This window comes from Hippoglossus stenolepis, chromosome 2 (assembly GCF_022539355.2).
Source record: "Hippoglossus stenolepis isolate QCI-W04-F060 chromosome 2, HSTE1.2, whole genome shotgun sequence".
In the NCBI taxonomy this organism is placed as follows: Eukaryota; Metazoa; Chordata; class Actinopteri; order Pleuronectiformes; family Pleuronectidae; genus Hippoglossus; species Hippoglossus stenolepis.
This window is the reverse complement of record NC_061484.1, coordinates 14,128,596-14,416,953: the sequence shown is the minus strand read 5'-3', so window position 1 is coordinate 14,416,953 and position 288,358 is coordinate 14,128,596. Positions and strand designations below refer to the sequence as shown.

At 42.3% G+C, this 288,358-nt stretch overlaps 10 protein-coding genes across 21 annotated transcripts in view; 3 read left to right on the top strand and 7 right to left on the bottom strand.

Moving 5' to 3' along the window:
• znf207b (zinc finger protein 207, b) overlaps positions 1–2,548 on the top strand; it is a 6,090-nt gene extending 3,542 nt beyond the window's left edge. For both annotated transcript variants that reach the window (XM_035178238.2, XM_035178249.2), the window contains 3 exons: positions 619–870; positions 1,195–1,351; positions 1,763–2,548. In XM_035178238.2, the coding sequence (XP_035034129.1) occupies positions 619–870; positions 1,195–1,351; positions 1,763–1,914 (561 nt within the window). In that variant the 3' untranslated portion in view covers positions 1,915–2,548. The remainder of the gene's footprint in view (positions 1–618; positions 871–1,194; positions 1,352–1,762) is intronic.
• Positions 2,549–7,004: 4,456 nt separating this feature from the next.
• Positions 7,005–11,896, top strand: cd7al (cd7 antigen-like). Its single transcript, XM_035146376.2, has 5 exons — positions 7,005–7,212; positions 8,022–8,375; positions 9,243–9,629; positions 10,569–10,678; positions 11,112–11,896. Exons 1-5 carry the CDS (start codon positions 7,152–7,154, stop codon positions 11,316–11,318), a joined length of 1,119 nt encoding a protein of 372 aa, XP_035002267.1. The 5' UTR covers positions 7,005–7,151; the 3' UTR covers positions 11,319–11,896.
• A 3,637-nt stretch (positions 11,897–15,533) lies between these two features.
• On the bottom strand, positions 15,534–64,994 carry tnrc6c2 (trinucleotide repeat containing adaptor 6C2). Of its 3 annotated transcripts, XM_047344431.1 has the most exons (23): positions 64,190–64,994; positions 62,998–63,035; positions 53,432–53,532; positions 53,025–53,046; positions 42,799–43,191; positions 32,862–35,348; positions 32,102–32,305; positions 31,135–31,301; positions 30,948–31,025; positions 30,608–30,665; positions 30,273–30,415; positions 29,898–30,047; positions 28,851–29,024; positions 27,997–28,116; positions 27,663–27,746; positions 26,880–27,159; positions 26,358–26,516; positions 25,581–25,772; positions 25,085–25,234; positions 24,609–24,824; positions 23,279–23,352; positions 22,744–22,883; positions 15,534–22,095 (listed from the first exon to the last, which is right to left on the bottom strand). In XM_047344431.1, the coding sequence occupies exons 3-23, from the start codon at positions 53,492–53,494 to the stop codon at positions 21,753–21,755; spliced, it is 5,697 nt and encodes a 1,898-aa protein (XP_047200387.1). In that variant the 5' UTR covers positions 53,495–53,532; positions 62,998–63,035; positions 64,190–64,994; the 3' UTR covers positions 15,534–21,752. The 3 variants fall into 3 exon arrangements, with proteins under 3 accessions (XP_047200387.1, XP_047200386.1, XP_047200388.1); XM_047344430.1 differs by lacking the exon at positions 62,998–63,035; XM_047344432.1 differs by lacking the exons at positions 42,799–43,191; positions 62,998–63,035.
• A 79,246-nt stretch (positions 64,995–144,240) lies between these two features.
• sept9b (septin 9b) lies at positions 144,241–220,466 on the bottom strand. 9 transcript variants are annotated; one of them, XR_007034692.1, is made up of 12 exons: positions 196,480–196,691; positions 188,024–188,698; positions 161,350–161,535; positions 157,255–157,383; positions 157,035–157,116; positions 156,657–156,794; positions 152,306–152,423; positions 149,762–149,857; positions 149,414–149,510; positions 146,996–147,047; positions 146,088–146,351; positions 144,241–146,031 (listed from the first exon to the last, which is right to left on the bottom strand). XR_007034692.1 is itself a non-coding variant. In XM_035167856.2 (11 exons), exons 1-11 carry the CDS (start codon positions 220,205–220,207, stop codon positions 146,147–146,149), a joined length of 1,800 nt encoding a protein of 599 aa, XP_035023747.1. In that variant the 5' UTR covers positions 220,208–220,466; the 3' UTR covers positions 146,038–146,146. The 9 variants fall into 9 exon arrangements, 7 of the variants coding, with proteins under 7 accessions (XP_035023747.1, XP_035023755.1, XP_047197862.1 ...); XR_007034691.1 differs by having other exon boundaries at positions 146,092–146,351; XM_035167856.2 differs by lacking the exons at positions 144,241–146,031; positions 196,480–196,691 and adding an exon at positions 220,186–220,466 and having other exon boundaries at positions 146,038–146,351.
• Positions 220,467–224,444: 3,978 nt separating this feature from the next.
• Positions 224,445–228,593, bottom strand: LOC118115961. The gene is made up of 4 exons (XM_035167209.1): positions 228,453–228,593; positions 227,548–227,883; positions 226,534–226,673; positions 224,445–226,058 (listed from the first exon to the last, which is right to left on the bottom strand). Exons 1-4 carry the CDS (start codon positions 228,502–228,504, stop codon positions 225,930–225,932), a joined length of 657 nt encoding a protein of 218 aa, XP_035023100.1. The 5' UTR covers positions 228,505–228,593; the 3' UTR covers positions 224,445–225,929.
• A 1,685-nt stretch (positions 228,594–230,278) lies between these two features.
• zgc:174863 (uncharacterized protein LOC100136852 homolog) lies at positions 230,279–239,469 on the bottom strand. The gene is made up of 8 exons (XM_035181816.1): positions 239,371–239,469; positions 236,505–236,575; positions 236,074–236,415; positions 235,480–235,794; positions 234,390–234,512; positions 232,862–232,906; positions 232,729–232,767; positions 230,279–232,387 (listed from the first exon to the last, which is right to left on the bottom strand). The coding sequence occupies exons 2-7, from the start codon at positions 236,563–236,565 to the stop codon at positions 232,730–232,732; spliced, it is 924 nt and encodes a 307-aa protein (XP_035037707.1). The 5' UTR covers positions 236,566–236,575; positions 239,371–239,469; the 3' UTR covers positions 230,279–232,387; position 232,729.
• A 1,663-nt stretch (positions 239,470–241,132) lies between these two features.
• On the bottom strand, positions 241,133–251,536 carry jpt1a (Jupiter microtubule associated homolog 1a). The gene is made up of 6 exons (XM_035166222.2): positions 251,462–251,536; positions 251,318–251,375; positions 248,766–248,908; positions 244,157–244,257; positions 243,895–243,922; positions 241,133–242,705 (listed from the first exon to the last, which is right to left on the bottom strand). Exons 2-6 carry the CDS (start codon positions 251,371–251,373, stop codon positions 242,572–242,574), a joined length of 462 nt encoding a protein of 153 aa, XP_035022113.2. The 5' UTR covers positions 251,374–251,375; positions 251,462–251,536; the 3' UTR covers positions 241,133–242,571.
• Positions 251,537–252,700: 1,164 nt separating this feature from the next.
• sumo2a (small ubiquitin like modifier 2a) lies at positions 252,701–256,353 on the bottom strand. The gene is made up of 4 exons (XM_035144795.1): positions 256,200–256,353; positions 255,152–255,283; positions 254,290–254,361; positions 252,701–253,220 (listed from the first exon to the last, which is right to left on the bottom strand). Exons 1-4 carry the CDS (start codon positions 256,218–256,220, stop codon positions 253,155–253,157), a joined length of 291 nt encoding a protein of 96 aa, XP_035000686.1. The 5' UTR covers positions 256,221–256,353; the 3' UTR covers positions 252,701–253,154.
• Positions 256,354–257,010: 657 nt separating this feature from the next.
• Positions 257,011–267,818, bottom strand: gga3a (golgi associated, gamma adaptin ear containing, ARF binding protein 3a). Its single transcript, XM_035141517.2, has 17 exons — positions 267,738–267,818; positions 266,525–266,609; positions 266,246–266,321; positions 266,059–266,157; positions 265,838–265,961; positions 265,530–265,633; positions 264,432–264,512; positions 264,086–264,223; positions 262,880–262,961; positions 262,499–262,624; positions 261,758–261,988; positions 261,623–261,642; positions 261,099–261,502; positions 260,287–260,573; positions 259,378–259,547; positions 259,131–259,241; positions 257,011–258,483 (listed from the first exon to the last, which is right to left on the bottom strand). Exons 1-17 carry the CDS (start codon positions 267,772–267,774, stop codon positions 258,373–258,375), a joined length of 2,286 nt encoding a protein of 761 aa, XP_034997408.1. The 5' UTR covers positions 267,775–267,818; the 3' UTR covers positions 257,011–258,372.
• A 13,237-nt stretch (positions 267,819–281,055) lies between these two features.
• mchr1a (melanin-concentrating hormone receptor 1a) lies at positions 281,056–284,060 on the top strand. Its single transcript, XM_035184172.2, has 2 exons — positions 281,056–281,327; positions 282,068–284,060. The coding sequence occupies exons 1-2, from the start codon at positions 281,270–281,272 to the stop codon at positions 283,087–283,089; spliced, it is 1,080 nt and encodes a 359-aa protein (XP_035040063.1). The 5' UTR covers positions 281,056–281,269; the 3' UTR covers positions 283,090–284,060.
• Positions 284,061–288,358: the final 4,298 nt, after the last annotated feature.

The window sequence follows — 288,358 nt, the reverse complement described above, 5'->3', positions numbered from 1 at the left end:
TTATTTATTAACTTTTCAAAGCTTAAAATTGGGCTGATTACTAACAGTATTTGCCTCGTAAGCCTATTCGAGCATCAAAACAAGCACGTTGGCTCTAATGTTGGTGTGAGGATGATTTTCTTAAATGAACCGGCATAATTATTGTGTGGGAGCTTTTGTACTGTGCATGTGCCTTATTTGATTAATCCAGAATGAGGCATAAACGAGCGATTTACAGTTTTTCAGTTTGCATCATCCACTCATCCAAACCTCCGGAGCATGAAGTCTGCAAAAATACTCATTCTGCTTTAAAAGAAACTGTGCAGATTGGTTAGATATGAATCCAAGGAGTTTTCTTTCATTTATTTGCTATTGTAGATTTTAAAGGAATTGCCTCATGAAATGATTTGAATTATAAGCTCATATTGCTGTTATTTTCACTTTTAATAGTGAAATCATACAGGTTCATAGACTAAATATAAATAAATGTGTTAAAAAGGTGAACACGTAAAAACAGAACGTTACATATTTACTTCTGAGTAATTTGTTCTATAATGGTCATTACACAATCTGACTGGTTTGTCTTTAACGCTTCTTTTGTATTTTTAATGGTTTTCTCCCTTCGTTGTCTTTGCACAGGCCCAGCAGAGCGCTTCAGGAGCCGTAGTTTCAAACGCCCTCAGTACAGCCGCCTCCTCCGACCCTCCCAAAGCAACATTCCCTGCCTACACCCAGCCCTCTGTCTCCTCTTCCTCTTCCACTTCTTCTTCCTCTAACCCCTCTAGCAGCACTGTGGCCAAACCCCCAGCCACAGTGGCCAGTAAGCCTGCCACCCTCACCACCACGAGTGCAACTAGTAAGTTGATCCACCCTGATGAGGATATCTCACTGGTAAGTTGCTTGAGCTTTCTGTTTTGCCCTTTTCACAGTAAGTAATGACTGATATATATATATATATATAATGGTACATTTAATCACAGATAATCAACTCGACCATTTAAATTGTATATCTTTACTCTTACTTTGTAGTTTCTGTTTTGTGATTATATTTAAGGATGATTCTGAACTTGAATATCCTCAATCTGAAATCAGGGCACGTCACTATTGGTACCCAGTTCCTCGTCATATTTGTAAACATTAATCTTTGTTCTGTAAGGGGCATACCAGTGTTTCGTTAGTCTGAACGTTTGCTCTGTGTTTTGTCCCTGGCAACAGGAGGAGATGAAGGCCCAGTTGCCCCGTTACCAGCGTCTCATACCCAGGCAGGGTCAGGCCCATGCGGCTGCTCCCTCAGTGGCAGCTGTGGGCAGCATAATGCCCCCACAGCAAGGGATGCCACCACAGCAGCCAGGCATGAGGCATCCCATGCATGGTAAGAACATATGTGTAAAGATAAATTAGTCTGTGGAAAAGACCCATCAGATGTTCCTCAAAGCATCCACTTAAATCCACTAATTTTGTCCATAAGACAATATATAAAACAAAATCAATCCGTTTTCCACAAGGAAAAAGGTAGAGACGTGTGTGTGTGTGTGTGTGTGTGTGTGTGTGTGTGTGTGTGTGTGTGTGTGTGTGTGTGTGTGTGTGTGTGTGTGTGTGTGTGTGTGTGTGTGTGTGTGTGTGTGTGTGTGTGTGTCAAGGGGGTATATCCAAGCCAAAATGTTATGTTACTCTCAAATCCAACACATTAATTAACATAAGCTGAATTTCAAGTGACATCTTTTGAATCGGTTTTAAAACTGCAGCATTTTGATGTTCCGCTCGCCCTGTGTTCCCTCTGCAGGTCAGTATGGTGCTCCTCCTCAGGGCATGCCAAGCTACATGCCAGGAGGGATGCCTCCATATGGGCAGGGTCTTCCTATGGTGCCCCCTTACCAGGGAGGCCCTCCCATGGGCATGAGGCCACCCGTCATGTCTCCAGCTGGACGCTACTGAAGCAGCAACGCAGCCACCACATTAGGTTTGAGGTTAACACCTTTCTCTCATCCTTTTTCAAACCTAGCTGCGGGCAAAGAACAGTAAGACCAGTGGTGGTGAAGACAAACCTTATTTGTTAGAACACATGGACATTTAATGTAACATCTATATTGGAAAACAGAAAGACACCACACAGGTTCCTGACAGTTATTTTGTGCTTATTTGATTACATGTGTGGATTATCCATATTTTCCCCATAGGTTTCACTCAGGTTTATAGAAGTGAAGTGTGGTAAAATTACTCATATTTCTTTTGAAGCTGCTGGAGTTACATGAACGTACCAACCCCTTACGAAGGCAAGTTTCTCTTGTAAACCTTTGATTAATTTTGTTGTTTATTTCTTTGGTAGAGTGATTGTGACCCTCACAGCACGTGTAGGTGCTGTTGGACTTGCGTCCCCAACCTTGGTTGGTGAGGGTCTCAATAATCGTGATTCCAACTGAGTTAGGGTTACAAATCCATGACTCATCAGTCTCTAGCTTTATTCTTATTTCAGATTTGTTTTTAATATTTCCTGGTTGAAAGGGTACCTGTATGCATTCTTTGTAATGTTTTATGAATCTGTTGTAATAAAATCCATCTTGAAATCCAATGCTGGTTTTTCCTGACGTACGTGGAGGTGAGTCATAAAGGTTTGTACTCATGATGTATTTATTTACTGATGTCTTATGGCTCTATCAGACTGCAGGATCTCAGCAGGTGTTCCGATAAATTCTGGTATTTAATCACAGAGTTCGCCATCATCTGTTTTTGTGGAGGTCACGTAACATTATTTTAATAAAAGACTAGAAGTTAAAGTTCAAAAGTTTTCCCTACATTTCAGAAACGGTGACATAAGTGGCCAAAATGTTTTGTGCTCAAAACTTCAGATGTTGGCCAACTTCTGGTTCCAAATGCATGATATGAAGAAATTGTTACTTGGAAGATTGTAAAAAATCTCATTCCTATTTTTTTTGTCTGTACGTGCATGTCAGTTCTTGAACATACATTGATGCTTTAATGTTGGCCATATGTCATAATTGTGCCCCAATACACTATAGGGGCAAGAAAAATAAACCCATCAATACAGCAGCTCTGTGTTAAATCCCAGTTTTGTGAAGATCCATTGTCAATGTTTTTGATTGTGAAGTTAATTCAGACATTTTATTTGAAGAACAAAGTTGGACATTTATTTGTTACTACTTGGACTTTCTATCTAAATGGCTTTTGCAGCCGGTCTATCAGCAAGTCAGTGGTCACCGAGTTCATTGTGGCTGTCTGAGTAAATGTAGAATGGTAAATGTCTCATGGTTGTCGGATGCGGAGAAAAGCTGTTAAACAGTGAAGATTCGATTTCCCTTTACATGTGAGATACAGTAACAGATTCCTCAATTACCTCTTCATCTGTCCCTGGATCCCTGACTGGTGGAAAGTGAACATTTTGAAATTTAGAGACAAAAGAAGAAAAACTGCAAAGGTCACAGAGCCCCCACCAGCACTCAAAAAATACCCCAAACACCCAAGACAAAAGGTCAACACCTGGGGCAATTTTAAGAAGTGAGTGAATTGGTATTTAGTGCAGTGCTAGTTTGTATTGCTGGGAGCTTTTCTACTCGTTTCACAATCATCAACCAGTGTCATCTGCAACGATCCTATTACTGTGAACTAATTGGTCATAAACCGCTGTTCATCCAAAGATGACATCTGCTCAAAACAGTCTGTTTTGCACACATGGATCAAATGGTGCAAGAATTACAAATGGGTATTTAGGTTTTCCTCTGCCCGTAACACTTACTGCCTTGTTTGTTTTTGTTGTTTGTAGCACATCCATATTCAGCATTAAAACCCACTCAGCTGCCATGACAGGTCAGTTAAACCCAGTAAGTACCTGATGTTTATTACAGTGTGGGTCTGTCTTCAACTGGAAGAGTAAAGCCTTGTGTAACGTATTCATTCCAGTTTAGTCAAAGGGTTCGAAGACTTTGTGCAGAAACATGTAAATGCTGAGTTTGTGGTCGTGTGTCTGATGTGAAATGGACTAACATGGTAAGTAGTCAGCAATGGGCTCAAAGCTTGTGTGTGTGTGTGTGTGTGTGTGTGTTTGGGTGTCATTTACATTAAAGGGTTATTTCTCTAGAATCTCTTAAAGGTTCAGTGTTTAGGATTTAGTGACATCTAGGGGTGAAGTTGCATGTTGCAGCTGAACACCCCTCACCTCAGCCTTTCAGTTTTTATATAAACTCAACAGATGTTTAGATTGTCCAGTCTGAGCTACTGTAAAACAACATGGCAGCCTCCGTAGAGTGGACCCATTTAAATATAAAGGGCCCATTCTAGGGTAAAGAAAACAAGTTGTACAATTTAGATAAAAACACGAGTGAAAAATCATTAGGATAAGTTTACTATTCAATTTCTGCCAATAGATCCCATTCACCTAAATCTTACACACTGAACCTTTTTAAAGGAGAATCCTGTCACTGACTACAACTACAATACATTACTACTGCAACTACGTTACAACTGCAACTATTTTAATGTAAAATAAATGAGCTGAAATAAAATAAAGAAAATTGCAGCTCACAAAAGTAAAAAACTACATTTATGAAATTGAACTTCCACATTACGGCCCAGGAAGTGAGTCGGCAGTATTCTGAATAATAAACATAAACATGACCACTCTGTTATGTTGTTGTAGAGTTTTTGCAGTCAGCACCACAAATGAATATGCTTTTGTATATTTACAGAAGGTGTACAAATAAAACCTAAAGGATCTATTATGCAGATTAGCTGTTTACTCAATTTTTTTATTTTTTTGTAATTTTGTTGACATGACCCTTTAATTTTGGACCAACTACAAGCTGAGTGGCACAAAGTTTGAATGTTTGAATTTGAATTGTGTTTTAATAAAGTTACTGTTTATATTTTTTTGCCACTTGTCTTTTCTTCTGTAGTTGACTAAAAACTTTTTTGGTCCAGAATTTCTGAGGTGACCAACGTGTGTATGTGTGCCCATTCAGACACTAGTGCACCACCCAGTGGCAAATGTTGAATACTACAGATTTAAGGTACATGAGGCCCACTGGTCATGGAACAAATCCACATAGAAAACCTGTGGTGTTCGACACCAGTGTGACAAACCTGTTATTTAGAGTATACACATAATTTTGAATCAGATTATTTCAGACAAAAAACGGTCATTTTTTGGTAGGCCTGTAAATAAAATACAAATTCGATAAAACTATAGTAAATAATAATAAAATAAAAATATTTTCGAACCAACATATGTATTCTTTTTTAATCAAAGTTTCCTTCAGTTAAAATATCTCACTGTTAAACCAATATTGTTTTATTTATCAGTTATGACCTGAAACAATATGAGGAAGTACGGTTCATGAAAAGCGCTTATAGATGTATATTTCTGGATGTGTTCCCTATCAGTGAGAGCAGATATGATAGTGCTATGATAGTACGCAGGTCTTAAATACTTCACTTCACTTTACTTAACAGAATTTATGCCCACAAAGAATTATGAACATTTCACAAATGCATTCACCAACACTGTTAAATCAAACTTAATCTAATCAATAAAAAGTACGGAATACCCTTGAGCTGTGGCCTCTTTAACTTCTTAGACCTGAGCTTTGAGTAAACACTCAATATAAAGCTGGTTTCCAGTTCCTGAGGAGCTGATCGTTTGTCACATGGCTCTGTGGAGACTGATGTTTGACACTGACTTGAACCACTGAGCAAACCATCAGTTTCAGAAAAAAAGATTTTCTGCATTGGGTCATTTTGCACCATGAAGTTTGAGCATCTTGTTTCCATTTCTTAATCTCTCCACTTCTGGTCACCACCACAATAAATAACTCATCAATAACTGAGGGGACTGTTGGGCCTTGGTGGAAGTTTACAGTTTATTGATTTAGTGAAGACACATGAAACCGCACAAAACAAGAGGAGACCTAAACAACAACAACAACACACTTTATCTTATGTCTGAATTACACTTCAGTCTTTGAATATCGGTCGAAATGCCTGAACAAGCCCTTTGATGCAGATTGTGATATGTGAACATGGGCTGTACAGATAAAATGTGATTGATTGATTGCAGTCCGAAATAATAAATCATCTGAAAAGGGCCTTAGAGATCCAGACTTACTCTCATGTGTCATGTCTCAAGTCTTCAGGTTTCAGGTCTAAATCAAGTCATAAATCTTGAAAACCAAATTGAAATGATCATTAAGTTAATGACCAATAAAATGAGAAGATATTTAAGCATTTTTATTTCAAAATACATTAAAAATATTTTTTAACAAAAAGTCAGACCAGAACGACATTCCCATGCACATAGAAACGGTTGTTTGTTCTAATCTATCCTCTGTGAAAAGTTAGCAGTTACTGATTTTTTGTTTTTGCATTGATAAAATCAAATCAGATATAGAAGTTACACAAGCCCCATTGAATGGTGTTTGTTTATTTATTTCAAAGTCAGAACTCGAAACTAAAACATATTCAGCCTGCCTCTTCTTTTTTTTGCTGGTCACTCATGCACATTATTACATAAAACAGACATCCTGTTCCAAGTCAGACTTGCAGCATCACTTCCTCTGAAAAATGCAAAACATACTTTGATTTTCTTCAAGCATATAAAACACAATTTATACAAATGAAAATTAGTTTTGTGAATAAAGCTGCAGCTCAGACTGAGCATTACATTTCATTTAGCTGACGCTTTTATCCAAAGCGACTTACAATAAGTGCATTCATCCATGAGGGTACAAACCCAGAACAACAAGAATAGAGAAAGTACAATTTCTTCAAAAAAGCAAAACTACAAAGTGACTATAAGTAAGTGCCATTTAAGTGCTACTAAATTGTTAGTTTAAGCCACATTTCCGTTTAAGGAAATACAAGCACATACTGGTTCGTACTCAATAGATGTTTGTGCTGAGTCTCAGCTGAGCTGTAAGGTCACATTTTAGATTCTTGACCTCATGGTCTCAGAAGAAGCTGCTGGTGGAGCTGCTTGGTTTGTGCTTCCTCTTGTTGTGCGACTTGAGGTTTGAAGGTGGAGCTTCATGGAGTTCCTCTTGCTTGCGTTTACAGTTACCCAAGCTTTTGACATCCAGTTCTGAGCGCCGGCATCTGTGCTGTCATGGTTTACATCACTGACTTCCCTCTGGATCTCAGCTGAAAGTCTCGTGCTGGTGTCAAAGATGACGGGGGTCCAGTTCCTGGCCTGTGTGTGGACTCTGGTCATCACACAAACTGTGTTGGGTGAGTTGAGCTCTGTTGTTCAGGCTGGTGGTCTCAGCCCCTGCTTGTGTACGTTCAGAGTAGAATTTGTACGAAAGAATAAGTTAAGTCATTTCTTGTTGGGAATCATTAAGAGACAATTTCTTAATCAGCTTGATAAAATCCCAGGAACCCTTCTGCATTACTATGATATTGGATTATTAGATCAACTTAACTGGTCTCCATTTGGTGTCATACTGGATTCTACTCTTAGTTTTTTCCATCTCATCTTTAAATGGTTGGTTGGATGATTGATGCACAGAGTTTGTGTTTCACAATAAATGTCCATGTAACTTCATCACATAAGTTCATAAACAAAGCGTCACATTTAATGTGTTTTCTATCATGTTGAGTTTGTGTGAATAAATTAAATTGTGTTTAATTATTTAAATTATTATTAAAGTTTTTATTTATTTATTCACACTGACTCACACTACATATTCAGTTGCCATGTCATAAATGTAAATCGTCTTTTTCCCTGTTAAGAAGTTTCGTTTGTCGATTGTGATTTGTGAATATGGGCTGTACAAAATTTGGAAATTGCAAATTACCCCGTTTGTGTTTGAATTGTCTTCAATGAACTTTGAGTCTTTACATGCTGGATTTATACAGTTTTTGTTTCCCGCTACATCAAGAATTAAGCACAAAACTCTCAAACAACACCACAGCTGCAATTTTTTCCTTTGAAACATTTGCACTTCTTTAAAGTAAGAATACAGTTATAATTTTCTCTCACCAGGCTGGAATTAAGATCTGTCTTCTAGCACCTTTCTGTATTTCTTTCTCTCTAGTGCTCAGTGACATTCAGTTCCTGGAGAGGTATGAGGGCGACTCTGTGGTTCTTCCGTGTGTCATTCAGCAGAACGAGCCCCCGCCCTTCGGCATGTACCTGAGTCGCAGCTGGCTGCAGCAGAGCCAAGTGCTCTACATCCACACGAAGAGCGTAGCCACTGTGGCCAACGATGACGACCAGACCCGCATCGGGACCAGTGGTGACCCCAGCAGCCACTCCCTGAACGTGACCATCTCTGAGCTGAGGGTCAGCGACACAGACCGCTACTACTGTGATTTTGTTGTTCATAGACCTTTATCTGAAGACGAGAGGATACATGGAGACACTGAATTCGTCCTCCTTGTTACAGCTGGTGAGTGATTCTCTCTTTTTCTTTTCATTTCATCACGCGCGCACGCACGCACGCGCGCACACACACACACACACACACACACACACACACACACACACACACACACACACACACACACACACACACACACACACACACACACATCCCTCTTTGTAGGTTAACCTTTCCAAACCCCAAAGATCAAGAGGATGTGTGTAGTGTTATCTCTAACATCTCAGAGGGTTGACATTAGAAGATGGTTTCCACATGATCGTTATTTTTCCATACAAGAGATTATATTCCTGATGAATTAAATACTTCCCTCTGTTGGCACATATGTGACTCATTGTGAGTCAGTCTAGTCACACCCCCCCACACACTTAACCGTAAAACATGTTTTTACTTTTGTCCCAATAAAGTGACTGTCTCAACAAATTCAGGAGTGATACGCTGCATTTCGTAAAATCTACAGGTTTTAATACAAACCATATTCTGATTATTAAAACAAGTCTTAAAAAACAACTTTCTGGAGGCAGACAAAATCCCAGATAAAAAGAAACCGTTCTGGATGTACCTGACGGCTGCTGCTACACAGTATGAACCCACTGATAGAATAAGATCATCCTTTATTCATTCACAATGGGGGTATTGCAGAACAGGGGAGAGCAAAAAGAAGCATCAATACAAATTTAAATAAATACATAAACAAGCAAGATAAAACATAAGGAGGTATTAAAACTGCAACAATATGTACAGTGTAACAGGATAAATAAAGTTTTATGACATATGGGTATTTCACACTATTGAAATTGCACCTGAGTGAATCTAAATTTATTATTTAGCCTTGCCCGAATCCGTTATATCAGTTTTTCCCTTTCCTCTCTGGAGCTGCTCATGGCTCTCTGGACATAGGGTTGATAGAGACATGTGCCGGGGGCACGGCCGTGCTCCCCTGTCTCCCCCCAAACGGGGAAGGCTTGGCCGTGGAGGGTGTGAGTCTGAAGCGCCAGAGGGGCCGGGCTCCAGTGGAGATGTTGTACAACTCAAAGCGTCACCATGGCAGCAGCTCTTCTTCCTCCTCGTCCTCCTCCCAGTTTTCCACTGGGAGGGTCCAGCTGTCGTCGGCGCCCGGCCCCGGCGGCCTCACCTACAACCTCACCCTGCAGCAGCTGCAGCCGGAGGAAAGTGCCTTGTACAGCTGCCAGCTGCTTGTGCGAGGCAGGGCCGACAACAGCTCCAGTCTGGGGAGACACGTGTTCTTTGTTTCTGTGCAAGGTGGGTCACTGCAGGACTGGACCACAAGGCCACTTCGACTAAACAACACTTTTTTCCAGGCTTTTGAAAATAAAAATAACGTTTCTTTTCATGATAACTTTAATCATCACCTGCAGGATGAAGCCAGATGCCTCTGCTAACCAGTGCAGTTTCCATCTACATACTTTTATTCCAGACTCATATGAGGTCACTGTGACCTTTTACCTTTGATCTCTGAAATCTAAGCAGTTAATCTTTGCGTCCAAGTGGTTCAAATTTGAAGAAATTTCCTAAAAGCTGACTTGAGATTGTATTATTTTATGGCCGAAAACATGTTTGAAATTGACCCAATTCAAATCAGCTAGTCCTTGAGTCTAAGTGAACATTTGTGCCAAATCCAAAAAGATTCTCTCAAGTTTTTCTTGAGATAACGAGTTCACACAGCCAATAAGGGAATTGTGAGGTCCCAGTGCCAATTGAATCCCAAGTTCTAATCAGGTTCTCACTGAGTCCAAGTGAATGTTTGTGCCAAATTGGAAGTTGTCGCTGAACCAGAGGAATAAAGATCTAAAATATTGAAATATATAGAATTAGCCACAGATAAAATGTACGAGATGTAAAATGTTGGCCTTTCAGCCCATCTTCTCATTTAACCTCGGTAACCAAACTGCTATCAGACCAATCAGAAGTGCTGATTCGGTTCCTGTCTTCATGTAACACCATGACCATTACATTCACCAGAGTGTGTTCTCACAGCAGCCTTGAACTAGGAAGGAAGTTGTGTACTTCTTTATTTCCAACTGTCGTTTTTCTCCTTCAGGATTTCATGAACATCACATTGACAGATCCAATGTAAGAATACTTTGAGGCTGCTGAGGAGACGTCGCGGCCCCCTAGTGTTTGTGCTCTGCTGTATCATCGATCCTCTGATCTCTCATCTCCCTCTCTGCTTGTCCGCAGGCCGTCACTGCGGCTGCTCCAGCTACTCCACCCTGCTGTACGCTCTGTCCTCAGCTGTAGCCGTCCTCCTCCTCCTCCTCCTCCTCATTGGATTTCTGGCGATTCATAAAGTGAGTGGACTCAGGATCTCAGACAATCTAATGCTCAGCTCTGACATGATACCAGAGTACGGGGGGGAAACGTTGTGTATTAACAGCAACACCATCTGCGTGTTGAGAGCGTGCTAGAAAGTTCCCCTGCAGCTCACCACAAAACCACACCAGTTTCATAACCCGTTGCTGCCACTTGTCAGCATGTTTTTCTCTAACTTCAGGAGAGAAGGCAGCGAGACCCTCACTCTACTTCTTTCTTTAGTTTGAATGAGTTTCGTCTAATTTTCAACTCGTGTGTTTTCCACGTATCTGTACAACTTGTGAGTGAAACTTCCGACTGAGGATGCTGCTCTGAGATTAAATGCCAAACTCTGATTTTAACACAGGAAATCAAGAGTGTGCGTGCACTTTGATTGTTGCCTTCACTGATTTTTTTCCCCGCACCCATCAGGGCAAAGCTCGCCGCAGTGTCAAGGCACGCCCTCAGGTCCCCATCTACGAGGAGATGACCGGGGTGAAGCCTCTCGCCCGGAAGGTGGCCCCTCACCATCTGGAGGAAATGGAGTCTTCTGAGTACAGAAACTGCTCTGTGAAGAAACTCTGCCCTGAGAACCATTATGAAAGTCCGGCCTCCTGTACTCAAAACGGTACTGAATAGAATGCACTTCTTTCAGAGAATAGTTCATGGATCAATGAAGGAAAAAACAATCAGACATATTTAGAGGACTGATATTTATTAGTTTTGGCAATTTGGTGTAGATCCAAATAAAAATCTAGATCTGGTGAATTTAAATGTGATTTCAAGGGGAACGCTGTCAAAAAGTTAAAACTATTCCTGGATCTGCACCAACATTGAATGGGTTCTTTTTGGGTCCGGGCCCCCACCCCTCCACAGTATATTATAGAAATAGGTTAAGTAGTTTTTGAGTAATCCAAGCGCTGTTAAAAAGGAAACCTTTTTTGGTGGAGGTAAAAATTAAAACCCTTCTTAGCAGCATCATGAACTAAACCAAGCTCAGCTGCCTCTGACACACACAGAGGATTGTTTTTATTTTCTGTATATTGGATTGTTTGGTCAAAAGAGTGTTTGTATTTTGACATAAGTTTAGTTTAAGTTTATATTGCAATGTCAACATTTCTTGTGATGTGATACATTTAGAAAATGTTTATAAATGTATCACGTTTAAAATTTTTTATAAGAATTTTCAAAATAAACATATTGCTTTGCAAACTAAATGTGCCTTGTGTGGTTTTATCTAAAACAAATGACTTATGTTTATCATAAAGATTCCTTGTGTGTGCTCTTAAAGTCCAACAAAGATGTTGAAACATTTGTAAGAATTCGAAACCAACCTTGTTTATGACCCCGTTTCTTCTTTCGACACATTATTGCCACAATCGTTCACCAGGGTTACGTTCCTTAAACTGCTTTGTTCAACCAAGTCAGACAGCAAGTTGTGTGTTGGCCTCACAAAGAACGTTTGTGTTTTTCTTTAACACGATATCTTATCAGCTCGAGGGAATGTTTTCAAATTTGGTGCAAATGCTCACTTGGACTCAAAGATGAACTATTTAGAGTTTGGTGCCTGGAGGTCAAAGGTCAAGGTCACAGTGGCCTCATATTCCTGTAAATGTGATACATCCGTACTGCCTGTTGGGAATTTCATTACATCTGGTACAATTCACTGATTAGAATATGGTGAATTGCATTGTGAATATTCTGTCCCTCAAATGTATATTCTGTGTAGTTATACAACAGCACCCCCTTGGGGCAGTTCAGATACACCAACTCATTAAAACTTCGTTAAAGTTGACATCTCTGACGTGGAGTTCTTTTGAGAGCGTTAAGCTGGTTGGATAGCTAGCGTCCGCGCTAGCGAGACCTTCACAGTGAAAAAACGGCATTACAGCCGCTACGGAGACGACGACATCCAGCTTAAGGAGCTACAGTAAACCACAAATAAACAATAAAGATGATGATGAGGCAACATTGCCTTACCCACACAAAGGTTTTTCCCACACACAAGCTGCTGCTACTGCCTACACTACGCCTCATCACACATCACAGGCTCCTCAGGATCGTGGATCAGCACCGCAACAGAACATTTATGATCATTCCCCATTTCCTGATCAGAGAACGCCTTATGGATCTAGTTATAATCAGCCCCAAACAACTAACGATCTGGCTAAATATCTTGCACGCAGCAACCTAGTAACCTCAGGCCTCACCACAAAAGTGGATATCCTTTGGCTCAAAGTACAAACGTGATCATCGTGTCAGTTTTCCACCTTTCTCTGTATTGGTAGACTTTGTTCGTACAGAAGCAAAAGCTCGCACTGATCCCAGCTTTAATCTCTTCACGCCAGTTTCTATGGAGAGAAAGAATAAGTGGGACAGACCTGTGAAAATGCCTGTATCTGTGCACAAGACACAAGTTTCATCTACAGAAAGATCTGAGTTCAGAGAGGACAAGAAATCAGCAGACCCGAACAAACATTGTCCCCTGCATAAAAAACCACATCCTTTAAGGAAATGCAGAGGCTTTAGAGAGAAGAGTCTAGAGGAACGCAAACAGCTTTTAAAGGAAAACTCCTTATGCTTCCGCTGCTGCTCATCTACAGATAATCTCGCTAGGAACTGCTCAGCTGAAGTCAAATGTATGGAATGTGGGAGCACCGGTCATGTGACAGCGCTCCACCCAGGACCACCTGTCTGGAAACCTAAGCCGTCCCCTCCCTCTTCAGAGCATGGCGGGGAGGAAGACAAAGCGGACATCCAGGAGGTCACGTCAAGGTGCACGTGTTCAAGGGCAGTGCATATCGAAGTTATTGAGGCAATGAGTGCCAGCAGCTTCATCGATGCCTTAAGGAGATTCTTCGCAGTCAGGGGCCCAGCGAAACAAATACGGTCAGACTGTGGCACAAACTTTGTAGGCGCCTCTCGAGAGTTAGAGATGAACACTACAAATCTGAGCTTCAAGAACATGGAGAAGTACTTGAGTACGCAGAACTGCACCTGGGTGTTCAACCCGCCACATGCGTCCCACATGGGTGGCGTATGGGAACGGATGATCGGAATCGCCCGTCGCATTCTGGACTGCATGCTGCTTGAACACAAAAAGTCATGTCTGACGTATGAAGTCCTGGTAACACTCATGGCCGAGGTGGCAGCGATCATGAACGCAAGACCACTCATTCCAGTATCATCGGATCCAGAATCACCTCTCATCCTCACCCCAGCAATGCTTCTGACCCTCAAACCGGTCTCTACACCACCTCCTCCAGGTGACTTTAAAGGAGCGGACCTCTTTAAAGAGCAGTGGAAGCAAGTTCAAAACCTGGCCGACACCTTTTGGAGTAGGTGGAGATGTGAATACCTCAAGACCCTGCAGTTTCGTCACAAGTGGCAGTCGGAAAGGTCAAACCTTCAAGACGGGGACGTTGTTCCCTTGAAAGACAATCAGGCTCGGAGAAACGAATGGCCCATGGCCATCATCACAAAGACTTTTCCAGGCAGGGATGGACTAGTTCGGAGAGTAGAGGTTGAGGTCTTCAAGGACGGAACTAAAAAGACTTTTTCTCGTCCCGTTACAGAAGTGGTTCTGCTTCTGTCTCCAAAAACGGACTCTTGTTAAATGATATGGGATCTTTAAAGACCCCAGACGGGGAGTGTTTTGTCCCTCAAATGTATATTCTGTGTAGTTATACAACACCCCCTTGGGGCAGTTCTCCCGGAAGTAATTCAGGGTTACTTTAGTTGTGTTATTCTTCTGCGGGCTAACGCATCGTTTTTTCACCAACTCATTAAAACTTCGTTAAAGTTGACATCTCTGACGTGGAGTTCTTTTGAGAGTGTTAAGCTGGTTGGATAGCTAGCGTCCACGCTAGCGAGACCTTCACAGTGAATGTAACATCTCAAGGGAATTAGTTCAAATTTGGCACAAACATTAACTTGGACTCACTGATTAGCTTAATGACTTTGGTGGTCAAAGGCCAAGGTGGCTGTTATTGGCCTGAATGTGATACCTCAACACCCACTTGAGGGAATTTATTTAACTTTTGATCAGTCCTCACTTGGACTCAAAGATGAAGTGATAAGATGTTGGTGGTCAAAGGTCACAGTGACCTTATATGAATTTGGAAAAAGAAAACATGTAGAAATGTTTACATGGAAATTGCTCCGGTTAGCAGAGGCCTACAACTAATTCTAGTTTTAAAATGCACCAGCAAATGATGTATGCATTAAAATAATCCAATTATTTTGGAATAGTTCTAAGTCATAAAACAAAAAGCATGACACCAGGTAACAGCCAAGAAAATGTTGTACTTTATTAATATAGTCCGAAAGAAGCTCCATAATCAATGGAGACATTTTTTCCGGTGCATGTCCTTAACAATCACATTCTATGAGGAGAAAAAAGAACAACATTAAAAGCCACAACTTTGTATTTCAGTTACAGACATTTTTCCTTAATGTTTTTTTGTCAAAATAAAGAGAAAGGCAAAGGCAAATTACACCCCCCCCACCCCAATTGCCTCACCCACCCTCCCTCCCTTAAAAAACAGACAGCCTTTAAAAGTCATGGGCTTTTTTTTCAGTACAACCCACAGTGCTTTAGCAGAAGGATAAGCGCTCATTGGTTAAGGATTACACAGCATGACGACGCAATGTAAAGTTTTGCTAAAAACATTAGATGATGGCGATGATAAAAGGAGGAAGGGGGAGGAAATCTGAGCAAGAGAGAAAAAGAAAGAACAACCTTAACATCAAACCCTGAACCCCAGAGTCTGAGTCGACAAACGCCTGCGTCACAGTTGCAGGGGTTTGGACTCTTCCCTCCCACTTGTGCATAGATCATGATCCTTTAAAAAACGAAACAAAAAGCTTCATTCCTCCACTTTCAACCTCTCCACTGCTGGAGACCTGTCACAGCAGCAGACGTGTTAACAGAGAGGAGAGATGATTCAAAAAAGAAAGAAATACTTCTTGCACGATGCTCCTGAACTACGAGATGGAAAAGTAAAAGTACAGCATCAAAACATACAAATGCATCTTCTGTCTTTTTGACAATCAAAACATTGATCGTTGTTTAAATGTAAAGCAATTTCTACTTAGATTTCACATGTAAAGCACTCCACTTTTTTCAAAGTTGATTCTCAGTCTTATTTGGTAAATATGTAACTTGCTACGAACATCTTTTTGTTGTTGTTTTAAAGAAACAATGGTTCTCTATATTCTGTTAAACCTTCAGTGCTTTGCTTGGAGTTGAATTGTTTTCAGTTGCTTGTTTTTTTCTTTTTTCATACAAACTTATAAATGATGGGAGTTGGGATCTGGAACCCTGGCCTTCCTGAGACAAAATCCACATCTTTTTTAATGAGTGTGCAAGATCGTAAGCAAACGGCGTCGCCTACAGGAAACATAAAATCACAACTCAACACACACAGAGATAGTCTGTCCACATCGAAAAAAAAAAGAGAAATCAAAAACTGAATTATGACACAACACTGATCAATCCCAGAGTTCTGAAAAGTAGCATAAATCTTCATTTTGCAAGGTTTTTTCATGTCCATATTTGATGGTAGATGAAATTTGTCCTTTTTCTTTTTTCATTTGTTTTTCACACAACATTCCTGTTTATAAATTTCTATTTCCTTGAACTTCAGACACATGAAATGCTTGTAAACGACAAGTGGCTTTTGCAAAAAAACGAGAACAGAAAAGATAGGCACCTCTGAAATGAGTCTTGTAACAAACTCACCTCCCACACATTTATCCCTTTTCCATTTCCACATGAAGTTAACATAGGGATTACTAGTCCTTCTACAGCTATCTATGGCAACAGTTCTTTGTTTTTTCCCCATTTTTAAGTTTTTGTCCTTTTTTTTGTAGTTTTTTTTCTCTTTTCTGTTTTTTTCTTATTTTTATTGTATAACTGGAACAAAATGGTGCAATACTCAATGATAACCCTTGTACTGGATTATTCCACAATAAAAGCCACTATAAGGTAGATAAACTTTTTACAGATAGAATCAAAAAAATCCATTAAGTCCTTGAGTAAACATGTACACGTGAATTGTCACCATCTCCCCTCCGTACTTAGACTCGTTTACCTACGATTAGCTGAGTGAGGGGTAGAAGACACTCAGTGCAACGTTAGAAGATAACGTCTATCAGAATAGTTTTTGACAAAGTAACGACACAAATGAAAAGATAAAAACAGACAAAATATAACATACTGAGTGGAACATAACAGCAGGCCATGTGCCCTGTACGCACGGTCTTGTGCGCACACATTCATACAAACATCTGACTTTCAAGCACACATCTAAGATGACTTTTGCATTTTTTTTTTTCAGAGATTTTGTATTCGTAACTTAATGCAATACATTTTTGATATTCTCTAAAAAGCCCCTAAGTGTACCTGTCAGACGGAGAGAACAAAAAAAAAAGAATTACTGACTTCACATTACGTTATTGGCGCTCCATGATTCAAGTATTTGTGTTCGATGTTTTGTTTTGATATGTTTGTGATTTTTTTTTTTCCCTCATCAACTGGGTAAAATATGCATCAAACCAGGGGATTCAGGTTGGGCTAACTAACAAACACATATATACAGTACGAGCACTTCAAAGTACTGTATTATGTCATCAAAACCAGAACGTGCATATCCAACTCCGTGGAACAACGACGCAGCTTTCAATCAATCAAGTATCTGTTTACACCCGACCCTAATTCTTTCCTTTGTGTCACTTATTTGCGGGGAAAATACATATTGCTCATTTTCAGGTGTATCAAACCAAGACCTTTTCAAACAAAAACGAAAAGTTTCAGAGGTTACGATCCAAGAAGTCAGAAGAGGTGATACTACACACCACACTCACAGTATATACATATACATATATGTAGTGTATACATACATTATATACTGTTATCTAGAACAGAGCTGTAGAGAGGAGACCCTCTCGATGCTGGTGCAGCATGGGAAACCCCCTTCACTGTCAGGGTTCTCCAGTTAGTACAGGATGCTGGGAGGTCCTCGGCTATTGGGTCTGTCTGAGCTTGGATCAAGGCAGTTACAGAAACAGGCAATAGTGATTTTTGCTTGTGTGCTGCAGGACTGCAAGTCCTGAAAGGTAGCCTTTTCCCGTTTTCTTGTTATTTTTTTTTTTACATTTTTAAACATTTTTTTTCTTTAAATGATTTTTAAGACTTTGTACCTCTTGAAATGTGCCCCCTCCCCTCTTGCTGATGCAGAGTGAGGGGAGTCGAGGCTGATGCAGTGGGCCCAAGCCATCTGGGTCTGTGGAAATGTACAGTTCAGTGGGCCCCACTTTGAGCAGGACACAAACATAAAAACGAGATAAATACAGCATCCACAAAAAAGGCACCCCGGCCACTAGTCTACCCCTTTTAGATGGTGGTAGTAGAAGCTGATGGCCGGAGACGTTTCAGCTATAAGTGCAGAGCTTTAACATATTATAGATCTTTTTTTTTTCATTTAGATTTTTTAGCATTTTTAAGATTTTTATGTCAAACTTCATAAAAATGACGTTAAAATGCGATTTCATTTTTGGTTTTAAAAAAATATGTACCCGGGATTACCCATCAGCAACTGTGCACTGTAGCAAACTGGAACCCCCAACTGAGTAGACTTTCTCCTTAGCATGGGGCGTTCCCCACAAAAGCATAAAAAAAAAAATCTCAGTCATTTCAGGGTGTGATGCTGCCGCCCATTTGTTTGTTCCCTCCTGTCCCCCGCTGCACCCTCCGCAAAGGTTATCAAAGCTCCTCCGAGTAGGGAACAGAAGTGCTGTCTACAAAGACACGGTATGACACAGCAAATTTATATTGGCACGTTACATTGGCATCTTTTACATGCAATAATAGGCCTCCAAACAGTAACTGTAGGCCACCTTTCGAGAAAAGGATTGAATACAAGCCTTTTCTCCTCCAATTAGGATTAAGTTCGAGGCATGAGGTCTGTACAGATTGTTGCGCAGATGGCCTTTAAATCTAAGACTTCGCTCTCACAGTAGAAAGGACAGATACGGAGAGCTGCATCTCGTGCTTGGTATCATCAACTCCCCAACCCTGAGATCAAGCTGGACAGAAGTGTCTTCAGCGCAGAGAGAAAGTTCGACCTTTTGATAAAAGTGTTCGGACTTTAAGTATACGACAGTGTTCTGGTGGCTTTGCCTGACTTTACAGAAACGGTGGCCATTCCGAAGTGCTTACAGGAGCACACCGGGGACAAGTGTCAGGGTTTGCCAAGCTCATTCCAGAGTCGGGTTTGGCGTGCTGTAAAGGGCCCCAGCCTCTAGTCTTTTGCATAGAAACAGATACGAGGGCCTGTTGGTGCCTGGTCAGGGGGGAGGGCTACTGGGTCTGGTTGAGGTGGTGGAGGTGAGGAGGTTATAGCGTAGCAGCTAGGCAAAGGGTAAGGGGGGACAGCCTGCGGACAGGCGGAGCAGCTTGGAGCGACAAACACCCACAACCCTTTTTTTTCTTTTTTCTTTTTTACACATCTCAAGGTACTACCTGGAAGTACTACAGAATACTGTCCAACACAAAAGCATGATCAGTTTAAAAAAAATTAATAGACAATCAATAACGGTCTGTAGTATTGATCCTCGTTTTGCATTCAATACACAGGATGAACATACAGAGGCACCTCTGACCAAAGTGTTTCTGCATATGAACAGTGAAGGGCTAGTCAGCAGCCAGTATATTGTAGACCACTGCATTTAGACAAAAAAAAATAACAATAGAACACATTGGAAACAAAGTCAAATCATCCTTTTTTTTCAAAAAAAGAGTACACTGGCAAAAATTCCAGAAATATGACTATTACATCTTCCAGCTAAAGTGATCTTTGTGTCAAAGAACTGAGAGATGAGGGGGGAGGGCAGGATGACAGCAGGGTTGAGTGGTGGCGGGCCCCCGTTGGAGATGCTGCACGTGTGTGTGTGTGTGGCAGAGAGCCGTGATTGGCCGAGCCTTGGAGGAGCCGCTTTCTTGCCAGACTGAGGGCTGGTCAAGTGGAGCCCGGGAGGAAGTGGGGCTGCCGCTTGACACCCAGAGGACCACAACATAGAGGCACTCAGTGGACACTCCACCTCCCCACCCCACTCGGACTCATCCACCGACCGACTGGCTTGACGGGCCAGCAGGCGTCGAGAGACAGCTGACGTTGCATGTCTAGTGTCTCCAAACAGAACAAGGCGAAAACATTTGGAGTAACAGTGATATTCACTTTGATAAAGTTCAAAGAGGGGGGGATCGTAGACTGCAGTTTCCCCCCCCTCCCCAAAAGTCCAATGGTACATTTCAGTTCTGTTTCCCTTCATCCTGCTACCAGAGGAACAACGCCAGACACATTTCCAAGAAGTTGATACAGTACATAAAAGAGCAGGTTTTTTTTGTTGTTTTCTATGTTTTTGCTGCTCCTTCTTTTGATTTATTGGATTGCAGTTGAAGCGATTTGCTCTTCATAAGTGCTATGATAAAACCCTTTGAATTTATAAAAGTCTTAGTCTCTTCTGTTTATACAGTACCAAACGCAAGGAACACTCGTAGGTTTACTGCATTAGGAGAAACCCCTCTTATTTGGTATTGTGCCAGATACCCAGAACCATCCAATCCCACTGTAGATTCAGTCTCTGTTGGGTGTGGCTGTGGCACGCAGAGAGGAAGAATGCATGTGTGTGTACCCAGTTTCACTCTTCAGTACAGTTTGCTGTATGCACAGTTCAAAAGTTGCTTCTTCCTCTTTGCAGAGTTTACCCAACAGTATCAGGGGGATTGGCAGCCTGGAGGGAATCCAAGTTGTGAAAAGGGGGTAAGGTGGTAATTTCTTTTTGAGTTCCAAAGTCTTTTGCTGCAATCAGCAACAATCAAAAAAAGAAAATAAAAAATATAAGAGAAACCAGCTCCGGTGGACATCGAGTATGGACGGAAGAAAAGTCTATCATGTATATTGCACAATGAACTGTCATGAATGTGAAATTGTATATTTTTTTTCCCCAAAAAACTTGCTGATCATTCAGACCACTGGGCTTCATAACAAACTGGATAATTGAAAATTCAACAAAGCACCAGTGAGTTCCAAGTTGAAGGTGACCAGAAGGATCTGGGCTCGCAGACACCACCGGACATACACAGGTCATGTACGAAAACAGAGACAAGGTTGACGAATAATCTTCTCTCAGCTTATATGTTGGGACAGATATCAAAAATGCGCTTGGGTCTAAACCTAATAAAAAAAAAAAGAACATTTAATAGCTGAGCAATTCCTTTGAGAAGACAAATTAAAATCATTAAGCTGATGATTGGCAGGGCCAGTCACATGGCCAGGCCTTCTAACTGCCCAGTGACAGTTGGTCACCAATTGTGTCCTGTACCACTTGCTGGCTCAGAGGTGAAACTGTGCAAGATTTCAGCTATTTCTTCAGTTACAAAACAAACATGGGAAGGACCTGGGCCAGAGAGCACTTAAGGCTAATATTAGTGCTGAGAAAACAACGTTAACACAACTAGTAAAGGTCTTCGAACCACATCATTGGCCATGGACATGTTGGGAATGGTCGTTTTAAGTCTTATTTTGGGATGATTTGTTTTCTTTTTTTGGAGGGAAAAGGAAAGTCTCAGATGGCAGCTTTGATTGCTTCTCCTAAAAACACTTCACACAGAATGTCATGTATACTTATGGAAAAACTAAAAATACTTAAAAGGTTTCTTTGTGTTGTGTCTCATTTCAGTTTGTTTTATATGACGCATTTCAAAAATACCAAAAGGAAAACAACTTGCCGTCTTTCCATAAAAAAAAGAAAAGAAATAAAAAAAGAAGGATAAAAGTAAAACAGAAGGAGTGGAGTCTGCAGTCTGTGGTAGGGACCCCCTTCCTTCTGAATCACAATTCACAGTTCAAAACAGTTCAAATTGATACTGATTATCGCCACATGATTTGCTTGGGTTTTGCTCCTGTTCACAAATTTTTTTGTTTGTTTTGTATTTTTTTGCCACCTCACCCACCACCGATTGGCTTACATGACACGGTGGTCGGTCGGTTAGTGTATCGTGGCATCATCCTACATGGACTCCCCACTCAGTAGATCTCCAGGCAGCAGGGTGTTGATGGAGGTAGGGCTCCCGATCACGCGGGGGTCCTCTCCGCTCGGCGGTCCCCAAAGGCTGGAGTAGTGAGGCACCCCGCCCCACAGCAGATCGTTGCCGCTGGCCTTGCTGCCACCGCTGCTCCACTGGCCAATGGAGTGGGACTGCGGTGCTCCGCCCATTCGGTTTTGATTGGTTCCCGGGTTGGTCTGCCAGCTAGTGGTGTTTGCCGCTAGTGACTGACCTTGTGCAAAGAAGCGGTTCACCTCCTCCTCGCCGGCAAACTCCGCAAGGATAGTGGTGTTTCCAAGCACGCACCTTACAAGGAACAAAAGAGGAAACAGTTAGTCTTACGGTGAAAAGCAAAACAGAAATAAGGAACTAATAATATTTTATGTTTTGGAAATGTCATCTTTGTATAAAAATGGGCCAGGATACACCTGACACTTTTTTTTAACAAACTGTAGTGCTCATTTAGGGCTTGATTGTGCCATTATGCTTTTTCGTGCGCTGCTGTAACCACATTTGCGTGCAGCTGGTAATGAAAAGTAGGTCACACATCTTGTATTTTGTTTCCATGACAACCAGTACAAACCCTCAGGAAAACAAAATTATGGGACAAATTTTAGACAATTATAAAGTGACCAGTCCTTTGGACTGGTCACTTCTCCTATTTCACTTGCATGACTACAAAAATCGCTGTAATCTTACAATACAGCTGACTACAGTGTGACTCCCCACGTACTTTCCTCGTGACTGCACAGATACAAAATTGTGTGCTTCTCCAAAAAGTTGTACTCTGCCACCAATAAGAAGGAAGGAACTATGGGTTTCCTCAGTTAAAGCTCAATCACTTTAATATAAAAAAGAAAGGGGTAAGTGAAAAGCAAAGGAAGTGCAAAAAAACATTTCATTTCAACATAACAAAACCCGGTGTGGTTGATGAGAGACTTTGCTGTGTCTTACATGTGCAGAGACTTCTGGGCCTTGGCGGCCTCATCCTTGGAGCTGTAGCGTACCACGGCGTTTCCCTGGGTCAGGTTGAGGTGGAATGTGATCAGGGGGCCGTGCTGCATGCACAGGGTCCGCAGAGTTGAACCATCAATCTGGAGCACAGGAGAAAAAAGAATGTATATAAAAAAATAAAGTACTAACAACAAGGTTTATTCATCAATTTTACACTTGATTTTCAGTCACTCTTCATTTTCTCTTAATCACTGTCCACCCTCTATTAAGCTCACTTCAGTCACTTTTTTTGACTTCAGAAATCAATAACACAAGCCACTTAGTCAAAGGAACAATAGCAGCAGAAAATCATGTTCGTTTAACTTTCAAACAGCCATCAGATGAATCATTGATGAATCATTGTTCTGTTTTTTATTTTTTTATTTTACATTGATTCATGACCAGATATATCTTGGAATTCATCATATTTACATGCCAATTCTGCTCATCATACAATTGTTAAATTAAACAAGAATTAGAATTAGAGAGTACATACTTGTGGAGTGAGATTCCTCAGCACCAGCCAGCTGCTTGTCCTGGCGGGGCTGTCAGTACTCCAGGTGGTTCCCTCTGTAAGAGAAATGAAGACTCAGTTCAATAAAATGTAAAGTAAAACAGAACAAAAAGTGTTATTGTGAGCTATTATTTTTACATGACATTCATCTTTTCAAAAGCAATGAGACAAGAAGCTGATTTCATGTGATAGTGGCCTTATAATGTAATCTAATTCTAAGGGAAACATGTATTTAAAAATGCAATTTACTATCTAATTATGTGTATTAGATCTTTATAAGCCACTGCCACGCTCTCTTTAGGGCGTGAACCTCTGCGCATAAGAGTTTGACATCAGAGGAATCCACGATACCTTCTCCCCACTGTTATTTAAGTGCACACACAATTACTATCTGCATTACTGAAAGTTCTCCATCTCCTGTGAAAATAGAAGTGTCAAAATAAGGTCACATATATGATGTTTAAAATGTGGCTTTTCGCAGAGCCGGTAAACCTCAAGATGTCAGTTTAGCAGGGTGTGTTCAGCAAACACTGACAGAGCGAGTGCAGCGATAGCACACTCGCAGCTGTGAACTACACCACACCTACGCATCAACAGTTATATCAATGTTTGCTGAGAGTGAAGAGCATCAAAACAAGACTGCTATCCGTGATTTTACTTTTGGTGGAATCTGCCTTATATGAAAGAATTTGTTGAAAAACTTTTTCACAGCATGCAAAGAGCATTCTGCAGAGGGAATGACTAAGAAAACATTCACAGGCATGGGCTTTTATGCAGATTTGGTGAGAGGGTGATGTACGTGTGTGTGAATAGCAGATGTGTGTGTGCGAACCAAGTGAAAAGTAAAATCCCAGGAGATAAGACACAAAACAGCGGCCTTTTTCAAGGTCCTCGTGGAGGAGGCAATTAGTTAGTTCAAATTTGTGGCTCTGACTTTCCCTGGAAGACTGATACCCAGTGCATCTGCTGTGAGGCAGGTCACCAAAGCTCATCTTGGCAGTTACACAAGCAGAAATGGTATACATGAACAGAGATAATATAAAGTATAGTATAAAGGTATAATTTTCCATTACAGTAATAATAAAGTACTTCAATTTATCAATTTAACAAAAATTGTAGTTCATACGTTAATGGACTTATATTGTAAGAAACACCTCATAATGAAATCTGAGACTTTGATACACTTTATGGATATTATGCTTTAAATTGCAGTTTAAAAGTCTGAAGGAATGGTGCAAGAGTTTGTAACTGAAACAGTGTCCAGTCAGTTCAACTATATGCTTCTAAGAGAGAAAAATAAATAAGTGCTCACCGGAGGTGTAGGAGCTGCTCCAGCCTTGGGCCAGGCCCAGCGAGTTGCCGCCCCAGGTAGAGGAGGGCTTGCTGTTGGTGAGGCCTGGTGGGGGTCTGGAAGGAGCTACAGAGCTGCGTGGCCCCTGGGGGACTTTCCACAGCTCATGGGACAGTGAGCCTTGGCTCTGTGAGATGGGCCCTTGGGACCAGGTGGACTTCATGTCAGAGAGTTTACCTTCACACAGAGAGAGGGTGGAAAGACAGAACAGGTCAGAGGACAAAGTTACCGATGAATATGTAGAGCTAGAACTAAGATGTAATTGCATATATGTGTAGGATTGGAAAATGTGGCACTACATGATGGGTAAGGTTCAAAAGACCCTGATTTAAACTGCAATAAAAGCTGCTTATTTTCCACTGTGTACTTAAACTATCCCAGATCTGCGATGAGTCCAAATTTCTAAATGTCTTGAATAGTTTTCTTGTCATTCATACCTCCATTTCTGTCCCGCAGCAGGTATCGGTTGACATCATGGATGTTGGTGTTGATGGTGGGACCGCTGGGGACGCTGCCGGGAGTCATGTTGGGGTCATTTTCGGGGTCGATGTTCTGAAGGCCCTTCCATGGGACACCTGGGCAGAACTCTAACGGCAAAAATGAAAGATGTTTTAAAAAAAATCTTTTAGGGACAAAAGATTGCCATTACATGACTTCTTTAAAGTTTCACACAATCATAAACAAGCCTCTAAGCCACTGCTTGATTCAAAATGATAATTTCTTTGCTTGTAAATTCAACTTTTAGTGTTCAATGTTGATTGCAACTTCCCAAACACTAAGCCCTTTCAGGTTTGACCATCACAAATAATTCTCCAACTGTGGGAAGAACTGACTAATACAGGAAAAGAACGAAGGCTGAGAAGAAAGTAGCACTGACTGTAAACCTGTTTGACTACTAAATATGTAGAGTATTTTTTTATTTCATCTTCTCACCTGGGGGCCAGTTAATGTTGGTTCCATTGGTGATCTTTTCATTGGGGCTCTTGCCCTGGCCCCAACTGTCAGGGGGTACCAGGGGGCTGGTGGGGGAGTCAGAGCTGGACATAAGATTGTAAGGGCTGTAGGAGTCCTCTAGCTGGGGGGGCTTCCCAGGGGGGCCCAGATTGGAGGCAGCAGATATGGCACCTAGAACACAAACAAATAATGGACTTAGTTAAATTCAGTTTAAGTTAATATACTTTTACAAAGACAATAAATAGTTCATGTTTTTGCACAGGTTTCTCAGATTGTTATGCAAGACTCTGAAATGAAAGACTCATAAACTCAAGAAAACTTAAGAGTTAGAAGCCACTGGTGTGATTTCTATAGTAAGATGATGCTCTGGTGCCTTTTAAGGCCATACATGGAAATATGACAATGAAAACGATTAGTGGCTGAATATTATAGAAGTGATGGTGAATTAAATGTTGAAATGGAAAGTGTAGGAGTCAATAAGTTAGAGTCATTTGCTCATTTCAAGTCAATTATAAAATTGCATTTTGTCTGGAAATTGTATTTTATAGATTATATAATCATAAGCACTTTACAATACTATAAATGTGCTGGGGACTGTATGAAATCTGTATAATGAGTACAATTATCTAATATGGCATGGGAATTAGTTTATTAATTTATTACATTTGAATTAACTTCTATAGTCATGAAAAATGTTCATATTAAACCATGTTTCATTTTTGTGTGCATGCATGTCTTAGTTTTGCTGCAACATACCATGCTTATTGAGGTTGTTCTCCATGTTTGAGGAGTTGCCAGAGTCCATGGAGTTGGAGTGTGTCCACTGGGACAGGCGGGATTGGGGCTGAGGGGGCTCCTTCAGGGACAGACCCCCAACCTCCATGCAGTTTACATTCATGTTTGGATTTAGTCCAGCTGCGGGCACACACACACAAAACTGTCTTTTTACTTCATTCATAAAATGTAAGAGGATGATATTATGTTTTCACAAGATGAAAGAACTTGTGAAGCAGCAATTTTCATAAAAACATGGCTATATACTTTTTTAGTTGTTTGTTCGACACAAAAATAAATTGTTCACAATTTATGTATGACTTGTGGTTGGGCACACTGTATGTTATGAGTACAGATGTATGCATGACAGAGTTGCTACTTCAAGGGTTTCAAAAGGAAAACCCTCAACAAGCAATCCACATTTCGTCAAATTCCCATTTATTGAGCAGGAGTGACCACCAAAAGATTATTTTCAACCTGTTGCTGTCCCTATCCTAGACTTACAAAGGGAGTAGGAGCTGTAGGCGTTGGGCGAAGACGGCGGCTCTTTGGTGTGCAGTGTGTCGACGAGGCCCGGAGCCTGGTGTGAGCTTGTGAAGGGGTCCAGGCTTGATTTGCCGGAGCCATGGCCTCCAGTGGGGCCACCAGGGTGATGCAGACCAGAGGAGGAGGAAGAGGAGGAGGAATGAGAGGGAAGTTGCTGCTGCTTCATCAGCAGCGCCTGGTACAGCTGACGCTGGTGCTGCTGGATCTGCTGCTGCATGTTGGTGATTGTACGTGCAACCTGGGTGAGGAAAGAGAGGGATTGTCACAACTGTGTATTAAGGAAGGAAATGTTTGGCAAGGAGGGAGAGGAAAGCAGAACATAATTCAAATTATAAAGAGACAAAGCTGGTGGAATAATAATGAAGGAAAAACAAAGGATGAAAAGGTTTTAGAGAAATGAAGAAAGGCAAAGCACAAGGAGAGATGAAGTGGAAAGTAGAATTTTTTAAAAGGCAATGCAGAGAAATATGAAGGGAGAAACAAGCACTTCTAACAGGCCTCATCTTAAAAGTAGGACACTGAAAAAGAGAACAAACAGGTGGTTGGCTAATGTTGGAAAATGTTCTCATGCAAATAGTTTGAGTAAGTTTGCCCTCTGCTGTTATGGCATCATGTGAAACTCACAATATTTATTGAGAAACATGGTGTTGTACCATAGTGTTTGTCTGTTCTCACATGTTGACACACACAAATTGCATGACTTTTACGATCATACGCTGCATGGGGCTTTTGTTGACTCACTTGCTGCTCTTGTTGTCTAATGGGCCCGGAAACATTGCGCTGCGCCTGCATCATCTGCTGCTGGATTTGTAAACGCTGGTACGCCTGAATGAAGGGAACCGAAAATACAATATATTAATTAAAATAGACACACATGAATAGAGTGATACATAAAACAAAGAGAGAGGGGTCAACTGTTTCTATCTGATTAATATTGTGTTATTTTAAACCCATTTAGCTCAACTTTCAAATATTATGTGCTTGGTTTCAATTCCTTTCCTGAACCTCCTTTAAAGTCCACAACACATCTCTGTGTACATGACAGGCAACATACCCAGTGGGAATGTTGACTCACCATTTGCAGTTGCTGAAGTTGGTACAACAGGGTCATTTGTTGAGGGTTTATTGGTGAGGTTAAAAGTGCAGGGTTCAGACCTATGTTTTTTGCTGCAAACTGCAAGAGCTGTGCTTGGACCTGGAGGGAAGGGAAGAATGGGGAGGAAGGAACAGGAGAGGACAAGTTAGTCATTGCAAATCACAGCAACTACAACCACAAAAGCAGCTTCTGGCAAGGTAAAGCTAGTCACCACTACATGTCTGCAGAGAGGAAAAGGGAAGAGACAGGATCTGCAGATGGGGTTTTACACATCCAAGAGGTTTTAACAGCAACATTACTTTTTGCAGAAAATAAGATGTTTTTATCTTTACATATATTTACTCTGATTTACTTTTGTTTTGTTACTTATGTTAAACTAAAATTGGCTTTTTGTCCACTCAAGGTGTTATGAGGAAAAATTGTTGAGAATAATTATCAGAAGCAACCAGTGGTTATAGTCATAGCACTGCTATAATGCAGCACAAATAACAGCCACCGACTTTGGTCAGTTGTGGAAAAAAGATGCACTAATTGAAAATGATTATTTACAATTTGGTTGTCAAATTGTGTTCCCTGGTTAGAGGAAAACTAATACAGTCTATCAGCCAACTCTTGAAGACCCATCATTTCTGAGAGCCCCTTCTCTTCAAACACCTTTAACAGCCTGTCCTTACTAGCACTTCTTTACCTGATCTCCCACACGTTGTCTTATCACACAGATTAGTATACACTACAACCTACAGAAACTTTTGTGTGGTCCCCAGTTGTAAGTGTCTTTTGATGGTCAAATGAGTAAATGTGATAAAATGAAATGATATAATGTGTGTATCTACCTGAGGGGAGAGAAACTGAGGCACTTGAGCACGTAGACTAGGCTGGGAGGAGCTGAGAGGTGGCACAGGTGGCTGAGGAGACTGCTGCTGCTGCTGCTGTTGTTGTTGTTGCTGCTGCTGCTGCATGGCCCGGGTTTGTGCTGCTCCACTACTGCCAAACATTCCACTGGGTATCTAAAATTAGGGCACAATGAAACTTCATCAAAACTTCTGTGTGTATTCACATAACTTAAACAATTGAACAGCAACAGCGACACCTCAGGAGTAAGGTTCAGAGTTTAGCCTCCAACTTCGTAGTACAAATTTGATGAAAATTTGATGAAAATAAAACTTGGAGTGCACTTAAAAGCTGATAAGGTTAATGATATTGCCAGTCCTCTAAAAAAAACTCTTTCAAAGCATTTTCCCTCAAGGTGTATCGTCTCACAACACATACTGAACACCAAGTGAGAGCAGCCAGTTGTTTAAAACATGAAACTGTAATTATTTGTGACTTTTCAAATGGCCCAAAACGATTAACCTGTAAAAGAGTAGCTTAATCCACATTTCAGATCAAATGATGGCGTTAGAGATTGTTAGATTCAGTGCAAACACAACAGGCGTACAGTGCCTTTGTTTGTGCTTCAAGGACGTGCTGCAAATTTTCTGGGCCATGGCTGCCTCTGGGGCTGATATTTGATAGAGCACAACTATCCCATTTCATTGGGCACTTCAGGCAAGGTCATATACACACATAAGTGAGCAATAGAACAGTTGAGATTTGGGAGCGCATGCGAGAAGAGAGGTGTGTAAAACAAATTAAATGTGTCATATTATAAACTTAAATCCTGCAAGGCCAATCAAATGATAGCTTTGATAAATAATGACAATGGTGTTTTGTACTAAACATTAAAACAGAGAGAAGGACAATTATTGCTTCTATATTATTAATAACTCATACAGTCTAAACAGTTAAACTCAATATTAACAGAACATTAAAGGATTCACAGACAAGTTTTTGAGTCATTTTGTAGTACAACTGTGTGTGTGTGTGTATCACTGTGTTACCTGTTGTCTGTTGTTCAAGTTTTGCATGGCCAGCCCCGGGTTGCCCTGTCCCAGACCCTGCCCAGGAAGGCTACTATTGGCCAGGGGGAGTTTCAGGCTGGGGGAAGGCAGAAACGGTGATGGGGAGGCGTCGTCTGACAGAATTCCATCCTGGACCAGAGCAAAATAAGTGGTTAATGGGAGAATAAAGAGATTAGAAACTAAATTACATAAATGATTAGGTATGTGAAGAAATAATTCATTATTCAAATTTGGGATGGTGTAATTCACAACAACTCATCTTAAACTTTCTTTGTAACACATGTCAAAATAGTCACAATGTAAAAAAAATAATGAATAAACACCCACAAAAAGGTTAGCTGCTCATATTCTTACCTTGTCGAGAAAGGTGGTGCGGTCACAGGGGTCTTTGGAGAGTGCTGAGGGCCGACACACCATTGGCTTGTTCATGCCGTTGCTGTAGTCAGACATGCCCATACCCCTCTTGTCCAGGTCCGTCTTCTTCTCCAACAGGGCGCCTGGGAGCAGAGAGGAAAATGTCAATTAATTTTTTAAAGTATTCATCTAAAAATTGATTCAAAAGCATTTTCCTTCAGATATATTAAATATTATATTTCCTGAGTAGTGTATGACCGGGTATCATTCCCAGCTACATCACAGAAGAGATGTAGCAACAATGTTGAATCATGAACTTGTGTTGATGAACTTACTCATGGCCTGGTCAAGGTTCATGTTGTTGCTCTTTAAAGCCTCCTCAGCAGGGTCTCTCTGGAACACATGGATAACAAGCTTATTAATTGTTTGTATTTGTGTCCATACAATTGAACAGTTTTCTCAAGTTAAGTCGACTGTTAATATTGTTTGATGATTTATTACCCTAAAAATGTATTGTATATATTGGTATGTGATTCTACCATATACTGCAGACAATTCTATACTTTAATAAAAGTATAATGTGGCACAACTTAAAGAGAGATCTTCCTAAAAAAAAAAGCTTGTCAGTGCTATGTGTGCGTGTCAGAACATCTTTGAAAATAATTTTAAACATACCGGAAAGCCCATGTCAGTGAGCTGCTTGATGAGACGATTCATGATCCAAGCCTCATCTGGCTTGTTGCCCATCTTCCCCTGACAAAACACAAGCAAAATATTTTTAATTCATTCAACCAACAATAAAGTTCCTCCAAATGACTCAAAATGCACGACATTAACATCTGCCACTAAATTGTTTTCTGACCTTGCTTGGGCCTTTCTTGGGTCCATTGCCCCAAGAGTTGCACGAGGAGCTGCTCTCCTGGGAGGTGGGGCTGTTCCACATGTCCCCCTCCTCAGTGTCCCACTGGCTGGTAGACATGCCCATCTCCTCTCCTCCATTTCCCCAGCCCTCTTGCATAGGTTTAGGGCCTAGGAAATGGAAATCAACCACAGAATAAAAAAGTGAGGACAAAATAATAATATACATAGTTTCAGTATGTGTGTTGTTTTGAAATGCACTTTGGGAAAACACACTTCACTATTTCATGAGCAGCAGGTAATTTTCAACTTGACCACTTGGTGCCACTGTTGCCATTTGACTGCATTTCTTCCCCACCAAACACATCCATCTGCCATGTCCAACATTTCAAAGCAACAGCGCAAATAACCAAGACCTGCTGAGGTGTGGAATTGCTTTAATCTCAGCAACACACTAGCACTATCAATGATCTTCAGAATTGGCACCTATAGTACAGGTCTGAAGAAAATCCCTGTTTTTGTCCCCTTAACTGAAAGGTGTTGGTGTGCACACACACTGGGAGTGATCATCAGTTGGTCTTTTACAGGAGTTGTACACACTGAACACAATCTCAACCACAGATGCCTACAGTAACTATCATGCAAAGAGGCAGAAGCAGGAAAGGAACATTACATTGTACCAATCTTCTGAATGCCATTTAACATAACAAGACTTATTAACAGTGAAGCTTACAATGCGTGTCTGTTATGTAGATTCTGAAAAATTGTCTTTTACAGTAGCACATATAAAACCACAATAATATGTGTGTATGGCTATACTATGGTAGTTAAGCAGCCAGAGGGGATGTAAGCCCCAAGTTGTGATCACCAATGAATGTTTCTGCATCTTGCTATGCGAGCCATGCTTTTATCCTATGGTTGACATTATGAATCGCTGTATCAGCATAAATTTACTCATCTGTGGACATTACCTGGCTTGCAGGGTGTAGAAACAGGGGGCCCATTGGCCCTGCCATAGGGTCCAGAGGACTCATGACTGCCATCTCCCCACCCTCCTACTCCCCTTTGGGGCTTGCCCCAGGCAGCGGTACCATTGTCCACGCTTGATGTTGGAGCTGCTGGCTCTCCCCAAGCAGGCTCAGACTTGGGCTGAGCACTGGGAAGCTCTCCCCAACCTGTAGAAAAGAGGGTAAAGTAGAAAAAAATATGATGAAATGACTCACGGTGCAATAAAATCTATATCCGCTTGCAGTAATCATTCCCCCTTTATGTCTTCACACACACTTTTTTAAAAATGGCTCTAATGCTAAGTTGGGCTTGCTATAGAAAAACCTTAGTAATGCATGCGTGACACCAATACCTGTGAGACCATCTGCTTAATAATCAAAGTAAGAGAATTCTTTTGATGAATAACCAAAATAAAATAGGCATCATTGTCAACAATGCATTTAATTAGTAATTAAATGCACAATATGTGTGCATTATTGAAAACAATCCCTTTGTAAGCTTCATCGATCTATATATTTATTTTGGTTCATTATTAATATCAGTTCTAAAGCCTTTAATACAATAACATAAGCATGCTATTTAAAAAAAAAATCTGGCCAATACAGTGGGGTCCAGAAGAACCAATTTCCTTGACTTCAGAACCAGACTCTAGATATTGCATTTTCAAATATTCCATAGTCTTTTTGCATATTCATATCATCAAATTCTATTGGAATTACATACCTGGGTTGGCGAGCGGGGGTCTGCCTTGGGGACCAGCACCTGGATGTGAGACGGCATTGTTGGGTGACCCATTGTTGTTTCCATGGTGTTGCAGGTGAGTTGGGGGTTGGCCATGATGGGGATGGTGGTGCACGTGGTGAGCATGATGGTGATTGTTGTTCCCAGGGCTGACAGAGTGATTGTTGTTATTGTTGGGCATAATCATTCCACCATTCTTACTGGGAGTTGAGCCGCTGTTGCCTGGGTCATTATTGGGATTGTTGCGATCCCACATGTTAGACTTGTTGAAGGTAGTGGATTCGCCCCAGGTGGATGTTCCATCATCAATCTCCATCTTCCTACGGACGGAGGGAGGGGAGGGCTCTAACCAGCCACTGGTTTCCTTGACTTGGTCCTGTTTGCTGACATTGCCCCAGGTAGAGGCGTTCTGTTTCACAGAACCAGGACCACCCCAAGAACCAATGCTGCCGCCTCCTCCTCCACTGCCAGTACTGCTGCTGCTGCTGCTTTCCTGGGGCTTGGATGATCCCCAGCCTCCCTGTACTGGGCCATTAGAACGTGGGTTCTCCCCCCAGCTGCTATTACTCACAGCAGGAGCAGGAGCAGGAGCAGGAGCAGGAGCAGGAGCAGGAGCAGGCTTGCTCCAGCCTCCTCCTCTATTTCCTCCTCTGGGACTATCCTTCCATCCACCATTTCCTGCATTACCACCTTCTCCTTCCCACGTGCTGCTGGAGGGACCATTGTTTTTTACCTCTTTTTCTCCCCAGTCTCCTGTGCTGGGGCCATTGGAGCCACCATTACTGCTTCCCCATCCATGGTTATTTTTGGGGCCTTCACCCCAGCTAGTAGGCTGGCTTTTCTTAGGGCCATCTTCCCAATTTGGTGACTTGTCCTCAGAACCCCAGGACGGTGTGCCCCCACTTTTATGACCATTTGTGGGCAAAGGTTCTCCCCAGTTATTTGTAGTGCCATTTGGGGCTTTGCTAAGTGACTGTGGAGGTTCTCCCCATCCTGATCCAGTCTGGATTGGCTGAGGTGGAGGGGCTCCCCAACCAGAGGATGATGATTCTCCTTTGTCACTTCTTCCCCCAGACCCAGGCCGCTGACTAGAGCCAATGTTGGGATTAATGGTACCTCCATTGGTGGATGAAGGTCCACCATTAGAGCTGGAGCCTCCTACAGAGCTGCTGTTGCTCTTGCCATCATCAGAACTGGCTTCTTCCATCTCCCATACAGTGTGCTGTCGAATGGGGGTCTGTCCCCAACCCGTGTTGCTCAGCACCCTAGGGTCCAGGTCCTGTCGGGGTGGCACAGGGGTTAACTCCATGCTTGAGGACCTGTCTCTATGTTGGGATCTACCTTCACTGCTGTCTCCACTACCATCACTTGCTGGTGCTGTTCCAGGCTGCTGGCCCCATGAACTAGGTGGCTGCTCTTGGCCTGAACCTGAACTACCAGCATCTACTGAGTCCCAGCCTTTAGATCCATCTCCACCCCCAGCAGATTTCCCCCAGTCACCCCAGCCACCACTTCCACTACTCCCTCCACCACTGCCTTGGCGGCCCCAGGCAGAATGACCTCTTGAAGGATTTGAGTCCCAGCCTGAGTCCTTGGGAGAGTCAGCTGCCTTTGTTTCTCCACCACCCCATAAAGAGGTGCTTGTTGTGTCCCCATTGAGCTGGGATGATTCGGTGGGTGATTGGCCTCCCCAGCCAGTTAAGCCGTGGATAGGGCTCATAGGCTCCTGAACTTGCTGTTGTTGCTTAGTGTGGTTTGGTCCATCAGTGTTAAGGTTTGGAGGTTCCATATTGAAGGACAAGCTTGTGTTGCATGAAGGGCGTTGATCATTTTCATTGGGACTTAGCATGCCAACCCAACCTCCCCCACCATTATCAGTACCTCCTAGGCTCCCATTTCCCATGTTTCCATTGCCATTAATACCTGGTGGGAGAGATGCAGAGTTAGAGACTCCATTGGGGCCACCACCTTCATGGCCCAGCACAGGCCATGCTGATGGGTTGGCATTGGGATTGAGATTCAAGTTAAAATTGGGAGAGCCCCAGTTATTGGGTGCACCTACTCGACCTCCATTCATACTTTCTTGTTTCACATCAGAGCCCCAGCCTCTATTACCAGCTAGTGTGTTGGCTGACCCAGGTCCCGTCATCATATTATTGTTAGCTTTGAGAGAGGTGTAGTGGGCCTGCTGGCCGGCGGCACCTGTGGCCATACTCAGAAAACAACTACTATTGGTGGTAGTGATAGCACTGGTGTCTAGGTTAGAGCCAGCTGAGCCTAAGGGGCATTCTGGTGCTGCAGAGTGGTTGGGGTCACTATTGTGGCTGATGTAGGTCCAAGCTTCTTTGTCACTTTCGTCAATAATCACTTTGTCCCAGCTGTTGGCACTGGTGGGGCTTTCAACTGGCAAAGAGGCTCCCCAACGAGAGGTCTCATACTGGGCACCAGAGCCACTCTGGAGGGATATGTCTGAAGAGAAAAAGGGGGGAGAGGAAAGAGAGGTTAAGACAACTGAGAGTAGAAAAATACAACACAGAGGGTAGATGGGTGGTGGATTAGAGCAACATAATAAACAGAAATGCAAGAAATTTTGAAAAACTTAATAGGAGTAGAGACAAAGGATGAAATGGAGATCAGAAAACAGTATGGAAAGGGTGGCAGGGTGGGGTAGAAAAAATACTTTAGACTAGACTACATCATGTAATACAGCCCCTCTTAGTCCCATATAGACCAATTTTATCTTCTTGGTTGGTTAATGCTCGCAATCAGACTTGGGAGGATGAGATGGTAACACTAGCACATTCCACAGTTCAACACATAATCAGAATGCACAGCCAAGCGTGCTACATGTCATATCAACTATGACATATCCATATATCCTTGCCCTGGTGCAATCAGCCAAACAGGAAGAGGAACCCCTTGCGTTCTTTCCTTTCCTCATCTCATTCACCCTCTCACATAACCATCCTTGCCGTGTTGTTTTGCCCCTTAATTCTCTCTCTCTCTCTCTCTCTCTCTCTCTCTCTCTCTCTCTCTCTCTCTCTCTCTCTCTCTCTCTCTCTCTCTCTCTCTCTCTCTCTCTCTCTCTCTCTCTCTCTCTCTCTCTCTCTCCTTCCCCTAATACCCAGCAGTGAGAGGCCCATCCGTCTCCATCGTGGCTTCACTGGCTGGGGCTGCGAAGGGAAGCCCAAGTGGAACGCCGCTCATTTATTGGAATGAAACCAAGATGGCTTCCCATCCATCACTCCCTACGCTCCGCCGGGCATACTCCTCCTTCAACTGCACTGCTCTAAGAAACCACAAGACATTTCCTCCGAGCTTGTGTGAATGTGTGTGTGTACTGGCTTCTCTCTACGTGCATATAGATAACACTGCATGTGTATACAGTGTGTGAGAAATAAAGACTGCATGTAAATCTTGGTCTACTACCTGCAGACTTAATGTATGATCTGCAAATTCAGTATGATGCTACCCAAAAACAATGCCTCTCCAACAATTATCTAATCAACATTGTATCACACAAAAGCAATTTCATTAGGCACGAAAGCATCCCATCAGAGAGGGAACTAATAATAGAATGAGTCGATGCTGTAAAGGGGTATTCAATCAGTGGGAGGCAGTTAATCAATGATCTTATTAATGGTAGTGGTTGAGAGCAGGGTGGCTATCGATCCAGCATGCAAACATCCTAACCACTAGGCCAGCCTCATGTAATGGGCTAGAAAACCAATGAGAAGTACTGCTATGAATATCAACAACACACTGGCCAACCGAGCATGTGAGGGAAGAAATGAATCCTGTAACTTCAGGAGAAGAAAGGAAAATGAATGTGTGTATGAAACCACCAAAGTATGCACATGAAAGCTTGATATTTATCTCAGTTGTTTTCCAACATTGAGCAAAAGTGGAAGAATAAATGGTAAAATACACTTCACTGAGTGCACACTCAAAGTTTTCAGTCAGGCAATAAAATAAGAAATAAAAATCCAGTCTGCAATTCCAGACCATATAAATAACAAAAAGCCATTTTCAACATGCTTTAAAAACCTAATAGACAAAAATACATTTCTGGCTATCCTCCTGAGCAGCTGAAGTAAGCAAGGCTCACTAACGTTTAATTACAAAGATGCAGGATGTGCTGGTCAAATATTTGCCTTGTTGGGTTATTAGGCTGCTGTACCTACAATTACTTCGCCATTACCTTCCATCAGATTGTCTCAGAGATTCCAATAATAGCTAGAAGTTGTCCATCATGAGATAAAGACCCTGTGGCCAAAACAATTCAGTCAGATGAGGTAAATTTGGTTGCGGTGTGTGGACACACACACAAACTGGCAGATATGTGGCTTTAAGATACTGAGCAACGTGCCACAGAGTGGCTGTGGATGCAATTTTCGCCTGAAAACACTTATCTCCCTTCCCCAGACAGCTTTATCACACAGGGTTGTCAGGCTGATGGCACAGATACAAACACTAGACTGCAGTCAATTTGCAATCAGCTGCTCACACACAAATATTAAAACATCACAGTAAAAACAATCCTTTACAACGGCTGTACCAGTGCCAATTCTTTTTAACTTAAGTTAGAAGTTGTTCAAACTTAAAAACAAGGCAGATGTGAGCCTTGAATTGAAAATACTATAATTGGACATTGAGGAATACTTTTGGAAGACATTCAAGAGACATCTGTGTGTCATAGCATACTGAAGGATGAGATGCATTGATTTTATCTTTGAATGCAGGACAGTAATGATTGTTAGATGTGATAATAAACACTTACATGTATTTATATGTCCTGCCTCTGCATTTATATTATGTACAAAAACATTTTAAATGCATCAAAAGATCAAAGTAACTTTATTGTCCCAATCAGGGAAATCGATTTGCAGCCAGGATTGTACAAACAGACAAAACGCTAACTGTAAAAAACACACTCACACACACACAACACCTAGACAACCGACAGAAACATCAGGACATGTAGTCTAAGTCTGAATAGAGTATATCAATATAATCTCCCCGCTTGCAACACTGAATGAGGTTTGAGTGTCAGTGCTTCACCATATCTACTAATCTGATATATGTTTGCGACACAGTCAAATTGTAAAGAAATAAATGAAACAAAACCAAAACTGCTGATCTCTTTGGTCATGAGTACAAGCCACTGGTGTTGGTGTCTTTCTGCTTTGTTCCGTTTCTGTCTTTCTAATAAAAGATGGTGTGCCATTTTATCAGTCCAAGGAGCTCAGAGGCTGCAGCCCCAGGAAAATTTTGTTTGGTTAACCCCCTTGTGTATCTTCCTCTCTCTTTGTCTCAGTCTCATTTGCACATAATGTTTCCTAAGGAGTGTAAAAATAGGTTACATAGTAATTAGCCATATCATGACAATGACACTATGATCAAACCTAAATTCAACAATAATAAAAATGTATAAAATAGAAGGGAAAAGATAACAGACAGACCCTTTTTTCTACTGCAGGCAACACCGAGAGGGAGAGAGAGCGAAAAAATGCCTGCAGAAAGGTGCACCAGGTCACTCAGGAGGATTACACAGATCCATGCAAGGATGTGAAACATCATATCCTCTTTGTATGACTGCAATAAGCTACCTTCTTCTGTGAGCAGGAATAGGTATAACTGTGTGTAACGGCAAAGGTAAATAGCAAGCATGCATATCTGCCTCCACAAAAATGAAACGTTATAAGCTCAACAATAGGATCATTTATCAAAGGACTATAGTATTGGATTACAAGGTACTGTATATGCATTAATCCCATTGTGCCTACCCTGGTAAATATGTACATTAGGAAAGTGTTGATTTATGCAGAACAGAATGTTTTCCTTTCACCTCAACATGCCTCGATTGTTCCCCTTTCAACTCCCTCTACCGACATTCCAACAGAAAGGGAAAGGTCTTGCTGATTCTTGGCAGAGCCGTAATTTGGCAGGCGAGGGAGACGAAAGGCGGCTGAACATAAAAAACAAAGGAAAGGGGGACAATCATTTCCATCCACTGTTCGCAGTCATGTGTCAGTAATGCGTTGCTGTTTTCATTCTGGTTGCAATTAGGAGGGCAGTCTCTGATAATGCTTTGTGAATGAAAAGGGTCAAAAAATATAAAACCAAGGGGCCCATGGTGGCTCTTCATGCTTCCGAGTGGAAGTGGGGCTGTGTTTTTGTGTGCGTGTATGTGCAAACCAATGCAAGAAGGTAAAGGCCTGGTTTCTCCACAGAACCTGGATAACAACTAAGTAATACCAAACATTTCCTAATGAGGAGAACACCAACAGCACTTGTGCTGAAAGACTTTAATTAAACAACAGCAACAACACACTGAATCTGTGCGAAGCCAGCTGAAGCAGAAAAAAGCTGGAGATGAGCTGATAATGATGAGCTGCCATCATAGAAATGGGCAGGTAGCCAAGAATTAAATATATCTCCTACCCTTTGAATGAAATGAAAGGCAGGGAGACAGACTAAGAGAAGGAGCTGGTGGTAGGAAGGGACAGAGGAAGGTCTGGGGGGAAGGGCTAGCACACGCATGGACAACGGAAAAGAAAGGGGGACAGTGAGAAAGAAATGTGAACAGTTGCTTTAGTTTAACTGAGAGCCACAGACATAGGTTTTTCAGAGCAAACTATGGGGGGAATAACAGAACCAGAACAGGAGGGGACGTTTAGTAGTCTTTTGTCACCAAATAAACCCTCTCCATCTCTCTGTGAGGGGAGCTTTAAGCCCACTTACATCAAAGGAGGCATGTACTTGTTTTTCCCGGAAGCATGGCGAATAAGAAAGACTGAGGGAATGGTCACAGGAGGATTTACTGAGCCCATCACTCATGTCTGTTTACCTCTGCTGAGGGAAAAGAGAAAATAGGAGAGCGAGACCATGGTGACTTCTCTGGTTTCTCTGTCAGAGACTGGATTAATGAAGCCACTGGGGGCTTCTCTCACTTGTGTGTGTGTATGTGTCATAGCCTGAGCACATGGGGCAATCTACACCTTCCTGGGTTCATTACAGCAAAATAGTAATGTGATTATTCTAGGATTTTAAACCTTGCAAATACCCAAGATCTAAGTGGAGGTTATCTATACATGTTAGGGAAAATGTGTTTGAAGATGCAGACCGGCTCGGAGGGACTCACCTCTTTGAAAATAAACAACATATTTTAAACACCTTAGTTACCATCTAACTCATCTTACTGGAAGCCACACGCTGTTCCTCCTCCATAAGCAGCATTTTAACTTAAGTAAGAAATGCTCAAAAACCCAACCGCTTCACCTGAACATCAAAAAGGGCTCAAATGAAAGGGCCAAGTGTTTCACAGCACCCAGCAGAGTGCCTTCTGGCTATATAGTCTGTCTGGGTGACCAGCAAACAGCTGTTGGCATGCAGTTCCCACAGTCTTAAGAGACCCCCACTCCAGCACCTGCTACTGGGGGAGCCTGTCTGGTCGGCTGCTGGCTTCTCTCTGCACTATTTAATGGTCCCCCGTCAGCTGGAGAGACGGGGATGGTGGATGTAAAAGAGGGAGGGAGGGAGAGAAAACGGGGATTTCTGTCTGGTGTTTGGGACAATTAAATGGGGCTGGTAGAGTGAAGGTTATGTGGGAGGGGCGTGAATGCCCTTGAATATAGGGGGACTTGCCTTTCAGACTTTGGAGATGGGGTGGTGTGCGTGTGTGTGTTTTTGCCTTGTGGAATGTTATACATAAAACACACTTTGCACAAATTTAATATCAACTAAAAAATGGGTCAAAAAATGCATTTAACCACCTTAGGACATACTGCAGTTCTGCTGGCTTATAAAAAAACTTGTGCATTTCGTGTGTGTGTGTGTGTGTGCGTGCGTGCGTGCATATAAACTATGAGCCAGCTGGCCTGCAAGGCAGACACATCTGAGAGGACACAACTAGGTCAGTGTTCTTGCTGCTGCACAGCTACTGCATCTAGGCACATGTGTTTGTGTTTGCATGTGCACAAATGCAAGTGTTTGAGTATCTGACGGAAGGAACTATCTCATCACATTGCTCTAGGCCACAGTAACCTCACCAGAGAGTTCAGAGATGTGTCCTCAAATCAGAGTTCATCCCTCCCTTACAGTTACACTGAGGAGGAAACTTTGTCTCAGTACTTGCAGGCAGTGACCATAACATTACACGGTATTTGTTAATGTGATTTTGATACAATATTTGGATTTGTTTGTTGGTTTGTTTATATGTTTAAGTGAGGCCAAACAGAGTTGTAAATGTTTAGTTTTGCAAAAAGGGAGGTTATGCATGAATAAGTTTGTTCTGTTGCTACTTCATACACAACTACTGCCACTGGAATGGTTACATATGAAATTTAAAGTTGTTTCTCAAGGTCTTTTAACACGAAAGTTATAATAAGCGTAAATAAAGCAAGAAGACTGCAGAGCAGTAGGTTTAACTAGTGTCCACTCTTTAAATTATGTATGACAGAATCACTGCAACAACAGGACCACTAGCTTAAGGCTATTAGCTGAGCAGGCAGGAAAAAACAGACAGTCGATCGGAGGCCCTCAGGACACAAACAAGAGGTAAAGGAGGTAGAAACCCAGCCAATGGCTATTCTGCCAAAGGCTGTGTTGAACCGAAAGACCCCTGAGAAAACTAGGGTGAGGTAAAGGCCAAACATAACAACAACTGCCGGACTAGGACAATAAAAAGGACACTACAGGTAAATTACACCAAACAGGGATCTTAAGTTGTCTAGAGACCAAAGGAGAAACACGCTCTTTTAAGTTTAAGGCTTAGATAAACTTTTGCGCCCTTGTGAGTAAAGCCTGAAGCCAAAAATGCTGAAAGATGAGGCTAATTCACAACATTTAACAGCCAAAGCCTCATAAAGCTAGTGTGCTAGTATATGGAACAACTTGCAACTTTTCTTTGATACTGTGTCTGACTAGAACATTCAAGGACCAGTTGCCTGTGTAGAGGGCTGTAGTTTGCCGACTATCAAGCCATGCACTACAGCTGCTGCAGATTTGTTTACAGAGAGCCCGACAACAGCAAATGTTGAGTCAGTAATGAAAGGCAGCACAGCGCAGCAAAGGAGCATTGATGAACAGAAGGAAAGAGAAAAAAAAGAGAGCGAAGAGAAAGATGCGAGCAGATGCTCATGCTAGCTCCTGCTCAAAGCCTTAAACATGAAAACACTGCGTGGTGTGCTACAGAGATAATCCTTGTATCTATGTCTTCAAAGTTAGAGTGTGTCATGTTAGAGGATATGAGGTGACACCATCTTTTGTCTCTGTGTACATCATTAAGCAAATCATAAATAATGCATTACAGGCAAAAAAAGAAAACCACATAAAACCCTTAGGAGGATAATAAAACCCCTTAAGGAAATGATGACGAAAATATGACGAAAATCCAAAAATCTTAAGTGGGCGCATGAGAGATAGAATTCAGCGGTACTAATGATATCAATAACTCATGGCCATACTTTTATCAACACATTACTTGCATACAAGTACACACAAGCCAACACACAATGAGCATCAGAAGGCAGGCTCAGCATTTACAAATTTAAGAGCAACAAATTAGTTCATTATAGTGCTACCACTTGCTACAGAGGTCTAAGTGTGCGTATAGATTGTGAGTAAATAACAAAACAAAAAAACAGTATGCAGTGTGCATTGGTCATCCTTCATTTGTCTCACAAAATATATCAAAATCTCACTGAAATGACTGCTTATGTTGAAGGAGAATGTTTGATTTAAAGGATAATTTACGTCACACATCAAGTGTAATTTCACTAGAAATGCAGCTAAAATAGAGCCAACGTGCACTTAAAAAAGGTAAAAATAAACTAATTTAGCATCTAAAAGCTCTCATCTAAAATAAAGAAGATCAGAACTCCATTTAATTCATTATTTTTACTATACTGACACAAACCTGGGTGGCGTTTGCCCGCAGTGGACGTGGCAGAGTTTGGGGTAGTGCTGCTTGTACTCGTAGAAAAGGAGTAAGATGAGGAGGTGGAAGAGGAGGAGAGGGTCAGAGCGCTGAGGGCTCCTGCAGGCAGTGGCTGGCCTCTCTTCAGTAGCTGCTTGTGCTCCTGCTGGCGGAAGCGCGGGGGCACCTCTCTGGGCGGGTAGCGAGCACTGGCAGAGGACAACTGGCACTGCTGCAGAGGGGGAGTCTGAGTCGGGAGCTGGCTACTGGAGGAGGTGTGCTTGCCATTGCCAGAAGAAGAAGAGGAGGAAGAGGAGAGGGGCAGCGTGAGGCTGGCAGGGTGGAGGTGGTGGGGTGGGCCGGGGCTGGGCTTAGTGGGAGCAGGCTCTGGCACTGGATGGATACAATACACAGGCACACAAGCATACACACACACACACACACACACAGAGAGACACACACACACAAAAAGACACATGCAGGTCTTCGTTAACTCACTATTAGTAATTTATTTAACAGAAAGGATTTGTCAAGTAGTGATAGCATAGAGAGTATCAATCCTATCAAGTTATCTTCTAGCTGGAAGAATAGGTAATGATAGTGAAAGTCCTATTTATGGGAGAGATCTTTAAAGAAAGAGTGACAAACATGCTTTACTTTCAACGCGGGTTCATTCAGTCTATCAGTATTTTTTAGGAACTGTATTTTGTGTATCGTAAAGCATTTCATTGTATTGTCCTTTGCCTATGCACTGCAATATGATGCGGACTATTCCTTTAAGTAAACTGCTTCATGCAGCCTGTTGTTGAACATGTTACTGCCCCAGACGCACTCGATGAAAAGGTCATATTTTTTCTGCTGACTGAACACAGACACACAAACACATAAAGACACCTCCTTTCCTCTTCATTACACTCTTTCCTCTCGCTACTTTTCACACACATGCTCACACTCATGTGTGCGCACACACAACCACACATAGTTATAAAGTCACTTTCAGGGAGGATACATAGATTTGCCAGTGTCCTAAAAATCATCTTTTGCCCAATTGGGGACATGCATGTCTCTCATTGAACTGGCCTTTAGTCTGAAATTTGTCCCCACATGTATAGCCAGTGACACACACATATACCCAAACACACAACCCCTTCTATGCTGCCTTGGCCTGACCCTTCCCCTGTGGTAGCAGTGACCAGCCAGCCGTCTAATTGTGAGTTAACATTGAAGGTGTTAAAATTAGCAGGACCTGGACAGCTATCAACCGAACACATTGGCCTGACTGGGGTTTCCTCTCCAAGGTGCCGACTGACCCATAGGCATGGAATAAGGAAGCTGAGTCTGCGGCTGTATGGACCTACGAGATAAGGGAAAGTGAAGTAGGTGTGGTACTGCACTTCTCTACTTGAGAGTGGCTGATTTCATACTGGCTGCTAGAAACCTAGAGAGCTGCTGTGATTTACAGTTCATTGGTCCAAGGGTAAATGCATGATGAATAGTTGATGATGTTGTTTTCTGCTGTCCGTGGACAGATACGACCATTTCACACAACAGCTGAGACTGCTTTCACTCAGGGGAGCAGAGCCACACAAGGACAGAGGCAGTTTTGTTGCATCGATTGGTATGCGGAGGACGCTTTTTGAATGACAGAAATAAATGGGATCGAAATAATTTGATTAAAGCTTCAGTCTGTCAAGTATGAGAGTCTGAACTACACCCACAGCAGCGCTGTACTGCAGTACTGGCTATGAACCACTGAGTGACACACACAGGCAAATGCTGCCACAGTGGAGGTTAAAGTAAATTCAGAGCGCAGAGGTATTCACGTTGCCTGCCAAGAGCCTGTCTAAGAGCACGGCGAAAAACAGAGGCCCTCTCAGTGAGCACAACACCAATCCAGATGGCTGCCTCACTGCTGACACACAAAAAGAGCACTGACATGTAGGAAACTTAAAATTACATGCACACGGACAAATTCAAAACACAACAACTCTGCAAAGAGATTTTTTTTTTTTTCATTTATCTATTCTAGCCTCGTTCTCGGACACGTGCCTCTTGCATCTTTGTCAAAAACATAAGAATGCAACGCTCACACATTTTCACAGTGGTTTGCACCCCCCTTCTGCCAATGAGCCTGTAGTGGAACACATGCAGAGAGAGAGAGAGGGAGGGAGGAAGGGAGCAAGAGAGAACGAGCCAGCCCCCCTCCAGCATTATCTGACTGGCTGTTGGCTAGGAACTGCAGCTGGTGACGCACATCTCTGATTAAATTCAGCTCGGCCCGCCTGACGCTGCCTCGGCTAATCAGATACCAAGAAGGTACACACATGCTGCCTGCCCATCATCCCATCCTGTCTGTCCTCCCCAGTCTGTTTCTAATCACCCCTCTCTCTCTGTCTGCCCATCAGTGGGTTGCTCCTTAACCCTCTCTCTCTTTCACTCTCTCTCTTTTTTAGGTGTCTACCCGTCTTTCAGCCTGGTGTTCTCTGCTAGCCATGTTATTCTCCCTCTGGGCCTATATCCATATTGATCCCCCATCTCTTGTGTTTCTGTCTCTTTTCTCCCCTCGTCTTGTTTCTGTCTCCTTACCTTTCCATCTCACCGTTTCAAAACCTCCATCTCTACCTTCCACCCGACATGTTTCTCTCCCTCTCTACTTTATTTTCCATTTCTCCCTTCTATTTAAACATTTTTCCTCCCGGGGCCCTATTTTTTTTTTTGATCCTTACTGCATCTTTCTCTCTACCCCTGCTGCAAGGTGGTAACAGACTGTTTTACCTTCAAAAGAGTGCAAAAAGTTTAACCTTAGTTTTTGTTATATCTACTGTTTCTACTTGTTCTGGTATGGTTTTGTACAAAACTCAAAAGGTGTTTAGTTTGTCCAGTTTGAACTACTGTAAAAAACATGGCGGGCTCCGAAGAGAGGACCCGCTCCCGATGTAGATATAAAGTATTTAAATATAAAGGGCTTATTCTAGGGTAAAGAGAACAACAATTTGTACAATTTAGATTATTACACACTAGTGAAAACATCACCAGGATTATTTTATATTCAATTTCTGCTAATAGATCCCTTTCACCTAAATCTTACACACTGGACCTATAAGGAACCTGAGACGTTTTAGTTCCTAGGTTTGGTCACTCAGCTCACTGCTTCCTATGGTTACCACTCTGGTACAGGAAGCACACAAACCCAGAAGACAGAGAAAGACGCAACCCCTTTAGCTCAAGCACTTCTCATATACACCCTGCTTTTGATTTTTAATGCAGCCACACAAACAGGCTGTATCTGTTTGTGTTGCTGCATTAAAAATATTGTATCTATGCTGCGAACCCCTTATCACACGTCCATATCCAATTTCCTCCGCACAAGCATGATGGGTTTATAACCAAACTGTCAAAAACCTGTTTAGTTTGTGAAAAAGTTTGTGAAAAAGCTAAATTGATCTCTCATTTGTCAAATAAGGTGCTTCTGTAACAGCTGGATAATATGTAGCCATCTTTGGTGTAATCTGTATTTAACAATTCTGAATCTGAATTAATGTTCTTTTGAGAGTGTGTGTGTGTGTGTGTGTGCAAGCACACGACAGGAAAGAGACAGCAGAAATCGGAGTGCATACAAGTGAGAAAAATGGTACAAGAGAGAGAAACAGTCCCATTCTGCTGTGAACAGACATATATACATAAAGTGAGACACATCTTTCTCTTTCAGGAGGAAAGATCTCTTCTTAATCCATGATAGATGGGTAGGTGCTTCTGAAGAGATGGTGCTGAGGTTTACAGAGAATTACTATGAAGGAAATATTGAAGAAAACGTGGGAAATTCCTCAGATCAATGTGTCTGTAAAGGATTAAATGAAGAAAATGAAAACGATGCCATTTCCACTCATAGAAAGGTAATGAAATCTACTCAGTAAATTAGGGCTGCTTTTCAAATAAAAATCAACAAACAGACCAATTTCGTTATAATGTTTAGTAAAAGAGAAATTCTGAAGGAAATCAAGGGGTCTTCGAATTGCTACCAAGTTCATCCTCAACACGATCTGAGCAAAACTTCTGTGTCTTTGACTATGAGCTGGCCAACAACAACTGGCAATAAAAGCGTATATATATTACCTTGATAAGAAACAGAGACAGAGCTATGGTGAAGTAAACAGAACAATGCAAATAATCTCTTAACAATGTGGTAAATTTAGCGATACTTAAGAGAGAGTAGTGTTTGTGAAAGCTGAAGTATCTAGTAGTGACCTTGGTGCCTCTTACTGAAGTTGAAAGGGTGAGCCAATTAAATAAGCATTTGTATCAAGTGCACTGTAAATTACATTAAACCCTCTAGCTGAGGCATTCTCTGCAACCTTGCACCAAACTTTTAATTACAGCCTGTCCTCCCAAAATGAGAGAGCGGGAGAAAGAGCAATTGCTTAAGAATAGAGAACAAATGAGCATTGAAAAGGTAGAAAACACACAAGGCAGAGAGGAAAACATAAAGGAGCCAAATAGAAAGTTTTAACTCCATGAACACAGCATCATGGGCAAGAGGGTATGCGGTATCTGTTATTGTAAAGAACAACTGTGATTGGTTGCCTAAGCTTAGTGCCAGGCAGCGCAGGTTCCCACATCTCTTCTGTCTATTGTCTGCAGAGCCACTTTATTATGCAGCCATCTTTACAGAGAGGGGAGGGATGGATACAACACAGGGGCCTATATGCCCTCCACAATGGTGCATGTCTTTATCCAATAAGAGCCAAGAGGTACGGAAGGTGAATGCAGCACATTTTAAAGTGGGTTTGGACTGTCTACTACAATTTTATAAATGCTACTTACAACGTGTACAACTGATTGCATCATTATTTCCATGTGAAAACACAGAACAGAAGCATGTTCCATACTGAAAGTAATGGAACAGGTCAGACAAAGGATCAAAACAACATGGAAACAGACGCACATAGACTGTAGATGGATTCACTAGGTGCATGAACTGAGTCCTTTTATATATCACACTTATTAATTGAAGCCTATAGCAAGTGGCCGATGTTTGAACTACACATAGAAATGAGACTTTGTTTTGGTATTAGTAACCAAGAGGACCCACATGCAGTGTACGTGCATGTGTTCATGCACCGAAGAGAGGGTCAAGTGGGTGCGTCTCGATAAGGTCCCATCTGTCAGTGTTAGTGGAGAAAAACTGAAACTCCCCTCACTCGCACACAAAATAAAAGGCAAAGATTTCTCACCCCTCACCCTTCCTATACAGGGACGTTGCTATAGAGACTGACAGTTGCTTAACGCACCTCCATTCGCCTCTTGCGACCGCCTGTGCCTCCTGTGACCTCTTCCCATAGCACGCCTCTTTAACCCTCTCTCTCTAATTACTGCCCCCACCCCCCCTCTCCATGCCAGGCTCCCCGTTTCTCTGTCTGAAGTCACAGTTGCTCATTTCAGCTATCTCTGTGTTCATTATGACAGAGTTGCACCAAGAAACCAGTTTTGCTTTAGTCTATGGATAAAGTGACTTAAAAGGGCCGTGCAATACATCCATCTCAGGTCAGAGGCTGAGGACAACAACGGCCTGAAGATGCATACCTTTTGAGATTGATGCATTTTGTAGCATTAAGCAAAGCGTCTCAAACTTTTGAAGGCTGGTATCCAAATAGGGGACAATGTCGTTAGCATATGGACTCAATTGGATATCAAACAAACACTCCAAGATATCAACTTACACTACAATTTCATTAAGTTTAATTTATTGGAAGAATAAAAAAGGTGTATGGAGATTTTCTTTGTATCTTCTCTATGGCCTAACTGCCATTTGACAATGGCCTGAGGGATGAAGGAGAACAGCCCCTTATACATTGATATAGCCACGGCCATTAAACCTTTTTATTCATATATATCCAGCCACGTTGCCCTGAAATCACAGGCTGAAGCGTCATTCATATCAGTCGAGCTACATCCTATTAATCTGCCTGATATTTGACACGAAGCAGCTCACTGCTGGGGGAGGAGATGATGGGGGAGGGGCAGGGGCCACTGAATGCGCTCTTTTGTCAGCAGCTCATGAGTGATCAACAGAGGGGAAAGCATTGTTTAAGTTTGTTTCCTTTCTCCCTCTGCCCCCCCCTCTCACATCCTCAGTCTCTCCATCCATCCATCCATCCCTCTCTCTCCTCCAGCACTTGACATGCACATGGGGCAAGCACACAGGGGGTAGAGGAAAAACAATTATGCTCTGCGGTCATAAATCCACAGGACGTAACTCACAAGCTATTCACTATTAATTCATTGAGTGTTTGTAAATGTGGTTAACATAAGAGAAGCAGCCCACACACTCAAGTAAATTAGCCTCTAATTATATTTTGATTCATAAAATTCCCTTTCAAAAGTGTTGACGCAATTAATAACATGTGAAATTTCAGATTAATCCAATGCAAAATTAGATGACGCACTCGTGTTTGTCTCTCGCCAGATTGACAAACATAATGCTGTTATCGCCGTAATGACACTGTGTCAATACATTGCTGTCGAGCACATTAAGGGTGAAATGAAAAGGGTAGAGGAAACAGCGTGGGTAAGGAGTAAAATAAGGCACAGGGCAATAACAGGCATTACTTCAAATTTTTTAACAGTAAAAAGTGTGTGAACAGCAAAAATGAAGACTGCAAATTTACTGATGATTGGGTGTGTGAATGATGCGTTGTGATATTTTTGTGCCTGCGTGTAGCTACCGGCTTTAAGCAATGCATTTATGTGTTTACTCATAGCTTCAATAATAATTGTATTTGAGTGCGTTTATGCAGGCATATGCTGAGAGACATCATGGCTGGTATATTACTGTCCTGGTTGTTTAGCAACTAATTTAGATATTGAGAAAGGATTGAAAGGTTCCTAGTTGTTGTAAAAAATGTGTTTATATCCTTTTAATATTACTAAATTATATAGGAACACACTCTGCAGCTTTACCAATATGTGCACTTTTCAAGCATTCCTCTTTGTGTGCGAGTGTGTGTGTTTTTGCAAGGGTGTTAGATATGTGTAGCAGTCAAATGACCTGATTGTGATTGCGGTGGCAGTAGAGATTGTGATGAAGCAGCATGTGTGCTGGAGGTGAATAATCAACATCCCTCTGAGGTAATGGGGACCAGGAGGGAGGATCCTGCATCAGAGGTCCAGTCTGAGTGTGGGTGGGGTGGGGTGTGTGTGTGTGTGTGTGTGTGTGTGTGTGTGTGTGTGGGGGTTTGGTTTAGTGCACTGGGACACTGGCTCCTGGAACCTTACGATTGCTGAAGCTCCATGCCTAATGGGGGGCAGAGGAGTTAATTCCACTGCGTCAAAGCTTTATCTCATTTTCATACATATGAACACACCGGGCTGAGATCGATTACCGCAAACAAATTGAAATGCCTGGGACCAAGGAGGCCCACGGAGAGAGAAAAGCAGAAAAGGACAGCAAAGGATGGGGGGAGGTGGTATGAATGTGTATGTGTCTATGAATTTCTGAGAGTGTATAAGGAAGAATTCATTGATATGGATGGAAAGGCACAAATCACTACTGCATACTGATTTTCTCCCATGCTGCATATATACACACACACACACACACACACCTCCATTATTTAGTGTCACGCATGAAAACTCAACTCATTCCAGTTCATGCTACCTTCCTTTTAAAAAGATATTGCAGATGGGACGTTTTGAGGAAACAGACGTCCTGATGGCTTGCTGAACGATTAGTGTTCAAACAAGTCCTCTTTCCCCGTACTTTCTTCACCTCTCTGTCTGCATGAGTACCTACTACACACACACACACACACAATCAGATTCTCATTCTGTGTCCACTTTTCTCTCTATCTGTCATTAAACATAACATAAAATAAATGTCAATGTCATTAGTCCTCTTCTATATTAGCACCGTCATTGACTCCCAATGGTCAATTTTGGCACACAACTTAAGTGTTCATTACTTTTTTTCCTCCCTTTCCTTCCTTCATTCTTGCTTTTATATGGCACCAGACAAACGCCTTCGCCTCTCTTTCATGCAGACTTTACAATATTCCCTCACTGACTCTTAGCATTTCCTCTGCTGCTACTGCCAGTAACACTTGGTGCAGCCCACACACACACGTCATTCCGTGTAGTCAGAAAGTAAAACTGGCTGTGATTCTGTTATTGTTTGGGCTCAAATCAAATCGGCTCATTGGATTAGAAATGCAACAATGAATATGTGAATTTAAGCATTTTGTAAAAAAAGGGCCTACATTTTTAATTTAAAAAATGTAGATGACAAATCATGAATGAAAAAAGAAACAAATCACAAGACCTGAACACAACCTAAATAACAGGCCCCTGAAACAAGCATTGTTGTGAAGTACAGGTCAGTAAGAACATTACCAGGGAAGATGTGAAATGTCTGTACTCAAGTATGAAACTTGTTCAGTAACTTCTCCACATAGTGCATTTGTTGTTATAAAATATAAAAAGCTCAAGTTAAAGCTCATAGTCAGCACTTAACTTGATTTGTTTCAAATCTTTCGTGCTGCCGTACAGAGCCAATCCAACAAAAATGTGCCACAAGAGACAGAACGGCACAGAGAAGCCCCAGCTCAGAGTGTGTGACCTTCATTGTTGCCCACATAATCCTTTGGCCCATGTGGACTGCCAAGACCTGACATAAACGTCTCCCAACTCCTGCTTCAGTCAATCATGCTAATCTTCTTTGTGCTACAAAAAATCTCACCACTTATTTTGTCAGCCAATCTAGCTCAACAAAGTAATCACGCTCAGAGAAAGTGCTCTACGTAAAAAATGGAACCATCGCGGCACATTATAAAATCGGTTTGTTCTCGCCTAGTGTTTCGGTTGCTTAAGCATTCTTTGTTTATAGATACTATAATTCTACACATACAGATGTGATAAAATTTGGATTTAATTCCAATTAAGAATGGATGAGTCAGAAATGTAATGAAAGGCCTTCACTCGCCCAACTGCAAGAAAAGTGCCATTAAATGTTTATTCAAATTAGTAGCAGTGAGCTTTGGAACTGTAACAGTACAAGCTCAGGGACAGGGCAATGAAACCCAGGGAGGGTAATTAAATAAGCTGGTCAGAGTTCAAGGCAAGCTGTGGTAACCTTTGTTAAAGCCCTACACTTACACCCAGATGGCCAAGCTGCTGCTCAAAGTGGGGGAGGATGGGCACGTAAAGCCAGACACTGCAGCTCAGATTCTGTGCTCTGTTCACACAACAAGACCAATTTCCAAATTCTGAATTAATTACATCACCTCCTACTGTAAATGCAAGACTCCCACCAGAGATGGTGCTAGGTGAAAAGAAAACAAGCTAGGAGAGATAGTAGACATTACACAGGACAAAGACGACAGTGCCAAAGGTGGAGGAGATAGAGATGCTTAGCACATGGTTCACTTGCTAATGTTGTCTTTCAGCTATATGTGTATATATCTCAATACCAAACCTAACTGTAGGGTCTAAAGCTATTCATAAAGCAAAAGTAGACAAATCAAAAGGACCAAACAGATGTTTATACCGCTCATGTTCCAGCAATTCACAGATTTAATTGAATTCAAGCTGGGAGAACAGCTGAAACATCACTATGTAATTCATTAATGTCTTGCTATGACAACTAATTTTCTTGCAGACGCACACAAAATCAATTTTTGCTTCTTAAGAAAGCACCAAGGGCACATGAGGACACTTTCCCCCCGTGCCACTCTCTGGTATTCAGCTGAACTCCATGCCCTCCTTTTATTCCACTTCTTCTCTCCCTCCCCTCCCCCCCTGTCCTCCCATCCCCCTACCAACACTCAGGGTGCTGTCTGGGTGCCCTTACGCTTCACTGCCTAGTGCTGCGGGCGTACTGGGCGTCACTCCACATCATTGTCACACTCTGTATTTTCTCTGCTGTGTGTGTGTGTGTGTGTGTGTGTGTGTGTGTGTGTGTGTGTGTGTGTGTGTGTGTGTGTGTGTGTGTGTGTGTGTGGGGGGGGTAACGTGCGCCTGAGAAACTGAGTTAAAAGGCACAATTGTGCATGCATGTGCAAACTGTGTGTGTGTCCATCTGAGTACAAGAACGCTAAATTATATGAGTGTATAATGCATGAATAATATGTGAATATGCCTTAACAGGTCATAATGTGTCAATCAGACCTGATTAATGTATATCAGTTGGTTGGAGGTTGATGAAAGGGTAAAGGGAACTTGATCATGACACTCACCTTTGGGTTTCTGATCAGCAGCCTGTAGAAGGGAAAAGAGAGACAGTTTGATACTGAATACTCCCAGGATGATATTTAACACTCAACAAAACCATAAACAAAGAGTTTATTCATCTAGAGTGTCAGGACACTGATTCAATACTCTCCATTTATTTCTGTTGAATGAACATAAGAAGTTAGCGTCAGTGGGTGTTGAAACTTGCATACTAACTTCCAACAACTAAGTCATAGATATTTATTTCAATAAAAAAAGATAAGACAAAACTGAAGGTTTAAAAAATAAGCACCAAATGTATAACAAACACGTACAGTGCCAACTTAGGTACCTGCTAGTTGCCTCAAAAACTATATGCAAGCTATTGACAAGTGTGTATGTTTGTGAACATGTGTGTGATCTTGACATTGACCTTTTTCTGAGCGGTGTCTTTCTTGGTCTTTTCTTCTTGTTTTTTCTTTTTCTTTTCTTCCATCAAATGGTTCTCTTTCTTCTGTCGCTAGCTTCTCTCAGCTGTCCAACAAAAAAGGGAAAGCGTAATGAGTGAAACATAAAGGATTCAGCTCTGATGCGTAGTTTCGTCCATCTTTTCATTATTAAAACTATGTAACCCCTTGTGCATCACACACTGTGCACATTTGAGGCATTCAAGCACAGTCACATTGCGACAGACAGATTCCACCCGAGAAATTATGTTGGCAAACACACACACACAAAATGTAAATTTGTATCCCTTTCCCTTCAATGCATGAGTGAGACAGAGCCAAACTGTCTGGAAAAACTTCACAATCATCACTTCATGCAAAAATCATGGCAGGCACTTCTGAGGAGCACTTTCCCTCATGGTCAAAAACTGTAATGGAAAGGATGGAAAAAGGGGGGAGGAGAGGGGTACAAAAAAGGAAAATGAAAAGAAGTTGGAGAGAGGGATAAAGACCAAGAGAGCTTGAGCAGTATGAATGAAGGCCAGTGTAAAAAGGGGGCTGGTTTAAAGATCATGCTTGTTTCGAGAAAACAAAAAGGCATGGAATTAAAAGGACTGAAAGTGGGACAACGTAAAGGCCAGCCGACTGACAAAATAAGATCAGGTTATTTTACAAAGACCTGTTCAGAGATTGTGAGTCAATCTAGCTAGATATCTAGCTGGAGGAAAGGGAAAGAGGCGAGGAAACTAAGTGCTTCATTTCAGCCTGTTTCCTTTGGCTGGGCCTCAGTGACAGCCCCTGGAAACTAGTAGAGGCCACAGGGACTGAATGTGTGTGTTTAGTCCCAGGGTTTTTCCAGCACAGAGAATTGTGAGGCGGAAACCTCCAATCAATTTCGTGCCGCCTCCCGACAAAATTCTGGTACAGTGGAAATCGCTTATAGTGATCACGTTTGTCCCAGGCCAAATTCATCACTATAAGCGGTTGAATATTTATTTTTATTTTTTTAAATTGCACCGCTTCTGTATGGTAGTCCCAGAACTTGAGGGAAAGGTAACGACACTGAGGTTCTAGTTTCTCAAAGCTAAAAATATGCTGATTCTTTCTGTTTTATATTGCTAATCAAAACTGTGGATATTGCTGATCCGACAAAGTCAGCAAAGACAACCCTTTTGGGTCTGAGAAATTTAATGGAAGTATTTCACTAATTTCTGGCATTTTAAGTGGGACATTTTTTATTTGATTACCTGAAAGAAAGAAATTGACTCATTGATAATGTAAATAATCTTCATTTGAAGGACTGACGCTGATCATGTATAGTGTCCCTGACAAATAAACAAAACACAACATACAAAATGTGTCCACACATGGCCTGGATACTAATCAGAATGTATGAAAGAATCATAATTCTCATGACAGAAAATGAAAGGTCGGCCTCCCACTGTGTTACCCACTAGCAGGGGGAGGGAGCCGTCAATCAAACAGACGGCAGAGGCCTCACAGAGACTGACTGATGGGGGGGTAATGTCTCTATAGTAGTAAGGGAGAGGAAGAAAGAGAGTGAAGTTACACAGACATACAGATGGAGAGAGAGAAAGATTAATAGACGTTGAACAGTGAGTTTGGAGACAAACCCTTGGGAAGAATTTCTCCAAACTAGTGGCCATGACGGTAGGTTAAAATGTAAACTGATATCCCTAGATTACCTTTTACCACTGCAGCGGGATTTTCTCTTCCTTATTCCCTGTTTCTCCTTTCACTGCTGCCACATGCTATCTTTTTGTCTAACATTCACACAGTCCTATTTTTCATACTAAGTAGTCTGCGTGTTTCATTGTGCCTTCTCAGCAGCAAGGGGAGGAAAGCCCTCAGGTAATAAACAGGAGCTTAATTCATGTGTGGATGTGGATGCATGCATATAGCTCATAGTGTGCTGTATGTGTAGTATGTTTTGCTGTTCATTTCTCTGTCACGATCCTCTTTAACTAAACTTCTGCCTCCAATTACACCCCCTTTATCAAATTCCAAGCATGCCATCAGAAACACAAACAACTTAATAACAGATGATGAAAAGCATCAGCAATGGGGAAATGGTGACAAGTGAAAAGGAGAGTGTAAAGGGATACAAATGGTTTCACTCCCTGTGCTAGTTTCTATCCCCTAACAAGTTACAGAGCGTCTTCACCACAGTTGACTGGGTCAATCTGCTATTCTCACCTTTTAGCCCCGGCATGAATGCAGATCTGCCCTATCTGGTTACTACTGCTGCCGTCACAGAAAAAAAACAGGAAACAAGGGCTGGGGAAATTGGGTCAAAGGGTCAAATTTCCTATGTGTCAATACACTATGGATGGCTTAATATTCAATGACTTTTAATCATTATTTACTATAATGTTGGCCTTTTGGAAAAACAGTTGTTATGTGAAATGGGAGCAAGAGGACTGAGCTGACAAAGTCAGTCCTAAAGTTAGCTTCCCCCCTGTCCTCTGCTGCCCCCACATATCTCTTTACCGGCTTCTCCCTGCCCATCTCTAAGTACTGCTGACACCAGCATCTCCTCAGCACTGACCCTGGGGTGTCTCTGCGCTGCCTTCTAATATCAGATTTACTCGCTGCCGGTATGACACTGCAATTAGGAAAGATGTGTCACGTTTTGAGGTTAGCAACCTACAAGACCGCTGCGTGTCATTCGATCTCCTCTCACATTAAGGGGCCTTAGATCATAACACAGCCAGTAACTATCAGCAAGCAGTAACTCTAACCACTAAGTACCGTAAGTTAGGACTGCAGTCTCACCTATGGCTACCATCAACAACCAGTCTTAACTGCTAAAAACTAAACGACTCAAATAAAAAAATAAATGAATACATGATTAACATATCAAAAATGTAATATTGAAAATTACATTGAGGGGAATTTGCTGACTAATCAAAGTTTAGATGAGAAGGTAAATACCATTGCCAAGACAGTCCCTTGGTATATTAAGCAAAAATGGTTTATTTACATGTTCGCTGGCAAGCTGTTCACCAACACATCGAAGTCTGCTGGGACTTTTTCAGGGTTATGACTGTTTGTGAAGCTGGCAGATGTTTGCAGGCTATTGTCAAGAATGACCTCAGATTTGCTTGTATACCTACAATGTCTCTTTTATATTTCTGCATTATTTAAATGCTTATAGCTTTGGATTGGCTGGAAATGACAGTTGCCAAGACTTGGCTAGCCATTTCTCTCTGTTTTCAATTCAGCTACAAAGCTAAGCTCGGGATAGAGCTACCATTGTATTGAATGAATACAAAGTCTTAGCAAACTGGGGCCACTGGGAAATTGTGAATAAATTGCATGGTGAGGCAGGATCCTCTCTTCCTCTGCTGCAAACGACAGCCCCATGTCCTGGGACTGTAATGCTGCTAAGCTATAGAGAAGGAGACATGACAACAGGAACATGCTGTACAGGAATGAGGAGGAGAGGAGCTCCCAGCACACACAAACCAAATCACGTAAAAACACACAGACACACATGGGGAAGCTTGATGTACACAGGCGGTAGGCAGTCTGTCTGAAGCCTGTCTTTTTCTGCCAGGGATGCAGAGGAGAGGGAGGTGGGTAGAGGATACGGAGAGATGAGGATGGGGGTAGGGGGGGAAGAAAGCAGACGCAGAGTAACACCAATTAAGAACGACAGCCGCCGGAGAACCAGACAGGGAGCAGAGAGAAAGGGAGAGGCTGTGCTGGAGAGAGAAAGAATCCTCGATGAAGAGACAGTTGGGGGAGAAAAACCTGAACGAAGCAGTATCGAGGCTGGCAGACACGGAGCGGCGGAGGGGTGGGGGGATGTTGGCACTGAAATATCCATGCATCTTGATTGCTAGTATCTAGAGACCCAGGGAGAAAAATGAGGGGAGAGGGAAGGAAATTGTGCTAGGCTAAGAGAGGAGAATAAAAAGAGGGGAGTAAATAGATGCTGCTTCACTTGTGTGAAGACTGAGCATAGCAAAGGAGGAAAGAAACAGAGATAACTTAAAAAGGGAAAAGAGCTGCAAGGAAAACTTGAAGCTTCACGTGTTCTGTACGGTTGTCAGGTCGACCACGGACAACACCAATCACAATGAAGGAGGAAGAAAAAGCAAAGAGACTTTCTTCTCTAAGCAATAGATGTAATAGGTCGTGGCCACAGAGTGTGGCAAATCCACTCCCCCACCACTATTACCATTCAGCCAGCCACCCATTCCTGTGGCATTAGAGAAGCCACAGGACTCTCCTGAGCCTTATTACATGGAACATTATCATGGACAGCCCTGGGGAATAATTCTTCAGTACCTGCTACAGACCTCAACTACTCCCCACAAAACGTGTGTGGGTGTGTATTTGTGTTTACTCGACCTGAATGGCTCGGGGAAAACAAGCCTGTAAATTCCACCGTTGAAATGCAGCAATAACAATGTTGTTGTCGGTGAGCATTTCCATCCCCTCTGTCACACACAACAGTCTCACTGACTGCTCGGTTTGTAAGCACTATGTGCATACCAGCGTTGCTTTCACCAGGTGGAGAGAGTGGCTTGTGAAAATATACAAGACACTTTATTGGTGCTAGACTGGACTTGTTCAATGAAGTATGGCAGAAATATTCTTGGTTGGCGGACTGGCTGAGGGCAAAGAGGTGGGTGGAGAGCAGTAATGAAAGAGGGGAATGCAAGATGGACAGAAAAAGTCAAAGAATCAGATAGTGAGAAAGTCTGAGCTATAAATAAAGGCTTTGAGGTTTGCCTCCAGAAAATTAGCTCTCAGTGTCTTGGCTGCTTCCTCTGCCAAGTCGATATGAAACTTTAACACGGTGGCAGCTCATTAAAAAGGAAAACAGCACAATGCAGGAGACCAAGGAAGCCTTTTCCCTGCCAGCGCCACAGCTAAAGCTTATGGAATTCAAGAAGCTGTCATGAACACTGTGCTGGTATATATGTTCTCTGCTTATGACGGCTTGTGTTGATGGGAATGTGTGGCTGTGCATGTTCAGCATACGTCTGCATTTTTTGCACATTTGTTTAATCTGTATGCTCGACTGTCAGTTTAGAGGGTTCGGGGTGAATATTTATCTTAAGGTAGTTATAAAGTGATATTAGCATTAATACAATGACTGACCTCTCAGATTAACCTCATGAACAAGTTCCTCAAACGTTTGACTCAAGACCAAACCCAAGTACCTCAAAATGTACAATGCCAGCACTTGAACCTCATTTGGTCAAACATAGCTCTGGTCAACACTCCAATCTCCATTCAATAAATCAACATTCAGCCTATAATAAATTAGAATGCAAACAGGGTTTCCTATCAGTTACCTAGACAGGGGCATCTGGCCACAGTCTCAAATTGATCCGAAAAGTATTTTTGCACCACTGCTTCATTGTAGAGATGAATGCAGCTATCTTTGCCTCTTTTTCCCTTCCCCTCGCTCCCTCTGGCACGCAAACACCTGTCCATCATAGTCAGACTGAAAATTGGCACCAATGGGAGAAATTCAACTGTGTTGGTGGACGGTCAATAAACCCATGGAGTTTTTACCATTCTTGGCAGGTGTACAAAACTCGGCATAACATCTGCCCTCTTTTTCTACCTGTCCTTTGGGGGGGCGCATGAGAGCGTCTTCACTGGGCAATGACAATAATCAACCCTCATCTCAAATGCTAGTCAATAATTCCCTGTTCATCAACAGTGTAAGACAGACAGAAAAAAAGTGCTGTGCTTGGTTGTTTGAACAAAGCCTGCTCTGATATACGGAGGACAGAGAGAAAGGCAAAAAAAAAGCCAAGTGCTGTTTTTTCTGACAGCTCTATTGATAAAGCCAAAAGGATGATGGCGAGGAAGTAGAAACACAACTGCGCAAGTTGTGTGGGAGAAGCAGAAATGCAGATTCTGTATAAAAATGTGCTCGTTTTATTTGTCACCCTCAGTTCTACACTTCCAATAAGTCAATATAAATCCTGCAAACATGCATTACAGATAGTATCATAAAATACTGTACTACAAATAATCAAATTACTCAGGTGTTTCAGTATCAAAACATTAGCAAAGATACAACATGATTTGTTGGGCTACTAGCTTACTTGCCCCTATTATTTAGTATCTCAGATAAGTCTTTCATCAAGTTATACCAAACTGATTTTGAAAGGGAATTTGTCCATAATTCAGTTTTTAGTCACAAGAACATTTTTGTTGATTATTTCTAACAGTTACAATGTGTTTGTTAAATCTAGGTTCCTACAAATATACAGTAAAAATCAATATACACAGTAAAAGTAAATACTTGAAGCTCATTGACTGTATTTAAGTTGACAATAACGTGATAAAACAGTGCAGACAGCAAACAAATTGCCTGAGCTCCCAAGCCTAAGCCATGGCCCAATCACAGGGGCAGGCCGCGCATGCTAGTGCCATTTACACAGCCTTGAGTGAGAGCTTAGTAAGTGTTGCAGGCCCTAAGTCCTGTTACAAAAGCCGTTTTCAGACATGACCTGCGGGTAAAATATGGAGAATTGGCTATGGAGTTTACCCGCAGTCTGCCTTCCACACATGCACAACACAGGGGGAGGTTTTCTGCACAGACGCGTTCACAACAGTAACAAATCCTCCGCATTATTCAGGCAAGAGATGGAGCAGCCGTGTGCAGCAGGCAGAGGCAGGAAGTGACGTATTAACTCCACTGAAGAGATCACCTGATTTTCTTGACAACACACAGACACCGGCTCTTATCACCACAAACTCTATGTGTGTGAGAAGCGTCATCAACCCCCCCACTTGCTGGCTGTGAATATAGCATGGGATCTCCTGCTGTGTTCAAACAACTTTTCCTGAATTTCTATGGACTTTATACAAGGAGGCCAGGCAAATAAAATCCACAGAAACTGCGTTCACACATGCACTTCCTCCGGAGAAAATACGGAGGAACTGCGGAGTTCAGTGCATGTTTGAAAGCAGCTATAATGAGTAAGGCTTTTATAATGTTGGTTTGGAGCAGGAGAAAGGGAACATTGTAGGTTGGATGTCCTGCAGATTCTCTGTCAGCTTCCATGTGATGCCCCTCTCCTTCTCTCCACATCTCTCCAATTAGCCGACATGGAGCAGAGGGAGAGGAGGAGGAGGCCCCCACCGAACCTCGGCACATTGAACATTCCCCTGGACCACTGCCAAGACTCACAGGCAGCAGCTCGCCAGTCTCGGCTTCGCTTCCCCCATCCCCCTGCTTACATCATGGCCTGGGTTACCCTTGGTGGGGCCCCTAAGCCCCTGCCCCCTTCATTGGCACAAAATTGGACAAGAAGTGGGGGTGGTTTACACAGACCACCAAACCTCCCCAACGTCCATAGGATTCTTATGCTACAAACCTCCAATACCTCTTTCACACAAAAGCCCTCTGTATGACATATTATAAAAAATTAACACAGGTTTTAACCCATGTACAGAAACTACTGCTCAGTAGCAACAATACTAAAACCATAGTTTAGTTCCTCTAATATGCATTAAATCACAATCTAAAATGCAAGGGCAGCTTCCACTCTTACTAACCTGCAATCAGGAAGTGTCGAATTTGGGGCTGAGAGCACTAGAAGATAAGATAATGAGTATCATGACATGAGATAACGGTCTCATGGCAAAGCAGATCATTGTCAGACCTGAGCTGAATCAGCTTGGATAAAAAAAAATGCTAAAATAACAGAGCCAGTGGCAGCACAGGTTTTTTCCTGAGGCATTACTTCACAAGAAAATAACAGACGCAATCCATTTAGTACACAAACATTGACATACACAAAAACAACAACATAAAAAATTAAACCTGTTAATATTTAAGTAATGTTGGACACTAGGAAATGTCGACTAATTGATACTGCAATCGTGGCTACCAATCATTACTATTGATAGGTCACAGTCAACAGTCACCCTATACCCGGTCCCAGGTTAACACACACACACATACTGTACATACACACCCACACTTCAAAATAGCCAACCAAAGAGTAGAGCAAGAGGGTAATGGCTTTTAGCAGCATCCCATTGAATCAAGCTGATTCTACTGTCACCGCCAGAGCTCCCTCCCCTTACTGGAGCAGCACCCTGTGGTGGTGTTAAGTGCGTTATCTATCAGGGCTGTGCCAGTTGTTTGAAAAGCCTCATAATCACAGGCTCAGTAACTACCACGGTCAGGCCTGGGCTAAGGTCAATGACAGGGGAAAAGGGATAGACAACAGAAGCCACTTTTCCCAAGTGCGACTAAGTGGGATTTACCAGGGTCAACTACAAATGTCTGACAACTTTGTTTATTTGAAACTGCAAACTACTGTACAGAAACAACAATTAGGAAACAGAAGAACCCAAACGTGTATATAGGGGTAACAGTTGGCATAGGACAAGCAGGCTCATTCCAGTTACATTTGGAAACCAGGCTAATGATAGCAACCTGACGACTGGGCTAGTGTTCCAAGTTCTGTCTTTAAAGGGTCAGACAAGGGGAAGCAAGCCTTGGGTTTCCTTTTAAACAAATGATCCTGCCCCTTCAGTGATAAGGGGCTCTGCAGATAGAGTTACTGCCAGGGTTTGTCCTCATGGCTTTGTTACATTACACTCTAATCAAAACAGTGTCTGGATGCCAACAGCCTAGAGCCTGGTTGGATCCCCAGCCAACATGGGTTAAGGGTTTCCTGCAAGCACATTGCCAAAATGACAAAAGTAGTAATATAATTCACTGAGGCCAGGCCCCGGTGAGAGAATGGATTTTCTCATATTTGGTCCTTTTGCAATGGGAAAGAACAAATTACGTGCCTCAAAATGGAGTTCTATATTTTCTGTGTCTAGATGCAGGCATAGATTGATGGACTGTCCATGTGCTCCATAGACTATCAGGGCCATCAAAAATAACTAAGTTGAGCTTTGTAGCCTAAATATTTTCCAAATGGTGCAAAAGGAAAAGCACGGATTAAATCTTTAGTGCAATATAACACGTCTTGTCTCAGGGGTAACCTTTACCATTGACCTAGTGTCCATATACACCCCAAATATACCCACGTGCCCCACAGATGACAGCCACCTGCTGTAGCAGTGGTACTGAAGCAGTTGTGTCTGGAAGGGTTAAGCTAAACTATTTCAGAAAACTAGCAGACTCCCTCCTCCTCTTAACAAGCTTTAAGATTTTTCTTCCAGAGTTTTACATACACACCAGAGGACCAACACTGCAACATCTTTTAACAGCCAATCGCTTATTGCGTGCTTGCCAGCCTTTCGGAAAGATGAGCGTGTGTATAGAAGGGAGCACCCTTGATCCTGGATAGGAACAGGTCAGTGTGTGTCTGTGAGTCAGCTGGGTGTCTAGGGCATGCAACTCACAACCTGATTAACAACTGCAAGAGCTGTGAGCTTGACATAAATGGTTACACACTCGCACAACCTTACACGTGTGTCATCACTGGCCGATTCAGATACAAATATTTGCAGCCACGCACTTACATTCCAAGACATGGATGCAAATTTGTACGAAACCACACACACAAATAAATGAATGTATGCGTACCACTGCTGCTCGTGCACATTTTTCATTTCATCACCTCACTGGTGTGTGACGATGGAGATAAGACGGCGATGACAGAGATGTCAGAGGGGGGGGAGAGGAAAAGGGGGTTTGAAATTGAACAGGAAATTATGTACTTCAATTAAGACATGCGGAGGAGATATTAAAAGCTATACTCCAGTGCCTGGGGACAGGATGCAGGAAGGGGGATGCAATGGAAAGCGACAGTTAAATCAGAATCCCTGGCTTTCGCACTGAGCCGGGGGGGAGGAAGAGAGACAGGACAGCTATGTTTAATAATGTAATTGGACTTAGTGTAGTGAAAAGTACGATGGTGTGCAAGATACATGATGTGATACCGCTACGGAATGAACCAAAGAGGAAAGACAGGAGTGACAATCGGGATAAAATCTTAAGACGGTGCCTGTGTTGCACTGAAGAAAGCAGCATCTACATTATGCAGACACAAAACTAAAATATTTAACAAAAGTCCTGCCGTCAACATACAGTTCCACTCGGCCAGCCACCATGCAATCAAAAAACAAATCTCGTAAAATCAATTAGCACATCCTCACCTTCTAAAAACTGCACAGACTTTGAAAATAGAAAGCCAGCGTTTGCAGCCAGCTCAAGAAATCCTCACATTACACGCTCACATGTACAGAGTGTGTTCCCGTCCACTCAGCCAATCGTGAAAGAGCGATGATATAACACTAGTTAAGTTCACAACATTTTCACATCAAGCCCCCTCACATAAACACGGGGGGAAAGGGAAAATACCTCTCATCAGTCGGTTCATGTGAGGGTTTACTCATTAAGCCAACATCACATAAAACACTGAAAGGGTGTTTGGTTGCACAGTGAGAAGGCGGTTGCAGCCAGAAGCATGATTTATTTCTGGGGACGTGAGTAATGTGAAGAAATCACAACATCGTGGCAACACAAATAGGCTTAAATCATTGTTAGTTAGTGTTTTAATTATATGGCACTTGGACTTGAATGCTGTAGGGCTAAATTGAGATGCATCACAGGGGCAGAAAATAGTGAAGCTATAGAATCTTATCAGTTGAATGTGAATTATGAAATGTGTCTCGATTTTGATCTCCAATAACACTTATCAGCAATCACACTCACACATGTATTATTTACCACAGCATAAGGGGGGGAAAAAGGAGCCATTCATTGAAAAACTTACCTCGCGTTAACCACAGCTTTGGCAGCTTTCGGTGAGGAGTCGGTGCATGGCAGAAAAACAGACGCAGAAAAGCATCCTCCGATGTCTTTTCTGAAGTTACCCGTAAAAAAGATGGAGCATTGGAGATTCAGTCGCGGTTCGTATTTTTGAAGTCAAGACTTTGCAGGTACAAGCCGACTGGTGACAGGAGACCGAGGTAAACAGCGGCTCCTGAGCCAGATATAACGTTAACACACAGCGAGCACGGTGATGAATATGCTTGGAGCAGGAAAAATAAAAAAATACGCAGAGAAATTACACTCGCAAGGAATCTGTAAAACGTCACGATATAAAGGGGGCGGGGAGGGGACACGGAGCACCACTAATAACACAAACACAAAAATAAACCAACACGCATAAAATGACTTTTAAAAGCAGCTAATTTAAGCTAACGTTAGCTGGTTGACGCTGAGAATCGTCGACCGTCGCGAGGTTTTTTTTTGCAAACCGGAGAATTCAGGCGGTTCTCGGTATTAATAATAATAATAAAAAAAACGCCGCTGAGTTGTCTCGTATTGGAGCGAGCCGCCGTCAGCCAACTTGTTTTAAAGTGCAAAAAAGAAATGTTTTTTTGTTTTGTTTATGTCGCCAGCCGGACGAGTAGCGACGCGCTGGCTACCGCGGGTGCGAGGTGAGAAGCGACTCCGGGGAAATACATTCTGTGTGGATCCGGACAGCGGAGCGGACAGTCCTGGTAGGCGTATTCACTGAGCTCTCGTTGACAGTGGCGTCGCAGCCATTTTGTTCAAACTAACAACACCGCAGTCTCCCTCTCCTCCTCCCAGACAGCGGGCGGACCAGGAAGTGGCTCCGGATACGTCACTCCCGACCAACCACGGCCGCCCGGACGCTGGCTCCGCCCGCGGCGCTCCGGCCCCGCCCCCGCGGACACGCAGCGGCTGGACCCGGGCTGGAGCGGCTCGTGTGTCTGAGGTCACAGCTGAAGCACGCAGCGGAGACTGTGGGCTTAAAAAGGATACGAATGTGACTCTGCTCCTGCTTTGAGGAGGGTGAGGTTGTCAAGACTGGATGCAAGTATTACCTCGTGCACAATTTAGATTCTCATCTTGTAAAAAGCAACAAAGATGACACAGGCATTTTGTATCAACTACAACGTTGTCACTATTTATTTTCTATTAAAGGTTCAGTGTGTAGAATTTAGTGACATCTACGGGTGAAGTTGCATGTTGCAGCTGAATACCTTCCTCTTCGAAACATGAAAGAGTAGGACAAGATGGTGAATATCCCTTGTACGTGTGAAGGTCTTCTGCACAATTAAAGTCACCAACTACCAGTAGATGTTTGCAGGTGTTAGCGACCACCCGCGGTTGTTAGGGAGATAACTTCAGTTTTGCACCTTAGCATCATCAAGTGCCCGTGTAATCAACGATACATTGTATGGCTACTGCCCGAACAATCTTTTAAAGAAATTAAAATAAAATGAATGAAAAATGTAATGTAAATAATCAAAATACTCCAAATTGTACTAGAATAAATTTACTTAGTTACCTTTCATTCATAGCTCTTAATGATACATACATACATAATATATTATTAGAAATATAATACCATACTTCATGTGACTCATGATGAAAATAGTGCAAAAGAGTACAAAAATAGAGAAGACTCATAAAAGTCTGCAATTTGGAACTTGCATCATGAACTTTATTTAGCAGTCTCAAATGCCTCTTAAAGGGCTCACCCCAAGTTTCTTTACCCAAGATGACCTTTGTCAAGAATCTCTCTCTCACATGATATCCAGAAACATGGGGCGATAATTCCAGGCTATTCACAACATGATGGATGAGGTCGCCCTTGTGCCCTGAACCGCGTCTGCAGCCTCTTCAGAGAAAAAATATGCGGCCCCTGTCCATTCTCTACACTCCCTTTCTCATGGAAATGGCCGCTCCATGCACAGACAAACACACACACACTCACACTGTGCGGTGGGAACAGGTCAAGGCTGCGGCCCACAAAGGGGAAGACTGACCAGTGAGAACTCTTTCAGGAAATATCTGGGCTTCTATAGGTTACTGGGAGAGACTGCTAATGAGAAAGACAGGGGCCCAGGCCAAACGTTTTTTTTCCTCCTTTTCAAGGCAAGATGCCCAGAGCTATTAAAATGGCAAGCTCCATCTGAATGGAGAAAACAGATGTTCCATACTTGGGGTTAAGAGAGGTGAGAGCAGAGGGGATTGGCTTCAGAAAAACCTTAAGGGAAATGTAGTTCACTGTGGATCACATAATATTTAACTCTATGCAGGAATTTGCTGCTCATTCATACCACATTCTAAATAACTTGTTACTAGTAAATCTTTTTTCTCAGAGTTAGTTGAATGTGCTCATATGAAGCATCAATTCACTGATTTATTACATCATGCTAATTTAAGTACATCACTTGCACTGTAGTTTAAATCTCCTTCATGTACACATGAATTATCAGAGATGGAAATCTGTGCACCACAAATTGAAATTTAGAAATAACAATAGCGGTTTGACATGATGTTAGCCATCAATGGTTCATACTACTTAGGGCGAGTGTCTGTGTGTCTTCCTTGTTCATATCCGCTCTCCAACTCATCACAGCTTTTCTTTTAGGTGTCTCTGTTTCTTTGACTCTGCCAATTTCCCTAATTGCTTTCACATTTAAGCAGACTGCTAACAGAAGCGAGCCAATGGGAAAGGTCTGCCTGACATTCTGATAAGAACCAGCCCAGACACAAGCCGTAGGACTGCAGCAGAGGCAATCGCTCATTCCTTCCCCTCTCAGACAATACACTTCTCCTCCTCCTGCTGCTGCTCTCGCCATTCTCTTCTTCTCCTCTCCTCTCTCTATTTTTTTCCAGCATGCTCTTCTGCCTTTTGTTTTAATTCCAGTCCAATCATGAGATGCGTTCCGCATAAGGTTTTAATTTCAAGCCTGCCACTGGAGTCTGTCACACTCTCACATATATGCACAAATTCACACAGGAGTACATGTGCATACACCAAACCACAGATTATTTTACATAGCGTGCACGCACACACACACACACACACTAATGTGTTTCGAGTCTACATGCATATTTAATGCTAGTGCTCTGTGGCTACATTTTATCATTTAAACTCATTTCCCATGAGGGACAGTTTCCCCATCCAGAAACATTAAGAATCACAAACATTCATAAAAGGCATAGACATCACCAGACAAAATGTATGACGAGAATCCCAACAGACTATATTTCTTGCTTTGAAAGTCACAATATATTTCATAGCTTATGACAGACCAGCAAAATTCATAGAATCATCAAACATATTTTTCATTCAAACATATTTTTTTTGTGCCTTTCTCTTAAATACATAACCCTCTCCAACTGTACCATCTTAACATTTAATTCTGTGGAATTAACCACACAAACATGATCTGAGGGTTTGCCAAATATTTCATGGCAGCAGAGATCTTGGTATTAAATCGTCATTCTCTAGACACTGCATTCTAAAAGAAGACATTCACAGCTTTGCTGTGTGATGCAGAATGACTGATGAGTTTTGGGGGGTGTCAGTATTATGGTATTGATTATGAATACACAATCCTCCTCACCAGTCTGGACCTTATGCATGTGAGTAATCAAAATGCAGACAGTGAGGTGCTGCTTTGCTCAAAGTGACATTTCCAAAGGCATGACTTGACATATGCAAAAGGACCGTCATGAAGATAATTCTGACAGCGGAAGGAGCCAAATGACACCATCTCCAAACTGCACATAAAAGAAAAGTGTTGGGCAGCGAGCGACCCCAGTCCTGCTGCTTTGGGGCAAAATTTGCAAGTGGTATCTGCTCAGTTGTGCTGAAACATTCATGGCGAGTTTTTCCTCACTCTGATTACCAATGTGATTGAAGTGCCTCTCCACTGAATAACAGAGTGGTAAAGCTCCTCTAAGTCACTCATTGCTCATCTCCATGGTCTGCAGCATTGCAATGAATCATAAGTCAAACTGCGAGTATAGCTGAAGGACCGGAGGGCATGATAGTCCATAGGAGGGCTATCATTAACTTTACATTCACTTTAATTAAGACTAAATAATGAATTACCCTCAGCGGAAGATGCCCGGCACATAGGTAAACATGTGCAGTACATACACAAACCCCCATGCACTAAAGCACACATGCAAACATACAAATGTACAGTTATTTCCATAGAAATTGAGATACACGATAAGACTATTCCTGCACAAATATGCAGTGCAGACCATGGCAACAAAATGCATTTGATTCTCCATATACTGCTGTGTGTCTGTATGCTATATAATATGTTATGGGGGAAGCACAATAGCCAGAGGAAACTGTGTATGAAGCTGCTGGGAAAGGAGCAATACAACGAGTGGGGAAGGGGTCATACAGCCTGTGTGTGTGTGTGTGGTAGTGTTTTTGTGTGCAAGAGTGCGTTTGCATGCTTGTGTGTGAGAGTGCATGTCCACAGTATATGTGTGTATTTGTGCATGTCCATATGTGTGTGCTGTTTGGGTGGAGGGAGGCAGAGCAGAGCCGAGCGTTGCAGTGCAGTAGGACAGTGTTTCTGAGCTCTGGTAATTTCCCCCGAGACAAGCGAGCAGGTAAAGGCCAGCGAGAGAGGGAGGGAGGCAGAGATGGATTGAGGAGGCTGGGAGGGAGGGAGGGAGGGAGGGAGGGAGGGAGAGAGCGGCAGCAAGCAACTGTGTCAGTGAATAATGGGAAATGATACAGCAGTGGCGGAAAAGAGGCCGGCAGATTCGCCCAATCAAATGTGCGCACTCTGCATTGGCAGCATCTCCGGCTTCAATGTAGCAACCCGCACTGTCAACACATTAACGTTTCTATTTTCATTTCAAATGTCTTATCTTGTTAATGGGTGTTTCTGAACTGAGTCATTGTTTTTCTAATGAATTCATCTATTAATTACAAGTGCGCCTTTTCCTGATGACCTTGCTTTATTCTGTTACAAGCGGCAGACCTTAATATTAGCATACATTAAGCCCTGCTTATCTTTCATCCCCAAAAGCTAATACATCAAATTATCACCTGAAAAAAACACATCAACCACAATAGTGGTTTGTATACAGTGATTTGTGTGTGTGCGTGTGTGTGTTTGTGGGTGAGCACCCTCACTTATTAGCCCCCTCCCCTTCCCTTCTTGCAAACTCATTACCAGGGTATAAGACCTGCGTGGATTTTATGGTGTTTTGGGAACTGACTGGTTAATCAGATTTATTGCACACTTAAGCTTAATTGATTGCCTTTATGGATTCAAATGAATAATTAAGGGCTAACAAGCCTAGTTTCTGTTTCACCATTCTGAACTGATGATAATGACCCACACTGAGGGAAGGTTGTTGACGTGTCAATCAAAATATGCTAACATCACAGGATCCACTTATTGGCCTCATTCAAAACTGATTATACAAATGCCTTGTATGAATAGTTCCACTCGCCTGTCGCTCAAAACGCTGACGCCAACGCCTCAAAGTGAGGTGTTTATTTTTCCGTCTTTGCTCTTTATGGACCTTCTACTGTGACATTTCTATTAAAAGTGAAGTAGTATACCAGTAGTGCATGGACAGAGTGAGACAGTGTATTAAGTTCATGGCGGCACAAACACAGAAGACAACATATCCTGACCTTCACATGATCTTCACCAGATCAATACTATCATCACTGCAGAGAAGCGGTCACAGATTAACCCAGCCTCCCATAGCCATCCCCAACCCCCAACCCAAACACACACACACACACACACACACACACACACACACACACACACACACACACAAAAAAAGAGACACCTTATTCAGTAAGGCCCTTGGTATATTGATTGGTCTGTATTGACTGACACACAGAACCACCACATGTACACACTTTCTTGTTGACTTTATTTTACCCTGCTTTATCTTTCACTGGCGGGCTGGTACAGCATAGTCGGGAGCGAGGAGGGTCAAAACAGTAAATTTGGGTCAGGGAAGTCGTGCGGTGGCTGTAAGGATCTCCAAACAGTATAAAGGAAGAGGTGTGTCCAGATTTTGAAAGACTGAATTGCTTCTGTATTGTGTGGTGTTGTACAAATAATGATTGCCTCTGTATTTACATGTATGTTTGGCATTAGAGAAAAGGGCACGATAAAGGCCACATGAATAGGCCAATATCTGAGTTCTTGCGCTACCTGCATGTAATTTTTCACATTCCTCTGCACATATATTACATCAAATATCTCCATATCTGACTCCCCATCAGCCATTTCCACAAAATATGCACCAACACAGCGAGCGAGAACGATCAAGTCGATATCTTAACGTCGGCGAGTGGCCAGAAGGCAACTAACTCAATCCCATATCCAATGTAAATGTTGGTGGCATATCCACGGGCAAGGGCTGATATTTAGAAGTCCATTAACATGGGGTGGAGCTGGGTTAATTCACTGTTTGTAGCTGGAGATCCAGGGAGGGTTTAGGGCACACAAAGAGGAGGATGGAGAGAGATGGATGATGGGGAAAGCGAGGGATGGAAAGAACGAGGACAAATAAGAGGGAAGGGGGTGATATGCAAAAAGCTACAGAGACCGAAAGAAAATCAAAAGAGGCCAGAGGAAGAATGCAAATGAATGTGCAGGGGAAATAAATGTGTGTGTGAGGAGTCAGTGTGTGTGTGTTGTTGGTGGAGGTGGAGGGGGGGTTGTTGTTGTGGGCATTGCTGCCTGCTATCATCCGCCTCAGCCTGGGCGTCAGTTTGATTAATGCTGCTTTCCTCCAACTGACCTCCAAGGTCACTGGAATAGTGGGTACTCAGCTCCTCCCATTCGCGGCTGCACCGGAGGGGGGTAACGGCCGTATAATACGCTCCCCCAGAGGTTCTTTCTCTCGGCTTTTCCTGTTTCTCCCTGTCTGTCTCTTGTTTAAACTCCCTCTGTCTGTCTGGTCGTCTCTCCCCTTGATCTGCCCTTCCTCTCTTTCTACACCCTGTATCTCTCATCATCCTCATCCATCTCTTTCTCTCTGCCACCATTTCTCTTTCTCGCGTCCATCTGACACTTTTGCTCTCCCCACCACCGCTCCCTAATCTGAAATGCAATCAAAAGCGGCAATAATGGAATGTGTTTGAAGACGCTGGAGAGTGGAAGAGGGAACAGGCCTGCGAGGGGGCTATTAGAGCATCCAATGAGGTTTAGATAAACACACACACATATACACACACCGCCCTCTTCCTCCCCTCAGTCACAGACAGACTGCCAAGGTGAAGGCACATGAATAGAGTTGTCCTACACCAATAGACACTTGGCAATGACACACTTCCTCTGACTAAGAAGCTGTAACAAATGCTACTTACTGTGCCAGTCAGTGTTGCCTGGCATGGACCTGGCAAGAGGGGGAGAGAGAGTGAGAGAGAGACGGGACATTTGTGTGTCAGTCGCTTTCTGGGCTAAAAATCGTTTTCAAGATGTTTTCTTTTCATGCTGCATTGTCATACTGTCCTATGCAGCTGTATCACTGTAAAATGCAGAATTTAACTGCACACAGCTGTTAGCAAAGACAACATGGTCAGCAACGCTTGTAATCCATTGTCCGTGTTGTGTTCTACACTGGGAGCAGAGGCTAATTCCAATTTTTTTTGTCCGGAATGGAGTCAAGTGATAGGAGCCTGATAAATCAGCAAAAGCTATGTTATGTCCAAAAAGACCCAATCAACACGTGGTTGTGAGCGTCAAAATCATTGCTTTAGCGGATCAAAAATTCTGGATGCAAGGCGTATCCAAGGCAGAGTTTATGAATTGTAAAACAAAAACATAGCAGTGTGGATGTAGCCTAAAGGTAACCACCTACTGCACCTCACCCACCATTAAATACTTGTAATCTCTCTGCAGCAAGCTTCCCTCTACTTCACTTGTTTGTGAACATTAAATGATGACACAAGAAGCTATTTACTGACAGCACATGTATTTTTATGTTGTCAAGCTCTTTCCAGACGACTGTTATTACATTAAAGAACACAGCCTCCTCATTTGTGCCGTTGAGGTAGCAGGGCAGGAGTGCTGACTAACAGGGCTCTGGTAGGCTTCTCTCCTGGTAGTTACTTCTTCTTTCAGAGTATTGTACCAGTCAACATGAACCTCTGGATTGTTTTTCATCTCACCAGAACCCGAACCAATACACCCACACCAATGCAGACCTTTGCAGTTTTTATCAAGGTGCTATGTTTAGGCTATCGCCCACATAGTTCTATGAAAAGAAACTCAAGGTTGGATTGACATAGGACAGCTTACTTGTATTTGTGCAGTGGCAGCTGCATATTGTTGTATATATTGTATCAGATCATGGAGCCAGTTGGTTGTGAGAAACCCTGCATGGGCTGAGTCCAAATACTTGTATCAGTGTATCAAGTACAGTCTAATACCCGAGAGAATGCTAACGGATGTGAGGATACACCAGTTCATCAGCTCTGAACAGGTGGGGCATCATTATCACCACCTGATGAATATTTCAGGAAATCAGTAGCCTATGTAAAAGATTTACACTTTATTGTTTTGATTCACAAATATTTAAATTGTAACAAAATTATCATCACTGTCTGTGTATCCGCCAATTGGCTTCAGAATAGTTTATTCTTGGTGCAGGAGTAATAAATGATTTCAATGAAGCTGTTTCAAGCAGGACAACTTCACAAAAGCTCTTGGATCTCATGAACCTTATAAGTTAACATATTCGTCCATGTCTTCTACGTGTGTGACACCTTTTTTTAATCCTGAGATATTTCATCTAGTTATTCGATCGTCACTCACTCGCTGTGAATTTTCCACAAATAAAATATAAACATTAATTCTTAAGGTAGCCCTTAATCATTATTTCACAGCTTTTTGACTGCAGCTGCCCAGTTAATTGACATGATTTTGCTGCTGATGTCCTCTCTCTGTTGGGTTCTTTTAAGGTCGACTGCATTTTGAATTGAGTTGATTATTCTCAGCTCTATCCAGATTTGATCTGACTCGGCTGCTCTTTGAATCGGGTCTCACTCTTTTGAAAAAGGTTTGAGTTGGTTTTCCATGAGTCCATTGTGTATTGTGAGGCCCTGCATGTGCCATCAATCAACGTGTGAGCCTCAAATGTTTCGTTTTTTCACTAGACACTTCTATTCCAAACTTTTGTCACTGATAATTTCTGTAAGGCAGGCCTGACCATGATGGAGTCTGACAATGTGTGCAAAAAAGACAGCAGTATAATAGCAACCTGGAGAGTTAGCCCTCGCTGTGCACCGTCAATTTGTCTCACACTCTGTACCCCTCCATCCCCCCACCCTCCTTCCTTTTATTCTCCGTCTCTCCCTGTTCCCTTTTTCCAGTCAGTGCCTGAGCGTGAGCGACACACATACATACACACTCCGGAGCATCATGAATCTTTCATGCAAGCGGGCTGTATAATCCCTGAGGCGTGCTCTCGGAGACCCACACACACCCGCCTCCTTCACCTTGCATCAGGAGAGAAGGAAAGAGAGAGAGAGAGGAGAGAGGGAGGGGGCGAGTGACAGAGAGAGAGACAGAAAGATAGATAGAGAGACTGAGACATGCAAAGGGAGGGAGGGGGGAGGCAGTGGAGATAAGAGAGGAGAGGGGAGGCGACGAGGAGGGGGGAGTTAGTGAGGGCAGGGATGGGTGCAGCAAAGACAAATTGACGGTGTGAAGTAGGACCTGGCTGGAATTACCTTCCTTCTTTTGACCATCAGGGGAGGGATGAAAGAGGAGGAGGAGGAGATAACAATGGAGAGGATTGTTCTTTAGTGGACACTTTGTCCACTAGCACCCCTTATATATACCCTCCATTAAAGATGGAGAAAACTGGGGGGCAGATCTACACCCTCTCCTATAAACTGTATACAGACACATGAATGATATTCATAGTAAGATAGCTAGACTATATATTACTGTACATTTCAGATGACTTTTGAGGCTGGTGTTATGAGAGCAGTGGTGAACCAAAAACCTAAAGCAAAATTACAGACCAGTCAAATTAACATCCATCCACTCTATCACTTATCCTTATGAGGAGCAGCTGACATTGGGCGAGAGGCGTGGTACATCCTGGACAGGTCGCCAGCGTACAGTTAAACAATTAATTGAAAGTTGCTATAAAGCTACAGCTAGAATGTCACTCAGCTGAGTCCATACCTCTGCCAAGGCCCAACAGTTCCTTTATGAAATAACTTCACGTGTTTTGACTCATAAATATAATAAAATAATAATAAAATATCCTTCTTTTTTTTTTCATCAAGATGCATGAATTATGCTCTGAGAAATTAAACGAAAATGTTGCAATGTCTAAAGAAAGTGAAGAAAAAAAATTGGATCCACCCCCTGATCCAGATCTGCACCAACATTGAATGGGGTCTTTCCTGACCCTTGTCACACCCTTCCACTAATTTTCCGTGCTAATCCGTGCAGTTATTGTGGTAGCCTGACAGCGACAAACAAAAGCTAATGAAAACATAACCTCTTTGGCGGAGGTAATAATCAATGTCACCTTTTTTCATCCTTCTCCCTTGAACATGCTCAGACAAATACCACATATTAGTTCTTCCAATAGACTCCCAGCACACTTGATTAGTGTCATACTGGCTTCTCTTTGGTGTGTGTCAACCTGAATGCAAGTTCTCTGGATGAGGTGCTAATGGAGTGACAATGGAGGACTCGCAGGGGACTGGACAGCACAGTTGTGGCTGTTGCTTTAATTACCCGCAACCAGTCAACACAGCGGCAGGGTGAACCTTCTCATCGGACAGATGAGCTTATTATGCTCCCCGCCCTCACACCCTGAGCCCCTGATTTATTACAACACTGATTAACAAGGCTGTCCAGGAGGAAAAACTTGTATATGTGTGTGTGAGTGTATGTAGACACGTTTGTATGTCTGAAATTATTTTGGCAGTATAAATGCACGTGAGGGGCAAAAATGTTATTAGCATTTTCATTGTCCTCATAGAGTTCCATATAGTCCTGACTGGGACATCTCAAGGTCCCCAGCTTACACAAACAGCCCAGGAAAAGGTTGAATAAAGGAGAAGTGCTGCAATATATCCTTCATGCATCCATGAACAACCAGTAATGTGTGTACATGTATGCAAAATGGGCAGTGGCTTGATACAGGCTACACAGTGCATGCATTTGAGAGAGGGTATTTTTGTGTGTGTTCCACCTTTAATGCTCATGTGGCAGCATTAGTGTATATTCATGAGCGGGTTTTCATGCTTGCTGGTGGTGAGTGTTTGAATGTGAGCGTACACGTGTCCAACCTAAATGCATATAATGTGTGTTTTCAGGGGCCAATAGGTCGATGGTTTCCCTCCTTCCAGTACCTTGCCCTCACTCCCATTACTGCTCTCTCATGGTCTCAGCTACATTTCACCATGCACTCTACGTCTGAGCACCACCTACCAGATACAATTAAGTTGAGTTATGACCACTCCACAGGAGGGACAGGGAGGGTGGCGTGAAGTGTGTCTGTGAGTGTGTATGTATATATATATATGATATATATATATATATGTATATATATATATATATATATATATACACGTATATGAGAGTGAGAGAATGCATCATATGTAGCTTACTGGGGTACACACACACACACACACACACACACACACACACACACACACACACACACACACACCATAGCCAGTCTTTTCCTTGGTGGAACGGCGTGGAGGGGGCAAGCAAACGGGTGGTAGGTTAAGATTGAGGAGGAGCTGTGGGTGGTGGACGGTGCAGTGCCAATTTCACGCCTCCGCTCATCTCTGCCTCTTCCAGCTGCACGCTGCATGCTCTCTCCTCTCCCTGCCCCCCATGATGCTTAACCCCCTGTACACACATACAACCCTTTCTTCAATGACTGTACCCCCCCACACACACCACCTCCCTACATCCTTCCTCCCACCCTCCCTTCATAGGTGACAATACGGTGGCATGGGGGATCCATCTCCAAACAACAATCCAAAGCACATAATAAACCACATCGGAAAGAAAAAAGGGGACAAAAGACACAAAATAGCAACTCAGCAGCCGAGCAAAGCAACACGAACAGAAAACCTGTTCCTGCTCAGTCCTCCCTAGCACCCACATCCAGCTCAAGATGGATGCCTCGGTACGCTGACTCCTTATGCTTGGTGGCACAAGGACAAAAAGAGGGCACAGGAAAAAATAGCTGCGCGATTTGCATCCATAAAGGTAACATTTGTCTATAGCGCATGCGACACCCCTCTTAACGACCCCACTGCTGATTGAAGCAAGCCTCCTAATTAAGCATTAATTACACAACAATAGAAGTGGCAATTAGGAGGAGGCGACGCAATTCTGTCAAATTCCCACCTGGGATAATGTCAACACAGCATTATTACCATCACCGCCTGCTGTGGTTATGGCTATCTAAACAGTCATAAACGTCAGCTCCGGCATATTGTACCACAGTTGCTATACGACCAAGCAATATGTTTTGCATCTCTCTGCTTCTGTGTGTCTGCCTTCCTCTGTCCCTGCCAGTCTGTTTTCCACTGGTAAACACGTAGCAGACGGCACACGAGCGGTGAGTTTCTCCCCCGGTGTTAATTGGTAAAAGCGGTGGGATTTACTCAGGCGGGCAGGCGGCGAGGGTTCTCCCTTTGTAGTGTCACAGTGTTTACAGTCCTGCTGCAGCGATGACTGAGGCCACATGGACGCTGCCTTTGTTTGCACCACATCACACAGAGATGGGAGATAAACCCTGCTGCTCTTCAAAACACACACACACATACACGTACAGATGAAAAAAACATCACACAAACTGAAACAGACCTGACAGAGAAAGTATTAAGGGGATTAAAGAGGTACAGGGGACAGATGGGAAAACAAACGTGTGTGTGTGTGTGTGTTGGTTTGGGTGTGTGTATCTGGTTAGGTGGGTTGTGGGTGTATGTGTGGTGTTCCATCAAAACAGGAGATGGGCTTAGTGCTCGGTGGACAACAAAATTGGAGATGTAAACAGAAAAAGACGTTTTCAAACTAAACGATCTCTGAGCGTTATGGCTCTGATCAGTTTTAATCCCCGTCCATGTTAACACGCCTGCAAATCAAGTGACCACTCAAGTACACGTGAATGACCAAATGTGAAAAATTAGTTGCAGAGTTGTCTGAGATGCTTGTTAGCAAAGCAACGTGTGTAATTGATATCCATGTTATGTTCAACACTGGTAGCCGAGGCTAATGCCGGTCGTTTTTTTCCCGGAAGATGGTCATGTGATAGGAGCCTGACGAATCAGCGAAGGCTACGTCATGACCGAAAAGATCCAATCAGCAAGGAATTGTGAATATCTACGTCATCGTTTCTGAACGGACTAATAGACTGCCCTGCAGTTTCCAAACTCAAACAGGGCCAGCAGTGTTTCCAAACTTCTCTGTTTTAGTGGCTCTAAATCTCCGGGAGTAGACTGGACTCCAGGCGTATCAGCAGAGTTGATTCATTTTCAAATGAAAACGTAGTAGTGTGGATGTAGCCTGAGAAGTTGAGAAAGAAAGTGACCGTGGAAAAGTTGTGAGAAACCTGCAATGCTCTATAAATACTGCAGGTTCTAAGTAACATGAATAACATCCATTAGACACCAAGTTATAAGCACACACCCACTGCTCATCAATCTATACGATTAGCCTGCATGATACCAGGAGGAAACATTATTTATTATGTCAATTGTGACTTTAATTAAGAATAATATGTCAGATTAGCAATTGTCCTTCTGCTCGCACCTGTTCGGCATCACTGCATCAACCCCATGTCATCCACACCAAAACTGAGTAGAAAAAACAAAGAGCAATAGGGAAATGTGATACCAGCAGTTGTCCCTATGAACAGTTTATAATTTCAAAATCATCTTGCAAGGGTGTATCTAGTAAATCAAAAGAGTAACTGAACTCATATTTTCTTCTTTAAAAAGCCCTGGATGGGGATTTCACACATGAACAGATATTGCTTCTTTTTTTTTTGCCTGTGCCTGTGGGCTAACCAGCCGACAGGAGGATCATGTCACTCCTGATTGGTCGTACCCCTTCCCTCGGCCCATTTCCCCAACCCTAAATTAGTGGAATTTTCACAAAGCTGGAATACATTAGGGAGGGATCAGGGCAAATGGCACATTATGAATACTGTCAGAAGTGGCCTATTAAAGAGGAATCAGACATCATCGACGCCTGCGTATCCGGAGAACAATCTTAGCTAAGTTAATAATGTGCAATTAATCATAGGTCACTTAGCACAAGATGGGGTATAACATACTGCGGTGGAGCCAGACCTATAATGTGCTGTCCATCCGTCCAGAGGAAGAGAGAGATGGATGGAAGCACGCTGACAATCTATCATCTACATGGGAAGTTGACTTTGGGTTCTGGAGTCAAATATGGGTCATTGCTATTTTGAGCATCACAAGGAACTTCACAGTCTGAAGATGTATATTACCAATTGTGTGCATGTTAACATTTGAAACAAATTCAAGTTTGTGCGGAAAAAGTTTTGTTCGCCACAGATATAACTAAACTGTGTTCGGAAAGCCACTCAGCTCCAACAGCTTTTATAGATTGATGCAGCAGATGGAGGCAAGTTATTAAGAAACACTGAAGCAAAGCTCAACGTCAAGTTAAATTCATAGAAGGATTTCACCAATGTTAAGTTTTATCATTATAAATGTTGAAGATTGAAGAATTCTATAAAATGAAGCTGCTTTACAAGTCAGTGATGAGATACTGTTCATGCCAGCTTGCAGTCATAAGCTGAACGTTTGTGCTGAATGTGACATATGTTGATGAGGAAATAGATCATATTTCTTATAAAATATCTTACATAAAAGTTTGTCAATTGCACACATTTGAAACACACATGCACAAAATATTTCTGCACCTATATACACAGCTTCCAGATTCACATATCTGAATTGGTTAGGTTTTTATTTGGTTTAACAAATTCATTTTTACATGCTCACAAAAGGTGATGTACTACTGCAGGATTTTGAAAATCATCTCAAACGGTCCAAATATTAATGACCCTTAACTGGCTCTGTTGACAGGGAGCCAGATTTATAATGGCTGATTCTAACCACTTTCATAGCTTACAGCTTTACTTGGCACATTATTGGGGTACTAGCCATTCATTTGCGCTAGTAGAGACAACTTTTTTTTCGTGACATTCTGACCAATATATATATTTTTTCTGATGCAGTTTGTATACAACCCTATGGGATTACTGGGCAGCCTCATGTTGCCCAGCGGTGCAGTATCACCTCACAGCAGGAAGGTCCTGAGATCAAACATGATCCTCGTGGAGGTCGCATGTTTTCAAGAAGGGTTCAAGTTCCAATGCTGTAAAGGGTCAAGGCTGAAGGCAGTGACCTTACATCCCTGTGTGCTCATCTAGGACCTACTGCTCCTGAATTTGAATGTGTCAAAGGCAGAACTCTACTTTGTGCAGGATATTTCAATATTCAGACAGACACTTGGTTATGCTCATCCCCGTCTGAAGCTCACACTCTGTCAGAGAAAAAGGTAGAGGGTTCTGGAGAGACTCTAATATATCCAGGCTGCAACTCGTAATGGAGCTTAGCTGATGGATTTCACGCAGAATGAGTTCAATAAGGAAGCAAAAACTGCCTACTGCTGAGAGGCCCTTGTCCCAGACACATGGAAAATCCATATTTCAAATGCATACGTGTGAAATAAAAAAAAAAACAGTGTTGTAATGAAGAAAACAACATCACACCACTCTCATGTTACGGCATAGTGAAACTCGACTTGTAGAAAAACCGGGGACATTTTCAATCTGGGCAGTAATTGTCAGTATATAGCTGTTTTTAGACATGCATTATAATCTCCGGACATTATCCAGAGGGGCTGTAGGCTACGTGAGAACACCAGTGTGTGAGTGAGAGGCTCTGGACATTCTATGGAGTTTCTCTGGCCAGCCCCCCAGTAAAAACTCCACATAATGTCGGAGTGAGCCCACATAAGAAAAGAGCAGGAGATTCTCCGGAGGTTTCACCGTGAGCGGTATTGGGCGTATTGATGATGTTTCTAACGCAACAGACGCACAAGTGAAAAATACAAAAATAGTAATAATCTAATGATGAAAAAGCGGTGCCATTCAGGTAGAAACAACAACGAAGATGACAAGCTAGCTTTTGGTGATAAGCTCTGTGCTGTAAACAAAAACACGTGATCTCTGCAGAGGAATTCATAAATAACATCCTGCTCCCCACATACTGAGACTCTCCTGCTGCGTTGTACCAGGCAAACGCTGGAGAAAGTCTGCTCCACATTCTGTGGTCTGAAAATTCAGAAAAACAAAACCAGCCAAAAGTTGGTTAAAGCAATCAAGGCCTTTTCAACAAAATAGTCTATTAATTTCAGATTGATCACATTTTCCACAGACTAGAGGTCATAGATCACTAGATTACTCACTTTGATGTAGTTTGCAAAGTACTTCATGCCTTTAAAGGATACCATGGTTTGATTTCCAAAAGGATTTAATGATAAAAAAAGGGAACGTAGTGACAATGGAGGGAAGTGTGGACATAAGAAGACAGACGGGTAGAGGATGAGGGAGTATAATCTGGTATCGCAACAGCATTGGAAAGGAAACAGGAATGTAATCCGTTGCTCAGTGAGAGGGAAGAGACAGGAGGGACAGAGGAGATGAGGGAAAGGGGGCAAGTGCGAGTGAGAGACGGAGGAAGGGGATGACATGAGAGGAGACAAGCAGGGGGAAAAATTCACTTCCACAGTTGGCTGATCTAGGAAATCCTGCAATCTCGCAGGAGCCAGCAAGCAGAAGCAGATGAGCCATGTCTCTCCATCTCTCATCCTCCCTCCTCTCTATCCATATTCCTCCCTCCTTTTCTCTCCTCTCTCCCTCATTCTCCAGATGAGTTGGCCTCTCTTCCTCTTCTTCTGTCTCCCTCACTCCTTTGTTCTTCCCCCCTCTCGCTCACAATCTTTCACATCATCCGTTTCATTCTTTCGCCTCCACCTCACAGCAGTCACTCTGCCCACCTCCCCAACTCCCTCATGATGTCCGGGGCTGTTTGACTAGTGCTCCAGCCAGACTATGGCCCCCGGTGGGCTCATTTCACACCTCCAGGCCTGATGCCAGTCTGTCGGCCAGCTACAACTGACAGAGACAGCATTCTGCACTCTGCTGGCTCTGATTAGGATGCATACAGGGGACTGGAATAGGAGGGGAAATGAACGCAGGGATGTGGCAGGTTAATCCCCAGCTCCCTAGTTCAGATGGACCATATGAGATGATTTAGAAGATGGAGAAAAGTATAGTATAGTTTTGTGGGTGTGCATATATCTGCACTGAAGTCTTTGTGCTACAGAAACTGCATTTAGAGGTGTGAGTGTGTGTCTGCATGCATGTGTGTCTGCATGCATGTGTGTGTGTGTGCTACGCCGCAGAATACCAATTGCCAGCGATACAGCCAGAAGCCTTCAGGCTCCCTTCATTGTACTTCACAGCAAAACCACCCGTCACCAGTGAAAGCCCACTTCTATTCTATAAAGACAATAAACACGACTCTCCATGCTTGCAGAATGATAACGGAAGGGGGGGGTGGTGGTTGTGGTGTCACATATTACACAGCAGGTCAAGTATGGATGAGCATGTGTATTGTATAATGGCAGGAGTAAACGGCGCACAACAAGGACAAATTGAGACGCTCTAACAAAGCAATTACATCTTCTAATAAAGCTGTAATTGTGTTTCATTATGGCGAGACGACGCCTATTTGCATCATCTTTTATTCCCTTGCTCATCGAGTGGTGGCTGCTCGCTAACCTCTGACTGGCTCAAACAATGCTTACGGTGGTGATCACACACAAACACAGGCAAGGCATAAATGCATTCACACACACACACACACACACACACACACACACACACACACACACACACACACACACACACACCACACACACCACACGTGCTGAGAGCCAGACAATGAAGTGAGAGAAGCCTCCAGTGTCACAGCGTAGATCTCTCCATTGAGAACCTGTAATTATAGACCCTGTCTCAAGATAAATCAATTAACACCAACATATAGCTTTTAATTTAATCCGGAGCTAATTAAAGTGAGGAGACAAGCGGGAGCGAGAGAGGGAGGGAGAGGGAAGGAGGAGGAGGGGGCTGGTGGTAGTGGAGGTATGACAGTACAGGAGGTGTGTGTATATGCAGAGGCTGGGGGATTGTCTCAGTCCCCGGGTTCAGCCACGCACGGCGGAGATGATTGAAATGAATTCCACCGGCGGTTGGGTTCGGGGGAGCTCTGATGTTGGCTCAACATTATAAAACATCACCTGGAGCTGTCTGACTGACAGGTGACACTTTAATTGAAATAATTTAGTTGCTCCTTATGGGAGAGAGAGAGAGACTAAGCCTCTGAAGAAGGCTGCAGAGAAATGACAAGAGTGCGAGTGTGTATATCTGTGTGTAAAAAAAGTCAGACAGACAAAGAAAGTAAGGGAGCAATTTGCCTGGAAGCCTTTACCCTGTGCCTTGTGAACATAAGAACAGAAGTGAAACAGTCCTAGCTGTTGACTAAATTTACATAGTACTACTTTGTTGTTTGAAAACGCAGAAACTCTGCTATGGATTTTCCTGGCATTCTTTCTACTCTGTAGTTTTACAGCTGCTAAAACAGAGATGTTAGGAAACGATGATTAGTCTAGAAGTGCAGAAATAGAGGATGTTTTGAAACGATGTCGTCGATTTTCCCAACCGCTTGCTGATTGGGTCTTTTCTGTCACAATGTAGCCTTCACTTATTCGTCTGGCCCCTATGACGTGACTCTCTTCTGGAAGAAGACACCCGGCATTAGCCTTGAAGAACAGTGTAGAACACATCATGGATGATCAATTACAAGCGTTGCCGTCCTTGTTGTCTTTGCCAACAGCTGTTGCAGTGAGGATCTGTTTCCTGTGTTCGCTGTCACCGTATGCCTCGCCATATGCAAGCCCAGTGTATGCGAGTGGTCACGTGATATGTGTTTTCAGGTGTCTTAGTATGGACAAAACTGATACAGAGCCAAAAGGCTTGAGTGGACAGAAACTGTTTCAATTGAAAACACCATTTTCAAACAAAAAACGTGTCTGGATGTAGCCTAGGCCTCTTATTATACAGAATGGAAGAGGCAGACTCATTCCCAGGTCTACCTTCACCCCGCCAACGGCGTATTCATGAGATCTCTTTCCCCGATAATGAAACAGATGCATTTTTAACGACAAGAGCGGCTCGATACATGCGAGATGTGTGAGATAAAGAAAGAATTGTATGTATGTACATGTTGTCTCATTGAAGAGGAGGCGCGCACACACACACATCTCTGCACCTAATCATGGCTGGAATCTCTGCTGGTTGCGGTACAAACCCCAATGCAGATAGAAATCTAACTGTTCTTTCATTTACCTATCGCTGCGGTTTATAAAGACATGGTTCGGGTCCCACTTATCACCTGCTTTGTCAATCCAGCCACCCAACACAGCTATCAGTTTCCACCTCCTCTCCATCTCAGCACAGTGAGGTTAGAAGTACTCCGCTATATCCTCTCACTGTCATAGAGTTGGACAATCTTTGTCCATTGTTTAAAGAGACGCGTAAAGGTCAACAAATGCAAGTTCAAATTAAGTCGATATTTGACCAAGTCAAATATTAGTAATGGTTCAGACTCGAGTATTGCTCAGACAGTCAGGGGTTTTATTTTTCAATTTAGCAGAACATGGGTTATGTCCTATTTAGTAATGAGCAATTATATATATGTAGTGTTGGAGAAACGTTTATGTGATGACTACATGGAAAAAAATAGGCCCTTTTCATAGCAGACGGGGGTGTTGCTAAAAACATTTTCACATTTTCAGATGATACAGTGATTTTAAGCTTGTTGCACAGGGATGACTGCTCTGCAATGTACCTCGATGAGATTGACACCTTTAAAGACCGGTGTGACAGTCATCAACACATTTTGAACATCAAAAAGACGAAGGAGATGATATTCGACCCCAGAGAGGTGAGAGTCTATGGCCCAGTCATAATCAGTGACAAAGTTATCAAGCAGGTGAGCACTTGTCTGGGCATACAGCTGGACTGCAATCTGAAATGGAGTGGCCATGTAGACTTTCTGTGTGGGAAGTTAGCTCAAAGGTTGCACTTCCTCCACAGACTTGTGAGCACCGACGTCATGTCAGTATCTCACACTGCTGTGCTAGAAAGTCTAATTAGATAAGGAATGACATCTTGGTTTGGAACTCTCACAGTCCAGCTCAAATGAAAAATCGAGAACATGGTGAGAAGGTGCAAAACCATCCTTACCTTCAGACCATCTACAAAGGTGCTGTGGTCCGACTGGCACACAGGATCCTTAATGACCTGTCACACATTTGACCGGTTACCTTCAGGCAGACGTGACAGAGCCTGTAAGTGTAAAACCAACCGCCTCAAGGTCTCATTCATCCCAACGTCCATCGAACTACTCAATAAGGAAACAATAACCTTTGCACATTTCTCTGGTTTTTAGGTTTTAATGGCAGTTTTTGTTTTTCATCTTTTATGTGTTATATCCTTTTAGTGTTTTATCTTTTTAGGTGTTTTTAGGGCAGGTGTAATATCCAACTCACTTTTATTCTGCATTATTATTCTGGATCTTACACGATATGACCTTGTGTACTTTTTTTAGTTTTTTGTTGCACAATGTACTGTTCTACAGCTGCTGTAGCTCATTGGCCCAAGACAAATGTCCCCATCGAGACAATGAAGTATATTTGATTTGATTAACAATCGCATTTATATATTTATGTAGAGCTTTTCACGTACATTTTTCAAGTGCTTTACCGTACAGTTTTTTCATTCCCCCATTCACACACACATTTGTACAGTACATCTATGTGCAGCTCTTTCTCTATCATATCACTCAAACACTGTCAGCAAAGGTATCAGGGGCAATTTGGGGAACAGTATCTTGCCTAAGGACACTTTAGCATGTGGCATGGGGGAGGCTGGGATCAAACTGCAGACATTCTGGTAATTGGACGACCCGCTCTATCTCCTGAGCAACAACTACATGGGTGCCTTTATATGCATGTAACATGTGTAGACGTTGTACTGGAACACAATAAACAAAGATTTTACAGAGAGCTTTATTAATTCCTTGTAATCCTACAGTCAACTTAAAGAGGGAGAAAACAATAGTCAAATAAAAGTAAAAGGACAGTGACAGATATCTTCACTGTGCTCTCTCACTACCTGGCCCAGGGACACACTGTGAGATCCATAACATACACATGCACTCTCACATATCTAAAAATGTACAATAGCATGGTTCCCACACTGGTCTTCATCGCTCTTCTGGGTTTTGCCTTCACACTTGAAACTGGTTAGTGACTGGATGATCGTTGGAAAAAGAGACTGGAGAGAAAGGAAAATTGGGTCCATTGCAAAGCGACAATTTCAGAGGGACTTTAGTTACTTTACATATTTAGAGAAAAAGAGAAAGAGTGAAATTAGAGAGAGAGGAAAAAAAAGGAGCCCGCAAGATGGAGATAAATATACAAAATAACATCTGTCCATCCAGATGTACTGCAGACTAAACATCAACCAGCTATACTCTGCTCTCATGTTTTCAACAAAGCCTTGAAAATGCCTATTATATTTAATAGCTCTCTACATCTTAATCCATATAGACACAACATATTGAAGGATTATATGTGTGTACATAGAGCATATGACCATTCTCACCAACCCTTTGCACCCTGGGGCATCATAAAATGCTCATTAATTCCTTAAATTAGCTTAAATGCCCCTATTGAACGCTATTTCATGATTATTTTTTCACTTATTAACTATTCCCTAAGTGGCCAGCCGAGATTCCTGTCAGGTCAATCGAGTGGTGTGCACACGTGAATGTGTGTATTATGTGTGTGAGTGTGTGTTTCAGGGGAAAAAGGAGAAGCCAGTGCAGAGGCAGACCTACCCCCTAACTCCCCATCGCCCCACGTCTCTCTAGCCGAGTGCAGGGGCCTATTGCAGTTGCCTTGGTGACGCTGGCTGGCAGCCGATAGGAAGAGAGGCTGGCAAATGGAAAATGTCAATTACAGCTAAAGATATGTAGATCTGAGCGCAAGCCTGCCGCAGAGAGAAAGAGCAGGAGCGGAGGAGGAGGAGAGGAAGATGAACGAAAAGGAAGGAAGGGTGTGAGGAAAATCCAAACAGTGAGAGGTGTGGTGTCAGGCTGCAGCAAGAAGAGAGAGAGAGAGAGAGAGAGAGAGAGAGAGAGAGAGAGAGAGAGAGAGAGAGAGAGAGAGAGAGGGAAAAGGATAGAGAGAGGGAGGGAGGGAGAGGTTGACGGCCAAAGATAGCAAGAGGTTATAGAGGACTGGTGAATGAGCAGGAGGAGGAGGAGGATGGGGGTAGCAAGCGAAGGGGATGGTGTGAGGGCGTTAATGCAGGAGATGAGTGGCTGAATCGAGCGCAGGTTGCTGACAGAGGACGTCTGTCCACATCCATTAAAACACCTTTCCCTTTCTGAAGCAGAGTGGAGCTGAGCGGCCCTGTTCATTATTCCCCTCTTTCTCTCCACTCTCGCTCGCCCTCCCAGGCCGTATTCCATCCACAACCTTCAGCGCCAGCCTCTACCTCTAACTGGCAATTTGATTAAGCCTGGGAGATAAGGTCGCACAGGAGAGAGTGTGTGTGTGTGTGTGTGTGTGTGTGTGTGTGTGTGTGTGTGTGTGTGGGCGTGGTGGTGGGGGAGACAATGTTAAACATAGCTAGAGACATTCAGGTGTAATCGCTGCATTGATCTCCTAAGCATGTGGCCAGTGTAGATTATGGGACTGAGTTAGGACCATCATGGGCTTTGGAGTTTAAGATAAGCGTGCGTATGTGTGTGTATATGGGTGGATGCGTGCGTGTGTGTGTGTGGGGGCCTGTACATGCCTGTGTATATGCATTTGAAACCATTTCAGTTAATCATGCATGCACATCTACATCCAACATGCTGCGTATGTGTCCACTCTATTTGTATGTGTGCATATTTAGCCTTTATAGGAGGATGCATGCATCTTCCAGATGTGTGTGTGTGTGTGTGTGTGTGTGTGTGTGTGTGTGATTCAGAATGAGCATATCCTATTCAAGTGTGTTTCGTGAGACCTAAGTTGAATTAATGTGTCCCTTCCCCCATTCCAATTTCCATCGAAGGTCTCTTGACCCTCCCACTCTCCAAACACATAATGGTCCATTTGGGGTTTAGCAGCAGGCATTACCAGGGAGCACGGAGACAGTGAGCTAGACTGTATTTCCATAAGACTGGGACACAGAGGCCCTTCTATACATATATTACCCTCTTTGTGTCTGAGAAGTCTCATGTGGAGCTTGTCTACAGTCATGCATGTGCAGGCGGACACACACACACACACACACTCACACACAGAAGCAGATACACAAGACAGGATGCATATGCAGCCTGACGTGGAAACACACACATATATAAGTACTTCTATAGCAATATTATCACAAGTACTCTATATGCACACACACACACATAAATGCAGACGTGCACACACAGACATGACAGTTATAATGGGACCTTCACAGCAGCCTGACTGTGATTGACACTGATCAGCTCTGAGGGGACACATCCCACTTTTGCAGTTATAGTTGTGCAGTCTCACAAACATTTGTGCTCTCTAACGCATAGAACCCTTCATGTTTTACATTTTAAAGGTAACTGTTTTTTGTTTTTTTTTACATAAAAGTGACACCCACACACAAAACTGACATTTTGGAGGTTATGCACTACACACACAATTTAAAACTATTGTTGCTGCAAAGTTTTCAGGGTGACCTTAAGGACAAAATATCTATTTATTCTGAGAGAAGACTAATACCCAGTTTTCATTGTTCAGTAACTAATGTACGGTGGCCCTGAGAGCTGCAACACAACATAATAAAATGTACAAAAAGACAAATGAATTGACGAAAACATCTTCACTTACTAGACAACACATTTGAAGCAAATATAAAAACGCACTGCAAACACTCAAAACTGAAGACCCACAACACAACTGAAGACTCACAACACATCCAAATCCCGTTTTGTGAGTATTTGGTTTTGTTGTAAGTATTCGCAGAACATTTTGTATTTGCCGTGCATGTATTATAAATTTGTTTTCTCCATTTGCATATGTTGTGACTATTTGCAGGTGTTTTCTTACAGTGTGCTGAGCTCTCAGGGCCACCACACTAAAGTGATCATATTAGCAACATAAAGGTTTTGCAGCAATTACAAATAAAATATGTTTCATAAAATTCCTCCTCACGCCAAAATGTCTTTCTTTGGAAGAAGTGGAATTTCACTTCATCACTTCAACTGTATTTGTCCCCTGTAGATTAAAGGGGAAAAAATTAATCTGGTGAAGCATCTTTAAGGGGACAATTTCACTCAAATCAGAGGTTTAATTTGTAATGGGAAAAAATGTAATGTCAGTAGTATGTCTTCAGTTTTATGGAGTACCTCTAATAGACCCAAATTGTGGTTAAGAGCTTAAATTGCCATCAACTATTAGGGCTGGACTGTTATCATCAAATCATTTGATCATGAGCACGCAGGACCCTGAGAGCACCTTAATGAACACAGCGACAGACCTACCCACATCAAACACAATGTAAATCTCTCTCAGCCTCTAACACACACACACAGACAGACAGACACACACACACAGACACAGACACACACACACACACACACACACACACACACACACACACACGGTGCAATGCAAACTGCACATCACACTCTCCCTCTACAAATATCAGCAAACAGCTGACATTGCTCTCTGTTGACCCACTTCCGATGGTATCATCTTCAAAGAGAGGAGGATGAACATCTAATGGGACGGAGGGGGAAACGGAGAAAAATGGATTAAATTGAAGAGAAGGGAGTAATTGCCTGGTGTTTCTTTATCTGAGGGAGTGTGAGGTGCTGGTGCTGTGTAGGTAGGTGTAGGTTGTGTTGCCCGGAGGCACAAACGCTCCGCCGTTCATTTACAATTTACAGGCTGCTGCTGTTTGAAGCCAGCCACTCGTCTTCATTTGGGATTCACACACGCCTGCCGTGGCAGATGGCTATTTCATCATCATCACACACACGCACACGCATACACACAAAAGTAGCCGGCATGCTGGTGTAGTAAGATGGCATATGTGCACGTGAGAGTGTTTATGTGTGTGTGTGTGTGTGTGAGTATGCATGCTGGTGGTTGGGGGTTTCCAAAGTATCATTATTTCAGCATAATTGGCTGACAGGAGCATTTGGAGTTAATTGGTTGGCTGACAGTGTAAACCCCAGGGCTTATGGGTATTGTAGTATGGATAATGCAGACATTCTGCTTGGTCACACAGTCTGACTGAGACGATTATCTGAGTGCTTGAACAAATTTATAAGTAGTGTTTTTTTCTTAAACCCTAACCCCTCCTTTGTGAGGAAGTGAATTATAAGTTGCTTCAAGTTATTCAGGTTTTAGACCCTAGAACCAAATTAACATTTAGTTTCCCTTCGGTTCCACAGAAGCAGGTTACAGGGTTAAAATGTCTATAACCTTGACCTCTACTTGCTCAAGTGCCTAAAGGAATCTTTTAAATCTTTCCTTCCTTCTTTCGGTCCAGTTAGGAATCATCATGTCAAATTTATCGGGGGTCAAATAACTGGCCCAAGAAATAAATCAATGGCTCCCGACCTCAGGGTTTGAGTCACCAGTTACTTATAACACAAAAAACACTGTTCTTATTATAGTTATATAAATTTAAGCATAGTAACTAGAATAGCACTCAGTAGAGTGCATACCTCTGCCAAGGCCCAACAGTTCCCTTATATTCAATCAAGCTGCACCAACATTTTTTAATCAAGATAAATGATTTATTCCCTGTGAAAACAGTGAAAATGTTAAAATGCACCCCATCTCTCAAAAAAAGTATTTCTGGATATGTCCCAAAATTGAGTGGGTTCTTCCATGACCTCTGCCACATCATTTCACCAAGTTTAGTGAAAATCCATTCCATTGTTTTTGTGTAATCTTGCTCAGAACTAAACAAACCAACCAACAAACAAACTGACAGGGGTGAAAACATAACCTCCCTGGAGGAGGTAATTATAAGTCATGTAGGCATTAAATATGAATAAACTGCTTAATGTGTTCGTGTATTACAATTAATCCTCCCCTTAGAAGATCTTTTGACTTTATTTTTCGTAAGTATCATCAAGAGATTGAAGTATTTGATCTGGCAGCTGGTGATTTGTCAAGTTAAATTGTTATTCTAAGCATGTTTAGTCGTATTAAAAGTGCAGCCTCTTGAAGGATGATTGACGTTTAATGTGAGACAATCTTTGATAGTGAGTGCAGTAGGTCTGGGTCAACAGCAGTGAAAATCTGCTCTCGGAAATCAAAGCCGAGAAAGTCTTACATTGAACGGTGCCCCGGAGGCAAAACTTCAACTTTTGGCAGGGAAGTAGCAACTGCATGAGAGAGATGCTGCCACCTACAGCAGAAATGTACCAAGCCTGCGCCTGGTAATGAATTCAGCTCGACATGGAGCAGCAGAGAAAGAGCCCCAGGCAAATACGAACAGAGGTGCCCAAATCTGCTGCAATAAACCTCAATCATACGCTACTTAGGCTGACTGACAGTCAGTCAAAACAGAGGCGTGAGTCACCAGATTAAGAGGGGAAATGGAGTTGAGGAAGGTGAAATTGGAAGAGTCACTTATTTAGTAGGTCGCTCCACATAAAATCCCAACAATTGTAAAACTCCTTCACCTCATACGTATGCAGGATTATGGTACTTCACAGAAGAAGTTGGACTGATTCTGTGGATATTCACAAAGTGGATGTGAGAGAAGTAAATCTTGCAGTCTGTAGTAATGAGGCCACGGTTTCCTGAGAGTTTATTTATGAGAAACACTGATGTGAATATGACTGGCAACACTAAAGTTTGTCCAAACCCTGTGTGTGCCTTCTGATGGGTGTGTGTGTGTGTGTGTGTGTGTGTGTGTGTGTGTGTGTGTGTGTGTGTGTGTGTGTGTGTCTGCGTGCGCATGCTTGTGCCCAGTGCGAGGGAAGGCGGTAAATAAATCACCCAGCCCAAATGTGAGATATTACCTCGGGGCGAAACAAAAGGACAAAGTAGACATGGCATCCGGCAAAAGGTCAAGGGGAAGCACGGCGGAGAGGCATTGGGAAAAGGTCGACTGGCACCAGTAAAAAGAATTGGCTGGATGTGAACACAATAATGCGGTGGAGTTAGGGAACAGCGTGTTCTCTAACCTCAGTGGAAGAAGCTGGAACGCAGGGTTACTGATGCCTGATGAAAAGAGTGAACAAGCTCCAGGAGGGGCTGCAATAAAAGTGTGAAGCCGTTGTGTGGTTTTACTGTGTGTGTGTGTGTGTGTGTGTGTGTGTCTGACTGTGCTAATTCTTTTGAAGTATATTCAAGTTTCAAGTTTTATTTGTCACGTGCAACACAGGGTCAACAGTCCAATGAAAGGTGCTGGACGAGAAGACACAGGTCAGCTCAGCAGTGCAATAATTCAATTACAATAAAAGCAATGTAGAACGAGCTTACTATAAAAAAAAGTTCAATACAATACAACTGTCATATTTATCCCTCTGAGAGCCGGATTGAGCTCTAGCTTTGTGCTTCTGTGTGTGAAAGAGCCGAGGAAAACACCCTTTTCTTATATTGAAGCGTGAGTAATGGGGAGTAATAGATAACCAGACAATCCCGAGACAGATAGCAATAATTCTCACAGTAAAGCAGTGTTACATAAATGAAAACCCACTGGATACACACAGGGCTCTAATGACATTAAATCATAAACACAACCTCAAATTAATCCATCACCTCCATGTTTTCCCGAACACACACGCGCATGACGATTAAAGTGCTAACTTGGAACATGATTTACATCATTATGATTATGACTGTCATAATTACGAGCGCCGTTATCACTCTCATTATTAATAGCAATGACACTATTATTAGCCTGTCTGCCGGCGTGCTACTTAGTCTGCGGGCTAATTACTGTGTCTGACTGTCCAGGCATGGTGCCGGTCCACAGCTCCAAGGTCAGAAACCTTCTCCTCCTGTTGTCGAGAGGCTCTCACACTTACTTAATTCTGCCACTCATAATCTCTTTTAATCTCATAAATGATAGTGAAAACGCTAATTCCCCTCCCGTGCAATTTATTAGTGTGTGTTTGTGCTACTGAGACCCAGCAGTGCATTACTGTCACGGCTAATCCAATTAGTGGGGGATGTATCTAGCCAGGCCTGAGGGGAAGAGGAGCGGAGGAGGGACGGGGAGCAGGTAAGGGGGAGGCAGGGGAGGCGTGTGAGACGACGGCGCACCCCGCTGTGTGGAGAGCGCATTAGGGAGACTCCCTTCCTGCGCTCGGTGTCTTTTTATCACCGCTGTGATGGCCTGGAAATTGGTGTGTGATCACAGCAGAGAGAGACACAGTGGAAATATGGAACATTACTATCTCTGTGTGTCTGCTTCTTTGTACATCTTAGAGTGCAACTTTACATGTGTATGTGTGCACACAATCATTTGCATGCACTGTGTGTGTGTATGTGTGATGGTGAGGTCCTTAAGGGGCAGCCCAATTTCACAGACCATGGGCCTGAGAGGGCTTCAGTGCCCATACACAGTTACTGTTAAGCAAACACACACACACACACACACACGCACCTACGCTCTCTCGCTCTCACACGCTCTCACACACTCACACACACACACACGGATAAGGAGTTGAACTTGGTCTCTTTTAGCATCACACTGTGGAATATGAATATAGGAGATGAAAGAGAGAACTTGCTAAGTGACAGTAACTTCTGTATTCATTAGTCTTCACAAAAGTGTTGACTGTCTTGAACTTTTTTTCTTCTACTTCACATCCCACTGAAAATTAGCCCTGACAAGTAGTTCATAATGGACCATACAAAGGGAATATGCACTAAGCAGTGTTTACTGTTTTTTCTCAAGAGAGCTCATAATTGAATAGATTAACACATGGATTCTATGTCACCGCACAAATATTGAATGTTTGTGCCACACCTGGTATTTAAAATTCAATTTTCACCTGTATTTTAATTAAAATTTACATTCTGAAAAGTTAAAGAAGACAAAATATGATACTACAGGGTTTATGCTGCACTACCCACTGGAAGCACGCAAAAGGCTTTAATCCTTCCATGATAATCAGTTTTATAAGGCTACGGCTCTATTAGCGAAAACAATGAATGAGTCCCATGTGTATTGTGATCTTTGCACAATGATTTACTCAATGCTGTAGCGGTTGTAGAAAAGTGTTTCTACAAATTACACACATCAACAACAGCAACACTTGCGACACCAATTCCAAGCAAGGCTTTAATTAACAAAGTCAGGAATCATCCACGAGGGACAGAAACAACAGGTCGTCTGACATTAAACACCAAACGCTTACGTCTCTCATCTCAGTGATCGTGACGGGAAGGCTCAGTGATGAAACAGTGCAATGTGGTGAGTCATGTTTCAGTAAATACTGTATAGACAGTTTCTGATTTAATGGGAACAGAAATTCTATAATTGACCTGCTGGTATTTGATCGGATATATTTATCTGCTTCCGGTGAATGACACATTGAAAAGTGTCTTTACAAATGTACACACACCAACACACACACGGGCGCATGCACTCGCCTCATCTGAATTCATTACAACTCACTTGCCAACTACAGATTTGTCCCCACGACTAGTCTTCCATCTTCCATCTAAAAAGAAAGGGTGATGCTCTTGAGCCATTGTTGAGGCGGATTGATTGATAAGTGATGAGAGAATACACTTAGTTGAGAAAGTGGGATCTTTGTGATCTCTTCACTGATAGCGTCCAATTGTATTAATCAGTGCTATTGTCCTTCTTCCCTTTGTGTGACTCTGTGCATGTGGGTTATTTTCTCGTGCACCAGCAACTTGAATTTTTTTAATTGCGAAGTTCGTATTTTTGCAATAAACAGTTCATCACAACTACTGCAGCTTCTTGACAAGACGACAGGACCGATATTTACAGAATTCTTCTGCTATTTTATGACACTTAAAAACCAAAAATTACAACAAAATGAATAGCGATGGTCATGTCTCTGTTCCCAGACTCTTAGCAAAGAGCCAGATAACAAATTGAGCCTTTCATTGTCGTAGTTGACCCATAAGATTACATTGTAGCCACAGCAGGGTTGCAATGATCTACTGGACCGATTCCAAATGTGCCATTCATTTATCCACATCTATAAACACAGGGCCCAGGTTGAAAAATACCATAATTCTTCTTTAAGTTTGGTAGATGTTACGTGGATATGGATGGATTCATTGATTAAAGCTACCTTATAGGACTGTAAAGTATAAATTGCACAAATTCCAAAATGATTGAATAGATCTATTATAGGAAGAACCTATCTAAAAACTAACTAAAAACAAAACATGCAAACACACTAATTTAAGTCCAAGTATGAATCAATTTCTTCAAACTGTTTTCCTCTGCATTCTGGGCGTCCTCATCCCAGTGACACAGATATTGTGCAGTGAAGAAATGTAAAAGAATGCACCACACACTTAGGCTGTTTCCTTCTGCCGGTAATAAAAAGCACAATGAAAGAGGTTAAGATGTTTCTTGGCAGACAAGAGCTTTTTCAAAATCCATTAGTGACTCAATGCAGCATCATTATCGGCAGCTGCTTAAACATACAATATCCTGGCTTTGACTTTTCTGACGTTTGGCATTTTCTGAGATGAGTCTCGAAAATACCACATGAAGAGGAGGAGAGGGTTCTTTAATGGAGAAAGTGGAGGTATGGTATTTTAAAAGCAATTTTCAGGCTTCTGCCGGAATGACATGAAGTTCTTTTCACTGGCAATCCTTTGTGGCAGGAGATATTTTAGCGCTTGTGGAGTATTTTGTGGCATGTGTCTGGTAGGCTGTAATTTAGAACCCCAAAGAAGAAAAAGAGATTTGACAAGTCTGAAATTGGGGATACCAGGAGGTGGAAGATTCAGAATCAGACATTACTTATAGAATACCCAAAAAATTGAAATACAAGAAGAGTGCTGACACTAAAAATAAAACATCGTCAAACAGTGTCAGATGTGTCTGATCTGGGTTTTCACCTCTCAGGAGTCTGAGCCACTTCTCTTGTCTCTTTTCCCTCCAGATGGGTCGGTATCCTTGGGATTTGTCATTTTTGTGTAAGGAGGTTGTGTCTCTCAGGACTAAGTAATATCTGGTGGCACCTGAAGTTGCTTGACTTCACCCTGGATACATTTTTCTCGTAAAATAAATTCAACAAATACTGAAATTCTGTTTCTCCAGTTTTTAATCCTGTAAACTGCCCATCAAAAGCCAGAGAGAGTTGCCCTTAGACAAAAATTTGAGATAAAATTTATGTGATATCAGAAACTAATGTTGCTGTAAGCTCATTACTTCATATTTACGAGAGGTTACCACTGACATAAGAATGGCATCCATCTTCTCATCTAACTCGTCAAACTCTTCTTTTAACACATAAAGAATTTAAAAGGTTCACTGTGTAGGATTTAGTGGCATCTAGTGGTGAAGTTGCAGATTGCAAACAAACTAAATACCCTTCGCCTCGCCCTCCCCTTCGAGGTGAGTAGAAGAACCTTTGATGGGCTTCTGGTTGCGTAAAATTGTGAAAGCCCCTCTCTCGAGCCTATGTTTGGTTTGTCCGTTACGGGCTACTGTAGAAACATGGTGGTGCAACATGGTCGTCTCTGTTGAATAGGACCAACTTTAAATTAATTCATGACGAATATTATAGGCTATTCCATTTCTGTTGAGGACACAGCTTTTGTCCCCAGTTAAACAAGCCACCTAAGTTAACTGGTTTATAGTCAGAAATTTGCCCCCAATGGTAGCCACACACAAACACACACATTGAAACACATGCTTAGACCGAGATGGCACAGGGCCAGGCTGTGGGGGTTTGAACTAGCGTATTTGTCTGATAGCTCATGCTGGAACTATTTGTTCTTTGTGAGTAAAGGTTTAATAAAGGTGCACCATGCTCCCCCAGGAACAAGTGAGATTGGTGTTGCACGGGGCTGACACCAAACCACAGAAGATACAGGCTTCTGATTCTCAAACACAAAAGGCACGGTATCAAACACATGCTCACACACACACACACTCGTACATACAGACACACTGCACCTTGTGGTACTGACTAATCACACAGGCAGTATGTACTGTATTTCTGTGTAGCTGTCTCAAAGGAGTGTTCATGCTGGGCTTACAGTTCTCTGGTGAATGCCAGCCCAGTGTGGGCATGTGTATTGATCATTTCTTGATCACCAGGTTTTGTTACACAGAGGAATAGTTATGTTCAAAAAGCTACAGGAAAGGTCGGGTGAGAACAAATAACTGTAGGGAGAAGAAAAATAGACTGGGAGAAGAATTTGTGTCCAGAAATAGGGAATTAAAGTAAAAAGAAAGAGGAGGAGAAGGAAACCTGAACAAAGACGTAATAGGGAGGAACCACCTGTCAAATCAGCAGGTGTCTTACTGTGACAATGGCTAATAAGCAGAGCTGGTAAAGAAAGTTCACTTTCTTACCAAAAAATTATGATTTAGTTCAGACTGGATTAGGAAACCAAACAAAGACAGAGAAAAATCACATAAGCCATTTAAAAAAAGAGACATATGCACAGACACACTCATATCATACAACCTCCAGACACACCAAAAAGCAAACACACATGAACCTAATTTCACCGCCCTCTGACACAAAATGGGATTGTCGTGTTTGAGCAGAGGGGGTCCGATGGCTACTGCAGAGGGACACATCAAGAGGTGAGGGCTTTATAATCACTGATGCCAGACTGGATGTCAGATGCAGCATAAGTGACTATCAGCAGCAGGCTGCACGTGAAGAGGTCTCTCTTTACAGATGGCTAGACTTCAGACAGCACAGCAAAAAGCCTCCTCCCTCCTGCCCACTCCACTGCCCTGCAGGGGGGACCGCCACACACGCACACAGAGGCCTGCATTTATGTATACATGCACAAGGTACAAGATGCCCACATGATGTTCACCCATGCTGCTGTAAACATTTATGCACATGGCAGGGAAACGTTTAAACACACACAGACACACACAGACACACAGATTTGCATCCAAACCCACACGACTCTTCCTTCAGAGGACACATCACAGACGAAGCCTTGGGCCTCCCCTAAGCACTCACACAACCACACACACCACAGTTTTTGGTTTTCTACTGGTGCATAGCAGCTCACTGTGTTGCTCACATTCACAGCAGCGACAGCGCTGCCGATAGCCATCAGTTTAGAGGAGGCTCAGTGTGTGTTTAGTATTTTAATGATAAAACGAGTTTTACTTCAGATTCAAAATATCTTTTATTTGTTTCATACATCATTTTAAATATGAATGCAACCCTCGAAAACGCACTTTTACTGGAGATGAATGGGTTTGAATGAGTTTTAAGGTGATTTCACACCCATACCTTATTTGGTCTGGACCTTCAGATTTTTCAGATTAGTCCAAACCAATCCAAACCATGCATTTGAGCTAATACTATAGCTGAATTGTCAACAATCACCATTAGGTATAGTCAGACACAGCCCTCAGGTGAAGATGACAAGAAGGGACATGTCATACAAAACCAAAAACTAACCGACTTTCAGGAGTGAAAAAATCCTTAGAGTTCAAAAGCAGTGGAGAAGAAAAAGACAGATCTTGAGGGATTGTGGTTGGACAGTAACTGTTTGTTTTCATCAATGGGATACTTTGCTTAACCACATCATTTGCTCTACAACCTCCATTTGTACATTTACAAGTTGGTATATGTGTGATTATGTGCGTATGCATAGTTTATGTCTGCAAGTGTCCACATGCACAGCGTGTGTGTGTGCTTGTGTGTCTGGCAGCGGTGGCACATGCTAATCTGGGCTCAGAATCATTATCTGTGTTTCCCGGGCCATTAGACTAATGCTAAAGGGATAACACAGAGAAGTGGATGAGACCTGACGCTAACAGGGGCTAATCATCAGGACCACCCTCTCACGATGAGTTCAGCTATGACACTAAATATCCCTCAGAAGGAGGAACCTCGGGCACTGGCAAGCGAGATAATTACAGGAGCCCGGAGCATTTTATTAATAAAATTTCAATAAATCGTCTCAAATATTTGAACTAGCTGAGGTGTGTGGGATTTGATTTGATACATGAACGGCCTCAGAAGTGCTTACAACTCCTTTGTCACTGTTATTAATTATTAAAACTCTCAAATACTGATTCTGTTTCATTGCAGAGTAGTTTTCGGCTCTAATACGCAGCCTGAGAGAGTGAGGGGATTTTTTTCCCCATTTTGATTTGGAAAAAAAGTCTGGAGGAATATCAAAGCCTCCAAAGTCTGGCAAGTAGAAAGTGTTGCACAAAGCGTGCTGAAAGCGATACAGGTGTGTTGCTCACAGCTCACACTTCTCCTAACCCCCCTCCCCACATTTCCCCTAGCAACAACCATCTCAGAATATTCCCGGCATGTGGTGTTGGAGCTTTCTCTTTGCCAGGCATCGGCACAGCACGGCAGCTCTAATCTGCATATCACCCGATCTGACCAACGAATCGCTTCCTGTTTAATCATTCCATTTGACCTAGCAACCAAAAGCACCCGGTGAGCTTTTGACTGGCAAATAGTAAAATAAATACATCCCCAGGACATCGGCAGATCAAATGTTGAAGAAAGTGCTAACGAGGCAGGTTCCTCTGCCCTTTTTTTCACTTTTTAATGAGCCACAGCCCGATGAGGGTGACCCCGCTGCTTCATGTTGTGCCGGGATTATTGAACGTGGTTTCATCAAGGCTACAACTCAATATTAAACAGTCACACGGACGTATTTACCTGAGGTTAATTCACCATCTCGTCCCCATGAGAATTAATCTATATTGCATGGTTAAATGGTTTACATTTATGGAGGCAGAGAGGAGGTAGGGGTGTGGATCAGATATCACATAAGTGTGTGAATGTGTGTGTGTGTTTGTGTGCGCGCCTTTGCCAGCTTCAAACACAAATCCTTAAAAGCGAAGAAAACACTGTCTGTCTCCTGTCGTCCCTGTGTGGCTGAAATCTGGCTGCAAGTCAAAGCCAACCTGACTGAGGCCGTGCCACAGAGACGGCGACGGGAGGGCTGCATATCATTGAGGAGAGGCTGAAGAAATACAGTACACACATTTCTCTACAGTGGCAGGCTCCACGCAGGGCCTGGCTACAAAGAGACCCTGTTGAAGCTGAGCAGACAAACAGAGGTGGCCCTGGGCTGGGAGAGATGATTGAACCGGCCGACTGGCCCGACCCAGCGACAGGGGAGACAAACTTCAAATAAGCTCCTGGATGAAAAGATAAAAGAAGGATGAGCAGGAGGAGCAGGAGGCCACAGCTCCAGTTTAGCATACGAGCCCCTTATTTAGTTTTTGCAGGACAGGCTGGTGCAGACTTACAAAATGGATGGTTCGAAGAAGGAACTAGAAGAGGAAGAGAAAAGAAGCGAGGAGAGGTAGGAGGGAAGGGTGGAGGATCGAAGAGGGTCCCTATTAGTGAGGTCCGCCACCTTTTGGCCTTCCTGGATCCTCTCATCTCCATAATAGGCTGACCCCCTGTGTTTCGGGCTCATTAGAAAGGCAGACAGCAGGGCCGGGCAGACACACGCCTGTCACCTCCGCGCTCCCACCGGGGACCCAGATGAGACAGAGATAAAAAGGAAGATGAATGGAGAGGTGGTCGGAGAGAAAAGAGAAGGATGGGATGGAAGGTTGGGCCCCAGGTTTGATCAGGAGAATACAATAGGAGCGGAAAAGAGCTGAACTGTGTCTTTTGGTGGAAAAAACGGAGGAGAGAGGGGACACAAAGGGTGGTCGTGTTGAAAAGTAGATCTGCCTGGAAACACTCATTTGATAGGAGTAGGGGGAGCACAGGAAAAATAGTAGGCTGTGATTTGTCATTCTAAGTTGAGCACACAGTCTGTGTGTACGCATCACTGAACACATAACTGAGTCCATATAAACCCAGACTCACCTCTGCATGCGACGACTGAACACAAGGGGCAGAGTTTCTACTTTTTACAGTTTGATATCATCAGTTACTCTAGAACTGAGTTTATCAATAATGCAGAGATCTTTGTGAAAAAGGTGCTATTATCTATGAATACATGACATTTGGTGTAGATCCAGATAATGGTCCCGATTTTGTGAATCAAAATAAGGATATTTATTCAGTTACTGTACCGTAACAAATATTCCTCTCAACTATATCAGAGAATGGATATTTTTCCTGTGTTGAATGTGAGCAGAAAACGTCTGTGCACGTGGTTTATGTATCTGATCTGAATATGTAATACAGTGATAAAGTGGTCAATCAGCCTTGGTGGAGGTATACAGTCCCTAGAATGGGTTTGTTTGTTTGTTTGTTGTAGGATGACTCAACAGCTACTGAACGAATTTACCACGAGACTTGGTGGACGGATGGGACATGGGCCAAGAAAGAGCCCATGAAATTTCGGAGAGGATCCAGACAGGAGCTGATGCAGGATTTATATTTTCACTTTCTTTAACATTGTGAGGTATTTGAATTTGAGGAAACTGTTTGGCCCTGGGGGGGTATGTGCTGTACTGAGTGACAACATTGGCTCTTGTTTGTTATCTGTCAGATTAATATGTATTTGGCTGTACAGTACAACAAAGGGACTATGAATAAACTGAAAGCCTTAACTTCATTCATTTAGATATGGAAATTATTCAAAATTGTGGTGCAACTATTCCACTTTAAATCGCCTGAGATTAAACCGTGTCAATTGTTATTTCTAGATTCATTCACGAAAACAAATTCTCAAGGATCCTCTCATGAAACATCAGAGTCAGACAGTAGGAGGACAAAACAGCCTCTGAGTTCACTCCTGTCACAGATTTGTTCCCCTCAGTGTTCGACTCCCTCCTCTGTCACTGCCAATAAAAACAAACAAGCTTGTAAGAAGCGTGATGCTGCACATGACTGACAGTCAGCCCGGCCATTCAGGACACTGATGGTTTGTTTGGAGTCCTCTCTTGGGAGCGGACTTTTACAAGCTGCCCCTGCTATTGATTAAACCGGCGTCCCCTACGCCTGCAGCGTCCCGTCGGACCAGACCCTGAGGTCAGACGAGCAAGGTCAAGGGGGACAAGGTTGGCGACCTCATCTGGCCTCTTCACTATTGGATGGTGATCAGTTACCTCATGGCTGATTGACCGGTGGGTTAAGTCGATTCTGCGTCTCGCCCGCGGGGAAATCACGGCTGATGAAATCACAACTGTCCCACAAGGAGGAGAATTACAGATGATTGATCCTACAAGAACAATCAGAGGGGATGTGATAAAAGAGTTTTCAGGTATTACATTAAAAATGGAGCAGACCTTTTGTCCAATTCATTTAAAAATGTTTTTTGTATTCTTCCCTCTCATGACAAGAGAAACGCAGGAGCTGATCAATCCTTTGCTGCCTCTTGCCTGTCTGATGAAAAGCCTAAACACACCTTACATCACAACTTCTCTCTCTCCTATACTTTCACTCTCTCTATTTTTCAGTGTGTATATTGTCTACGTATATTGTGACTCCTCTCCTGCAGTTCTACACATCCCTCCCTTATTCATCAGGTCTCCTCTTTTCCATTGCCTGCTATTTCATCCCAATACCTCCACGCACGCACGCCACACACACACACACACACACACACACACACACACACACACACACACACACACACACACACACACACACACACACACACACACACACACACACACACACACACACACACACACACACGCACACACACACAGAGCAGCAGTGCACACACAGAACTAATTGAGAGGGATTTCAGATTGCACTTCTCCACAACTGATACACTCGAGATCCCAAAACAAATTTGTCCAGCTTTAACAAAAAGCCCTCCTTGGCATCTTAGATCTGTGAACACCACCCCCACCCCACCACCAGATTTCTCTCTCTTTCTGTCCCTGTGTTTCCCCTGTGTCTCCCTTCAGGCTCACGGGGGAGCTCGACCATTCACACTAACTGGCCTTGGCCTGTCACAAACCCACAGATGGAGACAGAAGAGAGGTAAAGAAAAGGGTGAGTAAACAATACATATGAATGCATGTGTGTGTATATGTCTCCCTCAATGACAACCCTGCCCCTTCACCCCCCGGTCTGCTGTTTGTTTTAATTTGCCCCACTGCACGGCCGCGACCATGAGCTCATAGTTTATTTTGATAAATTGCGGGGAAAGCCCTGTTAATAAATCAGGGCCTGTGATGAAGAAAAGCCTTAAATAGGATATTAAGATTTATATCAGAGTCTCCAGTTGTACACAATTGCTCCCTCTTCTCCCTGTCTTTCTTTTTCTCAAACCCGCTCGTCCTCTCTCTCTCTCTCTCTCTCTCTCTCTCTCTCTCAAGTCAAATTGTCCTTGCTTCTTTCATGGCAACGGCAGTATGTTTTCTCATCAGGGCTCGAGGAAGGCGGTAGTGAGAAAGCAAGGGAAGAAGAAATTAGAAGTAAAAAGAAAAGGGTGAGGGTGGGGGTGGGGAGAGAAAGGGGAGCTGGAGAGCAGGGGGTGTCACAGCTGAAGGCTTTGTGTTATTGGCTCAGTGGCCAAGCGTGAATGCAACACACAGAGCTTCATTACTGGAGCGTGGGGGCTATCTGTGTGTGTGTGTGTGTGTGTGCGTGTGTGTGTGTGTGTGTGTGTGTGTGTGTGCGTGCATGCGTGAGCATGTATGTGTGGGTTCTGCATTTGTAGCAAGATGCAAGATTGAATTTTTGTCCCTGTTCCTGCTCCTGGGAGTTTGCGCATGTGTGTGTGTGTGCTTTTGCATGTGTGCCTTCCTTAGATTTGCAACGTGAGCACACACTCTCGCAGTGACTTATTTACTCCAGAGCCGAGGCTCCAACCCCAGGTACAGAGCCCCGCACAAAAATAATTCTTTCCTTTTTCTTTTTCACCCCCCTGCATCACGTCGCCTCTTTGTTCCTAACCGCTCGCATGCAAGAAGTGAAATCTATTTGTGAGTGAGAGTGTGTCTGCATGTATATATGAATAAATAAGAGTGTGTCTGGCTGCCTGTGAATATGTGTGCGTCTGCATGGATATAAGACCCAGAATGTGTTCGGAGAAATGTATTTATTCGCCGTCCTTCCGAGAATTAAAGGGTAACATAAACAAGAATTCATATTTTAACCCATAGCTTAGCACAAAGACTGGAAGTAGAGGGAAAGAGCTAGCCTCTGCACCTCTGAATACATAGTTATGAAATTTATATTAATCTCATCGACTCTCAGTGAGGCATGACATGCTAAACTGCCCAACTGTTGGAATGTTCCTTTCAACTGTATTTGTTGTGTCTGTGTTTTCAAATACGCTCACATCCCCTTTCAAACTAAACTATGCAAATCAGCAGCCGCAGCTATGAGTAATTATCAGTTCAGCGTTCGACCATCATTTCATTCAGTTCCAGAGAAAACAGTTCCAGTATCTTGGTCTATTAGACTGTTGAGTAATGCTTTTAGCTCCGTTCCCATAATTAAATCCAGTGTACAATTGAACACTCAAAGGCGGGTTACTTGCATTGCGTAATGATCGCAATTAAGGGTCGCACACAAAGCTGGGGCTGCTTTTCGGAGTTGCCGTGTGTGACGCCGGCAATTAATTGAAAATGCAAATACACAAGCTGATGAATGAGAAGAGTGCTGGGTCTACACCGCGTGAAAAGACTATCTGCCACACTTCAGAGGGCTGGGGAGTGTGGGGGAGGGTGGCGGTGGGGAGGCGGGGTATGCGCCTTGTATTCCTTCAGAGAGGAAATCAAACCAATTGGATATGAAGCATAGTCGGGCTGCTGGGCAGAGCGTGCTGTTTGCTGAGACAGTGTAATACTGCAGACCCCAGGCACAGGCACAATAACATGCTGATTAGACAACAACAGGGTCATGGAGAAAAAAAATAAAAACGCTCTTTAAGTTTAAATCTGCAACTGGTGAAAGAAGGAAGCTCGTATGTTCTATTCATAAAAGCATGAGCATAAGCCTCAACATGTATTTTATCAGTCAGACGCAGCCTTCCTGTGATCAGTCACACTGCTACGGCTGCCACCAAATATTTCTCTCAGTCTGCAAACAAAAATAGACAGGCAGGCAATGGCTGACAGACGAATGGACCGACAGACATGGAGCCACTGTGTGCGGTTGTCTTGACAACAGAGGAGGAGCGGTACTCTGGACTCAGTGTAGACGGAGAAATGAGACATGAGAAGGGGTGGACAGAAAGAGCACTGCGTAAACCCCATCAACTCCACCCTGCACAAGAACCAGAGCTACACAGCATCAGCGTTTGTGTTCACTTCTATTTTTCCTTCTCAAGATGTGCGGACACAGCATGAAGAGATGGAGACAAGCAATTTATTCCTCAAAACTGTTTGTACAGCCCATTAAGTCATCTTCACTGATTTCACCCCGACTCCATTTCCCAAAGTTTTAAATGTGCTATTAGCAATGCACCAAAGAGTTTCCCATTATCTTGCCTATAATATCTTCATCGTCTAACTACCAACATGAACCCTGACATGAGTCTGGTCCAATTTGAATTACTACCCAGCAGTTGCATGCCCTGAAAACCAGCAGCGTTTCAGTCACCCAAGGTGTTGCTGACATTGCACTGCATTCACATAATGTTAGGTCACTGTGACCTTTGACCACTGAACTCTTTTAAAGTTAATCTTGAGTCTAAGCAACAACAGGTCAAATTTCCTAAAGGCAGACTTTTGATATGATGTTTAAGAGGCCAAAACATGTTTTTGAGAGGCCATCATGACCTTGACCTTCGACCAACCAAATCAAATCTGTTGATACGTGAGTCTAAGTGAACATTTTAGACAAATTTGAAAGGATTCTCTTGAGGTGTTGTTAAGATAATGCATTCATAACGCAAAGAAGCATTTTGTGAGGTCACAATGACCTTGACCTTTGACCTTCATATTCCTATCAGTATCTTTGAGTGCAAGTAAATATCTATTGAGAGGTTCTATGGGTGTTTCTCGTATATCATGTTCACGAGACAGTAAGGTCACTGTGACTTTGATGTTTCACCTTGAATCTGGTCATCCTTGAGTTCAAGTGAATGTTTGAACCAAACCTAAAGAAATTCTCTCAAGGTGTTCCTGAGATATCATGTTCACAAGAACAGGATGGACACATGGACAGACGGCTGTCACCGGCACAAAGGCATAAAAAAAATGAATCTTATGCAATTGCTGAGTCTTGCTTTGCAGCATGTGCATGCTGTTTGCTCTGAATCCAGTGTCTGTGTCCAATTGAACACCTCTTGATGCATTCATCTCATTGTCATGGCGCACCAGCAGTGTGACAGTAATGGTGAGCTGTCTGTATCTGTGCCAGCGATCTGTGTTCCACATCAGCTGCTGCTGGTTAACCGTAGTGCGCCGTGGCATGACACAGCTGGATCACTCTGGCAGAAAGAGCTGGGTTCAGATAGAAGATGCAATTCAGCTCAATGGACAACTCCACCACCATGTTCCAGCACAGACTCTTATGGTTAGTTTACAGTACATCTAAGCCCAATTTTCCAACTTTGGAATGCACCGACAAAAGCCCATAATCAGAGCCAAATGTGCAATCCGATCAGCAATTGGCAATTTCTGTGTGAGCGCTTCGAAAATATGATTCAACAGGCTCGCCGACACACAGCCTCTTCTGGCTAGATTCCTAACATGTTTTATATCTGGACAACTCTGCAGGAACTACAGCCAATCAGAGCACAGGACTGGGTGAAGGCAGGTATAACTAGCTCTGTGGTCTTAGAGAAATCAATGGCCCTGATTTTTCCACGTCTTCAACTCCCACTTGGTTTCTGGAAGATTCACATAACATTTGTTCTGTATCAATGACACATCTCCCGGCCATTTCTTTTAATTTAATCAGCCTTTCTGTGGTGACTGGCCAGTGTCCAGCTGCCTGAACCTGGCACAGAGTGAAGGAAAAGCACCTGGCAACCAGACCCCTGGCAACTCGATGAATGCAGAATGGTATTGACCAACTTCTGACCTATACTGTGTTGAGCATCTGGTGATACACATCAAATAGGATGTGAACAGTTGAACTACAGAGCTTTGGTGTATGATTTCAAATGACAGACTCCAGGGTTCATTTTGTGAATTTTGCCCCCTCATTTCAGTTATTGGTGTCTGCTTCCTTTACTACAAAATAAGAGAACCTCGTCATCACCATGAGTAGGCTTTGTGCAAAAATGCAGTTTCTGTACGCACTGCAAACTTCTCTGTGATATGACAAGCTTATGTGGGTTACAGGGATAACCACATCTTCATTAATGCATTTACATTTGTTTTTTAGCTTTTGACAACGCTATTATTTCAGCTTTGGTCAATTATTGTGGTCTGAGTCCAGTTTATTGTTAAATATTTTAGTCAAACAATAAAATAAAATAAAAATCCCCTCCAAAAACCCATGCTCAACCACAGACAAACACATCCAAGAAATAGCCTGCCTCTTCTCAGCGTGGCACTGCACAGCACAGCATGACAGGTCCTGGCACAGAGCAACACACCACCTGGCTGATGCCAACCGTGATGTATGGCAGTGACTCTTGTAGGGTCGCCCTGCACAGTGGCATGGGAGGGTTCCACCAGTCTCATGAACAAAGGGCATTTAACTTAACCACTCCTCTTTAACATCGCTATTCTGCCCTGTGCAGGAAGAGGGTGGACAAATGCCGTGAAGCACACGTACAAACACACGCACACACACACAGGTGCATGTGTGCTCGTGGTGACAGATGGGGGATGAAGTTGTCAGACCCTCGCTCGGCGGTGCTGTAGGCCCTTTGTCGGCTGGCTGCTGCTCGTTAACGTGTTAATTAGCCTACTAGCACCTCCTGTTCAGTAATTACACTGAGCCTGGGCCAGGACACTCATCAGGGGCCACTGAATGCAAGATGGCGGGGCAGGCGGGGTTAGCATGGGGACATACGGCTGAGATGGCTCGTGGATGTGCCAACTTGACAACTTAATAAAATACATTACTAAACAACTGTGACTTTACTAGTATGTTTGCAAGTTTGATCTATTTAACTACAAATAACTTATACTCTTATACCTTTTTGCTCTTTTCAAATCCTTATTTCAACGTCTTTTACACCAAAATTAGCAGGAAAACGCGCGTGGACTCCTTTCCCATTGTGCCTTTTTTGACCAGCGGAAAAAGGGTTTAGACAAAGAAGGTTCACCAAGAGTTTCTCCCTTATCTTGGAAGGCGTAGTTCCCATTTTCAGAGGTACACACATTAATATCTCAAAGTTTCACACACACAAGTCTGATCTGTTGACCAATGAGAGGCTCCACTGGGGAGGTTATAGATCAAGAGCCTTGCTCAGATTCATCCTGACAGTTTGGGGATTGAATCAGAGACCGTTTAGTCAAATGTATTCGATTCTTTAAAGTATTTGCCCACAGTTCCGTAAATCAATTGGATTCAACTTCCATGTCTGCAAACATTTTGGTCAATAATCATGAAGTAGTATTGCAGTTTATGTGGAGATTAATTAATGAAGTAGTAGAGAGACTATATGGACATTTCTAAAATACAGTATTATGACATATGTGTAAATCTATTTGAATGGTCATGTGTTTGTGACAACAGGCAGAAATTGCAACTTCTAGACTAATTATTACGACATGGGAAAATATTCGGTAGAATACTGTATGTAAATAAGACGTTTAAACAGTAATAGAACCAGAAAAGAGCATTGCTTTAAAAGATAAGACAAAAAAGCCTTGAATTGTTATTGACTATGCCTGTTTACCTTGAAAGAGGCAGACAGAGAGAGAGAGAGAGAGAGAGAGAGAGAAAGAGAGAGAAACATGAAGATAATGTGTGTAGAAGAGTCTGAGTAATGTGAAGGAGGTAAATGAAATGAAAATGCAGAGTGAAAAGAAAAAAGCAGAATGGATAAAAGATGTTTTTAAGCACCTTGAGTGGAGGTCAGATAAGTGCTATGAGAGGTGGAGTGGTGATGAAGGGGTGTCTCCATCTTCGCCGTTATCTCTCCCCCCTCGCCTCCCCCCGCATCTCCCCACAGGAAGCAGCCAGTTCATTTGCCCATGAGTGTCTTGACGGAGCCGATTAAGAGCAGTTTGTTTTATAGATGTGGGCTAATTGAGTTGGCTAGATTGCCGTCACTCGTTCTCGCTCTCTCCGTATTGAAGATTACATATTTCCTTTTCATATCTTGGCGCCGCAGCCGCCTGATCCATCTATCTCCATTCCTCCTCTCTCCCATTCCCCCTTCGCCGCCATGTAAAGTGAGAACAGGCTTTGGTCCTACGTCTAATTAGCGCTCCTCTCCATCACTCTCCCTGTGCCTCGCTCACCACTATATCCTTGCCCCAGAGACCCCGCCTCGCCTCTCCTCTCTCCGTCTCTGACCCCTCCTTCTCATTATCTCCCCCTCTTCCTCTTCCTCTTTGCGCCAATCTATCCCTCACCATCTCCATCTCTCTGTCATTACTCACCAACCCCCTGCCTCTGTCCCTCTCTCTCTCTCTCTCTGTCTCTACACCCCCCCCACACACACACTCCCTCCGTTGCTCTCCCCCTTCTCAACGAGTTAATTAGGCTCATCTCTGGCACCCTCTTGCCAAAGCCTGTGCCCACAGGGCCAGCCGCAGCACTCCACTGATGATTGGGGGCTATTTTTAGAAGACAACAGAAAGAGGAGAAGAGGAGAGAGAGAGAGAGAGAGAGAGAGAGAGAGAGAGAGAGAGAGAGAGAGAGAGAGAGAGAGACAGCTGAAGGTCATTTGGTACTTTCACTTTTAACATATCTATAGCAGAATGTGTGAAAGACCGGGAAAACAAAAGAGAGAGCGACATGGAGAGTGAAGCAAAAGCCTTACAAGTGGCCTTACAAAAGCCATTCAAGAATGTATACTCCAAGAATGCGAACTCTCGATAATTCTTTACCAGTTTACTTCAAATCCCATAACTGGAAACAAGTGCTGCTCCATATATCTCAGTGGTGGATGCCACATGTTGAAGAAAGGGACCATTATGTGTCATCATAAACTGAACTCTCTTATGAGCCAGGTCCTGTGAGAGCTCACCAGACAATACATAGCTGACGCCACGGCTCATTCCCAGGTAAGACATCCATACTGGAAACGCACATCCTCATGTCCTCTGTTAAATTGCCTCAGCAACCCAGCTGGGCTCCATTGTTGTATGAGGACAACAGAAGCATTTCACTGGTTTTAAAAGGTGCAGTTCACTGGAAAAACAACAACCCACAGGACTGGTCCGCCACTTTCTGTATTGTACATCCGTGCTCTCAGTGCTGCAGGGTCACAAGAGTCATACCTCATTTGTGCTGTACACCACGGAGACTGAAAGTACGGAAGGTCTCGCTCTTCTGTGAAGGAAAACAAAATCCCCTAACCTTGTAGCTCCGTGGGCAGAGAAAACGAGGAATTTAAATGTATCGGATGATAAGACAAGGGACATATTGTGCATTCATGTGGTGTCGGAATTATCGGAAAATTTGTTCCAACTGGGAAAATTCACGTGATCGCCACCTCAAGCATATTTCTGGTAATGCTATTTTTGCCATGGTGGTAATGACAAAACCAGAGCATCTTGTTATTGATAGAAACTACATATGCAATAAAGTATTGTGCTTTCAGATTTATTTACTGTGATGCCGATGAATTAGGATGAAATCTGACTGAAGACCAGCAGTAATATCTAGAATAATTGCATGTATGTTCGAACGCATTTCATTTCGATTCTGCCGTAATTTGAATTTCCACAACGTCTCAGGTCATATCATGCAATAACTGGAGGCGCATACCTGAGGAAAACTCGTTATGAGGTACACCACTGAGATACAAATGCTCTCTACTGTGCCTGACTGAAGATACGTCTCCGTATGCACTTTACTAATACACCAGAGGCCCACTGTATCTTAACCAACACGACCACGAGGCGCACACACCTATTGACAAATATAGACACCAGGAGCAGCAGAGATGGTGTGAGTGAAAGCACCGGGAATTCATTTAGCCCTCTGCCTCTCATAAACAAAGCAATCACTGACAGTCAGAGACATAATTATCAGGTAATTACGCAAAAAATAACAGATTCTCCCCCTCCACCTATCATGCTTGTTTCACACGGGTACCCCCGCAGATCCCACCAGCCCCCATCAACCCCTCGTCTCTTCTCAAACTGTGAACCTGCACCCCCGCTGCACTCCCTGAACAGATTCACGCTCACATGTACTTACACAACATGCGAGCACGAAGAAAAAAACCAAAAAAAACGCACACAGATTTATGCGAAAGGTTATTCATGCGAGCGTGCGCTCCCTCACTCACACAGACTCCCCTCCTCCCTCCCAAAGCTCGTCTTAATTAGCAGCCGAGTCGTCTCATGGCAACACACTCGTCAATCTCCCTCTATGTAGCCGTGTAGTAATTAACAGATTTAAACAGGAGTGTGTAGCAGAGTGACACAGGCCACGGAGTCTAGTCCCTGAACCGCCCACCTATCGTAAAAATCCAAGAGCTCCCTTATTGGACTTTTTTCTCAACAGTCATTATCCCGAGCACCAGAGGGAGAAGGAGGGATTACGCTAAATATGTGAATGAGAGCAATGACGCAAGTTCCATGCTCAAAGGAAGAGAGAGGGGGTTGCAGAGAGAGCTGCAGGTTGTTTCTAAAACCCGTTTTCAACAAACTCTTGAAAATGTCTGGAGGGGGTTTCAACTGTCATGTGCTAGAAACATCATGACCACGTGCTTGCACTGAATTTTCCAGACATGTTCCTGCTGGATTCTCACATGGGCTCACTCTGACATTTTACCAGGGGGCTTGTGAAAAAAATTCCGTAAAATTCCCACAGCAACTAACTATGACATTTGCGTTCTCACATACAGCCCCTGTTCAGGAAAATGTCTGGAATCAAGTACATGTCTGAAAGCAGCTTATGTTAACAGACCAGTGAAGTAAACGTGAAGAGTCTGGGATAAATCTCAGACTCAAAAAGAGTCAACATTCACAGGACATGGATATCTGCATAAATGAAATCGTATTTCCATAAAATGCAATGAAACACAATCTGTCTGCGTGACAATTTTTGGTCCGTAGACAGTTCAGCCTCCAGCAGTTTCAGACCCAGCTATTTCTTTGCGTTTTTGCAGGAAATGAACGAATCCCTTTTGGTTGCTGCATATCTAGAGGTAATGAAGCACAAATCTAAACTTTCCTTGTCCCACTCACCAGCCAAATTTGATCATAATGCTTTCAATCAGTCCCAGGAGAGATGGACTTAGCAGCATTTGGAGGATAAATGATGTCCAATTAAAGCAAGATGGGAAAGTAGATTCCTTACAATTCTCTGTTTTAGTCAATGAGGCATCATGGGAGGTCCTTGGTTGGTGCAGGAGTGTAGCTGCTGGCTCTTGCAAGCTGCCCTGAGGGTTTCTCCCTCTCCTACTGCTCAATTACAGCCTGGCATGATAAAGCACCTCATAGAAGCCAGGCTACAGAGCTGCAGGCTCCATGTCGGACCCTCATCAATATTTCAGCTCCTTTCCTTTATGCTGTATTTACCCTTATCTGTACAATGATGGGCCACATCACACCCCCAGCCTGGCTTCCCTCAGGCACTGGGTCATGTTTGGAAACGGGCTGTTACACCTGAATGAGAGCCAAAGCAAAACGAAACAGATGGGGTCTCACTGAAGTGTGTACGTCAATGTGTTTTATGTGTTTAGGGGGAGGATTGGCTACACTGTCTCAAACTGTGCCATCTACGAGGGGGCCCTCAGGCTGTCGTCTTACCATTCCATCCGCCCGGCCTGTTTCAGAACTCAGCTTTTTCTTGATAAATTATGTTTTTTACTATTATTACTGTTGGTAGGAATAACACTGTTCTCATCAAGCTGATTGGTGAGACGTGGAAAGGTGAGAACTTTGGTAATAAGCAGTCAGAAGGGGACACATGCTGATGTCCGACAGGTTTTTTAAACAAATCACCGGGTTAGCAAAACTGTTTCACCATTGACCTTCTGCACCAGGTGTGGTTGTACACGAAGGATTTCGTTTTTTTAAACTATATATATGCTCACTTTCCGTGGCACCTGCAACTGGTGTAGTAGATAATCTGACTGTCGGTCTGCTCGTAATCCGTAGCTGATCATCAGACTACCCCTGGGAATCACTGCACTTTGGTGAGAATGTTATTAAAGCCTATCGTGGCTTGAGTTAAAAGTGCCATTTAGTCGTCATAGTTCCACATTTACAACCACACAGTTAAGGTTAGAGAATCATTGCGGTCAATATTAAAGGAAAATAATTCAGACTGTTGGTAGGAAACCGATTATGACTTGAAATATATTTTGGGAGAATTTAAGGCGAGAAGAGCCGGAGAGCAACAGATAAATAAGCCAAAGCAGAAAAATAAGGGATGATGAAGTTGAACCAGAGGGTAAATATCTAGGAGCTTTAATGAAAGACGAGCTGAAAGGATGTTGAAAGGCCAGTTTTCCCACAGCGATCCAATATTATCAGAACGACCCCCACCCTGCACAAACACAATCTCTGCACCCCCCTTCTCTCCCTCGATCCCCCTGGCTCTTGCTGCCCGTTTTGCACAGCAGGTAGCTAATTCTGCTTTTATCCCCAAGTAATATTGGCCTTATCGCTCGCGCCACTGCATCCATGCCGAGACTCAGCGAGCCACAGGGCGGGGTGGTGGTGGGGGGATCAAGGCGAGGCAGGTGCCAGTGGAATGTCTCCTTAGTGGAACTGATTGCATTTTGTGGCCACAGAGCTGTTGCTTCATTACACACAAACACACACACACACACACACACACACACACACACACACACACACACACACACACACACACACACACACACACACACACACACACACACACACACACACACACAGAGAGAGAGAGAGAATGAGGAACAAACTCCCTAGGTCCTGCTCGCTCTACACCCCTCAGACCGCTGGTAATGCCACTGATATTGCCTCGGTGTTACATCATTCAAAAGTCACACACATGCACAGAGTACACACCACCCACCCACCCACCCACACCCACACCCACACACAACACACCCACACACACACACCCACCCACCCTTCACTTTTTCTGCGTGCACAGTTTCTCATTCCACCACTCCATTACAAATGAGACTCAGGTCTCCCTCCTGGTGCCCCCTCCCTCTCCAAAACCACCCTCCTCAGCCCCTCACAGCGTCAGTGATGTCAGTGTATAGCAGTCTGGTAATGCTGCTATACCACAACATGCATCACCAGGGTACGGTCTCCACTTGTCATTTACCCTTAAAAAACACACGCACATATACCGACAAGCCGACACACAATGCTGGGGGAGAGTGGACAGCATTGAAAGCTAAATGCCACTAATAGGTTGGTCCTGCACACACAATGAATTCAAATTGCTTGCTGCTCAGCACATTGAGCTTAACGCACTGCACTTGAGCATTCCCCATCAAACTGGGGGCATTTCCCCTGATGCCTATCTGTGCTGTGTTAATGAAGATGTATGGTGCAGGTACCGTGATGACATTTTCATGAGCCGCAGACAGCCTCCATCTGTCCTGAGGCATCGCTTCATGCAACGGCTGTCTGCTCGGTGATTTGGCAAGTCCGTAGTTTCGGACAGAACAAGAAGCAGGTAGCGGGAGATGGGGAATGAGCTCTCTGTGCTGTCAAATAGAAAACTGTGGTTATTGTTTTCTGGCATTGACGCACTATGGCTTTGATTGATTGCATGGACTTGGAAACTTATGAGTATTTGCTGCTACATCGCTACAATAGAGTCTGAACGGATTGTTAACATGCCAAGTATTTTGCCACTTTAACTGGACGTACAACCAAAAATGCCAATAATCCCTTTTTGCACAGGATGAGCCCAACCACAGTGACTCACAGTTAAACCAGTTGGATGGATTTTTTTTCCTGGCATTTCACCTTTATTGACAGGACAGTAAGTGTGAAATGACGAGAGAGAGTATGGGAGAAGACACGCAGCAAAGGACCGGGTCGGAAACGAACCCGCAGCCCCTGCACGGACTCAAGCCTCCGTATGCAAGGTGGCCGCTCTACAAGCTGTGCTAGCAGGCGCCACAGTTGGTCGAATATTTCCGATGGACAAACACCTGATAAACAAGAGGAAATGGAGCATTTATCCTCTTTTCCACTGGTCAAAAACTCACTAATACCCACTAACATCTGCCTTTTGTCGGCAATGAGAATGGATACTATCAACATTCACTCCCAGGTCACATAACTCGTAAGTTAGCACTCCGGCTCTGATGTGCAGTGATGGAAAGATGACACCCAGGTAAACGTGCTAATTTGGCAGCAAGGTGAGAGAGTTTCTTTTCGGTTTTCGGAGCATTAATGACATCAAACATGACACATAAGAGAAAAAACTAAAAGGCAAAAATCTCTACTGGCAATGGTAAACAAGTCAATCGCCTTATTTAAGCATTTTAACCCTCGTTTAAAAAACCTGCATATACCCTCAAGTTTGGTGTAAAAGAGGTATTAGGTGACGACACAAACGTTTGTGGGGTGAATCCCAACCAGGGCCATGGATGACTACATGGTCATTATTTTATACACCATGGCCAATAGGTTTGTTGTATTACACTTTAATGATTATTTAACATATTCTAAAGTTAGATTTCAGGCGTTTGAGTTTCACCCTCTGCTACTTCCAATTCTTCACATTCCCTCTCTCTCTCCCCTTTTCTTGTTTCTCCCCCTTTTCACCATTCTAACCCATCCTTCACGTCTTCCCTTCTCCCAGTGTGCAGGTGTGTCTCTCTCTCTAGGTGGCTGTAGCTGGGAGGGCTGTGGGGCTCTGGCTGGCTGATGGATGCGGCTGAGTGCGTTGCCATGGTGCTACCTGGTGGGGAATGCTCTGTAATGGGAGGCTAAAGCCAGCAGCCAGCCGAGGGGAGTGGAGAGGGAGAGAGGGGGGTGGTGCTGGCAGTGTGTGTTTGTGTGCAAAGGAAAGGGGGGTTGTCTAATTTCACAAATACATAGACATACTAGCTCAAACAAAACCTTGAGGCATGCATGCATCTAAGCAAGTACACACACACATGCACGCATACGCACACACACTTTCAATTCTGGAGAATTAAATCTCGCCGCTCCCAGAGATGGTGCAGTTGAATTATTTATGGCTGCCCGTCTCCAGGCCAGGCCGTAATAAAGTTACGGCCGAGACTAATTTGCAGTTTGATGAGGTGGGCTTTTAGCAGTGGATCCTGGGCCAACATTAAGTACATATTGTTTTTACAGATTTGATTACCTTTTTATTGTTATTGTTATTAATGCACTGGGTGTGTGCACAAGGGTATAAGGAAGTGCACCCCTCCGCGTTTGCTCCAGAAAAAGCCAAAACCTGACCAGAGGAGAGAGCTGAAACCGAATAAGCAGTGTGTGGGGAACCATTAGACATATACAGGATGTAATCTGCTCACTTTAAAAATCCAATAAAAGTGGCAGCTCAACACTTTTTATAGCAACCTGGAGGCAATCTGCTTCTAAATACATAAGCCTCAGCCGTGAATCAGCTGTGAATTGGACCTGAGCCATCTGCCGTCTCACACACACACACACGCACAGACACAAAGACATACACACAAACACACCTCCATAAGGGTCTATAGAAAAGTATCAGTGATGGAAGGCTGATGTCGACACTCAGAGATAGTACATTAAAGCAGGAGTGGGGAGCTTTACAGTAATGGGATGATGTTGTTGGGAATAACAGATTTTGATTTGCGATTTACCCAGGCTAAACAAAATTCAATTTTACACACTTTTCAAAGAACCCCACTTTGCCTTGCAAAGGTAGCACATTGTAAACCTGGTGGATAATTTGATGGAGTGTTGTTAGGCTATAAAATAGGGACTTTCACAAGCTATTAAAGGCCTGGAGCCTGTAAAAAATGTTATGGCGATTACAATACAAGGAGAAAAGTAGGGCTATAGAACACCTTGTGGACACTTATAACGTCTCACAATGCAGAACAAGACCAAGACACAGTGCATCCGCCCTCCCCTGGACACGTGATAATCCTTTGATTAATGACACCCAGCATATTTAATGCTTAATATATAAAACAGGAACTGACAAGCCAAACAATTAGGTCAATTACCTCATGACAACTCCGTTGTGTTGGGTTAATTACAGGAATCCTCTTTGGCGGTGCACATCCATTTGAGGGCCAATGGCACGTAATAGAGCACACATGCAAATGAGCTCACCTACAGAACTGCTAGGATGGGATGTGATCTGTTTTATGGATGAGGACCAGTGAGGTGCATGTGCTTTTGCATTTTGTTGCAGAGATAGATAAAGGAACAATTTATTTCTCTCTATCGCTCTCTTGGACTATAATTAATCAACATTTCATAGGTGCAGAGGTTGGGCTTGAATGCGACTCATGTGAAAATATATTGTCCTCCACTAAATATTTATGGGCTGATGTAAATTTTTTCTGCCTTGTTTATTCTGTAAAATAAAAGTTTTCATATACCTATTTTACTCAGAAATTAGTGGGTGTACGCACATGTTTTTTTAAACGCAGGTAAACACATAAAAAAAGGCCATTGACTCCTCTCCTATTACCAGTAGAGGAGTTTCTGTGCGTCATGTTCAACATCACAAGCGCAACTGACTCTCTCAAATTACCACGTTCACGTGGGTGTCACGATTCTATCACTGCCAATCGGAGCCGTGTCTACAGCTGAGTCACTTGACCCCCGGAGTGAAAGCCGATTGAATTCATTGTCATTGCAGGCAAAAGCCAGATGTTAGTTGGTGTTACTGGGTTTTTTGACCAGTTGAAAAGGGCCTATATTGGTGCATATCATCGAACTGTGGAAGGCTTGTGTCAGCTGATATTGTCGGCCAACCGATAAATCGCCGGGCTCAAATTTTCAGTATTAGTTATAGTAGTCTCTTGTGGATAAAGCAAGTAGCTCCACCAGGAGGAGGGAGGGAGGGAAGGAGGGAGGGGGGGAGAGAGAGAGAGAGAGATGCCCTCCGTCTGTCAGTGGCATTATAAGCATACTAATTAATCAAAACCAGGATACCTGAGCTGCTCCAAAACCAAGTCATCATCACACTCTCTCTCTCCCCTCATTACTTCCCCTTCCTCTGCGACTCACCCACACACCTCCCTTGTGTGTTATAACACCGGGGCTCTTCCCTTTGAACGCCTCGACCCAGGCACATAAACAGAAACGGGACATACTCATCTCTGCTGCTCCGTGCATTTGGACAGGTTGGCGTGGGAGCAAAAGAGGATGGCGGAGGTCATTTCCATATTCACTTAACAGAGTGTTGCCTCTCTCCTTTCTGCACTGTGGCGCTTTAATCAAAGCAGGCGGCGCTGCCACCGCTCCTAAATGGCCCTGGAGCGCCTTTGAAACACCCTGACACCGGTGTCGTGCTGAAAAGGACATGCTTTTTATCCCCTTAAATAGCTTGTAAAAGGGCCCCATTGACTACACAAGCAGTCGACACTTCCATGCCTCCTCGCTTTGGGCTCCATTGTGCCACCAAGTGAATGTGTCAACGATATTGGACGAACACAGGCACCCTGTTCAACAATCGGAACTTTTTTTTCTCTTTCAATAGGCGTGAAGCGTTAGTGCACAGCAAATATTTTCTATTGACCCTGTGAGGTGTTTTTTTTTTTACCACCTGGGCAGAAAATGAGGCTGCTTTGTTGCAAAATGAAAAAAAGAAAGGAGAAATCTTATTACCGAGATGTGAATTTTCAAGGACATCGTTTTCACTTTTTACTTCTGAGATTGGATACACAAACGTCAACAAAGACAGTAATGGCACGCAGACACGCACATTCAAACCAGAGTACACAGCCAGACTCGCACAAACTTAATCACACACCAGCATGTGCACGTACACTGATGCCCCCCCCCCCAGCACACAGATGCTATAAGCACAGCAGCACAGCATGAAGGCTGTCATCCATCAAGAGGTATTGCATGTCCTTGTTAGAAAGTCCTAATCCACTTGTTTCTGCAGTCTGTTCTGACTCTAGTAGTCCTGCACGCACGCACGCGCACGCACGCGCGCACACACACACACTTCTTAGTAAGGACACTCATTGGCATAACACATTCCCTACCTTGACACCCTCTTAACCATCACAACTAAATACCCAACCCTCACCTGAACCCAATTCTACCTCAAACAGCCCTCTAAAAAAAGGGAGGACCGACCAACATGACCTTCCTTTCCTAAAATGACATTTTTTGTAGTTCCACCACTTGAGAGTAGTTCCTTGGGACAACAGCAACAGCAAAATCAGGTATTTTATATTTTATATATTAGTTTGTAGTTGTTTGTATGTCGCATGAAATAATGGGACACATCCTAAGTTGTTGTCATTCTCCTCCATTGAGAAAAATATTCATACAGTACAATGATTGTTTACATATTCCCCCCCAAAAAAACAAAAGGAACATGTAGATATACATCTGAGTAGACTTGCACATGACAGTGAAAAACAAGTTCCTTTAAGAGTCCATGTGAAGTTTCTCAGTGTGTATTGGTGAAGGAGAGTGGACTCAGACCCAACACAGTATCGACTATTTGGTTTGGTCTTCCTCGGCACTGAGACACTTTTCTGTGCTGCTAGATGAAGTGCAGTTGTCTCTTCATCAGATGTGATTGCTTTGTGTGTGTGTGTGCGTGTGTGTGAGAGAGAGAGTGTTGATGCTCATAATAGAGCGTGTACAGCGGCTCTACAGCAGCTCCATTACAGTTTGTAATGCTTTACACTTCGTCATGGGGCTGTGTGTGTGTGTGTGTGTGTGTGTGTGTGTGTGTGTGTTTTGGCGTTTTCTTGTGCGCGCATGAAAGTGCCGGCTGCGTCTGATGATGTGTGTGTTTGTAATTGTGCTGCAGTAGGCACGGCCCCATCACTCCTCTCTCTCGCTCTCTCTCTCTCTCTCTGTAGTCTCTCAATTAGGTGGAGAGCAGGCCCACGGGGAACCATTGTTTGAGCAGCAGTGGAAGACAAACAAGACTGCCACCGCACGCAGGAGCTCCCTGGGCAACACATGAGACTGCTGCAGTCATTCACTCACCGGCTCCTGAACGCACACACACACACTTACGCAGTACCTACCTCGGAAAATTTGCATCTACTTACTAATGCATATAGGCACAAATACAGGCACTTGCATACATGTATGTTTACTACCAAATTAGGATGCATGCATAGATGCTCAGGTGAGGGGCCTGGGAAAGAAGAACAGAAAATGCAACACACACACACACACACACACACATTAATATCAAATTCAAACACAAAACATGAAGCATACACACAAACATGCACAGCAGATTACAGCGCAGAGCCGGTCTTCTTGGTAAATGGACCAAAACCACAGATCCAGAGGGAAAAAAACGAGGGCACACATGTTTACACACAAATTGCACCCTGTGGGATAACTTAGCCCCTTTTCTACAACGAGAGGCCACACAGTGTTAGACAATAATGTGCACATGGATATTCCCCCCATGCCACTTTACTGCACCTTAATAACAACAGCTTTGGTGGGATACAAAAAAAATTGGGTCCATTTACAGGAGAGCGTGGGCAACAGAGTCGCTCATTATGTTGTGCTCCATCCGTCTCCATTTCGCTCTCATCCCTTCATCCCTTAATCTCAGTTTTGTGAGAGAGAAATAGAGGATTTTCAAGTCATAAAAGTTTTATAGGAGCTGTAAAGGGTAAGCGTGTACAGTCGGCCCCTCTGAACTCTCACATGCTTTTTATGCCCGTCCGAGAGGAGAGACGAGCCGCCAGGTATAGAATTGCTGCGATTGATAATCTAATGGCTACGAACCGTCTTTTCAGCTTTCAGGGTTTTTTTTCTCCCCATTCTCTCTATTTAGTTTTATTTGAGTTTTTACTTGCTCTTCTGTATGTCAAGGATCTTGATTTTACCACGTACTTCATAATGATTGAACCTGCCAAGTGATGTGACTTGAGAGTGGTCTGAGGAAATGTCAGGTCACTGAAAGATAAAGCAAAACATCTCATTCAGTCCTTTAAGTCATCGACGGTACTGATATGACTTAATAACACAGTCTGACGTAAGGGGCTTTCAGCTCGGCATTAAAGCTTAGGTATATTTATTGTTATGTACTGTGGGGATACACACCAGCATTTCTATTGTGGGGCGTCTATCTTTCACAAAATAAGGAAATTACTTTCAACACAGGCTCGCAAATGGGAGACGACAGTTATTCAGCCGGCTCTCTCCCCCACTAACCCGTGCGGGAAGCTGTAAAATGGCAAGCGAGCCCACAACAAGAGAAATAAATGACTTTCTGGACAAAGGCAGCTGCAAAGCAGAAAGCATTTCTCCTGAGGCGAAGAGGGAGAACGAGTGAGATGGAGGAGGAGGAGGAGAAGGTGGTGGTGGGGGGGGATACATCACCTTGTGCAGTGCTCCATATCATTTGCATGGTTTATACTCTCCAAGGCCCCCACCATGCAAATGACTCATAAAGTAGAAATAGAGAGACTTTGGAGCCGGTGTCAGGAGTGAATTTATATACGATTGCCAGGCGGGCCCGGTGTCCTAAATCATTTTCAATTAGATGACACTTTCAATATCGAGCCGCTGATTTAGAGATATTAAAACTTCTTCTCCCTTATCCTCCACAGAGTTGAAAGCAAGCAAGCTTATCAGCCACCACTCCTCCTTACCCCCTCCTCCTCTCTGCCTCCTCTACTCCTTTTCATCCCCGATTTCTCATCTCCCTCTACTTAAAGGTATATGTCAAAAAGATCTTTAGCAGGAGGGCTCTTCAAGAGGGGGGTGGTGGGGGAGGGGGCTGAATATGAAACAAGGGTGATTTGCAATTCGTTTTTGAAAATTTAGCACGTCATTGTCTGGGTGGCAATATGCAGCAGTGAAACAAATAAGACTTTTTTTTTTTCCTCCATTGTTGAACATTTGACTTTTGTTCTAATTTAAATGGGAGGAATTGTAAGTCAAAGTGTTTTCCATTTACAGCAGGTGAGAAAAAGGAATAAATCTCAGCTTTATGAGGAGAGTGTACTGAATTTCCTTTGCATTATTAACATGAAGAAATAATACCGACTTTATGTGCAATGAAAAGTTACGTCATAGTGTTTGCATGTCTCGATAAGCTGAAACTTTCAATGCGTCATCCGCACAAACAGCCTGTATGTCCTGTTTTTACTTGCATATCATCAAACTACTGAGATTAAATCTCTTTAAATAACCCCCTCACCAACACACACACACACGCGCACACGCACACGCACACACACTCTCTCACACACTCTCTCTCTCCACTCAGGCCCTCTCGACCTTTCCCGAGGCTGCTTTTTAAACATTCATTCTACCACACTTAACAACTCTGTTGCATCTGCCTGCACTTTATTGTAAAGCCTCGTCTGAAAGGCTGCTATATTTAACCCCCAAAAAAATAAACGCATCAGAGCACACTCCTGCTTCTTCCAACCTTTCTTCGAAGCAATAAAGCTGACTTTAAATTGACAGAGTGGGGTCCGTATCAAAAGCCTCGCTCCCGGGGAACCGCCGCCGTCACCTTATCTCGCCCCCCCCAGCACTGCACTGAACACACAGCAACCCCAACCCATTCCGAGGCAATAAAAATCTATATCTTAATGGACATGTACTCTAACGTAAGAACGTCCCAGATTATCGGGTCCGAATGGCATCTCCACCTCTCATCGTTGCAGTCAACATCCCACACTTTGCCTAAGTTATGACTCCTCCACCTCCTCCCTGCACCACCTCCACCCTCTCAGAGACAATAAAACCCAGGCTCAGATGGACATCGCCCATATCTGCACTTCCCTCAACGCGCTGCCCTCCACCTCATCTTCCTCCACAACATCACACCCCCACCCATCTCTGCCTGCCACTCCACCACCTCCTCCTATCTGTTGTACCCCACCTCTTCGATCTCTCGCTACGTCCTATCAGTCCCCCCCCTCCCCCTCCTCTCCCTCCTCTCCTCCCGGTGTGATTGTGTGTGGGGCAGGTCCCGCTGACAGGCCTGGGCAGGGCCGATAACGCCGGGAGCTGAACAATGGGGGGAATATTGTAAAGCCTAATGGAAAGGAGCTGGAGGTGGAGGGGGATCAGGGACATAAATCACAGCGGCTGGCACTGATGGGGCTTTTCAACAGCAATAAGAGAGGCAATACCTCTCGGAGCGCCACACGGCAAAGGATCGGAGAGGGGACCTATACACAGTCCTCCCCTTGTCTCGGATTGAGAGAAGACACATATGAAATGACCTGACACCGACACACTCTGTACATACACTACACGTTTTCATGCATACACAAACACTCATACATACACTCAAGTCTCCCATGAAAACATATACACATGAACAGCCGGTGTGAAACAGGCAATTCTTGTGCACACACGCACACGCACAGGCATGCAATTTAAAGCACTTTCTGAAGGGCTATGTAAAAGCACTGTGTGTCAAACTGTGTGGGGATGGATGGGGGCAGGTGGGGGTGGGAATGGGCGGGGGTCCATCTCCCATAAGCCACCGAGTGTGATAACCAGCGGGGATGGATGAGTCACATTTTACCTTTATGGTGTTCTGCTATTCACTGTGTAAAGATAATGGACAGAGCCACTTAGTAATCAGAGGTAGAATTAAAGAGCTTCTCTCATCTCCATTCTGACTCACTACAAAGCCTTTCTTATTCCATCACTCCTTATTCTGTCTCTTTTTTTCAACCTGCCATCATTTCCAATTATCTAGAAATAAATGAATTCCCGCTGCCTTTAAAGAAGGTGCTGCGTGTGCGGTTTCATGCAGCCAAAACGTGAGCGAGGGCATTTTACAGCATGCAGACTGACAGAGGATTTTTTCGTTGTTGTTTGTTTTTCCCTTCCAGCGTAGGGCAAAAACTATTATTTACACTTGTTGTTTCAGTATCTTAACAGCTAACAGCACTTTCACTGTTAAATTGTCAGAGGTTGGTGTTGATGAAAACCTCGGGGCGAATAGAGCTGAGGTGTGGCTGCATTGATCTGACACTGAAATGAGACCTGGCAGCAGCAGAGAAAAGAACCAGTTAAATTCAGGTTTGACAGCAGAGCAATGATTGGCCCTCAGAGGTTTTGGCAAAGTGTGACTGGTTTAAGTGAAAAGTGTCAGCCAGTTGAGTTGAAAGAAGAGAAGGAAAACAAATCTGAAAAAAGAAACAGTCGGGCTGCAGGACAATCTTTTTGAATAGGCTTTGGCTGAGTTTCATAGATAACTAGGATGGCACTAAGGCTACATCAATACTTCGACATTTTTGTTTTTGAAAATGGCGTTTTCAAAATCTCCGTCCAGATCCACATTTTACTTCGGTATCAGTAATAATCTTTGTCCATAAACGGTAAAGATGGACGATGCGTCTCCACCATCCAGAATTGAAGCCTAAATATCTCGGATATAGCCACCACCTTTCCAGAGAGGCCCTGCTAAAACACATCCTCGACCAATCGTGAGGCAGGCTTAGCTGTCAATCATAACATGACACCCTGTTTCCATATCATCAAATAACTAAAACCAAACTTACCAGAAAAACAAACACTTTAACAAACATCAGCGTGATAAGAACAATCTAAAATGACAGAATCATCATTTCACATGTATTTATTTGGTCAATGTCCCATCCACGAACACGGAGAAGGCAGAATTTATGACCTCTACTGCAACCCGCCACCAGGTGGCTATCAAGTCGGTTTGGCTTCACTTTTGGGGAGCAGTCACATCAGAAAATTACCCATGACCAAAAGACCCAGGTTGTAAATTCTGTAAACCAGGATTTCACTTTGTCCTTAAAAAATAACTTGATCGACAGCTTGGAACATTCTAGTGGTAAAATAACAAAAAAGCAACAGGCATTGACACTTGCAGGTTGTCATTGTATATAGACTATATTGACAACCTATATATCCATTATTAATAATCCAATGAAAAGCCTCTGTATGTGACAGAGGCTCACGTAAGATGCATCTAAATTAAAGGGCAATCCTATTTATATCTGTCTGTGGATGTTGAGAAGAGTAAAGTAATTGAAAACAAAAAAGACTGATACAAATAAATACAGATGCAGGATTCCCCCGCACAGTTTCCCTCTCCTCTCACCTCTTGATCTTAAAATATTAAATAAGTGTCGTGGGCCGTCTTTGAGCATTCATCACTGTAATTGGCTTCATAACAGCAGCTGCCCAGTTGGAAACTTGGCCTACAGCAGTCAGTTTTGTTTAAGCAGTGAGGGAGCGAGAGACAGTGATTAGACATCCTTCATAGGTCTTAAATCTCCATTAATCATTGCCCCTCTGTTCACATCCCAGACTCTGACACAGATAAGAGCTGGGTGTAAGAGGAGGAACTGGGGAAGACAGAACGAGGGAGAAAAAGAGCAGAGGAAGAGGAGGGAGATCACAGACTTGTTAAAAATAATAAGCTGCTACAGAGCCACGTGGAGAGGCCCTGGCGAGATGGGAATTGCTGATTAAATTAAAGGCTCATTAATCAGCCCTTGACCACGACTCCCCATTTCTCTTGTTCAGCCCGCACCGCCGACATCCCCCACTTTCTTTTCCCCCCTTTCCTCTCGCTTTTCTTCCACCCTCTTGCCAAGAGAGGGGGGGATCTCCTGCTGAAGGGTTAGGGTTAAGAGTCAGCAGGAGAAGGGGGATAAGAGGGGGAAAGGACCTGGCAACCCGCTTCTGTGATTAGCCTGGAAAAATAGCAATCTGGCCTCCCGCCTCCTTGACTGCCCCCTGGTGAAAGTGAGGACAACCAGGGATGCCAGTTTGGCGACACCAAAAGTCGCGCGCACGCGCACGCACACGCACACACAGTGCCTCTCGTTCCAACAGAAGCGTTGTTGGCGGCTCCCCTTCAACTCTGCTGTGATTTGGCTGCAGATCTGGCAGCAGCGTTGGTAATGTGTTTGGCTGACTTTATGGAAGAGCAATGACTGTAGGCATGAGTAGGCAATACTGTGATGATGAAGTGGTTTCAAGAGCCGAGCGCCTGCTCTATAATGGCGGTGATTATGCTGAGGTCATTAGAACCTACCGCATTACATCACCGCTGCCAGCGTCGGGGAATCCCCCAGTTCGGCTTAATGGAGAAAAATGTGTTTTCCCCTCATTATGAAACCAATCAATCAATCAGTCAACTAATCAATCAGTTGGGTCTCTGATCTCTTTAATTTGGAACATAAAATATGGATGTTGTGTGTCCTCTGATGCCCTTAGTGGAGAATAAACATTATGTCCTCATGATGACTCAATCAATTAGTCACTCTTTTTGGTGTTAACAATATGAAATACATGTCTGTGTTAAGAGTATCTGTCAGAGTGACATTTCTGTCATGTCAAACATGTCTTTTGTTTTTTATACAATGGTGCCATCTTGCAGTATATTCCATCACATCCAACAAGTGAAAAACTTTGGCCCACACTGTCACGTTGCCACACCGTCATCCGGCCCACATACTGCGTGGAATGATGCCACTTGGGTGGTCCGCTGTTGTTTGCCAGATCTGAGCCACAAGTAAGCCACAGCAATACCAAAGGTGTCAAAGGTGGCCTACATTTGTTTTGTGCTATTTGGGCCATATTCACCACATGGGCCACTTGAGCTTCACATCCAGATTACACCTTGCTGAGAGCGCTGCATGTTTCCAAAAAAGGCCCACTTTAGTGGACTACTTTATAGGCTCACATCCATTTTTTCTGGGCCACAAGTTCTGCATCATTGCCTGAAGTGGCCCACATCCGTAGCTGTCTGGGATTCCATCAGTGTAATTAATATTGGATTACTTCAGCATAAAGCACTATGTGTAATTAGCATTTTGATATTTTAGCAGGGTGTGGTTGAGCTTATTGTAACTACTTCACTAATCGCAGAGTTGCTCAGTTTTGAGCAACATATCATAGCTCCAAAGATGATCATTATGTTCCATTCCATTCATTATCTGTACTGCTTTGATTGTCCCAGGGGGCTGGAGCCAATCCCAGCTGATATTGGAGGAGAGGTGGGATACAGCCTGGACAGGTCGTCAGTCCATCATGGGTTAGACACACAGAGAGACACACACCCAGATCCATCATCATGAATCATGATAATCATAGTTATCATTTATATATTTAATAAATAGCAGAAGGAGCAAAGGTGATACCAGACTAAACCTCTGCTGAACCGGGTTTGAACCCAGAACGGTGAAGTGCTGATATTTTCAACGTTCCCACCTTATCAAAGCTTTTTCATAGAAAACAGCTGCCTGCTACATCTGGAAAAGAACGGTGAACCAAAACAGCAAAGTTCAGCACCAAAAAACCAAAACAACGAGCTGGAAGACATTGAAAGCACCATAGAGCTGAGGGGAACTGCAATGATATTGATTATGGAAGGTTCAAATAAAGGTTTCCCAAATTAAAACCTTTAAAGCCCAGTAACTGTTAATGTGCATCTCCCTCACACTAACAGATACGAAATAAGAGACATGTGATACCAGTGACATATATAAATACGTAAATAAATAAATCTACTATTGTCAGATGAATGAGTGGTAAGAAAAATGGGCCCTCTTCAAAACCACAAGTCTACCTTTACTTTCCTTACATGGCGCTGTGAGCTCCCCGAGGATCACCAGATAAATTGAACCCGAGTCCCTGACATATCTGACAGCATCCTTTGCACTCCTCAGTCGCCTTATCCCTCGCTCACCTATGCTGTTCCCTTCTCGCGCCACTCGCCACAGTGTGTGTGTGTGTGTGTGTGGGGGGGGATAATAGGATCCCTGGGCTACCTGACCCCCACGTAAATGAAAAGGGCCGACGCACAAAGCGAGGAGGGAGCGGCCACTTAAAAAGGAAATGGAATGAAGCGGAGGAATAGAACAGGGAAGGTGAGAGAAAAGCAAGAGGGAGGATGATGAGGTGAGCATAGAAAAAAAAAACAAGAGCCCGGCCATGTGTGAAAGGCATAATTGAAAATGTCAAAAGATGTAAGGAATGACAGCAATGAACTGGCTGAGCATGGCAGTGCAGTCTGTCAGTGAGCTACGGCCTCCATCCTGAATAGGTGCTCCCTTTCTCCCCTGGCTTACATACATTCTCTCTATAGGACACACACACACACACACACACACACACACACACACACACACACACACACACACACACACACACACACACACACACACACACACACACACACACACACACACACACACACACACACACACCCATATGCACACACTTAAATAATTTCTGATATCCTCCTTTACTCATTTCATTTCACCCATCTGCTTTTTGTCTCAGTGTGAGTTAACCTCTCTGGCGGCTCTCCCAGCAGAATGTGTGAGCGTGCAGCTACGCACATGCAGCTCTGTGTGCGCGCGCGTGTGTGAGCATATATGCATATAGATAGATTTGAAAAGGCAATGCGATACTAGCTCAGCTCTTGACCCCAGTGTCAGCTCTACTGCTGTTCCTCACTTCAGCCCTTTATTCTCGCCTTCACAAGTTATCCCCCTCTCACCTCATCCTCCCTTTCATCTCCTTAGATGAAAACGCATGAGTTGTATTAAAGCAAATCGCCATCAGGTATATGTTTTATCTGATAAGAGTGGAGTCTTTGTAGGTTTAAACATGTGCTGATCACTGAAAAATGTCATTTAAGCAGAGAGGCATCATCAAACAAGAATTCAATGCAAACAACACTTGATAGTACATGAGCAAATGTTGGAGGCACGAGTTATGTCTCTATAGTTTACCAAGGATAATATTATGATTATAATTTGTCAAGAAAATTGGATGTGGGATATAATCATAAATGGATCAGAATTAGGAATTTGTAGAAAGGGATTGGTAGATTTCAATTCTGTATAAACGTTGGAGTATTTATTAATGCATGAGGAAAAACAATAACACTCAGTGGACTGCATGCCTCTGCCAACGCCAATCAGTCGCCTTATGAAACCACATTTAAATTCACATCCAAATAAAAATCTGGATCTGCACCAAATTGCACACACTCATAAATAAATATCAGTCCCCTAGACATGCCTGATTATTTCATCAAGATCCATGAATTATTTTCTCAGAAATCAAGAAACATTTTCAAAAACACCTCATCGCACAATGTCAAAGAAGGTGAAAGAAATATTCGTGGTTCCGTGGACCCCTGATCCACAAACAGACTTTAAAGGGTTTTTCCCTCACCCATACCTTCCAGCAAGTTTCATGGTAATAGCTTCAGTAGTTTTTGTGTAACCAACAAACAAATGCTGATGAAAAATAACTTCCTTGGCGGAGGTAACAAGAAAGACGCTCCGAGAGTGAATACGTCCACTAAGGCAAATGGTCAATCTCCCTACGTTAAAGAAAGTGAAAATAATTCCTGGATCCGACCCCTGATCCAGATCCAAGTTTAATGAGTTCTTCCTTAGGTCATGCCCACCCCTCTACAGTATTCAATGGAAATCAGTTGAATAGCTTTTGTGTAATCCTGAAACGCAGATGAAAACGTTACCTCCTTTGTGGAGGTAATAAAGGGTTTGAGTTAAATTTACACTAGTTACGATACTACAAGAAATGAGAAAAACTCTATCCAATCAGATTTCACCTCTGTAGCATAAATTGGCAGCAAATTTACTCCTTCGAAGTATTTACAACCTCAGCTCGAGGACAGTCTTGTAAAATAGTGTGACCATCTGATAGGGGATATGCATTTCCTCAAGTCACTGAGAAAAAAAAAAAAAAGAGTTATCACTTCCCATTAATATCTGCACTGATTCAGTCTCAAAGGAGCTCATTTTCCTCCGAAGAAAAAAAAACATTTTCTCAGCATCATTAATTAAGGAGAAGGAGGGGGCTGTGTGGTCGTGCGGAGATGTGAGGACGCAATTTGCATAGCTTGATGACACGGGTGGAAATCACTATGATCCATACAGGCTTTCTGCGCGCTCATGAATATTCATTTATTCGGCGCGCCACCAACACAACCCATCAAAAATAGATGTGCAGGCTGGAAAAATGATCTTATCAGGAAATCCATGGGTGACACACAGCATTCAGCTGCAGTGCTGCACCATGGAGAATCCGCTCAGTGATGCCAAGTTCATTGAGTCCAGAGAGTCGCTGTAAGCCGGTTTACAGCCATTTGATAACGGAGCTCGACAGAAATGCCATGTAAGTCTCGTGAGGGAGATACCAGGACCCCCCGCCGCTGCAACATTACACTCTGGAAGATCTACACCCGAACAACACTCTGTAGCATTCACTAAGAAGGCAAATACCACTGTGGCTCTACGACACCGTAACGGACTATATCCTGCAGCTATGTCGAAGGTGAACAAGGCAGCTCATCCCTGAACACTAATAGTGTTTCTCTTTGCTGCCCACGGGAATCAGTTTTAGTTATACTGAAAAAGAGAGGGAATGAGAAGAATAGGGGAGGGAGGGAGGGAGGGAGGGAGACGACGGTATGGAAGCAAAAACAGCTGAAAAGGTCCAGGAAGTTTGTTTTAAACCCGATAAAGAAAATGCACCTTTAATGAGAAATGGCTGCCCCAGTAATGTGAACTAATCAGCTTGATTCCACACAAGCCACGAGTTCATGCGAGATATTTGTATGTGACAGGTTTTTTTCAGTAAACACACATTAGCCTTTTGTGTTGACGCTCGAATAAATATCACTAATTCCAGGTATATATGAAGAGAAAAAAGAAATCATCGAAAATAAATATAAATATAAATAAATAAAAATAAATAGGAAAAAAATCTAGTAAACTCCCATTGTGTGTGATGTTAAATTATTGTTGTATTAAAGCAACACTATACAATTTTCTCAGCCTGAAATAATAGCCCCAAAATCATTTTGAAGGTACCCTGACTTAGAATAGGGGCAACTAGATTGGTGCCGCTTTCATTTCCACCCATAACCCTGAACATCTGTTCTAGCTCTATGCAACTTTGGTGAGCGGCTCCTGTGTGAAGTAACTGACTGATAAGCTGCTTTCAGACATGCATACAGTAGATGAGCTGTATGTGAGAACACAAATGTCCAAGTCTGTTGTTCATTCTCCAGAGTTCTTCCTGCCTAGTAAAAATGTCTGAGTGAGCCTGTTTCAGAATACAGCAGGATAATGGTGCTTGATGACCTTTGCGATGGACGCAAAATCTCCTCAGCTCTATCCAGGCACCGCCTGAGATTTTGTATTTTTGTGAATGTGTTGGACCCAGAGAATCTCCTCGTAAGTTCTTCATATGCGCAACGGTCTGGATTAGTCTGGAGTTCATGTCTGAAAACTGCTGTAGTCTGGGGCTTAAATATTCAGAATCAGGTCCAGTAAGTTGAAGAGTAATGCTGAACTGTAGAACAGTTAAAAAGATTCAGCAAGGAAACTTTTAAAATATCAACAATTCTAAACAGATTCTGGCGAATTTGTTACAGTGGCAGCTCTTCTGGTTCAGGAAGCTGAGGATTATGGGTAATATCCACCATTCAGGTGTGCGAGTGGGACTTCGCAGTCAGAGCTCCGGCTTTGTTTTTTCTCGACATGAAAACCACGTAAGGGATTAGACATGGAGCACTACAGAATCAATCACCACGTGAGGATACTGAGGGTGCTGTTACATAGTGTTGCTTTAAATCTATTTATTTATTAAGTGTCTTACATTAAAAACTCTTTTGTACAGAGTTTAGACAATATTTTATTTTCCTTTCTTTGTATAAACACTATACATATGCTTTATGTCACATTTAAAATGCATTAAACATACAGGGTAGTCCAAGTATACTGTCTAAACAATATGGAAGCAAGCAATGTATATTCAGCTTTATGAGGCATTCAGTGCACATGACATTTACATTTGATATATTTTCCCTTCATATGGATTCTGTCATTCTTACAGTATCCATCAACAGGTATAAAGTGGAACTGTATGTGTGTGTATGTCTGTGCACATCCGTTTGTGAGCATGTGTGCTTGTGTAAGCATGTGCCCTGGCATGCATGTATGCGCATGTGTGCCACATGTGTCGAGCTCAGCTGCATTGGCGCAAAGTGCGAGTGGCTCGACACACAACGCGATGGAAAATGAGCTGGCCAGCCGGCGAGAAAGAGTGCCGACACAGCAAACAATGCTGCGACCAGGGACAGCCGGTAATGGGATAAGTGGCGGGTTACAAATGTGTCAACTGGAGTGTGAACACCATGTTAGGTATGCAAATGAGGACGAGAAGCCATTGGCTTGGCATGCATGGTCCATCTATTCCACAGCAGCCTGCCACAGTGATACAGGGCCCGTCAGAGATGGCCTGTGGAGGTTGCAGCAGTTTACTCTGTAAATTACAGTTAATGGGTTACAGATTCCAACCTATGGAAATTAATTCAATATATCTCTCACTGTAAGCTAAGTGGTGACAAATATGTCCTCCTCTCTGAATGCATGCCACACTGCTGCTTCTCCCCTAAAGGTTTTTAGAAAGATTTGCAGCAGTATGGCAGCCGACATGCAGGACAAGAGTGGATTACAAAAATAGACCGGCACTCATTGATTAGTCCCCTAAATAGGCCTGACTTTTTAATCACGATCCAGGAACTATTCCCTGGGGAATTGGTGCAAATGTCAAAAAACGCCAAATTTTAACGGATCACAGTGTCAAAATCTGGGCTCTTTCCTGTCACATCCTTCCACCAAGTTAGTGGAAATCGATTCAGTAGTTTTTGTGAAATCTTGCTAAATATCAAACAAGCCAATCAACAAACAGACCACGATGAACACATAACCTCCTGGGCGATGGTGATAAGGCCCAAATGCATGGATATAGTTTACGATAGTGTCCTGCTGTGGTGTCTAGTAGTGACTACGCCAACTTTCTCAGCTGAATACATCAGGCTGCACCTTGGATAACATATGAGGCTGCATCCACACGACTACATTTTAGTTTTAAAACGCATCACTGCTGCTACAATTACCCATCCACATGACTGTGGAGTTTTCAAATGCATAAAACGCAGATGCTCGGAAACGCTGCCGACCCTGTTTTGGTTAGTCCCGACTCAACCAGCGGCAAAGGCTAAACGTTGTAAACTCGTCATAAACAACATCATTAAAGCTTCCCCCTCATCGCTGGTCCACTTCTCACCACTGTTGTTGTGATTTGTTTGTAGTATTTTTTAAGCAACCAACTGAGAGTAGATAATCTGTTTACACTGGCACACCCATGCCCAGTAAGCGTGAATGGTCACATGATGTGTGTTCTCAGGATGGGGGATTATTGCTGATACTGAGCTAATACGCTTGCGTGGATTGTGATCGTTTGAGTTTTAAAACAAAAATGTATTTGTGGGGGTGCAGCCTTAGATTACATGTGTCAGTCACAGCTCTTATTTCAATGATAAAAGGTCCTAAACGTTACGTACTTCATCACAGGCTGAGAGCATGTTCCAGCTGGCAGTGCAGACCCTTTGGCTCCTTGAGTTTACTAACATGGTCTGGGCCACTCATTTTCAAAAATCAGAGTCACTCCAGCGGCTTGAGAGGAACACTGCTTAAAATCCAATCATCAAGTGAGTCAGGTTTTGAACGGGAAAAAAGAAAAAAGTGACCCGAGCACCATCTCTCCCCTGAAGCACCCTTCAACCTCTGGAAGGAGAAAAGACTTTGTGCTCGTATTTGTCGAGACTGAAAAGTATAGTCACGCACAGCCTCAGAGAAATGTGTAACTTTTGTCCCTTATCTACTTAAATAATCAGACTCACACTGAATTTAATTTCAACCCTTAGGAGTCCTGTGCTATTTTAACCGTTTTTGATGCTTCTGATTTTTTATTTATATACCACATAAAAATATTTATCGTGGAATTGTTTGGTATCTTTTTTTTTCAGCACAAACTGACTATATGAACAGACAGGATGACTTTTTCATGTGTTTTTTTGTTTACAATAAAAACCAAACATGCTTAAAGAAGCATTTTGTGAGTTAAAATGTAAACACAGGTTGCAAAGGTGAAAATATAATAATAAATCTGTTATAACATAAAATAATACACATCTAGAAATAATCAAGCAGATGTAATATTAATATTTCTTTGTAGTATTTGTTGTATTAATACTATCATATCTATGTTTATACATGACCTATCAACACCAAACAAAAACTAACAAAGATTTTCAAGTCAGCACCTTCGACTGAAGTTGAAAACAGCGTTTTAAGCGACTTTGCTTTAACGCTGTGATTTCTTAAACCAGTGATTTGATCGACAAGTCGTGAGAGTTAAACCAGAGATGCTGGCAGAAATACAGAGGCCTGGAAACAGTCTATATACTGTATATCTGGTCTAGACTTGTTCAGCAAAGCTAATCCTGACAGTGCCCTCATTGCCAGGTAACATTTGCTGTTGTTGCTTGATGGTGTCACACAACAGATTCATCAGTGTTTGGGCCATGTTCAAACACAACACACTCTGTGCTCCACCATCCCCCCTCCTCTTCCTCTTCCAGCAGCCATATTTATCTTGTTGCTTTGGCACCCTTACAGCCGCAGAGTTTGTGTTTCCTCTCTTGCATGTAAACAAATGAGAAAAGGCCGGCTGGCAGTGTTAAGGGTGCAAATGACCAATAGAAAAAGAAATGATGAAGGCGGCGTGCCTCCCTCCAGCTCCTCAGGAGAACGGTCAAGAGCCCTTAAGGTTCAGAGAGGAGGAAGAAATAAGACCTGACTTCTGTTCCTCTGCATTTTTCTTTGTCCTTCCAGCCCTCGCTTCTCCTCCTCCTCCTCCCCACCATCACCCCCTCCCCAACCCCTCCTTCTTTTTCTAATTTTCCTCAGGACGAAGGTGCCTGCCTGCCTGGCACATGACATTGATTTCCATCAGCGCTTGGAAATAACCTCGGAGCCGTTGCCAGGGCAACCCGCATCTACCTTTTTGCATTTTTGCATATTGCCGCCGAGGTTCTCTCTCTCTCCCTCTTTTTTCATTGCGTCGGCCGTGGCACGCAGAGCGATGGGATGACAAATGCTCTCAGGTATAGAGGCGATGGCAGGGGATGGAGAGGAGGAGGAGGAGGAGGAGGAGGGAGACAGGGGTGATGGAAGATGAGGAGAGAGCAGCGGTTGGGTGGGTGAGTAGCGGGTGAGGAGGAGGAGGAGGAGGAGGAGGAGGAGGAGGGGGGAGCACTCAGAGATGGATGGCTGTGCCAGGCAGGAGCAGGCAGGGCCATGGATACTGTGGCACGTCGTGTGTGTGTGTGTGTGTGTGTGTGTGTGTGTGTGGGGAAGGGTTATTGATGTCTCCCTGTTTGGGGCCAGGGGGCCAGGAGTGGGTTGGTGGGGGGCAATAAAACACCAAAGCACTGACACCGATGGACTCCTGCCTTCTAATTAACTACACGAGGATAAGCACTGAGATTGAGAGAGGGAGAAACGGGAAAGAAAGATGAATGCAGAAAGATAGAACGAGGAAACGAGAGAGAGAGGAGAGACTGAACTACACTCAGTGGGTCAGAAGCACAGCAAGATGCTTCACCCCCCTTTACTACAAGAACTGTCGGCCATAAACACACACACCTGTCTGTGCTGCGGGCCAACACCAGAACTGACACTCACCATGTAAGCCTGAGAGCGACATGAAATTCTTTCACTGACGGCAGCAGCACGGTGTGTGTGTGTGTGTGTGTGTGTGTGTGTGTGTGTGTGTGTGTGTGTGTGTGTGTGTGTGTGTGTGTGTGTGTGTGTGTGTGTGTGTGTGTGTGTGTGTCTGTGTCTCGAGTGGTCTTCTTGGCTTTGGTCATTTACAGCTCAGCCGTGTAGAGGGAGAGAGAGAGAGGCATCCCTGTGTTATTTTGTGTGGGTCCCTGCACATTTGTATGTGCACAGCAGCGTGGGCCGTGCGGATGGGTGCATTGGGGTGGCTATCGAATCAGCAGAGTGTGTCATGAGGAATGTTGATGTAAACAGAGAGAGAGAGAGAGAGAGCGAGCGAGCGAGCCAGAGGGGCCAGGCTACCTACAGCCAACGTTTGCCTCGTGGTTCCTCTTCCCCTTCCCTGTATCAACACCACAGTCAAAGTGCAGCCAGGGAGAAAATTAATCTCTTATTACCTGATTATATTATTAGGTTTCGCTTGGAGTGTCACTTAAATATTCCACATCAGCATTTCATCAGGCAGGGTTAGGGTATAGCAAATGGTATAGAGGAGTGCATTGTAAAGCAGGGCCATACGGGTGGAACGGGGGCGAGCGAGCCAGCCGGCGGTGTGAGCCCTGAAAACGGGGGCCGTAATCGTCTGAGACATGCCTCCCCATCCCCAGGAATAAAGACTGGCACTGGCAATATGCTGGCAGAAAGCAATTTGCTCGAGTGCTATTCCCTCTGCGACGTCCGCCGGACACACAAGTCTCTTGAAAGCACACACACACATACACACACTCGAGCAGTGTAATGCCCAGCCATCCAATTCACAATGGGTTCAGGAGTCAGGTAAGCACACACCTACATACTGCCTCTCTCTCACACACACACAAACAAGCTACTGCTCTTTTTTTCTGGCCTCAAACATAATGCATTCATCCATCCAGCCCTCGGATTTGCCTTTCATTCCCCGTGACCGATACCTGAGCGCACCTCCCCATCTCCCACACGCACGCACAAACTAATAGTGGAATTTAGAGGCCATCAGTGAAGAAAATGAAACACGGTATTGTGAGCACTGCAGGGGCAACAACCAAAGGTATATACACTGTGAAAAAGAAGGAAAGAAAGATAGATAGACATTTCAGGTGTAAATCAATCTTATCTGATATATCCCTGGCTCAAATGTCCCTGATAAGTCTTGGAGGGGCTACGGTAAACAAAATTGATCATTACAAAATTCATGAGGTCCAGAAATCCAAACTTGGGTCTCTCTCCTGCTGGAGGGCAATGTTATTATTTTCTCCATCCCTAGCAACAAATCTACACACTCGGTGGCTAAGACTCGAGAAAAGGGCAAATTTGCATACCTACCATAAGGAAGAAAATCTGATCATATAAATGTAAATAAGGTGAGCTTAAGTTATATTTTCCCAGAGAAAACAGTAAACCGATAACACGGGTGAGCAGCGGGCGGAGGAGAGGGAGGTGGATGGAGTGGAGAGGGCTTCAAGGGGCTCGTGGATCAGTATATGCATTAATGTCAGGGACTGACTGGGGGGAATTTGGTTTTACACATGCCGGCACAGGCTTGCAATGTGCACTGCTGTGGACGCACAGCAGGAGGCAGTAGTGCAGCAGCAGCAGCATACATAGCGCGCCCCCAACTTCAACACACAGTAGACGCCTGAATCACTGCATCCAGACACCCGGGAATCCTGTCCTCAACAGATTAACTTATTGAAATGAATAATAACAATTGGCTCAAAAAGGTTCTGAGAATAATATAGTTCTATAGAAAAACATCGCAATGTATTTTGACAACTGAATGGAACATTGGAATGCTAAGTAGAAGGGCAGTCGGAGGGCACATACCTCCACCAAGGATAACGCCCTGTCTCGCTATGTTAAAGAAAGTGAAAAGGAAAATCCTCGATCCGCTCTGAAATTGAATGGGTTCCTCTTTGGAACCCACCAACACCCTGCTCTACAAACTTGGAAATTGGTTCAGTAGTTTTTGACAAATCCTGCTGAAAGACAAACAAACTTCGGCAGAGGTAATACTAGGATATCAATTTTGAGGATTTAAACTGATGCAATATATTATTGTTTGCTGGAACCTCATAAGCATCGACTCTGCACTTTTTCGCAGGACAGAACCTCTCCAACAGTATATGAATGAACGTCATCGTTGAATTCGACGTAAGCATTTGACTACTTTAGCTAATATGCCGTATTTGGCAGGAAGGCACACCGGCTTTCAGACTGAATGTAATTGTGACAGAGAAAAGTTCATGGCTGAGAAGACAGAAGACAAGCATTTTATTAGCCCGCTCCGGAACACGCCGCTCCGCCTACAGAGAAAATGAAAGGACAATCTCTCCGGCTGTGCTCGCACTGCGGGCTCAAATCAGATTATTTTCCCCACCTATTGTGACTTAGAATTTGATCTTTTCATTTCTGCCCAAACACTCAATCTGATTTCCCCCCTGTTCTGACACACAATGGAAACATCAGATATATGACACAAACTGAAAGAGAAACAGAAAAATAAAATCGGGTCCGAAAGGCGCTGTTTAATTCTTCCTCAGAACAGTACATCCCACTGAGGAACAAAATGTGATTCACATTTTCATGACCTCGGAATGGGTTTCATCACAGCATGACTGTGAGGATGCCAACACGGTCAATGGCGCATGAAACTGCCTCTTTTTATTGGCATGGCATTCAATCAGTTCCTCTTGGGTATATGTCCTCGGCTTTGCAGGGGCCACCTATAACAGCGCTCCCTGCACCTGCCCACATCTTACTACCCGGTCCGTTTTAATGCAACCCCCCCCCTCGCCCCTCTGCCCGATCCCACCCACGCTTCCATCCCTGCATAAATGCAATCAGCCCTGTCAAGAAAGGCAGAACCACTCGTTCTCTTCCTCCATTGTTTCTGATTGATTATGCAGAGGAACCGTTGCTCCGTCCTCCCTTCCCTCCACATATCTTTGAATTCCACCGCACTTGGCTTGAAGCCAAGAGATCCTCCCCCATCCTTCCTACTCCCAGCCCCTGACCTCATAGGGTGCCCACCCACCTATACATCAACCTCCTCCACCTCTGGTGCAGTGACGGTCGCCCTCAGCGACTGAAGAGCAAAGGGGGACTAGGTGGGAGGATGATAACCTTTTTACAATACTAAAGACGAAAAAGTAAATCGTACCATTGCCCAGCCAGGAATCAAACGCTGAAGACAGAAACACAGATGGCATAGGTGAAAACTTTTAAGGCATAAACAAGTGATTGAAGAAGCAATGTTTTTTTCTTATACCAAGCCCACAAGGGAGCAGCATATCTGCCACAGACTAAAAGAATGGCCACATCAGAAACCATTTCTCATTTTAGTACTCTTGAGGAATTGTTTTCCTTCAGCAGCCTGGCAGCGCTGGGTAGAAATACAACTGTCTTGGCATGCCAAAGCACCTTGAAGGCTGATGGGGGGGTCTATATCTCATTGTCAATTGCCTCTGTTATCATGCAATGCACATTCACTCGTGCTCTGCGTCAGTGTGAGTCTTAACTGATGTGCCAGTCAGTCAGCCCCATTAAACCCCAAAGCAGTCCCTGGGCAGCCCTTTTGTCTTCACTATTTGTTCCCCTCAGCAGCACTAAACAGCAGCTCCCACAACATTCACTCCATCTAAACAACCTTCGCCTCCCCAGAGAGGTAAGACGTCTCCTCTCCCACCTCCACTGGCGACTTTAATGAAATATGCAGCTGTCTTTTAATCAAAACAAGGCCAATTTGCATACGGACAGGAAGGGGCGGGAGACCCTCCTCCTCTTCTCCCACCCTCACAGCACCAGAGCTGGCTGCGATCCAGGCAGACGAGTGCCCCGAATGTCGGAGTGGCAGCAGGAAGGAGATGGCAAGGAGGCGGAGGAGGAGGAACGGGAGATGCAGGAGGTTTAGATCGGGGCAAGGGGAGGGAATGGCGGAGTAGGAGGGGCGGGAACATGGCTAGAGACAAGCAAAATCCAAATTAAGCAAACGAACAGATGGATGTATCACATTAGCATATATCAACAACAAACAAGGGCGCCATGCTTCGTGTCCAGGAGAGTGAGTTGGCAGGGCTCAAGGGTAAATCGGGCAGGGGATTAGAGGTGGTCTGTGTATGTTCGCGTGTTCACATATTTGTATTCACATAAATAAGTTGGTAATACAGGATGACAAAGATTACAATTGACAGCGTGAACGGTTTTAATAAATGCAAAGCCATTAACGATCAGCAATTAATTAGCAACAAATTACCTTGCGTCGATTATTTTGGAAGCGCAGTGAGACGGGGAGTGTCGGCCGGGCAATGGGCGGCGATCTTTTGTTTTGGGCTGTTTTCTCGGCTCAGGACGGTGGAACCGGCAGATAAAGCAGAGTTCTCTCCCCTGTGAAGGAGACAGAGGCTGACGAGAGATTTGTGTGCACGTGTGCATGTGTGTGTCTGTTTGGGAAAATGAGAAATGCAACTAGCCACTTGTGCCACCCCAGCACAGATAGGCGTTGGCTCTCTTTAAAAAAAAAGAAAAAAGAAAAAGGTTTACCACGCAGATGGTGAACTGGCTGACTTGCAAGTGTTGGCTGTCTGGTTGTCTGGCTGGCCTGGTGGCTCATTGGCTGTCTGGCTGGAGGGATTCTGCCTGGTAACGACTAGAGCCAGTGAAGCAACAAAGAAAGCTGATCTTTCCTTTGGATGTTTGGTGTAAATTTATACACGATAATATAATGTGGATTTCAGTTTCATCTGAGAAAAAACATCACAATAGTGGAAAAGGCAAAATGCTGCATGTTGGCTTTCTACCAACACGAGTGCACCATGAATCACAGTATTCCTGCCAGAAGACACTGGTAACATGCCGCCACGGAGCAATATGGTGGCGGGCTGAAGTGTAGTGATATATTAGGCTTCGTGATCCAGCTGAGACTCATAATGTACCTGCTGTTAGATCTGGCATCCATTTCTATCTAAAGCAGCACTGTGGTGGAGGGAAGAGCCACAGCTGAGCCATTTACATTTTTCTCATCCAAGTGAAAAAGCTATAAGCCTGTGAATTATTAACAAGCCCCTTAAGAAAAAAAAAAAATACACACTCACTCATACCTCGCCAATCTTCAAATGCCCCACGGATCCACTCAATCCAGACGGCACCTGAACATGGAGCCCTGCCCGGCCGCCTGCTGACCGACCGCTCACCATCTGAGAATAAGGAACACATTTCACCATGCTTTAAAACTTGTCATATCTACCTTGTTTGAGCTGATGTAACGTAAAATTACACCGTGCAGCTGATATTGTTCAATGGCTGATTAACTCACACCTTCCAGTGTTTCACAGTGTGCCACTACACGCACTGGCTCACACCCTGAGCTGAAGATTGTCTGTCTGCAAGAACAAACTGTAGCTGCGCCTTCTTCCTCAGGAGAAAACTCAAAAACATGATTGAAGCCTCCCAGGTGACATTTCCTCTGTTCTTGTGACTTCTGTCGACATATTTGTCAGAAACAAAGATGAGTGCTGAGCAAATAATGGGTCTGACCTGCACACAGCAACAGGCCAATTCAGGCTCATCACGTTCAGCCCCCCCTTTAGCTTTGGTTGTTCGAATGATTAGAAGAGAAATTATTCTGAACTACCGTCCGATGCACGCTGAGATTGCGGGCTACATTTATTCAATTCATGGAAACTACATTGAAAAGAGTTAAAGATTCTTCTAAATGTGGCAGTGCTCATGAATCTGAAGAGCTCCTTCCTAGCTGGAGCTACTAAATTGATGGATATGATTGGATATTCTGTGTTTGACGTAGACTTTCAGGTTGGGAATCAATCAGTGGATTTGGAAAGGAGAATGCGGGATACATGTTAATGTTACAAATTAAAGGACCACAGTTAGGGCAGCAGCAGACAAACAGCTTGATAATGTTATTTTAACTTTAACCAGGGCTGTCATTTGATGGAGCTAACTTTCTCACTGGATTATGCGTCATGTTAACTGCCAATGATTGTGTGTAGCTACAAAAAAAAGGTATGAAATGAAAGAGTGTGTGACGCATTCAAATCCACATCCAAACAGTAATTCCATGGGTTTCTAGCTGCATTATTTCTGAATAATCAAAATGATAAGCTGTTATGACATGTGGAAATGTGTTTTCTGCCCCGGTGCTGCTTGCCAGTGTTGATTGTATGAAAAAGAAAACAGCTCCAGCTCTGAAACGGCATTTTATCATTGAGTCAACACACATTGTGAAATAAAAGTTGATTCCAACAGCTGACTACAATCTTGTGACGTGCAACCAAAGAGGTTTCACCCCCCGGACGCACACACACCCACCGTTTGTCCACAAGAAACCCATCTATAATAAATTTAACTACTTAAAAATGAAAAAATAATTAACTCCACAATATGAGCGACTAACGCAGTGTATCACATTAACACATTTGTTCACACACTGTAGATAATACAAGATGGCACAAATGCACAAATTAGATGGATGGTTGTTTTACCGAAGCAATTTCAGGGATTGTGTTAACTCAGTCGTCCACTTCTGTGCTCATCATCATTTATATTCAGCTTGTTAAGAGTCGGCTTGTGATAATCAAACAAAGGAAAGTGAAAAACACTTTGAGTGTTGTTAATTCACACACTTTTCCAATTCGATAAAGCCTTTATGTCTTCACGTGTCTATAAAGTTCCACAGAACATTAATTATATATAATTTTAGAAGATGACTAAAGCAGGTAGTTGCAGGGATTGCATCTTGGTTGAAGTAAGTGAAAATACCAGCCACCAGGTACAAGAAATTCAAATGTGAAAAAAAGTGAGGATGCTTGCCTCCATAAGCTTCACCTGCTTGAACTGATCATTGCTGCACATGTGGCCTTTCTCCTTGGTTTCCTGTTTACAGAGCAGGGCAGCACATGTCCTATATATACTCCACTTTCCCAATCATCCACTAAGGGATGGACATGTGTAAGGCCCGCCCCTGAAAGATTTTGCACTCTCAGCAAGAAATTTTCAAAATAAAAGCCCCAGAAGTCTTATTTTACAAGGAAGAATTGATGAGTATTGTGCTTTCCCTTTGTTTTTTATTTTACTTTTTAAATATATTTGATTTACATATTCACACTTTCATTACATATTCACACATTTCAGTCAATATATTAGGGTTCATTCCATTAATCCGACTGTCAATCGACATACTCAAACTTATATATGAATATATAAAGTTTTCAATGGAGGCTGTTTTCCAAGATAATGCCTCATTGGATAATCTATAAAGTTCAACCTTTCTTTGGACCATGAGCTGAAATGTATTTGCAGAGAACTCTTTGAATAAATCCATTAGTGATCACGTTCTTAAACCAAATGAGAGCAAAGGTGAGTAATGTTCCCCTAGGGCCCCTCAAAATGACAGATTTGCAATAAATCAAACACAATCTATGGATTTTAGATCAGAAGTCATTTGTCTTTTTTTGAGGAGGATGTTGGAAATGATTTTTCCCTCCTGCAGTTATCTCAGATCTGCCATTTCAACACAAACCCCCAGAAAGCTCAGTTTGGCTCAGACAATCGCTCTTTGTGCCATGAGGTAATCCTGTCTGGTTACTGAACAAATCTGTCCTGGTGTCATATGATGTAAAATCAAAATGCAGTGTAGAAGATGAGAGATTCTTGGTATGACCCACAACAACCACAGCCACTTATGGCCGCTACCTGTTCCAGCCGGAGGAGCTGACAGTGTCGCAGCCGTGTCAGAGACGTCATTATCACTCACCTTCATGCGGCAGGACGGACGAAACTGTATAGATAGAGGTGTCAACGTTAGAGGTGAGCGCTCCAGAGACTGAATGATTTTTACTGGAACTTTCATCGTCTCTCACCTTCACGTGTCTCATTTGTCACGATGGCGTCAGAGTCTCAAACCAGTGGCAGGAAAAGCTGCAGCAGGCGCTACAACGTGTGAAAGGGTGACAATGACCTCGGACAAACAACACTGTCAACACGTTACGATCAATAGCCTAGTTGAGAAGTGTGTGATGGGAGGTGTAAATGGGAGGCCCTGTTAAAGCGGGACTGTGTGAACATGGTGCGATGCTACTGTGAAAGCTGCACATTCACATTCCTCTCAGTTGGGTTTGTGTTGTGAGACGTGGTTTACTCCGTGTTTTATTCTGTCTGAATAAAACCATTATGACGTGAACTGAAGAAGGATGAGCTCTTCTCCCTCTGTAGTTCTAGTGCAGGTGTCTTCACATGAAAATAAAGAGTCTACATTCACAGGTGAGCATATCATATATATACATATACAAAAAGTGTACTTTACTTTTCATACAATTATGCTGCTTTTACTGTGGTTTTATGTCAAGTGAAAAGCAGGTACTGTAGGTTTTTGATATCAGAATGGTTAAATGACTAATCAGCACTTGGTGAGATGTTCTAAATTTACTGCAGTAAACAATGTGTTGATGTTTTACCCCCGTATGTCTGTCTGTGTGTTTGTCAACAGGATCATGTGAAAACTACTTAATAGATTTTCACCAATCTTGGTGGAAGGATGAGACGTGGGCCCAAAAAACATCCCTTAAATTGTTGACACTGATCTGGACAAAGTGGCCAATAAAGCAAAAAGATAACTTACGGAATATCGCATGAATCTTAATGAAAAAATTGGACTGATATCAGATCCCCCAAAATAATGGATCTAGTGAATTTAAATGTAGTCTGTTGGGACTTGAGGTATGAACTGAGTGAAATTTCCTTAATTAAAGACACAATACCTCATTAAACATTCAAGTACATGAACTCGTCTCAAGGGATGAAATGTAGATGTGAAAGACTTATTACGGTGATATTTGAAAAATGTTATAGAGAAATGGACTTACGTAATTAAATAATATTTTCATGATTTCCTGGATTTAACACTGCATAATAAGGACAATAAACACAATTGACTTTAAACAATAAAAATATCAATCTTTATTCTTTGAGATATAGCATATCAAAGATGAAACCTTGATCTATGATACCATAACAAATTACACAAGAACTATACAACAGTAAACAAAGTGTAACCCAATAACTTTCTCTGCATAAAGGACAATAGTCATCTCTTCTCTTTGCGTGTACAGAAAATATTTTGAATGGGACACGAAGGCGCAAAACAAACACTGTTGACTTACGTTTGTCAGGAAATTAGGAGGATGTTATGAATTCAGACGTAGCCTCTATATAAAACATCCGGTGTGCATGAATGAAAGCAAGTTTTTGTTTCCACATTACAAATACAGTGGCATCGTGTCAATTTATGGGTGTTATACAAGATTGTTTGGAACATATTCTTCCCGTTAGTGGAAAGGAAACATCCTGTGATAAAATCGCTCGTAATGTAAATGTAACTGCTCCAACTGTCGTAATTATTAATATTGAATGAACAAGCACAGACCACTTCACGGGCAGGTTAGCTCCTTGGGCACCAGTTACAGTGGAGCCTATAAGCAACAGGGTACGACATAATGTGTGAGTGCAGGCAACGGAAAACAAACACCGTCTAAAGCTAAAAGATCGTCACTGTTTTAAAGACCTGCAACAATGAAAAGTTGAATTATGCTGATTACACTAAACATACACATAAATACCTATTCATAAAACAACTCTATGTACTGCATGTGCTTCTCTTTAGAACAGAAAAAAATGATTTTGATGACTTTATTTGGTTTACAGTCAGAAAACAAAAAACAGTTGCACATATTCCTCCACAACCCCATCGCATACAATAATATTAGACCAGGAACAACAACAGCGATAAAAACACAATAATAAATGAGCGATGTAAAATGCAAGGTATGACTGTGTTACACAATATTGTCTTTATATAGAAGGAGACGGGATGGTTTGGCATAAAAGGGATTTAAAAACATCATAACACAACAGAATAATGACGAGACGACTCGTTTTTCTCCCCGTAAGCTGCTCCACACTGCTATTGCTTTCTTTTGTTTATTTTGCAGTGCAGAGGTGTCAGCAATATCTTTATATCCTCCATAATACTATAAACCTAATCTATAATATCCCTATACTTAACCCTAGAATCTATACGCCACAACACAAAGTAGAGCAGGCCAGTGGCACTTACAGTTGTTTCTAGTTCAGAGCTAATATCGTATATCATCCCACATGCTGTACTTCATTTTGAATTATGGTTTCTCCTCAGCTTTTACAATAATCCTGATTGAATCCAATCAAAATCTTGTACCTATAACTTCACTCTTAAATCCCTCACATTTTCCCTGCATGGCCGCTGCACTGACAATGAGTGGAAGCGCTAAAAAAATAAACGCACAAACCTGACTAATGAGACATGTACTGTACGTGTTTGGTTTGGTTCTGTCTATCTGTGACCTGACAACATTCATGGTTTATTGTAAAAAACCCTGAATGTAGATTGCATAGGGAAGTCAAAAGCAGGAGGGGGGAAAAAAAACAAGTGGTACAATATGTGGATCTGCAGCGAAGACGTGACTTTGCTCAAAATTGTAACTGGGGAAAACACAACAGAAGCAAAATGCTGGGATTTACTCTGAGTCCTGTGTCTTGTAACCTCCTGATAAATTAAAAGCTGTGGTTAGGTAGTCCTTCTATGTAACAAAAATGGTCTTCACAGCATGAGTGTGTGTGTGTGTGTGTGTGTGTGTGTGTCCGTATATTCATGTAAACAGAATATAAATGTGTGTGTGTGTGTTGTGTGTGTGTGTGTGTGTGTGTGTGTGTGTGTGTGTGTGTTGTGTGTGTGTGTGTGTGTGTGTGTGTGTATCTATTGTGTCCTGAAATCATAATTTGGCACCACACAGGACTCTCTACATCTCGTGGGACAGGGCTCCGTGCTGGGCGGCCACTCCGTTGGCCTGCAGGACGGCGGGCTGCTCCGCGGGCAGACCGTTGGTTTTTGGCTCCACAGTGGGAAGAGAGGTGAAATGGCCGTTGGATTCATTTAACCTGCGAACGCGATACGTCTCGTAGTGGATGCTGCCTGTGATGTCTTTGATATTCTGCATGTGCGTCCTGAAAGAAAGGAGATGTCATTACAGCACCGGTAAGTAGGGTTCCCAAAGTCGGTGCCATCAAGGCAGACCCCAGATCTGCTTTGTGTGCACTTCACTACTTGTCCTCAAAGAAGCTATTTGTGAATCGTGAACGCAAACTGCCTCACACCGATATGACCCATCTATATTGAAAATATCCCTGTACTGATAAGATTTGATTTATTTATTTACATTGCAAAGAACGACTTCAACTTCAATGAGTACAATGAAATAAGTAGCACTCCACAGGTGCACTCACACATAACAGACAATATTAGAAGAGCTCATACCATACTAATTAAAGTGCAAATATATAAAGGAACTAAAGGAAAAAACAAAACAAAACAAATGTAAGCTAATTTTAAACTAAAGTAATACATTTAACCATTTAGCTTTACATTGACATTTTAACAGAAAAACATGAGTATTGGTACAGTGTCTGTCAATCAACCTATCTATAAAAAAAGATTAGTATTGATTTCAGTGTGAATATGAAGCTTCGTAGAGTCTCAGTGCTGTTTCCAATTCACTTTAACACCTTGGCAAGACAAAGTGAGAGATTTCGGATCTACCACCAGTCCATATATATGATAGAATTCATAAAGTCGAGCAGTGGAAGCTCACCTGATGAGGAGGTCTCGCAGGTAAGCAAACTCACAGTGTGCAATATTCTCAACTGTATAGAGGGCAAGAGCAGAGAAGAAGAAACATTAGTTAGTCCAACACATTTAATACTCTGAAGTAATTAGATAACTACATATGATGCTTCAAACCACCCTCTTTGGAAGCATCCCATAACCTGCCACTAGGTGGCGTTGTTGCTCACAAGTCAAATGAAGGGCATACTCGAACATGACACCGCCAGCAATTTTCTTTTAAGCCAAGATAACACACATCTCCACTTTTGAGTAATTTAATACATCTTAGCTCTCCCTCTCTCTGTACTGGGGCGACTTTAAGTGAGACATTTTAACAAACTCCCCGTGACAAGCTGCCGCAGCCTCCAGTAGGACTAACGCATGTTTGAATTATAGATTATGTCAAGAGTGTAAATGAAAAAAAAAAGGAGGGTGCTATTTATGTAAAGCTTTGAAATCCAGGGGCAGGAAATTAAATTCTCTTTGAAAGGAAGAGAGTGGAATGACTGCTGCGTCTGCGAGTGCTGATTAGTGGCGTCGAGAGAGCACATTACTAACTTGTAACGAGCTGCACGGCTGCTATCTCCACTTTCTACTCCCGAGAACGCAGGACGTCTTTATATACAAGTACGATATATACATTTAATGCACGCCTCCCACACTCTCATCTCAAATTGTCGCTTCAACCCATGAAAAAAACTGTTTCTTCTCCACTTATAGAGACTTAACTTCTGGTTTCTCCTCTGAGGCCTAATTTACGATGTCGCCGCCGACAGTGCGGCAGCCCAGCGGCTTCCGCTCTCCTCTGTTTCCTCGTTCCCTCTCACCTGCTGCTCGCCTTCACTAGAACGAAGATTGTTCTTCCAGACGGCATTTGTCCCGCAGTATGTGCACGTCACCTCTGCCGCCCTGCAGCTCCGTGCAGTTAATTTCAAAATGCTTGCTGAGAGAGTAGCTACTGTGCAGCCTCAGAAATGTCATCTCTTTAGGAAGGAAAACCGCCTTGTTCCACCTTACGCTACAAGTATTTCTAATGTTTTTCAAACAGTTGAGGATTTAAAAATTAGGGCTAACAGTCTCCTATTATTCATTCAAGCTGCACAAAATTTCACACACTCAGTTCCCTAAACGAGCCAGATCAAGATCCATTAAATATTCCCTGGGAAAACAGTGAAATGTTGCAAAATGACCTATTTAGCAATGTTGAAGAAAGTGAAAACAAATCCTGGACCCGCCCCCTGATCGGATCCACACACAAATTGAATGGGTTCGTCCCTGAGCCGCACCGCATCCGTTCACCAAGTTTTGTGGAAATCCATCCAGTAGCTTTGGCATAATCCTGCTTATTAACAGATGAATTAATGAATGATTGTTTTTTTTTTGATGAATGATTGATATTTTATGATTCAGTCAATGGACTGGAGTTCACTATGCACCATAGAAGAGTGTAATGAAGTGCATTGTGGGAAGGAGACTGTTTAACACTGCTAGTCCCTTGTTCAGACCTCCTTCAGCTGTATCTCTCCTTCTCGCTCTCTCACACACGCACACACACAAGCACACGTGGGTGGGGTAAGGACACTCAACTGATAAAAAGCAATCCTATTACACTTGCCAACAAATGTAAACTGTATCAAAGTTACTGCAGGCAAGTGTGTGTGTGTGTGTGTGTGTGTGTGTGTGTGTGTGTGTGTGTGTGTGTGTGTGTGTGTGTGTGTGTGTGTGTGTGTGTGTGTGTGTGTGTGTGTGTGTGTGTGTGTGTGTGTGTGCCATATTTCTGCCTGTTATCCCCTCTGGACACAGAAAGTCCCTGTAAATCCCTTCCTCCTGTCTCGTACATCTCCCCGGTTACAGAATCAGAGACGCGTGTAAACACAACGCCTGTTTGTCTAACAACAGACAGTTCAACCAGCTGGCCACGTTTGAAAGCTGCAACTTCACACATGTTCAAAAGACACTGACAATATGAACACGTTGTTGTCTTTGTTGTTGTGGGCATGATGTGTACATGTCATCAATAGATCAGGTCAAATGAAATCATCAGAGTGATAAAGTTAGATGGTCTTGGCACAGTGTAAATGGAACAGGTGTGAACCAGGTGTGAGTGCGGTAAATGAGCCGTTCTTTAATGTTTGACTAAACTCCACTACACAGATGGACCTTATTTTAACTAGGCCAATCTGTAATATATTTATATAACAATAAATGTCAGTCAAATTATTTTTGTGATGCTGGTGGTGGAGGCCACGTGTGAGCATGGTGAACATGCATTCAGAGCCTCAGGAAACATACATTATTCTGCCTGCTGACTCATTTTCTATTGTCTATTTAGTAGGACAAGCTGTGTGTGTGTGTGTGTGTGTGTGTGCGTGCGTGCGTGCGTATTAGAAATGATTTTTATTACCTTCTATGGTGCCCCATTTTGTTTTCCTGCCCAGAATCTTCTTCCCGTTCACCTGGTACTCCTGGTCACTGCCCACCACAGCAAAAGGGATCATCTCCTGTTGAGTGGACACACACACAAACACACGGTCATTGAAGTGTAATTGGTGATTTGTTTTTCAATAGAACAAGATGCTGTGAGTGATTTTTTCAGATGAAACCAAACATAAAAGATACAATTAAAGAATTGCAGATTGCAGATAACAAAGGCTTAAATATGAACATATCGAATTTGTGAATGCCTGGTGAAGTGCTTGAGCCACAGCAGGATGTTCTGATACTGTGGCTGTTGTACCGTGTCTGAACTTACCCTGATTTTGTCATTGATGATCCTGTCTTCTGCGTCTTCGTCAAACTCTTTCTGAGGGTAAACGTCGATGCCATTGGCTCGTAGTTCTTCTCTAATCTGAACACAGTGGGACAAAGAAACATCAAGTCCAACTGGCGCAACAAACAGATTTCCAGAAAGAGAGCAGAGGCACAGATTGACGAGAGGTAAGTCAGGTCAGTCTGCTCTAAATCCGTCATCTGTCATCTCAGCAGCTAATAATCAAGTCAATTAGTCACACACACACACACGCACACAATGCTTGGATTGAAACCTGTTTACATACAGTGTTTGGGTTTGAGCCACAGACTTGAATAGAAGCTGCTCTGACCCACCAGGGAACTTCATTAAATACTTGATTACATATGTTGATGCAAATTGGGGGAATGTATTGAAGTACATTTACTTTGTTGATGTACTTAAGTACATTTTTCATGTATCTGAACTTTACCATTTATTTTCAGGTACTGACAACATGATATCACGACTGAAACTCAGGCTCTGACGCAAAAAATAAAATCGACGGACAAGCCTCTTGGAGAAATGTCCATTTAATGAATGACTGTTCTCTCCCACAATTACAACTCTGACAATTTCCACTTGGTCCTTGATCAAACATTTCATTGTTTATCCTTGGAAGCTTTCTCAGGGTTACATTAAAGGATGCAAACCAAGTACAATTCTACAAAGAGGCCACATCAACTGCTGGTTAGAGGAATTCGACCAGACACTCACAGCTGGACATACTGAGGCCCAACGTTTAATAAAAAAGAAAGGAAGAAAAAAAAACTCTCATTCTGTTTGCATGTCAAGTTGCTGTAGGGAAAATGGAAGAAAAAAGAACATTTGGCACAAAAGGCTTTTAGTCAATAATCTTCAGGGTCATATAGAGCATGTGCGGCCAACCAAAACAATTCAGCTACAAGCCCTGCGGCTTCCTTTCACTGCCAGGGCCTGCTCCAATCCCGGCTTTAGTCTTATTGGACGGTGTTACAGGCAACAGGGGGAACGTGGTAGCCAAGACACCCATGGTGCCTCAATACCTCTGTACAATGAATAAAGCTGTTAGGGAAGTCCGTATTCTTGGAAGGAGGGACGGAGAGATAAAGGAAATGATGGAGGAGGGCAGGTGGCTGTGTGCCTCCTGAGGACCGAGAATTATCCGACAGAAACACACTGAGGTGGTTTAAGAGTCCAGCCAGCCGGAGCAAGGCTCTGTGGAGGCAGGGAAAGGCGTGATAAGGAGCTGCTGGCTGTGAGGTAACAGTGGAGGATTATCAGCCTGAGGAGTCTCAGACCAAGCGAAAAAATGAACGATGAGAGACGAGGGTAGTCAAAATCAGCGGATCAATAAAGTCTGTACCAAAGTGCATTGCGATCTATAAATAAATCTGAAAAGATATTAACGGAAAGATATTCATCTTCTTACTTTTAAAATGGGTTATTACTTGAAAAGGTTTACATGCTTCCTCATAGTGTCCATTGCTGCAGCTCCTCTTTTCAGCCTCTGTCTGAAACGTTTGGTTTTAGCTACTGTCTCTTTAAGGCCCCCGATAAAGCCCAGACCACTCTGATTGGCCAGCTGGGCCCCTCTGGTGTGGGATTGGTCAACTGCTTCCAGCGTGTGGAGGAAATGTCGACCTCCGCTCTCACTTTACAGCTCACTCACACATACACTAATGTATCAGTGGCAAACCATCTGAGGCAAATTGGAGAATTAAACGAGGCAAATCATATCGTTTGTGATCTTTGACCAACGATATCCACTTTGCATTCCAGTATGTGACCGTGAGCTTAATTGGCTTTATAAGCTGGCGAGCCAAACTAGCCGCTAGATGTGCATTATGCAAAAGTGCTGAATTGTGATTTCACGATTCCCAGGAAGTGTCAGTCATACAGCTGATGAGGTGTTTCAGGAGGTTCAGGATCAGTATTTTCTGTGGTGGACATGATCTGGATTGGGCTTTTTAACTGAGATCTTTTCATACACAGACAACCTACATAACTCTAGAGGAAAGAAAAACTAAAAATGTATATGTCTGTAACGCATCTCACTAAAAACCAAAAATATCGACCTCAAAAGGCCAGGGATGACTAAAGTCATTAGGCTACAACACCTTGAAACCACCAATACATCTAATATTGGTTGAGATATTTCCATCTCGACTAATGTGGTGGACCAACTGAACCATCAACAGATCAATATTCAAACATTCTTTCTACCGTTTTAAAATTCTGCTCATGTTTCATAGAGGTCATGTTTTGTTTCAGTGTCAACCGGTCTGTACTTGACTGACTTGTATGATCATCCATTAATTCACCAGTAGTGAAGGACCTGCCAGCTCTGACGATAACTGGGCCAAGGTTCCCACTTCTCATAATGGGCCAGACTTAGGAGCTGTGGAATGCTGCTCAGTAAATAAATGCTTTTGAATAAATTGTTCTTATTTATGTATTGACTTTCTAATGTACAGTGTGGGGTTTGTACCCAGCTGGCTTTTGTTTATGGTGCCTGGCAGCACTCACCGTCTGTTTAAAGTCGTCCCTCTCCTCCAGGGTGAGCGTGTCGGCCTTGGCGATGACGGGGACGATGTTGACCACCTTGCTGAGGCGCCTCATGAACTCCACATCCAGAGGCCGGAGACTGTGGGAGAAAACAGACCAAAGAGTACGACTTTAATTTCATGTATGAATCTACAGCTGTGTCCTTGTTGCTCATATGATTAAAATTAAATCTGAACGAGGAAGCGGCCAGTGACAAAGAGGGAAATATTTCAAATTACAACAATGCAGATTCATACAATTTCTGCTCAAAGAGTTACTTGTTTGTAAATGTCTTCTCTTTTCATTCCAGAGAGACCAAACTGTGAGATGCTAAATCCAGAATGGATAAAAAAAACGCTGCTTTTTCCTCTGGCACTCAAGAAATATTTTCTATTGCACAACAATTTTTTTCCTCAGCCAAAGAGCCCCCACAAGACATAAAAGATTCCGGGGACCCTCTTGTGCATGTCCCTCAGTTATGTGAAAGAACAACAAGAGAAATGTCTTAGAAAGATATTAGTTGTGTACAGAATACTCTTCATTTTCATGGATGAATGTGGAAACTTTTCTCGGACCCCCTGGCGATGTGGCCCCTGGAATCTGCAGACCCCCAATTTGAGAACCACTGCTTTAGAGCTTGCGTATTTCTAAGATGTGAATGCAATGGAGGAGAGGAACCACTAGGGGATGATCATGCTCTACTGTGATACATTCAGCTCACCCTGGTTTCTGATATGGAGCCTCATCCTATTACATTAACATATGTTAATCTCCCAGGTGAGATTTGAGTGACGGTAGGAAAGCTTGTACATTCGTTATGAAGGTTGATGCATAAAACAGTTGGTCTTTGTGTCTCACATTTGGCCTTGAAATTCTGCTTTTGCTTGACTTAAACACAAACTTGGTATAGTATATTCTCTGCATGTTTTTCCTGTTACGTCTCTGTGAAGCAGCGATAATCACTGTTCTTGTATCAGTCTACACTGTTCTTCTCTTCTCCGTTTCTCTCTGCTCCCCCTGCTTCTTTTTCTGTTTCAATGTTGCCTCTAGCTGCTCCTCCAGACACATTCCCCCCTCATGCTGTCTTGCTCATGCCCTCCAATTAGCCCCAGCCCAAACCAGGCCAGCCTGGTTCAAAGAGCCAGGAGCAGCTGCAGGAGATGCCTGGCTGGCTCTCTCTCTCTCCCCCCACACTGTGAGTGACAGCCATATCACCATGAGCACAAGATGAAACAGAAGGGAGCATGTGATACATAGAGCGAGAGAAGAAAGAGAACAAACAGATAGGACACCGTAAAGTGACGCGTTCAAGCAGAAATAAAGAAAATACAGAGCATTACATTTTATGCATCTTGTGGATGACGGGCATGTGTCATGCAGAGAGGGAGAGGGCAGGGGTCAGAGAAAGGTCCAGAGGTTGATAATCTCTCTGTGTGAATGTTTGTAAAACATAAATTACAAGACTGCATGCATAGATGCAAGAATATAGAAATGTGTGCTGTGCCATATGCATGACTGAGCAAACACGTCGTGTGCACATGTATCCTTACACACTCATGTTGTACAGACAATAAATATGGATGTATGCACGCATGCACACATTTACACTTACATGCCTGCATGCATGCATCGCCCTATATATGTCATGTTTACACAAATTGAGAACAACCACCTCTGTGATGAAATAAGAAGTGGAGGATGTGAAGTTCTGTCGTCTGCTCTGTTTAAGTGACGGATTAGAAACCAGCGACTAGAGTCAAAGAGCAGCCTCCTTTTTCTCAGGAAGAAAATGTTAAACGAGGTAGTAACGAGACTACCCAGAGGGAAATACTGCGGCCGACTCCGCCATTATCGGAAATGTCTGCTGATGCCAAGACTGAGTTCCACTTCATGTGCACGGTTCATCTATCTGAAACCACAGAGGCAGCTTCAAAGCAAATTTACAAACTGGTATTTGAGATGTTTCAAACAAGACAAAGAAAAAAAAACACATAATATCTCCAATGATGGAAAAACTTAGAGAGGTACCAGGGAAGTTCTGAGGAAGGAATCCAGAGGCTGTTTTGCATTAGACCCCAATTTAAAACTTCAACTGGTGTTATTGTATGAAATGAAAAAGGAAAAGAAGAGTTTTCTAATATTTCTCCAAAGCTTTTTTTCCTCATGACCCAGAATAAAATCTGTGGAAGTATGTATTACAAACAGTACAGTTATAAGGATCAAACTCATTTTTCTTTGCACAGAAAATCAGATGCGTCTACAATAGATTCAGGCTCCCAATTCAAACATATGCAAACATCACTTACTGAAAGTCTGTCTATTTAACTTATAGACTGTATATAAAAATAGACAACATGACGGATCCCATAAAGTGAAGCAGAAGCGTCTCGATCTCCACCTGGTGGCTGGCTACAGTACAGGTCATTAACTGCGCAAAATGGCAGCGTTCGTATCCGCCATAATTTGGTTGAATTTTCTGGATCGTGGGAGGAAGTATCAGCAGATTCGTCTATTTTTACAGTCTATTATTTAACCCTATTCATGTCTATGCCAGGTTGAACCAGCCCAAACAGATGTCTCTCATGTTTTCATGCTGTCAACTCTCTGGTTGACTTTAAGGAAGACAACACTTCCTGACAGATGTTCTGTTCGTCACATAAGAGTGCATTTATGTGCATTGTGCATTGATATATGCATGACTGTGTGTGTGTGTGTGTGGACACTTTAGGGACATTGTCACAAAGGAGGAAACATTTTGAGTGGCTGAAGTGTGCAGCTGCAAGCAAGATAACACACAAATGCATTCAGGGTGGTTTTACAAGTGTTAGCATGTCCACTGTCCAGTGCAGTCCACTCCCTGCACAGGTTTACATGAACACATGTGTACACACACACATTCTCTGCAGCAGCAGCTGTGGTGACATGAGCCGATGATGAGGGGGTATGTCAAACAGTGGGGTGCACACACACCCACCCACAAGTCATCCCCCACTCACAGGCAGAAGGTTCAAGTGGACAACTGTTGAGTTACCAGTGCACTGAAATATGAAGCAGCAGTGGATGCAGCCGTCACTGAGATATGCAGTCAGATCATTTGAAAATTGGTGAATGTTTACAGTTGGTGCACATGAGTGTTTTGTGTTCTTTCATCTACTTGTGTACTACACAGTTCCCCTATCAGGACGCCTCCGTCCACCACAAATACCCTGAGCCTGGATGTTTGCCTGCATTTGTTGCAGCGCGTCCTCCTTGACCCTCGGGGCATACGAGGACACACCACTCACCGCAGCTGAATCAAACTAATTACAGAGTCGACTGGGGAGAAAAAGACTGACCCTAATCACCGACAAAGCAGCAGGAGAAATGTGGTCCGTATCATGTCAGTATTAGCAGAGTGAAGCCGAAGCAAACGTCATGCACGCGAAGCAAACAATCTCCACCTGGTTGTTTAACAAGAGACATGTGCTTCGTCAAGACACTGCCAGGTCACTCTGGACGAGACTGGTTTTAATTCTACTAAACCTTTCTTCATTTAATGCACTCAGACAAAAGACTCCTGCAAAAATTACACCAGCGGTTGCAGTTACTGTTACATTGAGCGTGGTATGGTTGTATTGTGTGTTGCGTGTATGTTTTCAAAAATCTTTTTCTGAAATGTGCTCATGTGTGGTCACGGCCATGATGGATTCCACCAAAAACTGGATTTGATAGATCTGTTCCATCCGTCTGTTTAATAATAGTAAACATGTTCCAGATGAACAGAAAGAGTCACTCTTCACAAGATTAAACAATAATCAGATCCAGACCTCTCATGAAGCAGCTTGTCCAAATTCTAATTCAGAAGAAAAATACTTTTAGGCTCAGTGACACGACATATTAGGACACTGGGAGATTCTGGCGAGGTAGAAAATCTCAAGATCTAATTACTTCGTACATTTTAACGGTGAAGACACTGATCGATAAACCTTTAATCAACTGCACTACTATATTTCTTCTATTCCATATAAGGCACTGTTCACATCCTGATCCTTTTTAGTTTTACCATCTCTCCACCGCTCTCAACTCTGAGACCTATAGGATTCAGTTTCTTCGTGAAACCCGACTCCTCAAGTGATACTTTATAGTGACTGAGAGGAGAGAATGAGTTCCACATGTGGTCACCGGAGACAGAAAAAAAGAAGAGCTGGAGAAAGACATAGTTACAAGACCTGTGGAAAGACAATAGGTCAGGGGGAGAGATTTCCCAGAAGGCCTGATTCATCTCTGCAGCTGTGGGAGAGACCGAGAGAAACGAAAGAGGGGGGCTGCTGGTCGCTTTGATATGTTATCTTACCAGTGGCCTGTGGGAGGTATGAAGTATATGCAGCAGTGCACCCTGGAGTCTGGGATCCTCTTCTTCCTGTTGATGTGGATCTCCTCCTGCAGGTAGGCTTCATACTGGTCGTTGATGAACTTCATGATGGGCTGCCAGCTGACCAAGGAAACGCACGTTAGGAACGAAGGTACAGCGACAATCATTCAAAACATGGCAGTAGGTGAAAGTATAGTGATACATGATGATGATAACAATTAAAGAGATGCTGCACACTTAAATATGTTATTTGAGATGTAAACTAAATCATACAACTGTAGCGTGATAAAAAGAGGGTTTTGTTATCACGTTTTTTTGTGCAAATTTGCCTTGAGATGAAGTAACTTTAACTTAACTCACCAGTTTTCATTGTTGATATGATCTCCAAAACCAGGAGTGTCGATCACTGTCAGCTTCATCCTCACTCCTTTCTCCTCAACATCTGGACAAAGAGGTGTTGTTTCATTAGTACACACACACAAACACACAAATCCATAGAGAGAGCAAAACATCAGGAGTATGATAAAGCAGCAGGGAAGTGATTTAAGCTGCAGGCTACTGGACGTGAGCTTTGACCGACCGTGACTGACGGACTTGATCTCGATGGTCTTGGGGATCCTCTCCTCTGGGCTGGGCTGAACAGATTTGCGGCTCACTTTGGATTTAAACAGGGTGTTCATCAGAGTGGACTTCCCTAGGCCACTTTGCCCTGAAGAGAAAAACACACACACACGCACGAGTTAGAGATACTGGGATCACATTCACTGGTGGTTTTAACCCGAGACAGTCACAAGGGCAAAGTTATTTAAAGCCAAAAGCCTCGTTCAATTCAAAAGCACACAAGTTTATTTTCGGGTTTTCCCAACAAAAGAGTGAGATTGAATTTATGTGTGAATGTTTGTACTGTCTGGATTTTGTGGTGAGTGTGTTTGTGAGTTAATAGACTGTGTGCATAGCAGGGCAGCTGCAGGGTTAGACGAGCAAGCTGTGGAGGTCAAGAGGACAGATGTACTGTATAGAACACACACACACACACACACACACACACACACACACACACACACACACACACACACACACACACACACACACACACACACACACACACACACACACACACACACACACACACACACACACACACACTTCTCGCCCTTTCCTTCCTTTCGTTCTCAACAAAGCAGACAAAAGCTCATAAATAGAACCATCTACTGTAGTAGAAATTAAGTACTGAAGTGTATTTTGTGATAATGACACGTGTTTTTATTCAGTCCTACATGTACTTTAAAATAAAATATTTCAAATAACCTGTTTCATACTTAACAACCGTAAAGGCTGTGCACATGTTAAGTATTGGTGTCTCTACATCACACATCTATGGTGGTGTTTAAGAACATTATTATAAATGAGTAGCATTGTTTATTTTACCCTAGAAACACATGCTGTGCTTAACTGCACTAATTTCCATATAGAGCAGTGGTTGTAAGTGAAAAACACCAGTAAAATTTAATCTGGTTTGATTTTGAATATGTAATTATTTGTGATTTTATATTTTTCATAGCAAAGCGACACCCTCTGGCCGTCTGTTCACAGGCCCTGTGGGCGTCCACCGTGGCGTGTGGAGAGATGCCAAACTGCCGGGACCCCAGTGACAACCAGGATGGTTTTTCCCATCACTCTCACTGTCTCCTCTGTCAGACAACTCAACATGCAGTCTTCTCAGTCCTGTCCATTTACCCACACCCACACATTTTGTCTCACACCAACACACACACACACACTGAGACACCCCTGCTGCCCTCTCTGCATGGTGCAAATCAAAAGGTCACAGGACCGAGGGCAGGGATTAGGTAAATGCATCTCAGGGAGGAGACCACGAGGGACAGGGCCAAGACCGCAGCTGCTCTAACCTTTCACGTCCTCGAGAGCCGGCCAAGTGACAACTCAGTTAGCCGACAGAAACTTTATTATAATCTCAGAAGGTGCTTAAAGGTCATGTTCCTACCCTGACATTCTATTTTTTTTTTTATCTCTTAACCTCATTAGATGAGAAACCAGGTGAAGACAAATCAAACCTAGAGCAGAATAAAAGGTGTCTAACTGCAGAGCATTTTATAAAAACTCCTCTACAATATATCAACTCTATCAAAATGTGATAAACCAGATAGATTTGTTTGTATCAAGCAGAAAAAGCAGGTTAGTACTGGCCCTACATTCTGAAATATGACTCCAGTGATGTGTGAGCCAAGTATTTGTAAACATAACATGTTGTGTGTCAAAGTTCCCTCTGGCGATCAGAAATTACCTCATTCCAATTTAAACCCATCATTCTTTTCCTCCATTGTAAAGTTTTATTGTGTTCCACTCCAGTCCACACAGCGTCAGAGTGTTATTTCACAACAGTGTTGTGTATCATCTAATGAGACAAGTTTCACTTCATCCTTAAAGGGGTCGGAGCGCTACAAGTGGCTACGTGTCACGTCAACGTTATGAAGGCAATCTGAGACGCACATGTGTGAAAGATTACAGAGTTTTTACTTTGTTTGTTCCCACAAATAAACATCTGGTGAGTCATGTGCAAGGAGAACAGCACTCAGCAGAGCGCATACCTCCGCCAAGGCCCAACAGTCTCCTTAAATTCAATCAATCTGTCACATTTTCATCAAGATGCATGAATTATTCTATGTGGAATATTGAGAATAAATTCCTAGATTCGCCTTCTGATCCGGATCTGCGACAAAACTTAGACAGATTTGTTCCTGACCTATTCCGCATCTTTCCATCAAGTTTTGTAGTAATCCTTTAAGTGTTTATGGCGTAATCCTGCTGACAAACAAACCAACAGGCAAACAGGGGTAAAAACATAACATATTTGGTTGAGGTAACAAATCCACATTTGTCATGTTGTGAACACGTCTCCTTGGAGATGTGCCATCTCACTGTGTGCATAAAGAAGTGCCCTGTAGGGACTGAATTCTACAGCAACTACCGTCATGCCAATGTAAATAAACAACTTCTAATTAGGATCGAATTACAAATCTAAATCAGGATTTTCTGAGGCGCTATATCTCAGTGTGTGACAAAAATAAATGTTGACATTCCCTTCTCTGAGGAAAGTATGTGCATAGATTTGGTTTGTCTTTCAAACGAGCGGCCGGCATGTGAGAACAGAGATGCCTTCGTGGAGGTGTGCGTGTGCATGTGTGTGTGTGTGTGTAAGTGCATGACGATGGCAACTAATTGGCGGTGTGTTGCAGCTCTCGAAGGAGGTGTGAGTGCTCCCTCAGGAGCGTGCGCTTCGGCTTCGGAGTAATTGCCACCATTATGCCACTTTCCCAACCTGACAGCCTCCTTTTATTCACTCAAGTGTGTGTGTGTGTGCGTTCGTGTGTGTGTGTGTGCCGTCACGCACACAAAGAAAAGAGCTCGTTGATGAAAGCTCGTGCTGACTGACCCTTCACACAACCAATGAAGTAGAACCAAACATATATTTCTTTGCTTTTTATGACTGCATCGAAGCAAAGGAGAAGTATCATGATAAATATAATTAAGAAAAAGTGGAAAAGTTAATTTTTTAGGTCAGAGTCTCTGCAGACTAAACAATGTGTGTGTGAGATCCTGACAAGATGTATAGTTTGTATTTGGTGCTGACTGTGCGATGTCTTCTTGCAGAGCACTGTCAGATACTTGTGACTTGCTTTGCTCTGCATTGTGTGTTGTTGCAACATAAATTGAATATGTTTATAATGGTTAACCCCTAATCTTCAGACACAATAACTGTTGTAAACATAAGAAATTTGGAAGCAATTGCAGAGGCAAGTTCTCATCTGTGTCACTTAAGAGTTTTTTAACAATTAGGCTCAATGTCAAGCTCAGCGTCAAACCAGGAAGAGAAGCTAACAGTTAATCTTTACATCATACCACAGATGTTAACTTGGATTCATACAGTGAGGCGAGTTCCTGTTGTCATAGCAACGATATGTTTATACAAGCAATGATTTTGCATTAGCCATATATGGGCTAAAACAAACTTTTTCACTGCTAAAATATTGTCATGGCAACTACAGTAGGAAGATGGTTAAGTGAAGTTCTTACAAAATCACTTGGTTATGGCAAAGGATGAATTCTCTCCATCCATTATCTTATCCTTTGAGGGTCGTGGATGGGGGGGTATTTGAGCCAATCCCAGCTGACATTGGGCAAGAGGTGGACAGTTCGCCAGTTCGGTCGCAGGGCGCACATACAAAGACAAACAACCGTTCACACTCACATTCACATCTATAGTCAATTTAGAGCGTCAGATTAACCTAACCCCAATCTGCATGTCTTTAGACTGCGGGAGGAAGTCAGAGAAACCCCACACAGACACGGGGGGGAACATGCAGCACAGTCGAAGGCCCAGAGACCGGAACTTGAATCATGAACCGTTTTCCTGTGAGGTGAGTGCTAACCACTGCCGCACCGTGCCACCTTCGACAAATTCTAGTTATGGCTGCATAGAACAAATGTGTCAACACTGATTCACGCCACACTTACTTCCTGTCAGGAATTTGAGAAAAGGTTATAAATTAAAAAGACAAACAGCTTACAACTCTCTTGACTGATCCTGCAGCTGAGCAATCACACTGATGAGACCTTTTCTGTTAAATGTCGCAGAAGTGCACGTCACACTCACCCACAACCATGATGTTAAACTCGAAACCCTGCTTCATGGCCTTCCTCCTCATCTGCTCCAGGATGGCATCGATGCCCACGTAGCTGAAGTCGCTGCCATGGGTCTTCTCCCCTTTGACCGGAGGCCCGGGGGGATGGGGCTTGGCGGACTCAGACATGTTGCTGTGGCTCAGACTGACCTCTGACCCTGAGGGACACGGAGCAAGGAGACAAGAAGAAGAAGAGAAAAGAGGAGTTTAGTCAAAAAGAAAAGCAGAGTTCAGCGTGAAGACGACTGGAGGTACTGGTGTGAGAGGTTTGTTTCCTGTGTGAAACAGGGTGCATCAGACTTAAAGTTCACATCTATGCACACTCGCCTTTGTTCAAGACGACACCAGTGAGGTGATCTGTCATCTGTCGGCCACAAAAACGCAAAAAAGAGAAGATAATGGCAGAAAGGAGGCTGATTCACACAGACACATGAAATAACAAACGAAACTTTCCCCTGAGTGTAATCATTCCTCCAAAGAAAACACTATGAAAATCACTAATAAAACAATCAGGAACAGACACGTCTTCCTCCGTATGTTGCACGTGTTTCCACCAGCAATGACCTCATGTTTGCGCACAAGAGAAATGTTTCTAAAATAAATGATGTCGAGGCTGAAGCCATAATGAAACACTGCAGCTGTAGATTTAGAGCTTAATTTCATATTTGTAAAAGGAATCAAAACAATGGCGACGCCAGGAGCTGCCAACTGCAGATCACTTCCATCTTACCTCACTTTAAGGTGAATCCAAGACGGAGGCCAAACGCCAAAGCACAGCTGCAACAAGCGAACTGAAAAAAAAAAACACGGCTCGACTCTGCCAAGCGCTAGCATGTGCATGCAGCAGCAGCCTCAGCGATTAAAGTAGGAGGAGACAGCGTTTCCTGGGCTGCCACAGAAACTTGCTGTAGTGGTGAGAGACTAGAAACCACAGAAACATACAGCTGAAGGGACACAGCCCTTCTGACTACATCCTCATCTCTCTGTCTGGAAACCTGAATGACAGACGGGTACAGTTTATAAGCTGTGTTTTGGGTGTATTATTTTTCTCAGGAAAGCCAGAGTTTTTGTTGAGGAACATAAGAGGCCTTTGTGCTTTTGATTTGTCTGTCTGACATGACGCAGCTGCAGTCCGCCTGTGTTTTTTAACATTGAGCCTGTTGGTGATATGAATATAAATGAAACACACGACGACAGTACAACATTTCTTGACATTTCAGAGTTGTTTTTGACTTCCTGGGCACCACCGATAAGACAGAAAGTATGAAATGGAGGCAGGGCAGAAAGTGGGAGGATGTGATCTGGCTACAAGCACCAATTTCCTCTGATGCACACAGTTGTCACAGCGGAAAAAGAAAAACCTTCCTCTGTGGCTCTGTGTCATTTTGTCCTGGAAGACGTTTCTCCAGTGAGCAGCTGCACACACACACGGAAGGAGTATTAAAGTTGACTGTATAATCCAGAAGATTGAATGGGAAGTTTTAAGCATGCATATTCCTCCAAGGCCCAACAATTTCACTAAATGTAATCAATCCTCAACAAATTTCACGCAAAATGTCCATAAACTAGCAATTTTATAAAAAGTGCAAAAAATATATTGACTCCACTCCTTTGTTCCGTCATTGCCAAAACTGAATGGGTTCTCTCTTGGCCCAGGTCCAATCGTTCCCACCATTCATCCACCCGAGTTCTGTGGAAATCTGTTCAGTAGCTTTTGCGTAATCCTGATGACAAACAGGATCAGACAGGGGTGAGGTGTTTTGCTGAGCACCAGCGGCCTGCTACACAGATCCAAACTCACGGGAGTACTGATGAATGAGCTGAGACATTCTCTGAATCATTTTCCACGCAGGAGACAAGAGTTGCAATTTTGGATGAGGAAGGGCTGCACCACACCTTCAAGCAGTCTCGACTGTATCCGTCAGTCTCTCCAACCTTCACTTCCCACACAACGTGATGAACTGTGTGGCTTGGCTGGAACTCAATCTTTGGAAAAGGGGAAAATCCCCATGTGCCCATCAACAGTCGGTAAGTGTTCAGTTTAAGAGGTTGTGATGTTTTTTGATAATTTACACACCCAAAAAGGGCAATTTCCCTTCATGCTTGGGAATTCATTTTACAGTAACAGCGATCCTAACATTGAGGTGGCAGCTGATGTGAACCTTCTGTGAGTCCTGCATCACGGTGGGCTACAGCTGATTTAGTGCTGCACTCATGTCCTCAGGAAACCTGACACAGAAAACGTATTATGTCTTGGACACAAAAATCCTCAGGTATTTGGAATAATTAATCTTTAGTCTGCTGTTAAATTGTAACGCTGCTCTGCTTTTATGTTTTCATGTTCCATGGGTAATGTGTCGAAAGCTGCTTTCGGATATGCACTGAGCTCGGGATAATCTCTGGACTTTCTCCACAGGGGCTGTATGTGTGAACGCAAATGTCCGAGTAAGAGCCACTGGACTGTCTGTGGACTTTCTCAGGCACATCCCCAAGAATAATGTCTAAAGCAGAATATCTGTGCAGCAGGAGATCCTCTGTTGATGAAGTTTCAAACACGCGACAAATGCAAAAACGAATGATGCTGAGAGTTTTTGGTGAGAACAAAAACATGATCTCTGCAAAGGAATTTATATGTAGCATCCTGCCTCTGTCTGCAGCACCACCCCTCACCTGAACACTACAGACATTTTGTGCTATTGAGCAGTTTTGTTCATGTGTGAAAAGCTAATTCCAACTTTAAAAGTGAACTGCACCCTGATCTGTAGTATGGCATTATTAAAGCTGAATCTGATATGTCATCGCAAATGTTTGCGTAGCGTCAAAAAGTCTAATTTCGTCACTGAACACTACTGCTTCAGTCTGACTGGATGGGTAACCGTTTGAATGGCACAATGTAAAATTAGCTCTAATGATATATACTCCAGGTCTACAGACAAAACAGCCTTCTGGGGCACCCTGACCACGCCACCACATCCTCCCCCTCGCCCCCCCAGGCCATCTGCTGGCTTCTCTCTCCGCTTCCCTCCGAGAATAGACAAACAGTCACACTGTGGCAGAGACAAACACACGGCCGTGGTAACAAAAACAAGCACATGTGAGCCATGTGAACACAGCGGAAAAGGGAAGAACAAGCAAAGCAGCATACGGGAAAGTCGACGTGTTAGCCAGCTTGACAACCACCAGCTGTTTGGATATTCACTTCCCTTTCTCATAAAGTCCAGTGCCATTTCTGTCAGTGCTGCTTCCTAATCATACCCCTTTCATTCTCAAAGCTGAGGCGTCGTTTAGCAACCGCTAGTCGCTGCTTTTTCAAACAACTGTCCCTTGTTTACCCGACTAACAGCTCTGCCATTTACAGTAGGCCTCAGAAGTGTCAATTCATTCTCCACGTGTCGTGATCCTCCACAGACAAAGCATGTCTAACCTCTGCCACTGCAGAAACAATGACCCTTCTGGTTAAACAACCTCATTACACGTGAACAGTGACTGCAACTCTGTTTCGAAACCTGCTCGCTAACATACTATTCATACTAAGTAGGATGTTTAAATGAGTAATCCAGCTGCTTTATATGCAGATTTTGTGTATACGAGAAAAGCCCAAATGTATACTACACATGCAACAGTATGAGCCGTGAGCTCACTGGACACACTCAACTGCCCCATCATGCATTGTGGACACTTTGGCACGCGGAATGGGGGACACTAGGATCAAACTGCCGACCGTCTGGCAAGTGGACGACCCGCTCAACCTCCTGAGCCACAGCCTCCCAATTTATCTCCATAATGAACGTTTCCCTATTGTTGTTAGGAATGTATACATCGCTCGACTGTTCGTTTCTTAACGACAGATGAGGATGCTCAGCGCCTCATTAAATGTAGGACTGAGGATGAATGACACATTACGACTCAGATAGTGACTCAGTGGCCATTAAAACCAAAACTGCTCTTAAAATAACAGACCCAGCGGATGCATTGAAATAGACATCAGACATGTAAGACGTCACTGGATAAATACAATTCATTTGAATAGCACTGTTTTATTTAATAGAAGCCAAATCAAAAGCTGAAGTGAATCAGTGGGAAGCAAAGTTTCATTCAAATAAAATGAAAATGGGAAACGGACCTGTGCAAAGAGACAAACAAGTGTCTGATATTTGGAACCTTATCTTCCTTCATCAACCCAAACTGTCAAAAAGAGAACAGCTTTAATAAACTGCAAACAGATGTTATGTGAAGATAAGTTCCAATAGATACACTGCTGAGGTTGGGTTTTTTTTGCCTCGTGCCGAGCAAAAGCTGCACCTAAGGATTATCTGATCCGAGAGCTTTGTGTGATGGATGGAGGTGCGTTCAGGATTTTTACTTGCATGATTAAATAGATCCCATCAAAGAGATGACTCCGGTGTTTTATCTTCAAACGAGGGCACTTGTAGCTGAATGGCGGCTGTTGCCAGTGTGATCATTGGGGTTTACATGCGATTCCTTACATTTCTAAAGACGCCATAATGCAGCTCGTTCATGGTTTGCAATATAAGATTCTCTGAAAGACAAGATAACTGGTAAAAAAAATGCCGTTGGCGTTTGGTTTGCCTGTTCGTCGCAGCAGACAAAAACCACAGAGTTTGTTTCTGCGCTAGAACAGTTTTACACATGAATGTCAGTTTTAGTCTTCACACAAGGAAACAGAATGCTCAGCTTGTGAAAACAGTTATAGTTCAGCTCTGAATGTTTTCTGTGGCTCTGAAGGCAGCGTCTGAGAAAATAACTTGAGCTTGGAGTATATCAAACTTTTCAGAGTTTGAAAGATTTACCATGCAGGACCATGAGAGAACTTATGCATTGCATTATGGGAATGGTATAGCATCCGGTGTTTTGGGGGAGATTGACTCATACTCTGGACTAACAGTCAGGATATCTAATATGTCTGTCACAGGTCCCCCAAATTTAAATCACTGGAGTCAACCTTAAATGAATAACTTGTGCCTCATGTATTGTAGAGCACCAGTGCACAGTAAGGTCAAACAAGTAAATATGGATTATTACCATTCGTTGATCACTGCAAATCTTGTGGACAAGCCTTTGACAAACTGCACAAATCCACAGACAGTGGAAATCTCTCACTTGTAACCATTACATTAATTTGGGCTAATTTGGGCAAACACCACAGCACAATATAGCAGAATGTATTGTTGTCAACCCTGAACTCCATTAAAGCTCAGTGGAAACCAGAAAATACAACACAGGCTTTCACAGAACAATTCTTGTCTGGCATCAACCTTCGCAGAAAAGTAATACATCAGGGTAGCATTTCAAAAAGCAACATGTAAACATTCAGCTGACATTTATCAACAACCACTACCCTGAAGCATGGAGGACGCCGTGTTCTTTCCTCAAACTGGCCTGTAACCCAGCCTTCCTGGAAAACCAACACAAAGTGTTTCCCTCCGATCAGATACAACAAGAGAATCAGCTTCCCACTCTAGATTCACATAACTCAACGCGCCCCTCTCAAGGCCTTCATTAAAACCACATCAGAAACATCACATCCATCCCTACAGTTTAATATTCACTGGCTGGAACTCGAGCGATGTGCCAGTTCCAGAAACAAAGCCGCAGTTGTGTTCTTGAGATACCTACTAAAAAAAAGAAAAAAAAGAAATTAAAGTTTCCATCAATCCATGCATGCCACACCACCACTTTCCCCTGTTTTGCATTACGTGGGGAAGTTATGTTTTGCATGTTATTGTTTGACTGCAGCTCAGGGTCATGACAATTTAAAGAAAAAGGAGCAAAGCAAAAAGAAGCAAAGATGGACAGAAATTATAAAATGATTTGCATGATGAGCCAAAGTGTTGAAATGGTTCGGTTGATGATTGACGCTGTGCATAAGGAACTGGTCTATGTATAATTGACCACGTTATAATTTGTTTTCAGCTTTGCCATCATGGAAGAAGCTTTTAATGCTCTGATGTTTGGCTCCACAGCCAAGAAGAAGAGTTTGAAAACCCTACCGCACACACACAGGATACAGTTGCAGGAAAATCCGTCTCATGAAAATATTATTATAAAGATCTACATCCATTATGTGTGTGCAAAGTGTTCTAACTCTATTATTATGTTTATGTTGATTCTATTCCCATTTTTCATTTATTATTACTGTATTTATCTTATCAACACTACCGTCTATTGTTATTGCTTCTCATTTATTATTACTAAACTGAATGAAGCTTCCCTGCAAAAGCTGTTCACTCGTTTTTAAATAATGTGACTATAAGCATCAAAATCAGATTCAGCCATGCAATTTGATTAAACAGAGGAAATCTACCAACTTGATGACATGTCCAAGACTTAATCACACACTCAGCCTCTACTGAGGATAAGAAATTAGGTTTATCCAACTTTGATTCCTCTGGAACTTGTTTTCAGTCGACTAACTTTCTATAAATAAAACTTGCCTTTGACAAAAAGGAATATTATTGGTTGATTTTATTGATAAATATCCTTTTTCTTTAAACAAAGTAAATTTGAAAATATCATGCCCTAGCCAATTGGATTTCTCTAAGGTAGTACCATGCTAGTAATCAAATATTGTACTTGGTTTTCTTCCAACACTTGACTTCAGTCTGTCGAAGAATATGCTCCTTAGGGGATTTAGATTTGGGAAAAGAAGGGATCAGGTCTGCTCTTCCACTCACACACTTTAACTCACAGATACTGACAGCTCTTAAACACTGTCTGCTATTTGAAACAACATTTTGAACATGGTTCCCATGAGGTGAAACTGCCCGAGTACAGCTTCCTCTCTCTCCTGTGTGTGTGTGTGTGTGTGTGTGTGTGTGTGTGTGTGTGTGTGTGTGTGTGTGTGTGTGTGTACATGTCAGTGTTTCTCTGTTACTGTCCTGTGTTTTCTCTTCCCCTCTCTTTTTGCAAACCGGAGATGATATTTCCACTGGCCCCATGGTGGCTCCCCCTAAAGAGGAAGAGGTCATAAAGTTTTATGGCTGCTCCTGCCTGGAAGAGATAGATGGAGCAGTCCAGAAAGACCAAGGCAGCACACGAGTTGACTGACCATCCTATGTGTGTCACATGAATACAGGATTAACATAAGACCAATTTACTATAATCTAAAAAAAATGTACAGGGTATAGTTTTATGATTGCAGTTAGGAAAAGTCTCAAATGAGAAATGCACAGTCTCATTTTGAAAACAACCACAATACAACACATCACCACCATTTTCAGTCGTCTACTAATTGCTTATTTTCCTGATAATGAGTAACGGCACTAATTCATTTAGTGGATCACAGCGGAGACTTTGGTGGGTTGTCCCCAACTGTGACAACAACCTGTTACACAGAGCGTATACTGTAGATGGATTAAACCCACAGTGCATTGGAGCCGTGCAGCTGTACTCTTAAAAAATATTCAAGTATGTGTTTCACAGGAAGCGCTAGAAAGAGATTTGAATGCTTCATTAGGGGGTGGAGGCAAATAGAAAACAACTTTGGAACAACATGGGTGAATTGGTTTGGGCACCATTCAGCAGCATTTGTCAGCCATACTGACGCCCAGCAATTCACACTGTGGTAGGCGTGTTTCTTAAAGTTGTGATCTGAAATTGAGCCAACAACAATCCACTATGAGAGTATTTCCCAGTTTTCACCTGGTGCAGTTGACTTGAATGTCAAGTGTGAACATGTGTTTAAAGGAGCACAGGTCACTAGCTTTGTGCTACGCCACGTTCTGTTTGACGGGGGGATAATGGTGTATTTTCGACAGGTAGTGACGTAGTGGGGTCGACAAAGGGGAGCTGGGAGGACACACCGAAGTTCTCACGCCGCTGTCAAGTACATCCAACAGGAAATCCCCCTCTCAATCCCCCGGCCATACTTTGAACCCAGAGGAACACGTTGATTAAAAATCCTGACATGTTTCTCCGTCATAATAACTCCCTGCAGTCGAGGTCTGGCGAGGTTGATGACAGCCGCAGTTGACACAAACAGATGCCGCCGCTTCAGAAAGCAGGTCTGAAGAATTCAAGTGGCCCCACTCCATCTTTTAGTCTTGTCACTTGTGTCAGCCCACTGAGAGTGAGACCCCCCGGCCTGACGTGGAGCAAAGCAGATGGTGCCGTTCGGCGTTGAAATGTAGCTCCATGCACGGAAACGTCTGGCGAGTGTAGATAATGACCTGTCCCCAAAACTCCTCCACAAGACTGACAGAGTGAGAGGAGATGGAGGGAGGAGCTGTGCGTGGTCAGAGGGCACGATGGGAGATAGATGAGATGGGAGATGATGGCTGCAATAACAGCGACAAGCCGGAAAACACAACAAGAGTGAGCACACCCCGAACGGATAGCTGTAAGCAGAGACTGAGAAAATGAGAAACTAACGGCCAACGCAGCGGGGAAGCCATTGTGGTGCCGAGTACGATTGTACTGGGCAGCTCTCAGCACTGCAGGCAGAGCGACCGCAGCTGTAACTCCAAGACCAAACATTTCTGGGAAACACGAAGGGGGAACGAGCCACAAAGACGTCCACAGCTGCAATAGAGGGAACTGGTAAAGGGCAAAGGACAAACAGAGCCCACGCTGCAGTAAATCACAAACCACCAAGTATGAGCTGGGAAAGGGGCTGGTTTGAATAGTTCAAGATGGATGCTGTGTAGTGTTTAATGAGAGGAAATGAGAGCTGATTTCTGCACTTTATGATTCTTTGTAGAGCCAGACCCACTGTTGGCCAATATGAGCCTCTCACAGACATATTGGTGTTTGCCGATTTTGAAACGAGAGTTAGCGATCCGGACTGTTGTATGAATAAACAATAAGAAATCTGGGGTGATAGTTAAGAAATTTCATTCTGTAAAATAAATTCTCGTTGATAAGCTCTCTAAGTGCTAATCACAAACAAACATGAGTTGTTTGTGAAGTACACGCCAAGACACGTTCTGTGATTAACAATGATCGCTCCCGAATCAAGAACAAAGTGACAGCCTGAGCCTCAAAACCTGGAGGCATGACGCTGCCACGTCGCTGAAGAGACCACCGCAAACTGGCACATTCCTCCCTCTCCCCTCCACCCCTCGAGTGTCTGCAGACAACTTGTCACCTCTGACAGGACATATTTGACTGGCTCCCATGCGTGACTGACATGTTGATGAGGTCACATCCTCTTGCTGTGAGCAGCTACAAAGATACTCTACACATACAGAAATGTACCATCTCCAACTTCCTGCTGCATTTTACAAAACTGCTGGTGACAAAACCACAGACAAAAACATAACACCACTTGCAGATGGAGGAGGACAAGAAGGACCACGTCCATGTGAGACTCTGCTCTATACACATGGATACACTTAGCCCGAGAGCGATGAAGACATACTGTAATGTGGGAACGAATACCTCAGACCAACAGCCTGGTTGTTTACTGTAAACCAAGTTTACGCCTTTTCTCCTTTGAGCTCTGCTGCCTTCAGGGCAAATTCTTTGGTCAAAAAACAGGCCAGAAGTAGATAGTAGAAGTGGATAGTTTCGATTGACTCATAAAACCAGGTTTCAAACCTTTGTGTGCACCTGCAAACACAACGCACGGTTTCTTGAAATTGATATCTCCGACAAGACTTGTTATGCGAGATCAGGCTGTTAATTACAGCAGAGGAGGGGGGTGGGGGGGGAGCCTGTGTGTGTGAATTTATTTCATGCTGCTGGGCCCCAAACAATCCTAATGAAGTGTTTATCAGTGGTGATTGAATTACTTATTATCGGCAAGCTAATCTGATTAGCATTATGCAAACAATGGCTGAGTGGCTTTAACTGCCGCCTATCGTGAAGCATGTGGTAATAAAGCTTTATGTAAATCAGATAGGAGGCAGCATTTGAGGATTCACAGGCTCTGTGTGATCAGCTTCAGGAAACCGCTGCCGTAACAACGGAATTTCCCCGGGGTGTGGATCAATAAAGTTTTTATCTTATATCATACAGTCGTCTCAATGTGCACGTCTACGTGACTACACCGTTCATGAAGGAGGAACAAATCACTAGTTTCTGTTTTCTTGGTTATTTAATGAGGTGTTGAGAGATTTTAGATGCAGAATCCAACCAACACAACTTTTTAAAACTTGTTTTTCCGGTTGCTGGCCTCTGGGGCCCAAAACAATTTCAGCTAATTGAGTAACCACAACCTAATGTTCTTCCCACCAGAAGACCAAAGAGAAGAGTTACGATTCCCCCTGGAGGAGCGAATCTAGAAAATCAATGAAATTGACCTGTGCCTCTCTTCACCCTTCCTAGAACTCGGAAACAAACTCCCCTTGAGAGCAGCAGACACGAGGGATTTTCAAAACTAAATCACGTTAGAAACAGCCCGGCTCCATCACCGCTGGGTCAGAGTGTGTCTGGACACTGCCCTGATGTGTGAGGAGCTGGAGAAGACATGGCCCCCGAGGAACTGGCAACTTAAAGAGCAACAGGGACGTCTCCTGATTGGTCAACACTGTGTCCCATTATGGGGGATTGATTACCCATGCATGCTCCAGAGCCGAGGAGACAATGGGAGGGAGAGGGAGAAAGAAATGAGGAGGGGAGTGAGTTAGGGGGGGGAAGAAGGGTGGAAGTGACCCCCAAACTCTCCCCTCTGGCTTAACAATGGGGAAGGATAGAGAAGGGGGGGAGAGAAATAGAAAAGGCACAAGGCCTGCGAGCTGCACGAGGAGTTTACTGTGGATCTCATGGTAACAACACCCCCCCTCTCAACCTCCACACTTTAACACAGCACACACAGAAGACACCAGGTAAAGGAACCCTGCCACCAGCCGTCCACATCCGCTCCTCCCTCCCTCCTCCACACGGATCCCCTCTCCACAATCATCCACAGGCATCGACAAGACAGAGAAAGCACACGGCGAACGTGCAAGCGACTCACCCAACCCTTTCCTCTCCTTCTCCTCTCTCTTCCTCTCACACTTCTCTTCCTCTCTCTATCACTGCTCCAGCTGGTGAGGCTGGTGTGCTGCCGCGGCTCTCCTGGCCACGCCCACGCCCCAGTCACGTGACCGCCATCCCGAGTGGCTCGGACGGCATTCGGCAGCCACACCCCTCATTCAAGAGAAAGTGAATGGAGAACATTGTGGATGTGGGGGAGCCATCTCAAGACATGTGATGTTAAGTCAACGCTCCAGAGGACAATGTGTGTGTGTGTGTGTGTGTGTGTGTGTGTGTTCACAGACAAGAGGAAATATCCTCCCTACATCCATGTCCTTGTGTGTGTCCATCTGCTCTCTCCCGCCCACTGCTTTGTTTCACAGAGGAGGGTATTAGATCATGTGTGTGTGTGAATGTGTGTGTATGTGTGTGTGTGTGTGTGTGTGTGTGTGTTTCCACTGAAAACATTGGATCATCTCCTAGAACCCTCCAGGGCTCAATTTCCCGAAACGCTCAGTTACTCGGAACCACAAAACTACCAGAAGGCCACTCGGAGAGAGCTTAACTTCACTTTATCACCATATTGCATATATACATGTATTGAGATCAGAAGCACAATGTTTACATACGCACCAAATTTCAACTGTTTAAAGGTATTCACATTCTACATATGCCTGATTTCATAAAGATCTCTGCATTATTTCTTGACAAATTCTGAAAATATCTAAAACATAACCTCCTCTAACTCTCGAGAAAAAAAATCTTTTAAAATAATATAACATTTGAGGAAATACGCTCATGCTTCTTTTTCTTGCAAAGAGATATTTCCAACTATTACAATCACTTCCTGGATGCTAAATATGAAACTGAAGCTTTTTTAAAAAAGTTAAAAATAAAAAGCCTGCTCAGCACAGCACAGCACATAATAATGTTTTGTGTGTGCTTAGCTGGGCAACCGTTAGAGACAAACCATTATAGCGACTTCAGGATACCACTACTCCTGGAAAAAGTTTTGATTTTAAATTAGAAGTGGTTTGTTTTTGTCACAGAATAAACAAACTCTATATCATGTTCTCATCGGTTAGCACAAAGCTCCTGGCAGGCTGTTATCTTTACACAAAGCATTGCTAGATCACTTTTTTCCAGAGTTTGTGCTCATCTGCTGGCTGTATAGCCTTATATTCATTCAATCACAAGAGTGGCATTAACCTTTTCATCTACTTCTCACCAAGGTTAGACAGACGAACAAGAAACTGTCTTTTTCCAAAATGTCCAACTACCTGGAAACATGCAGGAATTAGTTTCCGAGACACAGGCCCCCTCACTAAAAGACAAACACGAGCAATTGTCATAGGTGGTTTTTGCTGTAGCTCTGCTTTCTCGATTTGTATTTGCCTGTTTTCGACCCCTTCACTACTCAGTGTGCAGCGGTATGAAATAGTCATGTAACAACTGGAGTGAATCAAGCTGCGCTGGCGTCCAACCTGGCTGCTAAACAGACAAATGTTCCAAAAGCCAAAATGTTCTCTGGAAATCTGTTTCGCTCTTCTGTGCTTCCTGTGTCCCAGCTCACGCACAACAGAGGGATTCACATTCATCCGTCCAGCTAACTTTAACTACAAAATCCTTATATAGTCGACACGTAAAAAAATATATTTTTCTAAGAATAGATGTTGAGATTAAAGAAAGATGCTGGTCATGAGATGGTGTTGATCGTCACTGACTGGAACAAGAGATGATTACTTTGCTCCTTTGTTGCATGGATGTGGCTCAACTTCTTTTTTCCATCAACATGCAGACCGAAGGCGTGAGAGAGGTTTTCATAACATTCAGCACAAATGTTTCCTTCCTGTCAAAGCTGGAGCTCACATCTGTCTTATTTGCAGTGAATGTGAAGCATGGATGCATCAACAGTTCTAATTTACAAATCATAGTCTCACTGCTAGTGTCTTAATATTTGACCAGTTCTTATTGACAGATTCATTGTAGACATGCAAACAAGTCTTCCAACAAATGTTTTTTGTCCTTGAGATCAGGATCATAAATCTATCACGGATCTTTGTCCGCTGAGGAAAAAAAGGACAAAACCCTAAACAATCTAAATATTTTTACTGTCCCGCTAAACTGATGAACTGCTTTTCTTTAGGTTCTGTGCAAGAACTTCTGACACATTCCCACTGTATGTCTCTTTTTATCAAAGGACGCAGTTTCCCCATAGCCGTAAACAAAAAACAAGGCTGTCAGTATGGAACCCATGACCCCCACCAATGTCAGAAGTTGCTATTTCCTCTCGTGGGAAAAAAAAGCATCAAAGTCGAGGTCTAAGAGCCTGAAAAGAAGCTTTCAGCAAAAAAATTACTGCAAACATATTAAATTAGAGACCAAGCTTGCTGAGTAACTGTGCAAGGCGAGGTGAACATGATGCAAGTGTGTTTGTTGGTTTCATGCACAGATGACTTTCATCTATACTCGCGAGAAAATAATTACAGACTTTTACACTTTTAATTTGATCATACCATAATTTCTGCATAAGTGAGAGGTCGCATTATAATTTCTTTGACAAAATTTAGTCAAGAGTCTGAATTTCTAAATTGATTGGTAAAGCGATAAAAAGCTCCAATGCAGGGATTTGTGTTTCATTAATTCGTCTTTTGAAATACAGTAGCCATTTTGCATCAAAACACATGTCAACATTCAGTTCCATCAAAACATGTGGGATGAAGAGGTAACTGAGGGGGAAACGTTGATTTGGCCCAGAGGTCAGGGCTGATTGCTCGAAGGCCACTGGATCTGGGGCAGAGCACATATGGAGGCGATTAAAAGAGCCACTTCCATGACTCAGCAGAACGAGTGACTCAGTGACACGTCTTTCCTGCGAGCCGGAGGAAAGGCTGAAACCAAGAGGAGGAGGGGAATATGGGAAAGAGAAGGCAAAGGGGGAAAAAAGAGATGGAGTGTAAGAGGAGGAGGGAGTGGGAACAGGGTTGGGGATGGTTGGAAGAGTGAAGAACAGGAGGGAGAAGGGGAAAGAGGAACAACATCTGGCTTGGCCTGGATATCTACAGGGGAAGATATCTGGGTCTGTTGGAGACTTCCTGTTGTGTTTTATTTGCTGTGGTTGTTCTGCTCCCCTGTGGCGCAAATGGAGACAGCATGTGTGTGATGAGCGAGGACGGCTTATCTCAACAACCCTGAAGTGGCCTCCGAGACTCAGGCTACAGCCACACTACTACGTTTTAGTCTTTTTTTAAAACAACTCATCAACTCTACTACGGACACGCCTGATGTCCACACTGCTCTGGGGCTGCTTTTAGTCTGGACGGGCAGAAATAGAGATGTTTGGAAACGCTGACGTAGACGCAGCGCTGACCCTGTTGTCTTCTGCATTTTACAATGATACATGCGTAGGAGACAAGCTATTTATCGAGCAATCTGATTTGTAGCTCTTTCTGCAACTACCAACCAAATGCTTCCTGTGTAGCCCGCACGCGCATGTCTTCCTGTTTACATTAGCACATGCATGGCCAGTGTACACGAGCAGTCACTTGATAAGCATGGGTTTGTATGGATGGGGATTAGAAATGATATGGGCAGAGATTAGTTTTCAAATGAAAACGTAGCAGTAGGGATGTAGCCTCAGCCTCCGCTTTCTGGTTGAAATCACATGAGGACACATCAACAGTACAGATGGACTGATCTATGCATTTATCTTGAGCTGCTCCATGTGTTGACAGTTAAGTCCATTGCAGTTTTGTTCCTCAGACTTCCACATTTGCCCTTAAGGTTACAATAACTCAGGCATGTGTTTGCTTTTTCATCAACCTTTTACTGCACTAACAGAGTAAGAAGTCTGCACCGTATTATTATTATTAGGATGGCCCATATATAGAAGATTAGGTATTAGCCTTTGTTTATGGAGAAGTGTTTGTCTCTGGTATCTTTTTTGTCCATTATAAGCCACCAACGTTTTCTCAGCCTTTGTCAATTTCAAGTGCCATGTGTTCAAACAAAGCCATTTTTTTTCTCACAGACGAGAACCTGTTTCTTCAAATCAAGAGAATGAAACAAGGATAAACTAGAAAGTAGAGAGCGTACCTCCGCCAAGGCCCACTCCATCCATTCATTATCTGTGCCACTTACCCTTTGAGGGTTGCAGGGGGAGGCTGGAGCCAATTCCAGCTGACATTGGGCGAGAGGCAGGGTACATCCTGTACAGGTTTCCAGTGTATTGCAGAGCCAACATATAAAGACAAACAACTACTCATGCTAAATCTATAGACAATTAAGAGTCTCAAATTGACCTTACTCCAATCTGCAAGTGTTGGACAGTGGGAGGAAGTCGGAGTATCCCGAGAAAGCCTATGCATACAAGGTTATAACACACAGAAAGACCCCAAACTGGTATTCAAACCAGTGACATTCTTGCTGTGAGGCGACATCGCCAAGGTCCAACAGTCTCCATAAATTCAATCAAGCGGCACCAAATTTAAACATTCATAGATATCAGTTCCCCTAAATGTGCCTGATTTTTTTTTTCATCAAGATCAATGAATAAATCCCTTGGAATAGACATGAAGATTCAAATGCAAATCTTGCAACCTTCCCGTGAACCAGATCCTCGCCAATATTTAATGGGTTCTTTCCTGGACTTGTACCACATCACTCCATCAAGTTTCGTAGAAATTTCTTCCAAATTTACAAAAAAAGCAAAGAACCAACAAACGAATGGACAAGAGTGAAAACATAACCTCCTTGGTGGAGGTAAAAAAAATAGGCTAATCCAAACGAAACAATGTGGTTTGCAATCAAATAACATAAAGACAGAAAGAGGCAAAGAATATTCAACCACCATCTTGGTATGTTTCTGTGTATCCGTTTCACATATCCCCATGTGGAGAGGATACATCATACCTCAACTTGATTGGCCTTAATGGAAACCAGTCAATCCCCCTGTCTCCCCAGTCAAAAACAACCCCCACCCACACACACACACACACACACACACACACACACACACACACACACACACACACAATAGACAGCAGATACTCACAGTGATGATCCACCTCATGGTTGTTGTATATCTCACTGGAAGTAGAAGCCATCACAGTCAGCGCAGGGTTTAAAAAGAAAGAAATAAGGCAAGAAAGCTCCAGTAGTTTCCCACGCCTCTATGTAATGTGTATATGGCAGCTGCTGTTAAATAGCCCTCTGGTCTCAACGTGAACAAATTTGACCAACTCTGTTCCTGATGCTCACAACAAGTACTCGCTTATGTTCCGGAGACGCAGCCTTCCCTCGTTAGCAATAAACACAAGCGACTCCATGGGATCGGCCTTCTGGGGAATCCCTGGCCCCTCTCGGGATGTGTGTGGGGGGCGAGGGACGGGGATGACTCAACTCCAAAATGAAGAGAGAAAACGGAAGGAGCTCTGTGCGGTGCTGCATGCCTCCCAGAAACGTAGAACCAAATCACGATGATAATTATCTATAATAGAAGCCTTTCTTGTGCAGAGACAGGGGAAGCAGATAGAGATTCTGCTTTTAGCGATCCCGAGCTATCATCTCTGTAACCTGTAATAATAATGTGGTGTTACATTTAAAATCTATTTGCCAGGAATAGCCTAGAAGAAGCCCTTTGGTCCAACACATCATTTTGATGTTTAGTCTTGCATTAGAGTTTCTCATCTGTGGCAGCTTACCCTTTAAACCAATTCTTAAAATGTGTGGGTACAAAACACTTCACACCAGCGAGCATGGAGGTGAGAGTTCATCTTTAGCTCCTCTCATCTCTAACGATGAGGCTTTCCTAAACAAAGGATGTTGATGAAGCTACAGACCACAAACCAAAAAGCTGCATTTGTATTTTCTAAACCTTTGAATCATGACTGATGATATCCAGTTGTATTCTTGTGCAACTTTTCTGACTGCCATTAATGACAGGATTGCAAGCTGAGGTCCTTATTATAGTTTTCTCTGTTTCTTTTATTGTTAAACAAACGTCTGTATGTAGAACGTATATCTCGACAACCCATTATCGGCTTCACAGTTAGAATGTGTATTGAAAATGGTCCGAGGAAGTGTAGTGGCAGATTTGGTGCGATTTGGACTTGGAATATGTTCAATAGTAATAGAATTTGAGTAAACAAACAGGCAGCTCCTTGCAGTCAGTGGGGGCGGGGCATAACAACCTCTCTGCGGACTGAGATGAACATATCCTCCCCTACGTCCACGGATAAACTTCAGCAGCAGCTGGACTCAAGCGGTCAGCAATAATATCAACAACTGCATTGTAGATAAACCAGGTAGGATGAAGAGAAAGTTTTCTAACTTAGACTGTTTATTAAAAAGCTCTGCACACAACATCAGCACATAAACAATGAAAAAAGTGATAGTATATTGTTGTAGAACTGTTGGAGACGGACTCACTAATGACAAGGAATAATTCTAGAGTAGCTCCGCACTAATTAAATAAACTTTACTTACGAACTTACTACTGCAAACCTCAGCTATGACAGAAGATAGATGACAGAAAAACACTGTTTTTAAAGTCTGCGTCAACTTTTTACAAAAAGACTTGACTTTCCTTATTGATTCAATAGGAGCTCTCTTGACTAAATATCTAAAACATTCATCAGTGGGGAGAGCAAAATAAAAAGAGACAGCAGAAGTCTTGCATTAGTTCTCTGCCTTCAACCTAAAACTATTTATATGTTATACAGTAAAATCCCCCGGTTTTTTTAACAATGCTGCTTAAATGCTGAAGTGCCTTCCTAGTGGAATAGTTGAACTTTACATGTACAGAGCTGAGTGCCTGAAAACAGGGTAATTGGCACTGAAACTGCACTTCAGCATCACTTCACCACAGCCCAGAGGACCGTCGTGTTGTCACTGTATCTTGGTGACATTCTCACGTTGATCACGTCTAAGTATCTTCATTGTCCTCAGTTCCATTCGACAGAGGTAAAATCTCTCTGCGTGGCTTTTGCTAACTTGGCTTCAACACATCTCTGATCTGTATAAGCAAACAAACATTTAATAAATCGTTGAGTAGAACAAACACTCGACTGTATAATCAGCTGTAGTTGGTTTGACATAAGGGATAAAGCTTCACCCTCATCACAGGCAGACTTCAGACAGACCCCCAGCTACTCTCACCTACTCGTCTCAGCAGATGGCCTAACTACAACACAAATGGCCTCTGTCTGTCCACACAAACACATGCACACAGCACACAGACACACAAAAATGACTGTTTTTCCAGTATGTCCTCCATCAGCCAACAACTCGGTCAAACACCATTAGTGGAGAATGTGAAAAAATACTGACCTCACTTGAACCATTCTTCTTCATTAAAAACCACTGTGTGTGTGTTTGTGTGTGTGTGTGTGTGTGCGTGCACACATAAGGTGTGTGATGTCATTTCTTCCTGGAAAGACTGAATATAAACCTGTTGCTTTGCAGATGGTCCAATCAAACCTCATTTATAAATATGTCAAATCTCCCATGGTCATCAGGGAGAGAGAGAGTTTTTTTTATCACCTTCAGGAAAAGAATTACAAGACAGTCATGCTTTGTACCTTTCAGATATTTCAGTAACACAATCACTTTGCAAGTCTTAATAAAGTTCTTAATAGTGCATTTTCATGACAAGCAGCCCTGGCTAACAGCTGCAGTTCAGTCACTCCAGGTCAGCTATGTTTGAGTAATGACATAAAAAAAACGAATCTTCCATCTCAGCCCAACATGACTGAGGCTTCGTAGCTTCAGTTATATGGCTGAGATAAGAGACATGATTTTCCCATCAGTTTCTTGGACAAAGGAACCTCGGCTCATATCTGGATTAACAAGAGGGAGGATTCACCGCGACACGACAAGATAAATGAAGATAATGTCAGCAAAGAATAAACGTTATCTCAGTTTGCTTCATCCCACGCTGATGGCCCATATCCTGCTATTTGTCTAATGGAGATGGAAAAAGGTCGACAAAGGTGCTTTGTGTGTGTATGTGTGTGCAGAGTTTGTTTATCAAAACCAATCCTTGTGGAAGTGTGATCGTTCTGCCAAAAGTCGTATTCCCAGTCCGAGCTGAAACGAGGTGTTTGAACTAATGTGTGAATGTATGTGCTTGTACGTTCTGTGTTTCAGTGCATGAAGGTAAAAGTTGTGAATCTGTCAGCGTCACGTCACAGCAGAAGAAAGTGAAAGAAGAGCAGGCTTTTGCAGCAGATGTTGGATTTGGCAGGATGACAAAAAGGGACAGAGGTCTTTCTGCAGTGGTGGGAAACTTCTTTAACCCTTGACTTCCCCCAGATGCTCAATGTAAACTCTAACTTCCGCAATAGTCTTATCGTGTGTGTGTGTGTGTGTGTGTGTGTGTGTGTGTGTGTGTGTGTGTGTGTTTATCTGGGGCAGCGGGGCTCCTCCTCCTTCAATGTAAGATGGTCATTAAAAAGGAAACCCTTTATGCCCACTTTTGTTAATGTCCACACACTTCAAACCGCTGCATGACGTTGTCTTGAATAAATTCCTCTCCTCGAGATATACATTTGCGTATGAAAAACTTTCATCAGACACGAACAGGAAAAAGCCTGACGTCTGCATGTTGATGCACTTCTATAGCAACTGAACCAATGCACTTCAGACACTGGATTTGTTTAAGGCAGTTTCACAGTCATTTTCAGGTGTTGGCTTTAAAACCACGAAAAAACTGCTTCATTTCACCCACCAGTCAGATTCACTGTCTAACTGGGGTTTACCTGTCAAACACTGCCTCCTTGTGGCCTCAGTAGGAAGCACGCTCACGGTGTGTGGTCACAGTGGAGTAAATGAGAAGTGACACTTGTCACTGTTCTCACTGCGGGACATTTTTCGAGCTGAAAAGACAGACGTAAGGGTTTAGAGGCTCACTGACTTCAAGTGAGCAAGACGGCACGTTGTTTGGCAGCAAAGCAAAGACACAGTCAGGGACAATCTGTGCCTCAGAGCGAGAACGTCATCGTGTGATCATCTGAAGGCGAAGATAAAGAAGATTTGAGTGCAATAGAAAGTGCTCTCAATGTGTAATTCATTAAAGCAATGCTAATATTTAAGTTGTCTGATATTTGTGATTGATTAGACTTCACTGAGGTGTTTTGTATTTAAGCCCTGAGGCTTTCTTAGTTTGGCTTCCTCTCTTCTTCCTCTTTCACCATGTTGTTTCAATTGTGAGTAAATGAAGACAGAGCTTAAGATGAGGTGGGGAGATTAAAGGCCTTGGATTGTTTTGGACTCTGACAGAGTAACATCGTAACGTGTAGGACCCCTCCTCAGCCTCATAATGCAGCTACGTAGTGCATGAAACTTCACAATGATGTTATTCTCAGGTCAAAAGCTCAAACAGGCAAAATACTGACTTTCATTTGTCTGCCTCTCTCTTTTTTCTCTTGGTAATTAGTCAACAGGTCACACTGAGTAATGGGCTGGGATCAGTCCAGGGTAATTACACTGCGAGAGGACTGACCTCGGATATGCCTCCGCCTGAAGGTGCCTGCATGTGTGTGTGTGTGTGTGTCTGTGTGTGTGTGCGTGTTGTTGAAAGAAAACTAAAGGAATACAATTTTGAGATGAAGAAATGTGTTTGTGTGTGTGTGGAGATGTGTCATTGAAAGACAACAAAAGTAAGACAAATATGAGATGAAGAAAGTGCGTTTGTGTGTGTGTGCGTGCGCGTGTGTGTGTGCCCTTTCCCGACCTATGGACAAGCAGAGACAAATCACCCTCAGCCTTCTGCTGGCTCCTCCTCCCCACTTTCAGAAGGTCAATCCAGACCAGAGACAAATGGCTTCACTTGCTCCTTCGTCCGTAATGACTACACCTCCATTAGGAGAACAAATGTACTACAAGATAATCTGTTTATTTAGGCAAAGCTACGGTTAATTCCACCTCAGCATCTGCTCGGTTGAAATAAGGACACCTCTTTTGTTCTTTGCCATCACAACAGGAAGACGCGACACAATGGCACAACATGGAGTGAACCTTGAAATACACATTTCAGTACATCCATACCCTCCATTTCCTGTTCCACCTTTTTTTAGTGCAGCTCTTAACCCTTTGATACACAACATAGGTCAAAAGTGACCCGGCTCAGTTTTTATTTTCTATTTCTTTGCAGTGAATGAATTTCATCATTCAGTATATTACACTATATCTGTACAGGAGAATAATGCCTGTCTAATTCCACAGATACTCCCTTCTCTATCTAAGCAGGACCCAAGGTCAGGTCAGGTCAGATAAGGGGCCACCTACAGTACATTGTAGTGTCTACGTTGTGGGACTTTCATATCTAACTCAGATGCCCCAGACAGAGAGGCACCAACTTCAACTCTCACCAACTTCAACTCTTTTGTGTATTTCACCAGTGGCAAGACGTAAGGACACAATGTGATTTAGGAATACATATTTAGACTAAACTGTCCAATAGGATGCGAACACCTACATGTAACATAGAGAGTGACAGCAATTCTAGCCATTCATGGATGTGCCGTTGGAATGGGTGACCCAAGTAGAGGAAGATATACTGGGATGCTGTGGGAGACATCTTCAGACTGGGGGGTGACAATTGCTCATGTTACTCTGTTAGCGTTTGTATATTGTTTCACCTTCTGTTCTCCTTGATGCATCAAGTCTACATTAAAACCTTCTGCATAAGACATCAGCTGCTGCCTGAGTTCTCCTTTTCACCAGCTTCCAGGAAACTTCCATAACACAGACATGGGTCAAAAATGACCAATACAGTGTGTATTCACTACGGAACACCTACCATTCATTTCACACGGCTGCTTTGCACATCTGATGCGTGTAAGTCTTATTTTACAATCCATTACTAGTGAGAAAGAGAAATACGTAAAATGCTTACTAGCTGTTAGCTAGCTGGCGTCTTTTTTTGGCTAGCTAACCATAGCTAGATCAACAAAATAAAATATAACAGTATATACTTAATAGACTGATTGATATGCATTTGAAAATATGCTTTTGATTTTCTTTTTCCAGAGTGTTAGTATGGCTGGTCGCAATCATTTCAGACTTACCGACCGTATCATAAAGATGCTGCCTGAAGAACAGGATGAGGTAAATGAGGAGGCAATTCTTGTTCTTCAGTCTGAAATCTCTGATGCTGAGGACCTAGACTTTGTCTTGGAATCTAGCTCTCCTAAAAGAAGAAGGCTCCTGTGATGACATGAGTGTTCTATGTCATCATCAAAGGAGCCTTCTCCTAAATACAGAAGGAAGAATAAGCTATAAAAGAATAAACAAAAGAAACAACAAGCCATGCATGAAATAACACAGGAAATCAACACAGGTTCTTTTTGACTCATGTTGTGAAGGAGTTTGCACATCTTGTGTATCAAAGGGTTAAATATTTTCTCCTGTATCACAATAAAACACTAAGGGAGTAACAAAATGAAGCTACTGGATGAGACCCACTCCATGACAACCCACCAGTTGGCATAGTGATGACTACACTATTCATGGTCAACCTCCCTCTCTAATGACCCCTAATTTTGTATATTAATCATTATAATTTAAGGATGAATATACTGGAATCACTGAACGTAAGAGTCTCCAACTGAGACAACGTGACTTAAATTTGAAATGTGGTGCGACTGGGCTATTTCTGATCCCAGGTGGTGGTTTGTGTCTCGAGATGTTAGATAGAGCTCCCTCTGCAGCGTGTGATGGATTGATGAACAGCAGGCCCGCCTGTCAAGATAAGGTTTCCCATCTGGCTCAACACATAGGAGCAGACCAGATAAAAATCACAGCCAGTCTATCGTGTCTGTAGCCCGAAGTGAACTTAAAGCTCGTGTTTTTCTTTGTTATTTTTTTACCCCAGAATATCACTTATTTCATCAAATTTAAGTCATAACATTTACTGTGGATTCTTGTACATCTGCCAGCACTTGAAGCTATAAACTACAGTTCATTAGAGTCGAGTATTAAAATGTGTTTCATACACATCTATACATTTCTTTGTGTACATAACAATTATTATGGATTTCACACTAGATCCAATAGTTTTGTCACTTTGACCCTTAAACACACGAGCTGCACACAATGGGATTTTGCTTCTTATAAATGAAATAAATTGGCATCCTTTCAAGTCCAACAGTACATGTGTGTCTATGTGTCCTCTGCTCTGCTGACTGCAAGCAAAGATTGATGTACTTTCTCATCAATACACCTACTAAAGTTCACTTGTCTCTGCACGTGTGTCCACATATCACTTCACATTGACCTTTCACCCTCTGTGACGCTTCAGATCAGAACACAGAAGGAGGGCGGCGAGGAAGCTGAGTGACGTAGATCACATGAGAGCGGAGAAAGGAAGTGCACTGCAGTGAGGTCACACAGCGGGGAAAACAATCGGACGGAACAGCACAGGATATTCTGTGTGTGTGTGTGTGTGTGTGTGTGTGTGTGTGTGTGTGTGTGTGTGTGTGTGTGTGTGTGTGTGTGTGTGTGATGTAATTTCCTCTTGGAACGACTGAATGGGCCGGAAAGCGGCTTATCAAATACACTTGTGACAAGTTGACAGCCGAATGGAAAAATATATTTAAAAACAACGTTAAATAATTGCTAATTTATAAATAATTACTTGGAATTGGAGCAATACGGCAAATAATTATTTATAAATATACCCATTTCACACATGCCACCAGACCAATGGGTCTTGGATAGAACTTGGATCTTAGAGATGACTAAATTTCAGTTATTTTAAATCTGTGAATATTATACATGGGGCCAGCAGGAAGTTTACCCCTCACTTAGATCTCGGTTAGGCCCTCTCCTTACTGACAAATAAGTAGCTATGACCTCTATAATCTAGAAGAGGGCCATGTAAAAGTTTCAGCACAGATGAGAAATTTATAGTCACATGCAGTAGGAACTTTATGGCAACATGATACACACACTGGGTCAGTGTTTAAATATACTGTGGGAAATGTGCCTACGAAACATCAGCCAAATGACAAAGTGCATTACTTCAGAGACTTTTGGGTATTTCAGCTTCGGGCCGTGTATAAAGTACAAACCAGGATTATATAACCTCAAATGACCTAAATCATCAAGAAAACACACCCATCATTATGTTTCATCAAGAGCTAATTATAAAATACTTGGCAGGGTGTTTAATACTGGGACACCGATGCAATACAACACAGTTTTTCCTCTTACAGTTGTTTTGTGAGTAAAGACACTGATACATAAATAACAGATAGAAGAAGTGGCTATAATTAATATTTTCTATAATGATATATGATGATAGTTCGATAAATATAAAAACGATATGATAGGGGTCACTCACTGAGGCTATAGACAATTATCAGTCAGATTTTTAGAACATGTCTCGCCTTTCTAACATAGTTTTGTTGTTGTGCCTCACGTCTGTCATAGTTTAATTTTTGGCTGCAGCAGATAGATGTTTCCCTCAAAAAAGCTCTAAAAGCTCACAGTACCTGCTGAGCACCACACTCCAGAAACAAAGAGTTAGCTGAGCTATATCCAGATGCTCCCCTGAGGGTCTGGTGGAGACCAAACACAGAGCAAATATTAGACTAAATCCAAACAAGTAACTAACACTCATCAGGTGGATAAAAATACCTCTTGAACAGAATGATGATACTGATCTGCAACTGCAGGATGTGACACAATGCAAGAATATAACACTTTTACCACCGCAACTTTAACAGTTTACAACTTCTTTCCGCTGCCACCATGTGATAAAAAGTTTATGCAGATTAAGTTTCATATAACCCACTAAATATATAGGTTGCTCTTGTGTTGTTAATGCCCCTACTTGTTGTGTAGCTGTGAAGGAGCTTAGGGCACATCCATACTGCGTAACCGTGTGAAAACTGCAACGGATACGCCTGGCACCAACTCCACTCCAGCGTTTTAGAGCTGTTTAGAGTTTGAAAACGCTGCTGGTACCGTTTTAGTTTAAAAACTCCGGGCAGCGTTTTATTCTGGACAGTCAGAAACTGAGATGTTGGGAAACAATGACGTAGCCACTCACAACTGCTTGCTAATTGGGTCTTTTTGGTCATGACGTAGCCTTTGCTGATTCGTCAGGCTCCCATCACATGACCCCTCCTGTAAGAAAGCGACCGGCATTAGCCTCGGCTAGTAGGACACAATATGAATAATCAATTACTAGCATTGCTAAAGTGCAGTTAAATTCTGCATTTTACAATGATACCACTGCTTACATGTGTAGGAGACAAGCTATTATTCAAGCACTCCGTGCACATCGGCACGTGCATGCCCAGTGTACACGAGTGGTCACGTGATATGTGTTTCAGGCGTGTTAGTATAGAAAGGAATTTAAACTGATACAACAAATCTTTTTCAAGATGGATGAAGCCTTACGTTCGGCTTACTTAGGTGGGAAGTTAAAAAACATTTAAACTGTTTTCAATCAATTCACAAGCTGCTCCATAGAAACTCTGTGGCCTTAAATCTGACTCTCTGTGTTTCATGTGCTTTAATACTAATTACTATTTAACTGCTGCACCACTGTTCTGGTGCTGCCAAGGTTATGCTTTTATCACATAACAAAAAAGCCACGCCGGCTCCAATTCTGCATGAACAGACATGGACAACCACAAATACAGACAGTCTGCTGTTCCTACTGACAGATCGGCCTCAGAGGACACGGTTACTTGTGTTACTGACAGACGTGCAGACATCAGATTAATCAAACAGACCCACTCCTGTTATGGAATTCTTCTTCACAACGACAGTCTCAAAGTGAGAAGAGAAGCAGCAAAAGATAAGAAACAAAAAGTTCAAACAAATCAGTCTACGTGAATTTACATCTGGAAAATGTGACAAGACTTTTTTAGTCAGTGTGGTGTGACTGTGAGCTAAGAGTAAAGAGTTCCTCCTTCCTCATCACATAAGAAAATATGACTGTTTTAACTGGAGCTTCGGATCGCCTGTTACACTCACTTTAATCTCCTCTCCACTTATGACACTGCCGCATTAAACTACTAAATGCTCTGCTCAATTCAAACATGACAGGCGTCTCCAATTCAGACTTTACACATCAAGCCAAAAAGAGAGAATCTATAAAAGATTTAAAGGAAACGATGTCACAGACAGAAAAGGATTGAAGCATGTTAACAAGGTACATTATCTGCAGTAATCTGTTCTTTGTTTTGTTCTTCATTTGTTCTAAAAGCATGTTTCTTAATGATAAACGTGGGTTTAGAGGAAATTTTAGGCCTCGACAATCTGCCCGAAGAATTCACCGAAACAATGATTACCTCTTTTTTCCTCAGACAACATGGGGGTTGTAATCGTGACTGCAACTATGGAAGAAGCCCCCAAACTGTTACACCTGCTTGGAGCAGCCTGGAGAGCAGCAGCAGTTGTGTGGTCTGGTGCTGTAAAGGGCCCTTACACAAGAATGACGGACAGAATCTTAATTTGTAATGATTTGTTTTGTTGCACTAAAGTCCTGTGTTTGTACTTTCTATCAGCAGTGAGGGCAAACCGATCAACAGAAATAATAAGAGGGTTGTTACCTCACAGCCATCCAACAGGCAAAGAGTAGAAATCAGAGGGAAGTGAACATATCACCAAATAAATGCCAAGAATCCCCACTTCAAGTTCCTCATAATGATGCAGTTGTGTTTAGAGGAGGTGTCTGACAGTTTCAGGAAGTGGCTGGAACGGGTGACTTACTTTCTGGGTTGGGGGATCTGCGTCCATGGTTCGGTGAGGAGCAGCGGAAGGTGGTCACGATGGTGTTGTGGTGTGGGTTGGGGTGGTGTGGGTGGTGCACCGCTGGGTGGTGGCCGTTGTTCTCCGCAGGAGCTCTGGTGATGCTGATTTCAGGTTTACGTACATCCCCGGGACTGGGGGGCTCAAACTTGCGAGCGTGATTCTGCTCGGGGGGGCGGCTGGTCCCGTTGTTGTTACTGTTACCCTCATTGCGCCGGATCACAGGGGAGTCACTGGGTGTCTTGGCAAAAGTGACCTCCCTCTTGTGGCCCAGCTCGGGGGTCTTAGAGTGACCCAGGACCTCGGGGCGTTTCACGGTGCTGCTGGTCACAAATCGTGAGGAGGCGGGGCTGGTGAGGTTATCCACCTGCTTGCTGGACGAAGAGGAGATGTCGATGGAAAGCTCGGAGCGGCGCGACACAGGCTCGGGGGTCTTGGAGCCTCCTCCACCCATGATGGAGCGGGGCTGGGTGAAGTTGAGGTTGTTGTTGTTGTTGGCCGCGGTGCCCAGGTCACGGTAGTAGATGCTGGTGGGGGACATGGCGTTGCGGTGAGGGGAGCTGGTCGTCCGGCGGGATCCGGGGGAGGAGTGAGATGAAGTGTCGACATCCTCCACCTCAAAGGACCTCTTTAGAGCTGCATGTGAGGGACATAGACAACACGACTGATCAATTCCTTATTGGCAGAAAATTGATTGGGAACTATATTGGTGTTCAGTTGCGTAACCTTTTAAAAAGAATTGACATACAACATAATGATCTGGGGTTTTTGTGTGTTTGACATAATTGAAAATTGAATGTGCTTAGGAGTTGGTAACAAGGAAATTATGTCTTTGCAACTTAACTGCAACAGCAAATACACAGTGTATGTAGCTGAAGGGAAAATTATCATGAACTAAATTTATATATTTTATTTATTTATTTGGCATACATGTTGAAATGTAAATAGACATATACTCGTATTTGTTTTCTAGCAAAATATCTAAGCCTAAAGTCCAATATTGACTTGGTATACAGGTAAACAGTATATACATGTAGTTTCGGCCAGAAAAAACAAGACCAATGACAGGGCGACCTTTGGCCCATACAGTCTGTAGACAACACTGTTAATAAGTAGAACTGAAACTGTTGTGAACTGAAGTATTAGTGACCTAAAAGATTGTGACTGTAAAAAGGTCCCCACGTAGACAGCGTTTTTTATAACGGGCCACAGACCAAAATAAATGAATTACAGTAAAAAGGACAATGTTTCTCATGCAAATGTTGTATCGAGGACGTATGGAAACACTCAAGTGTAGTATCAAGTGCAAAGTATTTGAGCAAATGTACTTTGTTACTTTTCCCACAGTTTATATGCAGCAGAACAGACCACATCAAAAACACATTTACTTACTCTTAACTTTTCTAAAACATTTCTAAAAGCAAAACAAGCTCATCGGCCCCTTATAAAGTATTTGTGGGTCAAGATTGCTGTTTTTAGGACCGAAGAACAATACAATAAAATGTTCATTAAAAAAGATCACACCAGTTAAATGAGCATTGAACAAAGTGAATTGTTTCTCTAAAACATAATACGAACGGCATCCAACTAGTAAAGACTCTGTGGCTGGAGGGTGGAGCGGCTGTAGAGGCAATTTTGGTGGCAACAAAATGCAACAATTTCTATCTGATGCCATTACATTCCCCATCACAAACAGTTTTCACTACACTGAAACAACATATGAATTAAATGCAACACGAGTGTTATACACAAATTCTGGGGTTTCAGACAGAGTGATGCTGTGATGCATGCAGACTGCCAGGCATTTAGGGCAAAAAGAAAAAGTTTCGCAATTAATGAGCAACATGGGCACAGCGAGAGAAGCACATCCTTCCCCTCGGCTGTGACGTGAGAAAGTGGCTGCGCCGTCCAAGACGAAGATACCGAGGGATGGAATCGCCCCCTGGGAAGACCGCGCTGGCTCAAAGTCAACTTGAATTTGACTCCCATCGAGTTGTTGCTGTGCCAAGCCAGTGGCCAGGAGCTGCTATCAAAATGACACACTAGTTGGACCAGTCCGCTCACGCACGCCCTTAAGATCATCTCCTGTTTCCAACAATCCCAAACTCAGCGCTGATTATTTGATCCCTTTGTGGCATGTGGTGTGTGTGAGTGTGTGTGAGTGCTGACACACACCACTTTGCTTTATGTAACTGTATGGAGTTCTGTTCAAAGTGCTTGTAAAAAAGGAGTGAGTATGTGTTACGGGAATGTATACGTGTTTATTTTTAAGCGACTACACCCACAGGGAGAGGACCATGCCCCGGCCCCGCTGCTCGCTGGGTAAGGCCAAAACAACCTCAGTGGATGTGGAGCTCAACACAATCACATCAACGCCGTCTACCCGCACACATCGGCCGGCACCGCTAATCTAATTTACTGCCTCGCTCCAACATGGTGGACATTTGATACAATTTACCCTCTAACAAAAATTCAGGCCGCAGCCAACGTCTCGCTCTCTTCCCGTCCTCGCCGGACGCACCAAGGACGTTCTCGTTCACCACAGGAATAAACGGATCTGCAGTTTACGGTGATTTGTGATACAAATCTCCTTAACCCCCCCTCCCTGTCCCTCCCTGTTCACTGTTTTTCTAGACCTTGAAGCTTGGTTACCTTTCATTTGTGGCATTCAGATAGTAAAACACTGGTTTTATAAGATATGGCTGTAAGGTTATGTCGCCCCAGATCGTTTTACGTTCCCTACATTATGGGAGGAAAGCATGAAATGTGTCTTAATAAGCATAAAAAAGGCCTTAGACATTAAATACCCACTTCGAGCCATTTCCTCACGCTCCCATCATTTATTTTCTTCAAGTTCTGATGAGAGCAGAGTTCAATATCCAATATGGCGCCCCGTGAAATCGCTTTAAAATCCATCCTTTAGATATACATATAAGAAAATTACATACAACAGTAAACTTGCAATTTATAAGTGGTGTCCAAATCCACAACGCCACTGGACTGTGTCCTTCTTACCCCTGCTCTCCTCCTCCTCCGACTTCTTTTTTTTTTTTTTTTATGATTGCAGAGATCGAGTCCAAGGCTGTGGCCACTTTCAACTCCGGCCAGAGAATAAGTCGTTCTGCCAACATGGCTCTGCAGATTTCACAAGGAGCCGAAAGGTTGTATGCACGCTCAGACTGTATTGAGTGTTTCGCGAATCATTTCATCCTCCTCTGAGAGTCCCAGCACTTCAGAAACTGTCGACAGTCTGTCATCTCTTGACCCCCGCTGCAGGCTTTTGTTATATTTTGGAAGAGCTGTAAATGTGAGAGCCGAGGCTGAACACGGGAGAGAAATCAGGACGCACATTCACAAGATTCGTCATAATAAAAGCCGAACATAGACGCTGTTTTTGCCGGTGACCTGTTAAGTGATCTTAGATTAGTAGCTCTGTGTTTGGCTGCTTTGTGATTATATGCCCTCGGGCGCAGGCCTGGAGCTGAGGACTCGCTGTTTGTTTGTATTTAGAGACTGCGCAGTCGAGTGTGCATGATTTAAGAGCAGAATCTCGCTGTGGTTTAATGCTGTTCTTTAACATCGGGCATTTCTCAATCAGAGTAAAAGGGCACTCGGAGAACGCATACATTTGCCAAAGCTGATTGGCCACTTTATCACCGTATAGCATATTAAAATCAGATACATGTAAACAGACGTTTTCCACAAACTGCTCACATTAAACAGACAAAATATCCACTCTCTGATATTGTTATTGTACAGTTACTGAATAAAGATTACTCCTCCAAATAAAATAATTATTTTGATTCACAAAATCTCGATCAATTTGCATCATTGATGTTCATAGATATTACAGTACAGGTGCCAGATTTTTTTCCATAAAGATCTTTGCATTATTTGTTGAGAAATTGGAAAAAATGTCTAAAAACACCCTACGTCCCAACGTTACAGAAATGAAAAAGAAATCCTGAATCTGCCCCCTGATCCAGATCTATGCCAACATTTAATGGGTTCTTCCCTGACCCGCACCACTTCCTTCCACCACATCTCACAGTAATCCATTCAGTAGTTTTTGCATAATCCTGCTAAACAAACACACACACACACACAAAAACTTCGGGGAAAGCATAACCTCCTTGGTCGATTTAATTGTCGCCCAACCAGTCAGTGGTTCAGTTTCTTGTTTAGCCGAAGCCAAACGGCTAAGGAAGGATATTCTTTACCGTGAATATCCTGAGTATTTGTGCAGTGTGGGACTGACATATGGATGAAGGAGTATTGGTCCCAGTGAAGCAGCATTCCCAGACTATGAGCTGGAAACAAGAGGTGCCGTCCACCTCAGAGGAACCTCGTTAACAGCAGCCAGGAGCCTCGTCTCCCCACGTCCCTCCGCTACCTATCACCGCCCAGCGTCCAGTACCTCACCGTGTCTCATGTGGGACGACAGACAATACAGCTCTGAATTTCATGGTGCAACGAAAACAAAGATGGAGGCATCTGTGTCCTCACTTTGGTTCACGGTCATTTGTTTTTGTAATCCAGCCCAGGTGTTAGGCCACTCTGCCTCTTTATCATCCGTGTCATCACTTAGACTGTACTCAAGGACGTTCCAACCAACCAACATAAACACTCAGTATCATCTCGGCCCAGATGCACGAATAAGAGATAGTCGGAGTCGGAGGGAGGAAAGCAAACAGAGAGACAGGAGGGAAGGAAGGAGAAAGGAGACGAGATAGAGAGACAAAAGGATGCAGCGTGAGAAATGAGGAGGTTAAAACAGGTCAAAGATAAAGTTGCCACTTCTTCAGTTCTCTATCACTGGTGTTAGTGGACACTGACAGTGATATGGAGAAGTTCTCTGATGTTGCAGTGTACACAAAAAGCTCTCAGACATGCACTGAACTCTGGATAATCTCCTGAAATTATCCACAGAGGCTGTATGTGAGTTTTCCTGCCACACCAATGAGGATGTCAACGTAGAGAGACAACTATATTCAACAGCTATTGACGAAAAGGAGCGACGCCGGGTGTCGATGTGCTGTAGACAAATAAGCATAATTTCTGGAGCCGATTTTTAACTTGATGTCCTGCTTCCTGCATGATCTACCAGGTGCCACCTCTGGTCTTAAGGTTCCACAGATTTTCCTATTTTGTGAACGCGTCTGACCCAGATAATCTCCGGCTGCGTTCTTCGCATGTAAAAGGCCAAGTCCAAATAATGTCCAGACATCATCCAGCTTAACGTCTTGTCATGATGATGTCAATATCTAAAATATAAATATGAAGTTTAAGTCAATAAAAATGAAATGAGGATGCTTTCAAAAACTATGCCATCAATAGTTTTACTTTATACAAACTGCAGTAATAATTTTTCAAGGTGAGGGCATATTTCAAACATATCCAGGAATGTATGTGGTCCCACAGTGAGGCCATGTTTCTAACATCATGACCCTGTGGAGAACACAACATCTATTACAAGACTCTTTGTTCTTCTTGTCACTGAAGATAGTTCTGTATGACTGTGATTGTACATATTTGTTTATATATCTACAAGGAATGATAGAATTGTATCCTATTGTATTTTGCTTGGTCAGGTGAAACTTTACTGCCACATTATCAAACATCTTACGGCCCAATGATGGTGCTGTGTTTACTAATGCTGACCAGAAAGCTTTACTGCATGGTTCTCTACTGGCCTGGCCAACACCCTGTGTCCAGCACAAAGGAATTCTGGGAGAGTTAAAGGCGTAAAGAGGGGAGACATGTCAGAGGAAACTGCTGCAGAGATTGGGTCTAAATGTTCATTCATTTTGCAGCAATATTGACGCATGATATCTTTAAAAGGAGCATCTGAACACTAAAATAATACATAAATAAAACAATAGAAAATTTCAGCATGCACGCACACACACACACAAACACACACACGCACTAAAGCCATCCAGGCAGCTGCCAAATAACTGACCTGGTGCTTAGCTTCAGGCCTCAACCTGTGACAGGTAAAGCCTTGTTGTGTTGCTTTGATCAAAGGTTGGTTAACTATCTCATTCACAAGCAGATTGATTTACATCAGTGTCCAGAGCAGGTATAAAGAGAGCGGCTGCATTCCACTTAACACCTGTTGACACACACACACTGTTTGGTCTCTCAATGAAGTCCTGATGCAAACGGAGAGTGGGGGGGGGGCTTGCAACATGGAGATTACAAGTGATTAATCGTAGCTCCGTGACCTCGGAGCAGAAATTAAAATATGCGAGCCATGCACTTCTTACACATGAATCATTAAACAATGAAACTGCCTGTAAAATATAATATTTGGCGGAGAACATGATAATGCAGAGCTACAATCTCTCAGAGATTAATTTGTATGTGTGCACATTATGTGTGTGAGTCTGGCAATAACACAAAGTATATGAAGGGGGACAAAAAACATTTTTAATTTAACTGGACTAACAACAATGCCTTACATGCTTGTGTGTTACTATAATATAGTTGTAATTGGACAACAGAGAACAGTTAAGAAAGTGTGGTATTTACACACATGACCAACCTGAACCAACTTAATAACACACTTTGGCCTCTGTGCCGGGTTTACACACTCTCTCCATTTCTATGTCAGTTTCCTCTCTGTGTTCACATTCCACAATGCAGCAACAACATGGCACCTCTGAGCAGATAATCAGCCCAAATTACCTTGGACTGGACACAGTCAGCTCAGTTTAGGTTGGACAACACAGCATGAGCCCACGTCCGACTCTGCGGAACCTCTCTGGATATTCAAATAAGAGCTTATCCTTGGCTTATTCTTTGGAGACTCATTTAGATTCAGAGAGACATGCTTTCTACCCTTTAGAAACCAGAAATTTCAGTTTGTGGTTTCTATCACCCCCTCTTTCCATAACAGTGCCACACGCTCATGAGTCCATCCAAAGAGGCATCATTACGTGTTTAGTGTGCTCACCCTCTCTGTGCCCATTTCCTTCTCAGTGTGAGATACAGCGCAGAGCAATGTACTGGAAAAGAAAATGATCTGGGATAAAATAGGGATTTCGTCAGTCAAGGTTTTTCCATGCATCTCGGTCTGCAGTTGTTTATATACTGGATTAAATCCCTAGACTGGTTCATACTGACCTTTATGATGTCCTGGTGACATAGATGACGATGGACAGTCACCATTGGACAGTGGATACAGCAAGTGCTTTCTGGGAGTCGATGGTCAGTGCATAATGAACTAGAATGGCAAGGCCCAACAGCCTCCTTATGAAACCACATTTAAACTCAGTAGATCCGGATTTTTATCTGGATCTGCATCAAACTGCACACACTCATAAATATCAGTCCCCTAAACATTCCTGATTTTGTTCATCAAGCCCAATGAATTATTCTCTGAGTAATCAGGGAAAAGGTTCATAAATATCAATGTCACGATATTAGCTATTTGCATGTGGATTTATTGCCCTTTAACTCTGAATAATCTAGTTAACATGGACTTCCTATCCACCTGTAACTTCCCCTTGGCACTACAATGGTCTGCCAGCAAATAGCTGCTGTACATGAACATTTCTGGCCACCACTGACTGAGAACTCGGTTACTTTCACAGATAAAAACTCTCAAGACAAACTGTTCTGTACAAAGTGACGTCCGACCAAAAGTAAACAACTGAGTCATCTAGGTTTTTCAGTTACTGTAGAGTTTCAATTCATTTTTTTGATGTATTTATTCCGCTGGACCTAGATACATAGATAATTTAAACATATGAAATCTTGCTAGCTAGTTGAGCAGTCACGTGACTGTTAAATAAATCCATGTAAACGAGGTTATGTAAAGAAGATATTGCTGAGGATGTTTACTTTTTTCCAGCTTCTGCTCTCAGCATTGGTCTGTGATGCGTCTGACGGCCAAAGAGCAGCTGAGGGGAGCGGAGTGACCGGAGGAGGAACAGGAAAGAAGCAGGGAAGGAAGAGAGAATGAATGGCAGAGGAAAAGCAGGACAAAGGGATTTAATGCCAGCTCCACAAGGGCTGAGGAAACAACGTACAGACACAGTTGTGGACGTTGAATGTGGCGTTAGACAGATGTTAACTCTTAAGAGCTGAGGTTTCCACTGTCTCCCTCTGCCGTGCTTTCAGCTGAGAGCTATCCGGTGCTGGAATGGTGTGTGGTGTCGGTGCTGTGTTTGTTTCTATTATTGACGTAACCTGGGTATAATCAATGACAGATGACAGTCTACAGGAACTTGGCTAGAATGTGCCCACCACCCTGTTTTTAACACATTCATACACACACACGCTCAGTTCTTATTATATTATTATATTGGTCCACATTCATACGACTCAAATACAAATCTGTCGGGCTGATGTTTACTTCTTCAGCATGAACATCGTACATGAAAAGAAAAAGTGGAAAACAAATTACAAACCTTCAAAATCTGAAATAATCCCCTCCAAGTGTGGATTGACTCCAGAGTCTGACATCTTTTCACTCATGAAATATCACCAAACTTCTTTGTCCTCCAACTTTTAAGCTGTTTCCCGTTAAATCTGAAGAAATTTCCAAAAATAGAGTGAGAAAAGTCCAAGAACCACAACTCTCTTAAAAGAGCAATTTTCTCTGACTTCCCACCAACTTTTTCTATATCACTGCAATCAGGCTTCAGAGAGAGAGCGAGCAGGCAAAGCCTCCTCCCTTCTCCTCCCCTCCCTGTAGCGAGAAACACACTCCCCCTTCTCCCTCATGTCCTGTGTGAGTGTGTATTTCCCCTGCCCCCCACACACTCTTGCATGCATGCACGCGCAGGCACTGACGCAGACAACAGGCCCTGTCATACCCGGAGACCCTTTACGACCGAAGGTGCTCTCGGGTCTGATTTCCTCATTCAGCCCCTGAGCAGCTCTGACAGTGAAAGTGGACGACATGTCACACAGTCCTTTAAACCGAGTTAACCTGCAATCAGACAACATCCACGGCTACAACTGTGGCTGTTTAAATGGCCTCGAGAAGGGCTGCTCTACTGTAACTCAGCTACAGCTCAAATTAGAGTTAAAGTGAGAGTTTGAGCTTTTTAGTTTTGAGTAAACAACATTTAAAATAAATAGCCTGGTATCACCAAATTACGTATGAACCATTTATTTCTTGAGTCCAACTAAAGTCCAACATTTCTCCACACAAAACACAAACATCGATACTTTTTGAAGGTGTTTTAGGACCAGATGACATTTTTGCCATTAATATCTATTAATAGCTATCTGCATATGAATGCAGATAAATTAAAAAGCTGATATTCGATGTAATTCAGTCCATGTGTTCCTCCTCTTCTGCTCTCGACACGGACTGTTTACCTGCAGGCAACCAACGCCTGCTCAAACATAATTGGTCGATTGGCAGACGGAAACCAGAAAGCCTCCATCCCCAAAATCGTGTCCCTCCCCTACAGATTCTAAATATTCACATGTAGAATCTGTTCATAGAGATAACCCTAACCCTACCTAGAAGGGCGTTAGATGGCACACGTTGACATGACACGCAAAATGTTTTTAAAAGTGTCATGCTGTTAGTACGTTTTATTAGCTAAAACCTGATGCAGTCTACTGTGACTGAAAAACCTCAGAGACTTGCTGGAGAAAGTTGACTTTAGGGATATGAGACGTAGCCTCTGGGCAATCAGAGGGCGATTCGTGCACCAACCCGCCCCCACGGACACTGTTGTCAGAAGGAGCACAAGAATTTGAGCATTGTGGACACATAAGTGAAGTTAATGTAGCACTGAGGGCTTTGGGAGGGAGACTGATGACAAACTGGCTTTTTGAAGTGGCGGGTATATGGTTACTCTGCCGGTCCTTGAAGCTGCTGTGGAGAATGTGGTGAATGTTCTTTAGAGCCACAATGAAACACGGTTGAAAAGGTGATGATGAAATAATAATAAAGAAAAGCGATAAAATATCAAACTCAGCCTTTTTTTGCACCGGCTCCCTGTAATGTGCCGCAGTGTTTCTTATCCACAAATCTACCACAGAGACAAAGCAACAGTGATGGTATCGCTGTAATTGCTGATTGGCCGTGAGAGAGCAGCTTTTCCCCCATTTCCTGTTTGGGGCGGCAGACAAAATTGCAAATGAGATTTTTGATGGATTGTCCCTGATCCTGGGTCACTTTGACCATTTCAACACTAATGCTAAAAGTCATAACGGTTAATAAAAAAGCTGACACCACACCATTTCTCAAAAGAAAACTAAAAGCAAAGGGAATGTGTAATTCCCACTTCCAGATATCCAGGAGATATCGTCACATAACACTAATCACATTCAGTTTTTTTTTTGTGAAAGCAAAAATGCAGAAAACCGTGCGTGGCACTTTTATAGGCGCCAAATATTTGGTAAATCCCATATGAATGAAAAGCTCCATTCAAAGGGGCACTAATAAGATGCCAAGCCCACCCCGCGGCCCCTAACCCTAACACCTGAGAGGTCGATAGGGACACAGAATAATGCTGTGTGTTTATGGTGCAGTCTGGTTGTTGTATTAAACTGCTGCGAAGGTGTCTTGGGATAAAGAGCAGAGTACGGAGGTGGCGTCTGCACGGTATATTTGCATGTATACATCAATCAGGAACTTTATTATGTAGAATATGAGCCCCCTGAGACGCTTGTTGTCATATGTTGGGCAATTAAGCGTCAAGCTCATATTGTACGACAGCACGTGATATGCATCATACATCCTGGCAGCTGTAAAAGTGCCTTTACAGTTAATGGGATGGTTTGTGCTTCCATGCATGCATATGGTTATAGTGGTTATAGTGCACCGTGACATGCACATGAAAACACATGTGTATGTGCATGTGAATTAGGCCTCTTTCACTGCATATCACATACTCTACACAGTCTAGAACTACCTGTAGTCCACAGTACATGTGCTTTGCTGCACTGTACATAAGGAAGTATGTGGCCCCTCAGTGCCCATGCAGGCCCAAGTGCACAGTAAACCATATGCCACAAGTATTCAATTAAACCAGAACACATGGTATGTGAAATACACACCTCCGCCAGCAAGTGTGTATTTATCTAAACATGGATACACAGTCTGAGCTGACAGGATGAGGGAGCGCTCCAAAACAACATCTGGAGCAGCATGTGTATGTGTCTGTGTGTGTGCTGGAGGTAACATTATGTGAATATGTGCATGTGTGTACATGTGCTTGTGCGGTTACTTGAATGCGACTGTGGACACGGGTGTGTTTGTTTGCGTCTGTGTGGCCTGGTGCCCCTGAAATAGCAGTGGAAACGCAGAGGTAATTGCATATAGTGGGATGAATGTGCCTGACCAAAATCATTCAGCCCTGTATCTGTGGTGCTGCGAGACACCAGAGCTGAGCTTCTTATGTACCTTGTTAATAAAAACAATAAAGTGCAGGAAAGGGTGCAAGGCACTTAGAAATGTTGATTCTATTTAATGTTGTGATCAGTGAAGTTGTCAGATTTCATGATTCTTGCAGAATTCAACCTCGTGGAATTTGTTGCTGCTTTGGTAGCTTGTAAAAACCCCGGAGTCACCGCTCTTTACAGACTTATGGTATGATTGATGCTTTAATGAAGAGGGTTTCAAAGTGGGAGGCGGGCCTCCCCAGGGGGACTCTAAACAGTTTAGGCTCCGTGAAGTGGAAGTGAAAAATGCAACATTAGTTATTAGCCTCACCAAGGTGATTATATTCTCATCTGCATTTGTCTGTACGCGTCTCTGTTAGGTTGCAACTTTACACAAACATTACTGCACGAAACTTGGTGGAAGGATGTGGTACATGGGTCACGGAAGAACCCATTAAATTTGATTAAACTTTAGAGCTGCTCAGGATCAGGTTTTGGATCCAGGATATCTTTCCCACTGGTTTTAAAAAAGCTCTCAGTGGTCTTGCTGTATCACTGCATCACTGATCTCCTGATCCCACGCTCTGCCCCCAGGTCACTGAGGTCTTCCTCACAACTCCTTTCAATCCCCCCTGTCGTCTGAAACTCTAAAGAGGACCGAGTTTTCTCTGTTGCTGCCCCTAAACTCCGGAATAATCTCCTGCCCAACATTAGGTCTTATCCTACTATCCACAATTTTAAATCTAATTTCAAAACCTGCCTTTGTAATCTAGCTTTTAACTCAACCTGATTCCCTCTAATGATTCTGCAGATGTCTCTCTTTTTTATCTCATTTACTTTTATCTTGTGTCTTTTATTGCATCTTCCTCTCGCACCGTTATTACTTCCTTGTTATCCATACATACTGTTGTTCCTGTGTCATGTTTGTAAAGCAGAAATCAGGCACATTTAGGGAACTGATATCTATGTGAGTGTGGACTATTTGTTGCAAATGAATATAAGGGGGCTGCTGTGGTATACACTCTACTGTGTGAGACTCTATAGTCCCAGCCTTGAAACTCCTGCTTTAATACATACAACTTTGATGAGTTAATTTAATTTGAATTATTGAAGATATCTCTTCCATGCAGAAAAAAGAGTGATAGGGTTAGGGTTAGAGAGATATAATATCTGAGAGATATTTATTATGCACCCTGACATTTTAGACTTTCTTGGTCACACAAACAGGAAATCAGCACAAGCAGCAACACTTATTGGGAGGAAGTTTCACAAACTCAATTCTCTATTTGACCACATAAGCATGAATGTGTGGTTTCAGCTTTAATCTACATGACACCTTTTAAAGTTTCCTACGTGTGGGACACAATTTCTTCTAGACTTCTAGATGTTGGTGGAATAAACTATTTCCCCGAACCTAAATAACATGTTGACACTGCAGAAATATGATGCTATTAAACGGGGAAGTGAAACCAATGCATAAATCCAGAGAACGAATAATAAGGAAACAAGTGATTTGAAGAAAGAAATGTGAGACTGAGGGTTTTAGAGAAGTAGAAGTTTAAAGTAGCCTTGCTTTATACAGACCATTCTGTGCTTCTGCTCACATATTATTATAAAATGTGTTTTTATAAAAATGACAGCTCATTGGAAAAACTATTATCCTTGACTTTTTCATTGTAAGCCTTTACAATTGGCCTAACAACAGTGTGGTCCATTTATGCTGGCAGCAACAAGTCTGCAGTGGTTTTAAGACTTGGATGTTTTTCACTGTGCAGGGAACTGCTGCATAAACTGTTGCATTAGGAACATGAATCTACAGAGTCTGTGCTATCTTGGTACGAGCAAACCACACAGGTATCACATGATTGTTCAGCTGTTGACAGCTCACAAACTTCCTGACAAACATGAGTAGCTGTGAAGAGGAGAGCTTGCACATTAGGCTTCCTGTCCTCTGGTGTTTTTTTGTGAACATAAATAATTCAACACAATAACAATAATAATAACAACAACATTAATAATAATATATAATACTTTCTATAGCGATATTACGTTTATCAGCATGTTGTATTGGGATGATAACAATACATACATGTCTGTTAAATAAAGACAGTTTGGGAATTAACCCATTTTGTAAAATTAAATTGATTAAGAGTCTTCTTTTGCATTAAAATCCAGAAATGTGTTTATCAAAAGGTTATAAGTTAAAAAATACCATAAATATGATAATAACACTCGGCTTGGTTGTGTTCTAACATTTTGACACTGCTGGTTTTGCCCCCAAGCTGAGCCGCTTGTAAACAATCACCCCTGACTTGAACTGTTTCCATCACGTTGAGAAATGTCACCTGTCAGAAATCCTCCCCCGGGATGACTGAAGGCGGGGCTTCCCACTCAGTTTCCTGTAGTTTCTCGCTGCGCTGCCCGTTTTCACGGCCCCCCCCCCGCACTTATCATAACTAAATAATAAAATGACAAACAATATGAGGTGAGATAGTGGAAGGGCAGAGGGGCGTTCACTCATAGAGGATATCCTGTACACTTCTTTTATGGAACATGGAGAGCTGAGCGATTTCCTTGATTTCCTTTAACTCCAGGTTTATGGTGTTTGAGGGGGTGTATGTGTGTGTGTGTGTGTGTGTGTGGGGGGGGTTCCTTTTTACACACACGTGCTTGTGAGGGTTAGGGTATACAGCATTTTAAAAACTGTAGACTCAGGTGTAAAGAGGAAGAATGGGAGACAGTGCACTCACCTATTAAAGTAACATTTTAATGTCACATTGATGTGCTGCCCTTTGTGACTACAGCTTGTTCACGTGCATGTTTACAGGACAGAAAGACAAAGAGGAGCCAAAATAAGTGTGAAATGTTGACCCTCTCAAAACTGACCTGCGGCCGGCCCCTCACTAACCAAGACAGATTGTTGTGCATGATTCTGAAAATAAAAACCATAACTGTTGGAGCATTTAATGTTTTTGCAGCAGAAGGAAAAGGCCTCTGTCTTCTGTCTCATCATCGTTGCTTGCTTGTGAAGACACACATACGTTTCGTTGTGTGTGGTGAATAATGTGTTGATAACACAAGGAAGCTCCAGATGTGGCAGAAGAGGAGCAGAGGTCAAATAATTATTGGATTATGGAGTGTTCAGAAATATTTTGTTCATGTTTGGATAGAAATCTTTTGGATCAATATGTTCTATGAGTTTTTTATCAAGAGTAATTATCATGAATTGATCCAATGGGAAAACTATTGAAATGTGATCTGCAAAATTGATTGGGGTGAAAACATAACCTCCTTGGCAGAGATAAAAATACCAATATAGGCACTGGTGGTCCATTTCTATTGCAGAGTATAAAGGGTGAAGAGTGATGCATAATGAACCACATGCTTAATCTGTATTAGAACAGTATAGGCCCTGGCTTTGACCCCTTTATGTTAACAAATGGAAGAGAGAGAGAGTCAAACAACAGGTCCTTTCAAAACGTATCAAAGAGGTTTGTAACTGTTGTGTTTGGATCCCCAACCCCCACTACTGATCGCTGCTGTTACTGTTGTCAGCTTATTGCTTGATACACAAAAACTACAATTAATGTCAACTCAAAAGACAAGACACCAGTTTTCTTTAAGTTCCAGGCTGAATACTTTGTTTTCTGTCTTTTCCCACTGATGTATTTTAAAGACGTCATCAATTAAAAATCATAACAAATCAGCCATGGCCATATACAGGCAAGTCGTGGCAGATGACACATTCTATCAAACATATTATTTTAATCCTGAACATGAGTGGAAGAGGAGTGGAGCAGTCACTAAGAGTCAGGATGGAGCTGTTTCGAATGCACACGCAATCAGGGACTTGAAAACACCGTCCATGCACCACAGCCTCTGCTCCTATCTTTATCAAAACACAGGGATAAGGGGTGTGGGGGGGGTATAAGGCGGCGGCGGCTGTCGTCATGACAACATGTACAAACAGAGCAAGGCAGCGCAGGTTGGAAACCAGGAAGCAGCTCGACCCATATAGGACTTCCTCAATCGAGAGGGGTGACAGATGACATAAAGCTGAGCCTCCTCACCTCCCTCACCCACACAAGAGTCAGTCTTCACTAAATCCCTCCATCCCTCATTTAGAAAAAAAAAATCCCTCCTTCTGCAGAATATGAATCATCCACATGGAACATTTCACAGAACTGAGGGGAAATGGTGGCAGTGTGGTAGAGGACAAAATTACACTGCAACACTGCCCCCAGGTGGCAGCAAACATAGATGTGCGGTGCATCTGTATGCATCATATGGCTCACTCAGCTCAGCCATCTTATTAACGCTCGAATTAAAGGCTAATTTGCAGAGTGTCGCTCAGCTTGATGTCCGGCCTTAATCACTGTAAGACGCTAGATTAGTCCTAATCGTCTCAGTGCAGACTGAACACATATGGGCCTGGGCAGCAGTTCTGTAGAGTCTCTGTTCACAATAAACAAAGGACACGTAGAAACTAATTAAGTTAACTGATTAAAGAAGAATCGCTGATGAGAAATAGCCACGGCAGGAGCTTCTGAGCGAGGACACAGATGCAGAGCGAGTACACAGATGGATGCAAACCAAACATTCCTCACAAGTGTCTGTTAAAAACCAAATCATATTAGCCGACACACGATCTCCGCTCTTGCTCCCCTGTAGCTTAAAATAAACCATCGGTGTCAGTCAGAATTAATCTGACAGCTGGACTTCTCAACTGAAATTGCACTCATGTGATGACGGAGATTTAACTCCACTGACGGGTCGTAGTTGTGTGTATACAGTGTGTGGGTCAGCTGTAAGTCAGCGTCAAACCCGAGGAGGCTGAGGCCAATTGCAGCGCAGCGTCCACTTCACACTGGGGGAGATTATGCATCCTCGTTCTGGGAAGTCGTCTTTGACAGCCCGTCACATGAGGTTTACTCACTGGTGCTGTGCATATGATAACTATTCAGACAAAGTGTGTGTTCATTCAATCAGAATGAGAGGAGAGACGCATGAGAAATAAATCAGAGGTAAAGCCGACATGCAGACACACAGCTATACAGACAGGAGGGCTCTATAACGACTGACCCTGCAAAGCAAACACAAGCAGTGTGGCTTCTAGACGACTGCTGCCACTGCCTCCTCCAACAAAGAAAAGAAAAAGAAGAAAACTCCTCCGAAAAATGAATTTTAAAACTGTTCAATGACCAAATAACTTGGGAAAAAAAGAGCCACAACTTACCGGCTATTCTGTCTCGCTCCATAACTCAACGGCTACCTCAAATAACCACATGTAACCTCTGCTTTTTCTCTGCTCCTTCCTTCCCTCCCTTTTTCTCTTCATGAAGACTTCCCCTTTCTCCTGACTTAGTCACCCTGTCCCCCTCTGTTAACCCTCCCTTCTCTCCTCCCTCTGTCTCCCTTTGCTCTTACTTCCTCCAAGTTTTAATGTCTTCAGTCTGTCAGGATAACAAGTGAGTGAAGCAGACGTGCGCAGCCATATGCTGGTCATATGGAGTCCCTCTTTTTTTTCACTCTCTCCCACATTCATGTGACGCAGGATTTTATCCCAGAATATACACAACCTGCAATTTTCTTCATTTTCCTTTTCTCTAGTATTTTCTGTTATTCCCTCATTACTGAAGCTCTCTCTCTCTCTCTCTCTCTCTCTCTCTCTCTCTCTCTCTCTCTCTCTCTCTCTCTCTCTCTCTCTCTCTCACACACACACACACACAGTCATGTCTCCATGACTTCAGAGGACATAACATTGACTTACATTGGTTTCCTGGAAACTTACGCAAACCTTTACCGTAGTTACAACTTGCCAAACCCTAACCTAACCTAAAACTTGCTTTGTGTCCCAATAAGGAAGACAAGTCCCCATAATGTGACTGAACATTATTATTATTATTATATAACCCTCAAACAGCCCTTTGAAAAAGTGAGGACCAGCCTCGTAAATATATAAGCACAAGTTCACACACATACACACACGTGCTCCCCAGACATGAGAGCTGTACTTTGTCAAACAGAGCCTTAGCCAATTTGACCAAAGGTCCTGATCTGAAAATAAACTCAGTCCGCTTGTTACACAAGTCAAACTCCACCAGGACGTCCTGCACCACACCAACAACACACACTTCTACCATGTCATCATCACCGCTACTATTCAAACCACTGATGACTGGATGTAAGTGAGCTACAGAATGTCCCCCACAATCATCGTCTACAGAAAGTTCAGACATTGGTCACTTCATGCACGAAGAACTTCTCAGTAAGACGTAACAATAAGTGCTATAATCTCAGTGTCTCATATCAGCTCTATGATAAATGATTTGATATTTCACAACAGTCTTAACGCATCATCATTCTGTAAATTGTAACACACACACACACACACACACACACACACACACACACACACACACACACACACACACACACACACACACACACACACACACACACACACACACGCACGCACGCACACACGCACACGCTAGTCATGCCTCTGACCCTTAACTTGCAGCTTGACAGGTTCAAGGGCCACTTAGCAAGCCATCGTCTCAGTGAGGAACTCACAAGTACAACACACACACGCACACAGAAGGAAAAGGCCCAGCTCAACAGCTCACTTCCTCTTCTTCTTTTCTTACTGTGAAAATACCTCCTCAAAACCCACGTCTTTCAGATTTACCCATAGCAACAACACTGTAGCTTTAGCAGGAAGCACAAATGTGGCCCAAAACAAACTGTCACACACCCACATGCATGTTTTTCTTCCCACTCAACAATGCAAGACAACCTTACAAGGAGGAAAGAAACTCACTCAGGCAGCTGGAGTCAACAGGAACATCTTTCCTTCTTGGGTGAGGCCGGTGCTTGGATAAAGATAGGACCTGTTGTTTCTCCAAACAAGCAGTGATGACAAATTACTCTCTCTATCAGTGCGCCCGTGTGTGTGTGTGTGGTGTGTGTGTGTGTGTGTGTGTGTGTGTTTGTGTGTGTGTGTGTGTGTGTGCGTGTGTGTGTGCGTGCGTGTGTGTGTGCGTGTGTGCGTGTGTGTGTGTGTGTGTGTGTGTGTGTTTGTGTCTGTGTCTGTGTGTGTGTGTTACCTCTTTCGGACCTTTTCCAGCAAAAACAAAAGGCCCAAATCCTGGTCCTAAAGAGGCAAATCTTCATTTCCGAGGTCTGTGGTTTGTTGTTATGTTAAGGATTGACATAAATTACATTCCACCAATCCGTGTAGCCCTTCACTGGTTACCTGTGAGTTTTAGAAATGATTTTAAGATTTTACTGCTTGTTTTTTAAAACCTTGAACGGTCCAGCTCCTGCCTATAATCTCTGATTTGCTAAGCCCCCTTTGTTCCAAAATTCCAAAATCACGACTCCCTGCCTGGAGTTCTCAGACAGGAAAGCTCCTGTTTAAAGTCTCTTCTTCAGACTCACTTTTATTGTATGGCATACTCTTAACCATTGTTATGGTTGAAACTATTTATAGATAAAAGATAAAATACTAATCAGAGTATGAATGGGAGTCAATGCAAAGTCCTAATAAGGATAGCGGAGCAAACCTGTGTGAGTGTGTGTGTGTTTGTGTATTCTGTCAAAATGAAAGTAAAGTACATAAATGACATACTGATGTTTATACAGTATAAGTACATCCACATAATGTTTATTAATAATCTCTGACGTTTAAGTTTGGACAGTCGACCTCAGATTGTTTTATTTCATTCGTAAGGATGAAAATAGATAATAAATGCAACCAGGAGTGTCTTCCACCTCACTGTCAGTCCTCTCTGTGTATTTGATGGAGTGTGGTCTATACTGTATTCTACGTGGTTCTGCACCTTGTTATATTTGTGCACAGCTGAAGTACAACCATGTGCAGACACTGACCAAAATCACAATTCTGCTCCAGGTGATAAGTAAATCCAGAAATTCCAGGATAAAAGCAGAGAAACCCTAAAGGAGCCGTGTTGGTGTGGGATCCATATGGAAAGCAGGAACGTTGGTGCTGTGACAAAAGTGTGGTTTTAAAAATAGAGACATGTCTCTTTTGCCTGCTGGCTCTTTCTGTCTCGTGGTTATTTTCCAGACTTACTAAAGGAATACGATTAATCACAGGGTCGGGGTCAAAAAAACACATGAAATGCACAACATGTGCGCATGCATATGTTGACTCACCCGCATTGGCATAACACACAATCACAGTACACACAGAGATACGTTTATACATGAGTAGCTTCCATTGTCTTTGTGTACATATGGAGCACAGCTACTACTGCATAATTTAGTTTAGGTTGTTAGCAAGTTAGTTTCTTTTTTACCATGTTGTTTGGTTCAAGCTAAATGGCAATGCTTCCCCACCACACACACACACACACACACACACACACACACACACACACACACACACACACACACACACACACACACACACACACACACACACACACACACACACACACACACACATTCAAACCTGCGACACAGTGCGCTCATCTGGCCACCTAACAAAGAGCAGTGGCATGGGTTCAAATGGCAGCTTGTTCACACACACACACACAAACAGAAACAACAAACATGCATATTCACTTTTCCTGTCTCTACAGAGTCATCCCAAATTAGAACAAAAATAATTGAATGGTGTTAATAACTCTGTAGGGCCTATAAAATACCTATAAATTACTCAATCAAGATTATGGATATTGCAGGTGAAATAAGTAATGGACATTACTTATTTCACCTGCAATATAAAAATAAAGCCAAAGGATAATTTATTTTAATAAATATCCCTAATTATCTCATAACCTACTTTGGAGAGGTAGAAATCATCCACGTGTCGCTGCTTAATTATTCGGTCCAGTGCTCCAAATATTTAAAGTGACACTGACCTTTCTGCTTTTTTGTTTTATTATGTTTTAAACATTAATAGAACTACACTGACTCAATGCAGCTCATAAACTCATGTTTAATTTGTGACCTATTTTGGGTTTACATTTCCCAAATGTACTTTTTTATTAATATATAATATACTGTTACATATAACATATATTTTTAACTACTTTTCAGGAAAATTTAATTTTTTGTGTCCAACATCTGTATTGCTTCCTGGTGCAATAAGACACTTTGCAGCAGTTAAATTAGATTGTTTAAACTTGTAAAGGACGGAATTCAGGCAGAGACATCAGACTGAGAGAGCGCCTCCCTCACTCATACCTTTCACCACTTCCCCCCTTCATCATCAACCTGCTGGTCAGATACAGCCAGACCCTCCCACAACACAACACACACACACACACACACACACACACACACACACACACACACACACACACACACACACACACACACACACACACACACACACACACTTACATGAATCCATATGAACACTCAAACATGCACAAAACCAGTTGCACACAGATACACACAAACTCAACTGGCTATCTGAGCAGATTCTTCTTGCATGACAGTACATCCAAAACACAACATAGATGACACACACACACAAACACACTCGCTCTCTTTCTCTGACGTACACGCACACATAGAAGGAACGTGTAGCCTACATTTGCACCCAGCGAGGCAGATGGTCATGAGGCGCAGACGGACACGTGCGCGTGTTCACTCATGAGACAAACTCAAACACACACACAACCAAAAAAAAAAGCTGTGCATCACACATTGACTAAGAGTGGATGGTGAGCCTTGGGGTGCACATTAATGTAAGCCGTCATCTCAGAGCATGACCTATGGCCGTGTGCGTGACTCAAACATGCTAAATTTAGTTACATAACCGTTGAGCAAAAAACTCACCAGCATGCCAGCCAACACTAAAGGGATGCCTGCGGGGCAACGATGCACAGTGGAGGAGAAGGAACAGCGGGGAAAAGATAAAAGATAAAAGAAGAAGAGGAGGCGCGAGCAGGGGAAGTATTGTGAAAGAGGTAAATGGAGGGGAAGGAGAAAAGAGATAAGGTGCAGGAGTAGAGGAGAGGAGGAAGAGGAGGAGGAGGAGAGGGGAGCTGCTTGTGGCCTCGGGATGAAAAATTCATGTGAAATAGATCTCACCACACACACACACACACACACACACACACACACACATTTTAAATCAGTATACTAATTACACCCGTTGATGGCCCCACTGTAAAAATAGACAGATGTGTTAGATATAAGTAAGTATCATGTGTTAATAGGCCTTTTTCAATGAAGCCAGTTTGAAATGTAACACTGAGAAAAGCACGGGTGTAAATAATAAGATTCATGATGGCTGAATACCATTTAGCTTCAGATTCAGGGTCCTGGTACTGTGCATGCCAAGTCACTGACAAACTGTTATGGCTTGTTGGGACAATTGAATGAAACAGAGCCATTGTTTATCTTAAAAGTAACAGCTATAACAAGTCAAAATGACTACTGGGAAGTACACTGATCAATTACATTATATTTAGTTTGTTATACTACAATGGCAAAGTTTGTCTCCTTTTGCTACTTAAAAGGAGGAAATCTGTGCAATCAATAGCAAGTAAATAAAATTTAAAAATGGAGCTGCGGTAACAAGGTCTTGTTGATTAACGGGATCGACCAATCACAAGTCAGTCTCAGCTGTGAAGAAGGGAGGATTTATGAGTTATACTGCAGACTATGATGTAAACACAGACACTAACATAAAAGCAGAGGTATATGAATCCCTTCTGCTAGAGAGAGAGAGAGAGAGAGAGAGAGAGAGACACTGTCCTCCTCATTTATGTCGCCTGCTGCTGCTCCAGCCTACACATCCAACCTGGGGCATGTACAGGGACGACACAATTCTTCACATCAGTCATCTACACAAGCCAAATTTAGAACCGGACCCCCGACTCACATGCAAACCATCAGGAAATACACTTTTTTTATAAACGCAGTGCTCACATCGCTTCATCCAAAGTGATTTCACTTCTCTTTTCTTTTTGTCTGTGCTATTCTACCGAATTATGGAAATACCACAATATGAGCGACCAAGTAACCTAAATCATTGTGGTTATTCGAACAGATCACTCGGATGATTCCACAGCTGTGAGGCTAAATTTTAAATCTGGAATTAATTTCTGAAACGTCATGGTCGTAAACATGAAGTACCATCCAGAATAAGCTCAGGAGTTATCCCGAAACTATTAGACAATAAGTATGTATCATTAAAGCAATCTGGGAATCAGAGGGTCTGATTGTATCTCAATTTTCCAATCAGACTTCCCTGCCTGGCTTGATGGCATCCACATGGCCCTAAAAATGGTTCCCACTGAATGAGAGCGAGTACAGGGGAGAGGAGTGGATGGAGGAGCTGGTCTGCTGTGGTCCTCTCTTATAAACTCACTGACTTGATGCACTTTTCCTTTTTACGTCACATCAGATTATTCAACATGATGCAAAATGTTAATGTAATGTAAATCCAAGTAGCATCACTGAGCCTGCTTCTCATTTACTGGTGTGGTATTTTCATGCTGGGGTGCATCACTGCTTTCATGCTGGGTTAAGCGGACATAGTGAGCCGGGACTCAATAAAATGTATGACTGATTGTCTGGGAATTGTAAACATGTTACATGCAATTTGTAAATGTCTGTCAGGAAAACCCCTTTGAGATTCGCTGAGCACTAATTGGAACATTATGGGTTTCTGCTGGAAAGTCACATCATGAAAAGCAACGTGGCCATTTACAATCATATTCATGTTGACATTATTGGGATTCGCATCACACTGCAGTGTCATAGCAGGCAGTAATTTCAGCCCTAACCCAAGATTAGAATGAGCAATGATGAGAATGTGCCACATGAGCAGCAGCAGCAGCAGCAGCAGCAGCAGCAGCAGCAGCAGCAGCAGCAGCAGCAGCAGCTAACCTCTGTGCCTACAGAAGATGAGTTCAGGCGCAGCTGTAGTTTTCCTTTTTAAAGCTCTTAGAGCCAGGAATACAATTTCTGTAGTAATTTGTAGGAAAATGGATTTGAGGCTTTAAAAACAGGTTGCATTTCAGGGTTAGGATAAGTAAACTTGAGCTATTACGAGACACATGTAGACATCATGTTTTCATCGATTATCTATACCGCTTTGAGGGTCACAGGGGGGCTTGAGCCAATCCCAGCTGACATTGGGCAAGAGGACAGGTCATCAGCGTATATCACAGGGTCAACATACAAAGACAAACGACCATTCAAACTCATATTTACACCAATTCAAAGTTTCTAACTAACCTAACCTAATCGCCCTGTCCTTGGACTGTAAGAAGAAGCTGGAGTACAGGAATTCCAACACTGCACTGCCCCCCCATGCCGCCTAGACATCATCACGATTGATTAAAATAGGGTCCTATATATTCCATCAGACACACGTGAGACAAACGACTGAAAAACATGACAGAAGCCCATTCTGTGTCGTCTCTACAGAAATGCTACTGTCTCTGTGAGTCTGCACTTAAACAAAAGACATTTTCAAACATGAAATCTGGAAAATTCAGCAGGAGATTTTCCAGGTCCGACATAGTCACAACAATACTTTTGCATCCATTATGTGTTAGAGCAATTAACACCACACTTTTTTCCGGAATTTTCCTGCTGTATTCTCAAACTGAGAGAAATAGTTGAAATCCAAAATCTGACCTACATGGAGGAAATCACCAAAGCTAGTAGGATTCATCCTCTGGGAACAACGCATGAGCAATTCATCCAACAGTTGTTGCGATATTTCAGCCTGGAGGAAAGTGGACTGAGCCGTGCCGTCAGCGTGGCTAAAAGTAAAACAAAATCTGAAATGAGAGAGAACCACAACGTTCTCCAGTGTCCCTCACAAAACACTGACCTCTGTCATTAGTACGGTCTATCACAACACAAATTCTCAACCACTGAAGATGTTTCACAGATCATAAAACTGGTGTAGTCAAAACAAAGCCGGGTTAAACTCATGGCCCAAGACTCTACTGGTGTGTAGTCAGCAACTGGCCCGACTTTCCATCAATGCTGAGATACACTCCACCAATCAGCAACGACAACCAGGGAAAATCATCATGATAACCAATACTTGACCCTGTTTCTCATGAGACACACAATACAGATGTACACTCAACGCACTCACACACTTTCCACTCCAGTCAAACTCGGATCACAGAAAACCCCTTCACTTTAAGTTATAACTCACATAGGCTCCTCTCTTCCCGTTCTCTGACAATTTAAATCCCACTTTCGGGTCATTTGGGCTGCCGGAGGCTGTGAAAGTGCTGGTAGTGCAGTCTGCGCGTCTGTCCGTCCCAGAATGGCTGTGGTAAAACTGCTGGCTATTTCCTCCTCGCCATAAGGTAATCATTAGACGTGAGAGGGAGCTGGCAGCAGACTACATAAAATAGGATATCCTCAAAGTTCCAGATCCCTTTCAGGAAAGACGGGGGTCTGTTGTAGCAATTGATAAATATATGGACACTGTGAGGATATTGCAGATAGAATAGAAGCCACTGCACGTCCTGCATCTTTCATCCACCCAGCAGGATTTTTGTAAAACCTCATTTTAGGGTTTTGAGTGGCACTGGAGAAAGAATAAAAACAGCCTGAAATGCTGGCTTCACAAATCCATATGAAATTTGTTAAGCTGGAACAACAACATTCCGTCAGCAGCACTTAGTGTCTGCTACAATGTGTAATATACCTCATTCTGCTTTGTTCTGTTATAACCCTCAGTGTTTAACTGTGCGTTAGCTAATTGAGTAAGGTTACGCTTACATAGAGCATGGATGAGAGGAGCAAAGCCCTGGGATTTGGCTGATTATCATAACGCAGAGAGCCCGGCCACATCGGGCCTCGGGCCTGCTGCTTTCACCTCCATCCCAGCAAATTAGCCTGAACTGATGGAGGGATGCTGCTGGAAAGAGAAGGAGGGGAGAGAGAGGAGAGAGAGTTCCTGTGGTTCTCTGTGGCTTCAGAACTCTGTAATCAGCATGCCAAGCTCCTGATGTCTAAATCCACAACCCCAACCCAGACAGTCTACATTTACTCCACACACATACACATGTGTACGGAGACATGTGCACGCAGACACACACAGAGCGAGGTCCTGACACTTGAGCTCTGTTCTAGTGGAGTTTGGCAAAGAAGCGCGAACCAGAAAAACGCAAAATGACGAGTGTGAAATACTCATTTACATAATATGCAGAACATTACGCATTGGACATGTATAATTCATTAGCATCTCAGGTTTCTGATTTCCCGATTTGATTGCTGAGAAGAAAAAAATGTATTCTTGGTGGAGGCAAACTGGATTTTTGAGTGTGGTACCAGTATCATTCTTATGGATGCCTAGAACCAGTGCCTGATTTTACTGATAAGGATGCATTAATTGTAGTTCATAAAAAACAGTGACCCAGATACATGTCAGTAAATTGGATCAGTGCTTAATAGAGAAGATGTAATCTGTATATTGTTTCAACATATCTTTGACATGTTTGTATTTGGAATCTGTTGTTATATATATATATATCAACTATCATATTCTCTGATACATATTTGTTATCAGTGATTGATTTAGCAAGTTAATTGGTTGGACTCTTCTAGTTGGTAATGGGTGTTGTTCTGCAGTTTAGCGGGAATATGGGTACCAGTGCTTCTCTGTGTATCATGAGTTGAATGTGAACATGGTGTGTTCACAGAACTTGTTAATCATTGGAAAAGCTGTTGTCTGGGCGCCTCAAGAAAATGTTTGCAAATGCAAAAACTGTAAATAAAGGGTGACATGCAAAGAGCCCAAATTGTTATTTGTTGGGGAATTTGTCTGTTATGACAAACACATTTTGAGAGTCAAAATAAATGTATCCGATATATGTTGCTTACATTTCTTTTGATTTCTATACATGCCTACAAACAGACACACCTCTATCACAAGGGACAAAACACGTTATTCCTTGTTGTGCATTAAATAATCCGTAATACAAAATTCCAAGTGACCGTCTCATCGAGATCAGCTGACATTTGACTGATGGCGTCTGCTTTCAACATCAGGTGTTTTTCTAATGAGCATGCGGAGAAATCATTCACGACTGGCTGGTTGCTCATCACGGTAACCAGCAGTGACATGGCCCGTTTTCATCCTTATGTTATTCACAGGGCGGCTTTGTTAAAGCTGAGACGTCATCATCAGCCATCTCTATATATAGCCAAACTCTGACACAGTGGCGGATGATGTCATACACTTGCATCATCCAGCACTACTTTGTGCGTGCACGTGCACACACAAGCCATGCACACATTCACTGTTGGACCACGGGTCAGCAGTTCAGAGCCCAAAGCTGAGTTCAATCCGATATAGGAATTTACAGCTGTGAAGAGAGATAAAGTGAGAGATAAAACCACATGAGAGACAGAGCAAAAACCATGTGTCACTTCCTGGAGTGGGAGGATGAGGATTAGGGCTAATAGCTGAGGGAAAGTTTATCTAAGGGGAAAAAGTTCAGACCTTTGGATGTGAGAAACTTTTGTTGAATAACAGTATCTAAGGCAGAACTGGTGGGCTAAGACGGTGAGCTTTTGTACTTGTCACTTAAGAAAAAGAAGACCGGTAAAGGTGGTCTAATCCTCGGAGCAGAGGTTTTACTGTGATACGGATTATATAAAGAGGAGAGCTTGGCAGTTTGACACTTACGTAGTAGATGAACTCGAGGCTCACCAATGAATAGCAAGGTCTCCTAAGACAGCTCGACTCTCACAGGGAACAGTAGTGAATGTGGTGACAGTCCGGGCCAATGTATGACTCAGACTGAAGGGAAACTAGCTGCGCTGTCACTGAGGAGCCATTGTTGAAGGGAAATAAAGAACTGTATTGACTTCGCTCATCTGCAGGTTCTCTGTGGGACCTACTGGTTTGGTTTAGTGGGAGGATGGATGACGGAGGCTGCAGCTAAAAGTGTCGTTTTTAAGACAAGTCCAGTTTGAGTACAGCCCTGAGAATTCCCTGGGTCTTGACTGTACTGATTTGTGACCTGTTTGGCTTTGGTCTTGTGCCGATGCAAGTTTCTGAGTGATGGAAGGTGAGCTGTGGACATAGATTAGTATTTCTACTTTTATCTATACCGCTTGTTCTTAGCTGGAGCAAATCCCAGTTGACATTTGGCGAGTGGCGGGGTACACCCTGAACAGGTCAGCAGCGTATCACAGGGCCAACATACAGAGACAATCAACCACGCTCACGTTCACACCTACAGACAATTTAGAGTCTCAAAATAACATAACCCAATCTGCAAATCTGCATGTGTTTGGACTGTGGGAGGAAGCTGAAGTACCTGGAGAAAACCTACACAGACATGGGGAGATGTTGAGTTAAATGATGAGTTCAGCCTTTCTCTCTTTTATTTCAATATATATCTAATCCCTATGGGTTGTTGGTTAAACATATTTTGGGCTCTGGTAACTTAAGATGAACATTTTGAACATAAATTGATTAATGTTAGGAATAATTAACTCACTCATTGCTAATAAACATAATCAACCACAGCCCTTCATGGGTCACAGTCCAATATCTTTTACCCATTTTTGGTCTCAACCACCTCCTCAGAGAAAAATCTGCTCAAATGACTCCTTTCACAATCCCATGACTTTAACCTTGTTGCTAATTAGCATATAATCATTAATTTGGGTAACAGTGCCACTATATGATCATATCATCATGACAAAAATGTCACTGATATTCAAATAATGATGACACTGAAGCATCTAAGTGCTATTAGAAATGCTCATATTTGTGTTTGGAGGCAGAATGGATCAGTTTTATTCAAGTGGCCTATTCTTGTTAGGAGTGACTTACCAGTTTAATGCACTAAGTCAGTGTTGTGTGTCTGTGCACGCCACCCACGACATCTAATCCGGTTTATTAAACCCTGGCCATCAGCCCGTTAGTCTGCTGAAGAGTTGTGAGATGTTACGTCATTGAATTAATCAGTCACATCCAGCATAGTCAGTGTTCCAAGTCTATGTGACAGTATAGAGTGAAGAGGTTTGTTGAAGAAAAAAACAACACTGTCATAGGAAAATACATGAAGCCAAAGCCATGTTCGCTGGCACCGGTGTTACAACTACAGGTCAACATCAAAAACGTCTCCCTGAGTTTTTATCAAATGTCCTGCCGACGATGAAAGGTCCAACAAATTCACGTAAGTAGCCTCCAGCAAATGTTCAACACAAAGGAGTGTATTGAAGCTGAGGACGAGCCTGTTCTTAAAAGTGACCCAACCATGAGAATATATAGCACAGCTGACTGGGACCTCTCATGCGTAGGATGATAGAAAGAAGGAAAAAAAGAGTGGGGGGCAGAGTGCATTTACTCCGCTGGGTCTCCCGTTACTTGAAACTACAGAACAACATGGGTACATCCAGCTCATTAGGTCCAACGCGCTCCGGGTCTCTTGGGACTTTACTAAAACCATATTTTTTGTTAGTGATCTAAGAGGGGACAACACAATGTTCCCACTTTGACAGTAAAATTAAGCACGAATGACTTGAGAAAGCAGAGATCTAAAATAAAAATTCCAAATGAGGATGTAGAAACTAAGGGATATTTCCAAATAAAAGGAAAGACCTGGTTTTGCAGGGTCGATTTTGGTCAGAGCATTTCTGATGTAGGTATTTACAGACATTTTTTAGATTCTTTTCAGTTTATATAAAATCCCAATATACTGTTTGAAAAAGACAAATATCCGGTCTCTGGTAACTCATGGTGGATATTTTCCCCTTTTTTCCTTAAATTGCACCATTAAATAAATATATTTTAAGAATAATTAATACATACACTGCTAAAGAACATAATCGACCAGAGTCCTACATGAGATCAAAGGGGCTCTTCCCAAAGAGGATGTAAAACCTAAGGGGTATTTCCAAAAAAAGGTTTTAGTCACAGTATTTCTAATGTGGGTATTTACAGCCTTTTATTTAGATTGTATTGTTAAATTAATAAATCTTAAGAATAATTAATACAGTGCTCATAAACATAAACAACTCAGTTACAGTTCACTCTCTCTCTCTCTTTTAGCTCTGTTTTTGGTCTCGGCCACCAACTACAGAACAAAATGGGTACATCCAGCTCATTAGGCCCAATGCTCAAAGTCTCACTGGTCTTTTGTTAAAAAGATATTTCTTGTTAGTGATCTACGAAAGGAAAACGCAATGTTCCCACTTTGAGAGTAAAATCAAGCACGGGGCTTTTCCCAAATAAAAAAGCAGGTTTTACTGGTTAGAGTCTATTTTGTGCCTTTTTGGCATTTCTCTCTCCTTGGTTTGTGCGTTCTATTTCAGCAGGTGATAGCTGCTCTTGATACACATCTCCGCAGCCTTGTCTTGCGAACTCTGGCATTATCGCACCCTGAGTTAGCCCACACAAACTCAAACGTTTGAAGTAGAGAATCGTAGAAGAAAAGATGACGGGACAACCATCTTCATTAGGGGAAAATGTTCCTGCTAATTGGGTTCTCTATCAGTTCAGCCATGAAATGCTCCAGCCTGAAAGATAATTTGACACCTTGAGGTCAAGATGCTGAGTTAAAAAAAAACTGCTGGAGCCTCGCTTAGCTTTGAACTGCACGCGGATGGAGTGCGGCCGCCTGGTGTCACAGTTTGGCTTCTCATAGGGAGAGAGAGGGGTGACTAACACACTGCCTAATGATCAAAGTGCCTAAAGATCTTAAAGTTAAAGTACTCAGCATAAATTAGTCAGCAGTGATGGACGATTCTGTCCTCTAACCTTCCTGGACAGTAAATTAACATCTGGACTTAGTTATCTGGGGAAAAAACAGTGACACACAAGGCTGAAAACTTGATATTGCACAACTGAAGTGCACCGATCCACCAGCAGCCTCCACAGCAGTCCGACCACCTACTGAGCCATCAATCCACCACTGCCTAAAGACAACACAGACAGTTTTAAGTGCATTTGCAGAGTAGTGATGCGTCAGTGCAGGTGCAGCATTGAGGAGATCCAGAGAAAGCAACTGACAGTTAGTGATAAGACTCCTTAAACAGGCCAGTGCCTCACCTCTGAGTGTGACCTTTCCCCCCCATTTCTATTCCATAAAAGGTCGAGCACTGATTCCTTAAAGCTTGAGTCGAGCCTACAATGCACGTGGTTAATAATCCGGATTTTCTGACGATAAATGCTAAGATTGCAGAAAATCAAATGTGGATGTAACGTGATGCCACAGAAAGACCGATAATTTAAAACAAAGGCTTGAGACTAGACTTAAGTTAATCTCTATAAACAGACTCAGAATGTGAATATGCAAAACATAGATTTGAGGGACAGAAATCTTTTGGGTTTCCGTTTGACCAGTCATGTTTGAGCAGGCTTTGGCTTCAAGTGAACAGTCCATGTGGAGAGGAAAAGATGTGGAACACTTGACTGAAATGCATCAGCTACCGGCTTTTTTTTATTTATCTGCATTCATATGCTGTTGATAGACCTAAAACAGTGACAAAAAGTATGACTGTTTGTGTGGGGAAATGTCTGATAGTAAACAGGATATGGCAAACGTAAGACAGAAGACCCCAGAATATTGTTCATTGCTCCCAGAGGCTAATTCTCCGTCAGACCGGAGCCGATGCACTCCGAGATGCTGAAATGAGGATATGACAACTGTTAAACAACATGAGTTGAAAGCAAAAACCAGCCTTATAAAACCCTTGCATTGCCAAAAACCTTCAATATAAAAATCATTATTTACATATTTTGAGGAGAAAATGTTCTAATATCACTTTGTCACCATTTAAAGACCCCACAACTTCTTTCTGACATTTTGAATTGGACTTGTCTCAAATAACTTTAATACAGGTATAGATATTAGCTTTGTGTTTTATGGCATGAGTGAACACGAGTTTTTCTTCAAACTGAGTGTTAAATATGTGTCCTGTTTTCAACAAAAGCCTCAGCAGCTTGTGCCACATTTCTGTGTCTGTTTAATCTAGTGTGCTTTATTTTTCTCCCCAGAGCCCATCCTGTATTCCTAAATGTTGAGGAGGGGGAGAGAACACACAGATGGGTCCCAGAGCAAAGCCAGAGATGTGTTGTGTTGTATAACACCCCAAATTGCACACTATATTGTGTTGTGCAGGGTGGAAGCAAACGTGTACACAAAAACATGCACATTGACATCATGAGTGAGCAAACTTCTTAAATGTTTGATTGAGCCGACACACGCACACACACACACCAACACATGTGCAGCACTGTAGCCTGGAGGGGCCAGTTCATCCATACAGAAGGTCAGGCTGAGAAGGACAGATGATGATGGGGATGATGATGCACATCAGGCTTTAATAGCCAGGGGACCCCTAGGTGCTCCCTTGGGTGCTGCCCACTCAGCGGCTAAAACAAGCTGGTGCAGAATAGCGGAGGGGTAAAGATTTAGTTCAATATTTTGACAAGTTGGAAAGGGAGAGAAGAAGACACCTCCAGATAAACAGAAATAAAGTTTATAGAGAAAATTCAGCAGATATGTTTTTCCAAGTGAAAGATAAACAGTCTCCTGAGCAGTAAAAGTTGTAACACGGAGAGTCATCTAAATTATACATTTATTGCATGAATAATATATGCTTTATATTCTTTATACTCCCAGTGTGGTATTACTTTGACATGCAGAAACGTGTATTTCATAATATAATTAACCCTGTGACAAAAGTAGGTCACATTTTATTTCCATGACATTTATTTTTGTTCCTGTTACAAAGATGTAATCTATTGTATATTATAGAATGATTTTTAGGGACATCAGTACCTGAATTTGGAGTCTTCTTCATGCTCGGGGTTTCCTTCCTCACGCAGTCGTCGGTAAAAATAGCGCTTCTGTCCTGAGTAGAAAACCCGGAACCGTCCGTCTGACCCGCGGTCGCGTCGTCCAAAAACACTGGAGTCGACTGGTCTCAGTTTCCCTGCTTGCGTTTTGCTCTTGCGCGGCTCGCTCTCGGTGCGTGATGACAGAGTGGGACTGCAGGCGGCGCAGATGCAGATATGCTGTGTGAGTCCGCTGAGCTCGATGATGTGCACTTCACTGGGATGCTGAGAGTCCCGAGAGCGCACGACCATGATATATAAGAAGCAAATGGGAGCGCACATACAGGAGAGGGCGGGCGGGTGGAGAGGTCCGCCGCTGACGCGCCTTTACGCACGGATCCCAATTGGAGACTGTGCCTTATCTTGCAGGATTAGGCTGCTCAGTGTTCAATCCAAGCCATTCATTGGTGTTGTTTTGAAGGACAACGTGGAGTCTTGGTGCCAAATATTTGAGAGACAACATTTTATCAGATTTATTCACCGATCAGCCCCAACATAAAAACCTCCTGTCTGACATTGTGTAAGGCTCTGACGTCTGAAGGAGCCCTGTGGTATCAGGCCCCAAGATGGTGGCATCAGTGTCATGACTCAAGAGTTTACTCGTGCTCACATGAGCTCATTCGGACTTTCTCCGGAGTTCATATAGTAGGGTGGAGTGACTCCAAGAAACTGAGGAAAATCCGGAGTCTGTCATTCGTACACGTGCGTTCTAAAATACAGCCAAAATACAGAATGTCGGGAGAATATCCGGAGTTCAATAAATCTGTCTCTCTCTGTCCTCTGTCGCCGTCTGTGTGCGTACGGGTGGGTGTGGCTTCAATCACCTGACTCCAGCTAAGCTTCCACACCTGTACCTATACTCCTGTACTATGAAGCAGTATTTGCGGTTATTGAGTTAACTTCCGGTTTATCTCCGAATACCCAGCCCTTCGAAGCTGGATTATATGTAGCTGAACTGCTGGCCTAATAAAGTTGGATATAACAGATCTTAACCCGAGCAGAACTACTGACTAATCAGATCACTGGAAAACCAGAGTCATCATGTGGGTCCTGTAAGGGAGAAAAGACTTCAGGCTGCTACAAAATGAGAAATAACAAATGTCAGCAGCTTCTTTATAGATGAGTCAGGTGTTATTTTCTCTTCCAGACTTTTCATGTGTTCTCTCTGATTTAAAGCAGAACTTCAAATATACTGAGGGAGAGCTTATCAAAATAAATAAATAAATACATCACAACTATTATAGCTTCATTTAAATTCAACAAATATTGGTTGACTCCTGACATTATACCTGACAGTGTTGATATTGTTTATTCCATCATTGTAGATCAGGACACCAGGAGGAATAAACCAAATAAGACATCTGATGTCTCTTAGTTTGAAAAGACAATCCACACACAGTTCAATATTTATATAAAAAACATTTATATATAACTAAACATTTTAGTCAGATTGAGCTCATCACACATTAACAACCTCTTTACTCTCATTTCTGCTTATGCAGCACAAACAGTCTGATATTATTTTAACTTTCTTTCTTGAATCACATTTATCTGACAAAACACAAAAACTCAGTAATAACCTTAATAGGTGCCTCTGTTTACAGTTCATCTCATAGCCTTGTACTTAAAAGATTGATTTTCATATCTGTTGTGTCTTTTCTTTTCTAGTTATGTGATTATCATTTACATTCACTTTTTCGATGTCCCTTGTGGATGTCGCACTTACAAACCCTACAGGCAGGTGTCACTGTTTCTTCTCATATTACACTGAGAACTGTATTCATGGTTCTCATCCAGATAGCATATGGATATGAGCCACTTCAGGCAATGATGCTGCACTTCTTGCCTTCTTGTGGCAAAATGGATGTGAGCCTAAAGTGGTCCACTTGTAAAATAGGAAATGTGGCTCAAATATCCCAAAACAAAAGTGGGCCGTATCTAGGCAGGGTGTAATCTGGATGTGAACTTAATGTGGCCAAGGTGATGAATGGTAAATATGGCCCAAATAGTACAAAACAAATCGGGCCACCTTTGGCACGTTTGGTTGACGTGCGGTATTGCTATGGCTTACTTGTGTCCCAGATCTGGCAAACAGGAGCAGACCACTCAAGTTCCATCATTTCATCTGATATGACTTCGCCTCTGTCAAAATAAACATGATTTCAGCTGGATAATAAAACTCATGGTTCACTGAAACAGTTGATACCCACCTTCCTAGTACAGGTTATCCAGCATGGCTGACGTCAGGTCAAGTGACGCTGGATAACGATATTTTATCCTGGGTATGTTGAACTTGTTTTGTAGTACAGGCCCCTGGTCTCAATCATCCCTCGGCCTATCAGTGTTCTACAGGTAACATCTTTAGTTGTTCTCTTGCGTTACCTGCTAACTACCTAGCCCTTTGCTACCAGGACCTCCGCGCATGCCACAATCTGCCCCCGCCAGATCAGCATGCTACTCTGTCCCTGCCATGCTGTGTCCATCAGCCGCCCTCTGCTGCTCCACGCCTGCCTGCCCCCCTGCGGTGCCTGTGCTTCCCTCCGGCATATCCCACAGATGCTCAGTCGAATTGAGATTTGAGCCAAATCAACACCACAAACTCTCCATGTCCTTCAAACCATTCTGTTGCCAACCTGTTTAGATAGGTGGTACATGTCAAAGTAACATTCCAGCAGAACATTGACCTGAGCACTGTTGCATCTTCCCACATCTCTACCAAAAGGTAACAGGTGCACACCCAGAAACATACAAAACATAATTCATCAAACAAGGTCCCCTTCATCCATTGCTCCAGTTCACGACCTCGGGCTTACCATGATCAATTTGGTCTTCAACTCAACTCAAGCTTTCTGCTGCAAGTTTGAACTATGACAACATGCCCATATGTTAAAGTACACAGAATGCTGCAGCGTAATTCCTGTCCAATGCCGCTCTCTTCTGGTTGAGATTGGAAACAAGTTGGATGTTGCACTACAGCAATATTAAAAACCTGGTGACTACCCAGTGGTTGCTCATATACAGTACATGATAAATATATTTCCTGGCTTTACAAATAGAACAGTGATTTTCAAACTCCACTTCAAACACTGCATGACCACTTAAGAATACTCGAGGTGATTCCACAAGATATGTGACATATTGTGACATATTTTCTGAAGGAGCAAAAATAGATGTAAATAACATTAAAATTGTCTTTAGCTAGCTGACGCAAAATAGACTTAAAAAAAAGTAATTGTGGGTTTCTGTGTTTGCACCACGATAGAAACACAGATGGAGGTGTGTGTGTGTGTGTGTGTGTGTGTGTGTGTGTGTGTGTGTGTGTGTGTGTGTGTGTGTGTGTGTGTGTGTGTGTTTTCATCCTCGAGGATTGTAGCTACTTCAAGGCAAAAGGGGGATCTATTGGCAGAAATTGAATATAAAATAATTCTAGTCATGTTATCTCTAACAGCTAAACTGTACAAATTGTTGTTTTCTTTACCCTAGAATGGGCCCTTTATATTTAAATAGTTTTTTATTTACATCAGGAGTGGGTCCTCTCTACGGAGGCCGCCATGTTTTTTACAGTTGTCCAAACTGGACAAATCAAACACCTTTTGAGTTTTTATGACAACTGAAGGTTTCCACAGGTTCTCTTTAATGTTTGGAAGGGGAGGGTGAGATGAGGGGTATTCAGCTGCAACATGCAACTTCACCGCTAGATGTCACTAAATTCAACAGATTGAACCTTTAGACTCTAAGAGCAACTGTCAACATACGTGCTCTTATATGATTGTCCTCACCAGGGGCTCCAGGTATCTAGTCCACTAAGTTCTGCTAAAATACAAAATAGAGGCTGTGGTTGTGTGGTTTCCTGTGTTTACACTCACACACATACAGTAGTGTGGAGTCTATGAGACGTGTGAGGCTGCTGGACACAAAAAGGTAAACCACCGTCAGGAAGTAAGCTCAGACATGTCAGGTTTCCTGCACCTGACTGTATGTCTACCCCTAAACACCCACTCTCAAAAAATCCCACCATTATAAGGTGTCCTTTTGATTTCAGCAAAGGATGAACAGTTTATTACGTTAAACTATTCAACTACAAACATATTTTAGCTCAGAAAACATTTAGACTTTCATCAAATTGATTTTTAAACGTGTCAACTATCTTGCCAGAGCTGACCGTATGTCACAAAGAAAAGATCAGGGAAGTCTTCATCGGTGAACAGTATAATTGCAAAACTTATTTATTGGTAATAGGAACACATTTTTGTATCTACAGAAATAAAAAAAACTGATCTGAAAACATTTGATAAAGAGGTTAAACACTGGCTGAAAGTGTGTGTGAATGGGTGAATGGCAGAACTGTACAGTAAAGCACTATATAGAAAAGTGCTATATAAATACAGTCTATTTACCATGAACATGTGTTTTAAGTTTCTCTGGCCTGTTAAAGTGTTTCTTTGCTTTATCCCTGTCAAATACACAAATTAATGAAATAAAAAGCCCCAAACTTTATAAACTGTATAAACCTTCATTACTGTGTGACCTAGTTTCCTTGTTGCCTGTGGTTTGTTTTCTCGTACACCTCCTGCCCACATGTTTGTCAAAGGCTTTTCAAAAGACATGTTGGCTTTGAGTGAATTCATCAGTTTATAATCTGTTTTTATTCTTTTCTGCATTTGGTCACACAATACAAACTTAATTTCTTTGTTGTCACATCAACACCACATCTGACACATGGTTTAGAAACTGATTCACAAATTACAACGTGAAGAACGTATCACGATACACAGTAGCCATAAAAAACATGAAAACAAAATAGAACGGTTAAAGTCACAATACACAAAAGATATATTATACAATTAAACATATTACACATTTACAATAATTAAAATAAAAAAATAAAATCATTCTCATCATTTTCATTACCACCTTTATTATAAGGAGTTGTGTTTGCATATTTAACTTTGTTAGTATTTGCCAAGAAATGGGAATTGTCTCAATTATTATGAAATGGATTATATAAGATTTGTATTAATTTGTGATGTGAGCACACTCAGTTCACTTCTACATATAATTCTGTCATTATTAAGGGCAATGTTTGTGACCACAAGCTCTGTCATACATATACTCACAACGCTCCATCACGCCACTTTCCTGCCTGTTTGTGACTCACTTTTTCTGTTTGTTTTTACTTGTACTTCTATTGTGTTCCCTGCAGAACTCATGCGTCCCATTGAGATCTTGTGTCAATTATAATTTTCAAATATTACATAACATTACATACATTATATAGTTGGTATTATTTATTTTTTTCAGACTCAATTTATTTGTGGTTGTTATAAACCTATAACCCCTGCAATTCCTCCTCAAATGCTTTATTATTTATTCTACCGCTGGTGTAAAAGCAGCCAAACACAGCAAAGAACGTAAGAAATATTAAAATTCAAATACTAATAAGTTCTAATGATATGAATAATGATTTAAACAAGGGGGTATTTTAACAACAATTAAACAGATATAGCAGGTTTAATAATTCATTGTTTAGCTGTTAAAATTTGATACACTTTATATTTCCTCTCAAGTTTATTTACAGTAAATCACCTGAAAATTTGAATGCAACAAAAAACATTTAACAGGTAAAAACCAGCTGTCAAGATGAAAATGGTCGTCCATCAAATAACACTTTCTCTGCATTCTCATCTTCTACTCAAAATCATACAGATTTGGCAAGGACACCTCTGGAGGGACGATTCTGTTCTTTGTCATGACTTCATACACACATTCGTTGGGGACACTTCTTGCTCTTCTTCTGCTTCTGGTCCATTGTTTCAACTGCAGGGAGTGAAATGTCATCATAGTGATCATCTGTATAGCATGAAGGTGTGCGTGGATTTTGGAAAATTACAATCTGTATAGATCCCATTTGAAGATCCCACCAGCAAAGATGAAAACCTATTTCCTTTATGGTGTAATGTTTTACGGTCAAGACGAAAATAAATCACCAGATCAGTGGGAATTTATATAAAAATAAATTAAATTTAACTGAAGACATTGTTGGAAAAAACTGCAAACTGGAGTACAATAAGTTTGAACACATGCACACAGTGGTTTTAGTGACCTGAAGATCCCAACAGTGAAAACCGGATGTCTTCAGCAGCAGTGTAAAAGACTGCTAAATTGTGTTGACGCACAACAAATCAATCTCTGCAGATGACTGTAACAGTTTGCAGAGCTTTAGTTTGAAGATTGAAACCAGAATAACCAAGCTCGATCCAGCACAGAGTTTTCTTTAGAGGTCTGAACTCACCTTCAGAATCAGCAGGACGAAGAGGATGGTGGCAAATATGCTGATGGCACAGGTGGCAACGGTGACTAACACCAGAGTTAGACTTTTCTCATTGACGTGGGAATGAGGATCCCCTTTTGGACTGGAAGTCGGTGCTTCTCCTGTGTGAAATGAAGAATAGGCAAAAAAAATGGATTACAGCAAACGAAATGTCTCCATGGAAATGTTGCAAATTCAACATGGAGAGAGCCCATGTGGCACAGCTTCAACTATATTTCATAGCTTCTGATTTTGGAAAATGAAACTGAATTCTACATGAGCCTGAAGGACAGGTCATTGTTTCTATACTCCTCCTAAATAATAAACTTTATTCATGTCGCCCCTTTCGAATCCTAGTTACAAGGAGCTTTCCAAGTTAAAAAGGAAAATGTGAATATCACACAGCATTCGAGCACTGATACAGAAAGAAATGACTACAGATGAGAAAAGATCAAATGAAACATCATAAAATATAGTTATGAAGTAAGAAATATAGGTGAAAGCACATCTGTGAAAATGAGTCTTGAAACGAGATTTAAAAGAAGAGAAGGAGCTTGCAACACGTCTCCGAGAGCCCTGACAGGACAGCGGCACATAAGGTGTCTAAAGATCTTAAATGTACTTAGGTGCAAGTCCAGAAAAAACTCTTAAAAACAATTCTAAAATGTATTTGTGAGAGAGTCACAATCTCTCTTTGAGCATTTTGAGATTGTGAGATTGGACGTTTTTTGACGTTTTCACCAATCTCCCCAGGAACGGATAAAAAAAGAAATGGGATACATTTAAGGAGGTGAAAACCATGAGTGTGTGAAATTTGGTGCAGTTTGATTGAATTCAAGGAAACTGTTTGGGCTTTGGCGGAGGTATGAGGTCTTGTGAGTGCCATTCTCGTTTGTATAAAATCTTAGCCAGTAACTCATAACTATAGTCATCAAAATGATATATGGGCCACACTGTGAGACAATACCTCCATGAGCTGATCAAGTTAAAACGCACCTGATATAATAAGTATGTAGACGGTGCATATAACATTAGTGTCGGCAGTTCTTTTGTAGCCACATCTGTAGATGCCAGAGTCCTCGGCGACCAGATTGCTGATGGTGATGGTGTGGTTCCTCAGAGATCCATTTTTCTCAACCCTCTCTAAGTATCTGTTTCGTGGGGAGACTTTTTCAGATCCCGAGGCATTGTAATAGTACAACACCTCCTCCTGCGGATTTAAACCATGATACAGATACATCCCCACCAAGTCGTAGATGCTGCTGAGACATTTTGCAAAGGAGCACTCCAAGGTGACCTTCTCTCCGGGCTTGCCCCACACTACAACGTCCCCTGTGATAAAAACAAAAAGACAAACAGTGTGATCACAGGGTTTAATGACAAACCACAAGACATAGACATCTGTATTATTTTAATACTGACTGGATAACTGGATATTTCTGAATGTTATGTAATTGGAGTGTAATTGTGACTTCTTTTTATTGATGAAAAGTACTACAATATACAATATATATGTATTGTTTATTAGACTTAGTTTTCATACTGCACCTTTTTTCAACTGTATTTTGTACTTTTGCATCTCTGTACTTCTCTGCTGATGTGACTAGCACTTATCTAAACTTCACAAAAAATCGATAGCAAAATGATGAATTAACTAACAAGTCAATTCAGTTCAGTTTAAAGGGCCAAATCATAACATAATAAGGTCAAGACCTTAAAAAATATCTATTTTATCAACCCCACTACTGTGCGATGTTCTAATTGCGATGGTACATAGCTAAAGTGCTGTATAAACATTGTATCATAATCATTATCATGATTATACAGTCAATGTTGTTGCAGACAGGCTTGAGCTGCAGAAGAATCTTCCCTCTCACGTTAAGAAAAGTGAATGGACTCACCTGTGTTTGCAGAAATACAGAGGAACACTATAAACCAGCTGAGCAGCATCATGTTGCAGAAGTGGAAGCAAATCTCTGTTTCTCATATGTATATATATACACAGCGACAGCAGTGCTTCCTGTGCTGTGTGATGTGGTGTGATGGCGTGCAGCCTGTGAGAATGAAATCATTCCATTTCACTCTTCTTTCACTCATGGCGCCGAAACAGAGACGTGACCTTCAACTTGTGAGACAGGCAAGAAGGTTATGATGCTGAAAACTAAATGATAAATACATTTGTGGTTGGAGGAAAATGTAAACGCTAAAGTATCCCTAACTCGTTAGGGTTCAAACTCTCCTGTTTACACTTTATATATTTTGTTAGAATATTATGGCTTTTTTTTCCTATTACCTTGTGTTTAAGTTGCATACTGATATATCTCATTTTTTACTCACCTCTTTACTGCTGCAACATAAAATGTCCCTGTATTGGGACTAATAATTAATTATCTTAAAAACTTGTGTCATGGGTTTAAGAGGATAGATTTACAATCAATCACCTCAGTTTAAATAAATGTTCGCGTAAAGTCACCTTTGTTGTAGATCTGGACCCAAATGCGGACATACGCAAAAAAAAGGGAAATGCTGGGGACAATATCTCATCAGAATATGAACTAGTAAACAATCAGATGGAAGGTCATCCAGAAACTGAAACTCAAAACAGAAGAGGAGAGACTGAACAGAATAAACAAACAAAAGAAAGAACTAAAACAAAGAACTAAAAAAAAAATCTCATTCAAAAAGCCCAAACACAAGTAGGTTCTGACTCTATAACATAAATCAAAAGTCCAAATAAAAAAGGTCTCAAACATTCACAACCGGGGCAGAGTCTAACTAACTACATCATTGTCTTCTCTTTATCTCATTGTACGTTGTATATACAGCAGAACAATAAGGTGAAAACAGACTCTATTCAAAGTGTGGTTAAATAAAAGTAAAAGCAAAGATAAATCCCTGTGATGTTTGATGACCTGTGTAAAACAACTTCACCTTAAATCTTAAGTCCTGCACTCTCTCTTAAACACTCTCCATGACTCTTGATGATATGTTCACATGTTGAAGTTCATAACTGCTTTAAAGCAGGGTCACTACTGCTAGAGGTTGCCACTGAAATGACTTATCAAACTTATTCCAAAATAAAATCTACCCTGCTATAAATACGTTTTCGTGGGGTTCACCTTTGCTCGCAAGGCCTAACAACATGTTGTAATGCGATTTTTCCAGCAGATGGCAGACTTGAGTGAGATTTAAACGATGCCTTTATCTAAAATGATGTGAGATCAAAATATATCATTTTATTTACTGAAATTAAATGGAGATCAAAGAAAGATGAAAGAAGATCAATCTGAAATTTCTTTGAAAAGATTTAAAGCCAAGTAAAAAGTATCACAACAACCTGATACTATTGATTACACACAGTTTGTTTTAAGAACTGTGAAAATGCCACCTTTTCTCGATGAGACAGATTTTCTGTAAAGACAAAGCAAAGAGAAAGGAGGAACAAGGATGATAGTCACAATCTGTCCAACAGCAGAATGAGGAAGTAAAAAGATCTGCATGATAGCACATGGTTCATCTATCAAACCAGCTCGTCAGGAAGGAGAAAAGTTGAAAAACAGGATGCCACAAACTGAGGGACGAGCAGTGATCCTTAACCAACAGTTTTTACATGTGGGTAGAGCAATCTCAGACAGCCTTCATGTTTCCTGTTTGTTTACCTGAACTTAACTAACTGAAATCTAATCTACATGATCCTGCGGCAGAAATAACAAAAACATCACCCTCGCATTTTTCCATTCAGTGTTTATTTTGATCACATTAACAGATCACAGCTCCTACAGTTCATGTTAATCACAACAAAAAGTACACAGTCCTATGACAGCTTTCATTTTTACCCTGACACGCAATCTGCATCCACACAGCATGGCAATTTGATTACAGACAAAAACATTACAGTATATACAAAACAGTTCTCGCAGGCTCATGTTATGGTTTTCAAATTGCCAGAACATAAAAGTTGAAGAGATATCCAAAGTTCATACAGATCCTGTTTTTCTCTCCTACAAGTTAATGATTGACCCAAAGCATCAAGATAAGTCACAGGTTGTTTTAGTACACACCTAGAATACGGCTTCCTTGTGCCCTGCTACACCTTAGGCCAAAATTATTCACAAAATCCTTAAGATATGGACGACCTGATCTGCCGTCAGATAGAGATAATAATGAAAGTGAAGACTTGTCTGAGAGGGTGAAGCTAAGCTGCCAATTACTGCCACATGTCGAATGAGCACACATCGCAGTTCATCAAAAACAAACACAGCATTTAATATCCCGCATTAGCCAGTGAGATCATGTGACACTCTTGGAAGTACAACCGGTACTTTCTCAGTGGCTAGAATGAGGATATGAAATTTGCAAGTGTTGAATTTTCTCAGTAACATTCGATTAAAATCCAACAGACCAAAGACCTCAACACTTGTAATACATTTCTATATACAGGTATATGCTACATATTTAAAAAAAAATCTTAATCTTAAAATAGGTCATTTAAGAGTAATAATTTCTTGTGATTCTTCATTTTGAGTCTGTCCTGCCTCGTGCATAATAATGATTGCTGAAGCTTTGGTTTGATATTATCAGCAGGAGTGCGGTTTCAGACATGAACTAACAAGTCCTAACATTCTCCTGAAACTTTCCACAGGGGCTGTATGCAACAACGCAAATATCTTAGTCATTTGCCCCTGACATTTTTTCCAGAACCTTTCCGTGCTAGCTGGAAGGATTTACTGGTAATTTACTGGTTGATGACGTTCCGTACATGCGACGGACGCAAAACTGAAAAAAAAAAAAGATATATAAAATATTTCAGGGTGAAGAAGAAGACACAGCTTTTGGTCATAAGAGTCGATGCCAGGGTTAGGGTTAGGTTATGTCCTGCACATTATCCTGTTCTGGAAAATGCTTCTGACTCTCCTACTGCGTTCTTCATATGTGAAATACAAATTAATTTGCTGAAGTTTATGTCTGAAAACAGCTTTACTAACACAGTGTTATTTTTTTGTGTGATTTGTGAGATTTGCTGTCGGTGAGAAAGAAATACGGTGCATGTGTAAAATAAAAGCAAAAGTCAAAATCTGTTCAACCACAACAGCAAGCTGCATTAGTTTCATTTTGACATAACACACACGCACGTCTCTTTATACTTGTTAGGACACTCACTGACATAATGCATTCCCTAGACCCTTATCCATCACAACTAGATGCTTTAACCTAAACCTAATTCCAACCCTAACCCTAAAACCAAATCTTAACCCTCAAACAGCCCATTGAATTTGTGAGGACCAGCCAAAATGTCCTCACAATGATAGTATTGAACCAAAATTGGCCCTCACACCTATAGATACACATGTGCACGCCCGCGCACAAATACACACACACAGTGCCTCTATCAATAGAACACTAATAAAGAGGGAGAGAAAGTGAGAAGAAATGGCATCGGGGCCAATCCACATATTCCCACAGCTTCTGCTCAGCCTAAACAAAGATGGATCTATACTATCTTTTTCCAGTCAATGACCAGCACTGACTCAGATGTCCAACGCCCTCGCATTATTATATCGCTCTTGTTCCTTATGTGGTCGTCACACCCTGAACACAACTCCCTGACTTCTATTTGTCTGACATTTGCACTCCTGTATTAGATTCAGACTTGATTTGAAAAGTGTCAACTTAAGGAGGAGTAGGAGTGGGTAAATAAAGGTGGTACATGTCCTTTGATGAATCAGAGTAATAATACAAGTTATCCCTGGTTATATTGTGAAGTGGAGCACACAAGGAAGTGATGATTTTAGAGGTTGACAGTAAGTTTGTACATTCATGTGACATGACGTTTCTCCTGCAGACAGAGAGAGAGAGAGAGAGAGAGAGATTTTAGATATTTGCTACAATCTATTTGACTGCAAATACACATAAAATACAATGCAGCTAAAACCGGGGCAACAGGTTACACAGAGAGGCCAACATCATTGAATATATACTGAAAATTGTTCAATTCAATTTGGTTCTTCAGAAAAGCTTAACTAATTCACATGTTTACTATTTGTAAGTAACCAGACACTTGGCACTTCAGGGGCCATTAACATCTCGGCTAGGGCCTGTGCCTCCCCCTGGCCCAGCTCCCTGGCTCCGCCCCTGGGTGAAACAAATTCATTCGTTTACTGGAAGTGCTGCAATTACCTCACACATGGGAGCTCCCGTCGTCTTTATTACGCAGACCTATAAAAGATTGAAAGTCAAAGCGTGAATTAGAGCTTAAGGAATGCATGTGAAAACAGTTTTGAAACAAATCTGGATCAAAATACAGACGTACCCTCCTCCTCCTCCTCCTCGCTTGAATTGCTTGTCAAATGGCCATCTGGAAAAAATAAAATGTCACAGATTATTAAAATGTCTGGTCATTCAAATACGTCTGATAAGTAACTGAACCCAGGTTTCTACTACCCCCGAACACAGTTTGATGCCCAGTTATTAAAGACAGTGGTTCTCAACCTTTTTGAGGTATAACCAGTCTGATGAGCAGTATAATAAGAGAGAGCTGTTCAACCTGTCCGTACATACTCTCTTTATAATGACAGGCTTTTTTTTTTTTGTCCCGCCACTCACTGTTGTTGGCTCGGTGGACTGGTTGGGTCGCTGGTGGCTCTGCACTGCGACTGAGTGCGTAAATGAAGCTCCCGACCAACCAAGTAGGAAAATGGGTTTCTCTGCATCACAGTCTGCCACGCGATATTTCATAACTTTATGATTCAAATGTGCTGAACTTTGAAGTGTTTACTCCTGAGCAAATGAGCAATGCAGATCATTAAGCAGACAGATGGTGTGCTGACAGACCGTCTCTGAGTGTGGCCAGTGACAAACCTGTGAGTATGACTTCCAAAGAACCAGGAGTGAGATGGGGCGGAGTGGGGCGTGTGTGAGTCTGATTTCATGTCGTTTCAAAATATGTCGTTGAGGAAGCGATTGACTCACATGTTCACTAAATTCACCACAAACAAAAAGAAGCTTTGTTTTAATGGCGATGGAAGGACCTCAATCTTAGTTAGTTTTAACTCAGATAAATCATCAAACATCAACCATTGATCTTTTAACCTGACAGTAGTATGGCCTCTTATAGAGAATAAAGTCAGTTTTAAAAGAATAAAATCATAATTTTACTTGAATAAAGTCATAATATTATGATATTAAAGTCATGATATAATGTGAATAAAGTCATAATATAAAAAGAATAAAGTCATAATAGCCTGATAATAAAATTATAATATTATGATAATACAAACATAATATGAAAATCATATTCAGTTTGGAGAACACTGTTTAATAATGTCAATGTTTACAGTTGCTACACTGCTTGTTCCCTCTTAACAACACATTTGAACAGTTTTTCACCATGTTGCTTTAAGACTGAACAACATGGCCACCTGCCAGACATTCTTCAGGTTTGTCTACCTTCTGGTTTCTCCCTCTTATTTTTGTCTCCTTTTGTTTTGTCTGCCGTTTCCTTTTAGCTCCTTATTGTGCACAGAAACTCAGTTATGAACTCTGATGCAACTAGGCTCGTATTCAAGTATCAGATTAAATACTTCAAGCATCTGTAGAGAATCGTATTTCGGTTTCATGTGTGCCGAGTGCATGGAAGTGACAATAGATGTGATTCTTATTTCTATGATGTGTAACTACACTAATGTTTAGTGGTTATTTGAGTTTTAAGCCTGTTGTTGTGTGGTAGAAACACCTTCAACCAGCAAAAACTGTAGATTTAAATTGCACTTACATGTGTAAAGTCATTACCCAAAAAGATTGGAATAAAGACTCAAAAGCGTGCTCGTGAAGGTACTCACTCTGACGTCGCCGTCGATAAAGGAGCAAAATCATCAATCCAATGATCAGCGATCCGATCACCACCACAGGAGCGACGATTTTCGAGGTTGAATCAGACTTTTCCCCTCCTTGGCCTGCACGAACTAATACATAAAGTCAAATGTCAAGTTGGCATGTACTGGTGGGAATTTCCCACTGACACTATTTACTTTCACTTTTATCCCAGAGGGGTCTGCATAGTTTGGACATGAGCTCAGATTAAAATATCAAATTATCCCTTGTGCACAAAAGGGAAGTGTGACAAGCAGCATCTGCATTACACAGAACTGACCAGCTGACAATAAATGAAGCCTAGAGTCTGCCACTCAGTCCAACTCAAATCGGCACATTTTTGGACTGTGGGATGAAGCCACAGAACACCCACACAGACACAGGGAGAACATGCCAAACCAGGAATCTTCCATCAAACGTTCTAATCCCTGCACCCCCGTGCTGCTCCCAATTGAACCAATTGATGAATTCTTCCACAAGTGGGAGTGAATAGTCCATTAAACAACATTAAGACTTGCCCAATCAAGGAGTGTCCTTTCTTTGTGAGGTGCATTTTTGTGAAGTTTTGATGATGATGAGATTTAGAGACATGTTGCAGCCTATCTGTTCGGTGAAGAGCATTTGAAAAACAGCACAATATGAGTTGGCTGCAGTTATGGATAAAATAAACAGATTCCAGCTAAGAGGAGAAAGAACATGGTTTGGCAGGGCACTTAAATCTGCAACAGTTCTACTTTCCTTTTTGTGGTTCAATGTTTATCTGTGTCAGTTTCCTGGTCTATCAGCTCCTTTTTGGTTTCTGTTGGGAAACTGAGCCTATGTGGGACTCTATGACCTCCCACTCACTATTAGAGGTGGCTTGGGTTTCAAGTTCCTGTCAGTTGTGCAATCCTAAACAATGCCATGCTTATGTAATAGTGATAACATTCGTGTCGCTTCAAACTTCAGTTAAAGCGTGACCTTAGGTGCTACTATGGCTGAAATGACTTCCGTGTGCAGTGCTAAACGGTTCTAAACGGTGTGTGTGTTGTGCGGCGTGTGGTGCTGGAAGACACCTACCGTCTGGTCTTGGTTCGTCTTCTATTACAAATACGGTCTCCTCCTCTATGCCGCCACTGGCATTGACCACCACGCAGGTATACTTGGAGAAGATGGATCCTCGCAGCAGAGTCAGCTTGCTGGAGAGGTGAAACAGACCACTCGGGCCTGGCTCCGCCTTCATCTCAGAGCTTTTGGTCCACTCCGTGTCGTGCTCAACGATCCAGTGAATCGCACCTTTTGGGTAGCCACCGTCCGAGTCACATATCAGGGCAACATCTGTGTTTTGGGGAATCTTCTCAGGGACGGAGCGTATAATTGGTTTACTGTATTTGGCTGCAAAGAACAAAAAAACAGTAGACGATCTGGGTTACAACAGCAGGGACTATTTGTCACAGTGAAAGTGAAAATAAGAAAATACACAGGAGAGCCAACTGATACTTAGTGAAAGGAAATACCAGGAAAGTCCCTCAAACTCCAAACAATCAAACTATCAAGACCTCAATTAAATCTTTCAACAAGTCAATTGTCTATGTGACAAATTGATGTTCACAGGAAACAAAACTACTTTACACAGGGTTAAGCTTTGAAATGAGTTTGATGCCTCTGTCTCACCTGTGACTTTGAGGTTGGTGGTCGTAGAAACATCGGCGTTGTTTATTTTCACCCAGCATGTGTAAACTCCAGCATGTGCCATTGTAGTGTTGGTGATGAGAAGGGACACGTTCATGTTCTTCTTGTTCCAGGACGGCTCAGCAAACATGTAGCCTGTCGGCAGTGTCGTATTCTCACTCTTAGGAAAAACCAGTAAGGGCTTCTTCACCCCCTCTTTCTTCCAAGAGACGATTTTGATTTCTAAGCCCGCTGCCTCTTCTGTGGGTTGGACGACACACTCCAGCAGTGACTGCTGGCCATGCTTGCCGAAGCTTTCAGCAATGTGTTGCATGGTTGCAAAAACTGAAGAAGAAAAAGGGGCGAAATGGCAGATTACATCAGCACCAAGTAGCAATTCACATTTGTAATGCACAGATAATGGTAAAACTTACCGTTCTGTGCACCGACACATGTCGCAGTGAAAATAAAGAAGAGGGTACCAATGAGGGCCATGTTCAGTTACCTGCAATGACAGTTAAAATAAAAAAAAATTATTCAAATGTAAAACTCATGTACACATTTAAAAACACAGGGATCTGTTTTTGTGAATCAAAGTGCACATGTTTTGTTTTTTTCTGGGCAGCGTCTCCACAAAGTCTTACCACTAATATTGCACATGATTCTACTCAATACAATAATGATAAATATTAGAGCTTATTACTTCTGTCTCTGACTCATCTACCTAATATTTCCAGAAATCTCTGTCTGTCTGTATGTGTCTCACATATCTCGAGATCCGCTCATCTTATCAGCTTCAATTTGCTACAAACAACTACAAAGCAGGATTTGTGGTTAGCGAGGTAACTTCAGGTTTAATGGTGGTTCAGTTCTTAGCGGGTTACTTCGCCATGGTAATGTAGTGGAAAATTCAACTGACCAGTGTCTAAGGTATTGGAAATCCCCCTGACCAGGTGTCTCACTGCTGTGATACTGTCTACCTGACAGGATGGAACCCTTATTTGGCGGTGTCTCACTGCTATGACCTTGATCAACAGGGTGCATGCCCTTATTTGGTGATGTTTTTCTTCCAACTGCTACAGCGGACGGACAGACACAGATGATCCCATGTCTTACATGTCTTTTTTCATATTATGTTTTATGAAACGCCTCTTTGTATAAGTTCTGGCTTTTGTGAACTTGCGGCCAGTTCCATTTTGAGCACCCATGCTTGTTGTGTAACCTCTGCAGAGCTTACTATTATAAAGACTCAAAGGCAACTCCAGTCTGAGAATTTCATTATTTCAAATCTCAAGATGAATTTCCATCACAGTAACTAATGCTGCATCTCTAACCTGCTGCAGAGGAGGTTAACTTGCTCAGAACCTGTCAATGACCCGAAAAATCGTCAAGTCATCAAGAGTCACAGATAATTCTCTGAGAAATTAACAAAGAAACGTCTCATCTCACAATATTAAAGAACAACAAAATTCCTGGATCCAGATCCGTATCAAAATTGTATTATTCTTCCCTGATCCAGCCCACATCCATCCAATAAGTTTCATGGTAAGTCTATTTACTTATATTTGTACTGTACTGTGCTTTGCGCTGTGGGTATTCCTGCAGGATTGTGTTACAGCAGGAATCCACATGCTGCAGGACGAGATGTGGCGAAGCATGTCCCTGAACAACTAGTGACTTATCATCAGCCACAGTCTTTACACTTTTGCATTTTGATTTTCCAGCTGAACTGGTCACCGATGCATCAACACAAAGAGGTGAGGAAATTTCCCAAAGGGATTAGTGTTTATTGGTAAGATTGGAAATTCCAAAATTCCAAAGACCGGTTCTCATGCAAGCTACAATCTAAACAATCAGTCTGAGGGTATTTTTGTTGCTCTAACACACACAAGTGCTCAAACACTGGATTTCTTGGACGCAGAGGTGACACAGCTGCGCTTCTTGTATCGTGCCAAGATTGAATATATGAATGGTCCAATGGGGTAGCAATTGTTGGAACCAGCTGGGCCATGGTTAAACATGGCCCAGCTGGTTCGGGCTGTGCTGTGTGTTCACTCCATTTCTGGATCCTATTAGAGCAGGAATGTTCTTTGGATCTCTCTTTCACAATCGTTTTTGATTCTAGCATCTGCTGGACCAATGAGCTGTGCTGTGGGAGAGAGTTGACGTGTTACTGCTTCAGACTATAATACCTCAAACTCCATGTTCATGTCTGAAAACAGCTGATAGGCTCCAGTAAATGGACTGAATCCTAACTCCAGCCTCGACACTCCCTGCATCCATCAGTTCAACCCCTGCCTACACGTCCTCCCGCTTCATTCCAAGTGACATTAACATCAAACATTAACAGTGAGGAAACAAATGTCAGACTTGCACTTGCTCTTCAATTTTTAACAGGTATTAATACATTGCTGAGGAATATGCTGTGTATAGAATGCAAAGACTTCTGCTGCAATATCAGCAAAACAAACTAGTTATTATTTCAGGACACGCAGACTCCCTGTCGCCCAAACTGCCTCAATCATTTGCATGTTAAACTTGAACGTGATCTATTTATACTTTGTGAAAGTCACCTAATGAAAAAGCTTACTTCCTTGATCATTAAGAAAGTTAAATGTTAATCATTGTTTGTGCTGACCAGAAAGTGAAAGGCTCTTCCAAATTGTAAGAGCCTTTCACAGACATATCGGCTTTCAGGTTTGCTGATGTGTGACCATTTGAAAACTTCTATTTTACTTAATAAACAATGCAGAAAAGATGTGCTTCAATGTTAAGAATTGTATGTAAATTGATTTAGATATTCATCATGATAAATTGTCACATTAATACTTCTTTCAAGTTTAAAGGCGGATCTTTGCTCCTGAGTGAAGGTTGTGGTTTCTTCTTTATAGGTAGAGAAGGACAAACACTTGTTAAACAACAGTAATGCTTTTTGCCCAGCCCTAACTTAAATCACTGTCGCATTGAATTTTCCTCCAAATATTTAGGTGTTTTTGGGTCATTTTTTAAGCTGGATGTAAGGAGTCAGAGATTATTCATTTCATTTTACTTTATTTTAACCAGATACGTCCACTGTGCTTGCACAATAAGCAATATATATAAATATATATATGATGAACCTTTGTTATATTGCTATTGATGAACTTTTTTATTGTCTGTAAGTAACTTCAACCACATCACTGCAAGATTCCCTTTAAGTCGGCAGTGCACATGCAGCGTGTGTCCCGACAAGTGGTCTATGGGTTATGGTTAGCAAATATATCACACATCAATACAATAATAATATAAAGACAAACTCACAGTGCGCGCCCCTCCACAGTCAGGAACACTTCTGCTGCTGTACCAGACGCTGACTGACCGAACTCTGCGGTGTGACCTGTTACGTGTACGTTTACTTTCACTTTCGTTATGAGTAAGAGGAGGAGGCTGCGATTATATCAACTGAAGTCAAGTCACAATAACGGCCATGCTCCTCTGTGGCACTGTAGAGTACATATTTAACAATGTTCACAAATATTGCTTTTTTAGCACTTTTGTTTTTCACGGGATGTTAAATAGTGTACGAATAGATTTTTGTTCGCCAAACTGCTAAGACCTGAGCGATGTAGATATGATCCCTGTCACTGAAGTATTAAATACAACCCCACCACTTTTCCCGGTTGTTTTTTTGGGATATGTCATGAAATGGTTTGATCCCAATTTAGGATGAAAATAGACATTTTGGGGTAGTGGGCTTCCACTCATCCTGGTTAATACTGTCTGGTACCACATTTGTGTTACATCTAGATTAGTGTTGGAGACCGCATCCCCTCATGCACCTGTGTGAACACAGTGACCCTTTTCTTTCCCTTTACCCCCGTCCTGATGATAAACTCAACCAGGCACCACCCTCCTGCCTCCGGTGAATGTAGATTACAATGTCTGTACAATTTGGATACAGGGTGATGACCAACCCTGTACAACTGCTCCCCTAAGTTTATAAAGTCTGTTGTTATTACCCAGACTGAGTTTACACATGTGCCCGATCACACTGTTTGTTTGTGAGTATGTGTGTGTGTGTGTGAGAGAGAGAGAGAGGAAAAGAGCGAGCGAGCGGCTGATGAATGCGCTGCTCTGAAGAAAGATTGAACTCCTTAATAAAAGAATCGATCATTATGTGAGATGAGTGTTCTGGGATCATAGAATAAGATTCATAATTCTTTAATATAATCAACCGCTCATAATGATAAATCTGACCCTGGACAAACGTGACACAGGATGTTTCCACAGTAGAATTTAGGAGGAGGCGAAGCGAGATTTGGTTTTCCAATTCTGGTTTCTCTCTACCCTCTTCTTATCTTCTTCCGACAATGATTCACGGAAAACCCCGTCAATGATCGTTAAGTCTTTCATTTTACCAGCTCTGCTCCAAGTAAAACCATGTACATGCACCACCACTGTCACTTAACACGTCCCGACTGGGCAATATTCACTGTAGTATAGTCATTTGTAAAATATTTCTGTGCAATATAAACCGTTATGTGCAATCCATTTGCTGTACATATTCTGACACATAATATATTTCTATTTCTTGATATTCCTTCACCCAAGTACTGCATGCTACTTATGTGATGTCTTCTGCTGCTGTAACATTGCAAATTTCCCCATTGCGAGACTAATAAAGGACCTCTTATCTAAAGCGGCCAAATATATTGACATGCAGAGCGTGAATGCGTGGTGCACGGATCATCATTATCGATAATACTCGATAACGTGAGCTCGCACATCGTTAAAAGAACAATTAAGATATTATCGTTGACTTTATATATCGCACACCCCTACTCCAGACTGGACTCTGGTTGATATAACACTATAAAAACATGCTGTAATCCTTCCTCCTGTTTATACTGGTCATTACAAGAGTCCTCTCCAAAATACATGATGGCCAACATTGTTTTATACAGCACTGTAGCTGATATGACACTTTCCCAGTGTGACTTAGTCAAAACAAGTCCTCCGAAGTGCAATCATTGAGGCTCTATGTGTACTCATGCAAATATTCAGATAACGCACGAGTAAAACACATGGTCAAGATTGATTTTTATTGTTAATTTCCACTTGTGCCATTTCTCAAATTCAAATTTCTGCAGTGACTTACATCGAGCAACAGGAATTGGTAGGATGCAAACAGACGTGTCTTGCATCGTCACACACATTAAAAAATAGTAGACACCACGGGAAATACAGTTCATGTACCTGAAATGTGGGTTTTTTTTGTTGCACGACAGCTGGCTGACACAGCAGTCACTCACACACACACACACACACACACGTTGACTCGACAAGAGAGAAGCAAGGAGGCGTTTGAATTTTGGTTTGAGTGATGCGACATGAAATCTACAAAAAGACTATTCTGTATTCTTTCAGGGTCGTTGGCAAATGTAAAAGGGGGTAAAACATAGAAAAGAAAGGCCGAGCTGTCATAAGGTCACTTGTCAAATCTAGGATGGGTTAACCAGAAACACCCAAGTGTCACGATCCACAACATTCCATTGACTCGCGATGGAAAAAACAAGGTCATGGTGATACTGGCAGGATGCTGTATGAGGAAACCCAGTCTTGTTTGATGTTTGTAGCCTAACAAACAAATAGGCACACTTTATGTGAGAGTCAATTTCACCTATAAAAACACGGGGCACCCAAAACCGGCACTGGGGTTCCAATAGTCTAAGGTTAGTGAGTGACTACTATATAAAAAAGGCTTATTCCAATTCAGTTACCTGACGTGGGACCTACAGTTCTCATCTGAAGACAAATGTTTGCATCCTTCAGATCACAATGACAGTAATTTATGTTGCTCATATTTGGCTCCTATGTGGATATTAATACTATAATCAGTAGAAAGATTCCAACTTCATGCAACAACAATACAACAACTATTACACAAAGAAACCACGAACAAACAGGTTGAATTATATGAAAAAAAAAATCTTCACAGTTATGTTTCATCTCACATTCATACATCACAGACCAGATGTGCATGCACAATGGGTCAAAACTGAACACAGTGCAAAAGTGACAGCTTTATCTTTGCTTGTGTTCTAGAAACTGCTTGTATCATCACCTACAGCTTGTGCTGTTGCAATAAAATTAAGGGAAGGGGGGTTTAGCACTGGTTGATATGAGAGATGTGAACCTTCTACCCTTTCTGTCAGGTGTAATGCATTAGAGGGACAAAAGGCAGACGCTGAACCATATACATAGAAATACATAAAGTGCTTCTGTCAAAAATAAACAAACAATAAAAACAGTACAAAACGGTTTCCAAAAAAGAGGTATCAAAACAATGCACTTGAGGATGTGGAGGGCACTGGTGCCTCTTGGGACATTAGGATTTCCTGTGGCACAGACAGATGAGCTGGGGTTCCAATGTTTGGAAAAAAAAAAAAAAAAAAGTTTGTAAAAAAGAAAAAGGATGAGTTCAGAGACACGTGGAGGTAAAGAGGGGCAGTTGTTGGGCATTCAACCCAGGATGAGGCTGGACTTGCCCCCAGGGGGATTCCTGCGGCCGGGCCCTAATCCTGCAGTGGGCTCCTCAGCTGCTGGGGCCTCCTCGTGATGTTCTGGAGCCGCTTCAGGTTCAGCTGCGAAGTTGTCTGAACACGGGCAGAGCGACCACAGGCATTTGTTGACAAACACAAGAGAACGGTTTGCCTGGGATGTGCCATTTTACCTTCAGTCTTTCACCACTAACTCCTGTACTGTATGCAGCTATTAAATGCGTATTAAATACCCTTTGTCAACATTCTCTTTCTAAAACAGAAACATTAAAAAGTCAGACTCTGCTTTCAACCGTCTCATGAATTAACTTGACTGGATACCTTGATATAGACGGCAAAATGACGAGAGGTGTACATTTGTCAACCGGCTGTTTTAAAATTACTAGGAACTTTAAGAGTTAAACAATATTAACTTCTTTAATTAAGTCACAAATCAAAATCAATACAACCTAAATAAAATGTATTGTAATAACAAAATAACCATTTTCTGACTTATTAAAGTGAAGAAAATGTGTTTATGTGGCTAAGTGTGTTATATAGTGATGTTATGACATATCACTAATCTGTTCTGTTTTATATATTGGATCACGGGCTCAGAGTCTATTGGGTGAGGGCTCTTCTTATCTAATCAAGTTTGGAGAATAAAGTTGTAAAATTACGAGATAAAGGAATAATAATACAAGAAAAAAGTCGTACATTTATGAGAAAAAAGTCAAAATTTTAGGCTACGTGTAATTTTAGAGGGGGCATATCAGATGATCAGCTGGTCGCCTGCATTAATATTAGCAGTGTGGAACATCTGGTTAAGTTATACTTTAGTATAGATTTCACTAACAATAAAGTCAAGAATACTTTGGCTCATCAACTCATATGATCAGGACTTTGAAAAGATTGTGAAAGAAACTGTGTCTATGCGGAAGAAGGAACCACACAGACCTGGAGGAAGTTGTGTCTTTGGTGGATGAGGAAATGATCAACTGAAATCTGCTTACTATTCAACGGTTTACTTGCTAAAGACTGTTTTTTGTTTCTTTATTCACGTAATATTATGACTTTTTTCTCATTAGATTACAACTTCATTCTCGTACGACTTTCTTCTCCATCTCTTAATCTTCATATGGCCTTGATACTCCATCATACCCTCTGCAGGTGTTGCACACATTAAGTTAAAAGAAAACTAGTGTGCATCAATCTGTCAGCAGGTAGACTGCAGGCAGACACAGCAGCTATCGATCCCTGCATCTGTTTAACTGGGGTGAAAGGAGCAGAATCAACAGGTGCTTACCATGATCACGCACAGAAATTTCTCCTTCCTAAAAAACAAGGAGAAAAGAAAGTGTTTCATCAGCTTTCATAGGAAATTCTGCATTGTCACAAGTCTACATGAAAAAGAAATACATGTACTGAATGAAAAAGTATCAGTAGTTATAACCTTTGTGAGACATTAGGAATAAGAGAAGCTGTATCACTTCATTTAATTTTCAGTTGCTTCCCTTTATGCTTCCCTCAGCTTCTGCTTAATATCGGTCTACAACTCATGATCTTACTGTGGTGGGGGGGGCGTCTGCTGAGCTGTTGGTTCCGTTGTTCCCTCCTCTCCTCAGGGGAGCTGACGGCTCCCCACACAGCACCCCTTTGGGCTTTCCTCCTGAAGAACAAGGAGACAGAATGGTTCAGATAGATGCGGCTTCAGATTTTTCCAAAGAGACAAATAACATGGTGATGTACAGTCTGTCAGATAATGACAACATCGTCACAACTAGGGATGCACCGCTCCAATAACTATATCGGATATTCAATAGCTGGATCGGGCATCAGCAACAACAGGGCAGAACTACTTATCTATTCAATTCAATTCTATGCAAACATCTCTGTCTTTGTACTGCATTGTGTGTCAGTAGACCCCCCCCCCCCCACATACACACACACACATACAGGTTAACAAGCAAAACTTCAACCTGGAGCAGTGTGAAAATCTAAGAAGACAGTCAACCAAGCCAGTCTCTGACACTCAAAAGGACCATCTGTCGTTGTTACCACCAGTAAATGGGGAGAATCACTAGCAAGGCATTAGATTGAAGCAGGAGCAGTCCAGCACAGGCAGTTATAAATGCTCAACAAACCTGTATAATCTCCTGTGGTTACTATTAGCAACAACTCTTAACCTAATTCATACTGAATTTAATTACTTTTGGGTTGTGGGTGAAGAAAACTTTAAAGCATCATTTGTGTACCATGGTCCATTTCAATGTAAATAGTAAATATAGCACTTTTCTAGTCTTGATGACCACTCAAAGCACTTTACAGAGCAGAATGCCATCCACACATTCACACAGTGCATCTACGTGAAGTACTTTCTCCATCACACGCCACGAAGTCACTGCCGGCAGAGCTATCAGGGGCCATTGAGCTTTCAGAGTTTTGCCCAAGGACATTTCAGCACACGGAATGGGGTAGACTGGAATTGAGCCGCCAGCCCTCTGGTTAGTGGACAACCCGCTCCACCTCCGGAGCCCTAGCCACCCCCTTTCTTCAGTTCGGCAAAATTGTACGTCTGCTTAGATCGTAGGGCAACTGAACACTGACTGCAAATTTAATTCCTCACCACACTACCTTTCTTCATATCGCTCCACCAATCATAACCATCTGTAACATCGTGGGCAAGGTGCATCGCACAATGTTCCTGATCTTGGCCTTAGAAAAACAAAAGGTGAATCTCATTTTACAATAGCACGAAGGGGTCAGACACAGGGACAACAGTTTGGAGGCATTTCACCATTGCTACAACAAGAAGTTCAGAGTTTAGAGTATCAGCACAGTTAACAAAAGGCTGCCTTGTTTGCTTGTGCTGTTCAGAGTCCTCAATTCCCTATCGTCTCTTTCATCGAAGTTTGACCACATGATGATCCGAGATGAAATGTTAACTAAACAGATGGTAGTATTTATTGTGGCTATGGGAAAATCTCTGTTGATACTATCACCCAGATAAAAGGCCCAAATTCATGACTCAAGTAATAGAGTTAATAATGACACAAGAGGAGGGAATAAATATTATAGCTGGAGACTATAATCTATTACCAAATACATTTACAACCATATTTATAATAGATTATAATCGATGATCAACTAAAATAATGTTCAAAACTCATTTAACTTTTGACAGGCGAAATAGAAAGATGAGATATACATGTATTTACAAAACAAAACCTGATGATGGAGGGCAAAACACAAATAAAGCTTGAGAACACTAAAGAGGAGAAAAGGTAAAGCTTGCATAACCAAATTAAAAGATGACACTACTAAAATCATAATTGAGAAAAAGGAGATTAGCTATGCATTCTGCTTAAAAACTACGACAAAGTTAACAGAAAGTCAAAGTTTATAAAAGTTCTTAATAATAATATGGAAGTAAGTAAATCAGCCGTATGAGGAGGACTAGAAGTGTACTTAAGGAAAGTCATTTAACAACTAACTCTAGATACTATGGAGAATTTGCATCGGTTTTATTCAAGATTATTTATTTCTCCAAATGAATGCATCAGTAAAGTCAGGTTACTGGATGAAATGCAGTGAGATAAATGGCAAACCATTCCCACTTTCTTCTTTTGCCCCATTTTAAAATCTTTTAGCATTCAGTCACAGTCACAGTGAGTATTTTGGGTATTATTAATATGTAAAAAACTATGAGTCCTGTGTACATTATACTTGGAAAATACCACCACAGCTAAGGCGGGAAACTGTTCACTATCCATCCAACAGTTCAGACGTGGGACATTTCACACTTAAACACCAAATCTCGTCTGTCATGATGTTAGCAATGGAAGACGAGAGGCCATTCAGATCCTTCAGGGGGGAAAAATGAAAGTTGCAGCCTCCTGACATTACTGCCGGAGATGATGACGCACATAAACATGGACTTTGTGTGTTGTCACTCCCACACATAACTGGTATCCTATTGTTTTCTTGTGAGACCAGATGTTGGAAGCTTCACTTTCACACTGAAGGTCCTTCTTATAATAACTCTATTTACAAAAAATGTTTCCCCCCTATGAATCATTTTGATTTTGTTTTCAATCCCTTTATCCACAGGCTCATTGTCCCTACATGGACATGAGTGGGACACTTGTTCTATGACATTTTATAGAATTTGAAATAGTTTGTAGTAGGCTCTTTTGAACCATGTCTGAAAGTGATTGGGTTAGCCTGCTACGTTTGCGTGCTGCAGTATAGTCAAATTTTGTCAAAGAAGCCCAACAAGATTATTTACCCAATGCATTAGTTTAAGATTATACCTATTAATATATAAAATAAATAAACTATCTCCTAATTATACCATCATTTTAAAGTTTTCCCAGCCTCTCTGTTACTACCATGCCAGTGCAGCTGTCTGAGTATAAACTGTGCATGACAGAGGACAACACAGCCATTCACTGAGTCTCTCTGTGAAGCTGAGCCGAGAAGCTGAGGTCAGATCAGAGAAAAACACTCGGTAATCATGAGAAAACTGCTTAGAAAAGATGTATGCCTTTCGGGGACAAATGCCAGTCTGGCGAAACTTTAAACAAGGATCTATAATACTGTCAGGATAAAGCTCATCGAAATCAACCAGTGAGAGAAGTAAAAGGAGGAACTGGGAAGTGAGGCTTGACTGAATTAAACCACTGTACAAAACAATGTCTTTCATTGAATGTGGGAAGTAAAAGGAGGAGGAAGGAAATGTGATAAGAAAACATATTAAAGCTTTGCCAAACATTCAGCGGGTGTTAGTGACTGATAAGACCACCTTCCTTATTTGGAGAGAAAGGTAAACTTGCGTTTTCAAAATCAGCTTAAGCTGCCAAAACATCTCCAACTTTGACACATGCTGTGGAGGTTTCCGTTACGACAAGATCTGTGGATTTCCCACAGAGTTCCCCACATGACACAGACTTAAAAGCTGCATTTGTTTTTTGATTTTTTGATGACCACCATTATGCTGTCATGTTCTGTGGTCAGTGAACACAAATAACCACTGGATCAATATTTAATAAGCACTTCAGAATTACACTGTGGTGATGATAATGGAGGCATTTGCTTGTTTTAGATTGTCGTATTAGTTCTCCAAATAATCAGACATCAAGTGCCCAGTGCAGACCATGAAATCCAGTGTGTTTACAATAGAAAGCCAGTCAAAAAGTCTTGCATACTTGTTAAATTAAATTTGTTGCCTGAAGATCATCCAGGAACATCACTGGAGTTGAGTTTACTTAGAGCTGGCCGGTTTCATATTGTGATTCCACCGTTAAAAAAAAAAAAGTGGCGGCACTCTACAGGCCAAAAATAATATATTCTTATCAAATTCACCCATATTTGATAAGTAACATTATCTATTTAAGATGGGATGGTGTACTACCTTGCCAAAATAACCATTGATTTTATTGTATTAATGTTTCATTGTATCTAAAAGCTACCTGGCTTCACCTACACTGAGAACTATGAAATGCACCACAGGCTCGAAATAAGGACAAGAGACATCTCTTAAAATAGATGTTTTCAGCTTAAAAGGGGTTTGTCTTTGTTTGTCTGCGTGTGTGGTAAACAATGCTTCAAGATACTGGGAACCACTGCTCTAGATAAAGCTTACCAATTTAATTCATGACAAACATTATATCTTCTATTATATTTCATTTTGCTATGCATGTTTCTACATTCAAATATGTTCTAGTGTTTAATTGAATTGTGATGAATGTATCACAGGTGCTGATCTTAGAATATACTCTTTTAATTCCATAATTAACTCTGTGATCTAACAAGGACATGAGGCCACTCATGAATATTTCAGATTCCCACATGTTGAGAAGAATACTGATTAGTAGAGAAACAACAATGTTTGCATTTCTTATGACTGAAGGAGAAACAATGAATCATTAGGGCACCTCAACCTGTTCTGTGATGCTGAGCAGTAACCGCTGCAGAAAGAACATTTTACTTTTGTGCATTGTATTTGTGGAATCAGCTGTCTGAGGTTTTGAGAAGCCTGGGAATGCAGAGAGCATTAAGGCAAAAACCCGTCACATGTTATCATTGATTTAATGCCACTCATGTCACACCATCTGCCAATATACGTTGGATATGCACAGCTGAGACACATATTTTTGCAGATGAGGCAGAATGTACCTGGTGGGTTGTTCCTTCGATTAGCATAGGGGTCCTCTGGCTCATCGAAAACACTGGAAGCCATCTTGTTTTTTCGGACGGGAGGTTTCTCCTCATCTGGACCAAGCGAAAAGTTGGAGCCGCCACCCGGTGGGCGCAGAACCCTGAAAAGAGAGAGATGGTCAACACCGTTACTGAAAGCTGGAGCTCAGTGGCTGGTTCTTCTCCCCACTCTAAAATAAACACGGACAAGGAATGTATAGAATTAATCAATGAGAAATGATTCACCATCTACACTTGTGTCAATAAAGATCAACAGTTTATTTTATTTGAAGACATTTAACATGTTTGCTACTCTGTGCTTCTGCAACCAAACAAAGTGGTTGTACAGTATCTTTGCACCGTCCGGTCAGATTCAGGTTCCCAAAAGTGAAGCCAATCGCCACCTGGTGGCTGGCTACAGTATAGGTCATAAATCCCATCTCTTCCATGTTAATGATCTCTTGTGGTTCCAAGAATCTGTAAGAGTAGAACAGGAGGTGGAGCCTTCAGCTACCAGGCTCCTCTCCTGTGGAACCAGCTCCCACTCTGGGTTCTGGAGGCAGAAACCATCTCTACATTTAAGTTTAAAATTAAAATGTTCCTTTTCGCTACAGCCTAAAGTTAGTGCTGGATCAGGTGAGTCCTCCTGAACCATCCCTTGGTTATGCTGCTATAGGTCTAGACTGCTGGGGCCACTCCCATCATGCACCGAGCACATCTCCCCTTCTTTCTGTCTCTCTGCACCCCCACAGTCATTTATTTATTTTACTACATCTCACTAACTATGTGTTTTTTTCTCTCCCATAGTCTCTCTCTCTCTCTCTTTGCAGGTATCTCTGACTCCAGAGCTGCAGGATGACAATTATTATTATTATTATTATTCATAATTGTTTTTGCTATCATTAATAACATCTTTACACTCTTATTGTTTTCATTTTAACTAGTAAGAGTTGAAGTCTGACACTGTTCCTGGTCTACCTCTCCTCCCCCCTATCTCTCCTCTTTTCCACCCATCTCTCCCCTCCTCCCCATTTTTCCCTGCTCACCCCAACTGGTCGAGGCAGATGTTGCCCACGTTGAGTCTGGTTCCAGAGGTTTCTTCCAGTTAATGGGGGACTTTTTTCTCTCCACAGTCACCAAAGTGCTGCTCATTGTGGGAACTGTTGGGTTCCTCTATAATTGTTAGGGTCTTGGCCTGTTTTGTAAAGTGCCTTGAGATAATGTATGTTATGATTTGGCGTAAACTCTGCTCCAAATGTGAAAGATGGCAGCGTTCATATCCGAGATATTAAAGCTTCATTTCAGGATAGTGCGATTAAGTGGAAAGGCTTTGTCCATCGTTATACACAATATATGTTGTTGGTCAAACCCATTTGTATCAACAATGCAATACAGTTCAACAACACTATTAACTACAGTCTGCAGAGTGACATTCTTAAGAGTACGATTTATTGAAGGGCTGATGTGTTTGCTTTTTTAACAACAAAACTCCTGCCATGTACCAATATCTATTATGCATTTTTCTCTGAGATACAGTTATAACTACATTGTGCTTACACACTGCAGTAAATGTATTAGTCTAATGTACATTTGTGTTTTTTCTCACATTGTTATCGTTGAGCTATGCTTTCATAAATCTCTCGTTTGGTTTAGAATTATGAATTTTAAATATTAAGTATTTTATAATTGGAATGTAACTGGAAGATAAGTGGACTACTTCCTCTGCACCTCCTTGCTGAAAACCATGAATTAGGGCTGCGCCATAAAACAATAATTGCAATATTATTTTCATCAATGGCAATAAGAAAAAGGTTGAATACATATTGATTGATTGACGATGAGGAGGTTTAACACATAACTGATCCACCTCAGATTTGAGTCTTACAACTTTTCAAAGAAATAATGGGATAATAATCAATATCGATTTGATCTTGCTCTGATCATATATGGCCCATCGTGGATAGAGCCCGGGCTGATGTCAGGTGTGGTCAGCTGGAACAGGGCCTCGCCTCAGTGGGTGCACATGCAGGGCAGACTGGAGGATGTCTGACTGGAGCTACCTCACTGATCATGCTGATGATCAGACAAACCACAGGGGCCTCGCCCATCTGTCCTTTCCTTTTCTTACGATAGACACAATCCCCTCGCTGAGGAAACACACGACAAACGGACGCTAGAGTGAGAGGCCCGCGTAGTTAACGCTGGGCACAGAGCAGCCTGGTGTGCACCTGCTAGCTCTGCAGCATCTCCACAAAAAGGGAGTGTGCTATCTTGCTAGCTAACGTTCATGATGGTACGTTCTAACGGACAAAAACGTGAAGGTGTGGTACCGAGATTTATCCTGGAATTATCCACCAGTGATCATTTAATCCCACATCGAAGATCTAATCACAGCCAGCGACTATAACAAGCATGTCTTAAATTGCACGCTGCGCTGTGTGTGGTAACAGCAGAGGATGCAGGACTTGTGGGATGGATGGATGGATGGTGGCTAGCAGCTGGAATGGAACCGTCCGGACGACGCCTTTTACCTGGAACTGCTTTTGGAGCCGGGCTCCATCCCTTGAAAGTTCGTGGTGGTCGTCATGTCTGCACAAGAAGAGGCGAAGTGTTAATTTTAAAAAGAAGACACGGTATATGGCACTATCATTAGCAGGTCCTTTATCATTGTCTACCCGGGCCGGTGGTTCTCAGTAGTCAACCTGCCTCCTCCAGCCTGACGACACCAGACCGTCCTAGAAGACGCTGCACTTCCGCTCCGCTCTTCAAAATAACACACATTAACCTCACGAGTGCAGGTTATTTAGTTCCGTGAGAAGCTGAAATTGAGTCACATCTAAATACAGATTTTATATCTACGCGTTTCATGGCGGAGTGTTTGTGGATTTTGACCCTTTACTGAAACAAAAGCGACACACATGGGTTTTAATTTGAAGAGGAGAAGTCTGTACTTCCGTTTACTCCATCCGCTTCAAGTGTGGCAGCAGTGCGGACTGTGGTTTCTACACCCAAGCACCGCCCACAAGTGGACAGCTTCTCCTGTGATTGGATCCTGGCACAGCGATCAAGCCTGTGATTGGTTTGAGTGTTTACATGAACCGCACACACTGTAATGCAAGTTTGACTCTTAAATCCACCATCAGTTTTCATCAGGTGCTAAAAAACTATTCTATATTTTTATGTGTTTATATATATATATATATAAATAAATAAGTAAAAGGGTCAAATCAAGTCAATTGACAAACCAGTTTTGAAGAGGTTAACTAGAAGTATATCTTCTTTACAAACTTAAGATGTAACAAGTTATTGTAGTAATTCAACTTTCAAACATAGCTGTGGCTTTCCTATTATCGGGATTATGTCAAATAATCCATTGGGCACACATGGCTTGATGATAATTATAACCGTGCACCCTCTTCTCCACAATGCTGACACTGTAAAACACCCGTCTTGTTGTCCAAGGCACAAGGAGTGCTGACTTACATAGTTAGATTATCAGTTTTAAAACAATTCCTGCTCAAATAAAGGCTGTGCTGTTATTCAAGGACAATCGTTTCTTTATTTTTAAATATATTCAAAGAAACGCATGTCAAAGTAAAAATACATTTAAATTATCTAGAATTAAGCCGTTTTACACACCTCTGGTTAAGCCGTTTACTGGCTAAGATGCTGAATACTGTTTAGTATTTACCTCAAAACAAAACACACTGCTCATCCAGTATCAGGTTTGGCTGAGGTGCTGGAGCTTAAAGCAGTCAACTTGAACAGGAAAAAAGCATCCAGGCTTTTATATTTGTGCAAATATATTTATTTTACTGAGTATGCAGATGCTTTTATCTCAGTTAGTATTTTCCCAACAGATATCTGCAGTTTTAAGAATCCTAAAGTATCGATAAAACAAACAGGGACATGTGTTAAAAAAAACTCAATTTATTCCAATACTACATTTTCATAACAGATGTCAGTGAATTTAAAATGCAGGCTTACTTGACAACAATAACAAAATTCCATCTGAATCAGAACCTCAATGACATAAGTATAAAAACAAAAACAAGGACCAAGAAATTTATTTTTCAAAACTTCTACAAAGAAAAGAAAGAAAAAAAATCACAAGAAGCTTTTAATTTCTTCGGCACATTAGACATACTGCCGCTCACGAGTTGTCTACACCGTGCAGTTCAGAAATGTCATTATGTGAATGACAGCATGATGAAACCTATCTACACCAACTGTGCTGCTGTCTTCCAGCATTTTGAAAAAGTATTCCACTTGATGGTATCAACACTGGTCACGAGCATTTGAAGACTGGGCTTAATAAACATGTTCAGGATGAAAAGGGGAGGTAGGGATGTTCGTAGGAAACAGTCTTTAAAGAGAGAAGCCACCGGTTTGCTGTTGGAACACATCAATCGTATCTTCATCCTCCATTTCTAGCTGTAAGAGAAAGTGAGATGGAGTGTGCTTGTTAATAAAGTAAGATTAAGCATTATATTCCAGTGTGTTTACTTCACTCAATTTGGGTAGAAGTAACCAAACGCTTGTTAAGTTGTTATGAAGTAGAATAATTAGGAATCTTTCTTCAATTTAAGTAGATAAATGACAGAGTTGACTGTCCTTTCACAGCTGCAACGTGCTGTCTGTAGTCTGCACTTGATCTTTATACAATACCAGTAACACATCAGTTCAAACTCTGGCCAGTCTGCTTCCTTCTGGTCAGTTACAGGTATAAAGTGAAAGATGAGCTTGAGAGCAGGTGTTTAAAGGCTGGTTCACATCCAGCAACTCTTTCTACACTTAGATTTGTTTGTTACCCCAGTTTTCCCCCATGTGTTAGTTCAATTGTTGAATTGTCAGCAGGATTATGCAAAAATGGACAAACCAATTTCCACTAAACTTGGAGAGATAGAGCATGAGCCTGGTAAGAACAAAATGTGGATGGGGATTAGGAGCTCCATGAGTTTTTTTTCACGTTCTTTAACTATATTCATGACATACTATGTATTTCAGCTTTTCTTTTAGTTGTTTAATATTTCTACTATAAGAGCAAACATTCATGTGAAGGATTATTTGGCTTTGGAGGAAATATGTGCTCACTGAGTGCTACTAATGCTAATAGTTAAGTAGCATTTCTGTACAATTATTTTGTAATTTAAAGTTACAAGCAGTTTGTTAACTGTTTGAAAGTACTTTTATTAACCCATCAATGCTCTCAACCACTGAATTGCACCAACATTTTAAATTTCAACTGTATTTTGCAAATAGAAGTAACATTGCTAGAGGTTTTCACTTTTGGTAATCCTGTTGTCTTACCACATTATTTTTTAAAAACACCCCGATATATCTTCCACCATTACAACTGGCAAAGAATAAAATCGACATCATACAGTGTCTAAAGTATTCGGTGAGGTTATTATATATGCTCTTATTCAGCAAAAGTACATGATTACAAAAGATTATTCGGGAGGTGATCGCCTGTAGGCTGAACAAGTGGGTGTAGTCTTACCTGCGAGGGCGTGTCTGTTTCATTGATGGGTTGACCATCAAATCGAAATCGTATTTGCCTCATAGAAAGCCCCTGTGTGGACAGATGAGAAACATTGTTCAAAATATTGAAAATTATCCATATGATTCACCCAGATGACCAAGAGGTAAAGGTGCCCAAACATTTTCATCCCTGAAACCAACCTACAAGTTTGTGTGACAACTAGTGAGAGATTCTTAAAAGGGATAGTTCACCCAAAAATGGAAATTCACAGATTGTCTACTCACCACGATGTCAATGGAGGGTCGGGTGAAACTTTGAGTTTTAGGGGTAAACAGCGTTGCAGCCAAATCCAATTCAAGTAAATGGTGACCACTTCTTCAAATGTATAACATAAAATGCCTCCATACTGCTCCTGTGGTGTCACCCAAGTGTCCACTAGCCCTAACGTTCACATTCGACACGAAACTAGGTCATTTACACCATGTTTTTAGCCAAAATGTCAGCTGTGATCCACGTTTGAACGCGGCTCAAAAGGATATCAGGGGACAAAAATGCTAAAAACATGGTGTAAATGACCTCCTTTCGAGTCAAATTTGAATCTTGGCGCTTACAGGTACTTGGATGACACCACACGAGCAGTATGAAGGCATTTTATGTTTTTTCATGTTTGAAAAGGTGGTCGGCATTTAATTGTATTGGATTTGGCTGCAACGCTGTTTGGCCCTGAAACTCAGAAAGTGTTTCGTGGACACTTCACCCACCCCTCCATCGGCATTGTGCTGAGTAGACAATGAGGTAATTTTCTTTGTTCTGTGAACTATCCCTTTAAGGCTTGCAAAGTTTGTCTGCACCCACTATCTTATCATGAGTAGGGTCTCACCTGTCGTTCGCAGTAAGCTTTCATCAGTTTGCTGAGAGGAGTGTGCCTTTTGATCTTGAACTGCACCACGGAGCCGTCCTGGCCTGCCACCTTCAGGTTGATGTGCTCATTGTTCTCCGTCTTCACTCCCTCCTGAAACAGAGGGTGCAGAAAGTCAAGCTGCGGTGAAAATGAGATGCAGGGACGAGCACGACGCCGGTTCAAATATGGCCTCAAACATCTTTAAAGTGCATGCACCCCCCCCCGACCACAAAGCCCTATCAGCCTTTGCAGACCTCTGAGGATTCGTGTACAGCTTGTACCTCATTGATTTAAATCTTCAATATAAATAAAGTCCAACATCATTTAAGTGAAAACATAAGTGAATTCAGTTCCTCTCTGCCTGACTGCACTTAACTCAGAATCTGCGTGGTCACCGAGCGCAGAGAGAGAGGGGCTGCATTACAACTTCAACGTTAGCATTAGCATGTAGCGTTAGCGTTGAGCAATCGACAATGGCCTGCTAATTCTGCTCAAACCCAACGACCTGACCCGGGAGGAAAACGCATCTTGCACAGATCAATCCCTCTTTTCCCGACACAGTGAGGGTTGAACTCGTGAACAGCGTAGTTTAACCGTTTAATATAGCGTTAACGGTTTTTTTTTTTTATCAGATCATTCATTTTGTCCTGTAGCGGTCTCGTTATGCTACTCCCTCTTGGTAACGCTATCTATGTATAAACGGTTATATCGCTTCGTGCTGCGTGGTCATCACTAATACTTATATCAGCTTTAGTGCAAGTGTGGACTCAGCGTATTTAAGACGATCACAAATTGGTATTTATTTCCCGACGCCCGGGTCTCAAACACGTTAGCTTATTATGCTAACGTAGCCTGTTAGCGAGCTAGCTCGGCGGCTCTGTTCTTCGGTTAGCTTTCTCTGTGATTCCGCGGTCGTTGACGCATCGGCGGCACACGCCGGTGTTTCGAGGTGTAAACCGAACAATGATGGCGCAGGGATGAGCTGCACAGAGTCAACAAACCCCCCAGAACAAAAGCCGCTGCTCACCTTGGGTTTCTCGTCTGCCATGGCTGCCGCTGTCTGTCTGCGCCTGTTCTGCTGCGGCTGCGCTGTCCGGCGCGCCACTTTGCGTCGGGCTGCTGGGAGGCGCGCACACACACGGCCGCGCCACAACGACCGGGTGTGCGCCCAGGAAGTATACTGTACCCGTACAGTCTATATACCAGACCCATGTCAGCTCAACCACACGGGTCTATAATATGATGCGAAATGCACAAACACGTTTTTAACGATTTATTATTATAATTATTGAGTCCCAATTATATTGCTCAGTGTAAGTACTGAGGGGGTTATTTTTGAGATACTTCAATATTTGAATTTGATACTCCTTTACTCCATAACATTTCAAAGTAAAAATGACGATCTACCTTCTCAGGAGTATATGAAATAAAATCAGCAACATTAATACCCTGCTTACATAAAACTGCATCAGCAACTATTTTACACTCGGGTACTTCTAATTTCAAATATTGATTATGATTGACAGCTGCTTTAAAACTTAAAAAAACATGTCTCAAAGCCTCAAAATCACTTTTGATTATGCCATGTATAATATACTTGAATGGATGATTATGATATTATGATGTGTATTTATATTGTTTCTTTTAATTTTTTGCGTTTTTAATGTGTAAAGTGTCTTTGACCATTGTTAAAAGTGCTATTCAAACACAATGAATCATTATTATCATTGTTATTAGTAGTAGGAGAAACACTTTGTTGATTTGCTACTGCATTGATACTGGACTTAAAGACACTGAAAAAGCAAGCAAAAACTCTTAAAACTTGTAATACAAACAGACTCATCTCATTCTTTACTTTTTCCATGCACAGAAATAGATTTTCAAAAAATATGTAATGACAAGTTAATTTCAAAATCTATGACCAATAAATACTTTTATAAGAAATATGTAGAGAATCTGCTTTAAAGCACTAACAGCTCCAGAAAGACAAAAATAAAGACAGTTTCTTTTTTTGATGAACACGGTAAGCCAAATGCTTTTAATTAACCACCACCAAAAATGTTTGTGTGTATATATTTTCTCAAGACTTACTATAATAAAAATCTTCCTAGTTTGATATCAGATTCTCCCACACAAACCAAACAATTTACAATCTACTCCTTCAGCTTGGTTTCCACAACAAGGTGTAAGAGCAGGAGTAAGGGCAAAGCTATAGCATGAGATTAGGTTCAAACAGTAAGTCCAGGGAATAATTATCAGCTGGTCTGCACTTCCTTTAGCACATCCACTCCATGTATATCAAGCATCATTACCCCTGATAGCTCATGTTGTACCTGCCAGTCAACAACTGCAGTATCATACAGTCAGAACTCAAACCATCCTCTACAAAAGAAAATAACAATACATTTATAACAATAAATACTGAGACAAAAAAGGAAACCAAATTCCGAGCTATGACTTATAGCATAGAAGTCAGAAGACAAGTCAGAGTATTCAGTAGTAACTGTGAGACATACTGGAAGCAGTGATTTGAGAGTAACGGATTTCTAATGAGCCAATCTGTGCCTTTTATTTAGCAACAGAGGGGCTCTTGTCCGCTCTAGTCCGATGTCTTCAGCGTAAAACATTGTTGTTCTACATTGTCAGCAGCCAATCATGTGAAATGCAGGTCGCAATCACACATTCATGTGACCCTGGCTTTGCACTCTACTTCAACGTGAGTTTACGCTCTATATTAAGACTGTCTGGCATCCAAAAGTGCAAGTATTCTCCAATCAGTTCGGATACGGCCGAGGGGCAGGAGTCAACATTAAAATAAGAGCAAAAGGATATTACAACAGTAACAACTTAATACTCACGTAGCAATATTTTCCCATGCATAATCCATGTAATCAGCCAGTTCACACTGTTAGCTATTGCACCATGTGGATTACCGCTGGCACTCAAGCAACAGTTACATTAGATGTATGCTACAGGACTTTGGCTACTTCAGTGGGAATATCTCAAGCAAAAAAAGTCCTTCAAGTTCAATCAAAGTTTAGACTATATTCTTCGAATATAAAAAAAGAAAACTTCAAATGTTCCCATAAAACGTCTGATACAACCCTTTCTTTTGACTTCTGAGCTGCACTAATAGAGTCATTCATTAATTGAGTCTTGTAGCGTCTGCGTCTGGTCATCCTACAGCAGAGGGCAGGGGGCTATAGAGCGCCCCATCTGTCACCAGGAGGGAAATCATTCACCTCCCCGACCTCTGTGAGCAGCTGCTCTCCCAATGTCAACGTCAGCTTGTATCTCATCCGAACCTTCTCCTGCAAAACATACACATAGAGTTTGGCATCTTGCTGGAATATACAAGATCTTGAGCACAGGCAGTCACTGACTATGTATATATCGATATTTGACCTTATTCAGAATAAGACATTTCATGTATGATGATGTGCTAATAGAATATTTAATTCTAAATCCCATTTAAATGTTACAGACCATAATCTGACTCACGTGATTACGTCCACCACATCATTATGATTATTATTTATTATTATTTTTCCATCTTGTTTACAGCCAGGGCATTTGTTGTCAACGATTGGTAACTGTCGCACATGTGAATGTTGCAAAATGAAAACTCCAATAGGACGTTATACTGCAAAAGGTCTTAATTAGACTATTGCTTATTCTGATTACGACCTTAGTTAGTTTATTCAGAAAATACTGTTAACATAGCAGTGTCTTATTCAGACTATTTTCTAAATCGGGTTAATATTGGAATATTGGTGTTAATGTAGTCAATGATCAATACATCATCAAAACATGCTGCTTGTCATGTTAAAGCAAAAAGTGGTAATACTGTGCTGAACCGTATGATCTCAACCACGGACATGGAGTATGTGAGTGTTCTGTCAATTAATACATGACATTTAATGCATTCATAAATTAAAAGCTCCATGCTGAGCTTTACCTTGAGAGGATTGGCGAGCAACATGACCTGAGTAATGGCAGCAGGTGGAAAGACTGGATTGAAAGGAGCCAGCTCGGTCCCTGAAGGCGGCTGCAGTCTCACTTTCATTGTCTGGAAAAGTGGCAGAGCAGACATCCATGTGCATTAAACAGAAGCAGCAACCCACTTCAATTTCATGAGTCAAACATCTGCCTTAAAAAAAAAGCACACTGTGTGGCTCCTTCTGCAGTCACAGAGCAGGTTTTACCTTGGGTACAGCGGCTTGCAGGACAACATTCCTAATAGGCTGCGGCGCTGTGTTAAGCATGGACGCCACTACCACCAGTACATCCGGCCTGCCTGGTGGACAATCACTAGCAAAGTGCAGCAGGACACGAACACCGTTTTTGTCATACGCTGTCACAGGACACACTTTACCTAAAATTCAGGACACAAAGAGGAAGGTAAAGGTGAGTATTACAGATATTGATTAGACCCATCTCACTGCATTCAGCTATATTAGTCAGCTAATGTTCTTGATTTTCAATAAAACGTTCATCCCTTATTGGTGTGATGGGAAAAACATCACCTACTATCTTTTTAAAGTTTCATCAAGTTTGCCCCCTTTGCCACACAGTGGCAGTACGGGCTAAGGTTCAGTATCACAACCACCTTTCTAAAACATTTCCTTAACAGGCTGAAATTCATTACTAGAGTCATCACATTCATAAGTATTATGCCCTAATGTTTGAGGCTATACAGCATTTTCTTCTTTTTTGAGGCAAAAATGCTAAACATTTGCAGGTCCCAGTTTCTCATATATGATGATTTGATTTGACAGATCGACAGTTCAGACAAAACAAGACATTGTCAAGATGTCACCTTTGTCTTTTGGAAATTCTAACTTTGATTATTAATCATCACATTAATCAATAATCAGAATAACAATTAGCTGGAACCCTCAACTATTAAATTAGCAAATTACACTAAATGCCAACATTATGTCTTCTCTGCCTCAATGCTAGCTCATGGATGTTTTTTTTCTTCCCTTCACTCCATGGACTTGAAATCTGACACAATGTGATGTCCTTAGTATTTTTTTCTCGACATAAAACACTAAGAAATTTTGAAATTCTTAAAACAGACACTAGTTTAAAACCTTTGTCCTGGAGCTCACTTGGTTTGATGGCATCCAAAGGGACAAAGACATTGGCCAGGGACACTTCCTGTCCCATGCCTGGACTGGCCTGGCTCAGAGGGAGGATGGGGGACAGAGACCGTAACAAGGGGCTGTCATCTGCCTGACTCCTGGCGGGCGGGGGAGCAGAGCCTCCCTGCATCTCTTCTACGAGGAGTAAGGCGGATGTTGTGGAGGAGACACCAGCACTGAAAGACAGAGGAGCAGGAGCGCACAGATCCTCACTCTTCACCAGCAAGCTGCCAAAGTCCATCACACCAGGGGTACTGTGTGGATAATTCACAAAGAGAAAGACATTATAGTATATATACGTTTAATCATATAATGATAGAAATATATATTGATTTCCTGTATTAACAAAAAAATAACAACAAATATTGTGCAGTGAGGTTTAGGATAAAAATTTTGATCTGGATCAAGGATCTTTTTTCCACATAATGAGAAAGGGTGTGAAATATTTGTGAATTTCTCAAGAAATAATGCAGAGATCTTAATGGGAAAAAAAAAATATCGATGAGCGGTTGCAATTTGGTGCCGCTTTATTGAATTTAAGGGGACTGTATATATGCTCCACTGAGGCCCACTCTTGTAAGTGGAATGCAACAGAGAAACTGCTCGGGTAAGTCAATGTAAAATTTAAAACACTGAAAAGGAACAAGGTAGTGAATCAATTTCCCAGTTATTTTTAAATTAAGATTCAGCATCTAAGATAGTAAGAGATACACATGGACAGCTTGGTGCTTATCCATATTCCCTCCCTGATTTTACCTCATGGTTCAAATACTACTCACTTTTTTGGACTTCCCAGATCCAGCAAGGCCAGGTCTTGCAAATTGTTATTGACAAAGGTCGAAGGAGAGTCACTGAGTGAAGTGGAGAACTGCTGTGGAATGACGTGGGGGGCTGAGGCAGCGGGCAAGGCCATGCTGAATGATTGAGTCTGGGCTAAGGTGGTCAATACTGAACTGAGGGGCTGCGGGAATAAGACCGATGTCGTTGAGAGAGATTCTGTAAAAACCGGAGGAGTCGGCAAGACAGGGCCAGGAAAGCTTAAGGTGGAGGCAGTTGTAGAAAACTTTGTAGGGTTAAATGGGGCTGCAGCTGCAGAGAAGCCATCTGGAAAAAGTGAATATGTAGATAACGTAGGACCAGAGGGAGAAGTTGTGTCAAAGAGATGCACATCCTGACTGGGATCCTGGAAACATGGCAATGCAAAATATGGCTAGTTAGAAATATTTGACATGAATAATTGGAATTGAGTCAAATAGAAAAAAAGCTAACAAATAATTGCTGTGGTGTAGATTGATTTACTTACAGGAGCAGGTTCATTGAGGCCTGCAAACAAACATATGTAAAGGAAGAAATATGTAAAAACATGTTGCATCTACGTATTGATTAATGCTGTCATGAAAACAGACTGCGAATAAAAGTAAATTAAACTGCACCTTACCTAAGGATAGCAGCTCTTCATCCAGCAGAGAGAGAGCAGCAGAGGGTGCACTGGGAGCAGAGGGTGCACTGGGGCTCGGGGACTGAGGCTCAGCAGCAGCAGACCCACACAGCAAGTCAGTGGGAAAAGACAGAGAAGAGGTCGGAGGTTGTTTCTCTGGCGGAGAAGGGCTGTTGAAATCCAGACCCACCAGGTCAATCAGAATCTCTGACTGGTTGGTGCTGCCGGTGCCTGGCAGATTGAGGAAAACATTAGCACAGGACAATAAAGATGCATTTAGTTTCAATCAGATAATACTGTATCCCTAAATCTGTCTAGTAAAATTAAAGGGTCAGTTCACCCAAATACATGGCCTATGGCTAACTACCCACATGGATAAATCCAGTTTTAACCCACTTAGAGATATTAACTGCTCAGGAGATACACACTGTCTTTACAAAAAAAGACATCTGAATAGCTCAAGAGAAACGTTTACTTCCAGAATAATCAGAGACCCTGCGGTTGTTGAGAATTTCCTCTCTCATATAAATTAAAGTGATGTGTTTTTTGCACAGTGCTACCTATGTCAAAACATGATCTCTGTCCTTTGTATATTCTTAATTTGTGAAACGTACAAAACTGAAACTTGTATAAACCACACAATTACGTTTATAGGGAATTGAAAATATGTCGAATACCAAATGGCAAAAATAATGACCATTTTCTACTCCTTACTGTGCCGTCTTACTCATTAAAATGTACCTTGTTGGACTGATGTCCGTGGTTGTTGTGCTTCTTCACTCTCTCCGTTGAGAGTCTGTCCTTTCACAATCTTCTTGTAGGAATTAATGACATGGGACAGGTCATCACTGGCCTGCAGGATGTCTCCTGATAAGTAAATTTTTAAAGTTCAATCAAGGTGAGGTTCATGACTTTCTGAAACCACAGTAAACATGTTCTCTAAATGTAAGAAGTCTGTGAGCAGAATATCTTTCAGTCATGTGGGCACTCTGGTCTGACAGGCGGTTGGGCGTACATCAACACAAGGCCTGTGTGAATCATGACTCAACCTTTGTATTATTAACTTAGGCTAGCAAGAGCACGCCATCAGGATCGATGGGGCCAAATGACAGGATTTCTCACCCAAGCTGCTTTCATTGTCCTCGGTCTCAGTAGCAAGTTGAGACACAGTTTGCCTGAGCTTGTCACAATCACCATACAGCTCCTGAAGAGAAAGAAGACAAAAAAAAATCACTGAATATCCACATCTTAAATGTAATTTAGACAAAGAATATAAAAAGCTAATTTAAGACTTATGTGAAATATGTTCTTTATGAGGATAAACATATGGTAATCTTTTAAATAAAATACTTCAGTAAATGTGTTTCAGCAAATTGGGACTCTAGTTTGTCTCAGAATGGTGCTGTTCAGACTTGGCATTGAGGGCGGTGACGGTATGGATTATTCTAGATTACTGACAGAGCCGATAAAAACTGGGTCCGTGCCAGGGCTCCATGCGCTCTGCCTCGGGCAGTGGATCTGTGCATGGCTTGGTACAACCCCCCATCCCCCAGACGGCTCAGAGCCACCTGCAGTGATGACGATAATGAGCTCAATCCCGCGGTAGGCATCACATGACCAGGGTATTGCTGTAATGTGGTTACCGTCACAGCCCTACTGGTATTAACATGCATCCTGAGAGTTCAGATCACAAGTGGCCAGCGCTAAGTTGTTCACACCTGAAATTACAATGCATCCTGAATGGGTCTCCCGTGATCACTTGAGATCGGATCTCACTTCCCCACTGCAAATAAACACGTACGTAATTTCTGTTCACGAAAACCGAATTATATTATCCAGTCGCAGTGTGCAGATCTGCTATGGAATACGATTTTTCCCCCATTTGAAAAAAAAAATAAAATAGAATGTCAATGTTGATATTATGAGTGTGTTGGGACTTGTTAAAATTGTAGGAGGTCAGAGGACAGGAGGATAGGTGGTCCATCATATATGGTCCAGGACACGTATGCGTTCAGACAGCACAAAGAATGGGGCCACGTGTGTCCCAGACCTCCTACGGATGTCGTCTGAGTGCTCGGCTCTCAGGCTGTATTGAGGACGCATTTGGATGCATTCAGACCTGAACTGTGATCAAATCTCTCAGAACAGATCTTAATAACAGGTCTGAATCGGGTCAATGAGTCGGTTCAAGCAGGAGTAAATTACTATAAACACATTTGAAGCTGTGTAAGCAAGATCAGGACTTTGTAACAGTGTTTCCAGAAGGATAAATCAATAACAAAAGAAATGACTGAATTTGTTTCAAAAGGTTGTTTTTGAAGAACGAACCCTGATAAGCTCTTTGTCTTCGTCCGTGGACTCTTGTGGGCTGAAGTGTGCGAGCATCTCATTAAGGAGTTTGACACTGTTGTTGACGGCCTCCAGTGTGCTTTTTTGTTTTGTCGCTTTCTGTGTTCTCACTTCGTCCTGTGACAAGAAAGAAAAGGTTGAGTTGCATAAATAGACCTCATTAAACTTGAGTGTCAGTATAAACCTGTGCGGTGGGGTTTTGAGATAAAGGCTGAGAAATGCTTCTAATTGGCTTCCAGTTTCTCGAGATAAAAGCCATCCCAACTTTGGCCTGATTAAAACACAAACAGAAAAATCGGAACATTTAATTTGGACACTGACACACCTCCTTGACCATGTTCTTGATGAGCCGATTGGCCTCTTGCAGATCTTCAGGCTTCTTGCTCTTGAGCAGATCTGATAATCTCTGCAGGGATGAGAGAACCGTCAGTGAGTAAACAATCAAGCTCGGCTCCCACAGATCCCCCAGGCACAAGCAGCAAAGTCACATCAGCTCCCAAACTCAGAAAAAACAAACTCCATCCATAGATCAACTGCCGTCAACACAAAGTAAACATGCAGCGTTGACCTGTTGTGGAGTCGTGAAACCAGTGGGACAGTGGAAACAAGAACAAAATAAACAAGACCAGTTTCAGTGGGATGGTATCAACTGAAGATTTTACAGTGACAAGCAATAGAGGGGAAGAAAGAAAGAAAAAGACAGAATGATTAGATTTGAAACCTCTCAATCTTCAACATGTAGCGAGAAAGTCCTGTCATCAAAACACCCACGGAGGAATGAACACAAAATTTATTACAATGATGTAGTTTCTTCCTAAGATTCGATTTCTAATAATAATGAGCTACATCCATATAGAATGCATGCAGCAGTAAAATAAAACGTTTTGAGAAAAGAAGCTTAGTTCAATTGAGTTTGGCTTAGCACACTTTATAACTTGAGTTTTGATCTGTATGAACATTTTATTTATAACTTGAATTTTTAAGAGCAGTTATGTGATGGACTATTTCTTCACTGGGGGCAGTGACTTGTAGGAGCTAAGCTTCCAATACTCTGCATGTCACATCGCATTTAATGGATATATATGAATAAAACATCTATTTACTCATCTAACCATCTCCAAGAAAGCAAATAAAGCTATTTTAAAATAAAAGTCAAACTACTCTTTTAATAGTCATCAGCAGTGGATGATCTGGATGTAATGGCTAAATATCCAGGCGCTCGGATACTTTGACCCCACAGGTACCAAACACTGAAAACTAGGCTTGAGTGTATCAGTACAGATATCATTTACAATCTGTGCTGTGCCAATAAAAAAAAAATCTAAATATCAAAGTGCAAAAGAAATAAAACGGGAGAGTGAGTTGTGTGCAGTGAGTGAGTTGCAGCGATTACACAATCAGATCCCAAAATGATTCTTCTTACCTTGCTCTTCTTCTCGTCATCAAACACAGGATTCTTGGGTCGTGGAGACGGCGACGGTATTAAAGTGGCATCGAGAGGTATTTCTGGATCAGCTAAAACAATACCTACAATAGAAAATGACAACAGACAGCTAGTGGAAACTGTAAATGACAATTTTTTTGTAATTTTAGTAATTCATGGTAACAAATGATCTTACAAGGAACAACACAGTCATAACAGCCTGTTCATTAAGCATTCATATTGTTTTACCGTGTTATTATATCTCATCAGCATTTTTCAACAGCTGTTTTAAGTGGCTGGGGTCTCACCCTGAGACTTGAGCATCTGATAAGCTTCACAGATCTTTGCTTCATCTGGCAGAGACACAGTCCAACTGTACAGCAGCTCGATCACTTTCAACTTCACCTTTTCCGACACTTTTTCTCCCAGGTACTGAAAAACAATGAATGCACCGCTCAGAATGACACCAAACGTCAATTCAAGAAAACCCATCCCCATCAGAGGGTGTTTGAACATTTATATTACTTACTTTGGGTGAAACCACCTTGATTAATTCATTTAAAAACCGAAATTTCCCGACTTCGTTGTGGAACCTTTGCCCACAGTTCTTCATACAAGCCTCGAGGACCTACACAAGGAAAACAAGTGTAAATAATAATCTTTGAACTGTGCAACAAAAGGCTGAATGACAGTGGTGAAACGATTACGCTACAGACCGTTAACGCTTGTATCGCCTCCCACTCCTGAGGGGACTGGATCTTGTGACCCAACAGTCGAACGGATATTTGTGGGCTGGAAAAAATAAATAAAAAACAGAGCAAAACATTTCAACGCAAACTCAATAACAAAAGCGATAACTCAGAGCCTGGGTTATAAGAGGCTTCACAATAAGCTCCATGTGTTCAACCAGAGCGAGGACACAGATGGGCAACATTAGATGAGTGGGACGCGACGTTATGGGAGAGATTGAGTTAATTGAATGAATGTGACCATACCCTTCCAGCTCCTTATTGATTTGGTCACAGAATCCCATTATGTACTCCCAGTCTTCCTGTCTGTTGGAAGGGTTGGTGGCTCTGTCTGAAAAAAAAAAAGTGTCACATGACCTTGCTGCTGACAGCACATGTATCACTCACTGTCACACACTCTCAACTACATATTCTGTACGCGGTAAATAAAACTCAAATATCCATGTCGCCCAGTAACTACTTATACTATTTCTTTGCACTACTTGTACAGTTTGAACATACAGACGATCTGATTTGATTCCCCATTCATCATTCTTTGTATATATTGTCTATTGTTTATTTTTTTTTTGCACTATTCTTAACTTAATGTATATTTCATCATTATATCATTTGAATACCATGTGCATGTATCACTTACTCCTTATTCATCTCTACTTACTGCCACTTTTGACAAGTATTAGTTTCACTGTATCATGCCACTTCCTTATTGTACTCTCATTTCTTTTGTTATTTCTATTAGGCACTGGTTCTGCATTACTCTGGAGACATTATATTTAGATTTGACTTGTAATACCCTTTACAATTTCAGTTTCACTTAATGCTCTATTCACTGTATTCTATTATTGCCACACGACTTTGCTTCCTTCGGGATTGATCAAGTCTTATCTTATCTTGAGGAAGGCTTGGGGACACACCAAGCTCTGTCCCTCCCTAGAGCAGCGTATATAAAACAACCCAGACAGATATTATCCAGCATTTTAAACGTACCCTCTGAGTCGTCTCGTTCCCTCCCTGCAGACACTCTGCTCCAGTCTGTTATTGCTGCTTTACATCCTGTTTAAAATCTGGGTAAGTTAACGCCTCGGGCTGTTTATGCAACTCCAGGGAGCGAGAGCTAAAGCGCCCCATGTGTTACCACGAGAATAGACCAATGAAATGATCCTCAACATTTAAACATACATACATATCTCTCTCTATATATATATATATGCTTTATGTATTAGTTCACGACACATGGAAACCAAACGTCAGAGCTGATTTAGCTAGCGAACACCCACCAGCAGCTGTCAGTGTTAGCCACTTTCTGACAACACACACGAATTTCACGCGGTACTCTGCGTTTACGCCGATGTCACGTGAGTCCAAATCGTGTGTGCGACAGCTACGGTTCCGCGGCGCATAGCTGTGCGTGTTAATTGTCAATAAAACCCGTGTAAATGGAGTTAGAGAGTCTACTTACTGAGCCAGGACTCCAGCGACTCTCCATCATCCGCCATGTTTTCTGTGCACCGAGATGCTGCGTTCAGGACTGCTCTGGAAAATCCTGCTTCTCACGGAACGACTCACTCATGGGTCATGTTTAACTTCAGCATCTTGTAATGAGGCTCTACAAGTAATAACGTGTCTCCTGTCACTGATATATAAAAGAGTTAGTGAGGATAATTACAATGAGAGACTGATACCTAATACCTCTAAACCTTGGACGATCCTGCTACTGGTCAGATATAGGATGTAGTTTTTATTATGTTAGTTTGAGAAATAAGACCAAAATGTCCCTCTCCTTGTGTTTGACAAAAGCAGCTCTGGATCCAAAGGTCACGGGTTCCGTCCCCGCCTGAAACATGTCTCAGAACTGTCACTTAGTAATATGAAACTTTCAAATATCACTTAATATTTGATATACAATTAGGACAGTGGCTTATTGAGAATGCCATAGAACAGTAAAACCTTCTGCTTTTAAAGCTTACATAGAAATGTGATTGTGGTTAATAAAATAATATCAATAGATATTGTTTATATAGCAATGTAATACATTCGTAACAATCACTAGTTACACCTACACACAAGTTTGATGTTAATTTTGACTCCATGTGCTTAATATAATTTTCGAACAATATATATGTATAGAATAGATATAAGATCTACAATAAAAAAGGATTGACAACACTGAGACAATGACATTTTCCGGTAGAACTGTTAGATTTCCATTCCTAGCTTGACTCCATTTTTAACAGATATTTTTTGTAGAAATAAGTCAAACATACAGAGCGAGAGAGGGGGGGTTAGAGAGAGCAACATTTACATTTGGTGTAGTGCAAACACAGTTGCATAACGTTAATGTAGCGCTCTGTATGGTAGCGTTTCTGTCTGTTCTTGTATTTTGGGAGAGCAGTGATTACTGATTCTTGTAGGAAGCCTCCGGGCAAAGCTTCCATGCTTCTGCTCCTCCTCTTCCTCCAACTGTTTTTGGCGACACCTGCTCCTCCACACTTTCCTGCCATTTCCTGTCATTGACTCATTTCTGCAGCTCATGTCACTGTGCTGCCACATGGTGGCACTAACAACTCAGAGAGGACGTATTTGTTTATTCATGTGCTGTCACCTTTAGCAGTGAAAGAAATGAGTGTTCTCTTGTTTGTGCTTCACAGCGTCTCACAATGGTCCTAATAACTATTCTCTTCTGAACTGTTGGGTTTGTGCAACACGGAGTGACACAGTAATGGGGTTTATTCAGTGTCAACCTATCAACTGAAGCAGAGTAATAAGGGGGAATCAGGCTCATAGAAAGGCTTTCAAAGAAGCAAACAAAGAAGCTTTACCCTTTACTCAACTCAGCTTGAGACCCAGTCATGGCAAATGGTGACTCACACTGTGTCCCCACCTGCAAGCAGGCCCAGATCAGACACAGCTAAACACATTTTCAGTGGCATTGAGTTAAAATCAGAAACAGGGAAAATTTACCGCAGTTCAACAATAATCTAATCTGAGATTTAAAGAAAGAATTTTCTTCCTCAGCTTCTGCTTTCATATCTGTAAAGCCCTGATTATCTTTTCGGTTGTCTGTGTGTTCCAAACTTGGCCCAGACATTTACTCTTCTGGCCAACATTCTTCACCATATCTCGGGAACAGAAAGGGGAGAGTTGTGTCCATATTTTTTATGACTTCACAGATTGGCAGAGGTGTTAGCGCTTCTGGTGATTACTCATGCTTTGTTGTTGTTGTGTCTTTGGCGTCTTCACAGGGAACCCGGTTGTAAGCCGCTTGTCACACAGGGTTCGCCTTCAGAGCATAAGCTGCACATCCAGCAGAGGCTGAAGATAAAGCAAGACACAGCAGAGTTGTAAACTGTAAAGGGACATGTGGGTTGAAGTGCGGTGCATTGGCCTTCATTCCCGTCACAAAAGCAAATCCGCTCGTGTTCTTGTTTTTGTACATATAGTAAAAGAGGAGGCTGTGAAAACACATCATCGTTGAATGATAAAACATCCACATTACCCTGCGTCCAGCTCGGGCAATATGTGAAGGCAAGACTCCGTTATGCAATAAGATATAATGCTGTGCATAGTTTTAAAATGATGAAAGATATTAGTGCAGAAGACTGACCGGTGAGAGTGTGTGACCCACTCTCAAGTTAATAAATGATTTCATCAAGCAGTTCTGATTTCCATCCCTCCCTGCATCCTCTATACCACTTATCCTTTGGGGGTGAGGGGGCACATCCACAGCCACACAATTAAAATAGATGGTAAAATTCATCATGTACGGTTTCACCAATTCTCACATCAATACCACACGTTTGATTTTCTTCCACAGTCACATTAGTCAACAAACACAACCAGTCATTTTTGCTCAAACTCTGGTTTATCTCTACATTTTAGACATGACAATGTATTTTGAATTTATTAGTTTAGACTTCTTTGTCTTTGAGTTAGCGTGTCTGCTCCTTCCTAATGCCTGAACTACGAACCAGGATTTGCTTTTATCCCGGTAACTTCAGGTTTAATTCAGACTTTTCATTTCTACGAAGCTCGTTCACTTCTTAAAAAGCTTATATGCAGTAAACTCCGCCCCTTATACCTGCACACGTTCATATCTTCAGAAGGAAAACCTGGGTTGACTTGACAATGACAACCAACGCAGTGTGACAGCTTAGCCTGACTGTGTTTGTTAGGTTACCTTCAGCTGGATAACGGAAAGATGTCCTGGGTGTTTTGAACTTGCTTCGTAGTACAGGCCGATGGTTTGGCCTGTGGCTGAGGGTGGAGCCTGGTTAAACACAGACGCCCAGTAAAATGGACGAGACCAAGTGCTGCATCAGCTCTATTTCTTGTCTATTTTGTTTCCCCCCTATCGCTTCTCCCCTATGTCTAATTTGATAGGTCAGTCTTTTCAGTTACTGTCTTGTATTGTTAGCAGTGTTTTAGAGCAGAGTTCTGTTTGGTTGACCTGCTTTAATGGGGCCACATATCTGCTGAATTTTCTTATTTTCTTATTTTTTATTTTTCACGTCCATTAAAAAGTGATCCTGCGCTTGTTTGTCTTTTGACTGCTTGTTACTGACAACCTCCATGACTTTGGCATTTGAGAATTGTTGGCTTGTTACCTGTTGCGTTTGAAGTTGGTTGGATAATTGGAGGACTCAACGCTGTGACTGGGAAAACGCATGACTTTTAAATGTGCGAGTCTTTCTCCAGACTCACCGTGTTCACATTTTTGCATTCAGCTCTATATTTCCAAAGGACGTGAAGACCACTCTCCACAGTCCACACACACACAACACAACCAAATCCTCTATGCATTGGGTTTCTGCAGCAGCGACACTACTATAAATGAAATCCAGTCTATTTCTCCCTGAAGGCTGCATGTGACGTCTTTAAATCCATTCGTAAACCAGGGATGTTCAGGGGAAGCCAGTTGTCTTTTGTTTGTTCCCTTGAGATTGTAATGAAACAACTATGAATTAATGCCACCAGAACAATTATCACATCACCTGATTTTGAGAGGTTTATCAAACCACACTGCTGTTTCACTGTTCATCATGGTCAAAATAAATGAGCTGAACGTAGATGGAATCTAATAACATAGTCAACAAGCAACAAGAGTCCTGTCATTATTGCTGGAGCATAAACACTGCTTTACATAATAATAGTAATAATAATAATTCACAGAAACGCTTCCATCCAGCCTCCTAAGGCAGGGTTAATGTGCGCACATTATTCTTTGGTCTCCTCTGCTGACAAGTCCTCATTGATCTGTATTGAGCAGATGTTTTTCAATGGCAGGGTTATTCAAGTCTATTCAACAAATGAATAAACAAAATAATAGCACACCAGGAAAAAGGTTGTCACCGCCACCAAATTGAATCAGCATTGAGACAAATCAACACAAAGGAACCAAACCTGACCATCTTGTCTTGTTTGATCTGTGCAGAGAGGAGGACTGGCGGCTCGCTCGGCTCAGCTCAGCAGTGATGCAGCAGTGCTGGGTCAAAATGCGCTGCATGTTTCTTTCTATCAGTCGGCATTAGAGTTATCCACAACAAGAATGATCTCTCCGTGCTTGAGGCCAACATCTCCATTATCCTTCTTTTTTGTTTCTTTGCTATAGCAGCTATTTGACTGTTAATACAATACAAAACAATTGTATTATTGCAAAGAGCAATTTAGCTTAAGTCAATCAAAACCCCAAAACAGACGCAATGACAAACATCCACTTCACAACAACACAATAAAACACCTGAAGACAAGAACGGCACTGTTTTGTTGAGCTAAAAGTGCCACTTCTTCAAAAATTCTACATTTGATAGAAATATCAAATAAAGAAATAAAATAGTTCATATTGCAGATAGGCTTCTAAGAGTAAGGGAAAGGTCACACATATTTGAAGCAACCATCACGGGTCAATCTGTACCAATGGAAGCCACGCTACCATTTGCTCTCTCACAAGAAGCAAATGTTTCATTCACTTACACAGGTTAGAAGGGAACAGGAGGCAGAGGTTCACGACTGAAACATTGGCATATGAGACCGGGCTCTAAGTGTGTTTTTCCTGTGCCAAGCTTTAGATGGAGCACAGAGTTGTCCTATAATCATTTGTTAATTTGTTCAAATGGCTGGAGCTGGGTGGGGGGAGAGCGTGGCTTGTGTCCCTTATACTGTTATGAGTCTTAGCCCTGAATCTGCTGATCATAAAATGAGACCAGGCAACGAAGGGGGCACTAAAGAGATTTTTGTGTAGATGGTTACTATTGTTAGGAGACACTTTCCATTTTGGAGGGAAATCAGCAGATGAAGGAGAAACACATTACACTCTCTCGATGAAGTCGCAGTTTGTAAATTTTTCCTGAATGAGGTTTGTGGCTTGTGTGCTTTCTTGCCTGTGGATTCAGTTTTGGTCGTTATCAAAGATAGTACAGAGATATTTATAATCTGCAGAGATAAGAAGCAATATCTGAGCAAAGTTATCCACATGAGTTTTCACAATGTCACAAAAGCGATTCTGTGCCACTGAATAAATCATCTTTCAGGGTTAAAACTTATAAAATGCTAATCAGTTACATTATCTCTTCAAATTTAATAAGTGACTAATGAATGCATGTTTTTTAAATCTCCAATCTCTGCCACTTTGAAGAGGCTGTGTAGCTCAGACACCTGCATAGCAAGCTTCTTTGCTTCGTTACTGGCATGAATCCTGGGTTAGGTTGCCCCTAGAAGGATCCACCCATTGGATATTGTTCAGGAATGGAAGGATGCAGTTAATGGCGACATTTGAAGGAGCCTTCAAAATGGTTCAGTCTAGTCAGTCTTCACATGCAGCCTCCGAAGGAATCTGGACAAAGCTATTGCATTGTTTTAAAAAGAAAAGGCCCTGTCCATCTTGTGGCTTTGTTTTGACAGCCTCTCTTTCTGGGCTTATCTCTGTCTCGCTGCGGTGCTGCTCCACCCGTTCGTTTAGTGACTTGGACTTTACTATCCAGAGCAAATACCATCCTTCGCCACCTCAAACGACCTTTGAATGCAGGACGTCATTACTGTTCCTGAGGAGGATAGAAATGTGAAAAACAATGACATTTTAAAAAGCTGAAAGAGCTGGTCTTTAGCAGAATAGATTAAGTATAAGCAACAGAAGGATTAGAATTAAAGGAACAACTTGAGTAACTCGAGGCAAAAAAAAAGATTCCTGAAAAAAAAATCCATCCAAGAACCAAGCAGGATGTCACTAACTCTTAACCTTTATATGAACCTTTTAGAAGCGAGTGTACGAGATACCCGTCACATTTAATTAGATTAAATCAATTTGCACACCTACTAAAAAAGTAATTAACCATTAAAAACTGTATACACGTCAATTCAAAAAACAACACATATTCTAAAACACAATGAAGTACATTACTCACCCACGTAATGACCTCTAAAATGAAAGAGTCAAGCCTTTCAAGTTTGCAGAAAAGACAGAGAAAAGAAAATAAGATGATAAAAGAAAATGATGAGACGACAGAAAATCCTCAGAAAAGGTCATAGAAAACTGATAGAAGTGTACTGTCTGGTTTGAAGAACCACAGTCAGTAATTTCCCTCCTGGTCCTCTGCTGGAGCTTGAAAATTACTTTTGTCTGGTTTGTTTGTCTTCAAACCAACAAGGCAAAGTGAGGCAGATATTTTGAGCTTTGAGTGGCCATCTCCAAATCTGATAACATGAATGATTTAATATGAAGCTTCCAAACGCTGCATAAAACCTGATTACCTGAGACTCAGCAGCCCAAAACAAGATGCCAAATATTTTCTATCGCAGGTGGGAATGAAACAAACGATAGTTTTCACACTTGAGTTGTTTCAGAAATAAAAGTAGAGCTGCACAGCCTTTGGCAAGCCCCTGGAAAACAAAGAGAATGTAATATTTCTGATAAAACCGATAAAGCATTATAATAATAGCATTAGGGTTATAAAAAAATATAGAATTGAACATCCCAAGAAGTGTATGTTTACTAGTATGAAATGCAAGGCAATTTTATCCCGATAAAAATAATGTGAAACTGTAACCCTAACCCTGAGCAGGTTTATATTAACTTAAGCCAGTCGTAACCTCTGACATGTACCTCGGCAAGGGTTAAAAATATGCAAGAAAAATCCCAACCTTGTGTTTATTTGTTGTGTCTGTCCGACAATGACGGTTTCTTGGCATTCAGCAGGACACACTGTTTCGTTTGCACCTCTTAGTTACACATTATTCATCAGCTGCTGAGGGGCTAATATTCAGTTGCTCATATGTTTACCATAAACAATAGCTCGGGTATAGGGCAACCCACTTTGATATGGTAATATTGTTTCTCAATAGATGGAGCACTTCCTGGTGTGGAAGGATGAGTGCACTTTATTATATTACAGCTACACAAACACTATGATAGAAAATTATAAAATTAATTGTGACAATTTTCTGGGTTTTTTTGCTTCGAGGGCGGACGTCTTACACTTGAGCATGCTAGAGCGAAGAGGACGATGGTGCTAGCCACGGCAATAACGCATCTCAACCAATTTATTTTGTACTTTATCGGCCATTTTCACCATTTACCACACGGGCCACTTTAGGTTCACATGTGTTGTTTCATCTGTGTAACTCCATTCATGTTTAATGTCTCTTTAAGAGACACACCACATGAGTAATCCTATACATCATTCACATTACATGCATGTAAGGTGCACCATACTATATAGTTCCAGATATAAATTAAGGAGCAGCATACAATATGTATCCTGTACACTGTGTGTAAATACCACGATTTCAATCTGGTGAATTCTGAGAAAACTGAGAAAAGTCTAATTAATTCCCCACAAAAATAAATCTCAATTAACATGGATAGTAAACTGATGTGCTCAAGGGCCTTGAACCGTAACTTCCACTGCTGTGAAAGAGTCTACCAGCTTGACTGTCAAATTCAAACTTTTTTACTGCTTTATATGAAAAGAAAAATATGTTCTTCCAGCTGTGGCACTCAAACAGAGATATTTGTGCAAAGTTCCACATCGTCGAAGACATGAATATAAAAATTTCAACTGGTGAATCACACGAGAAAGGCATCACATCCTGCAGTCGCAAACGTCTACAGAAAGCAAAGGTTCTAGTTCAAGGACTAGCATTTATGAGCTCCTCAGACTGTGACTCACTCCCAGAGTTACTCAAACACTCCTCTCTCCTTCCCTCCCAGATGATTTTGAATGGAGCACCCTGCAGTGGCCAATGGAGCATTTCTTCCCCACTGGCCCACTTGGCTAGATGATCAAAGTTTTCCTAAAGCTTTGTATATTTCCACTTTCAGACATTTTAATAATGTTCTCTGACACTCTTAAACAGTGACATTTACATAATCAAAGAGTAAAAGTACACAACAAAAATAACACTTTTATTTTTCTCGAGTTAAAGTCAAAGATCTAAGGTTTCTTCTGTGCACACAAAAGGATTATTTCTTTCAAATTGTGTTTGTATAACCCCAGCCCGGGACCGGAGCATCCTGCGTCTTCACCTGACAGATCATCTGAGATCAGCCACCAAGACAACTAAAAAAAAACATTGGTTTGCACAGCTGCCAGAAACCATCTCAGGGAGGCTCACCTGAACGCTCGGCAGCCACACTGTGGTCTTTCCCAGACTGCAGTATGTCGTTATGACCGACTTGATTGAGCAAATGCTCACCTTCAATAAGATGTTGCAGTTTGGAGCAGTGTTCTCTTCATTATCCATCCGCCCGCCTGCCCTCCTGCCCACAGACATTAATCTAGATGTCATCTTAACTGCTGACATCAGCCTAGCTGTCATGCTAAACTTTTAATATCCTGCTCTTGTGTCGGAGCTGGAGCAACAGCAGAAGACTCAGCTGAGGATTAAATACAATTTAAAAAAAAACATAATTAGTAATATGTAGGGTTTTTTTCTCACATTTTATTGTTATCAGAGATTGTATAATAAATGAAAACATTGGGGGGTAGAGTAATATCTCACTGTGTGGTGGCTCAGGTGTACGAGAGGCTGGTCTGAGTGTCGGGGGTGGACAACAACAGAGGGAGGAGCTGGGATAATAGATATACTTTTTATTCTCCTTATTATAGACTGTATCATAAATGACAAATTTGGAGCACAGTAATACTTAAATGCACAATATGTAACTTCTTCTGCTAGGGATCTTTGAATCAAAACAATGAAAAGAGAAGGAATAGTTTGCAATATAGCAACAGGCGCCTTCCGACACCCTGTTACATGGATGAAATGTTGGATTTCTCGGATTTCTCTAACTTCTCTAACATCTTCACACACTGTAATGATAAAGAGATGTGGAAATGCAGACACACACATAGAGACACTTCTCTCAAATAGGATTCAATAATGTAGACATGAAGAATTGTGTCTGCTGAAATGAATGCAGCCGCTGTAATTTACAGACAATTACACAGACTGATATTGGTTTTCCTGCTGTGGGTGTCACCTCTGTGTGTGTGTGTGTGTGTGTGTGTGTGTGTGTGTGTGTGTGTGTGTGTGTGTGTGTGTGTGTGTGTGTGTGTGTGTGTGTGTAGTGGCAATCACTTTGTTCAGTTCAGTTTAAAGCAGACACCTCTGATAACAGCTAATTAATTTATAAACCAAAGAGGACGTACAAAGATCAAATAAATATACATAAAAGGGTTAGGGTTAGGCCTCTGGTAGTTTTTACAGCTGCAGCCCTTACTGGCATTTTATTCATTTCCCCTAAGGCACCACTCTGAGACTCGTGGTTGTCAACACATTTCTTTTTTTATGATGCGTTTCCTCCTCCCTGCATTCTTCACCTGCTCCAGTTGTCTTGCTCATCCATCAGTGAAAAGTTAAAGTATCAAACCAGTGGAAAAACGATCATCTCTGACTTTAAATGATGTGATGCTCTTTACTGTGAGCTTTAAAAACAGGCTCAGTCACATGTGAATCATGTTGTGATTCGGCCCTGATGGAGCACTCCAACAAACGGACTCCTTCTGTCATAAGTGACGTGTGTTCACTTCACTGCCTCATATTACAGACCCGCACAGTTCCAGAGACCAAGCCACGGGGCTGATTCACTCTCAGATTTATGTTTTTTTTTTTTTTTTACAGAGAATCAGATTCAAGCAGCAGGAGACGGATACTGGAGACTTTTGTCTCCCACAATCATGTCAATAAAAAAGTTCTGCAGACAAGTGATCGCTCATCACAAATTGTAGTCAGCAGTTTACCTGAACTTCCTGCAAAGGCCTACTCGCATTTTTCTTTTGAAACTCTGCCTGGGGTAAATTCATGCAATCTCAGATTACAAATATACTGATCTGACAGAAATATCACATGATATAATACAAAGCCTATTTTATCTTTACATTTTCAATATTAACATATATCTAACATTGTTCTTCATGTAAATCAGTTGTCATAACTATTTGAAAAGGAAATTTTATCTCTACATAACAAGTTTAAGAAAAGCAGAAAAGGCAAAAGCACATCGGGATATTAATTTATATACATATATATACCATTACATTGCAGAGAGAGATTGCACATTTTAAACACGGCAGAGGATTTTTATCACCGCTCCACGTTTGAAACTCAGCTCATCCTTTCCTCTCTCATTAAAGTTAACTTTGGCTGGGGGCTCCATGGAGAAAAACCTGCAAGCATCTTGAATAAATAAGAAAACAGAGGAAGGATGTTGATTTTGAAGTAAAGATCAGCCGTTCTTGTTTGAACAATACTGTTAAATCCCCTGGTGTCAGTTAAATCTCCCTCACTCAGGCTCCTGCAGATGGAAAACTTATCACACAGCCAGGAGCCAAATCAGGTAAATGTGAGGGGCGGAGGAAGAAAAACTGTCATGTGATTCATGTCACCTTCAGCCAATTACAACACAAGTCCTCATTACTTAGCCAATGGCTTAAGAGGGAAAGACCTCAATAAATAATTTGTGTGTTTCAAGTATTACTGTTGCGGTGGGGACCTAAATCTGTTTACATAGTCACATTATGGGGACTCGTCTTCCTTATGTCCCCATCATGTAAAATCTTTATATTTTAAGATGAAGATGTTTTAAAGTCATGTTTAGGTTAAAGTTAAGGTTATGCAAGTAGTAACGATGGTTAAGATCAGAGTAAGTCTCTAGGAAATCAATGTAAGTCAATAAAATGTCCGCTGTAGACATGGAGACACAAGTGTGTGCCTGTGTGTGTGTGTGCCTGTGTGTGTTTACATTACATTGGTCAGCATGTGTCTCACAGCTTCTCCTGAATTGGACTTAATCTCATGGTTAATTTTGCATGTGGAAGTTTTCATTACATTACAAACACCGTTTCCCTGCATCTTCTTTTGTTTGTCAGCTTTTTCATTTGAGCTAAATATTAAGCTGAGCAATGTTCTCTAGGTCCGTGGCAGAAAAGGGCACACAGCAGAGAGGTAGCCTGGTAACTGTCCTTAAGCTTCAGTTAGAGATATGATCAGTGGAGAGAGAGTTAGGCTTGTTTGCTGATGACAAACAAAGCAGGAGTAAATCAAGCTGATTTAGTGACCTAAATGAGGCTTGAAATATCAACGAATAAAAAATGTGATATTCCCACATTAGAGTTAATGTTTAGAATTTTTCTATGATGGGAGTTATAATTGTTTGGTTGTTCATGACTCTGCTTTGATGAGAGAATACATTAGACTGTGGAGATGGCAGTGCAAACATAATAAGATTAATGTTTGAGTATTCATGTCTCCTGCAGCATTACAATTACTGCGCGGGAGGGTTGCACCAATTTAAAATCCTCCACTCACAAAATTAAATTGCACAAGCTGTCGATAAAAGTGATATCTCTGCAAAGTCAAGAACACCAGGAAGACTTGATCAGCATGAAGATGTCAGAGATGTTCATGGTAACTTTATTACATAAGTTCCATGTACAGGATCACATTTATGGATCGCACTTGTGATAAGAACTACCTAAAATGACAGAAACCATCTTTCAGAAAAAAATGATTTAGCTTGAACTTTTTAGTTTGGTTCATTTGCCATTGTTACATGTAGAAGCAGTCGAGGACCCAAATGCAGACACATGCGCACGAGACATTGTCGGTCGAACAGAAAACATAATTTAATCCAAGAGATTTACAGACCTTGTCGGTGATTAGCTGGCACGGCAAACTCAAAACTCACAGGCAGTAAAGCAGGAAAGACTTGGAAGGAGGGACACTGCAGAAACGAACAGGACTGACTTGGAACCAACGACCAGACGAAAGGGAAACAGAAACTACACGGGGGGGCAGGGCTCATTGAACACAAGTGAAACACATGAGAGGTGCAGGCAATCACAAGAAACAGGTCAGAGACAGGATGTCAAACAAGAGAGACACAAAACTCAAAGTGCAAAGACAAACCCAAAAATCCAAACACGAGGAAAATAAAGTCCATACAACAGAAAGTCTTTCAAACAGCTCCCACTCTGAAATAAAACGCCCCCTCCGTTGGTCTGCTGTATTATACGGCTCGCTTGAATTTAAAAAAAAATTTTTAATCTACCTTGTTATTCTTATATTTATATATTTGACCTTTTGCATGCCATCAAACTGCATATATCCCCGTCTATGTGTTTAATTGGATTTTAAAAGCACTTTGATATTGAGCATCTTTCCACTTCCACTGGGGCCTCCCTGATTTACATGTTGGTGGGGATTGATGCACCATCCTCAACATGCATGGCACTTAGCTTTGTATGTGTTCCTGTCGGATCCTGTGAGCGGTACCTCCGGCAGCTTTCAGGGCCGGCTCCCACCCTGGGGGCCCAACAGCCCCGGGCACCAGATCAGAGTTGCTTGTCCCGCCTTTTTCCTCTTTCCCCACATAACCCGTTTCTTAGCATAATTGTGGAGGGTGGGGTTGATCTTCTGATGAATATTTATAAAATCACAAAAATTGAAATGCATAAAAAGGTATTTTTAATCAACAACTGGAGAGGTGATGCTTCTCTGCGGTTTCGCTCTGACCCAACCACTCTGTTGGGGTCGGAGTCCTGCAGTCTGTGGGGAGGCTAAGTGGAGGGAGGACGGGGACATGAATCTGGGTGTCCTGCGGGAGAGACGGTGGCTCCACCACCGAGATATCCTCACTTTCCCAAAGTGTCCTCACTCCATGCGGTCAAGGCTATAAATGGTCCTCATAAAGATATCTGTACGAGTACACACACACACACACACACGTACTTTTTTCCCTCCTTTATCTTCGTTTCCTTAGATGTGTCAGTGAATTAATTATCATATTGAACAAATTAATCTGGAGAATGTGGCCATGACTGACTCCAGATTTAATGATAGAAATGTGTGAGGACTTCAAATGAGGGGCAGTGAGACCACCTAGAGGTTTGTTGCTGGAGACGAGCTGGTGTGGGGGATGTAAAGAAAAGGTTTCAGCCTACATGTCAACAGCAAAGAGGTGGATGGATTCGTCTGTTGCCAAGTGGTAACAACCTGTTGCTCCCATACGCAAGCAAACGTAGCTCTTATATGGCACAAATACATCTTCCTTTTTCTTCTGCTATACTTCTATTCATTGCTGGGTCGTTTCTTTATAGAAACTTACCCAGAAACAGACTGTAACGCATTCAAATAAGATCTCCGAGACAGATTTTGAATAAAATTCCACTCCTGGCTAAAATTATAGGATGTGTTTTTTTTTTTCAGCAGCACAGTCGCAGCTCCGCAGAGAGAGAGAGAGAGAGAGAGAGAGAGAGAGAGAGAGAGAGAGAGAGAGACTCTCAGAGAAGATGCTCTCACTACAGGAGCAGCTACATCATCACCGAGGGAGCAGAACATTTTCATCTGCTCACAATGATTATTTCTCACTGACTCAACAACAAGAACATCTGGAATTAAAGAGTAAGAAGGTGGATTCCTGTTGCTGCAGCTCCAGATGTGTTTCACTTGAAAAGCAGGCACCTCTTAACTTGGATACACCTGTTTTTATTTGTACCCATGGATTTCCATAACGATTCCAATTTTTCGGTCCCACACACTAATTCAACAACACCAGGTAAGTTGAGCAAACAGTTATTTACTTATTTGTCATGAGCATCATAACTGCATTCAGCACGTAAAAGAATATCAAATGAATCAGGTGGATGCACTTTCTCTTCCATGACCTAAAATCATCTTGCAGTCTCTTATTTTGTAATCATGCAAACTGTTATAGCTGCACAATTTCAGGCTGCAGTGAATTACTACAGCAGCCTGACATGTTGGATGAGACATATGAACCATGACTTGCCCTCATCACATCAATTGGAACTATGCCACTGCTGAAATGCACATTCACAAGTCTTAGAAAATTACAAAGTCACTGAGTGGGTTTAGTGATATTATTTATACATGATGTGACTTCTGTGTTTGAAATTCCCCTTTATATCTGAACTATTTTAGGCCTGTTCTTATGAATAATTGTATTTTCCCCCAACATCATCTGTCATTAAACGGAATTGCTTTGGAGGAGACACACGCACACGCACACACACACGCACACACACACACACACACACACACACACACACACACACACACACATCAACTGAAATTCAATTAGTGTGTCTTGCTGACAAGTGCTTGTTTCAGTGATAACAGACCTGCAATTTGAAACAATTGCTGACCAGTATATTGTTATTTCGCTGCTGCTCTTGTTCATGAATTATAATGTGATGACTGTTTGAAGCTGTACAATCATACATGTGTGATTCTGCATGATTGTTTTCAACTGCCCCCTCCTCTTCTCGTCTCCAGCTGAAGATGGGGCCCTTCATTGCAGTGCCATCCTCCCCGTCATCTTCGGCATCATCTGTTTTCTTGGTATCTTTGGGAACTGCATCGTTATGTACACCATCATAAAGAAGACCAAGTGCCGCGCCAAGCAGACTGTTCCGGACATCTTTATCTTAAACGTGTCAATTGTTGATCTCCTCTTTCTCCTTGGGATGCCATTCCTCATCCACCAGTTGCTGGGCAATGGCAGCTGGCACTTCGGAGCCACAATGTGTACAGTCATTACTGCGCTCGACTCCAACAGCCAGATTGTCAGTACTTACATCCTCACTGCTATGACCCTCGACCGTTACTTGGCTACGGTCCATCCCATCCGCTTCAACTATGTCCGCACACCCTGTGTGGCAGCGCTGGTCATCGTTATCGTGTGGGGTCTGTCCTTCCTCACCATTATCCCTGTGTGGATGTATGCGGGCCTGATGCATCTTCCAGACGGACTGGTGGCCTGTGCGCTCCTCCTGCCTAACCCAATCACCGACACATACTGGTTTACACTTTACCAGTTCTTTTTGGCCTTCGCCATGCCCTTGTTTATAATCTGCCTGGTGTTCTTCAAGATGCTCCAACACATGTCCAGCAGTGTGGCCCCGCTGCCTCCACGGAGTCTGAGGGTGCGCACCAGGAAGGTGACCCGGATGGCAGTGGCCATCTGCCTTGCGTTCTTCATCTGCTGGGCTCCTTACTACATCCTCCAGCTGGTCCACCTCGGGGTGCAGAAGCCAACCCTCGCGTTCTCCTATGCGTACAACATAGCCATTAGCATGGGCTACGCTAACAGCTGCATCAACCCATTTCTCTACATCATCCTTAGTGAGACCTTCAAGAGGCAGTTCCTCAGAGCCGTACGTCCGGTCAACAGAAAGTTCCGCGTGAACCCGAGCACCACGGATGGTGGCAGCGTGAGCATGCGATTGGTACCTGAGGGGGGTCAGCAGAAGCCGGCCCCTCAGGAGATGATGCCATCCAATGTGGCGCCACAATGAATAAGAATCAGAGGCAAAGGATCAAAGAATGACTTCATCACCATTTATCTGCTGCATCAATAAGTTTGGATATTGGACATTAGCACCTGTCACAAACAATAATGTGAGCACATCAACTCTGATCAAGCATTTTGTTTAAACGGCATGTCGGATATTTCTCTGCACAAACCAGATAAATATTTCTGTTTCCAATTATTCATGAATTTAAACAGTGTGTTTGAGCCTCTTACTGGGCTTGTTCCCATTTTTATCTTAGCAATTAAAACCTGGAAATACCAAACATTCTCAATAACATGGAGCTCATACTCATATAATCCATCATTTCAAATCTCTACAAACCATCCATTTTGACTGAATGGAGTTTGCCTGTACAGCTTGTACATGTACAACCCTGGCTGCAGCATTTCTTTATCAATACCACTCAGCAAGTTCGAGGGGAAGGAGGCTGAGCAGTTTCTTCAGTGAACCTCACAGCTTACAGCATGCATTGTGCTCTATGAACTCCATATGTTCCTAGTGTCTGCCCTGGTCTCTGTGCATTCATTAAGCAGGTTTATGGAGCTCGGACAAGCGCATATCTCTGTCACAGGGGAGACATTCTGTGTTGCCATTTCTTCATTTCAAACCCCTCACAGGGAATCCACACATTTTCACAGGAATTCATATCTTTCCTTTGACTTTCATTGGCCTTTTGTTTATTCTGAACACTACGGGTCAGGCTTAAATATCAAATTGTGTTTGTTTTCTTCATCCACGAAAAGCAGTGATCCTTTCTTTTAATAAAACAGAGCGAAAATGTTTTAAAATAGTAGCTACACCTACAAACCATAAAGTAATGCCTATGTGACCATGTGAAGCGAATGAAATGTTTTAAAACAATTGCTGTTCACACAAACATTGATATCAGCTCCTCATGCAGCACCTGGAAACAGAAGCTCGGCCACGGGTCAAGGGACAAGCGAGTTGTGATTGGTGGGTCAAAAAGCATCACCTGGCTCAATAACGAGGCAGTAGTTCCTTTCAATTACTGCTTTCAATGTGAAATCTCATTCATGCATGAGCCTGTTCTGTCAATTTTGAAGTTATATCATATTTTTGTATGTATATATGATGGTATAATTATATTTGGAAAAGCTTATTTATGTAATTATAAGATATCTTCATTACACAATACTTAAGGTTTCTCAAACATTTCTGGCCTGTGCCCAGTTTTCTCTGAATAGTCTTGTTGCCATAAGTGATTGTTGTCAGAAGATTCGCCTTCTCTCTTGCACTGTATTTAAAAAAAGGCAGAGGGCGCACTGCAATGACTCGATAACACTTGTTGAAATAAAAAATACAGCCAACATATTGTTTGTTTGTCTTAGCAATCCCACACGGTGCCCACCTGGGTGTCGAAACCGTGCCGTGCTTGAGAAACGTGGCTACTCCACAAATTACAGACTGCAGCCATGTTAGAGTGGAATCTGTCATTGTAATCACATTACTTTTCCATTTCAGCAGTTAATGAACCAAAAATACTCTACACCACGACTTAGCAACAGAGGAGAGCTGCTTTGTGCTTATTTCTGAGGGCATTTTGAAATTTGTCATGTTTAGGTCGATTCAAAGAGACGAGATAAAGTGTTGCTCTAAAGTTCTATGAACCCCCTGAGGTACTTTTTGAAGCCTTGAAGTTAGTATCAACCTGTATGAATCCATTATTCGCTGATTGTTATTCTAATCTCATTCACCAGTATTGGAAACCAACCATCCTGATTAAAAACAATCTGAGTTTACCACAAACCCTTTGCAAACATCTAAGATTAATAATACAAAATAATATACTTTATTTATATAGCACATTCAAAAACTAGGTTATAAAAGTCCTTTGACAGAAAAGCAGGAAAATTAAATAAAAACTTGAACACGTAAAAGCAGTAAAATGAGCAAGTGAAATAAAAGGTGAAAAGGTGAAAAGAAAATCACAGTAAAAACACAATATCACACAAAACCTTATCTCCTCAGGTAGGCTGTTCCAAAGCCGAAGGGCCTGATGGATGTCCTTTCAACTCAAAGGAAATGAGGGGTGTGTGCATTTTTCGTTATTGCACGAAGACAGTTATCACATTGAATTTCTCGCATTTCCTCATAATTTTCTGTCTCGCTGCTTTCAGGCAACGAAATAAAAATGTTTCCAAATAAAAAGGAAATACAGGGGAAGGTGAAAGCCTCTGCTGCCCCACCCAAAGGCAATGACATTTCAAGTGACAGTTTGCCACAGTCACCAGCGGATACACTTTGTGTGCCCCCTGCCATTTACATCTGTCCCCTCAACCCTATATTTGTCCGACCAGGTTGGTGACCCTCACTGAACCTTTTTGAAAGTTCAGGTTTGCCCCTGGTCTGTCTTTGCGGAGTTTGCATAATTCTCCAAGTGTCTGGGTGGTTTTTCCCAAGGTACTCCGACTTCCTCCCACAGTCCAAAGACATGCAGACAGGGGGGTTAGGTAAAACACATGAACGTGCACTGACAACTGCTGGAAGAGGACTTTTCTGTGCCCCGCTTCTCTAACTTCTGGCTATTGTCTCCGCTTCAGCGAACAAAAGTCTCTGAGGTTAAAAAAGACTCGATAGCGAGTTGAGAGATGTCGTCAGCTGTGTGTTTGGGACGTTGGACATGATGTACTATAGGTTGAGAAACAGAAATACAATCTCTTCCTCTGGCAATAGCTTAGGAGGTAATTATCTTTTTAAGTGGGTTTACCAGCGTTTAAAAAACCTTGGTACCTCCACTAATTCTGTATCTCATGAGAGATCTTCAGAAATATATTCTAAAAAACATCATTTATTATTCGTCACACTGTTTTGACCAGGTCAGTGAAGCGGCAGGAAACTTCAAGGCTCGAGCAGAAACCTGATCAAATTACAAATGACACACTGTGGTGATTGCCTGAAACCCCCGAGCTGCTACCTGATGCTCGGGGTGGCAGGGTCAGTGATGTGGAACTTGTTCATATAAAGTGATTTTCTTACAAACCATCATCATTCACGATGAAGCAGGAAATGTGCCGTGCTCGCTGGTGCAGATGGGAAAAGGTTACAATCAGTTTAGTGGGTTAAGACCTCACGTCGGGTTTTTTTAACTCTGTCGTATCATCAAGTCACTTAAGCAAGAGGCCGAGAATCACCACGAATCAAGAGTTTGTCAAACTTGGTGTAGTAATCAAGTTATCAACTTTATTCTTCTTGTGGCACGAGAGGAAATGTCAGGGGATCACAACTGTCATTAGGGATCATCCTCTGTTGACCATGAATGTCATAGCTGAGGTTTTTTATTGGGAGTGGTTGACCTGACCTACCTACAAACACTGTCTACCCATAGAGCCACACCAGTAGCATTCAGTGTGGTGGCCCCCCCACCCTCTGCAGCTCTCCCTCAGCGGAGATCACAGCCCCCATTTCTGGACTCTGTCAGAAAAACTCCTGCCTGTTCACAAAGGCTTTCGACTACAAAACCTTCATCAGGTCCTTGTTATTTATTTATTTGATCATAATTTGGTTCTTTTCTTAACGTTGTAAGGCGGCCTTAGGTCCCTTGAGAGGCACTTTATAAATCAAAGTTAATATTATTGTTAGCATGGCTAAAAGTTTTGACTATAGCTTTATATGAATTAAAAACTGGAGAAGTTTTTGTTCTCCTCATTGTACAATCCTCAGGGAAGTTGCATAATGGAAGTGCTGCTTAAGTGACACGTATTAACATCGCCACGGACCCATGGGTGTTACGGCTGAATGAGGAGTATTGTGCACTCATCTCTTTTGTAGGTACTGGCTTTACATATCGTACTGTGGTTGGTAGATATCCATTGTGTGCATACAAAATGCTGTTACACAATTTGCTCTGAATGTTTTACTGAACTACTTTTATGAGAATCTCAAAATACAGAATCACATCCGTGCACACGACAGTCAAGATGTATAATATAATACACTTTCTATTCAGTGCAGCCTTGTAAGGCTTAACACAAAGAATCTGGTCGAGGTGTGCACAGCAGGAGTCATACAGAGACAATCGATTTCCAGTCATGCAGCACAACTCAGTATTGGACTGGATGTTATTAGGTGCAGGCACTCTTTGAAAATTAATTTGCCGTTGAGGCTTATTAGATTGTGGAACTAGAAATGACTTCAGACAGGAACGAGTCATGTGTGCAACTCAGATTATAATTGACCAACGTTGTCTCTAAAAATGATTCCATTGAGGATGATTCCTGGATTATTATGTTAACAGTGCCAAGCTGTGGCCAATCAAAGGCTGCTCTGAGAAAGGCGCTGAACCTCAGGGATCCTCTGGACATTTTCCAGAAGGGCTGTATGCGTTGATTCAAACGTCTGAGCGAGAGCTTCTAGGGACCTTTTTCGTCGGACTCCCAAGTAAAAACTCTGCAGAATGAGCACCCACAGGATTCACAGGCAGCGAGCGGGTGACATTCCAGACATCGATAGGAACAAACAAAAAAAACCGTTGGATTTTTCTGTGCTGTGAATACGCCAGAGCACTCCTGACATCCCCCAGAGTTCATGTCTGAAAATCGTTAGTACACAGCTAGAAAACCGAGTTGAGGGTATGTTTTATTTGACCTGGAAATGTATTGGAAATAAGGCTGCTCTTGTGTCTTCACTGCTCCCATCAATGACCGCAGCAGAAGGGTAGCATGAGGAGAAACAGCAGGACATTCTGAGACGTCTCAAAGTCAACACACACTGCTGGTGTGCCCCCACCAAGACCACATCACCAACTTCATCACCTCCGTCATCCCTGACAGATGCATCCTCCTCAGCCTTTGTCACTTGGTTTAATCCTCCTGCTTCTCCCAGCAGGAGGAAAGAAGAACGTGAAGTGGCTGAATTCATTAGAGGTACCTGTGCTATCTTAAGATTTACAGATGGTGGAGAGATTATGGACAAACTGGGCATTAGATGTCGGCGAAATACAAATTTGACAGGCAGTCGAATGAAAATAAACTCAGCAAAGTGGTAGAGCCGCTAACAACACATGAGCAGAGGATCAGTGCAGACATGTCTACGTTTATACAGCAGCATAACAGAGGTTATTGGCGAGGAGATCGCAAGATCGATCTGTTATCACTCTGAGACACTGTTGTTTTTTTGGACTCTTTGCAACAAAGGTTTATTCAATGGATAGTTCAACCCATCGTTAAAAGTTGTTAGCCCGTTTTGAAACAACACAGTGCAAAGGTAATGCACCTTGACGTTGGTTGCCACC

Coding starts and splice junctions, on each gene's coding strand:
- cd7al (XM_035146376.2), top strand. CDS start 7,152: ATGACGGGGGTCCAGTTCCTGGCCTGTGTGTGGACTCTGGTCATCACA. Junction 7,213..8,021: donor CATCACACAAACTGTGTTGG/GTGAGTTGAGCT, acceptor CTTTCTCTCTAG/TGCTCAGTGACATTCAGTTC. Junction 8,376..9,242: donor CGTCCTCCTTGTTACAGCTG/GTGAGTGATTCT, acceptor TCCTCTCTGGAG/CTGCTCATGGCTCTCTGGAC.
- tnrc6c2 (XM_047344431.1), bottom strand. CDS start 53,494: ATGGAAGAAAAGAAAAAGAAAAAACAAGAAGAAAAGACCAAGAAAGAC. Junction 27,747..27,996: donor AACTTCAGCAACTGCAAATG/GTGAGTCAACAT, acceptor CCCTTCATTCAG/GCGTACCAGCGTTTACAAAT. Junction 23,353..24,608: donor GAGCAGCTCCTACACCTCCG/GTGAGCACTTAT, acceptor TTTCTCTTACAG/AGGGAACCACCTGGAGTACT.
- sept9b (XM_047341906.1), bottom strand. CDS start 196,546: ATGAGTGAAAAGATGTCAGACTCTGGAGTCAATCCACACTTGGAGGGG. Junction 157,117..157,254: donor GATCAAGTCCGTCAGTCACG/GTCGGTCAAAGC, acceptor CTCTTTGTCCAG/ATGTTGAGGAGAAAGGAGTG. Junction 146,352..146,995: donor CTGCGAGACCTCCTCATCAG/GTGAGCTTCCAC, acceptor CCTTTCTTTCAG/GACGCACATGCAGAATATCA.
- LOC118115961 (XM_035167209.1), bottom strand. CDS start 228,504: ATGATGCTGCTCAGCTGGTTTATAGTGTTCCTCTGTATTTCTGCAAAC. Junction 227,884..228,452: donor CTGTATTTCTGCAAACACAG/GTGAGTCCATTC, acceptor TTTTTATCACAG/GGGACGTTGTAGTGTGGGGC. Junction 226,674..227,547: donor CTACATACTTATTATATCAG/GTGCGTTTTAAC, acceptor CATTTCACACAG/GAGAAGCACCGACTTCCAGT.
- zgc:174863 (XM_035181816.1), bottom strand. CDS start 236,565: ATGGCCCTCATTGGTACCCTCTTCTTTATTTTCACTGCGACATGTGTC. Junction 236,416..236,504: donor ATGTGTCGGTGCACAGAACG/GTAAGTTTTACC, acceptor TTTCTTCTTCAG/TTTTTGCAACCATGCAACAC. Junction 235,795..236,073: donor CACCAACCTCAAAGTCACAG/GTGAGACAGAGG, acceptor TGTTCTTTGCAG/CCAAATACAGTAAACCAATT.
- jpt1a (XM_035166222.2), bottom strand. CDS start 251,373: ATGACGACCACCACGAACTTTCAAGGGATGGAGCCCGGCTCCAAAAGC. Junction 244,258..248,765: donor TCGAAGGAACAACCCACCAG/GTACATTCTGCC, acceptor CTTGTTCTTCAG/GAGGAAAGCCCAAAGGGGTG. Junction 242,706..243,894: donor AATTTCTGTGCGTGATCATG/GTAAGCACCTGT, acceptor GCCCGTGTTCAG/ACAACTTCGCAGCTGAACCT.
- sumo2a (XM_035144795.1), bottom strand. CDS start 256,220: ATGGCAGACGAGAAACCCAAG. Junction 255,284..256,199: donor TGGCAGACGAGAAACCCAAG/GTGAGCAGCGGC, acceptor CCTCTGTTTCAG/GAGGGAGTGAAGACGGAGAA. Junction 253,221..254,289: donor AAACAGACACGCCCTCGCAG/GTAAGACTACAC, acceptor TTTCTCTTACAG/CTAGAAATGGAGGATGAAGA.
- gga3a (XM_035141517.2), bottom strand. CDS start 267,774: ATGGCGGATGATGGAGAGTCGCTGGAGTCCTGGCTCA. Junction 261,503..261,622: donor GCCTCAATGAACCTGCTCCT/GTAAGTAAATCA, acceptor CCATGTTTCCAG/GATCCCAGTCAGGATGTGCA. Junction 260,574..261,098: donor GATCTGGGAAGTCCAAAAAA/GTGAGTAGTATT, acceptor TTATCCACACAG/TACCCCTGGTGTGATGGACT.
- mchr1a (XM_035184172.2), top strand. CDS start 281,270: ATGGATTTCCATAACGATTCCAATTTTTCGGTCCCACACACTAATTCA. Junction 281,328..282,067: donor CACTAATTCAACAACACCAG/GTAAGTTGAGCA, acceptor TCTCGTCTCCAG/CTGAAGATGGGGCCCTTCAT.